This window comes from Salmo salar, chromosome 24 (genome assembly GCF_965601325.2).
Source record: "Salmo salar chromosome 24, fSalSal1, whole genome shotgun sequence".
NCBI classification, from domain to species: Eukaryota; Metazoa; Chordata; class Actinopteri; order Salmoniformes; family Salmonidae; genus Salmo; species Salmo salar.
The window spans coordinates 11,133,239-11,421,596 of record NC_138314.1 but is presented as its reverse complement, the minus strand read 5'-3'; the positions used below and the strand labels follow the sequence as shown (position 1 = coordinate 11,421,596).

Sequence of the window (288,358 nt, the reverse complement as noted above, 5' to 3'; positions counted from 1 at the left end):
GTGATAAGTGCTATGGGATCTTTAATGACCTCAGAGAGTCAGGGCACCCATTTAACATCCCATCCAAAAGACAGCACCCAACACAGGGCAGTGTCAATCACTGCCCTGGGGTATTGGGATATTTTTTTTTAGATCAGTCAAAAGAGTGCCTCCTACTGGCCCTCCAACAACACTTCCAGCAGCATCTGGTCTCCCATCCAGGGACTGAACATGACCAACCCTGCTTAGCTTCAGTAGCATGCCAGCAGGGTATGCAGGGTGGTATGCTGCTGGCAACTAAGTAACAGACACATCTCAACATCAACTGTTCAGAGGAAACTGCGTGAAACAGACCTTAATGGTTGAATTGCTACAAAGAAACCACTACTAAAGAACACCAATAATAATAAGAGACTTGCTTAGGCCAAGAAACACAAGCAATGAACATTAGACCGGTGGAAATCTGTACTTTAGTCTGATGAGTCCAAACTGGAGATTTTTTTTCCAACCGCAGGTCTTTGTGAGACGCAGAATAGGTGAACAGATGATCTCCGCATGTGTGGTTCCCACAATGTAGAATGGAATAGAAGGTGAGATGGTGTGGGTGTGCTTTGCTCGTGACACTGTCTGTGATTTGTAAAGAATTCAAGGCACACTTAACCAGCATGGCTACCACAGCATTCTGCAGCGATACGCCATCCCATCTGGTTTGCGCTTAGTGGGACTATCATTTGTTTTTCAACAAGACAAGACCCAACACACCTCCAGGCTGTGTCAGGGCTATTTGACCAAGAAGGAGAGTGATAGAATGCTAAATCAGATGACCTGGCCTCCACAATCACCCGACCTCAACACAATTGAGATGGTTTGGAATGAGTTGGACCACAGAACGAAGGAAAAACATCCAACAAGTGCTCAGCGTATGTGGGAATACCTTCAAGACTGTTGGAAAATCATTCCAGGAGAAGCTGGACGAGAGAATGCCAAGAGTGTGCAAAACTGTCATCAAGGCAAAGGGTGGCTACTTTGAAGAATTTAAAATATGTATTTTTTAACACTTTTCTGGTTACTATATGATTTCATATGTGTTATTTCATGGTTGTGATGTCTTCACTATTATTCTACAATGTAGAAAATAGTAAAAATAAAGAAAAACCCTGTAATGAGTAGGTGTGTCCAAACTTTTGACTGGTACCGTATATAAACTCACCAAAAAAAGAAACGTCCTCTCACTGTCAACTGCGTTTATTTTTAGCAAACTTAACATGTGTAAATATTTGTATGAACATAACAAGATTCAACAACTGAGACATAAACTGAACATGTTCCATAGACATGTGACTAACAGAAATGGAATAATGTGTCCCTGAACAAAGGGGGGAATCAAAATCAAAAGTAACAGTAGGTATCTGGTGTGGCCACCAGCTGCATTAAGTACTGCAGTTCATCTCCTCCTCATGGACTGCACCAGATTTGCCAGTTCTGGCTGTGAGATGTTACCCCACTCTTCCACCAAGGCACCTGCAAGTTCCTGGACATTTCTGTGAGGAATGGCCCTAGCCCTCACCCTCCGATCCAACAGGTCCCAGACGTGCTCAATGGGATTGAGAACCGGGCTCTTCGCTGGCCATAGCAGAACACTGACATTCCTGTCTTGCAGGAAATCACGCACAGAACAAGCAGAATTGGCTGGTGGCATTGTCATGCTGGAGAGTCATGTCAGGATGAGCATGCAGGAAGGGTACCAGAATGAGGGAGGAGGATGTCTTCCCTGTAACGCACAGCATTGAGATTGCCTGCAATGACAACAAGCTCAGTCCGATGATGCTGTGACACACCGCCCCAGACCATGACGGACCCTCCACCTCCAAATCGATCCCGCTCCAGAGTGCAAGCCTTGGTGTAACGCGAATCCGACCATCACCCCTGGTGAGACAAAACCACGACTCGTCAGAGAAGAGCACTTTTTGCCAGTCTTGTCTGGTCCAACGACCAGGCCCACTATTGCCGGTGATGTCTGGTGAGGACCTGCCTTACAACAGGCCTACAAGCCCTCAGTCCAGCCTCTCTCAGACTATTGCGGACAGTCTGAGCACTGATGGAGGGATTGTGCGTTCCTGGTGTAACTCGGGCAGTTGTTGTTGCCATCCTGTACCTGTCCCGCAGGTGTGATGTTCGGATGTACCGATCCTGTGCAGGTGTTGTTACACGTGGTCTGCCACTGTGAGGACGATCAGCTGTCCGTCCTGTCTCCCTGTAGCGCTGTCTTAGGCATCTCACAGTACGACATTGCAATTTATTGCCCTGGCCACATCTGCAGTCCTCATGCCTCCTTGCAGCATGCCTAAGGCACGTTCACGCAGATGAGCAGGGACCCTGGGCATCTTTCTATTGGTGTTTTCAGAGTCAGTAGAAATGCCTCTTTAGTGTCCTAAGTTTTCATAACAGTGACCGTAATTGCCTACCGTCTGTAAACTGTTGGTGTCTTAAAGACCGTTCCACAGGTGCATGTTCATTAATTGTTTATGGTTCATTGAACAAGCATGGGAGAGTGTTTAAACCCTTTACAATGAAGATCTGTGAAGTTATTTGGATTTTTACGAATTATCTTTGAAAGACAGGGTCCTGATAAAGAGACGTTTCTTTTTTTGATGAGTTTATATAGAGAAGAGGGAGATACGAGGGAGGGAGAGAGAGGGAGAGGGAGCGAGAAAGAGATAGGCGGGAGAGAGAAACAAGGGGGAGGGAGAAAGAAGAGGAGGGGGATAAGGAGGAGGTGGAGACTAAGATACAGAGGGAGGCAAAGAGAAGGAGAGAGAAGGAGGGAGGGAGATAGCGAGAGAAGAGAGATGGGGAGAGGGAGGATTGGAGAGAGAGAGTCACATCTGTCTGTCTGTGAGTCTCATCTTTTCATTTTTTCACAATTTCCCATTGACTGGAAGGTATTGACACTCCTCTTTCACCATTGATTTTGATGTATTGACACAACCTTGTGACACTTCTTTTCTCATTGAAAGCAATTGACATAAGGGTCAACCCCATTACACTCATCTTTTCCCATTGACTGCCATGTATTGACATTATCATCAACCTTGTGACACTCATCTTTTCACATTGAATGCAAGGTATTGACACAAGCATTAAACCCTTTGACACTCATCTTTTCCCATTGACTGCCATATATTGACATAAGCATCAAACCTGTGTCACTCATCTGTTCCCATTGAATGCAATGTATTGACATAAGCGTCAATTGGTTGACACTCATCTTTTCCAATTGAATGCAATGTTTTGACATAAGTGTCAACCCTTTGACACTCATCTTTTCCAATTGACACCACAAAGCATGCTGGGAGCATGGCCAGTTGACATAAGCATCAGTTCGGTGATGCCTAACTTTATTCAAAAATGTGACAGAATTACGTTTTGAGGTTGATAATCGTCTGGAAAATCCTATATAAGCTCCCTGCCTCATCTCACAATCCTACTCTGAGGCATCTTAAGTGAGAGAAGCAATAGATCGATTGATCCATCTCTCTCTCTCTCTCTCTCTCTCTCTCTCAATTCAATTCAATTCAATTCAATTCAATTCAAGGGACTTTATTGGCATGGGAAACATATGTTAACATTGCCAAAGCAAGTGAAGTAGATAATATACAAAAGTGAAATAAACAATACAAATTAACAGTAAACATTACACTCACAGAAGTTCCAAAAGAATAAAGACATTACAAATGTCATATTATGTATATATACAGTGTTGTAACGATGTGCAAATGGTTAAAGTACAAAAGGGAAAATAAATAAGCATAAATATGGGATGTATTTAGAATGGTGTTTGTTCTTCACTGGTTGCCCTTTTCTTGTGGCAACAGGTCACAAATCTTGCTGCTGTGATGGCACACTGTGGTATTTCACCCAGTAGATATGGGAGATTATCAAAATCGGGTTTGTTTTCGATTTTTTTGTTGATCTGTGTAATCTGAGGGAAATATGTGTCTCTAATACTGTATGGTCGTACATTTGGCAGGAGGTTAGGAAGTGCAGCTCAGTTTCCACCTCATTTTGTGGGCAGTGTGGACATAACCAGACCTGGCTCTCAAGAGAAGACAGGCTATGCCGGCCTTTATCAATAGCAAGGCTATGTTCACTGAGTCTGTACATAGTCCTCTCTCTCCCCTCTCTCTCTCTCGCCACCCTGAAACACCACCATACACCATACTCTGCTTCTTCCTCATAAGTTATGCAACTAAGATATTGTATCTCAGCAGCATACAGTATCACAACAAGTCTGGCCTTTCAGATAATAATCCGACTGAGGGTCATCATGAATGTTTTATGCAATTATCTCCTTGCAGGAGACCAGGCCACGTGGTATGAGTCTGATGATTTAGCCAGGCAAGTGCTGTACTGTAACAGCAAAGGAATCGTCCAAGTTGAAATACTAAATGAGACCATTGTGAACATGATGCAGTACTAATGACGTGAAGGTTAAGGTACAAGGACAGACTAAGGTGTGGTAAAATGTCAGAGTCACCAATGGAGTATGGCGAGTTTGAAAGGGAACAAGGAGAAATGTGCCAGAAAAATAACACTGAAGGAAATGTCACCTAGAGGAGAAGAATAGATTGCTTCCCAAATGGCTGCCTGTCCTATATAGTGCACTATTTTTGACCAGGGTCCATAGTGCACAACTGTATATAGAGAATAGGGGGCCATTTGGGACGCACAGCCTTGCGAGTAGTAGGGGAACACAGATGATTATGTTGGGAGTGGTGGAGAGTTTTTGTAAATCCATGATTAAAACTTTGGTTTGATAATGTCCTTTAGAGGGTGTGTGCCAATAAATAGGCTTCCATAGCAGGCACATAACACGCAGCCAGGTTTCTATCTGTCAAACACATCCCCTGAAGCTCTTTTTTGACCTGGGATGTCATCGGTCAGACATTATCACGAGTGACTTGTTCAGCCTTCAGCAGCCTAGCCTATAGTGTATGGTGAGTAAGACTTATATTACCTATATGGTGAGTAAGAATGACAATCCCTATATGGTGAGTAAAAATGACAATCCCTATATGCCTTAGCTGATTAGGTTCTGGGTGTCCAATATTACATCTATCTACTATCTTCAATCATTCTTACCTGTAGCAGATAGACAATACATGGAACATCGTGATAAAAAGTCCTGGGAATGTAAATAAGTCACAAAGAAACACATATTACAGCAAACGCACCATAAACAGAGAATCATAATTTACAAAATAGATAGGAGAAAGTAAACACAGTTGAGCAGAGAGCATGTAAAAATTCTAATTGCGGATCCCTTTTTTGCAATTATCCCCCAAATTGATGTTTCATGTTATGAAAAAGAGATCAACATGATTTCCATCATGATTAAGAGAGACCTCTTCACCTGTTGGGAATTACAGTAGTTGCCGCCAGTGGTGCTGCTGATGTTGGGGGGGAACCTAAGCAACATCCAATTTGTTTGCCTAATGTGCTTAAAGTGTAGTTTATCCAGGCCTAAGCGTTAAATGAGTCAGCTGGATGTTTGATATAGGCCTGTGCCTGGCTGGCCCACTGATTGATCTCAAATGTGAATAATGGAAATGTCTGCCTACAAATAAAGTGCCTCTTCAGTCGCTCTCATTCATTATCCCACAGCGTTGTTGGTCTGATCTATGCGGCTATCTGCGCGTCGCTGGAGCACATCTGAAAGTTGTTAGGTGTTCTAAATCACTTTATGTTTACCACAAACCAGTGAAAAATGATCCTACGATTACAGGAGAATCAACGGAATCTGCCCTGTGACAGTTCTTAATGGAACATTCACTTACCTGCAAAATTCTGTAGGAAGATGGAATGTGCTTGGGGTGGGAAAACACAGGAGACATTGAAACACCACTATAACATTTGACCTCTATATAAGGATAGTGCATCATTAAGCTTCAAGAAACTATCCCACAGCTTTGGAACTATGAACATATGCACTGGCATGTGCCTGAAGGGATTTGTACATTCTAAATTAGCAAAATCACATTACATTTATTATTTTTGGAATTGGCTCGACTTCCATCTGTAAAAACATAATGTGGGGGATTTGAATAGCTTTTACATAACACTGTTTGGGACTTGGGGCACTAGTGTTATCAGTTATTGGATATGTGTCATAGTGCTGAGGGATTTTGACTGTTGTATTAGTGAATTCCACTCTGTATTTGGGCTTGTTATAGCCATTTGCGTTGTACAACCCCTTCACGCAAAAGCTATATCCATATCAATAAATGAGACAAAACAAAATATTGATTAAGTCTTTGCTATAACCTGTCCTGAGTGAAATAGGCAAAAGGTCCCAAATGGTCAAGAAGACTATCTATAGCCTATTCTTATTGCCAGATCTGTTTTCCATATCAGCCACTGCATTGCTTCTTCAACTATTTTGTTAAAAAAGTATTTAGAAGCTGTATTTAGAGGCCTGTGAGCTTGGGTCTATTTTTAATGGGAGACCTATAATAAAAAGTAATAAAACACAAATAGAGTTCTAAAATTATTCCACAAGACACCAGTACCCAAAATGATAGCCTACAAGTTGAAGGCCTATTTTTTTTTTGCGGATAGGCCTAAATTAAACATTGAATTATTAAAGTGATAGACTAAAGAACTTAGGAGAATTTAGATAATTTAAAATACACACATCGATTTCAATAAACAAATGGTTTTCTTTGATTTAGTTCATATTGCACCTTAGGCAAATGACTGACTGGATGACATACTGACTGACTGAACTGAATGAAGGATGAATGAAATGTTAAAATATGCTGGAATGACTAGTTGCACGTGCCATGCATGCTCTGCAATTGATTTGGCTAGTAGGCAAATAGGCCTACATTAGGGCTGTATGCCTCCAGAAGGGCATCTTCTGAGGCTAAGAGGTACTTTTCCAAAGGTGCATAGTGTTGTGGTGCTTCATAGAGATCACAAGCTCTTCAACTGGGCAGCAGTGTCGCGATGGAGGGAATAGTCTATACAGAGACTACATAAGACCACTGCAACAGACTTATTGTAAAGTGTGGGAATAAACTTATGCCAGATTTAGCTTACGTTTAACCTCTCCCTTGTTTATTTCAAAGTCAATATGTTCATGACCCGATTCATATAAATCCTGTCAAATTATTACAAATTCATATTAACCCCTCCTACAGAATATTCTTTGGTGATGAAATAAATATCAAAATATTCTATAAAAAAAATATTTTGAGTGGCAAAGACTCCAGTGGTCATACATCATTCATAGATTCACCAAACATCTATTATTTTTCTATGCTTCATTATTCCTGGTAGATACTACTGCTTATGATTGCAGACAGAGTCCAGAGAATGGGATGGTGCAATATTGAATTAGTCATATTTTGATAAGGTGCATAGTAAAAAGAGACGTTAACAAATGTATAAGAAGTTTGCAAACTGCTCACCATTAGCAACGACGTGAGGGATAAAGACAGTTCGTGAGATAGCTCTACCAACCGATTGATAGTTATAGTGGTTGGTAATTATTGGTCTTGAAAGTATGCCTGATCTACTTTGAAGAACTACTAAAATAGAGATTTTGTCAGACACATCTGCAGCTACTGGCTAGTCAGCTAGCTACTAGCCTAGCTAAATAGGATGACTTGTTGAGGAGCAGAAAGATAACATTAGTTAGTTGTCTGGCTGACTGGCTGCTACTGCCTGAGCAGAGATGAGATAAGGGTTGCGTTCCCCTGCTCAGACGTTGCATGCATCAACCAATGGTTGCGTGGCAGATTTCTGTAACATATGATGTGGTTAGCTGATAAGTAAAATACGTATCCAGGCATTGTAAGATCTGGCCTATGTCAGCAACTCCTGGGCAGAAGAGCCCAGGATGACTAAGAAATTAAACAAGTCATTAAAATAAAGTAATATACAGTGGCAAGAAAAAGTATGTGAACCCTTTGGAATTACCTGGATTTCTGCATAAATTGGTCATCAAATTTGATCTGATCTTCATCTTAGTCACAACAATAGGTGAACACAGTGTGCTTAAACTAATAACACACAAATTATTGTATTTTTCTTGTCTATATTGAATACATCATGTAAACATTCACAGTGTAGGTTGGAAAAAGTATGTGAACCACTAGGCTAATGACTTTTCCGAAAGCTAATTGTAGTCAGGAGTCAGCTAACCTGGAGTCCAATCAATGAGATGAAATTAGAGATGTTGGTTAGAGCTGCCTGCCCTATAAAAAACACTCACAACATTTGAGTTCGCTATTCATTATTAGTTTAAGCAGACTGTTTACCTATTGTTGTGACTTAGATGAAGATCAGATCACATTTTACGACCAATTTATGCAGAAATCCAGGTAATTCCAAAGGGTTCACATACTTTTTCTTGCCACTGTACAGTACACAACTGAAACACTTTATTAAAGGTCCAGTGCAGTTGTGATTTTCCTATGATTTATATATAGTTCCACACTATGAGGTTGGAATAATGCTGTGAAATTGTGAAAAGTATGATAATGGCATTTTAATGAAGAAAAAAAAAACGTTAAAACTTTAGTTTGAAAGGACTGCCTGAAATTTCTGCCTGTTTTGGCGGGATGGAGTTTAGGCCTGCCTGGTTACATCACCAGGCAGTAAATTAATTATAGATAAACAAAAAAGACTTCCTAACCTCCCTGGCAATAACAGTTAGTTTTCCGTTTTCCCCTCCACTCTCCCAGCCAGTCCTAGCAACATTCCTGCTTGAGAAATTGCTCTTTGCGAATAAGCTGTTTTTGTTTGTTTTTGATTATTTTTAATTGAAAGCAATCACAGTAAGGTACTTCATTTTTATGTTTTGATACTGAGATAAAAATGGCTGTGATGGACCTTTAAAGTAAAGTCATGTGAATAAATGTTTGTTAATAAGTTATAAGCAGTAATGGGCAGTCACTGCCTTCATGGGGCTCTTTTATTCTATGTTGTTAAAGACAACGGAATGTTTTCTGTGTTTTGGCAATTGAATGTCCTTAATATTTGGTTTTGGAATTTCAATTATAAAGCTCTAAAATCATTTCAAGATCCTATTTCCTAGTGCATGTCATGTTTATCGCTCAGCACTAATGTCTATTGGCACACCACAAAGGCAAACTGTATTGGATATTGTCTTCTGTGAACATTTAAATAAATCCTGTGATAAAAGCAACCTATTCTATTCACAGATATGTGGTTGTTATCGGAATAGTGAACTCACACATTTTGAAATCAACTGCTTATACTGTACTGTTACTTTGGGCTGCTGGAGAGCTATAGAAAGCAGTTGTCAATAAGCAGACATGTCACATTTTATAATGATAGTGAGATCATGTTGAAATAAGAGTCCATGGTGAATTCATCAGCAGTCACCTAACAGGAACTAGGCAGACTTCTGACCCAGTTTCTCTGGTACAGTCATACTGTATCCAAGATGTCATCATCGTGTCATAGCCACAACATTCTAAGAATAGAATGTTTCAGTTTGGTTAAGCTGAGATTCAGACATGAAGGCTATGATGAGAGCAAAGGATGCCAATAATGGTGAACACATTTCTTCACATCCCACCCATATGATAATCCATTTACCGGTCCAGCAAAAACATCTGTTGCACAAGATGATGAATGCATGATTCAGTGGCTAAGTATAGGAAAGACACTTCAAGTATTCATTAGTAGATTTGCTAAATCTCAAAAATTAATTCAAGTTCATTCAGTGTACTTCTCCTTGATGCCAAAGTGCCCACTGTCTTGCATCAGTAAAGGGGCTGAAGCAGGCTGGGGCAATATGGCTCACACACCGAAACACTCGTCATCTCCATATCCCATTAGATTCACTCTTGTGGAGGAGGAGGAGGATGAGGAGGAGGAGGAGGAGTGTTCATTCCTAGCCTGTAGTGATTGGGGATTAGATGATTTGCTAATACCCTGTAAATTGCACTTGTAGTTTCACCCCTGTATCATCTGATATACCAACAAAGATTTTGCTGTTAGGTCTTCATGTAGAACATTGTCCATAGAAAAAGACGCATTCATCCTTGTGTAAAGCTTTGGGTGTATGTGAAACGCTCTCTGCAGAATTCAACAATGTGGTGTTCCTTCTGACCCATTACTATCCCTCTGTCAGACTACAGATCAGATTCCATATCATCTGCTTTCTGAAATAATGGCCTGGAAAATGTCACTGTGAAATGAGATCGTCACTGGTTTTGTGTGCATACTGTAAGGAAGTTATGTTACAGACCAGGTTCGGCTGAATGCCTACTGCATTATTGAACAGGCTGCATTTCTCTGGAATGGATGCCTAGGGGGAGATAGACAGGTATTATTTGGGTATAAATATTTTCAGAGATCAAGGTTTTTCTTTCTCCAGGTGCAATTTGTTGATTCAAACTGGTGGCATTTCAGAACGATACTACTGCATCATGTTATTCCCAGAAGAAATGCAACTTAAACTGTGTGTGTGTGTGCGTGTGTGCACGTCCATATGCACGTGCACGTGCATATGTGTGTGCGTGCGTGCGCACATGCATGTGTGTGTGTGTGGACGTGCTTGCATATGTGTGTGTGTGAAATCCCTCAGAAAAACATGTTTAAATTATAGCAAGGGTTTACTGGCGTAGCATACAAATCAAAACAAATCTGCTCCCTCTGGCTTCACGCTGTCGACTATGGTTTCAACTGCCAAAATATATTTCAAACAATCAATATTGAATTAATGTGAGTTCCACTGAAAGATTTTACAAGAGGAAGGCTAGGCCACAAAGTACAGCTAGATATTACTATTGGCATTAAACACATAATAATTTATTTCCCCTGAAAAATTAAGTGCTTTATACACTGAGTGCACAAAACATGAAGAACACCTTCCTAATATTGAGTTGCACCCCCTTTTGCCTTCAGAACAGCTTCAACTCATCAGGGCATGGACTCTGTAAGGTGTCGAAAGCGTTCCACAGGGATGCTGGCCCATGTTGACGCCAATGCATCCCACAGTTGTGTCAAGTTGGCTGGATGTCCTTTGGGTGGTGGACCATTCTTGATACACGTGGGAAACTGTTCAGTGTAAAAAACCCAGCAGCGGTGCAGTTCTTGACACTCTCAAACCAGTGCAACTGGCATCTACTACCATACCCAATTCAAAAGCACTTAAATCTTTTGTCTTGCCCATTCACCCTTTGAATGACACAAACACAATCCATGTCTTAATTGTCTCAAGGTTTAAAAATCATAATTTATTAAACTGTCTCCTCCCTTAATCTACACTGGTTGATGTGGATTTAACAAGTGACATCAATAAGGGATCATAGTTTTCACCTGTAAGTAAGCATTTCACGGTAAGGTCTACACCTGCTGTATTTGATTTGATTTGATTCACCTGGTCAGTCTATGTCATGGAAAGAGCAAGTGTTCTTAATGTTTTGTGCACTTAGTCTCTCAGTGTACAGTAGTTTATTCCGATATTATTTAAGTGATAATGTATTTGCCAGCACCTCAATTTAGTCTCGGGCCTAACAACACCTGTGCCAATCTATCCTCTTTAACACCGGCTTCTAGGGCATTATCACTTTTATACAACGGGTTACCAACCTATTTAAATAATGATATACATATTTTAATAAAACAATTATTTTGATGAATTTATCCATACTATTTCATCCTTCCACAAGATATAGTCCCGACACAAATCTAGGGTTGCTACCTAAACCGGCCGGTCGTTCGTTCTATTGGTTCGGTTGCCAGAGACGCGACCCAGTCGTTAAGTCTTTTTGTTCTGTATCTATGGACGTGACCCAGTCGTTCATTCTAAATGTTCCATTGCCATACTGGCTGGCAACTTCCCTATCCCTTGCTTGCTAGCTAGCCAACTACGGCTAACTTACAACTCACGTCAAACAGTGCAGCCAGAATAACAACAGTAGTTGCATTTGCATTTGTTTAAGCTGTTTTCTAGTGACATTTATTTGGATACATCCATAACAATGAGCTAATGAGGCATGATTTCTCCTGGCATAGAAAATGTGCTCTCTCCTCAGGACACTGTTGTTCAGAGAAGCTAGCCGACAACACAGCTAACACAATCACTTCAAATTGAAGCTGGAAAGACTGCAAACTAGCTACACTTCGTTTCTTTTGGCCTTTTTTCAATGACATTTCTTTGTATATATCTATAAACATGATGCCAGCTGATTCATGATTTCGACTGGCTGAGAAACGCTACCTGCCTGTCTGTCTCGTCCCGACTCCCGACACGTTCATTACTATGGGACAGCTGGAGATCGAATTTGAATACTGAAACAATGTTAAAGACAGAAAGCTTTATACACATGTCCACTGTTAAAAATTAAATGTTAGTCGAAAAGACATGTGAGATAATGTCTAGATGCTTTTTAGAGTTGATTTCAAGTTTATCAATTGCCTGGCTGGGCTAATGAGACAGTGGATTGCGCAGTCAGATGGTACAGAGTAAATAGGCATTTCAATGTCATAGATTTAGCCAGTGGTAACTTGTGGAATAGACACCGCCTAGAATGTGGTTTTAACCAATCAGCATTCAGGATTGCATCCTCTTGTGGTATAAAAATGTATATAATTACTGGGCAATCAAAATGAAGTTTTACCATATCTTGCTGTGTTGTATCAATACCCCTTGAATCCACTCTGTGGCCTCATATTAAGTAGCCAATCGTTTACACTTTCCATCTATCTACCTAATTTGCTCTCAGACTTGGCATATGAAATGAAAGTGGCCCCTCGTCTACACTACAACACAATAATATTATTTTCATTTGCTGTCTGACAGAGATTCCTCCCAAGAGGATGGGGGGGGGGGGGGGGGGAATTAAATTGATATGTTTTGATATGAGTCAGAATGTAATATAAGGCTGACATTCTACTGAACTGTAACCTTATCTGAGAAGGTATTGTTTGTGTGGGTGGCCTGTGGGGCCCCAGGGGCAGGGCAGAGAGCCACGGCCCTGGCCCAGGGAGGGGCGAGTGCAGGGAAGGACAGGACATGACCGTCTCAGAACACACACACAGTTTCACTGATGAGGACAACCTGATATGGTTCAGCGGGAGGGAGCCCAATGACAGGGGGTGGTAGCTGATACCAACTAAACAGCATGGGAGCCGTGCCAACACAGCAGCTGAAAGCGCGTTGACACCGCCCAATGGGGAGCGTAATACGACACCCTCATAATGGCACATTCACTTGTCATTGTACTGGACCCTTTGTCTCATACAGAACATTGTGGCCTGTCTTTTTGTTAGGGGAAAGTTGAGGATATCTCTGACTTGATATCACTCCACAGCGAGAGCGTACGGCTAGAATAAGGAGAGGACAGCTGGTGGCTGGTGACGTTAGAGTGGGGTTTGTCCTAAAGGGTGGGCCGGTGCCATATTTCAAACCTTGGGAAGTGTCTGGGTGAAGCAGGTTCTTTTCACTAACCTATTAGTTTAAAATAACAATCAAGGGCTTAACCCCACTTTATGGAGTCTAATGCTCAATTTGTTTAAAATCTGTCTTCATTATCTCATGTTTTGTATTCCAATCTACCGCTTATGTCTTGGCTGACACTACCTCTCTTTGGAGTACAGTTTATTTGGAAACAACTAAAATAGGTGGATAGCTAAGCTGCTTCACAGCCCTTAAACACATCTCACTGAACCATGCATGTACTGTATATTTGCGTTGAAACCCGGAAGCCACATATTACAATTTGAAGACAATCTCCATCCTAGCAAGAAAAGTGTGTAGTGTGCAGTATTTACACACGTTTTTGAACACATATGCAATGAACCTCCAGTCATTGAAATCTCAGCTCAATCGAGGTAGAAACTGGGATACAAACCTTTATTTTAACAGAGTCCCATTGAAACCAAGGTCTCTTTCACAAGGGAGCCTTGCATACACATCATTTACAAAATACAAGAGAATACAAATATACAAAATTACAAACACACTCAAGAAAAATTACCACATTCCTCAACAACCCCAATCAACATTTTGAATTGCCTGAGCGGCACCAGTACATCCAGTTGTAGGGATCTGTACATCCAGTTGTCGATTGTTCCATACGTGGCGAGCAAAGAATTCTGGAAGGGATTTCCAGAATTAGCCATCCCTGAGACCAGGTATGGCAACTCGTACGTCTAGAGCTTAGCAGCCCTTTCCTGAAGTCAAATGACCTTGTGGCCTCATCGGTGGAATGTTATTAATCTTTTTCATAATTTCATAATTAAAGCAAATTATTTTTAAAAAGCTGCCGAAGATACGGTGTTTCTATAACAAACGGCTTTGCTACTTTTCAGTCTTTGATGAATTATATAACGTGTAGTATTGGGATGTAAACTCATGGTGTTCTACATTTCAACTTTATATATGACATGGTACAGGAGTATACTTTTGTTTCAAAGTAAATTTGTTTAAGACTACCAAGAAACACTTTGTTCGACCCTTGTTTAGCCCACTGAAGTAAGCGATTAATGATGTTAGGTACGGCAAGAGTTTTTGTAAAAGAGCTTTATAAATAAAAAGAGAGCAATGAATCGACCTACATGACTTCAAAGAGGGCCAGCCTAATTTCTGGTAAAGAATGCATGGCTAATTCTGGAAATTTCAAACACAGATTCAACCACAAAGACCAGGGAGGTTTGCCAATGCTTCGCTAAGAAGGGCACTTATTGGTAGATGGATAAAAAAACAGACATTGAATATCCCCTTGAGCATGGTGGAGTTATTAACAACACTTTGGATGGTATATCAATACACCCAGTCACTTCAAAGATACAGAGTGAAAAAATGGAAGCCTGTACAGAATAAAAATATTCCAACACATGCTTACGGTTTGCAACAAGGCAGTAAAGTAATACTGCAAGAAATGTAGCAAAGCAATTCCCTTTTTGTCCTGAATCTTTGGGGCAAATCCAATACGACACCTTACTGAGTACCACTCTCCATATTTTGAAGCATATGGTGGCTGCATCATGTTAGGGGTATGCTTGTAATTGTTAAGGACTGGGGATTTTCTTTTGGGGGGGGGGGGGGGTGTAAAAAAGAAACATAATGGAGGAAAAATCCTAGAGGAAAACCTGGTTCAGTATGGTTTCCACCAGACACCGGGAGATTAATTCACATTTCAGCAGGACAATAACCTAAAACACAAGGCCAAATAATATATACTGGAGTTGCTTACGAAGACGGCACTGAATTTTCCTGAGTGGCCTATTTACAGTTCTGACTTAAATCGGCTTGAAAATCTGTGGCAAGACTTGAAAATGGCTGTCTACCAATGATCAACAACCAACTTGACAGAGGTTGAAGACTTTTAAAAAGAATAATGTGCAAATATTGGATAATCCATGTGTGAAAAGATCTTAGAGACTTACCCAGGAAGACTCACAGCTGTAATTGCTGCCAAAGATGATTCTAACATGTAGTGACTCAGGAATGTGAATACTGATGTAAATAAGATATTTCTGTACTTCATTTTCAATAAATGTGCAAACATTTTGAAAAACATATTTTCACTTTGTCATCATGAGGTGTTGTGTGTAGATAGGTGAGAAAATGTATCCATTTTGAATTCATGCTGTAACACAACAAAATGCTCAATAAACAACACAATGTAACTCCAAGTCAATCACACTTCTGTGAAATCAAACTGTCCACTTAGGAAGCAACACTGATTGACAATAAATTTCACATGCTGTTGTGCAAATGGAATAGACAACAGGTGGAAATTATAGGCAATTAGCAAGACACCCCCAATAAAGGAGTGGTTCAGCAGGTGGTGACCACAGACCACTTCTCAGTTCCTATGCTTCCTGGCTGATGTTTTGGTCACTTTTGAATGCTGGCGGTGCTTTCACTCTAGTGGTAGCATGAGACGGAGTCTACAACCCACACAAGTGGCTCAGGTAGTGCAGCTCATCCAGGATGGCACATCAATGTGAGCTGTGGCAAGAAGGTTTGCTGTGTCTGTCAGCGTAGTGTCCAGAGCATGGAGGCGCTACCAGGAGACAGGCCAGTACATCAGGAGACGTGGAGGAGGCCGTAGGAGGGCAACAACCCAGCAGCAGGACCGCTACCTCCGCCTTTGTGCAAGGAGGAGCAGGAGGAGCACTGCCAGAGCCCTGCAAAATGACCTCCAGCGACACAAATGTGCATGTGTCTGCTCAAACGGTCAGAAACAGACTCCATGAGGGTGGTATGAGGGCCCGACGTCCACAGGTGGGGGTTGTGCTTACAGCCCAACACCATGCAGGACGTTTGGCATTTGCCAGAGAACACCAAGATTGGCAAATTCGCCACTGGCGCACTGTGCTCTTCACAGATGAAGCAGGTTCACACTGAGCACATGTGACAGACGTGACAGAGTCTGGAGACGCCGTGGAGAACGTTCTGCTGCCTGCAACATCCTCCAGCATGACCGGTTTGGCGGTGGGTCAGTCATGGTGTGGGGTGGCATTTCTTTGGGGGGCCGCACAGCCCTCCATGTGCTCGCCAGAGGTAGCCTGACTGCCATTAGGTACCGAGATGAGATCCTCAGACCCCTTGTGAGACCATATGCTGTTGCGGTTGGCACTGGGTTCCTCCTAATGCAAGACAATGCTAGACCTCATGTGGCTGGAGTGTGTCAGCAGTTCCTGCAAGAGGAAGGCATTGATGCTATGGACTGGCCCGCCCGTTCCCCAGACCTGAATCCAATTGAGCACATCTGGGACATCATGTCTCGCTCCATCCACCGACGCCACGTTGCACCACAGACTGTCCAGGAGTTGGCGGATGCTTTAGTACAGGCCTGGGAGGAGATCCCTCAGGAGACCATCCGCCACCTCATCAGGAGCATGCCCAGGCGTTGTAGGGAGGTCATACAGGCACGTGGAGGCCACACACACTACTGAGCCTCATTTTGACTTGTTTTAAGGACATTACATCAAAGTTGGATCAGCCTGTAGTGTGGATCAGCCTGTAGTATTTAATAAGATTATTTCATTCATTCAGATCTAGGATGTGTTATTTTAGTGTTCCCTTTATTTTTTTGAGCAGTATATATACTGGACCTAAAATCGACCCCATGCGAGACCTGGTTCCTCATCTGAATAAGTTCAGAAAGATCAGAGGAATACCAAGAATTCGATCTGTTCTTAACTCTAAATTGTTTAAAAAGGGAATAAAGACAGAAGACATCTGCAGATAGGAGTCATTCTCTGTTAAATGTCACCTAAAGGGTCGGGTGGCAGCCGCTTGTCTGCCATGCCATTTATTCATGGCAATTATATTCTGTTCTGAACTTTGTCTGTGCCCTGGATGCAATAGACTGCTGATAGCAGTAGGCATTTTCAATTGGCAACTGGTTTCATTGACCTTAAAGATTAAGTCCCATAAATGGGCATCAATCAGATGAGATGAACAGACTTTTTTACTGTTTATGATTGTCAGAGGTCTTTTCCCTAATTCTAGAAAAGACCCATTGAGTTAACTTCTGACATTGGATCTTGGCAGCATGCTACCCTAATAATGATATGATTGAGCCTGCCAATACAACAGGACTAGATTAGCAATTAAGGCCAGGAAACACAGGCTACAAGGACATTTTTGCATGTACTTATCAAGTTTGAGATGTTTTGGTATTTTGGTCTAATAATATTAGTATTCTCCAGACTTATACATATGGAATTGTTTATACGTAGTCACTTTTTTATTCTAGATTACTTTGTCTCCAGAAAAATGTGCCAAAAATGCATTTTATGTACGTTTCTTTAGTATTTTACAGATAGAAAGATGAAAAAAGTATTTATCCACAATCTGCTATGTGTACGTCCGGTCCTGGAGTGTTTTAACAAAATTAAACCAAGATATTCAGGCTGACAGTCCATATGATATGCAAATATCTGCATATTTAATGAAATATTGACTAATTGGCATGTTTTAATATCCAAAAAATAATTATATTTATGTCGACATTCAACTGGTAAAAGTTGATTGTGATATGATTCAGGGGTGGGGGGAAAATCTCTATCAGGGTGTGGTACCTGGCCTTAAGAGCCATCAGAGCCCAAATGTACTGTGATTAAAAACCCTTTCCAAACACACTACATATCAGACACCATACATGTGTATCACTACCTTTGACATATAAACACCTCTGTCTAATTTTGTATCACTGGCTTGACAAAATCCTCTTGGTCCTTTTGGGATCATAGGGCATCCAGTATAGCTCTTCACTCTTCTTCAGGAGGGCTCTTACCTTTTTATGGTGCCATATACTGCAATTTAGACCTTAGTAGGCTACTACCATGTGGTGAAGGCAGTGGCGACCCATCACTCAGGGCCCCACATAAAAAATAAAAAAAAATGTTATTTTTGCATTAATACAGTATGTGTCACATATTAGTTTCCAAACAATGTAAAAAAAAATCCAAATAATCATTGAGTTAATAAAGCCTCCATATAAACATGGTCTCTTTTTTGCTTTCTTGAGTAAGGCAGCTACAAAATGCAGGTGTTTCAGCCTAATTCAGTGCTTTCTGTGGTGGTCGGGCAGCCAGCGGAATATACGGAGCGAAGGGGTTGGTAATGTTCTCTATTTGCGGCGTGATTGGCTCAGTGATCTATCATTCATGGGACACTACGTCACTGCCATATCTAAGGTTAGAGCTCGAAAATTCAAGCCCCTTGGGTGCTGTCATGAAGTTACATTAGAAGTGCCCATCAAAGATCTCAAGGTCATTGGCCACAGATAAATTAACGTTAACGTCAAATAGCTACAGTAGCCTTGAATGGACATCATATTTTCAAAATCTTAGCTAGCAGTCATCATCATGAATCAAGTCGACACTCTACTGGCAAATCCTTTTTAGTCCTTGTCATATGAACAGAAATAATGAAGAGAAATTATGGATAAATTGTATCGGTGCTCATCGGCCATTGGACATAAACATTACACAACATGTTGGAAATCACAAATTCAACAATGAGTGGTTTGGAAGGATTCAGTGGCTAACTGCAAACATTGCAAATCAATCACTAGCCTGCTATTCAGTGGAATGGGTGTGTGGTCCCAATTCTGGGTTTAAGGGTCTCTTTTCCAAGTTTAAAATCATAAACATTCAACATTGGCCATCCTGTTATTCCAGCAGGATTTCTGCCGCACTCAAAACAGCTGTTAACTCTGAACTGGAAAGTAGGACTTCAGTGAGTTCAAGACAACTGGGAACTCTGAAAAAAACCTTTATTTATCCTACGGTTCTGACTTGATGTACAGGGAAAACATTGTAAGAACGCCCCATGTTCTAAGTACTGTTGCTGTACATATCAAAAGCGCTGAACAAATAGTCATGTTGACTACGTCCATCCTAGCTCGCTCATTAATGTTGTTATCGAAATTACGGATTTCCTCTTATCCGCTCGTCATCCCCTTATGCCATAGTAGAAACCATATTTGTTTAATCAAGTCAGCCATATCAGCTATGTTTTTTTAAAGGCAATAAATGATGCCGAATGAACTGTTTCGCTGCCAGACAAGGCTCTGCTGATGGCCAGGTGTAGCAGTGGTAAGGTGTTGGGACTGCTGTTGGGACTCTGCTGTAGGGATAGCTTTTTGTAGGCCCTAACAGTTTGTGGGCACCGTTTGTCAGCGTTATAGTGCAATTCATGTTTTGTTTAGTGTTGTGTTGTGTAGTGGCTTTGCTGGCATGCATTCCCAAATGTTTGGTTTTGTTTGCCCCACCAAGATTTTCATGCTAAAATCGCCACTGAGTGAAGGTAGCATAGAGGGAAGTGATGGATGTGAATCATAATGTTGTACTTGCTCTTTAATCTGCACCTCTAAAAGGATAGTATACTATTGCTAGTTATGGAATTAAATCTAGCTATCAATCATCTATTTATCTATTTAATATTGAAATTAGAATCTAGACATGGAATTTTCAGCAGCATTTTTGGGGTGAGAAAACTGTAATCCTGTTGAGCTGAGTATATTTGATGGAATTACATTACATTGCATAGATTGGAATGAACGCCTAACTGCAATTAATCATTGGCATGTACAGCTTGCCCCTTGGCTATAAGATTTCCCATCTTTGCATAATACGTCATAATACATCGCTCTCATCAATTTATAATTCATAATCTTACTGCAACACCTTCACTGACAGTTTAATAAATGATTGCTAGCTTCACCCTATGTATTTGCTAAATATTTTGATGATCAAAGCCATTGGGAGATTTCACAGGCATGAATAATGGATTGGGATAATGGGAATAAGATCTCCTGACATAACAGAGGCAGCTGCTGCCACCACTGTGCTGTAAATGTATAGGTGGAGTACGCTACATTAAATTGATGGATGCCAGTGTTAAGCTATTAAGCATTATACTATAAAACACAGTGTTGAGAGGAATACATTATTAAGATATGGATTAGGTTTATTTTACTGTGCAAGCCTCTAATAAGACAGTTTATGTTTGTCACAAATACAGTGTTTTATAATATTATATATATATATATATATGTATGTCATTAGGTTCAGAGACAGATGGACAAGCTGTCTTTTTTGGGGGAAGTGTTTTTTTTCTGGCTTGTTTATTTCTTTGAAAATTAAGAGCATAGCAGATTATTTGCTCTTGGCTTGGAAACTACGGTCCAACAGATCACACTTTTTTGGGCAACATCGCCCAATAATTCAACTTCCATTCTTTGCTTTAACTCTTTCCCTTGAAGCTTGAAAGATTACAGTAATGTCACATCTATCTCAATCGAAATCTAAAGTGAAGCCAGCCCGCAGGGTCTACATTAAACCAATCGGGCCTCCATCCAGACAGCACACTGTAACTGTAATGGTAGATGGAGTATGGAGTCTTGATGATACGCCGAAAAGTGCATTGGGAAGAAAACCAATCCTGAACAAAATATAACGTATGTGTCCCAAATCCTATTCCCTTTATAGTTCCCTCTACTTTTGACCAAGGCCCATTTGGGATGCAGACAATTTACTGGGTTCCCTACATTTCCCTGCAGTGAAAGACAGTGACTATGAGAATCTTCAAATCAGAGTCATAATTCATGTAATGGCTGGGTAGGTATTTTAGGGTAAGGATTGAGTCCTCAAATCTAGACTACAACAAATAAATAAAGCAGGGGTGCAACTGCTGTGTTAAGGACAGGCTGTGTGAAGGCAAAGCTGTTGTTATATGAAAAGCACGGTGCTGCTGTCTGCAGATGCGATCTCTGTGTGTTGCGCTTTTTCTCTGGGTTGTAAAAGAAAGCTGAACAGAACTGTCTCCTCTTTATTTGACTGATGTAGCTGGGAAAGTAACTGCTGTTTGACTTAACAAGAAAAAAAGTATATATTCCCAGTGCTGAGCTAGTAACGTAACTGACATGTAACGTTAGCTAATGTTTCATCCCCTTTTCGACTGAAGTTCTGTCTGAAGAAAATGACCTAGCTATCTAGCTAGTAGCTATCACAGCCAGTTCAGCTGTAGACTCTAGCTATTTGTCAGATGGCAGCATCAAAGAGCTGTTGTGTGTATGGAAATGTTTTGTAGTCTTTTTGTTCCATTTCAACAGAAGTCAATTAACTTGGCTAGTTTTTGCCAGTTGATGTACCATTATAGCTAGCCAAAAGTTGGCTAACATTAGCTAACTAACTAGCTCACTAACTTTAGCTATTATTTTTGCCTCAATCACACTAGACCTGAATCAAACAATTGAAAACCGATATTCAGACATTTTTTGACAGCGCAATGTGAGTCAGTATAGCAATCTAAAATTATTGATCTGTCAGTTTCCCTAGCTAATTACCTACTTTTCACACTGACACGGTATAAACAGCTCTACAGGCTTCACTGTCATGGTGCACAGTCAGAACACAATAACATGCACATCATGTCTTAGCAGGATCAGATGGTGACAGGTGTCCCAGCAGGGTCAGACATCCAGGGAAGACCAGTCTATGGTGCTTAGGTGAATTTTTCTGTATATTAAAACAATCAGTGAATGGATACAAAGTTCCATCTTGAGTTGATGGGTAGATCTGCGAATAATTATCACGTTTTTAGGGAAGATCCAGATGCACAGTGTCGAAGTATCAAAAGTTTATTACTAGAACAGGGGCAGGCAAAACGACAGGTCAAGGGCAGGCAGAGGTCAGTAATCCAGATCAGAGTCAAAAGGTACAGAATGGCCGGCAGTCTCAGGGTCAGTGCAGGCAGAGGTCAATAATCCAGGGTGGTGTAACAAGGTACAGAATGGCTGGCAGGCTCAGGGCCAGGGCAGGCAGAGGTCAATAATCCAGGGCGGTGTGACCAGGTACAGAACTGCAGGCAGGGCAGGCAGAATGGTCAAAACTAGAAAACAGGAACTATAGAAAAAGACAGGAGCCAGGGGAAAACTGCTGGTAGGCTTGATGGACAATATGAACTGGCAACAGACAAACAGAGAACACAGGTTTAAATACGCTGGGGATAATGGGGAAGATGGGGGACACCTGGAGGGGGGTGGAGACAAACACAAAGACAGGTGAAACATATCAGGGTGTGACAATCATGGTCATTTCAATTATTGAACCATTGATTTTATTCTTGGATAATAAAATGTATAAATGTACACCAGGGTAATTATTTGCCTTATCTTAGCAGGATTAGATGGTGACAGGGATCTCAGCAGGGTCAGGCAGCCAGGGAAGACCAGTCTGTTATGGCGCAGATACAACTTTTGCAGATACAACACTTTATTATCTCTGTGCCGCAAACACTGGACAAGCAAGAAGCTTCTAAGATTGAAACTATTTTAAGGCAGTCTGATAAACCTCTAAAGTTGATTTCCAAACTGTATCAAGGGTTGATAGAGGCTTTTCCCAATGACACAAAACATCTCAAACTAAAATAGGAGGAAGACCTGGGAGAGACTATTGATGATGATGAATGGATACAGATTTGTTTGAATGCCCAGTCATGTTCATATAATCTCAGACATAAATTACAGCAGTTTAAGATCATCCATAGAACATACTATATGCCAGTGAAACTGAATATCATGCACTCAGAAATGTTATTCCTCTGCTGGAGGTATAGAACACTGAAGGGGACATATTTGCATATGTTATGATCTTGTGAAGGCTGGCTGAATTCTGGCAAAGAGTATGTTCTTTTATCTCAGCATGTCTACAGATTCTCCCTTCTCCCTGTTTTTGTTAGCTTGGAAATGTTGATACTGGAGACTTATCAGAATAAATTGTGGAACCTAGTACTTTTAGCTGCTAAGAAATGCATTGCCATTAATTGGAAGGTTGGTCATTCTCCCACAATGTCACAATGGATGGCAGAAATATCAAGATATGCATCACTAGATTTGATTTATTACAAGATTAAGACTATACTGTGCAAGGTGTGGGTGCCTTATATGGAATACTATATGAAAAAAAGGGGTCTGTATTGAAATCAGGATTTTTTTTTTTGTCAGTTGAAAATAGATCATTTCTTTCATGGCATACGAGACACCTGTCTGATTTGTGCCTGTTTCAGTGGACTAATGCATTGAGGAATCCGCGGGGATGTCACGGTCCAAGAATGTGGGGATTGTGACTCAGATGCACAAGGCACGTCTCTCTCCAGAATGTGCTCTCTCCCACCATTTCGTGGGTATTCATTGTTTCATAACTTAATTGTGTGCAATGTTTGCTGTGTATATCCTTTCCATGTTACATAGTGTATATCACCAGTAGTGGCCTACATTTACTTTTAATTCCCATAATTTCTAATCTGCAATGTTGTTTGATTACAGTAATTCCTATTTATGCATTGAACATATTATTATTAGTCATTTACTGTTCTCATTGTCGGAGTGAATTCACAACCTATGCTTCACTTGTGAGAAACAATTTATTCATCATCTTTGGTTTGAAACTCTCCTGTCAGTGTTGAGTAAGGACGCGCATCTGATTACGCATATAGAAGTAGGACTGGTCTACTTGGCCTAAGCACAAATCTAGGCCTATAAGTGTGCCCATTTGGGGATCTCTGATAGTATTTCTGATTGTTTTAACTCACCACCACTAATGAATGCCATTTTTATTCACTTCAAAAAGCAAGTAAACTAAGTCTGTTTTTAGAATCAATTGAGAATGACAATTGTTCCTCAAAGTATTTATTTGAACAATATTTTCAGCTCTCTCCCTTTCGATAACCACTTGGAATGAAAGTGAAAAATGTAGTGCTCTGATGCAGTGGAAACGTCATAAAATACCTGATTACTTCTTATCCTTTGCACAAATAGCCCACAACTGTGTCTGTCCAGAGCTCATTTGCACAGGAAACTCTGAGGGCCCAGAATATTTTATACAATGTTTCAAGTTTGCTAGTGAGAGTTTCTGGGCGACCCAGTTGATAGTTGATACAATGTTTAAAGTTTGTTGCAGACAGGCCATGCTTAGCCAATGTGATCTATATTTATTTTTATTTGGATATGTTCTACCTGCAGGCTGCAATGTTTTTAAATAGTTGGCTTTATGTAGGGTATTGTAACATAGTTGGCAATAAAAGTTAGTTTTAGATTTCATTTAGATTTAGAATGTAGATTAACCACAGACAATGATTTTGAGATACAAAGACTATTATAAATGAAATGAAACTGTTCTTCGAAAATGTGAATATGAAAATCATAACTGGCACACAGATTGGTAGAAGTGGTAAAATAAATTGGCACTCCAGATGGAAAAAGTTGCAGACCGCTGGTGTAACTAGTAGCCTATTACCGGCAACTTCAGGAGCAGGAGAAGGAGGGTCGGGAAGAGGTCTTTTCCTTCATTTGTGTGTCTTAATTATTTAATCAAAGAACCTGCTTAAGGCATCAGACAAATTCAGTACAAATAGTTGATTTTATTCAAACGCTTAAAGTGTGTCTATTAGTGGAGGCTGCTGAGGGGATGGCTCATAATAATGGCCAGAATGGAGTAAATGGAATGGTTTCAAACACATGATGTGTTTGATACCACAATAACGGCACCGGAGGAGATGGCTGCCATGTTACGGTCCCCTAACTAATTGTGCTATTGTGTGTGTTTTTTTCGTGTTTTTTGTAACTTATTTTGAACATAATGTTTCTGCCACCATCGCTATTGACCGAAAAGAGTTTCTAGATATCAGGGCAGTAATTACTCACCCTGTACAGGAAGAATACTTTTTTTTCTTTAAAGAGTCAGACGCGAAGGATTTACTCTAGACACCCGACAAGGCCCTCATCCCTATCATTCGAAGGAGAAAGAGATGGAGATATCGGGGACGTAGGTCTGGGTGCCTTGTAAGGATCTGACGGCGAGTGGGTAATCTGCCTTTACAATCGGTCCTATTAGCCAACGTACAATCATTGGATAATAAAATAGATGAACTACGAGCACGTATACAGTACCAACGGGACGTTGTCTATGTATATTTGTAAACAACAGCTGGTGTAAGAAATCTAAGGAAGTCTCGAGGTTTTGCTCGCCTGAGATAGAGTGTCTCATGATAAGCTGTAGACCACACTATTTACCAAGAGAGTTTTCATCTATATTCTTCGTAGCTGTCTATTTACCACCACAAACCGATGCTGGCACTAAGACCATATTGAATGAGCTGTATACGACCATAAGCAAACAGGAAAACGCTCATCCAGAGGCGGCGCTCCTAGTGCGCAGGGACTTTAATGCAAGGAAACTTAAATCCGTTTTATGTCATTTCTACCAGCATGTTAAATGTGCAAGTGATTCGGTCAATAAAAAAGTGGTCAGATGAAGCAGATGCTAAGCTACAAGACTGTTTTGCTAGCACAGACTGGAATGTGTTCCGGGATTCTTCCGATGGCATTGAGGAGTACATCACATCAGTCATTGGATCCATCAATAAGTGCATCAATGACGTCGTCCCCATAGTGACTGTACATACATACCCCAACCAGAAGGCATGGATTACAGGCAACATCTGCACTGAGCTAAAGGGTAGAGATGCTGTTTTCAAGGAGCGGGACACTAGCCCGGAAGCTTATAAGAAATCCCGCTTTACCCTCTGACGAACAATCAAACAGGTAAAGCTTCAATACAGGACTAAGATTGAATCATACTACACTGGCTCTGACGCTCGTCGGATGTGGCAGGGCTTGCAAACTATTACAGACTATAAATGGAAGCACAGCCACAAGCTGGCCAGTGACACGAGCATACCAGATGAGCTAAATTACTTCTATGCTCGCTTCGAGGCAAGTAACACAGAAATATGCATGAGAGCATCAGCTGTTCAGGACGTCTGTGTGACCACGCTCTCCAACAATATGATTAAGACCTTTAAACAGGTCAACATTCACAAGGTCGCAGGGCTAGACGGATTACCAGGATGTGTACTCCGAGCATGAGTTGACCAACTGGCAAGTGTCTTCACAAATATTTTCAACCTGTCCCTGACTGAGTCTGTAATACCAACATGTTTCAAGCAGACCTCCCTAGACCCACTCCAATTTGCATACCACCCAAAAGATCCACAGATGATGCAATCTCTATTGCACTCCATACTGCCCTTTTCCACCTGGACAAAAGGAACACCTATGTGAGAATGCTATTCATTGACAACAGCTCAGCATTCAACACCATAGTGCCCTCAAAGCTCATCACTAAGCTAAGGACCCTGGGACTAAACACCTCCCGCTGCAACTGGATCCTGGAATTCCTGTCGGGCCGCCCCCAGGTGGTAAGGGTAGGTAACAACACATCTGCTAAGCTGATCCTCAACACAGGGGCCTCTCAGGGGTGACTGCTCAGTCCTCTCCTGTACTCCCTGTTCACTCATGACTGCATGGCCAGGCACAACTCCAACACCATCATTAAGTTTGCCGATGACACAACGGTGGTAGGCCTGATCACCAACAACGATGAGACAGCCTATAGGGAGGAGGTCAGAGACCTGGTCGTGTGGTGCCAGGACAACAACCTCTCCCTCAACGTGAGCAAGACGAAGGAGATGATTGTGGACTACAGGAAAAGGAGGACCGAGCACGCCCCCCATTCTCATTGACGGGGCTGTAGTGGAGCAGGTTGAGAGCTTCAAGTTCTTTCGTGTCCACATCACCAACAAACTAAGATGGTCCATACACACCAAGACAGTCGTCAGAGGGCACAACAAAGACTATTCCCCCTCAGGAGACTGAAAAGATTTGGCATGGGTCCTCAGATCCTCAAAAGTTCTACAACTGCACAATCGAGAGCATCCTGACTGGTTGCATCACTGCCTGGTATGGCAACTGCTCGGCCTCCGACCGCAAGGCACTACAGAGGGTAGTGCGTACGGCCCAGTACATCACTGGGGTCAAGCTTCCTGCCATCCAGGAACTCTATACCAGGTGGAGTCAGAGGAAAACAAATGTTATGAAAGACTCCGGCCACCCGAGTCATAGACTATTCGCACTGCTACTGCATGGCAAGTGGTACCGAAGCGTCAAGTCTAGGTCCTAAAGGCTTCTTAACAGCTTCTACCCCAAAGCCATAAGACTCTTGAACAGCTAATCAAATGGGTACCCAAACTATTTGCATCCTCCACTGGTGTCTGTTAATGGAAAAATACAGATTTTTATTTAAAAAAAATTAAATTTAACTTTAATTTAATGTAACCTTTATTTAACTAGGCAAATCAGTTAAGAACAAATTCTATTTTACAATGACGGCCTATGAACAGTGGGTTAACTGCCTTGTCAGGGGCAGAATTACAGATTTTTACCTTGTCAGCTCGGGGATTCGATCTAGCAACCTTTCGGTTACTGGCTCAAATTTTTTAAAATTGACCTATCAATTGGTTGACCAAGATTTTTGGGGGGTCGGGGACAGCCCTAGTAGAAATGCAGGAAATTAGCTTTAGATACCCAGGTTATCCTCTATGGGCTAGGTGGGACGCTAGCGTGCCACCCGTGGTGCACTCCATCAACAGCAGGTGCATTTCAAGAGCGGCAAATTTGAATCCAATTAAATGTCAAAATTCAAATTTTTCAAACATACAACTATTTTACACCCTTTGAAAGATAAACATCTCCTTAATCTAACCACGTTTTACGATTTCAAAAAGGTTTTACGGCGAAAGCATAAATTTAGAGTATGTTAGGACAGTACATTTACAAGAGTTGTGTGTAATGTTTTGTCGATTCAAAGACAGGGTCACCAAAACCATAAAACCAGCTAAAATGATGCACTAACCTTTTACAATCTCCATCAGATGACACTCCTAGGACATTATGTTAGACAATGCATGCATTTTTAGTTCTATCAAGTTCATATTTATATCCAAAAACAGCGTTTTACTATGGCATTGATGTTGAGGAAATCGTTTCCCTCCAATAACCGGCAGTCAAGTCAGCGTCACAAATTAAATAATTAAAATTAGAAAACATTGGTAAAATATTATATTGTCATTTAAAGAATTATAGATTTACATCTCTTGAACGCAATCAACTTGCCAGATTTAAAAATAACCTTACTGGGAAATCACACTTTGCAATAATCTGAGCACTGCGCCCAGAAAAATACGCGTTGCGATACAGACTAGACGTCATGTTGGGGAGATCTAAAATCGAAAATACTATGTAAATAATCCATTACCTTTGATTCTCTTCATCAGATGTCACTTCCAGGTATCACAGGTCCATAACGAATGTAGTTTTGTTCAAAAAAGCTCATCATTTATGTCCAAAAATCTCCGTCTTGTTAGCACATGATCTAAGCCAGCCGGACTTCTCGTCATGAACGAGGGGAAAAAATATATTTACGTTCGTTCAAACATGTCAAACGTTGTATAGCATAAATCATTAGGGCCTTTTTTAACCAGAACATGAATAATATTCAAGGTGGACGAATGCATACTCTTTTATAACGTATTGGAACGAGGGTACCCAACATGAACTCGCGCGCCAGGTGTCTAATGGGACATCATCGTTCCATGGCTCTTGTTCGGTCAGATCTCCCTCCAGAAGACTCAAAACACTTTGTAAAGGCTGGTGACATCTAGTGGAAGCAATAGGAAGTGCCAAAATATTCCTCAGCCCCTGTGTTTTTCAATGGGATAGGTTTAAAGGTAATACAACACATCAGGTATCCACTTCCTGTCAGAAAATGTCTCAGGGTTTTGCCTGCCAAATGAGTTCTGTTATACTCACAGACACCATTCAAACAGTTTTAGAAACTTTAGAGTGTTTTCTATCCATATATAATAAGTATATGCATATTCTAGTTACTGGGTAGGATTAGTAACCAGATTAAATCGGGTACATTTTTTTTATCCAGACGTGCAAATGCTGCCCCCTAGCCCTAACAGGTTAAGTGCCCCCCACTTCTAAAACCAAAGATGCACCTCTGAAATAATGTTGCCTTTTACTTAGCTGCCAAATAGAAAAAACACACACACATACACAAACGCATGTATAGGATGCATGCATGCATAAACCTTACCAACCTAAACATGGATGACAGTTTAAGTGGGCAGCAGGAGCATCCACTTGCAGCTACACATTATCTATTCCCTCTGTCACTTGTCTCAGCTCAGTGACAGATCCATTAATCCTTTGGAAACTGTAGAGAACTCAGATTATTGCACAGTATGATTTCTTTTGATGAACATTGAATCACAAGATGAGTTTTCCCAAGGGGTTTACTATTAAGTATTCCTCTAGATATAGACTGAATTGAATTAAAAGTTAATAGAAAAAAAACATTTCCTAATTCATATAAAAATATGTTTTTTAAAAATCAGCTGTAAGCCTACAGAAAAATGCTTAGGGAAAGAATGAGACCAACTGTATTCCACTTTATAAGAACAAAGTAAAAATAAACTAAGAAATGCAAAGAATTTGTCACTGTAATCGTTACAAATAGGGAAGCATGCCTTCATTGACCATCTTAAAATGCTAATAGGCATTCCAGCAGCACTATCTCTCACACGTTTGACTGAGAGACAAATCAGATGAAGATAACATGATGCAAACATCTGGCCCAGTAAATCTGCTGCCAGTAATTATGCCGGAGTGGAGCCCAGGTCTCTGGAAACTGTTTCTGTGTCAACACACACACACACACAAGCGCACGCACTTGTACGTACAAGCAGACACACACAAACACACATATGCACACACACATATAGGCACGCATGACACACACATGCATGCGCACATGCACCCTCACACCCACACACATGCTCTCTCACACATGCAAACACACAGGCACACATGCATACAAACACACAGCACACAAACACACGGCACAACATACTAGTACATCTTGGCTGTCATTCCCATGCCTGTCATTACAGGATTCCAATGGAACTGACCACTCACTGATCAATACCATGGGCTGTCCTGGTGGAATACAACAGTGTCAGCAGTGGATATAGTGGATACTGATGGAAGAACAATGATTACATACTCTATTTATCAAGTGTTTGGCAATTTACCGTTTTTCTCTGCTTTCTCAAAACATAAATACATTCATCAAAATTAAATGATACTGTCAAAATCGCAAATACATTCATTAAAAGAACATGACTCTCTGCAAAAAGATTAACACAAACACGCACATCTCTACAGTAAGTTGACAAAACAGAAAGTTAGCTTGTCTTTAAAAAAAATACAAGTAGAGCAATATATATATTTTTTGCAGTTACTAAATTATGTTGATCACATTTGGACGTACAACTATCCAAGGGTGCCGAATGATGGGTAATTACTCACATTTATACATATTTCACCAAACAATTTCATACGTATAAAATCAAATATTATCATGATCAAAAAGAAAATTGAAAATAAGCGTTCATTCACTGGTATCATCACGATCTAATTCCATGTATTCAATACTTCCACAGTATGCTCGTCTGCTCATAGGTTCGTAGACTCTCCATCGAAGCAGAAACACAATCTCCATTATAAGAAAAGGTGAATACAGTGGAGGAACACAACTTATATGAATGTATAGGACTCAATTAATAGCAAAGCTCATCAATGTCAAAGATGATGATTTAGGAATAACCCAAAGTTACTTAGAAGTAACTCAACTTCATTCTTTGTATGTCTGCAATGTTGTAAAAAGAAAATCATGGAAATTAGACAGTCCCTGTGCCTAGATCTTTCCCTATGTTGTACCTGTTTTAGGCCTACTGCTGATAAAGCCATTTACAATGTTGTGCAATAGTACCTCCACTATTGTGCAGTCCCAAAATGTATTTTTTCCTGTGTTTTACGTACATTTCCACACCATGAGGTTGGAATAATACTGTGAAATTCAAAGAATTATGATCATGTCCTTTTAACAAAGGAATACTTTTTATTTATTGAAATGTCCTCTCTGGACTTCCGTAGCAGAGGGAAAATCAAGAGTTCAAAAAAATATATGTTCTACAATGTACATTTTGGTGATGCAATTCACTGCACCACGAGCAAGAAAAAAAATGGTAGTGTGCTTGTTAACCCTTCAACTACATTCAGATCAAGCACTCGTTTTGTCATCATACAGCTGTCACACAAAATCACTATAGACAGGTTGGTTGTTTAGCAACAAAACCAACAAAACCAACTAGTGCGTAACAGACGGGGTTGGCTTAGATTGTGAAATACATTTTGTAAACTATAAAATATACTGTACACTATCAGTCAAAAGTTTTAGAACACCTACTCATCCAAGGGTTTTTCTTTATTTTTACTATTTTCTACATTGTAGAATAATAGTGAAGACATCAAAACTATGAAATAACACATTTGGAATCATGTTGTAACCAACAAAGTGTTAAACAAATCAAAGTATATTTTATATTTGAGATTCTTCAAATAGCCACCCTTTGCCTTGATGACAGCTTTGCACACTCTTGGCATTCGCAGCAGAATGCTGTGGTAGTCATGCTGGTGAAGTGTGCCTTGACTTCTAAATAAAGCACCCCCACACCATAACACCTTACGGCTTTACACATGCAGAAATCATCCGTTCATCCACACCGTGAACCAAAAATCTCCTATTTGGACTCCAAACCAAAGGACAAATTTCCACCGGTCTAGTGTCAATTCCTCGTGTTTCTTGGCCCAAGCAACTCTCTTCTTCTTATTGGTGTCCTTTAAATCAAATCAAATCAAAGTTTATTTGTCACGTGCACTGAATACAACAGGTGTAGTAGACCTTACAGTGAAATGCTTACTTACAGGCTCAAACCAATAGTGCAAAAAAGGTATTAGGTGAACAATAGGTAAGTAAAAAATAAAAACAACACTAAAAAGACAGTGAAAAATAACAGTAGCGAGGCTACATACAGACACCGGTTAGTCGGGCTGATTGAGGTAGTATGTACATGTAGATATGGTTAAAGTGACTATGCATATATGATGAACAGAAAGTAGCAGTAGCGTAAAAGAGGGGTTGGCGGGTGGTGGGTGGCGGGTGGCGGGACACAATGCAGATAGCCCGGTTAACCAATGTGCGGGAGCACTGGTTGGTCGGGCCAATTGAGGTAGTATGTACATGAATGTATAGTTAAAGTGACTATGCATATATGATAAACAGAGAGTAGCAGTAGCGTAAAAGAGGGGTTAGTAGTGGTTTCTTTGCAGCAATTCGACCATGGTCTGATTCACACAGTCTTCTCTGAACAGTTGATGTTGAGATGTGTCTGTTACTTGAACTCTGTGAAGAATTTATTTGGGCTGCAATTTCTGAGGCTGGTAACTCTAATGAACTTATCCTCTGCAGCAGAGGTAACTCTGGGTCTTCCATTCCTGTGGCGGTCCTCATGAGAGCCAGTTTCATTACAGTACTTGATGGTTTTTGAGATGGCACTTGAAGAAACTTTCAAAGTTCTTGAAATGTTCCGTATTGACTGACCTTCATGTCTTAAAGTAATGATGTACTGTCATTTCTCTTTGCTTATTTGAGCTGTTCTTGCCATAATATGGACTTGGTCTTTTACCAAATAGGGCTATCTTCTGTATACCACCCCTACCTTGTCACAACACAACTGATTGACTCAAACGCATTAAGAAGGAAAGAAATTCCACAAATTAACTTTTAAGAAGGCACACCTGTTAATTGAAATGTATTCCAGGTGACTACCTCATGAAGCTGGTTGAGAGAATGCCAAGCGTGTGCAAAGCTGCCATGAAGGCAAAGGGTATGTATTTGAAGAATCTCAAATATAAAATATATTTTGATTTGTTTAACAACTTTTTTCGTACATGATTCCATATGTGTTATTTCATAGTTTTGATGTCTTCACTATTATTCTACAATGTAGAAAATATAAAAAATAAAGAAAAACCCTTGAATGAGTAGGTGTTCTAAAACTTTGACTGGTAGTGTATGTATGTATCTATATTTTGTCTCCAATGATTATTGAAAACATAAATAACTTGCACGATGAGCACTTGTCTCTCAAATACATCGTTACAGTTGTTGGTTAGCGAGCTAGTGAATTTTAGCCATATTAGCATAGAAGTGACATCAGTCAAAACAACACATGGTATCAAGAACAAGATAAAACTAGCTGAAACGAGCCACCTACGTTTATTCACATGGCAGCTTCTTGTCATTGTTGCTAGCTATCTGGCCATCCAGAATCTGCCCCATTGAAGCTTGCATGTCGTTTACTTGATGTTGTCAGCTAACCCGTCTATAAAGTATATTATATGCAGGAACCATTAGCATGATGCGTACTTCATCAATAATGATCTCATATAAGAATGTATGCATTTGAAGGGCAACACTATCGAGGTGCACAAGCCATGTACTGGGTACAGCAAGTCACCCTTCCACTGCTCTAGAACGAAAGTAGAACAAAGCTACAGTACGATCCATTTACAATGCCAGCCTTATCTGATCAATCAATCAACCAACCAGTCCCTGTTCGTACATCAACTTTGAGTGATGAAGGCATGGTGTGCATCCCAAATGGCCCCCTATTCTCTATAAATTGCACTACTTTTGACCAGAGCCCACAGTGCAGCACACTCCCAATTTACAGTAAGCAGTGTTGTGCTGTGTTGTCCCACCAGCAATGAGGTGTAGAGGGTTAAATTTAGAGTCTTTCCAGGAACAGGAGCGGCATCCCTGCAGGGCTGTATGGCGTCAGTGTGTGTGTCTGTGTGTATATGTGTGTATATATGTGTGTGTATGTGTGTGTGCTGTGCGTGGTGGGTGCTGGCCCTGGTGCCGTGTGTGACGCTGAGTGGCACGCCATCCAGCCACTGGAAGGGAACACTGCTTTGCTCCAGTTTACCCCTGATTCGCGGCCCTGACTGCCCTACCCTGGCCTACCCTGCTACCATAATGGACAGTGACAGCCAGACCCCCTAGGACAACACCGGCCACAGAATGGGAATGCGTGTTTATTAATGGAAAAAGGGGAAAAGAGAATAGCAATAATAAGATGCCGAGGCACAAGTCCAGGCAATGTGACGGCTGGACAGATATACCGTGACAACCCTGACTCCCCCCTGGCTGAATCTGTGGAGCCAACCATGCGAGGGCAAACTGGATCAGACAGACACTAATCTATTTCCCCTCTCTGGACGCTCATCAGTGACGTATGACTCATATGAAATGGAATAAAGATGCATCATGTTTAATGCACGCTGAAGTTGTGGGGGAATTTGTCACCACAAACTACAGTAAAGGGACATTATAAAACTTTAGTGATGTTGATCAAACACAGGTGCAATTAGAGACGTTCTAAGCCTTAATATGGATGACATAATAACCAAACAATCTGCAGTCATGCATCCCAGATATGACAATGCTAGTTTGTTATGTCACATCAAAGCACATGGCCTTATGTAAAGGCAAGAACAGTAGGTAAACAAACATCATCTCTGAGTGTTTCACTGCACATGAACATTGTGCCAAATATTTTTTCACATTAGAGTAAGCGTTTGCCTATGTTCTCAGTCTGCCAACTGTTTTACATTTCCTGATGAAGGGATTTAGGGCATGTGTGTTTATGTGTGTGCGTGCGCGTGAGTTCTTGCAAGTGTGTGTGTGTACCTGTGTTGTGTGTGTGTTTTCTCATGCGCGTGCATTTCCTTCCTGTGTAGCTCTAATCTGTGAAATATGCTTAGGTAATGAGAGCAGAAGTTGTGGTCTGCTCTGGGAAATTTAGAGAACTTGCTTTTCTGCCTCAGGAAATTATGAGGCAAAAAATATTTTATTAATGCACCATTAAAAATTGATTAATGTTCATTACTTTCTCTGATGACTTTCATCTACTTTGTATGTAGAGTGAGAATTTCATTTCTCACAAAGAGCAGGCATTACAGGGCCAAGGTAAGTGCTACATTTTCCCCATCCAAAGATAATTGGACAGGCCATTACTGGAGTTAACAATGCACCAATCAAACAATTGGGCTTTCATAGGGTCTCAACTCATCATATCACCATTTATAATATAACACCACTGCTCATTGTAAATGAATAACTCTAAAGCTGAAATGTTTTGCTTCAGTTGTCATGGATACAATATAAAGTAACCATCCAGGGCAGGCATCAAAAGGGGGGACATGCTAATAAAGTGTCTACCGGTTTATACTGGCCGTGCTTGAATTATACTATATTGAATAATTATTGAACACCCCTATAAAGTTGTGGAGAAAATATATTTGAAGGATTCTTAGTTACATTTCAGCCTTATTTAACTCACATACAGTATGTTAGACATATATATACCTACAGCGCCTATCATAAGTATTCACCCCTCTTGGATTTTAGCCCATTTTATTGTCTACAATCTACACAAAATACTGTATAATGTCAAAGTGGAAGAATCTTTTTTTTTTTTTTAAAGATGAATTAAAAATATACTCATCCCTGAGTCAATACATGTTAGAAACACCTTAGGCAGTGATTACAGCTGTGAGTCTTCTTGGGTAAGTCTCTAAGAGCTTTGCATATCTGAATTGTGCAATATTTGCCCATTATTCCTTTCAAAATTCTTCAAGTTATTTTCAAAATTCTTGCCATAGATTTTCAAGCATATTTAAGTCAAAACTGTAACTTGGCCACTAAGGAACATTCACTGGCTTCTTTTTATAAGCCACTCCAATGTAGATGTGGCCTTGTGTTATAGGTTATTGTTCTGCTAAATGGTGAATGCCTCTCACAGTGTCTGGTGTTTTTTTGAATCCTGATAAACTCCCCCATTCTTTTCTGATGTCAAGCATACCAAGACCATGATGCAGCCACCACCTTGTTCGAAAATAAGGAGGCAGTTACTCAGTGATCTGTTTTGTTGGATTTGCCTCAAACATAAGGCTTTGCATTTAGGGCAAAAAGTATATTCCTTTGCCATTTGTTTTACAGTATTACTTTAGTGCCTTGCTGCATGTTTTGGAATATTATTCTGTATATTTTTATTCTTCTTTTCACTCTGTCATTAAGGTCATTATTGTGGAGTCACTACAATGTTGTTGATCCATTCCAATTTTTTCTCCCATCAAAGCCATTGAACTCTGTAGCGGTTTTAGAATCACCAATGGCCCCTTGCTGACATCTCTGAGCAGTTTCCTTCCTGTCCTGCAGCTCAGTTCAGAAAGAAGACTGTGGGTGTTTCTCAAAATGAATACTACCATGCTCCGAGCATGCAAATTGGAGCACAGGAGGGTTGGAGTAGGAGTCCAAATCAAAGTATGCGAACTGGAGCATGGAGGACACTACTCAGTTTGTACATATTTTGAAGCATGCATCGATGCAAGCTTCAGCGGAAAGTATGCAAAGAAATATGACGCAACCACGTAAAAAATGATGCACATTTTCTTGAACTCAATGGGAGCTATTATTTGAGCTGAAGCGAGAGAAAATACACTCCAACTTTGGTATTAAATGTTGCCTATTCACATCTCATACTGTATGTTGCCTGACAACAATATTTTATCTTGATGCGTTAATAAATACATGCTGTGTTAATTACATGCCTACAATACCCACTATAGTGTGCGAAGGTTCAAGCCCATAATAAGTCAATAGAGCTAACTCACTAGCTACTACTGTTAGCTAGCCAGATATCCACAAAGAATTGATAGCTAGCTACCCATGAAGAATTGCCATTTTCCTTGGATAACATTGGTTTTAGGTCATTTTTGCCTGTTATACTATCTGGTTAGCTCAGTGTTATGATTCATATATAACTAGCTGGTGGTTATGTAAAGTGTTTTCTTTGTATATATCTTGTTTCATCTCTATTGCCGTTGTCTTGACTGGAAGAAGGAAGTTTCAGTGAATGGGTAAGTCCATAGTCCATGTCAATTAGGGGAATAACCTATGTGTAAATGTAACAATCTGCTGTTGTATTTTTTTTGTGTTATTTGTGATTGTTTTGTTTTGTTTGTTTTGTGTCATTTCTTAGTCATTGTACCTAAACTGTATGTGTAAACATGTATATGCAGGGCACAGCTGTAAAAGAGACCTTGGTCTCAGTCTGTGTTCCTTGTTGAAATAAAGGTATAATAATATCAAATCAAATGTATTTATATAACCCTTCTTACATCAGCTGATATATCAAAGTGCTGTACAGAATCCCAGCCTAAAACCGAAAACAGCAAGCAATGCAGGTGTAGAAGCACGGTGGCTAGAAAAAACTCCCTAGAAAGGTCAAAACCTAGGAAGAAACCTAGAGAGTAACCAGGCAATGAGGGGTGGCCAGTCCTCTTCTGGCTGTGCCGGGTGGAGATTATAACAGAACATGGCCAAGATGTTCAAATGTTCATAAATGACCAGCATGGTCAAATAATAGTAATCACAGTGAACAGGTCAGGGTTCCATAGCCGCAGGCAGAACAGTTGAAACTGGAGCAGCAGCACGACCAGGTGGACTGGGGACAGGTAGTCCTGAGGCATGGTCCTAGGGCTCAGGTTCTCCGAGAGAGAGAAAGAAAGAAAGAAAGAAAGAAAGAAAGAAAGAAAGAAAGAAAGAAAGAAAGAAAGAAAGAAAGAAAGAAAGAAAGAAAGAAAGAAAGAAGAGAGTGAAAGCGAGAATTAGAGAGAGCATACTTAAATTCACACAGGACACCGGATAAGACAGGAGAAATACTCCAGATATAACAGACTGACCCTAGCACCCCGACACATAAACTACTGCAGCATAAATACTGGAGGCTGAAACAGGAGGGGTCAGGAGACACTGTGGCCCCATCCGATGATACCCCCGGACAGGGCCAAACAGGCAGGATATAACCCCATCCACTTTGCCAAAGCACAGCCCCCACACCACTAGAGGGATATCTTCAACCACCAACTTACCATCCTAAAAGACAAGGCCGAGTATAGCCCACAAAGATCTCCGCCACGGCACAAACCAGACAGGAAGACCACGTCAGTAACTCAACCCACTCAAATGACGCACCCCTCCTAGGGACGGCATGGAAGAGCATCAGTAAGCCAGTGACTCAGCCCCTGTAATAGGGTTAGAGGCAGAGAATCCCAATGGAGAGAGGGGAACCGGCCAGGCAGAGACAGCAAGGGTGGTTCGTGGCTCCAGTGCCTTTCTGTTCACCTTTACACTCCTGGGCCAGACTACACTCAATCATAGGACCTACTGAAGAGATGAGTCTTCAATAAAGACTTAAAGGTTGAGACCGAGTCTGCGTCTCTCACATGGGTAGGCAAACCATTCCATAAAAATGGAGCTCTATAGGAGAAAGCCCTGCCTCCAGCTGTTTGCTTAGAAATTCTAGGGACAATTAGGAGGCCTGCATCTTGTGACCGGAGCATACGTGTAGGTATGTACGGCAGGACCAAATCGGAAAGATAGGTAGGAGCAAGCCCATGTAATGCTTTGTAGGTTAGCAGTAAAACCTTGAAATCAGCCCTTGCCTTAACAGGAAGCCAGTGTAGGGAGGCTAGCACTGGAGTAATATGATCACATTTTTGGGTTCTAGTCAGGATTCTAGCAGCCATATTTAGCACTAACTGAAGTTTATTTAGTGCTTTATCCGGGTAGCCGGAAAGTAGAGCATTGCAGTAGTCTAACCTAGAAGTAACAAAAGCATGGATTAATTTTTCTGCATCATTTTTGGACAGAAAGTTTCTGATTTTTGCAATGTTACGTAGATGGAAAAAAGCTGTCCTTGAAACAGTCTTGATATGTTCGTCAAAAGAGAGATCAGGGTCCAGAGTAACGCCGAGGTCCTTCACAGTTTTATTTGAGACGACTTTACAACAATCAAGATTAATTGTCAGATTCAACAGAAGATCTCTTTGTTTCTTGGGACCTAGAACGAGCATCTCTGCTTTGTCCAAGTTTAAAAGTAGAAAGTTTGCAGCCATCCACTTCCTTATGTCTGAAACACAGGCTTCTAGCATGGGAAATTTTGGGGCTTCACCATGTTTCATTGAAATGTACAGCTGTGTGTCATCCGCATAGCAGTGAAAGTTAACATTATGTTTTAGAATGACATCCCCAAGAGGTAAAATATATAGTGAAAACAATAGTGGTCCTAAAACGGAACCATGAGTAACACCGAAATTTACAGTTGATTTGTCAGAGGACAAACCATTCACAGAGACAAACTGATATCTTTCCGACAGATAAGATCTAAACCAGGCCAGAACTTGTCCGTGTAGACCAATTTGGGTTTCCAATCTCTCCAAAAGAATGTGGTGATCGATGGTATCAAAAGCAGCACTAAGGTCTAGGAGCACGAGGACAGATGCAGAGCCTCGGTCTGACGCCATTAAAAGGTAATTTACCACCTTCACAAGTGCAGTCTCAGTGCTATGATGGGGTCTAAAACCAGACTGAAGCATTTCGTATACATTGTTTGTCTTCAGGAAGACAGTGTTTTCAATTTTTTTTGAGAGGAATGGAAGATTCGATATAGGCCAATAGTTTTTTATATTTTCTGGGTCAAGGTTTGGCTTTTTCAAGAGAGGCTTTATTACTGCCACTTTTAGTGAGTTTGGTACACATCCGTTGGATAGAGAGCCGTTTATTATGTTCAACATAGGAGGGCCAAGCACAGGAAGCAGCTCTTTCAGTAGTTTAGTTGGAAGTATGTATGCAGCTTGAAGGTTTAGAGGCCATGATTATTTTCATCATTGTGTCAAGAGATATAGTACTAAAACACTTGAGTGTCTCTCTTGATCCTAGGTCCTGACAGAGTTGTGCAGACTCAGGACAACTGAGCTTTGGAGGAATACGCAGATTTAAAGAGGAGTCCGTAGTTTGCTTTCTAATGATCATGATCTTTTCCTCAAAGAAGTTCATGAATTTATTATTGCTGAAGTGATAAGCCATCCTCTCTTGGGGAATGCTGCTTTTTAGCTAGCTTTGCGACAGTGTCACGTCCTGACCAGTAAAGAGGTTATTTGTTATTGTAGTTTGGTCAGGACGTGGCAGGGGTGTGTTTGTTTTGTGTTGTCGGGATTTTTGGGTTGTGTTGTATGTTTTGTATTTCTGTGTTCTATTTTCTAGTTTTTCTATTTCTATGTCTAGTTTATTGTTTTGACCTTCAATTGGAGGCAGCTGTTCCTCGTTGCCTCTAATTGAAGGTCCTATTTAGTAGGGGTGTTTTTTCTATGGGATTTGTGGGTAGTTGTTCTTTGTATAGCCTAGTAGCCTTACAGGACTGTTTCGTCGTTGTTTTTGTATACGTGTTTATTTTAGTTTTCCTTCTTCAATAAAAAAAGAAGATGAGTATACATATTCCCGCTGCGTTTTGGTCCAATTCATACGACACCCGTGACTGACAGTATCAAAAAGAAATGTGTGATTGTTCTTATTTCCCTCAATTAAGTTGGAAAAATAGGATGATCGAGCAGCAGTGAGGGCTCTTCGATACTGCACGGTTTGGTGTGGCACCATTTCTGTTTCAATTTTCTGGAAGCTTGCTTCAGAGCTCGGGTATTTTATGTATAGCAGGGAGCTAGTTTCTTATGACAAATGTATTTAGTTTTTAGGGGTGCAACAACATCTAGGGTATTGCGCAAGGTTAAATTGAGTTCCTCAGTTAGGTGGTTAACTGATTTTTGTCCTCTGACGTCCTTGGGTATGCAGAGGGAGTCTGGAAGGGCATCAAGGAATCTTGATAGGAGTAACTGGCTAGTTAGCTAGTCACAAAGAATTGTTAGCTAGCTATCCATGAAGAATTGACATCTACTATACCTTGCATAACATTAGTTTGAGGGTAATTTTTTGCCTGTTTAACTAGCTGGTTGTCTAGCTAGAGTACCACGATTCGCATACAGTGCTTTCAGAAAGAATTCAGACCCCTTGACTTTTTCCACATTACAGCCTTATTTTAAAATGTATTTAAAAAAAAATTCTCATTAATCTACAGACAATACCACATAATGACAAAGCAAAGACATTTTAGCAATTTATGCAAATGTATTAGATTAAGTAAAAAAAATAAAAAAACATTTACATAAGTATTCAGACCCTTTACTCAGTACTTTGTTGAAGCACGTTTAGCAGCGATTACAGCCTTGAGTCTTCTTGGGTAGGACGCTACAAGCTTGGCACCCTTGTATTTGGGGAGTTTCTCCCATTTCTCTCTCCAGATCTTCTCACGCTCTGTCAGGTTCGATGTGGAGCGTTGCTGCACAGTTTCTTACAGGTCTCTCCAGAGATGTTTAATAGAGTTCAAGTCCGGGCTCTGGCTGGGCCACTCAAGGACATTCAGAGACTTTTCCCGAAGCCACTCCTGCATTATTTTGGCTGTGTGCTTAGGGTCTTTATCCTGTTGGAAGAGGAACCTTCCAGTCTGAGGTCTTGAGCGCTCTGGAGCAGGTTTTCAGGTGCATCCTGAATACTTATGTAAAGGGTCTGAATACTTACATAATTAAGGTAAGTTTCTTACAAACCTGTTTTCGCTTTGTCAGTATGGGGTATTGTGTTTAGATTGCTGGGGATATTATTTTATTCAATCCATTTTAGAAGAAGGCTTTAATGTAACAAAATGTGGAAAAAGTCAAGGGGTCTGAATACTTTCTGAAGGCACTAATAATTATGAAGTAAAATGTTTGCTTTGTGTAAGAACATACTCAAGAGAACATCTTTGGAGAATGCACATGGAGCATGAGAGTGTGGAACACGGTAGTATGCATATTGAGAAACACGCTGAATCTTTGGCCTACCTGGATAAATAAAGGTGGAATCTTTGATTTGTCTGGGTGGTTTAATACATCATCTACAGCATAATTATTAACTTGACCATGCTTAAAGAGATATTCAATGCCTGATTTGTGATTGTTACCTATCTACCTATCAAGGCCCTTGTGCTTTCGAAAAGCTCCTGGGCATTTGTAGTTGAATCTATGCTTGAAATGCAATGCTTGAATGAGGGACATTGAATATGTTGTACAGTTGAAGTCGGAAGTTTACATACACCTTAGTCAAATACATTGAAACGTAGTTTTTCACAATTCCTGACATTTAATCCTAGTAAAAATTCCCTGTCTTAGGTCAGTTAGGATCACCACTTTATTTTAAGAATGTGAAATGTCAGAATAATAGTAGAGAGAATGGTTTATTTCAGCTTTTATTTCTTTCATCACATTCCCAGTGGGTTAGAAGTTTACATACACTCAATTAGTATTTGGTAGCATTGCCTTTAAATTGTTTAACTTGGGTCAAACGTTTCGTGTAGCCTTCCACAAGCTTCACACAATAAGTTGTGTGAATATTGGCCCACATGCTTTTCCAGTTCTGCCCACACATTTTCTATAGGGTTGAGGTCAGGGCTTTGTGATGGCCACTCCAGTAACTTGACTTTGTTTTCCTTAAGCTATTTTGCCACAACTTTGGAAGTATGCTTGGGGTCGTTGTCCATTGGAAGACCCATTTGCGACCAAGCTTTAACTTCCTGACTGACGTCTTGAGATGTTGCTTCAATATATCCACATAAATTTCCTGCCTCATGATACCATCTATTTTGTGAAGTGCACCAGTCCCTCCTGCAGCAAAGCACCCCCACAACATGATGCTGCCACCCTGTGCTTCACGGTTGGGATGGGGTTCTTCGGCTTGCAAGCTTCCCCCTTTTTCCTCCAAACATAACAATTGTCATTATGGCCAAACAGTTCTATTTTTGTTTCATCAGACCAGAGGACATTTCTCCAAAAAGTACAATCTTTGTCCCCATGTGCAGTTGCAAACCATAGTCTGGCTTTTTTATGGCGGTTTTGGAGCAGTGGCTTCTTCCTTGCTGAGCGGCCTTTCATGTTATGTCAATATAGGACTCGTTTTACTGTGGATATAGATACTTTTGTACCTGTTTCCTCCAGCATCTTCACAAGGTCCTTCGCTGTTGTACTGGGATTGATTTGCAGTTTCCGCACCAAAGTACGTTCATCTCTAGGAGACAGAATGCGTCTCCTTCCTGAGCGGTATGACGGCTGCGTGGTCCCATGGTGTTTATACTTGCGTACTATTGTTTGTACAGATGAACGTGATACCTTGAGACGTTTGGAAATTGCTCCCAAGGATGAACCAGACTTGTGGAGGCAATACCATTTTTTTTCTGAGGTCTTGGCTGATTTCTTTTGATTTTCGCCATGATGTCAAGCAAAGAGGCACTGAGTTTGAAGGTAGGCCATGAAATACATCCACAGGTACACCTCCAATTGACTCAAATGATGTCAATTAGCCTATCAGAAGCTTCTAAAACCATGACATAATTTTCTGGAATTTCCCAAGCTGTTTAAAGGCACAGTCAACTTAGTGTATGTAAACTTCTGACCCACTGGATTTGTGATACAGTGAATTAGAAGTGAAATAATCTGTCTGTAAACAATTATTGGAAAAATGACTTGTGTCATGCACAAAGTAGATGTCCTAACCGACTTGCCAAAACTATAGTTTATTAACAAGAAATTTGTGGAGTGGTTGAAAAATGAGTTTTAATGACTCCAACCTAAGTGTATGTAAACTTCCGACTTCAACTGTATGTATGGGGATAGAGGAAGGGGTAGTCATTTAAAAATCATGTCAACCCCTATTATTTCACACAAAGTGAGTCCATGTAACTTATTATGTGATCTGTTAAGCCACATTTAATTCCTGATCAAATTTACTTATTTAATTGTTTCCTTTTAACTTTGACATTATGGAGTATTTGTGTAGAACAATTATCAAAAATCACAATGAAATATATTTCAAACCTTTGTAATGGCACAAAATGTAATGCTACAAAAATCCAATCGGGGGGAATACTTATGATGCCCAAGGAATATCCTGAATAAGGAAACAAACACATGATATTGTGATTTCCTTTTTAGCAATATGTGATTTCTCTGAATCAAATATCTCCTTAGTATTTCTTTTACAGCACGGTCCTGGAAGGAAGATGTATCTACAGTATGTAACTACAAAGATGATGTCTGCATAACATAAAGGAAAGAATAGAGGGGATTCACATTTTGCCTCGAATCATGAAATCTCAGCCATTGGCATAGTTAAGAAAATGCTGCTAAGCTTTCTAAATCACTCTCTAATTCCCTTAGCTTTGAAAAAGCCACATTATTCTTATTGGTTATGGATGGAGGACTCTCTATCTGGCTCTTGGTGGATTTAGAATTTGGCGTCCTCACGTGCAGATCCAGGAATTCAAATCAAGGAAGCCTCTTTCCTTCTTAATGTTGATATTTCTGCTATTAGACGAGATTGTTAATTTTATTTCTTTGTTTCTTTTCTTTGTTTCTTTTCTTTGTTTCCTTTTTCTTTCTTTCTTTCATTCTTTCTTTCTTTCTTTCTTTCTTCTCTCTGTTGTTCTTTCCCAGTGGGAGGATCCAGAGATGTGGAGGCGGGAGCTGAGCTCCACAATGGGAAACTAAGCTCATTCTCTGCTCGGCCCCAATCTTCGAAATAACTCTGGCCCAGTCCCAAATGGAACCCTAGCTATTCCCTTTATAGTGCACTTCTTATGTTCCCTAGTGAACAATTGATAAACTCATGTAGTGCACTATATAGTGAAGAGGGTTCCATTTGGGACGCAGCCTTATTCTCCCAAAGAAAAGCCTGAACGGGAGCCAACCATAGGAGCCAACCTCCTCCCAGCTCTGATCATCCAGCATCTAGCCTCTAGGCAGGCTCTCCTTTCTCTCGCTCCTCTCCTCTTACTTCCCAATCCTTACAAGAGGAACATACAAGAGGATCCTAGTGCAGGCAACACCATCTTAGAGAAAAACAAACAACAGCAGCATGAAACGATACTACTCTATTTACCCATGTGTTACTACTTACCCATGCAGATTGTCGAGTCTGACAATATTATTGCATCTTGATTAAATTACATTTATTGTGATTTATGGTAGTTACACTAAGTGACTAGTATTGATCCGATGAGCCACATTCTCTTACATCTGCACAGCTCTTACTAGCTACACAGTACATACCCGTCACAGATGATTTCATTATTTTAATTGAGTGCAGTTCATCGTTAGCTCAGGAATATCTATATTACATAGTTTTTGTTGGACAAAAATAACTTTGTTTTTTCAGCTTTTTCTTTATTGTTACATGTACTGTACAAGCCACCGGGGTCTGACAACAAATTACTGAGGATAATAGCGGACGACATTACCACTCCTATTTGCCATATCTTCAATTTAAGCCTACTAGAAAGTGTGTGCCCTCAGGCCTGGAGGGAAGCAAAAGTCATTCCGCTACATAGACCTAAGAATAGTAATGACCCTTTACTGGCTCAAATAGGCGACCAATCATCCTGTTACCAACCCTTAGTAAACTTTTGGGAAAAATGGTGTTTGACCAGATACAATGATATTTTACAGTAAACAAATTGACAACAGACTTTCAGCGTGCTTATAGGGAAGGACATTCAACAAGCACAGTACTTAAACAAATGACTGATGATTGGCTGAGAGAAATTGATGATTCAAAATATTGGGGGGGTTGTTTTGTTAGACTTCAGTGCGACTTTTGACATTATCAATCATACTCTGCGTATGTGTTATGGCTTTACACCCCCTGCTATAAAGAGTTACCTGTCTAACAGAACACAGAGGGTGTTCTTTAATGGAATGGAATAAATTTGTCCTAAATATTTAAAAACTAAAAGCATTGTATTTGGGACAAATCATTCACTAAACCCTAAACCTCAACTTTAGTCTTGTAATGAGTAATGTGGAAATGTAGCAAGTTGAGATGACTTAACTGCTTGGAGTAACCCTGGATTGTAAACTGTCATGGTCAAAACATATTGATACAACAGTAGCTAAGATGGGGAAAAGTCTGTCCATTATAAAGCGCTGCTGTGCCTTCTTAGCAGCACTATCAACAAGGCAGGTCCTACAGGCCCTAGTTTTTTCGCACCTGGACTACTGTTCAGTCAGGTGGCACAAAGAAGGACTTAGGAAAATTTCAATTGGCTCAGAACAGGGCAGCACAGCTGGCCCTGGGATGTACACAGAGAGCTAACTTGAATTAATATGCATGTCAATCTCTCCTGGCTCAAAGTGGAGGAGAAATTGACTTCATCACTACTTGCATTTGTGAGAGGTATTGACATGTTGACTGTACTGAGATGTCTGTTTGAACTACTGGCACACAGCTCGGACACCCATGCATACCCCACAAGACATGCCACTAGAGGTCTCTTCACAGTCCCCAAGTCCAGAACAGACTATGGGAGGCGCACAGTACTACATGGAGCCATGACTACATGGAACTCTATTCCACATCAAGTAACTGATGCAAGCAGTAAAATTAGATTTTAAAAACAAATCAAAATACACCTTATGGAACAGAGGGGACTGTTAAGAAACACAAACATAGGCACAGACACATGCATACACACACACACGATAATATACGCACTATACACACACATACACATGGATTTTGTGTTGGAGATGTGGTAGTAGAGTAGGGGCCTGAGGGCACACAATGTGTTGTGAAATCTGTTGTGACTGTATTGTAATGTTTTTAAAATTGTATAACTTTAGGAAGAGTAGCCGCTGCCTAGGAAGAGTAGCCGCTGCCTTGGCAGAAGCTAATGGGGATCCATAATAAATACAAATACAAAATTAAATTATAATGTTGATTGACTATGGCTTTCCAAATCTCCCAACAGTGCTATTTGTAGGGTTAGTTTTAGGTCAATATTATGATTCTTCAGCTATTCTTGAACCTGTGACCAGAAACAAGCTGAATAGGGGCAATATCAGAATAAGTAATCTAATGATTCTGTCTCTTTACAGCAAAATCTGCAGAGCTGAGACGGTTGTATGACCCATATACGTAACATTTTGTTGGTGGCCAGAATTTTGTATAACAATTTAAATTGAAACGTTTTGAATCAATTATTGTTTTGTGTAGGAGTCCACAAACCTTGTACCATGGAATTGGCACACTAAAATCTTCCCAACTATTTTGCAACCTGTATGGCACCGCTGCCAACATCTTGGTCCTCAAATGAAACGTATATTTTTTCAATTTATGACTAAAAAGTTTTAGTACCAAACAAGTTTCCTACCCCTTCCACTTGCCCCTTCATTTTTGAGATAATGCTGATGTAACGGCTGTCGTAGAGAGGGGACCAAAGCGCGGTGTGTTGAGTGCTCATGATGAAATGTATTTTTAAAAAAACACTAAAGACAAAATAACAAAGAGAAAAACAAAAGCGCACAGTTCTGTCAGGTACACAGACTAAACAGAAGATATAGAAAACATAGAAAAAAACACAAAACACCCCCTGTCACGCCCTGACCTACTCTACCATAGAAAATAACATCTTACTATGGTCAGGACGTGACAGTACCCCCCACCAAAGGTGCAGACTCCGAATGCCACTAAACAAAACACAAACAAAAACAAAAGGGAGGGTCGGGTGGGTAACTCCTATCTATGGCGGCTCTAGACTCTGGGCTGCAGGCCGCCGCTGAAGACTATGGGCTGCAGGCCGTCGCTGAAGACTCTGGGCTGCAGGCCGCCGCTGAAGACTCTGGGCTGCAGGCCGTCACTGAAGATTCTGGGCTGCAGGCCATCGCTGAAGACTCTGGGCTGCAGGCCGTCCCTGAAGACTCTGGGCTGCAGGCCGTCGCTGAAAACTCTGGGCTGCAGGCCATCGCTGAAGGCTCCGGACTGGGGCGCGTCGCTGGAGGCTCCGTGCCATGGATCATCACTACAGGTTCTGCACCATGGATCATCACTGGAGGCTTTGTGCCATGGATCATCACTGGAGGCTCCGGGCCATGGATCATCACTGGAGGCTTCTTTCGTGGAGCTGAAACAGGTCTCGCCGGACTGGGGACCGGGTGCGCAGAGCTGGCACAGGGTATACTGGGCCGTGGAGGCGCACTGGAGGGAGAGTGCGAGGAGCAGGCACAGGACCTACTGGGCTGTGGAGGCGCACTCGAGGGAGAGTGCGAGAAGCAGGCACATGCTCACCACGATAAGCACGGGGAGTTGGCTCAGGTCTCACCCCTGACTCCGCCAATCTACCCGTGTGCTCCCCCCCCCCCCCCCGCCTCTCGTGCTTCCCCGGCAGGCTTCTATATCTGTCCAATACTTGCCCCGAAGTCCAGTCTTTCCTCTCTCGCCACTCCTCCAGAGACCAGGTATCCATCTCCTCCCGGGCACGCTGCTTGATCCAGTTGTGGTGGATAGTTCTGTAACGGCTGTTGTAGAGAGGGGACCAACGACGCAGCGTGTTGAGTGCTCATGATGAAATGTATTTTAACTCAAAAACACTAAAAACAAAATAACAAAGAGAAAAACGAAAGCGCACAGTTCTGTCAGGTACACAGACTAAACAGAAGATATAGAAAACATTGAAAAAAAAACACAAAACACCCCCTGTCACGCCCTGACCTACTCTACCATAGAAAATAACATCTTACTATGGTCAGGACGTGACAGCTGAAATCAGTTGGTTGTAATTTTGGATGGCACAAACATTTCAATATATTTTTGTTTACTGTACGTGTGACATAACTCCACCATTCCTATTCATAATATCCTTAACAAATATATATATATATTTTTTTTAATTTTATATATATATTTTTTTAGCACTTACATGTACATAATTTATCAGACACTCTTACCCAGAGCTATTAGGGTAAATTGCCTTCCTCAAGAGCACATTGACAGATTTTTCACCTAGTCGGCTTGGTCTTGGCTTCAAACTAATGATCTGTTGGTTACTGTCCCAATGCTCTCCAGCCCAAATTAATGTATTTGAGTTTAACCCTCGTATTTGTTGTAATATTTGTTCTGTCTTTTCAAGGGGATGAAAGTGGAATTGCAATAAGCTTTGTATGGCTTGTTTTAGAAAGGGAGATATTTTGATTATGGTTCCATTTTCAATTAAGCGAAAGTGAACAGGGAAAAATAACAATTTTTAAGCAAGGGGTGATCCATTCTTACTAATCTACTGGAGAACCAGTTTGGATTTAAGTATAACATTTGCATGACTGAAGCTTTAATATTAAATAATTTTAGCTCTCCAAACTCATATTCATTATATAAATAAGCAAGTTTAATTTTGTCTGGCTTGCAATACCAAATAAAGTGAAAGGGCCATAAATTAACAGGTTTTTACCTCTCCATGGTTGCAAGATCTTGTCTATTTTTGCTAACTTTCTATTGAAATTTGTTGTGGTGAGTTCATTTCTTTCTTTAGGTATATGAATATCAAGTATGTCCACTTCACCATCAGACCATTTCATTTGTAAACTACAGGGTAATGTAAAAGGGGTGGGGGGGTGGGGGGTGGGGGGGTGGGGAGGGAGGGGGTGTTGGCGAGACACAATGCATAGTCCGGGTAGCTGTTTGATTAGCTGTTCAGGAGTCTTATGGCTTGGGTGTAAAAGCTGTTGAGAAGCATTTTGGTCCTAGACTTGGCGCTTCGGTACCGCGGTAGCAGAGAGAACAGTCTATGACTGGGGTGGCTGGAGTCTTAGAGGCAGCTTAGCCCCAGTGATGTACTGGGCTGTATACACTACCCTCTGTAGTGCCTTGCGGTCGGAGGCTGAGCAGCTGCCGTACCAGGCAGTGATGCAACATGTCAGGATGCTCTCGATGTTGCAGCTGTAGAACCTTTTAAGGATCTGAGGACCCATGCCAAATCTTTTTAGTTTCCTGAGAGGGAACAGGTTTTGTCGTGCCCTCTTCACGACTGTCTTGGTGTGTTTGGACCATTCTAGTTTGTTGGTGATGTGGACACCAAGGAACTTGAAGCGCTCAACCTGCTCCACTACAGACCCGCGATGAGAATGGGGGCGTGCCCAGTCCTCCTTTTCCTGTAGTCCACAGTAATCTCCTTTGTCTTGATTACGTTGAGGGATAAGTTGTTATTCTGGCCCCACCTGGCCAGGTCTCTGACCTCCTCCCTATAGGCTGTCTCGTCATTGTCAGTGATCAGGCCTACCACTGTGTTGTCTGCAAAGTTAATGATGGTGTTGGAGTTGTGCCTGGCCATGCAGTCGTGAGTGAACAGGGAGTACAGGAGGGGACTGAGCACTCACCCCTGAGGGGCCCCAGTGTTGAGGATCAGCGTGGCAGATGTGTTATTACCTACCCTTTCCACCTAGGGGCAGTCCAGGATCCAGTTGCAGAGGGAGGTGTTTAGTCCCAGGATCCTTAGCTTAGTGATTAGCTTTGAGGGCACTATGGTTTTGAACGCTGAGATATAGTCAATGAATAGCATTCTCACATAGGTGTTCCTTTTGTCCAGGTGAGAAAGGGCATTGTGGAATGCAATAGAGATTGCATCAATGTATCATCCATGTAAAAAAAACTGTTTGATCAGGATGAATAATATCTGACAACACCTTTTTAATTCTATGCGCCATGTATTTTGCCAGAATTTTTGCACCACAACATTGAAGTGTAAGGAGTCTCCAATTGTTTTAATGGACTGGATCTTTATACTCACCACCTGGGTCCTATTTCAGTAATAGTGAAATCAGACCTTCTTGATGAGTATTTGATTATTTGCCATTTTCATAGGAGTAGTTTAAACATGCTGGAGGTGGAATTAGGTTTTTAGACATTTTTACAAATTCATACAAATGAAAAGCTGAAATGTCTTAAGTCAATAAGTATTCAACCCCTTTGTTATGGCAAGCCTAAATAAGTGCAGGAGTAAAAATTTGCTTAACAAGTAACATAATACATTATATGAACTCACTCTGTGTGCAATAATAGTGTTTAACATGATTTGACTACCTCATCTCTATACCCTACACATACAATTACTGTATCTGTAAGGTCCCTCAGTTGAATTTCAAACACAAATTCAACCACAAAGAAGGGCACCTATTGGTACATGGTTAAAAAAAAGCTGACATTGAATATCCCTTTGAGCATGGTGAAGTTATCCATTACACTTTGGATGGTGTATAAATACACCCAGTCACTACAAAGATAGAGAAGTCCTTCCTAACTCAGTTGCCAGAGAAGAAGGAAACCGCTCAGGGATTTCACCATGAGGCCAATGGTGACTTTATTAAAACAGTTACAGAATTGTTTTGTCTGTGAAAGGAGAAAACTGAGGATGGATCAACTACATTGTAGTTACTCCAGAATACTAACCTAAATGACAGAGTGAAAAGAAGGAAGCCTGTACTGAATAAAAATATACAAAAACATGCATCCTGTTTGCAACAAGGCACTAAAGTAATATTGCAAAAAATGTGGCAAAGCAATTCACTTTTTTCCCTGAATACAAATTGTTATGTTTGGGGCAAATCCAATGCAACACATTACTGAGTACCACTCTACATATTTTCAAGCATAGTGGTGGGTGCATCATGTTGCGTATGCTTGTAATCAGGTTTAAAAATGAAACGGAATGGAGCTAAGCACAGCCAAAATCCTAGAGAAAACCTGTTTCAGTCTGCTTTCCACCAGACAATGGGAGATGAATTCACTTTTCAGCAGGACAAAAAAACTAAAACACAAGGCCAAATCTACACTGGAGTTGCTTACCAAGAAAACAGTGAATGTTCCTGAAGGGCCGAATTACAGTTTTGACTTAAATCTCCAGTACATGAACATCTATGGCAAGACCTGAAAATGGTTGTCTAGCAATGATCAACAACCAATTTGACAGAGCTTGAAGGAATTTGAAAAGAATAATGGGCAAAGGTTGCACAATCCAGGTGTGGAAAGTTCTTAGAGATTTACCCACGAAGACTCACAGCTGTAATCGCTGCCAAAGGCTCTTCTACAAAGTATTGACTAAGGGGTGTGAATACTTGTGTAAATTCAATATCTCTGTATTTCATTTTTAATACATTAACAAACATTTCTAAAAACATGTTTTCCCTTTGTCATTATGGGGTACTGTGTGTAGATGGGTGAGAAAAAAAATATATTTCATCAATTTTGTGGTATAAGTCAAGGTGTATGAATACTTTCTGAAGGCACTGTAGTGCAGTGTTTCCCGACCCTGGTCCTCGAGGACCACCAACAGTACACATTTTTATTGTAGCCCCAGACAAGCACACCTGAGTTGAATGAGGTGTGTTTGTCCAGGGCTACAACGACAATGTGTACTGTTGGGGGTACATGAGGACCAGGGTCGGGAAAACACTGCTGTAGCTGATTGACTTCAATCAAGGGGAACGGCAGATAGAGAAATGGTTTATCTGAACTGCTCACTCAGTCAGACATACAGAAGTCTCTGCTCAGCTCTAGATGGTAACATTTGGCAAAATGGTTGTGATACAAAGTTTTTTTTACACAACCATTGTGGAGACGTTGCACAATGGTTGTGTAAAGGTTTCTATGCAGACCATACAGTAGATAGATATATCTGTGGTATTACAAATATAATGTCAGATGTACAACCTGAGAGTTTACACAGCCAGGTTGCTTGGCATCTGATATTTCACCAGAGGCAATTGAGATTCTAGAGATTCTACAGGTGATGGGAAACAAGTGTTACTCATGTCATTGTAGAGATAATGTTATATTTTTGGTTACTTGGCCAAAATATAACAGTTCCCCTGTAGAATGCAACCACCTCCATACAGAAGTATCTTACTCTGTGAAAAACGTGATCGGTAGAAATTCTTATTGCCCACTGTTAATTCTCTCAATACATACAGTACCAGTCAAAGTTTGGACACACCTACTCATTCAAGGGTTGTTCTTTATTTTTACTATTTTTTACATTGTAGAATAATAGGGAAGACATCAAAACTATGAAATAACACATGTGGAATCATCTGGAATGTGTGGAACTAAAAAAGTGTTAAACAATCCAAATATATGTTATATTTGAGATTCTTCAAAGTAGCCACCCTTTGCCTTGATGACAGCTTTGCACACTCTGGTTAGCTTCAAGAGGTAGTCACCTAGAATGCATTTCAATTAATAGGTGTGCCTTGTTAAAAGTTAATTTGTGGAATTTCTTTCCTTCTTAATGAGTTTGAGCCAATCAGTCGTGTTGTGACACGGTAGGGGTGGTAAGTCCATATTATGGCAAGAACAACTCAAATAAGCAAAGAGAAATGACAGTACATCATTTCTTTAAGACATGGAGGTCAGTCAATTCGGTCAAAAACCATCAAGCACTATGATGAAACTGGCTCTCATGAGGACTGCCACAGGAAAGGAAGACCCAGAGTTACCTCTGCTGCAGAGGATACGTTCATTAGAGTTACCAGCCTCAGAAATTGCAGCCCAAATAAATGCTTCACAGAGTTCAAATAACAGACACATCTCAACATCAACTGTTCAGAGGAGACTGTATGAATCAGGCCTTCATTGTTGGATTGCTGCAAAGAAACCACTACTAAAGGACACCAATAAGAAGAGACTTGCTAGGGCCAAGAAACACGAGCAATGGAAATTAGACCGGTGGAAATTCGTCCTTTGAGTCCAAATTTGCAATTTTTGGTTCCAACCTCCTTGTCTTTGTGAGACATAGAGTAGGTTAACGGATGATCTCTGCATGTGTAGTTCCCATCGTGAAGCATGGAGGAGGAGGTGTGATGGTGTGGGGCTGCTTTGCTGGTGACTCTGTCCGTGATTTATTTAGAGTTCTAGGCACACTTAACCAGCATGGCTATCACAGCATTCTGCAGCGATACGCCATCCCATCTGGTTTGCGCTTAGTGGGAATATCATTTATTTTCAACAGGACAATGACCCAACACACCTCCAGGTTGTATAAGGGCTATTTGACCAAGAAGGAGAGTGATGGAGTGCTTTATCAGATTACCTGGCCTCCACAATCACCTGACCTCAACCCAATTGAGATGGTTTGAGATGAGTTGGACTGCAAAGTGAAGGAAAAGCAGTCAACAAGTGCTCAGCATATGTGGGAACTCCTTCAAGACTGTTGGAAATGCATTCCAGGTAAAGCTGGTTGAGAGAATGCCAGGAGTTTGCAAAGCTGTCATCAAGGCCAAGGATGGCTACTTTGAAGAATCTAAAATCTAAAATATATTTTGATTTGTTTAACCCATTTTTGGTTACTACTTGATTCCATTTGTGTTATTTCAAAGTTTTGATGTCTTCACTATTATTCTACAATGTAGAAAATAGTAAAATAAAGAAAAACCCTGGAATGATTATTAGGTGTGTCCAAACTTTTGACTGGTACTGTATACGGAAAGATACAGCAGGGGATGACTTGGAGAACAGAAATAGTCTGGAAATCTTTGTATCTTGACCAGGACTCAAAGGAACAATTGACTTTCCATTGAGAAATTGGGCATGTTGACTTTGGGGATGAGAATGCCAGCTCGGAGGAAAACATAGACAGAACAAAGCAACACGACTGGACAGGTGGTATAGTATAGTTGCAAGTGTCTTTTATTGTTTTTCAGACACTGTAGAGTACATTACCTTGAGAGAGCACAAAGGGAGTAGGAGTGTATGAGACGTGGAGTTCCTCTGGAGATCGAGGGAGAGACACCAGATCCAATGCAAAGTTGGGCAGAATGTAACGTTATGACTTAGTCTGAGCAAAGAAATTCAGTGGATCTGAGACGGATAGTTTCATTAATTAGTAAATCATACATGCACGTCTTAAGTTGTTTGTAATATTAAAAACACTTTATACATTATTGTATTTTTTTGGCCTGTGGCATCTCACAAGGCGGATGGCTCTGAGTTGAGCCAGCTTCAGTTGGTGTTCAGTTCAGGAAGATTTGTCGTATGTTTTAGAATTTCTCACTCCATCTCTCTAAGATGCATGAAAATGCTTAGGTGTGTTTTTTTTTATGTGTAAGCAGTAAATCCAAAATGGCTGAAGTCTTCTAAAACAAATTAAAAAGGGAGGAGAAGGGTTGGTTTCAATTGGTTTAACAATTCCAGGCATTGCTCATTTCAAAACAAACAGATCAGTTATTTATAAATTAGCACACAAAAATACCTTTTAACACATTTATCAAGGCTATTGATCAAACACGTTTTTTTTGCTGTCGACAGACACTGACTGCACTGTACTGACAGGATAATAAATAACTCGTATGTCTGTATACAGATACATCTGCTTTCCCAATTACAAATAAACTGCTTCATCTACAACAGTAAGAACAAATAGAAATTCAAACTAGAACACCTGCTTAGTTCTTTTTTACCACCAAACTCTGGTTAAGTAAAATGTATGGCAACACCAACCACTGTCATAACATAGCAATAATGTTCTTATAACTATTAGAATGAAGGAGTTGCTACAGAAGGTTGAGATAAGGTTGTATATTAAAGTTGGATTGCTTTTTAAACACTCTCAATTTCTGAATAAGACATCATTATCATCATCATAACAGCAATGTTTTACACCGTTACAGAATAACATGGTTTGATTCAAATCGACTGTAATTGGCTGTAATACTAACACATTCTAAAAGGCTCTATTGGAATGAATTCAGTGAACACATTTTTTGAACAGTTTTGTTGAATCATGAATCTGAATCATAAATCTGGACAATAGTAATCAATGGGACCTCCCTGAGACGAAGACCACATTTGAACCTCAAACCACATGGAGGAACAGAGAACACATGTTTATACCTGGAACACTGACAACATACAGGTAACTGCCAAAATAAAGGAAACACCAACATAGTGTTTTAATAGGGTGTTGGGCCACCACGAGCTGCCAGAACAGCTTTAATGTGCCTTGGCATAGATTCTACAAGTGTCTAGAACTCCATGAGAAATTCCATCATCTCCCTTACGTGTTCAATTGGGTTGAGATCTGGTGACTGACACACGCACACACACACACCTTTAAACCCCCTATGCTCCTTTGAGACCCCTCTTTCAAAGTCACTGTGGTTCCTGGGTTAATTAGCCAAAAAGAATGGGCAACTAGGCATTTTATACATGACCCTAAGCATGATGGGATTTTAATTGCTTAATTAACCAAGGAACCACACCTGTTTGGAAGCACCTGCTTTCAAATCACCTGCTTTCAATATACCTTATTGTGTTTCCTTTATTTTGGCAGTTACCTGTAGATGCCCTATTTAGGGTCTCCTTCCAGGACTACTAGAGCTGCAGATAAATCAGTTCAGATTCAAATTGTAAACATTATGAAAACTTTTTACTGTATTATATATAAAGCAACTTGTTGCACCATGCCATTATGTTCAATGACATTGTACAAACTGTCATTATTATTGCCAACTTGTCCACCAGGGATATTATGTTACTGTGAGATTAGATGGGAATATATAGCATAGACCCAAACATTATTATATTATTATACATTATTCTAAAGGAGAAAAAAAAGTCTGATGGCAAAATACATTTGAAAAATAAAATAAATTACTCATAAATAAGATTCAAAAAACAATACATTACTTATATATCAGTTCTCTTGTACATATTCTATTTCAGGTAAATAAATTACAAAAAACACTTTATTACTCAAGCCAAAATGCCAATGAGAGTCTTCCTCTCTCTAACCACTTACAACTAAAGCAAAAGCATAGTTAGCGTGAAGTTGCAGGTCGTTCATTTCATCATGCATTGAGGGGACTGTCCCTCCGCTGGATCCACTTTTATTCTCGTCGACCATTGTCTTTAAAAGTACTGAGAATCTGTTGGTGTGAAATGCAGAATCTGTGGAATGTTGATTATCACATGGCCAAAATGACAAGAGTTCTGCAGAAGCCTTAAGTTGACAGGTGAGACAGATGCTGTGGAGCTGAAGCATTTAAAAAAAAATGTGTTCTCCTATTGTATGCTAGCAGGGCAATGGAGAGAGACAGAGACAGAGATAGAGTGTGTGTGTGTGTGTGTGTGTGTGTGTGTGTGTGTGTGTGTGTGTGTGTGTGTGTGTGTGTGTGTGTGTGTGTGTGTGTGTGTGTGTGTGTGTGTGTGTGTGTGTGTGTGTGTGTGTGTGTGTGTTGTGTGGTAGAGAGAGAAAGCAGGGCAGAGGCTGAAAAATTGGGGCAAGCTGAACACAGCTTGTCTGACATCAATCAAATGGTTTGTTTTGTTCTTCAAGATTCACTGGACACATATCTGATTCTTCAGGCTGCAAGAGAAAGAACGAGAGAGAGAGAGAGAGAGAGAGAGAGAGAGAGAGAGAGAGAGAGAGAGAGAGAGGGGGAAAGAAAGAGTGGGGATAGAGAGAGGGGGAAAGGAAGAGAGCGGGTGGGAGACAGAGAGGGAGTGAGAGAGAGGAGGGAGAGAGATGTTATTGTTATGCAAAAGGTAAAAAGTCAAATATATCTCAACCAATAAAATAAACCAGCGGTGAAGATGAAATGATCCTGATAAGATCAATAATAAAATATCAACGATAAGGAGACCGACTACAGTACAACAAGGAGAAGAGGGCAGTTAAAGTATAAGGAGGTCTAAACAGCCTTGGCTTCTCTGGACTGAATATAAAACCTTCCTCGCTACGCTTTCTCATTTCTGTCTCCTATACTTCACGTACCGCATGACTTTATGCTCTCGTTTGTCATGTGCTCAACAAAGCACCCGGAGCTTGATTATGACACTTACAGTGGCCAACATCTAATCCCCTTTCTGTTGTGATTGAAGAGGTGTGGAAAGCCAGGTTTCATAGCATGTCCAGGACATCGCCACATCGACTGAAGGTCTTATCTAATGGTTTATCATCACACAATCACCGTCGGAGACGCCTCTCCCGGTTCTCTCCTGGTCTTGGTTGAATTATACTGACGGTCCCCTCACTTAATACTGGGATGACTGTTCTCAAAACAAGACAACCAATTCACATCTAATAGTCAGACGTGCTATAAATAGACTTACAGCAGAAAAAAGGAGGATTGTGTGTGTTGCAGCATGGCTGCGAGAGTGCCAAAACATGGCTATTTACTAACATAATGTAAGCACATCCGTTGTAACTGTCGTCGTTAATGCAGTAAAGGTCTGATGATGTTTTGGACACTTTTGGTGTGTGTGTGTAGATGTAGGTTAGATTCCACCAAGGTAATATACAGAGGACGATACACAGTTAGGTGTGTCATTTATGGGAACATACAGTAGTTAATGTGCAGGTGTAACCTATTGCTTATTTTGAGCCAAGAGATTACTAAAACAGTTTTCTTAACCCTCATTGGCTCTTGCACTGTAGGTTAGACAGTAAGCATTATTGTGCAAGCATTATTTGTTCAATGAATCGATTCCCTGACTTGCATTTAGGGGTTTCTATGTTGACTCCAGGTAAACCTAGCAGAGGGAGTAAACAGTGTGCAGTGTAAAATGAACATCCTGCTGAATGATTCTCTAGAGGACTAGAGCAGCAGCAGTAGAGCAGGCCCCATCCAGTCACATTAGTTCTGAATAATTCCCCCATAAAAGGCTAATGTATCAGACCTGCATAGGCCTTAGTCCACACACGCACACTGAAGCACCCACACACATCTGCACCCTCGCACACACACAAGTGCATGTACCCGAACACCGGCATGCAGAGCAGATTTTGACACAGGCACGTGCAGACACAGGCGCGCGCACGCACACACACACACACACACACACACACACACACACACACACACACACACACACACACACACACACACACACACACACACACACACACACACACACACACACATAATACAAGCAGAGGGGAGGCGGGGGATTGAAACGGATGAGTAAGATTAATGCAACATTCACTGTGCTAAGGTGAGAAATAAAGCAACATTGAAAGGTCTCTCTTTGGAGACAGAAAACAGTTCCATCAAACAGAGGAAAATGAACATATTCTCAGCACGCCGGCAGATCTGAATTTATTCCACTCAAAAGGCCAGGCGTATTTAGCATTTTGTTTTCATTAGAGGGGTCCTCTTGATCGACGGAGCCTTTCACTCGTATGAATGCGGCTCATCCACCTATTTTACATCGCTTTAAAACCTGACTAACTACAACATATTCCGGATCAGTTTTTCATAATTCCATAAGTGAAAACATGCAGCCGTGACTTTGTAGGCTAAATGATGTCACATGAGGAATTTGAATTTGCTTTTCAGTTCAAACACAGTGTACACACATCCAGAGAGTTAAATGTGTTTGTTTTTGGTATAAAACCCAACGTTGAACTCAATAAACAATGTGTGCATCAAACACCGTGCAGGTCCGTATTTATTTTTCAACCAATGTTCAGACATTGTAGTTTCCCCTTGCTTTGGACTCAGTACTATTGGAGCATAGTTCAATTGGTCTAATTAACTACATAATTACAGAGTACAATAACGCGACAACTGATAGTGTACTGATAGCCTAAATTTAAAGCAGATGGGTCTCAGAGATAGAAGTAAACAGTAACCAGCTGAGTAAATCAAGAGAACGCAATCCAACCAAGTCTCAATGTAAAACGATATAGTCCCCACAGGAGAAACCCTTATCCAAGAACCATTCTGACATTTTAGATGAAAACATATTTCAGCTGATTTGATCATTTTCTCTCGAGCCCAACAGTTCTGTAAGTCGTCGACAGAAGCCCGGCCAAGAAAGGCCACTCTGTGATGAGTCTGAAAAGGGTCCGGTGTTGTTAGTGGCAACACCTACTATAGAGTCACCTGCCCCCCTCAAAAAAAAAACCATAGTGTGTCTGAGCCTCCTGCTGATGGAACTGCAGCTGACTGCTGTCCTCTCCATCAAAATGACAGCTTTTTTAAAGATGCATCCTCCCAAAACTGACAGCACGAAAAGCTTTTAGGACCGCAGTGAGACTATCTGCACAGCTTCCAGCCCTCCATTCGATCTTAACCCCCTCTCCACTACCACATCCTTCAAGTCAGTCAGAGACAGGAAAATTACATTTTCCAGGAGCAATATCAAGCCTCCCCTATTTTCCCTCTCAAGACAAACTGCCTCATAATGAATTCACCGTGACGCGAGTGCAAGTTACATAGTTCCGCTTGGTGCAATGGCAAACAGAAACCACACCATCTGAGTGCAGTGACCTTAACCGCGTGGTGGCGAACACACAACTTATGTATTCATATAGTGTGTGACAAATTCTGTCAGCACATTACTCTGGCGGAGGCATTAACCATGCATTATTTATCTTCATGCCTATATTTCACATGGACATTCTCAGTCCCTTTGAAGTTAATTCACCCGTGATAAAATGCCTCCCTTCTTCTTACTATGTTGCAGCTTATGATACTCCTGGTTTTGTTGCTATAGAAGAACAAGTTGCCCGTCCAAGACAATTTCAGTCTACAAAACTGCATCAGTCCTCCAAATTTGTACAGTACTCCGGCAAGTTACATCATACAAAATGCTGTAAAATAAATATTCCATATCCTCCCTTTTAAATGGTAGACCCATAAGATGTCTGCATTGGACATCACACACAAGTTCTTAATGTGTTTCCCCTCTGGTCTTTTTATGGTAAAGCGTGGAGAGAAAGAATGTCAGCTTGGATTAGCAGGTGAGCTGGTACAGACCCATCTCATTTGAGATAGACCATGTGTCTATTCTGCAGCAAATACTGGGCCCCTAGCTATCTCCTTCTCAGTGTGCATTGGGAATTAATTAGGAAGTCAATGAGGAAATGAGGCTGAATCATAAGAGTCGAGTGGCCGCCGTTTGGACTGTTGAATGTCTCTGTGGCTTTGCCTCTTTCATGCTTTGTACTTCAATCTCTCCTGTTTGATGGTATGCCCTCAAGCTGCCCCCGCCTGCTCGTTGATATCTAACTTTTACAGAGCTGTAAAGAGGTTTCTAAACCTCCCTCCACTAAGCTTCTAATCGGTGCATCTCACCAACACCGGGCGGTGCCAAGCGAGAGGGCCTCAGCGGAGCCCCCACTGAGCATGATTATAAATCATGAAGCCATCACACAGGGGATGATCACTGGAGAAAGATGGGTTCGGAAATAACCCTCCCCTCCTCCTCCTCTTCCCGCTGGCGCTCAAGCTGTTTTCTGCTCCGGCACACAATGCATTGTAGTTGGTCAATATTTTAGCATTCCAACACCTTCATAAAAAACAAACCCAAAGTCACTACTCTACTTCCCAGTGCTGGAAGCAGTCAGCAGCCTCATCCTCAGACGGCCATCAATTGCCTCTGCCACCCCTCCAGGCATTTCTGCAGCTGCTAAGCAGCAGCTCGATACGGTTGCCAGATTTATGTTGGTAAAGTGTTCTCTCCAGGACTGTCCATATGGTCGTTTATGCTGCCATTGAGACAGGGTCTGTTGTCTGCCCCGGTCCAAACAAATAGCCTACTGCTCACATTTTTTCCCACCCTATTTTATCAGTTCTGCAAATACTCTGCAGTTGCACTGTCAGTCTCAAAATATTGCTGCAATGATGTCTGATGCCTGCAACCAGCAGATTCACATTCCTAGCCTATAAACCTTTGAACAGACTGAAATGCTGTTGCATTTTAATGAGATGGAATGTCAATCCTGATTAAGGAGAACTTCTGCTTTGAAGACACATGCAAGCTTACACAGTGCCTTCAGAAAGTATTCATACCCCTTCACTTATTCCACGTTGTTGCATTACAGCCTGAATTTAAAATGGATGAAATTGTTGTTGTTCTTTTGCCATCTACACACAATACCTTGTAACGACAAAGCGAAAACTTGTTTTTAGAAATATTAGCAAATTTATTTAAAATGAAATATAGAAATATCTCATTTAGACAAGTATTCACACGCCTTTGCTATGACACTCCAAATTGAGCTCAGGTGCATCCAATTTCCATTGATCATCCTTGAGATGTCACTACAACTTGATATGGATCCCCCTGTGGCCAATTCAATTGTTTGGACAGGATTTAGAAAGAAACACACCTGTCTATATTAGGTCCCACAGTTGTCAGTGCATGTCAGAGCAGAAGCTATACCATGAAGTCCAAGGAACTGTCCGTAGATCTCGAGATAGAATTGTGATGAACCATATATCTGGGGAAGGGTTTCCAAGAACACAGTGGTCTCCATCATTGGAAAATTGAAAAAATATGGAACTACCGAGACTCTGCCTAGAGCTGGCCGACCAAACTGAGCAACCGGTCAAGAAAGACCTTGGTCAGGGAGGTAACCAAGAACCCAATGACCACTCTGACAGAACTACAGAGTTCCTTGGCTGAGATGGAAGAACCTGACAGAAAGACAACAGTCTCTACAGCACTTCACCAATCTGGGCCTTGAGTTTTCAAAAAGGCACCCGAAAGACTCTGAGAGCATAAGGCAAAATATTCTGTGGTCTGATGAGACTAAAATTGAAACCTTTGGCCTGAATGCAAAGCACTATGTCTGGAGAGAAAAATAAGCACAGCTCATTACCCATCTAACACCATCCCTACCGTGAAGCATGGTGGTGATAGCATCATGCTATAGGGTTGCTTTTCAGCAACAAGGACTGGGAGACTGGTAAGCATACAGGGAACAATGAATGGAGCCATATACAGGCAAATCATTGATGAATAAACCTGCTTCAGAGTGCAAACGACCTTAGACTGGGGCAAATACTTACGTTCCAACAGGACAATGACCCCAAGCATACAGCCAAAGCAACTCTGGAATGGATTCAGAACAATAACGTGAAAGTCCTTGAGTGGCCCAGCCAAAGCCCAGACTTGAATCCCATTGAAAATCTGTGGAAAGACTTGAAGATTGCTGTTCACCGCCGCTCACTTAACAGAGTTTGAGAAAATCTGCAAGGAAATCCAGATGTGCAAGCTGATACAGGTATATAACCAAGACGACCCAAAAGTTTTAATCGCCGCAAAAGGTGTTTCTATAAAGTATTGACTCAGGCATGTGAATACTTATGTAAATTAGATATTTCTGTACTTCATTTTCAATAAATGTGCAAACATTTCTAAAAACTATTTGTCACTATGGGGTATTGTGTGTAGATGGGTGAGAATTTTTGTTGGAATTCAGGCTGTAACATAACAAAATGTGGAATAAGTCAAGGGGTATGAATACTTTCTGAAGTCACTGTATATATGCATGTGCTGCTGCTATAGCTCTTTTGAATGTGTGCGTGAAGGATTTGAGGAGCAGGTCTTTCAGTCTGACAATGTGACTCTAAGTGTTTGGGGATTTGTGGCACGCATCATTGTGTCTCATGGGGATGTGTTCTTCTCTGGGCAATCCTCTACTGACTGACTGTCATGCAGGAGAGAGAGGGGGAGGAGAGAGAGAGAGAGAGAGAGAGAGAGAGAGAGAGAGAGAGAGTGGGAGAAGGGGTTGGGGCGGCAGTAAGAGAGGGGGAGAGAGAGTGAGAGTGAGTGTAATCCTTACTGTTCATTTTTATTGTTTATTTTACTTTTGTTTATTATCTATTTCACTTGCTTTGGCAATGTAAACATATGTTTCCCATGTCTAAACAAAGCCCCTTAAATTGAATAGAGAGAGAGAGAGAGAGAGAGAGAGAGAGAGAGAGAGAGAGAGAGAGAGAGAGAGAGAGAGAGAGAGAGAGAGAGAGAGAGAGAGAGAGAGAGAGAAGGTTGGGGGCGGCAGTAAGAGGGAGAGAAAGCGAAAGAGAGAGGGGGGGACAGAATAAGGGTGCCTCTCAATTAATCCATCAAAGTCTATGATACTGTATTTTCATCTCGCCCCATAAATAGAAGGCTGAAATTGAAGTTTCCTAGAGAAAAAATGTGACCTTTCATGTACAAATACACACAACTGCCTTTCACACATCCTACACTTCTATATGTCTGTGTGGCATTACCTTTATATTGAGAATGATGGCCTTGACTGATGTTAATAATGCCAAGCTGAGACTATAAAGAAGACAAATATTAGTCTTTTATAACTTGGGGTTGTTCGTTCTCTGCGAAAGCAACTTTTCCCATCATGGATCGGATATAGGAAAAAAGCTAATATGCTGCCAAAAAGAATATAAGGCCTCTATTGTAAAAAAATATATAAAAAAGTCCCCCCCTCCCCTTTTCTTTTTGCACTGTTCTTGAGTGTGAATGAATCATTTTTATTTTCTAAGACAAGGGAATAAAGGTTTCCTTTGTGAACAGAGGATCAGAAATGACAAAACAGTGACAATTGTGTTTGTGTGGAAAGTGGGACATGATATTGGTGGTAAATTGGTCATCACAGTGCAAAGAAAGAGGAGGAATGGAGGAGAGGTAGAATTCAAAGAGATGTCAGACAGGGTGGTCTGTTTCCAGGGGAGTGTGGGGTGTGTGAGTACACTGAGTAGCAAGTGTGCTGGGGGGGAGGTCTGGATAAAAGCATACCTACCTACCCACCACCTCTATCTTTGTGACCGTGGGGGACAGCGAAAATGGGGAAAGAGAGAAAGAGAGAAGGCAGCAGTATCAGTATGTGTGACTAGGGAGAAGCAGGTGGGAGAGGACACCCAAACACTGCCACTCTCATACTGTTCCATTCTGTTTCATGTCCCAGGCTCAGTACAGCACAAGGCACCAGGATAAACAGAATAAATCAAGCTGCCTTTGTTTGACAGTTTTAACGGCTGGATTTGAGCTGTTGAATGCATTAGGTTTTATGGCCACGGTGCATAGCAGAGGACACACAGACTACACACAGTAAAGCCCTTTCCCCTGTCACAAAAACATACAGTCACTTCAGTGGAATACCAACCCACGCATAAAATCTACACCAAGTCAGTCTGCTATACTGTGTCAATAATCAACTCAAAGACATCTACATAGATAAGATGAAACTACGCCGCAAAAGTCTAATCTTGTCTGTTTTATACATGACATTACAAGCACAGAGGGGAAATCCCCAGTCGAAACAAAAAAAAGAGGTCAATAATATTTCAACCTCAATCTAAAAGGAGGTATATCTCATGAATTATTGAAACGTCATTATTTCCACAATCTGAATTCCCATTGTGAAAACACCATGCAGTGAGCATGGCTGCCACAGCTACAGCAGCAGGCCAACCAATTGTCTTGAATCGCAGAGATATACAGTAGAGGGCATCCTATTCCCTATATAGTGCACTACTTTTGACAAGAGACGGGCCCTGCTCAACAGTAGTGCACTGCATAAGGAGTCAGGTCCCATTTGGGAAACACCCTATACAGTTAGATGTATGGATTATTGTTAGGCTGAATAATTGTTTTATTTCACATAATTGTCTGACTGGTGCCACATGTTGGAATGGGCGGTGTGCCAAACCTGAGAGGTGAACCATCCATCACATCATATATTAATCAGCTTTCTTTCATTCTTTCTGTGGACGGTCGGTTGAGTCCACACGGGAAAGGAGAGCAGCAATAACAAATCACTGCACCAACGTTCAAACTGCCAGACTCATCCTCCCACCCGCCGCAGACTCATTCCTGAGTACTGGGTGTGAGAGAGCGCAGCGTCTAAAGTCTTTCTGCATGCCATTAGCACGTGAGTGTGGGGGAGGTGGGGGGAGGGTAGGGGAGAGACGAGGGAGGGTGGAGAGAACAGGGAAGAGTGCAAGCGAGCAGCAGGGAATGGGGATGGTTGGGCGTTGACGGTTGGGCGTTGATAGATGACGTGCCAAGGGATCGGTGATGGCATGGTAACAAGGCCGTCTGCTTGACTTGACCTGTTGATAGTGGAGCAGCGAAGGAGCACAGGGCTGAGGGACGGGTCTCGCTCCCACAACATCCCCTCCCCTCCCGCCTCGTAACACTTTTACAGCCATGTTATGTTCCGGACTCGTGTTTCCCAGACTGGTCGCTCTGCGTCTCTATCTCTGGCGGGGGAGGATAACATTACATAGCAAAGACCATTTCAGGCTCTGTTAACGCACAACTACAGGCTCTGACTGTGGCCCTAAGCAACAGCTACACAGCCCCCACAATCACAGGCGGCCGGTGGCACCTTAATTGGGAAGGATGGGCTCATAGTAATGGTTAGAACAGAATCAATGGAATGGTATCAAACACATCAGACACATGGTTTCCATGGGTTTGATACCATTCCACTCACTCCATTCCAGCCTTTATTATGAGCCGTCCTCCCCTCAGCAGCCTCCTGTGCCCACAATCTATCATGACATTCATATGTTGATAATGCTGTGAAGGTGAACACATCAACACATAAAAGCCTGTTTACAGCTTGTCTGCACATGATCTAGGTTGGAACAATGTCAGTGGTGGGTCACCGCCAAAGAGGCTTGTATCTTACTTAGCAGGAAATGTAACAATAAGTAATGTGTAAGTATGAGAGTGGTTACTGTACTGTCCCATAGAACGTGGGCTCCAGTGACAGAAAAGAGAAAGAGAAAGTGCCTCCTCCTCCTCTTCTCCTGTCCTGAACTAGAGGTCCAATTGGTTCTGACCAGACTGACCACACTGACCAGCCAGCCAACAGCCACATGTCCAGGATCCCCTCCCTGTGCACTTCGTCAGTCTACTGTAGTCAGCATAATCCCCTGGCTGGTCAGCCAGACCCTGGCTGGTCTGGGGAGGAGAGGGGACCTCAGTCAGCTCACACAACCAGGCTGTCAGCAGGTTATTTCTGTCTCAGCAGACAGGACCAGACTAAAAGCCTATTTCTTATGCCATCACAAGGAAGGACAGATTATGTGAAGAAGCTAGTTCTTAAACACAGGATGTCTGCTTACCATATGACACCCAATTCTTTATGTAGTGCAATACTTTTGACTAGGGCCCATGGGGATCTGGTAACAAGTAGTGCACTAGGGAATAGGGTGCCATTTGGGACAACCTGGTACAGTGCTGCTGCTTGGCTCAAATGAAGCGCAGGACAACTGGGGAAATACTTGGACAGAGAAAAGAGAAACATGTCAGACAGCCAAATTGAGTTAGTGAATCAAAGGAAGACCTCAATTTGTGGCATACTTTCCGCTTTGGATGCCAGCAGGGGCTGTTGTACTGTTGTAGCAGGCTTGTTAGTCTAGTATCGATCACACATCTCATTAGTAAGCACACCGTGAATGGGTCATGGCTTCAGTCAAAATTAAATATCCTCACTGAAGTTCTTGGACTTGGTTCAAGTTAGCTACACAGAGTTCAGACATCTTTGCTTGCTGTGGGGAGGTCAATATGACCCCCTACGTAACCGAACCTTACCCAATCTGACCTGACCCGACTTCATGCAATTCATTAGGAATTGCCGGGAACCTCACGATACAATATTATCACGATACATACAGTAGGTGCCAATACGATATCTATTGTGAGTCTCACGATTGTATATGTATTGCGATTCGATGTTCCAAAAGTATTGCTCACCACATGTCTGCTACAGAGGGACAAAAGAGCCATAACAAAACAAGTTTTGATCAGTCATGGAAATAAAAGTGCTGAAAACAAATTTAATAAGATGACGGAGAACAAGCCATAAAGGAAAAATCCTGGCGATTTGGTGCATGTACGGCAAACTAGCGCAAAAAGAATATTGTCAAAACAATATGATACAATATATCGTCACAAATAATATCCCGATATGTAACTGTATTGATTTTTTTCAGCCTCACTACAATTCACAGTGCATCACTTTTTCTAGTGTCAACCTAGCTAAATGGAAATGGTATTTAGATAAATGACTGAAAACCGGTTCACTGTACTCCCTTCTCTGTAAAGTCATACCATCAAAGCACAATAAAGTAACTATACCATCAAAATCATAAAATGCACCACTGCTTTCATATTAACTAGCATCTTATTTTTGGTCGAGCTCTGATGTAGGACACAAGAGACACACAACAATAACATCTCTGCCCTCTGCGCAGAGGGAGAGAGGGAGAGAGAGAGCAAGAGAATTCCTAAGGAGATATGTCTTTATTCTATCTGGATAAACTGGCATAAAGCAATGACCTAAATACACCCATCACACTGTAGGCAGTGTGAAGCCACCCGGGCTGACTGGAGGGTGTTGAGGTCTGGAGAAAGAGAGATAGAGCGAGAGAGAGAGAGAGAGGGGAAGTGAGAGAAATGGAAAGAGAGAGAAAGAGAGGAAGTGAGAAAGAGAGAGAGTGGCAGAGAGTGTGTTGAGAGAGAGAAAGAGAGGAAAGAGGTTGCTCTGGGCTGCTGGGGGTGGCTGGTTGGATCTGCCTGTGTGGAAAGCCACTAGCTCCAATGAGGCAGTGTTGTGAAGCATGACTAAAGTGCAGGGCTGTTAAACGGTATGTCACGTCTCCTGATGTCTGCATCCCTGTGGAGTGTGGACACGTGCGGGCAGAGGGGCCAACAGGGGGAATTAATTCCAGGACATGCACCACAGAAAGCTCATCAATTCACACCTACGGGCCAGGCTGCGCTGTGCTGGGCCCACAACCAGCCCATCCTCTGACCTACCTAACTACCTATCTACTACTGTTTCAGGACAAAAGCACTGGATGTTGGTTGTGTTTTAGCATGACCTGCTTGAGTTGGGGTGTTTCTCAATATGCATATTACTGTGCTCCACACTCTAAAGCTCCAAGTGCATTCTCAGAGGACGTTCTCTTGAGTATGTTCTTATGAGGACGAGAAGGTGGAGAACGCATTAAACATTACATTTGAGAAGCACTCCCACTCCCCGACTGTATTACCTCACGCAGCATCTCTCCATTCACTGAACCTTCTTCCAGCCAAGACAATGGCAACAATAGAGACAAAACAAGATATACATAAAGCAAACATTTTACTTCTAGCTATATGTGAATCGTAATAATGTAGCTAACAGGCAGAAAATGACCTAAAACCAACGTTATCCAAGGTAGATGTCAATTCTTCGTGGGTAGCTAGCTAACAATTTGTTGTGGCTATCTGGCTAGCTAACAGTAGTTCAAAAAAAATAAGAAAAGAAGGGGGATACCTAGTCAGTTGTACAACTGAATGCATCTTCAGCATTTAACCCAACCCCTCTGAATCAGAGAGGCGTGGGGGGCTGCCATAATCAACATCCACATTTCAGGCACCCAGGGAACAGATTTTTTTTTACCTTGTCAGCTCGGGAATTCGATCCAGTAACCTTTTGGTTACTGGCCCAACGCTCTAGCCACTAGGCTACCTGCTGCCCTAGCTAGCCAGTTAGCTCTATTGACTTACTATGGGCTTGCGATCTACTAACACTACAGTGGGTATTGTAGGCAGGTAACATGTCAAAATGTACAGATCAAGATAAAATATTGTAGTCTGGCAACATATGAGATGTGAATAGGCAACATTTCATTCTGAAGTCGGAGTGTATTTTCTCTCGCTTCAGCTCAAATAACGGCTGCCATTGATTTCAAGAAAATTTGCGTCATTTCTTACGTGGTTGCAATATATTTCTTTGCGTACTTTTCATAGAAGCGTGTATCGATGCATGCTTCAAAATATGTACAAACGGAGTACACATTTGAGAAGTACTCCATTTTGCATACTTTGATTTGGACAAATACTCTGACCCTCCCTTGCTCCAATTTGCGTGCTCGGAGCACGGTAGTATGCATTTTGAGAAACACCCTTGGTGTTAGTTGTGTGTGTTGGTTGTGTATAATCACCAGTTGTTTGAGTTAGATAGTTGTGTTTGTGTGTGTGTGTGTGTGTGTGTGCATTTTAGTTGTGCATTTGTTCTCTCTGATGATCACAGCCTGATTGAGCTAGCCTGGGCTCTGGGTGTTTGTTTGTGTCTACAGTACAGCAAGTGCTTGTTGAATCTGGGTGCCACTACTGCAGGCACCGCGGCATTGGCCACCAATTAGCAGCAGCAATACGAAAGAAGTGAAAAAATGGCTCAATTAGAATCGTTTTTCCTACTCAAAAACTAATTGCTTTCAATAAGTCTGAACTTAACTGGAAAAAGATCCAAAGATGCCCGAAGCCAGCAGAGGGACTCCCCCTCTATCTAATATTTTGCTTACTCAGTCTTCAAAATCTCTCACATCATCTATAGCTGCATACATTCTATCTATTCTAGCTATGGCTGATGCAGAATGTAAAAAGCCTCCTTGAAAGTGCCAATTGATTTTCAGTGGCATAGCATGTATTCCTAAACCAAACCTCCTTTACAGTACCAGTCAAAAGTTTGGACACACCTACTCATTCAAGGGTTTTTCCTTAGTTTTACTATTTTCTACATTGTAGAATAATAGTGAAGACATCAAAATGTTGAAATAACACATATGGAATCACGTAGTAACCAAAAAAGTGTTAAACAAATCAAACCACCCTTTGCCTTGATGACAGCTTTGCACACTCTTGGCATTCTCTCAACCAGCTTCACCTGGAATGCTTTTCCAACATTATTGAAGGAGTTCCCACATATGCTGAGCATTTGTTGGATGCTTTTCCTTCACTTTGTGGTCCAACTCATCCCAAACCATCTCAATTGGGTTGAGGTTGGGTGATTGTGGAGGCCAGGTCATCTGATGCAGCACTCCATCACTCTCCTTCTTGGTCAAATAGCCTTACACAGCCTGGAGGTGTGTTGGGTCATTGTCCTGTTGAAAAACAAATGATAGTCCCACTAAGTGCAAATCAGATGGGATGGCGTATCGCTGCAGAATGCTGTGGTAGCCATGCTGGTTGAGTGTGCCTTGAAATCTAAATAAATCACTGACAGTGTCACCAGCAAAGTACCCACACATCATCACACCTCCTCCTCCATGCTTCACGGTGGGAACCACACATGCGGAGATCATACATTCACCTACTCTGCATCTCACAAAGACACGGCGGTTGGAACCAAAAATCTCTAATTCGGACTCATCAGACCAAAGGAAGAATGAGGCTGGAAGGGATGGCTGCCGTTTTACGGGCTCCTAACCAACTGTGCTATTTTGTTAGTTTTTTTGTGATATTTATTTTGTACATGATGTTGCTGCTACCATCTCTTATGACCAGAAATAACTTCTGGACATCAGAACAGCGATTACTCACCTCGAACTGGACAAAGATTTTTTTCTGTAACGAGTCCGACGTGAAGGATATACTGCTTTCTCGGGAATGGGCCCAAATCCCTGTCATTTGCGTGTAGAAAAGACAGAGAAAAAGGGAGCGGAGGTCAGGCTGCCTTCTGAGAATTCATTGGCGAGTGAGTAAACCTCCACTACCATACGTTCCATTGGCCAACGTGCAATTATTGGAAAACAAAATGGATGACATACGATCAAGACTATCCGACCAATGGGACAATAAAAACTGAAATATCTTGTGTTTTCATCAATAAGTGCATCAATGACGACGTACGCCCACTGTGACCATACGTACATATCCCAACCAGAAGACATGGATTACAGGCAACATCAGAATCGAGCTAAAGGCTGGAGCGGCAGTTTTCAATGAGCGGGACACTAATCCGGACACTTATAAGAAATCCCGCTACACCCTCAGACGAACCATCAAACAGGCAAAGTGTTAATACAGGATTAAGATTGAATCCTACTACAACTGCTCTGACGCTCATCGGATGTGGCAGGGCTTGAAAACTATTATGGACTACAGAGGGAAACACAGCCGTGAGCTGCCCAGTGACGCGAGCCTACCAGACGAGCTAAATGCCTTTTATGCTCGCTTCAAGGCAAGCAGCACCAAAGCATGCATGAGAGCACCAGCTGTTCCGGACGACTGCATGATAATGCTCTCAGTAGCCGATGTGAGCAAGACCTTTAAACATTCACAAAGCCGTGGGGCCAGACGGATTATCAGGACGTGTCCTCAAAGCATGCGCGGACCAACTGGCAAGTGTCTTTACTGACATTTTCAACCTCTCCTTGACTGAGTCTGTAATACCTACATGTTTCAAGCAGACCACCATAGTCCATGTGCCAAATGAAGCGAAGGTAACCTGCTTAAATGATTACCGACCCGTAGCACTCACGTCGGTAGCCATGAAGTGCTTTGAAAGGCAGGTCACGGCTCACATCAACAGCATCATTCAGGATACCCTAGACCCACTCCAATTCGCATACTGCCCCAACAGATCCACAGATGACGCAATCTCAATCGCACTCCACACTGCCCTTTCCCACCTGGACAAAAGGAACACCTATGTGAGAATGCTGTTCATTGACTACTGCTCAGATTTCAACACCATAGTGCCCACAAAGCTCATCACTAAATTAAGGACCCTGGGACTAAACACCTCCCTCTGCAACTGGATCCTGGACTTCCTGACGGGCCGCCCCCAGGTGGTAAGGGAAGCCAACAACACGTCTGCCATGCTGATCCTCAACACTGGGGCCCCTCAGAGGTGCGTGCTTAGTCCCCTCCTTTACTACCTGTTCAACCAATACTGAGTGGCCAAACATGACTCCAACACCTTCATTAAATTTGCTGATCCCACAACAGTGGTAGGCCTGATCACCGACAATGATGAGACAGCCTATAGGGAGGAGGTCAGAGACCTGGCAGTGTGGTGCCAGGACAACAACCTCTCCCTCAATGTGAGCAAGACAAAGGAGCTGATTGTGGTCTTCAGGAAAAGCAGGCCGAACAGGACCCCATTCTCATCGACGGGGTTGTAGTGGAGCGGGTCGAGAGTTTCAAGTTCCTTTGTGTCCACATCACCAATGAACTATCATGGTGAAAACATACCAAGACAGTCATGAAGAGGGCACGACAACACCTTTTCCCCCTCAGGAGACTGAAAAGATTTCGCATGTGTCCCCAGATCCTCAAAAAGTTCTACAGCTGCACCATCGATAGCATCCTGACCGGTTGCATATGGCAACTGTTCTGCATCTGACCGTAAGGTGCTACAGAGGGTAATGCGTACAGCCCATTACATCACTGGGGCTAAGCATCCTGCCATCCAGGACCTAGAGTGGCAAGAAAAAGTATGTGAACACTTTGGAATCACCTGGATTTCTGCATAAATTTGTCATAAAATTTGTTCTGATCTTCATCTTAGTCACAACAATAGACAAACAGAGTGTGCTTAAACTAAGAACACACAAATTATTGTATTTTTCTTGTCTATATTGAATACATCATTTAAACATTCACAGTGTAGGTTGGAAAAAGTTTGTGAACACCTAGGCTAATGACTTTTCCAAAAGCTAATTGGAGTCAGGAGTCACCAATCAATGAGACGAGATTGAAGATGTTGATTAGAGCTGCCCTGCCCTATAAAAAACACTCACAAAATTGGAGTTTGTTATTCACAAGAAGCATTTCCTGATGTGAACCATGGCTCGAACAAAAGAGATCTCAGAAGACCTAAGATTAAGAATTGTTGACTTGCAAAAAGCTGGAAAGGGTTACAAAAGTATCTCTAAAAGCGTTGATGTTGATCAGTCCACAGTAAGACAAATTGTCTATAAATGGAGAAAGTTCAGCACTGTTGCTACTCTCCCTAGGAGTGGCCGTCCTGAAAAGATGACTGAACTAGCACAGTGCAGAATGCTCAATGAGGTTAAGAAGAATCGAAGAGTGTCAGCTAAAGACTTCTAGAACATGCAAACATCTCTGTTGAGTCTACGATACGTAAAACACTAAACAAGAATGGTGTTCATGGGAGTACACAACGGAAGAAGCCACTGCTGTCCAAAAAAAACATTGCTGCACGTCTGAAGTTCGCAAAAGAGCACCTGGATGTTCCACAGCTTCTGGCAAAATATTCTGTGGACAGATTACACTAAAGTTGAGTTGTTTGGAAGGAACTCACAACACTACGTGTGGAGAAAAAAGGCACAGCACATCAACATCAAAACCTCATCCCAACTGTAAAGTATGGTGGAGGGAGCCTCATGGTTTGGAGCTGCTTTGCTGCTTCAGTGCCTGGACAGATTGCTATCATCGACGGAAAAATGAATTCCCAAGTTTATCAAGACATTTTGCAGGAGAATGTTAGGCGATCTCTCTGCCAATTGAAGCTGAACAGAAGTTGGGTGATGCAACAGGGCAACGACCCAAAACACATAAGTAAATCAACAACAGAATCACTTCAACAGAAGACAATACGCCTTCTGGAGTGGCCCAATCAGAGTTCTAACCTCAACCGGTTTTAAAATTCTGTGGCATGACCTTGAGAGCGGTTCACACCAGATATCCTAAGAATATTGCTGAACTGAAACAGTTTTTTAAAGATGAATGGTCCAGAATTCCTCCTGTACGTTGTGCAGGTCTGATCCTCAACTACAGAAAACATTTGGTTGAGTTTATTGCTGCCAAAGGAGAGTCAACCAGTTATTAACAAGGGTTCACATACTTTCCCCACTCTACACTGTGAATGTTTACACGGTGTGTTCAATAAAGACATGAAAACGTATAATTGTTTGTGTGTTATTAGTTTTAGCAGACTGTTTGCCTATTTTATGACCAATTTATGCAGAAATCCAGGTTATTCCAAATGGTTCACATACTTTTTCTTGCCACTGTATATACTAGGTGGTGTAAGAGGAAAGCCCAAAGAATTGGCAAAGACTGCAGTCACCCAAGTCATAGACTGTTCTCTGTGCTACTGTGTGGCAAGCGTTACCGGAGCGCCAAGTCTAGGGCCAAAAGGCTCCTTAACAGCTTCTACCCCTAAGCCATAACACTGCTGAACTATTAATCAAATGGCCACCCAGACTATTTACATTGACAACCCCCCCCCCCCCCCCCCCGTACCCCCTGTATATAGCCTCATTATTGTTATTTTTATTATTTTTTACTTTACTTTATTTGGTAAATATTTTGTTAACTCTTTCTTGAACTGCATTGTTGGTTAAGGGCTTGTAAGTAAGCATTTCACGGTAAGGTCTACACCTGTTGTATTCGGCACATGTGACAAATAAAGTTTGATTTGATTTGACAGATTTCCACCGGTCTAATGTCCAATGTTCATGTTTCTTGGCCCAAGCAAGTCTCTTATTATTGGTGTCCTTTAGTAGTGGTTTCTTTGCAGCAATTCGACCATGAAGGCCTGATTCACACAGTCTCCTCTGAACAGTTGATGTTGAGACGTGTCTGTGACTTGAAATCTGTGAAGCATTTATTTGGGCTGCAACTTCTGAGGCTGGTAACGCTAATAAACGTATCCTCTGCAGCAGAGGTAACTCTGGGTCTTCCAGTTTCGTCATAGCACTTGATGATTTTTGTGACTGCACTTGAAGAAACGTTAAAAGTTATTGAAATGTTCCACAATGACTGACCTTCATGTCTTAAAGTAATGATGGACAGTAATTTCTCTTTGAGCTGTTCTTGCCATAATATGGTATTTTACCAAATAGGGCTATCTTATGAATACCACCCCTACCTTGTCACAACACAACTGATTGGCTCAAGCTCATTAAGAAGGAAAGAAATTCTACAAATTAACTTTTAACAAGGCACACCTGTTAATTGAAATGCATTCGAGGTGACTAAATCATGAAGCTGGTTGAGAGAATGCCAAGCGTGTGCAAAACTGTCATCAAGGCAAAGAGTGGCTACTTTGAAGAATCTCAAATATCAAATATACTGCTCAAAAAAATAAAGGGAACACTTAAACAACACATTCTAGATCTGAATGAAAGAAATAATCTTATTAAATACTTTTTTCTTTACATAGTTGAATGTGCTGACAACAAAATCACACAAAAATAATCAATGGAAATCCAATTTATCAACCCATGGAGGTCTGGATTTGGAGTCACACTCAAAATTAAAGTGGAAAACCACACTACAGGCTGATCCAACTTTGATGTAATGTCCTTAAAACAAGTCAAAATGAGGCTCAGTAGTGTGTGTGGCCTCCACGTGCCTGTATGACCTCCCTACAACGCCTGGGCATGCTCCTGATGAGGTGGCGGATGGTCTCCTGAGGGATCTCCTCCCAGACCTGGACTAAAGCATCCACCAACTCCTGGACAGTCTGTGGTGCAACGTGGCATTGGTGGATGGAGCGAGACATGATGTCCCAGATGTGCTCAATTGGATTCAGGCCTGGGAAACGGGCGGGCCAGTCCATAGCATCAATGCCTTCCTCTTGCAGGAACTGCTGACACACTCCAGCCACATGAGGTCTAGCATTGTCTTGCATTAGGAGGAACCCAGGGCCAACCGCAACAGCATATGGTCTCACAAGGGGTCTGAGGATCTCATCTCGGTACCTAATGGCAGTCAGGCTACCTCTGGCGAGCACATGGAGGGCTGTGCGGCCCCCCAAAGAAATACCACCCCACACCATGACTGACCCACCACCAAACCGGTCATGCTGGAAGATGTTGCAGGCAGCAGAACGTTCTCCACGGCGTCTCCAGACTCTGTCACGTCTGTCACGTGCTCAGTGTGAACCTGCTTTCATCTGTGAAGAGCACAGGGCGCCAGTGGTGAATTTGCCAATCTTGGTGTTCTCTGGCAAATGCCAAACGTCCTGCACGGTGTTGGGCTGTAAGCACAACCCCCACCTGTGGACGTCGGGCCCTCATACTACCCTCATGGAGTCTGTTTCTGACCGTTTGAGCAGACACATGCACATTTGTGGCCTGCTGGAGGTCATTTTGCAGGGCTCTGGCAGTGCTTCTCCTGCTCCTCCTTGCACAAAGGCGGAGGTAGCGGTCCTGCTGCTGGGTTGTTGCCCTCCTACGGCCTCCTCCACGTCTCCTGATGTACTGGCCTGTCTCCTGGTAGCGCCTCCATGCTCTGGACACTACGCTGACAGACACAGCAAACCTTCTTGTCACAGCTCGCATTGATGTGCCATCCTGGAAAAGCTGCACTACCTGAGCCACTTGTGTGGGTTGTAGACTCCGTCTCATGCTACCACTAGAGTGAAAGCACCGCCAGCATTCAAAAGTGACCAAAACATCAGCCAGGAAGCATAGGAACTGAGAAGTGGTCTGTGGTCCCCACCTGCAGAACCACTCCTTTATTGGGGGTGTCTTGCTAATTGCCTATAATTTCCACCTGTTGTCTATTCCATTTGCACAACAGCATGTGAAATGTATTGTCAATCAGTGTTGCTTCCTAAGTGGACAGTTTGATTTCACAGAAGTGTGATTGACTTGGAGTTACATTGTGTTGTTTAAGTGTTCACTTTATTTTTTTGAGCAGTGTATATTTGGATTTGTTTAACACTTTTTTGGTTAGTACATGATTCATATGTGTTGTTTCATAGTTTTGATGTCTTCACTATTATTCTACAATGTAGAAAATAGTAAGAAATAAAGAAAACCCCTTTAATGAGTAGGCGTGTCCAAACTTTTCACTGGTGCTGCACATTGCTGGCCACTCATCATCAGACAAGGAGAATACACAGTGTGAAATCTTCTGTTTAGCTGCAGTACACAGAGTAGAAAACTCACTTGTTTTGGTGCTTTGAGCCCTGCAGATGTGCATGGTACTGTGCCACAGAGTTGAGTGTGACACTGCAGACTTCACAGGTATAGCTACGTTTCAGACCTGGAATTAAAAACACACAAACACAGATACACTGTATTAATAAACATATATAAACATATTTCTCAAATGCTCTTTTGTTTTTAGCAGGATTAGACAGGTGCCATGTATTAGCTAACTACTTGTTTAATTTGAATTGATTGTACTTTGTAACTATGGAACCATGTTCAGGTACATGTACGTGCCATGTCCCACCACAAATGCTATTAATGATGTATACATTAACTATTCTATCTCACAGGAGACAGTCCTTTAAGGAATCAATAGTTCTATTGAAAAGACCTGGGCCCTCATTTATAAAAGTTGGGTACATTTTAAACTAAGTATCTGTGTGCGCCATTTCTGAAAAGACTGCACATGCACACAAATATTGAAATGCATAAACTTGGCGCACGCCATACATAAGCATGTTTCCTGTTAATAAATCACACCTGTCGTAAAACTGCACGCGTGAACAATCATTATGACTCCGCCTGAATAACGCCCATTATTCTCCTTTTATGTTGACATTAACACCCTTATTTCCTGTATACTTTGGAAGTGTTGGAAAAGGCCTAGACAGAATCTAAACGAAATAGCAATCGCAAACTTGATCAAATGTCTTTGCTAATTATTGTGGACCTTTAAACAGATTGTTGTGAATTCAAACCTAAATATGCTGCAGATTTCCCCAAACCTAAATATGCTGCACTGCCCGCGAATTCGGAAACATTGTCCACTCTGGAAAAAAAGTAAAAATACAGTAGGCCTGTCCACTGAGTATACAAAACATTAGGAACACCTGCTCTTTCCATGATAGACTCATCAGGTGAATCCAGGTGAAAGCTATGATACAATTAGGAAAGTGTTCCTTATGTTTGTACACTCAGTGTATACTTACAGTGGTAGCCTATGCACATCCATGAAAGAGGTACATTTTCTGTTCACCTGTTAAATTCTACTCTATGTTATAAGCCTGCACTCCCTTTTGGATGCATAGAGCAAAAACTTGAAATTATATTAGCCTATCTAATAGGCACAATTCAATGAAAGATACGCATGATTGTTGTATAGCTACTTAGGGGAATATGAACTCATCATGGCCAGAAAAGGTGAGGAATTTATACTGCGATGGTTATGATATTTGTAATAGGTTCATGAATTTAATATTGTCTACTTACAGTATTCAGACGTAGCCTACAAACGTCAATGGAAAAGATGAACCATCTGTTCTACCGTTAAACTGCGCTTCGGATCAGATTGCATAGAGCAAAATACTTGAAATAGCTTATCTTACTATTTACTACCTATTGAAGTGGGCCCAATAAAATGGGAGATGGGACGAATGTTAACCTATCCTAATTTGTTGTAGGCCTATTGTTTATTTCAGGAGTATGAAACCATCACAGCCAGAAAAGGTGAGGAATTTATTCTGCAATGATCATGGAAATGAAAGACATTTTTTATTATTTTTTTTACTTTTACCCCTTTTTTCGTGATATCCAGTTGGTAGTTGCAGTCTTGTCCCATCACTGCATCTCCCCTACGGACTCAGGAGAGGCGATGGTCGATAGCCATGCCTCCTCCAAAACATAACCCTGCCAAGCCACACTGCTCTCTTAACCTGGAAGCCAGCCGCACCAATGTGTCAGAGGAAACACAGTCCAGCTGGCGACCGAAGTCAGCATGCATGCACCCGGCCCGCCACAAGGAGTCACTAGAGCACAATGAAATCCCGGCAGGCCAAACCCTTTCCCTAACCCGGACAATTGTGCGCTGCCTCATGGGTCTGCCAGTCACGTCCGGCTGTGATACCACCTGGGATTGAACCCGGGTCTGTAGTGATGCCTCAAGCACTGCAATGCAGTGGCTTAGACCGCTGCGCCACACAGGAGATGCCTATTTCTATTTTATTTTCGAATGCAAAGATAAAATAGATAGATTTTCACTCTTCTCACTACTGGCAAATGATTGCATCTTGTTATTATATTAAGCTACCAGATATTTTGTTATGAATAAGTGTCATCATATATTCCCCATTTGCACAAGGCTACTAGGCTACTAGCCTTCTTTCAATGCAATACCTCAACCTCTAAAATTTGAGGGAGGATAAGCACTTCTCACGTAAAGTTACCTCTTTATAAACGCCAGCTTTTGCGTGAAAACTGGTGTACGCATGTTTTGGGGCATATTTTGTGCATGTGCAATGTTTATAAATGAGGCCCCTGGTCAGCATGCTTTCACAGTGCTGTCAATAAAAATATTAGAGAGCTCGAAGGGATGATATAAGACTAACAGCAGCTTCTATTTCCTCTATACTATGGGTTCCCAAACCTTTTCACTCGGGGCCCCTTCCAGCATTGGGGAACATGTGATATTTGAGTGACAAAAAAATGACAACAATAACACAATATCTATGGACATAAGAAAAAAACGTTAGCTGACAAATAGCTCTCTAAGGTATGCAATGACTAACATGACAAGAGGAACTGATGACGCACTAAATTGCATTCCTTTTGCATTCTACTATTAAAACTTTCAAGAGTAAGTTTAAAGCCGGACTGAGTTCCTTAAAAAGTGTGCCTCACTGTTTGGGAACTACTGCTCTATAGAGCTGCCTGTTGGAGACACTAGGAATGCATCTCAAATGCCACCCTTTTCCTTACATACTGCCCTATGGTCAGAAGCAGTGCACTAAATAGGGAATAGGATGCCATTGGAGATGCAACCCTAGGGTCAGTGCTCAGTGCTTGTCAAGCTACGCCTGATCGACTTCACTAATGACTGTTCCTGGTGTGGGGGAAGTGGAAAGAATCAATTAAAGACATGCCCACACTGAAATGTCACACATTTAGTATTGATCACAATTAAATTACATTGAAATTATAACATCCATTACTGAGGTTTTTGAAGATGGACACACCTTAGCTCTAATTAGACAGAGCTCTGCTTTGAGTGAAATGTAAGCTGTTGATTGTATTTCGTTATTACGTACCATTGCTTTGGGTGTAAAACCCGAGGCTAACTAGCTCACTCCAAGATTCAACTAAGATCTGAACGAGACGATCACTTTATTTCTCGCCCCGTTTGATGTCTTCGGCGACAGTGGATCACCAAATCAGCAACTAACAGAGTGACAAACCATTTCTCCGTGGATCCATCCCAAATGGCATCGTATTCCCTACATAGTTATATAGCACTATAAAGGGAATTGGGTGCCATTTGGGACACATCCTATGTCTGTCTGTCTGATACAGTTGTTCAGCTGGTGCCCTGCTGTGACAGTGTAATGGCTGTCATGTTAAAACTAATGATACAGTGGCATGACAAATAGCCCAATCGCTTGCATCCTCTCTCTAAATTGAGTGAAATAGTTTGGAGGGCAAGAAAGGCCAAGGTAAGGATACATGTCCACACTAATGTCCCATCATTGAATCTAATTATCCAGTCTCTCCTCCGTTCTAAGGTCATATCCCCCACGTTGATGAGCTCTTAGAGAGAGAGAGAGAGAGAGAGAGAAAGAGAGAGAGAGAGAGAAAAAAAAAGAGAGAGAGAGGGAGGGAGAGAGAGAGGGGGAGCATGGCTCCCAGATCGTCTCAATATGTTATGTCAGACTGAACAAAGGTCAGCAGCAGAAACAAAGTACCCAGATTATTTGTAACATCATCCAGTACTATACATAGATGACACTGATGTTAAGTGCTTGTTGACTGTTAGCCCTGTCATAGCTAGATAGAAAAACCGCTGTTCTTATCCCATTTTAATGAAGTTCAGACAGACTGAGATGGGAGACAAGAATCTCTCTCTCTTTCTCTTTGTCTTTCGCTCTCTCTCTTTCTCTCTTTCTCTGCAATTTCTCCATCTGTTGTCAGCACCTCAGTAACCATGTGTCAGAGCGAAGACTGCCTTGCCTAAATTTAAATTTTGCAAGAGAGAGAGAGAGAGACAGAGAGAGAAGCTCCCCTGACACTCTCATGATTCTGACATTAAAGCGCTGCAGTGAGCGGCAGGCCTGTCGCTTGGGCTAAGGCACCGCGCGGCCTTTTGACAGGCCACATCTCAAACGCTTTTTGAAAAGGTGAAAGAATGTGCTGCAGCCCCAGGATCCATCAAGGCAATACAACCTGCAGCACCTCCCGTGGCGCCCCCGCCCTGCATGGGCAATGGAGCACCAATCTACCGCTGCTGGAGCGCTGTGCCTCTGCTGCTGCTGCTGCATTCACTCTCATCACTCTCATCCTTCCTGCATTCAGGGGCCTCTGCTCTTTGGTGAGTCATGAGAGAGCCATTTATTTCTGTTAAACTTGAAATTGACATTCCTAAAATGACAATAGAGTAACAGGTAGAAGAGCCAATTGAAAATGTTGCGCTATCTTCATCTAAATCTCACACATAGATCTTGGTTTCAACATCTAAGACACCTATGGAAGAGGATTCGTCCAGAGCCAACTAGGGATACAGTCAGATAACTACATGTCAGACACCTAGAAGATGTCACCATATCCATACAGTATACTGTATCACAGTTAGTTTACAGTAAATTCAATTCAGTGTCGTGATCACATCTGCCATGTTGTCCGGGTTCATCTCTCCCCTTCCCTAGTGTATTTCTAATGGTAATATCTTATGTAAATGCTCAATTGAGTCACTCTACTTCCTGATCCAGCCACAGCTTACGTTGTCTTAATTGCTAATTGAGAGATATTGTCCCGGCAACCAGAGAGAGTGATTGATCAACAGCATGATCATCTGCGTGGATTGTTTATGAACATAGAAAGGTGGTGAGGGTCCATGCTTCATGCTAAATTAACCACGAGCCATCTGCCCCACTCAGATGGTGCATCTCGTGCTCAGCGACAGCTACAGTACAGCTCTGACTGCAGCAAAGCACCCGAGAGCTGAAACAGCATATGCTTCCTCTGAAATATAAAAAAGGCAAGGGACACCGCTTAGATCACGCCAAATGGCCCAATAGTGCAAAACTACAGTCAGCTTCTTGGCTGTATCATATTTAATGGGTTTATAAAACTGAACTCGTAATGAAAAACATCCCTCACTTTTGTGATCGCGAGAAACCTGAAGAAACCTCAAACTAGTTGGCAAGGATTGTGTTAATGGATAAGGAAATGCTGAGAACAAAATATGTTCTGGGTTATATATACAATTAAAACTGAAAGCCTGCAGCAAAAAAATGCCTTACCAAACATGTCTTCAACAGGGAAATTCCAAATAATGTGTATAAAGCCTGCCTGTTGCTCTGAAAAAAAAAACATCTATCTAATTCACCCATCTTTAAACAATCCAAAGTGTTGAAATAAAATCCTTGTTAAAAGCAATCTTGTTCAGTGAATCATGTGGCAGATAAGATTGCAATCTCTCAAAAAACAGTACACCAAAACGATGGGAAATAAATTGAGTGTAAATGGGTGTCATTGTTATACTGATGGGTTTATGTAATCTCCCAGTCTCCCGGTTGTCTGCATATTGATTTGCCTCTCCTCCTCTGATGAAATATACGATAACTAGAACAAAGAACAGAGCTCCCTTCAACCTGTGCCCTCTTGGAGAGGAGCTTGACCATCTCTGTGTAATTTGCCAGTCTCTGAGCCTGCCATTAAGGCAGTAAATGGTAGTAATATATCTATTTTAGGGTCAGGAGGGAGTGGGAATGGAAGCACACAGACAAGAAGAATGGCTTGTGAATGGTGATTGCAGGGCCTCGGGAGGAAGCTGCTGAAGCTGTTAGAGAGGACGTGCCAATTTACATCTCCCAGACACATCCCTCCAATTAACAATGCTGGGATGGAGTCCAGAGAAACCCAATTTGTCTTCTAGCCGTGGCCTGATTGACAGGACTGGCTAGGGTGCAAATTAAACACTTTGGAGCGATATAGTCATATTCACTGATGCTATCATATCTAGGGTTGAGGCGGTCAAGAAATGTTGTCAGCCGGTGATTGTAAAGCAAATAACTGCCAGTCTCACTGTAATTGACTAATAATTAACATAAACACGTTTAGCCTCTCCTGGCTTCCCACATAGCCTACAAGCCACTGATGCAGACCTTTGGAACATCTACATTTTAAAAAGTATAATGAATCAATTTAATAAAAAAGTATAATAAATCAATTTTATATAGCCTACACCATCACAATAAATCCATTATTGATTTTTGTCTATTTCAGAAGAACAGAATAGCATACTCTGACATTATGTTAGGCCTTGATCTGGCTATGCCAAATAGCTGTGGGATACACTAGTTCATTTAGCAGATAAGATTTGCTTAGAATTCCGTGGGATTATTTTATATTAGTTTATAGTATGAAGAATACAATTGAACATAGCTGAATAAAATAGAAAGGATATTTTCTCCAACCGATTTCCGAGGGAGTGTGCACATGTAGCTATTCTGTGTTGAGTGATTAACAAAGAAACAGTTCCTCCTATACGCTTAACTTGTTATGGATAGGGGGCAGTATTTTCACGGCCGGATAAAAAACGTACCCGATTTAATCTGATTATTACTCCTGCCCAGAAACTAGAATATGCATATAAGTATTAGCTTTGGATAGAAAACACTCCAAAGTTTCTAAAACTGTTTGAATGGTGTCTGAGTATAACAGAACTCATTTGGCAGGCCAAAACCTGAGAAGATTCCAAACAGGAAGCGCCCTCTCTGACCATTTCTTGGCCTTCTTGATCATCTCTATCCAAAACAGGGGATCTCTGCTGTAATGTGACATTTTCTAATGCTCCCATAGTCTCTCAGAAGGCGCCAGAACGTTGATTGATGACTTTGCAGGCCATGGCTGAAAAACAGTAGCGCATTTGGTAAGTGGTCGATCTGAGAACAATGAGACTGGTGCGCACGTGCACGAGACGACTCCATGTTTTTATTTTCAGTCTTTGAACGAAAACGACTCCCGGTCGGAATATTATCGCTTTTTTACGAGAAAAATCGCATAAAAATTGATTTTAAACAGCGTTTGACATGCTTCGAAGTACGGTAATGGAATATTTTGAAATTCTTTGTCACAAAACGCGCCGGGCGCGTCACCCTTCTTTACCCTTCGGATAGTGTCTTGAACGCACAACAAAACGCCGCTATTTGGATATAACTATGGATTATTTGGAACCAAACCACCATTTGTTATTGAAGTAGAAGTCCTGGGAGTGCATTCTGATGAAGAACAGCAAAGGTAATCCAATTTTTCTTATAGTAAATCTGAGTTTGGTGAGTACCAAACTTGGTGGGTGTCAAAATAGCTAGCCATGATGGCCGGGCTATCTACTCAGAATATTGCAAAATGTGCTTTCACCGAAAAGCTATTTTAAAATCGGACACCGCAATTGCATAAAGGAGTTCTGTATCTATAATTCTTAAAATAATTGTTATGTTTTTTGTGAACGTTTATCGTGAGTAATTTAGTAAATTCACCGGAAGTGTTCGGTGGGAATGCTAGTTCATAACGTCACATGATAATGTAAAAAGCTGGTTTTTGATATAAATATGAACTTGATTGAACAAAACATGCATGTATTGTATAACATAATGTCCTAGGAGTGTCATCTGATGAAGATCATCAAAGGTTAGTGCTGCATTTAGCTGTGGTTTTGTTTTTTGTGACATTATATGCTAGCTTGAAAAATGGGTGTCTGATTATTTCTGTCTGGGTACTCTGCTGACATAATCTAATGTTTTGCTTTCGCTGTAAAGCCTTTTTGAAATCGGACAGTGTGGTTAGATAAAGGAGAGTCTTGTCTTTAAAATGGTGTAAAATAGTCATATGTTTGAAAAATTGAAGTTTTCGGATTTTCGAGGAGTTTGTATTTCGCGCTACACCTATCATTGGATATTGGAGCAGGTGTTCCACTAGCGGAATGTCTAGATGTAAGAGGTTAATTTAGTTATTTATGCAACTTTAGTTGTGATACAAATGTTGGGCTGTATGTTTAGATGTTTAATACATTCTAAGGCTGCATGATGCGACTCTAATGATGATTTGAAAAAAATTGCATGAAAGGAATGAGCTCTACTTTGTTTCTTGTACAGGCAGCACACACTTCATCAGTTTCTCACTCACAATTTGATAAGCACTTGATAATTTTCTCACCAGGCCTCGAATTTCCCCACGGCATCCCCCTTGTGTGGCCGTAGTGCCCTTGGGCTGAATATAATTATTATAATTCCCTTCTGCCGGCTGCCAATCGCCGTGGTCTGAGGCACTTCTCACTCACATCCCTCTCACATATATCTCAATTCTTATTAGCCAATGCCCGTCACATGATTGTGTCCTTCTCACAGGCATCTAAGCTCTAAAGTAGGCTACAAGTGAAGACAGACACATCAGGGACACAACTGTGCATGTCCGTCTTATCGAATGTCAATTAGGCTCTACACCGATTGTAAAGAGGATTAATTCTAAGATGTTATTTGGCCTCTTTAGGTGTGATACAAACCTTATTAAAACATATAGGCCTATGGGCTAGGCTACATGAGGTGTGCGACTATGATTAGAAAAATTCGAGAGACAAAAAGGCATGTGCTGTTTCATGCCTTACTGCACAAGCTGGGCATCATTCACAAGTGATAATACATCATTCACAAGTGATAATACATCATTCACAAGTGATAATATTGTCACCCATCAGACTATTTGTAATTTAATCTTGTCTTTATATATACTAAATTGACGCTGGGGGGGTCACACGGAGAAAATTTGTATTTTCCTTTCTTGGCCACAGAGGACTCTCACGGGGTGGTCGCGAGAGTGCTCAGGGAGGTGTTTAGGGGTTTCCGTTGGTGCTACTACGGTGGAGAGTCCAGACCAGGTCTCCACCATGCGCATTCCCCCTGAATATGCCGATTTGGCTCTCTCAATTACCACCTCATCGACGGGGCAATTGTGCGATAGATCTCCTGGTAGACGCTGCACTTCCCAGGAGTCACGTGTATCCCTCTCACAGGCGGAGACGGAGGCTATGGAAACATATGTCTCTGAATCCCTGCGTCAGGGGTACATTCGGTCCTCCACTTCACCTGTCTCCTCGAGTTTATTTTTTGTGAAGAAGAAGGAGGGAGGTCTGCGTCCGTGTATTGACTACCGGGGTCTTAATCAGATCACGGTGTGCTATAGTTACCCGCTACCGCTCATAGCCACAGCGATAGAGTCAATGCACGGGGCACGCTTCTTCACCAAACTAGATCTCAGGAGCGCTTACAATCTGGTGCGTATCCGAGAGGGTGACGAGTGGAAGACGTCTTTCAGTACCACCTCTGGGCACTATGAGTACCTCGTCATGCCGTACGGGTTGATGAATGCGCCATCAGTCTTCCAAACTTTTGTAGACTAGATTTTCAGGGACTTGCACGGGCAGGGTGTAGTGGTGTATATTGATGACATTCTGATATACTCCGCTACACGCGCCAAGCATGTGTACCTGGTGCGCAAAGTGCTTGGTCGCCTGTTGGAGCATGACCTGTACGTCAAGGCTGAGAAATGCCTGTTTTTCCAACAGTCCGTCTCCTTCCTAGGGTATCGCATTTCCACGTCAGGGGTGGAGATTATAGGTCGACCGATTAATCGGAATGGCCGATAAATTAGGGCCGATTTCAAGTTTTCATAACAATCGGTAATCGGTATTTTTGGCCACCGATTTGCCAATTTGAAAAACATTTTTTAAAATGTTTAAAAAAAAAAAAATGGTAACCTTTATTTAACTAGGCAAGTCAGTTAAAGAACACATCCTTATTTTCAATGACGGCCTAGGAACGGTGGGTTAACTGCCTTGTTCAGGGGCAGAACGACAGATTTTTACCTTGTCAGCTTGGGGATGCAACCTTACGTTAACTAGCCCAACGCTCTAACCACCTGCTTTACGTTGCCAAGGTAAGTTGCTAGCTAGCATTAAACTTATCTTATAAAAAAACAATCAATCAATCATAAACACTAGTTAACTACACATGGTTGATGATATTACAAGTTTATCTAGCCTGTCCTGCTTTGCATATAATCGATGTGGTGCGCATTCGCGAAAAAGGACTGTCTTTGCTCCGACGTGTACCTAACCATAAACATCAATGTCTTTCTTAAAATCAATACACAAGTATATATTTTTAAACCTGCATATTTAGTTAATATTGCCTGCTAACATGAATTTCTTTTAACTAGGGAAAATGTGTCACTTCTCTTGCAAACAGAGTCAGGGTATATGCAGCAGTTTGAGCCACCTGGCTTGTTGCGAACTGTGAAGACTATTTCTTCCTAACAAAGACAGAAGACTTCGCCAAACGGGGATGATTTAACAAAAGCGCATTTGCGAAAAAAAAGCACAATCGTTGCACGACTGTACCTAACCATAAACATCAATCAATTCTTAAAATCAATACACAGAAGTATATATTTTTAAACCTGCATATTTAGCTAAAAGAAATCCAGGTTAGCAGGCAATATTAACCAGGTGAAATTGTGTCAGTTCTCTTGCATTCGTTGCACGCAGAATCAGGGTATACAGAATCTGGCTCGTTGCGAACTAATTTGCAAGAATTTTACGGAACTATGAAATAACATTGTAGGTTGTGCGATGTAACAGGAATATTTAGACTTATGAATGCCACCCATTAGATAAAATACGGAACGGTTCCGTATGTCACTGAAAGAATGTTTTCGAGATGATAGTTTCCGGATTTGATCATATTAATGACCTAAGGTTTATTATATTATAGTTAAGTCTATGATTTGATATTTGATAGAGCAGTCTGACTGAGCAGTGGTAGGCAGCAGCAGGCTCGTAATAGTCAAAGGTATATGGTTTAGAGAGAAATATTCGACGCGTCATAATCCTGTCATAACTTGCGGCTGAACTTGAAAGGGGTTCCTTCGTTATTTTACCGTTCATGACTTCCATAGAGAATGTCTTGATCTACTCAAATAAGGTCTGCGTTTTGATATCCGTGTAAATCTCACTAGGTAACGTTTGTCAACATATTTTCACAAATCCACTCTACAAAAAAATCATTCATCACAGGTAACTTAACCTGTTGGGTCTAGGGGGCAGCATTTGCACGTCTGGATAAAAAAAAATGTACCCGATTTAATCTGGTTACTAATCCTACCCAGTAACTAGAATATGCATATACTTATTATATATGGATAGAAAACACTCTAAAGTTTCTAAAACTGTTTGAATGGTGTCTGTGAGTATAACAGAACTCATTTGGCAGGCAAAACCCTGAGACATTTTCTGACAGGAAGTGGATACCTGATGTGTTGTATTGACTTTAAACCTATCCCATTGAAAAACACAGGGGCTTAGGAATATTTTGGCACTTCCTATTGCTTCCACTAGATGTCACCAGCCTTTACAAAGTGTTTTGAGTCTTCTGGAGGGAGATCTGACCGAACAAGAGCCATGGAACGATGATGTCCCATTAGACACCTGGCGCGCGAGTTCATGTTGGGTACCCTCGTTCCAATACGTTATAAAAGAGTATGCATTCGTCCACCTTGAATATTATTCATGTTCTGGTTAAAAAAGGCCCTAATGATTTATGCTATACAACGTTTGACATGTTTGAACGAACGGAAATATATTTTTTCCCCTCGTTCATGACGAGAAGTCCGGCTGGCTTACATCATGTGCTAACGAGACAGAGATTTTTGGACATAAATGATGAGCTTTTTTGAACAAAACTACATTCGTTATGGACCTGTGATACCGGGAAGTGACATCTGATGAAGAGAATCAAAGGTAATGGATTATTTACATAGTATTTTCGATTTTAGATCTCCCCAACATGACGTCTAGTCTGTATCGCAAAGCGTATTTTTCTGGGCGCAGTGCTCAGATTATTGCAAAGTGTGATTTCCCAGTAAGGTTATTTTTAAATCTGGCAAGTTGATTGAGTTCAAGAGATGTAAATCTATAATTCTTTAAATGACAATATAATATTTTACCAATGTTTTCTAATTTTAATTATTTAATTTGTGACGCTGACTTGACTGCCGGTTATTGGAGGGAAACGATTTCCTCAACATCAATGCCATAGTAAAACGCTGTTTTTGGATATAAATATGAACTTGATAGAACTAAAAATGCATGCATTGTCTAACATAATGTCCTAGGAGTGTCATCTGATGGAGATTGTAAAAGGTTAGTGCATCATTTTAGCTGGTTTTATGGTTTTGGTGACCCTGTCTTTGACTTGACAAAACATTACACACAACTCTTGTAAATGTACTGTCCTAACATACTCTAAATTTATGCTTTCGCCGTAAAACCTTTTTGAAATCGTAAAACGTGGTTAGATTAAGGAGATGTTTATCTTTCAAATGGTGTAAAATAGTTGTATTTTTGAAAAATTTGAATTTTGACATTTATTTGGATTCAAATTTGCCGCTCTTGAAATGCACCTGCTGTTGATGGAGTGCACCACGGGTGGCACGCTAGCGTCCCACCTAGCCCCAAGAGGTTAAACTCTATTTTTATTATTCAGTTGAGAGTATTTGTCTCCTAAGCAGACTCTTCAGTATCGTTTGTAAGTCGCTCTGGATAAGAGCGTCTGCTAAATGACTAAAATGTAAAAATGTAAAAAATGTTGTCACTTCAGAGCTGTGTGTGTGTGTGTGTGTGTGTGTGTGTGTGTGTGTGTGTGTATACATATAAAAAAATCATAATAATAATCAGCCGATTAAGTGGTATCGGCTTTTTTGGCCCTCCAATAATCGGTATCGACGTTGAAAAAAATCATAATCGGTCGACCTCTAGTGGAGATGGAGAGTGACCGCATTGCAGCCGTGCATAATTGGCCGACTCCCACCACGGTTAAGGAGGTGCAGCGATTCTTAGGGTTTGCCAACTACTACCGGTTTTGGTCAGGTAGCGGCTCCCATTACTTCACTGCTGAAGGGGGGTCCGGTGCGCTTGTAGTGGACAGCTGAGGCGGAGCGAAACTATGACGTGGGGGACCGGGAGTTGTAGGCTGTCGTCAAGGCCCTGAAGGCGTGGAGACATTGGCTTGAGGGGGCTAGACACACTTTTCTCATCTGGACTGACCACCGCAATCTGGAGTAATCTGGAGACTGAACCCTCGCCAGGCAAGGTGGGCCATGTTTTTCACCCGATTTGTGTTCATCCTTTCTTACAGACCAGGCTCCCAGAACATTAAGGCAGACGCATTGTCCCGGCTGTATGACACAGAGGAGCGGCCCATGGATCCCACTCGCGTACTTCCCGCCTCTTGTTTGGTGGCGCCGGTAGTGTGGGAGTTGGACGCGGACATTGAGCGGGCGTCACGTGCAGAGCCCGCTCCCCATCAGTGTCCAGCTGGGCGTCTGTACGTTCCGTCTGCTGTCCGCGATCGGCTGATCTATTGGGCCCACAAGTCACCCTCCTCTGGTTATCTTGGGATCGGTCGGAGGGTGCGCTGTCTTAGTGGGAAGTACTGGTGGCCCACTTTAGCTATGGACGTGAGGGTTTATGTTTCCTCCTGCTCGGTGTGCGCCCAGTGCAAGGCTCCTAGACACCTGCCCAGAGGTCGGTGGATTTCCTAACCGATCTTCCACCTTCACAGGGTAACACCACGATCCTGGTCGTTGTGGATTGTTTTTCTAAGTCCTGTCGTCTCCTCCCTTTGCCCCGGTCTCCCTACAGCCCTACAAACTGCGGAGGCCCTGTTTACACATGTCTTCCGGCACTACGGGTTGCCTGAGGATATAGTGTCTGATCGGGGTCCCCAGTTCACGTCAAGGGTCTGGAAGGCGTTCATGGAACGTCTGGGGGTCTCGGTCAGCCTTACCTCAGGTTTTTACCCCGAGAGTAAATGGGCAGGTGGAGAGAGTTAACCAGGATGTGGGTAGGTTTCTGAGGTCTTATTGCCAGGACCGGCCGGGGGAGTGGGCGGCGTTCGTGCCCTGGGCAGAGATGGCCCAGAACTCGCTCCGCCACTCCTCCACTAACCTTTCTCCCTTTCAATGTGTATTGGGGTATCAGCCGGTTCTGGCTCCTTGGCATCAGAGTCCGACCGAGGCTCCTGCGGTGGACGACTGGTTCCGGCGTGCGGAAGAAACATGGGATGCCGGCCATGTCCACCTTCAGCGCGCCGTACTACGCCAGAAAGTTGGCGCAGACCATCACCGCAGTGAGTCCCCGGTATTCGCACCGGGGGACAGGGTCTGGCTCTCGACCCGAAACCTGCCCCTCCGCCTGCCCTGACGAAAGCTGGGTCCGCGGTTTGTGGGGCCATTTGTGGCGCCAGTCCTGAGGAGAGTGAACGAGGTATGTTACAGGTGAACGAGGTATGTTACAGGTGACAGCTTCCCCCCGATTACAGGTGACAGCTTCCCCCCGATTTCCCTCATTAAAATGCAAATCAATTTATAACATTTTTGACATGCGTTTTTCTGTATTTTTTTGTTGTTATTCTGTCTCTCACTGTTCAAATAAACCTACCATTAAAATTATAGACAGATCATTTCTTTGTCAGTGGGCAAACGTACAAAATCAGCAGGGGATCAAATACTTTTTTCCTTCACTGTATGCACTTAAATAGAGAATGGAGGACACATTTTCCTTGGTTCATTTTCATGCCTGCCAGGTAGGCTATACTCCTGTCGTAAAGCGAAGTAATGTGCTTAATATTAGGAAAGTTGAGAAATAAATATAGTAGGCCTAGCCTTTAGAAAGCTGATGGGATCCTCTCGTTTTAATAGAGCCCATCAAAACTCTGTTTTCTCACGCAATTGCGTAGCCTTTCGAAATGTTGCACAACATGAGCTCATGTGCTCTCATGAAGTGTTTTATTTGATTTTCGATGACATTTACATTGATGTCAGAGTGATTAGAGGGACAATAGAGTGCTGAGTACCAGGCAGTTAGCAAGTTTGGTAGGCTACTAATCAGCAGCATCAGAGCTTGGAGAAGCCTAGTTACCATGACGTGGAATTTGACTGCAGTCATGACTCGTGACCACCGGTGTGGCGGTAATATGGTCACCGTAACAGCCCTAATGATATCAGATTGCATTAGATCTGCATGCAGCTGCTTGGACGTGGGATCTGGAGGGACTTGATTGAATAACATGATGAGAGGACGAGAGATGGCATGACAGCAGTGGTTATCTCAGGATGATGGGAGAGAATGTGCTTTAGTCTTTATTCTTCATTTGGATCCCCATTAGCTGATGCCATGATGACAGCTAGTCTTCCTGGGGTCCAACTCGTTCTTAACTTCACGTGCTCAATGAAAGTTTGCTAGAAGCCATTTGCAGTGTGTGCTCTGTTAGGATATGTTGCTTGTTAAAGATCATTCAAAAAGGCACTCGTACATCTGAACCATATTTGTTCCAGGTGCATAATAACAAGTGAATAACAAGAAAGAAAAGAGAAACCTGCACACTGCTCTTCCTAGTATTACTGTTCTTTATTAAGCTATTCGTATTGGCCGCAAGGCCTTCGTCAGAGATTTGGTTTGAGTGTTTGTAATTTTCACCCATACGTAGACATTGTTCCACCCACATCCATTCAGTGCATCAAATAGGGTTAGAGTCAAGGAAAATAAAAATGTGTTAACAAATATAACAATGTTCATTTAAAAAAATATTCAAATAAAGTGAGTAAAACGTATTAAACAAGTCTGTAAAACCACAATGAGGATATCAACCTACAGTAGCAAGTACATTTTCATAAATCATTGTGTACAGTGCAGGATAAAAACGTCATCAACAAAAAAAAATCTGTATTTTTCCATATATAGACACCAGTGGAGTATGCTGGGCGGAGGTCAGCTTATGATAATGGCTGGAATGGAGTGAATGGAATGGTATCAAATCAAATCAAATTGTATTTGTCACATGCTCCAAATTCAACAGGTGTAGACCTTACAATGAACTGCTTACAAGCCCTTAACCAACAATGCAGTTTTAAGAAAATACAATTGAAGTCGGAAGTTTATATGCACTTAGGTTGGCGTAATTAAAACTCGTTTTTCAACCACTCCACAAATGTCTTGTTAACAAACTATAGTTTTGGCAAGTCGGTTAGGACATCTACTTTATGCATGACACAAGTCATTTTTCCAACAATTGTTTACAGACAGATTATTTCACTTATAATTCACTGTATCACAATTCCAGTGGGTCAGAAGTTTACATACACTGAGTTGACTGTGCCTTTAAACAGCTTGGAAAATTCCAGAAAATGATGTCATGGATTTAGAAGCTTCTGATCGGCTAATTGACATCATTTGAGTCAATTGGAGGTGTACCTGTGGATGTATTTCAAGGCCTATCTTCAAACTCAGTGCCTCTTTTCTTGACATCATGGGAAAATCAAAAGAAATCAACCAAGACCTCAGAAAGAAAATTGTAGACCTCCACAAGTTTGGTTCATCCTTGGGAGCAATTTCCAAACGCCTGAAGGTATCACGTTTATCTGTACAAATAATAGTACGCAAGTATAAACACCATGGGATCACGCAGCCGTCATACCGCTCAGGAAGGAGACACGTTCTGTCTCCTAGAGATGAACGTACTTTGGTGCGAAAAGTGCAAATCAATCCCAGTACAACAGCGAAGGACCTTGTGAAGATGCTGGAGGAAACAGGTACAAAAGTATCTATATCCACAGTAAAACAAGTCCTATATCGACATAACCTGAAAGGCCGCTCAGCAAAGAAGAAGCCACTGCTCCAAAACCGCCATAAAAAAGCCAGACTACGGTTTGCAACTGGACATGGGGACAAAGAGCGTACTTTTTGGAGAAATGTCCTCTGGTCTGATGAAACTGTTTGGCCATAATGACCATTGTTATGTTTGTAGGAAAAAGGGGGAGGCTTGCAAGCCGAAGAACACCATCCCAACCGTGAAGCACGGGGGTGGCAGCATCATGTTGTGGGGGTGCTTTGCTGCAGGAGGGGCTGGTGCACTTCACAAAATAGATGGCATCATGAGGTAGGAAAATGATGTGGATATATTGAAGCAACATCTCAAGACATCAGTCAGGAAGTTAAAGCTTGGTCGCAAATGGGTCTTCCAAATGGACAATGACCCCAAGCATACTTCCAAAGTTGTGGCAAAATGGCTTAAGGACAACAAAGTCAAGGTATTGGAGTGGCCATCACAAAGCCCTGACCTCAATCCTATAGAACATTTGTGGGCAGAACTGAAAAAGCGTGTGCAAGCAAGGAGGCCTACAAATCTGATTCAGTTACACCAGCTCTGTCAGAAGGAATGGGCCAAAATTCACAACTTATTGTGGGAAGCTTGTGGAATACTAATAGAGTGTATGTAAACTTCTAACCCACTAGGAATGTGATGAAAGAAATAAAAGCTGAATTCTTAAAGCACATTCTTAAAATAAAGTGGTGTTCCTAATTGACCTAAGACAGTGAATTCTTACTAGGACTAAATGTCAGGAATTGCGAAAAACTGAGTTTAAATGTATTTGGCTAAGGTGTATGTAAACTTCCGACTTCAACTGTAGGTAGAAATTACAAACACTCAAACCAAAGCTCTGAAGAAGGCCTTGAGGCCGATCCGTAAAGCTTAATAAAGAACTTTAATTCTAGGAACAGCAGTGTGCAGGTTTGTCTTTAAAAAAATAAATATTAAAAACATAACAAACTTCAAGTACAAATGAATCAAGTGAGTGCTGGCCCCTATTTTTCATTTTGATGAGTATTGGTTCTATGACAGACAAAGCTAATGGCCCAGAATCACCATGATAAACCAGTCCAGTCCTCCTTTCTGCTCAGTAAGCAGTTCTGTTATAGACTAAGCAAACGAGACATAGAGAAGATTAAATCTCCTTACACAGTGTTAGTTACAACAAAATGGTCTGGGTTGCAGTGCAGTCTCAGGATGTGTCTGAAATAGTACCCCTATTCCCTATATAGTGCACTACTTGTATGGGCCCTGTTCAAAAGTGGTGCACTAAATAGGGAATAGGGTGCCATTTGGGACAAACACAGACTCAGTGACATGATGAGTGTGGATGGAGAAAAAAAGATAGAAGATAAAAGCAAGAGCAATTCTATGTGTGTCATCAGTCCACAGCGTTAGCAAGCTTACACTGAGGAAGCCCCCAGGAGAACTGCCATTATCTGCCTGTGCACTGGAAAGAAGAAAATGGCACACTCTCCTCTTCTCGCTTTCTCTTGTTATAAATGACTGCAGTGCTCCAGTCTAGATAGAACAATGTCTCTCAGACTCAGTCAGTGGTCCAACACTTCGGGCACAGAATCTCACAGCAACAAACAGTATTATATTCAGATTGAATGTAGCTAATGCACCTCCTCCATAACCCAAAGCTATTTAAACATTTTAGATGATAATAGTAAGAATGATCAGAAAGAAGTAGTTATTTCTTAGAAGGAAAATAATAACTTAAATATATACAATATATATTTATGTTTTAGATTATAATAATAACAATAAGAAAAGTTGTTGCTCTTTTACCAGGAAAACCTGTTCTGGAATGCGATTCGCACCATTCATCCTCTTCTGTATCTTCCAAAAATGACTTCATAAAGAAAAAGAGCACCACGGGCATTCCCTAAAATAGACTGCAGGAATTCAGGGGGAAAGTTGCCTATTGTACATCATGAACTAACTGGAATAGGTTGGACTGTCTTGGAACTTGTTTACATTTTCCCTACATTACTTTAATTGATATATGGAGGTGATGTGGATTTTTTTCCCAAATGGCACCCTATTCCCTATATAGTGCACTACTTTCAACCAGGGCTCAGACATCTCTGGTCAAAAGTAGTGCACTATATAGGGAATAGGGTGCCATTTGGGACGCACACAATGAGTCAATAGGTTCTACCTTGTCAAGTCCTCTAAAGGTTAAATCCTTGACGTTATACAATCAATACACTGATGTCCTATACAGTCAAGTTTACACTCCACACTGTACAGCACAATCAGATTACATAAGTCCCTATGGTATAGACCACTTTGAGGTTCTGTATGCAGGTATAGTTATTCCTTTCAGCTCCTAGTGGAGCAGAGGGCCTCGTATGCAGCTATAGCTAGCTATGAAACATACAGATTACATAAACTCCTATGCTATATAGCCTAGACCACTTTATGGTGCAAGATAGTGTTTACAGGTAGTTAGCTATGAAACATTTACACACATCCTTTAGAAAAGGGGTGGGCAACATTGATGGGTAAAACATTTTAGTGGCCCCACTCTTGGAAGCGGAGAGAATGTTTTTACGTTTTAAAGAAACTTTGCTTTCTACACATTTTGCCATGGGGCGGAGAGAAGATTTTGCACTTTTATAACAAATTTGCTGTAATTATACACATTTTGCCATAGGGTGGAGATAAACGTTTGCCGTTTTTAATATTATATCTGAGTGAGATTGACTAACAAAATCAATTGCGGCCCCACAGCATGTAATTCGACCAACATAACAAGTTTAGATAGCTGTCCGCAAAACTAACTTATTAATCTAAAAAATGTTAGTTGACATGGGCTAATTGACCTACTATCAGTGACTTACATAACATGAGAAAAACTTCTGATGCACATCCAATTTTCGAAATTGCACCTTGTGCATTCTACTATTCTAACTCACAACAGTATTTTTGTTGTTGGGGGGTGGGGGGATTAATCCCTGCTTTAGAGGCAGGCTGTGCAGTAGCTAGCGTAGCTGTACAAAGCTCCATGAAGTCTCAGCTCTGTAGGGAAATCTGAAACCCAGAGCACATGGCAGAACCCAGAGGATCATAGAGTGAGGTTAGTAGGGTTTAGGATGGGTAACAAACAGAGGGTGAAATGGGAGCACAGATGGAGGAGTGTGGGAGGTGGGCAGGTCCTCTCCTGGAGGGTCCTGCTTTACAGTACACAGCACAGAGTACTAATGGGCTGGTCAAAAGTAGTGCACTATAAAGGGAATAAGGTGCCATTTGGGACACAGATTATATACACGGCAGAATGCTCTCACACACTCCCTTCTCAGAAGCAACACCACTACTGTGCTGTATAACCACCGAACGATGTACAGGAATCTCTCAAATGAAAATCACCTCTCAATAGGTATTCAAGGAATATTTAATCACCTGCTTGAAAACCTTCAGTCAGAACCACCAGATATCCATCCACAGCTGTTTGTTTAATAGCCGTCCAACATCAGAGAACACAGTGCGCAAGAACAGGACATAAAATGAAGAAAGACTGAGAAAAATAAATAAATAAAATAGAAGTGCTATTTCATTCGGCAGGCAGGCCGGGGTCACAGAGACAGAGAGAAAAGAGGAAATAGTAGAAGTGCTCTAGGTAGTAACTCTTTGTGTGAAAGATAGGCCTGCCAGCACAGCTCTGCAGTCCTATGAATTAAGCAGCCCAGCCCATCCCTGCCCGCTACACTGTGCCCTGGCTGCTCCTGCTCCCCCTTCCCTCTACATCCCCATCCACACAATGCTAGTCCTGCCTGTTAGGATGATTTGCCACTTCATTACTAATTGATAATCGCCGGAGAGAAACGCTCATTAGACTGTGAGTGCTGAATACTGCATCTCCATGCTGACATTTCCAGCCACCCATAATGACTATAGTGACGCTGGCGAAACACTCTGGCTTTGAGTTATGGCTCATCTATTTCACAGAGAATAGGCAAGTCCTCAGTCCGTAAGCGGAGCCTGTCTGGGAGGAAGCATTCAAGAGATATTCAGGGGCAGGACCGTCTGAAAAACGAGCACTGTTTTAGGGGAAGTACGAGGCATTATACTTAACTTGAAACGATCACGCAGTTCAAAGTGTCGAGTCGGCAAAGACTCAAGTTAACATCAAGCGTGAATATTCATGAATCTCCATCAATAACTTTAAATGACCCCAAACAGGGCATAATACATGATGACAAAGTACAATATTGGTGCTTTTCCATTGAGACTTACCCCCACACCAGTGAGCCGCCAGTGTTTTATGTTAATGTGGGTCTAGTGTTATTGTGTTTCTGTCAGGAGAGTGACACTAAAGACTTGTGGCAAGCAGAACCAACAACCTCCGCATCATTCCGGGGCGGCAGCGTAGCCTAGTGGTTAGAGCGTTGGACTAGAATCCAAAAGGTTGCAAGATCAAATCCCCGAGCTGACAAGGTACAAATCTGTTGTTCTGCCCCTGAACAAGGCAGTTAACCCACTGTTCCTAGGCTGTCATTGAAAATAGGAATTTGTTCTTAACTGACTTGCCTAGTAAAATACATTCAAGACTGTTGGTTTGTGAGAAGGTGTTCAAGTTCACACCTAGCCATTGTTATGTAAATGCTATCTGATAAGTACCCAAAGAGTTGCCTTGGCTCCCAGTTTGAGCAGGTTTGCCAGAGCCATGGCCCAGTGAGATACGGGTGCCAGCCCGCATAGATAGAAAATGGAAAGTTGGAGCTTTTGAGGAAAACACTGGGATAAATCCTCAAAGGAAATGTGGCACATGTGAAACATGGAATAAAATTGTAAGTGTGTACATTCCTCCTCATACTCATGCATCTCAGTGATTAGACAGTACAGTGCATTTTAGATTTAGGTCAGTTAGTCAGTGCATTCAACTAAGGTAGCTAAGACAACAACAGATCACAGTCATTGCAAGTAAAACCTTCCTAAAAAAATGCAGCTATCCCTGACAAAGGTGCAGGTGAAGCCTCCCAATTCATCACTGGCAATGCAGAGCCCATCAACCAGCCCTAAGTAGAAATAACCAGCCTGGGAGTTAGGAGTAGGACTTGGACTAGGCTATATCTTCAATCAGATGTGACTGGGCAGCACGGTGCCTCCCCGTTCGTCCCTTACAAAGCAGAGCCAATCAAACAGCCATAAGTATCAACCAGGCTTAGAGTACATCTCCAATCAGATATGACTGAAGAGACATACAGTACATCTCATTGATTGGATGGCACAGTGCAGGTCCCCGGCAACGCAGAGCCAACCTAAATAAGACCAGGAGTGAAGGAGGCTAAGCTACAGTGAGGTAAAAAAGTATTTGATCCCCTGCTGATTTTGTACGTTTGCCCACTGACAAAGAAATGATCAGTCTATAATTTTAATGGTAGGTTTATTTGAACAGTGAGAGACATAATAACAACAAAAAAATCCAGAAAAATGCATGTCAAAAATGTTATAAATTGATTTGCATTTTAATGAGGGAAATAAGTATTTGACCCCCTCTCAATCAGAAAGATTTCTGTCTCCCAGGTGTCTTTTATACAGGTAACGAGCTGAGATTAGGAGCACACTCTTAAAGGGAGTGCTCCTAATCTCAGTTTGTTACCTGTATAAAAGACACCTGTCCACAGAAGCAATCAATCAATCAGATTCCAAACTCTCCACCATGGCCAAGACCAAAGAGCTCTCCAAGGATGTCAGGGACAACATTGTAGACCTACACAAGGCTGGAATGGGCTACAAGACCATCGACAAGCACCTTGGTGAGAAGATGACAACAGTTCAGTTGGTGCGATTATTCGCAAATGGAAGAAACACAAAAGATCTGTCAATCTCCCTCGGCCTGGGGCTCCATGCAAGATCTCACCTCGTGGAGTTGCAATGATCATGAGAACGGCGAGGAATCAGCCCAGAACTACACGGGAGGATCTTGTCAATGATCTCAAGGCAGCTGGGACCATAGTCACCAAGAAAACAATTGGTAACACACTATGCCATGAAGGACTGAAATCCTGCAGCGCCCGCAAGGTCCCCCTGCTCAAGAAAGCACATATACATGCAAGTCTGAAGTTTACCAATGAACATCTGAATGATTCAGAGGACAACTCGGTGAAAGTGTTGTGGTCAGATGAGACCAAAATGGAGCTCTTTGGCATCAACTCAACTCGCCGTGTTTGGAGGAGGAGGAATCCTGCCTATGACCCAAAGAACAACATCCCCACCATCAAACATAGAGGTGGAAACATTATGCTTTGGGGGTGTTTTTCTGCTAAGGGGACAGGACAACTTCACCGCTTCAAAGGGACGATGGACGGGGCCATGTACTGTCAAATCTTGGGTGAGAGCCTCCTTCCCTCAGCCAGGGCATTGAAAATGGGTCGTGGATGGGTATTCCAGCATGACAATGACCCAAAACACACGGCCAAGGCAACAAAGGAGTGGCTCAAGAAGAAGCACATTAAGGTCCTGGAGTGGCCTAGCCAGTCTCCAGACCTTAATCCCATAGAAAATCTGTGGAGGGAGCTGAAGGTTCGAGTTGCCAAAAGTCAGCCTCGAAACCTTAATGACTTGGAGAAGATCTGCAAAGAGGAGTGGGACAAAATCCCTCCTGAGATGTGTGCAGACATGGTAGCCAACTACAAGAAATGTCTGACCTCTGTGATTGCCAACAAGGGTTTTGCCACCAAGTACTAAATTATGTTTTGCAGAGGGGTCAAATACTTATTTCCCTCATTAAAATGCAAATCAACTTATAACATTTTTGACATGCGTTTTTCTGGATTTTTTTGTTGTTATTCTGTCTCTCACTGTTCAAATAAACCTACCATTAAAATTATAGACTGATCATGTCTTTGTCACTGGGCAAACGTACAAAATCAGCAGGGGATCAAATACTTTTTTCCCTCACTGTACATCTCCAATCAGACATGACCAAAGAGACATCCCACATTATGTCTGCTCATGCACTACTTAACTTTACCACCCTCTGGGTCCCACAGCACTGCAGCAGCCTGCTGGAATAATATTCTGTAATTGTTATTGACATATTGTGGGTAGGAGACAATAAGAGAGAAAGAGAGCACCATTCCCCCTCCCCACACCAAAATTAACAGCCCGAAATAGGCTTGTTGTGTCCTGGTACTTAAGAGACGCTGAGCCGCTCCACTGTAGCTCTCTGTGGTTGGCGTAGAAGCAGACACTAGCCAAGTCAAGAGGGATGCATGCAACACAGCCAGAGAAATAGAAGTCTCACATTAACATCAGAGGATAGTGGACCTCCTTAGCCCCCCATTTAATAACTGATAATGCCATACTAAAGAGCGTAACAAATGCCATGAAGTGTACAAATGAATATATATTACATATTGACCCCATCTTGACATATGCTGTGCTATCTCAAGATATGGGTATCACAAATGGTGAGTCAGTTTTTCCAAAAGTAGTTTTGCATTAAATTTAGCTGATACTGATATATTATCTATTACATGAGGAATACAAAACTGAAACGTTCATTTGCGTCTTGTATTTCCCCTAGGCCTACTTCCAAGGCTTTAAACATCTCATACTGCACATACAGTAGTGTACATGCATATTTCTTCATACTGGATGAACTCCAGTAGACAGTAGGGCTGGGAATCGCCAGGGACCTCACAATACGATATTATCACAATACTTATCACGATACTTAGGTGCTGATACGATATGTATTGCAATTCTCATGATTCTATCTGTATTACGATTCGATAATGTGATTTTATTGCACTTCGATGATCCAAAAATATTGCTCACAAATGTCTGCTGCAGAGGGACAAGAGCGAGCCATGAGAAAACGAGTTAAATAAAAGAGCTGAAAACAATTTGTTTTCAGCTCTTTTATTTCCATAATTGATCAAAACTCCCAATTGTATTATTTTTTTTGTAATTTTTACCCCCTTTTCTCCACAATTTTGTGATTAACATCTTGTCTCATCACTGCAACTCCCCAACGGGCTCGGAAGAGGCGAAGGTCGAGTCATCCGTCCTACAAAACATGACCTGTCAAGCCACGCTTCTTAACACCCGCTTGCTTAACCCGGAAGCCAGCTGCACCAATGTGGTGGAGGAAATACTGTTCAACTGACGACCAAAGTCAGGGTAGAGGAACGTGATGATTCAAGTATAGCCCCCCGGCCAAACCCTCCCCTAACCAGGACGATGCGGGCCAATTGTGCGTCGCCCTTTGGGACTCCCGGTCATGGCCGGTGATTGAACCCCAGGCTGAAATGATGGCGCAACACTGCGATGCAGTGCCTTAGACCTCTGTGCCACACAGGAGACCCAGCTCCCTATTTAAAAATAAGATGGAGAACAAGCTATGAAGGAAAAATACTGGATTTTTGGTGCAGATACAGCCAAATAGCGCAAGAATAATACTGCAAGATTGTCAAAACGATACAATATGATATATCGTCAAAAATAATATCCGATATGTAACCGTCTCGATTTTTTTCCCCTATCACTAGCAGACAGTGTCCTATCTTCTTACATAACACCTTGTCATCTCTTCCTGTGTTATTACATTTAACAATGTTACTACACATACACTTATATAATGTTACTACACACAGAGGCAACAGTAACTAACAATCCTGGCTGTTATGGAGTAGGGGTGAGGGGAGGAGGCAGTGAGCTGCTACGTGTGTGTACGCATGTTTGAAAGAGAGAGAGACTCTGCCAGGTTATCTGGTCTGCCTCAGGCCTTCCCTGTTCTGTACCTTTCATCTCTCCCATGTCCAGGGTCTTGCCCAGCTGTTCCAGGAGGTCGGCGCGAGCTGCGTTTTTCTTGTGCTTCTTGCCGTCGTAGTGCTGCTGCGCCATGCCCGGATTGTTGAACCAGGCGTTGCATAGCTGGCAGTAGCGGTCCGAGTCCCTGCGCTGCCGAGGAGAGGTCACTGGGGTCGTTTCCGGGGAGCTTTTCACCGGACTGGGCGGAGCCTCTGATTGGACAGAAAAACAGGAAACACAAACAGGGGAGTTCACATCAACATTGCTCTGCTGTTTGACAACACTCTCTAGACCAAAACACAGACGGATGTGTTTTTTGTTGTTGATCCGTCAGCTAAAAAAAGGCTTAGGAACAAAACTTAAGGAAGAAAACAAAGGTTGGTAAAGGAACAAGCTTTCTTGCCAAGAGGCAAAATGTGAGGCATGAAATGAGCGCTGATCACTTTGGCTCTGGCTATTCCTATTCGACCCCCACCAATAACAAGCTGTTAACTCCATCCCAAGCATGAAGAAGAAATCCTAAATCAAACTTGGCAACTGGAAGAAAATACCCTGCTCTACTTAATGTTGACTTCTTGTGTACAATGTGCCTACATGCATGGATGCCACCATTAACCCTGAACAAACATCAGATCGCGCAGCGCTACATTTTCCGACAAAAGATTTCGCTATCAAGTTAATCAGTTTTAACACTAGGCCCACCCTTCATAAGTTATCATTTACAAAAGTCCCGTTAGAAAGCATCAGATCACATTACAGACCACTGTGAGGCAGTCAGCATCTCCAAGTGGCATCTCTCGTGAGCGTCATGGCCAGTCAGGACAGAGTTGCAGTGCAGAAACACAAATGTCAGCACCATGTTCTTTAGCCATGCTGTTAATAATGATATGCTACAGTATAGCACTTCATGCTCATCTTCAAGTCAGAACTTTTACAGTGAAGACTGGCAGGTCATGGATATCTACACTGCAGTATAGAACTGGTAGCATTCATATAGAATGTTAGCTTAAAAAAGTAGCTCTCAAAGACCCCTTTGATACTGTAAACTACCAGCTGTTTAAATATAGTATCAGGAAGTTAAAAACTAGGGCACTGAAAACAATAGAAAAGGTGGTGTAGGAAAAAGCTTTTGATCTGGAGTGTCTAGAATCACACTGTTATATTTCTCACTGTTTTGTCACTTATAGGCCTTAAAGGCACATATGACTTGATAACAAAGCCATTGGTTTAGACAGCATATAATTCAGGCAATTAACTGCTGCAGCAGAAAAGAGGATGACAGCATGGAATTAAGTGGCTGTAGGAGTTGAAAATCAAAGAGTGTGAAATGTATATCATTTGTGGGGGATGATAATGATGATGATGTTAATAGAGCCAGGGAACAAAGGAGAACCACAAACATATTCATTTCAAGAAGAGATATCATTTTCATAAACATGGCAGAGCATTTTCCCTCTTTTCTTTTAGTGTTACTCAAACAGACATGCTGATTCCTAACATATATTGTCTCTAATTGTGTCTTTCAGCTTCCTTTCACATAATCTAAGAGAAGTACGTGTCACATTCGTCGTAAAGATGGGACCAAGGCGCAGCGGGAATGTGTATGCTCATCTTCTTTATTTACGAAGAAAACCAAAACAAACACTTAATCAAAAACAACGACGCGAAAACAGTCCTGTGATGCACACATCTACACATGGAACAACTACCCACAAAAACCCATAGAAAAACACACCTACTAAATAGGACCTTCAATTAGAGGCAACGAGGAACAGCTGCCTCCAATTGAAGGTCAACCCAATAAACTAAACATAGAAATAGAAAAACTAGAACGAACATAGAAATATACAACATAGAACATTAACCAAAAAACCCTGAAACACATAAAACAAACACCCCCTGACACGTCCTGACCAAACTACAATAACAAATAACCCATTTTACTGGTCAGGACGTGACAGTACGTCCCTCGTGTATTGATATTATAGTTTCTCCTTTTAGGGCAAATGAAACACCCCCCTGCTTACGTACATTTGAATGCTTGGAATGTTTTGTTCTGTGAAATGCATTAAACAAAGCCCCTAGTTTCTACTCCCATTTCACGTCCTGTCCTTATATTAGTTGTATAAGTAATACAATGTGCTATACAACAAAATTGGCAAGGAGGAAGAAACGTTCACACATTGGTGTTCATTATTTTCAGTAGAAATGCTCAGTAAAAAAAACAAATATTTGCTGTAGAAAGACACAAAGAAAACATGGAGCAAGCCAGTCAAGAGTGATGCTACAGTAGCTAGCCTGGAGGGAGAAGAAGAGTTTTGCTGTGGGAGAAAGTGTGATTGCTGTGAGTGAAAAGAAGAAAAAAAAAGTCAGGGAGTGAGGGACCGTCTAAAAAGTGTGAGAGGCAAAAACTGAAAATGTCGGCACTGGTTGGAACAATGGAGTTCTTACACAGAACGTTTTGACTGCAGAGAAATTAAAGAATGAGTAGTTGTGCCAACATTTTTGACTGTCATGGGAGGAAAACCCTGGTGATAAATCATATGTTGAAATTGTGGCTACCTTAAAAGGACATTATTCTCCCAAACTACTTGTCATCGCAGAGAGATTCAGATTTCATATGAGAAATCAAGAGGAGGGGGAGTCAATCTCATAGTTTGTGGCTGTATTGAAACAGTTAAACAAGCACTGTGAATTTGGGCGATCGCTGAGTGACACTATACGTGATAGGTTAGTGTGTGGCATGCGCAGCGAGGCAATTCAGAAACGCCTTTTGATTGAGAGCAACTTAACATTGCGGAGTGCAATAGAAGTGAGTACGTCAATGGAAATGGCAAATAAAGACACACAGCAGCCAAGTGCAGAAGGTGTCTATGGATTTAAAAAACAACGCAGTAGGTGGCAAGCCATGCTATCACTGTGGGAAAGCGGGTCACCAAGCAGAGGAGTGTTGGTGCATGTAAAAACGTGCAGTTAAAAACAAAAATACACAATCAAACAAAAGTACTGAACAAAGGAAAAACCACTTCAGGAAGTACAAAAAGAAAGTGCATAAAATCACACAGAGGATGAACAAAGTGATAACCTGTCTGAAGGGGAAGATTCTTGTACATGGATACTGGGTGACTCTGCAACTGGATGGAAAAGCAGTAGGGATGCAAATGGACACTGGAGCAGCCGTATCTTTTCTCTCTGAGGCTGTATACAAGGAGAAACTACATCACCTCACACCGCAGCCCATGAAGATGACACTGAAAACATACACTGGTGAGACTGTTCCAGCGAGAGGAAGCATGATAGTTACAGTAGAGCTCAACAAACAGAAGGTAAAGCTACCACTCTACATTGTGAAAGGCAACCATCGAGCTTTGCAAGGACACACATGGATGGAAAAGATCAAACTAAACTGGCCGGAAATTCACATGGTTGGAGGACACAAACCCACAAGGGATATTGAGAAAACACGCAGATGTGTTCAATGGAGAACTTGGCCGTATGAAAAACATAACAGTTAAAGGACTGTGAAACCAGACAGCAAGCCAAAATGCTTCAAAGCTAGACCTGTCCCATACGCCATGAAACCAAAAGTTGAAACTGAGCCAAACAGACTAGTCGAGAGTGGAGTATTACATCCAGTGAATGTTAGTGAGTGGGCTACACCCGTTGTTCCAGTCATGAAAAAAGATGGATCATTCAGACTCTGTGGCGATTTCAAAGTTACCGTTAACCCTATCTGACTGCTGAAAAATATCCACTACCCCTCATTGACAACAACTTTTCTGGTTTAGCTATTGAATAGAAATTCAGTAAGATAGACTTTTGTCAGGCCTATCTACAGACACATGTTGTGACCAGAGTCACAAGAACTGTTGACTATAGTGACTCACAAAGGACTGTACAGGTACCAGAGACTTCCTTTTGGAATCACCTCAGCTCCGGCCTTGTTTCAGAGAGCTGCAGAACAGATACTGAGCGGGCTCACCAGGGTCCATTGTTACCTCGATGATCTACTCATCACCAGCAAAGATGATTAGGAGCACCTGAGAAACCTGGACGCTACACTACAGAGACTGGAGGAGTACGGTCGCAGGGTCCAGAAGGACAAATCCAAGTTTCCCCGGCCTGTTGAATATCTGGGCCACGTCATTGACAGTTCGGGGTTCCACAAGGCACCATCAAAGGTGAAGGCCGTCGCGGAAGCTCCATCCCCACGGAACGTGAATCATTCTTAGGACTACTGGCCTGCTACGCAAAGTGTATGCCGAACCTAGCTAACATGCTAAAGCCACCACATTAACTTTTGAACAAAACCAAACATTAGAAGTGGACAGATGTGAAGAGGCGTTCAAGAAAATGAAAGCCTTAGCTCAGTCAGAGGCCCTAAACCACTTATACCCCAGCTTGGCATTACAGTTGGCATGTGACGCATCACCTTATGGTGCTGGTTCTGTTGTCTCATACATCATGCCATCAGGTGCGGAGTGGCCAATTACTTTCGTATCAGGGACCGTCTGCAATGCAGACGGCCTCTCAAGCTTTCTCTTACCTGTCACACACACTGAGCCCTCCCAGGCTGAAATCTTCTACTTCAAGGAAGTGATGAATGTCCCAGTTACGTCCGTCCAAGTGAAAAAGTTGACCCACACTGATCCAGTTATTTCTCACCAGAAAGGGTGACACAGTTTAGCCTGGAAGCTTGCTATGGGGCTTTTGAGTTATCATACCGCCACCACTGAGAAGGCAGGTGCTTGAAGAACTCCACTCAGGGCAGTGTGGCATGGTGCAAATGAAGGAGATTGCAGCAGCTACTTTTGGTGGTCAGATCTGGACACAGCTATCGAAGACAAGGCCAAGTCATGTTCTGCATGTCAAAAGATGAGGAACATGCCTCAGCTAGCGCCACTACACCCATGGGACTTCCCAGAGTAGCCTTGGCAGCAAGTCCACATAGACTAAGCTGGCCCACTGGAGGATCATATGTTCTCCGTCATAGTCAACACACACAGTAAAACACCTTCCTGTTGCACCCCCCATGCTACATGCTACAACCAAAGTGAGACCTCCAAAGACTTAACCTGTTGGGGCTAGGGGGCAGTATTTTCACGGCTGGATAAAAAAACGTACCCGATTTAATCTGGTTACTAATCCTACCCAGTAACTAGAATATGCATATACTTATTATATATGGATAGAAAACACCCTAAAGTTTCTAAAACTGTTTGAATGGTGTCTGTGAGTATAACAGAACTCATTTGGCAGGCAAAAACCTGAGACATTTTCTGACAGGAAGTGGATACCTGATGTGTTGAATTACCTTTAAGCCTATGCCATTGAAACACACAGGGGTTGATTAATGTTTTGGAACTTCCTATTGCTTCCACTAGATGTCACCAGCCTTTACAAAGTGTTTTGAGTCTTTTACTGTGAGATCTGACCGAACAAGAGCCTTGGAACGGTGATGGCCGATTAGACTCTGGCGCGCGAGTTCATGTTGGGTACCCTCGTTCCAATACGTTATAAAAGAGAATGCATTCGTCCACCTTGAATATTATTCATGTTCTGGTTAAAAAAGGCACTAATGATTTATGCTATACAACGTTTGACATGTTTGAACGAACGTAAATATATTTTTTCCCCTCGTTCATGACGAGAAGTCCGGCTGGCTTAGATCATGTGCTAACAACACGGAGCTTTTTGGACATAAATGATGAGCTTTTTTGAACAAACAACATTCGTTATGAACCTGGGATTCCTGGAAGTGACATCTGATGAAGAGAATCAAAGGTAATGGATTATTTACATAGTATTTTCGATTTTAGATCTCTCCAACATGGCCGTTTGTCTGTATAGCAAAGCGTATTTTTCTGGGCGCAGTGCTCAGATTATTGCAAAGTGTGATTTCCCAGTAAGGTTATTTTTAAATCTGTCAAGTTGATTGCGTTCAAGAGATGTAAATCTATAATTCTTTAAATGACAATATAATATTTTACCAATGTTTTCTAATTTTAATTATTTAATTTGTGGTGCTGACTTGACTGCCGGTTATTGGAGGGAAACGATTTCCTGAACATCAACGCCATAGTAAACCGCTGTTTTTGGATATAAATATGAACTTGATAGAACTAAAAATGCATTTATTGTCTAACATAATGTCCTAGGAGTGTCATCTGATGGAGATTGTTAAAGGTTAGTGCATCATTTTAGCTGGTTTTATGGTTTTGGTGACGCCTGTCTTTGAATTGACAAAACATTACACACAACTATTGTCAATGTACTCTCCTAACATAATCTAACTTTATGCTTTCACCGTAAAACCTTTTTGAAATCGGACAACGTGGTTAGATTAAGGAGATGGTTATCTTTCAAAGGGTGTAAGATAGTTGTATGTTTGAAAAATTTGAATTTTGACATTTATTTGGTTTCAAATTTGCCGCTCTTGAAATGCACCTGCTGTTGATAGGGTGCACCACGGGTGGCACGCTAGCGTCCCACATAGCCCCAAGAAGTTAACAGGTTGTACAGACACAACAGAGAGCGCAGGTGGAGAGACGGAGCAAAGCAAAAGACAGAAGCTTCAGAGCTGGAGAGAGAGTTATTGCTCGGGAACTACTGCAATGGTCCAATGTGGAAACCAGCAACAGTGGTCGCACAAACAGGTCCTGTGTCCTCCATAGCTCACACATCGGAAAACACATGGATCAACTGTTGCCAGGAACCAACTTCAGAGATGACGCATGTCAAGTGACAAACCCAGATCAGCTACTGGAGACCTACCATGATTACGAGCCATCACCTGAACATCCACTGCAGCAACCTACAAATTTGGTAAGCCAGAGCGCCTACTCAGGGTACTGTTGGGCACCAGTCTGGGCATACACCATCACCACTCAGACTGAGAGATAATGTGACTGTAGACTCACCTGTACGTCGTCATTATCCTGCAAGAGAAAGACAACCCCCTGAAAGGTTGAACATTTATTTCAGAGACTAACCTATGACATTGGGGCAGAATACACCCAGTGTTATGTCTGGGAACAGAGGCAGGTTTTTGTTTGGGGGGGGAGTTAGGACAACAAGCTCTCTCTCTCTCTCTCATATATATATATATATATATAGAAAAAAAGAGCATCAGTTCCAACAGTTAGGAACAAACATTTTTTATGTTGCTCTTTAAAGTGTCACCTATAAATAAGTAGCACTGCAAATAACTCACAAACAAAAAGAGACGAATGGGCAATAATTAAGAAGTTTAAAATCATTGGAACAGTGGTAAACTTACTGGAGAAGGATGCATATGTATATTTTCTCCACGCACAGTGAGGAAGATGGTTCAGGAAGCAAAGGAAAATCCAAGGGCCACAGTTAGAGAATTACCAAACTTAGTTGCACCTTGGGGTCTACAAATGTACAATTAGATGCCACCTCTATGCCAATAGGCTCTTTGGAAGGGTTGACAGAAAAAAGGCTTTATTGAGCGTAACCAACATTTAAACGCCTGGAGTTTGCTAAATTGCATTGGGACGTAGATTAGAACTAGGTGTTATGGTCAGATGAGACGGAAATAGAGACATTTGGCCATAAAAATCAGCAATGGGTTTGGCGTCGAAAGAAGGATACATGTGAAGAAAACCAACTACTGTAAAATATGCTGGTGGATCTTTGATGTTATGGGTCTGTTTTGCATCCACTGATCTTGGGGCCCTTGTTAAAGTCAACGGCATCATGAACTTTTCTATGTACCAGGACATTTTAGCCAAAAACCTGGTTGCCTCTGCCAGGAGGTTGTAACTTGGCCGCAATGGATCTTCCAGCAAGACAATAACCCCAAGCACACATCAAAATCCACAAAGAAATTGTTAATTGGCAACAATTAACATGAACCCCATTGAAAACCTGTTGTTTGAATTGAAGAGGGCTGTCCATAAGCGCAGATCAAAGGTTCTGGTCTAAGATCCCTCCCAATGTGTTCTCCAATCTCACTAAACATGACAGAAAAAGGCTCAGTGCCATTATCCTTCAAGAGGAGGGTGCACAAATTAATGAAAACAGGGGTGCCAATCATTTTGACACCGATCTTCATTTTTTTTTTATATAAAAGATTACTTGTTAAATAAAATGTATTTCTCTGAGCAGTTGTATTAGTGTAAAATAATATCATTTCCCCATTTGTTTGAGCATACAATATAGCTCAGTGATAATATTATTTGTTTTATACTGTCTTTTTTCTCATCATGATCAATAATGGAGGTGGCTGTAGCTAAGAATCTACAATCAAACTCTGTTTTCTACCATGGTATCATCATTATGCTGATATTCATAGCTTGTGAAGTTATCAGCATTTGTCCTGTCAACCATTTCCTGAATCATTTATAAAGGGCATCTCTTTATGTCATTAATAATTGTGGCTGTGACATTTACAGTACCCACTAGGCTACCAAACAAAAACACTCAGATCCCCAAGGCACATTTCATAAATGCTAATTATTGTCATTAGACTCTTCAGGTTGGTTTAAAGTTTAAGTAGCAAGTGTAAAAAAGGGATTAATTGCATGACACTTTGGGTCAACAAGGCCAGCTTTTCCTCTTGACAACCCAAATAACTTCTGAGATTGGCATTTTGGTCAAATGCCATTCGGAAGGAAAGAATAACTGCCAAAATGTGTCAGTTATTATTTTTGTGACAGGAGCCTAATGTGCTAACCAGTTGAACCATAAAATGTACAGCCTGGGCAGAGGCGCTGGGCAAAGGCGCCTGAGTGGTTTTGACTGTGTCTGCTTGTTGTTACACCACGGATATCAACCCTCCCCCAGCAGAAGTGACATGTTACAGTATCGACTGAGCTGCTCTGAGGTTTAGGGAAAACATCCATCAAATTCAGGCTCAAGGAAAAGGTTGTCGTTTTTGGACTGAAAATAAATAAAGTAATTGTTTTGTCAAATCTAGGGCAGTGGTTCTTTATTTAATCTCTGATCAATTTGAAGGTAGATGCATGCTCCTGCATTAAAATGAAATATATGAGGAAGTATTGTATCAGTGAGTGTAACTCTATTGTGAAGAGGAAAACATTTACAAGAGATATTAGTCAATGAGTGAATCATTTACAGAATGCATTTACTATTGTGATCTTAGTTAGTAGTGATGTATAGAGACTGTATGTTGATTCCAGTCCTGGTTAGACTAAGAAGTAGGAAATAAAACACAGAATGCTAATAAACCTTTGATAGGAATATTTATCCTACATTTTCATAAATTACTAGAACAACTTCATAATTCATGCTTACTGGATGCAAATAAGCAATGGGGGAAATTAAGCTATCCACTGTGACAACAGGACCCTATCAAAGGATACATCCAACATGGCCCCCTATTCCCCCTATTCCCTGTATAGTGCACTTATTTTGACCAGGGCCCATGGGGCAAACAAAGCCTCCACCATTAGCCATTATCACAGTAGTTTTACTTTAGGTTGCTCTCTGTAGCCCACTGTAATCACAGCAATGAGAATGACAACCCAAAATGCACATCAGAGCCTTATAGCTTACTATTAATAACCACCAGTCCTGTGTTATCCAGACAACTCATTAATTACAATAGCAGCCACCTATTTATACCTAAAGTCTGGTGGCCCCAGTCCCATCCATCCTTCACCCTTTTTTTGGGGTGTGATAACTGTTCTGCACTGTTCTGTGAGAGATCCCAGACTCTGTAAATAACTGCACAGCCATCCATTCTCCAGAGCAGAGAGATATGTATAGGTCCTTGGGATTTAAAAAAACAAATGGAGAGGAGAAAACAGCAGGCAGAGGAGGGTATAACACCGTTAAGAAGATGGACTCGTGACCTTTGCAGCAAAGGACAGCTACTTTGTTGATTGGCAAAGGGAATATGCTATGGGCCCTGGTCAAAAGTAATGCACTATATAGGGAGTCAGCTGCCATTTGGGACACACACTGACTTTGTTGCCGCAAGGTAACAAAGAAAGCATATAATGAGAGTGGGAAGTAACAGGGGGACTCAATAAAAAAGAAACAGTGCATTTGGAGCAGGTAGGGGGCAAGTAGAAGAATTAATATAAAATTGTCAAAATTCTCTCGAAATACTGCCATCCTTTTTTCCCACTTCATCCCCTCGCCACTTTGCTTTCTTTCCATCTTTCAGTCATTCAAATGAGTATTTTCTGAAGGATCTACAGTACCTTGTTTACTTGTGTGAACAAAGGAAGTGTCAGTCATATCTTTCCTCAAATTCTTTTTGCAGTAAACAAAGCTCATTAGACTGACACTCACTGTCATTAGATTTGAGACGTAAAGTTTTTATATAATTTGTTATCACCTCTGAAAAAGTGGTGGCTGGGGAAAACATTAGCATTTTAGGCAATCTGTAAAATACCTTTTTTTGTAGTCATACAGTAGTAGAGCAGAACTGATGGATGTCATTCATTATCATCAAGTAAAGGAGACATCATAAGTAAGCTAGATCTCTTCCAAATGGCACCACGGTAGTTATTTAATGGACCTCGAACATAAATGTCTGTTACACTGATAAGCTTTTTGCTGTTTGATGAGATGTGAAGGTGAATTAATTAACCTTATCATGCGCGTTAGAGTGATACACCATGGGTTAAATCAAATAATTAAAAGGGTTAGTTAAATAAATCTAACGAAAATTAATGGCAAACTGTACCATCGCTACATAATTGACACCATAGAATTTCTGGAATTTATTCTTATTGTTGTTGGGAAGATAACATTAATTTTCATATTATTATTACCCTGGGGGAATGTATAAAGATGTATGTGTTAAGTTGCATTGCTAACCAATTTGCATGGAATAACATTTAGTATACAGTTGAAGTCAGAAGTTTACATGCACCTTAGTCAAATACATTTAAACACAATTGCTGACATTTAATGCTAGTAAAAATTCCCTGTCTTAGGTCAGTCAGGATCACCACTTTATTTTAAGAATGTGAAATGTCAGAATAATAGTAGAGAGAACTATTTATTTCAGCTTTTATTTCTTTCATCTCATTCCCAGGGGGTCAGACGTTTACATACACTCACAATTAGTATTTGGTAGTATTGCCTTTAAATTGTTTAACTTGGGTCAAACGTTTCGGGTAGCCTTCCACAAGCTTCCCACAATAAGTTGGGTGAATTTTGGCCTATTCCTCCTGACAGATCTGGTGTAACTGAGTCAGGTTTGTAGGCCTCCTTGCTCGCACACGCTTTTTCAGTTCTGCCCACAGATTTTCTATAGGATTGAGGTCAGGGCTTTGTGATGGCCACTCCAATACCTTGACTTTGATGTCCTTAAGCCATTTTGCCACAACTTTGGAAGTATGCTTGGGGTCATTGTCCATTTGGAAGACCCAATTGCGACCAAGCTTTAACTTCCTGACTGTCTTGAGATTTTGCTTCAATATGTCCACATCATTTTCCGTCCTCATGATGCCATCTATTTTGTGAAGTGCACAAGTCCCTCCTGCAGCAAAGCACCCCCACAACATGATGCTGCCACCCTTGTGCTTCACGGTTGCGATGGTGTTCTTCGGCTTGCAAGCGTCCCCCTTTTTCATCAGACCAGAGGACATTTCTCCAAAAAGTACGATCTTTGTCCCAATGTGCAGTTGCAAACCGTAGTCTGGCTTTTTTATGGCAGTTTTGGAACAGTGGCTTCTTCCTTGCTGAGTGGCCTTTCGGATTATGTCGATATAGGACTCGTTTTACTGTGGATATAGATACTTTTGTATCTGTTTCCTCCAGCACCTTCACAAGGTCCTTTGCTGTTGTTCTGGGATTGATTTGCACTTTTCGCACCAAAGTACATTCATCTCTAGGAGACAGAATGAGTCTCCTTCCTGAGTGGTATGATGGCTGCGTGGTCCCATGGTGTGTATACTTGCGTACTATTGTTTGAAGAGATGAACGTGGTACCTTCAGGCGTTCGTAAATTGCTCCCAAGGATGAACCAGACTTGTGGAGGTCTACAATTTTTTTCTGAGGTCTTGGCTAATTTCTTTTGATTTTCCCATGATGTCAAGCAAAGAGTTACTGAGTTTGAAGGTAGGCCTTGAAATACATCCACAGGTACACCTCCAATTGACTCAATTGATGTCAATTAGCCTATCAGAAGCTTCTAAAGCCATGACATCATTTTCTGGAATTTTCCAAGCTGTTTAAAGGCACAGTCAACTTAGTGTATGTAAACTTCTGACCCACTGGAATTGTGATACAGTGAATTATAAGTGAAATAATCCGTCTGTAAACAATTGTTGGAAAAATTACTTGTGTCATGCACAAATTAGATGTCCTAACTGACTTGCCAAAACTCTAGTTTGTTAACAAGAAATTTGTGGAGTGGTTGAAAAATGAGTTTAAATGACTCTACCTAGGTGTATGTGAACTTCTGTCTTCAACTGTAACGAGAGAGAGAGAGAGAGAGAGAGAGAGAGAGAGAGAGAGAGAGAGAGAGAGAGAGAGAGAGAGAGAGAGAGAGAGAGAGAGAGAGAGAGAGAGAGAGAGAGGAGAGAGAGAGAGAGAGAGAGAGAGAGAGAGAGAGGAGAGAGAGAGAGAGAGAGAGAGAGAGATGGGTCATTTCTTTTTCAGGTACAGTATGCAAATAACCCAAATGGCTAAGGATACTAAACTCATGCTGCATTTCATCTGAAGCAAAGGCCAACTAATATCTTCATCCTCTTTATGGTATAGCTTTAGTGTCCAATAGGAAAATAACCACCTTTTGCTTCATATAAAAACAGGATATTGAACAGCATTCAGAGCACACATATACAGTGCAGTCTTATTCAGAATTAATAGTTAGAAATCTGTTGAGATTCAGAATCTGTTGGATCAAAAAAGAGAAGGATCAAAGTGTTCTGAATTCCGTGTATTTATCTGTTAATACAAAACCTTCCCTTCAGGGCTTTCTATCCCCCTCTGCCTTATCCCCCCCTGTACAGAAGAAAACTAAATATTTTCTCAATACACACTTCCAAGCGGGCGAGACCACTGCAAGCTGTGCAGTCCATGAAAAACAAACCAAACAAACACAACAGCTGTATATTAGACATAGCCGGTATGGGTTTTCACTCCTCCCTTGTACTTAATTGATGAGTTAAGGTCACTAATTAGTAAGGAACTCCCCTCACATGGTTGTCTAGGGGTTAATAAAAAAAATAAAACAGCAGACACTAGGCCTTCCATGGAAGGAGTTTGACAGCCCTGCTATAGGGTTTTTAAACTACTACGCGTAAACCATACAGTGCTGCATCCAGGTTCAGATGGTACATTTCCTGGGATCATATACCGTAATGGATCCTTAAGTGTGCAGCAGCTAGCCTTTCCATTAGATGTAATGATGCTAAAACCCAAGGTTATAAACTTCAGAATGTGCTTTCTCAAAATGATTTCACAGTTAACCCGAATTAATGCAGTACTTAACCAAATGCAGAGAAAATATATTCCAGCATTATGCTGTTGTGGTTATAGGGAAATGACATTGAAACTATTCTGCTCGCTCATTGCCTGCCGGAGCTTGGAGACAGGACAGAAATGTTCAATATAAGCTGGCGACAGCGCTCGGAGAAAGTGATTAGCCATTTGGGATATTACGGGACATAAGAATACTAATGGTGAATTAACGTTTATTCAGAGCTACCCAAGTCAAAAACAGCATTAGCAGAGGCGGAAATTGGACAGCTCAGTGTGCTAACGATTAACCTTAGACTAAAGAAGCATGTGACAGCATGTAGCAACAGTATATGGGTCAGTGATTATGCACACATATTACCATACAACTAACCATGTCTATGAGGAGTTCAACTAAAAGGGCATAATCATTTATACAGTCATACTTCATCACACACATACCATAAAAGGAGAGGGAATCTAAAGTAAAGCTATCCTGAATATAAGCAGATCTAGCAGTGGTTGTGGTTGGGCGTGTGCGCCCAGAGGGCGTCAAACACCATTGTATTTTCTGAGGGGGCTCACTGATGTCCAAATGAAACTGAAGGCGCCGCCTCTAGTTGGGGGTAAATGCTCTTCCCTATATAGTGCAGTACTGCGACCAAAAGTCGGTTGAAAGTAGTGCACTATATATAGGAATAGGAATAGTGTGCCGTTCAGGACGCAGCCAGAGTGAGGTGTTATTGGCTGAAGACTGAAAGGCTGAAACAACAGAGCTGCAGATCCTGGCGTTTTGTGTTTTGTGTTATTGGCTGAAGGCGGAAAGGCTGAAACAACAGTTTCCTTGGAGATGGGAGGATTAACAGAGGCACCCGGCCACTCCAATAATGTTCATTATGTAGAAATCAATAAGCTCAGGCTTCCTGATGCCCTGGTGGATTTATCTTCCGGACATTTTCTGCCTTCCAAATGGTACCCTATTTCCTATATAGTGCACTAATTTTGACCAGAGCCCTATGGGTGTAGTGCACAAAAGTAGTCCTCAATAAATCCATTAATTTCAGCAGCTAGCATATTTAAGTGTGCAGAAGCTAGCATCTCCAACCTACACATACTGTAGATTGTCCTGTCATTCTGCAGGAGAATGGAGGTGTTATATATTAAATCATTCATGTGTTTACTGTATGTGAAGTGGGGTATGGGTTTAGTACAGTGGCTACAATCTCCATTTCTCATCATGTAATACAGGACAAGTTGTTTTTGTAAACAACAGAACTAAAAGCCCCTCTGGATGTAGGTTAAACATGTTGAAATGTGGATTTGGTGACGGTGAATGACAGACAAAATGAAAATGCAGAGAGATCAACACGTCTGGAGAATGTTCCATTTTGAGAAGCAGCCTACAGTACGGGGTAGTCCCAAATGGCACCCTATTTTCAATATAGTCCAATATAGCCTATGAGCCCTGGTCAAAAGTAGTGCCCTAAATGGGGAATAGGGTTACATTTGGGATGCACACTATGGCTGGGGTCTCTCTGGTCTTCTGTCTCTGACTGAGGCTGGGGTCTGGGGGTCTGTCTGTCTGTCTGTCTGTCTGTCTGTCTGTCTGTCTGTCTGTCTGTCTGTCTGTCTGTCTGTCTGTCTGTCTGTCTGTCTGTCTGTCTGTCTGTCTGTCTGTCTGTCTGTCTGTCTGTCTGTCTGTGGCTCTAGCTGTATTTGTTGGGTGACAGTGCGATTGATTGCTCTGTCTGGCCTCCCTCGGTTGGGAGAGGAGCATCCTCTGTTCCGAACCATTGGCCACAGATGGCGTGGTTAATGACTGAATCTGTCAGTGACAGACAGGGAGGCATGAGCGGAAATAGCAGACACAGCAGAACAGAGTTTTATCTAACCACTATTTTACAGTATCAGCAATCAGCATACGTTATACCAAATAAATCAAAATGTTATGTAAAGTAACCAAGGTTTTACGAAGGAAGGAGCGAGACACAGCTCACTCTATGAGGAATAACGCTTCCATCCCCTAGTAACCTCCTTACTAACATGACCCAGTAGGCTACTGTACTGCTGATTCCCTGCTGTCTCTAAATATCACAGCAGAGCACTGAGCACTTCCTTAGCTTAAGGAAATCAAGCAGAAACAAAACATAATGCCACTGATTGTAAAACCTTGATTGCAGTATACTCTATTTCCCGCACCAGGGTTACAGTAGCTCCCTGAAGCTGTAGGCTGAGGAGGTGGTTATGTCACCAACATCATGACAGAGGAGGAGAAGGAGGTTGAGGAGGAGGGGAGAAGGACAAAGAGGACGAAGCAAGGGGGAGGAGGAAGAGGGGAGGGAGAAGGGGGACAAGGAGGAGGAGAGGGGTTCAGGCCTGTAATGGTTGATGAGGGCTGCAGAGACATGCCTCACCCTGCTTGGAAGCGACCACTACTCTCCCTCCCTCTAGGTCTCCACCACCATATTATTTATGCAACTTGAATGCATACTGCCCATGCTCACCCTTATTAAACATCAAAGGATAATCATCATACTAAACAGGCACAAAAGCCTTATCTTTAAAGGCATACCCTAATGCGCATATTAAATGCAGAATAATTCCTGCCACATAGTGGGACACAAGGTCTGATCATGGAATAGCGGGAATATTAACTGGATTTTTCAATTTTGAGTAACACGTGGTACGTGTGTACAACACATCCATGTGTGAACTCTACAAAACAACACGTATCAGGGTTAAACAAACGTCACTCGTGGACCAAAAAGCTTTTAAGCTAATCAGCTGCTTTGTTTATCATTTTCCTTTTACCATTGTTTTTCTTTGAGACTAGGGTCCTTTCAGTACCACACACAATTTGACCTGACTCCTGGGGTCAGTTACGGCCGAGGGCCAGGCAGCGTGAATGCCGATGGATGATGATGTGCGGTGAAAGGGTGACACAGCATGCCTCTCTGCTGCTCTGCCCTCATACCCTGAGTGTGGACTCACTGGGAGAAAGGGGGGTCACAGTTTATTTGGAAAGTCCGGATGGTCCATCTGTTGATAAGCAACTGCTTGCTAAGGTTACAGTTAGGGTTAGGTTTAGAATAAGGGTAAGGGTTAAGGTTAGGGTTAGTAGATAGTTGAAATGTTACTGATAGTCTGTAGATAGTCTGTAGAGCATTTACAGATGGACCATCCAAATAAAATGTTATCGAATAGAGGATAAGACGAGAGGAGGAGGAGGAAAGCAGAGTGTTCCCAGAACAGAACGCGCTGAAGGAAAAACAAGACTGAGCTTCCAGGGTGACTGACAGGGCCTAGATATGTTTCAGCTTTATGTGCTGCATTTTGTACAACTCTTTGGCTACATATAGAACTGACAAAGAAACATTTACACACACAAACACACCCACACAGACAGAGACACAGGCAAGGACTGCTACGGTGAGTATTGTGGCAGTTTCAGGCCTTGGCATCTCTTTTCTATTAACACAAACCATGTATTGAATCAGTCTGACTCTCCACTAACTAACAATAGTGGGCTATTGCACAGACTCAAACAAAAAGCACAGAGGGCTTGACACTATATCTGAATTAACAGACAAATAAAAAAAAAACGTACCATCAGTATAGATATTCTCAAGAGAAAGGATACCCCAAATAAACGAAGTTGATGATTTCTGTATTCACCTCCTGCATCCTCTCTGGATATCCAGGTCTCAGGTGTTGCATAAGGTGGAGTGATCTGATTAAATAAAAGTGTGGTTATTTTTTCTAGTCCTAATTTCCCCCATGGCCAGCTTTCATTATTCTCTCAACTGTCAATTTGTAAACAGATTTGCGGTGCGGGGAGCAGCTGCTGTGGTTTACAATATCGTCCAGACTTTCCTCAACCCTGAGGTGCTGCAGCAGACGATGATTGGATCTAATCAAAACACCCACGGACAAAAAAATGATAAGATTAGATTCTTCACCAGTCCACACACACGAGCTGCAGATCCTCTCTTTGTTTAAGCAAGCTAGGTGAGCTGGTATCCCAAAGTCTACCTGTGGCTTAACTGCCTTTCTGCCTGCCTACTTGTTTGCTTGTCAAAGCTAGCACCTTTGTGTGTGAGGACAAGCACATCTGTCGTAACATACATCTGTGTGGTAAACATCTCTGTCACATCTGTCACTGCAAATCTCATCGGATTATCTGATGTCACCACACAGGGAAACAAAATGCAGCTGCTTAGTCTGTAAATGAGAATGAGTTAGAGAGACTTTTCTTTATCCATTTCACTTGCTTTGGCAATGTAAACATATGTTTCTCATGCCAATAAATTGAGAGAGAGTGAGAGAGAGAGAAAGAAAGAAAGAGAGTGATATAGAGAAAGAAATAGAGAGAGAGAAAAAGAGAGTTAGAGAGATGGAGAGAGAGAAAGAGAGAGAGAGAGAGACAAAGAGAAAAAGAGACAGAGAGACAAAGAGAGAGCGGAAGCTACCTTTTGCTGTGATGGCAGGCTGCTCCCCAAGCAGCAGCTTTAGTCTCTTGGCGTGGATTTTGCCTTGGTAATGTGACTGTGCCACCACTGCTGAGGTGAAGGACATGTTACACAGTGTGCAACACTTGTTCTTGTCCACGTCTCCCTCCTCACTGCCCTGCAAGGAACACACGCACGCACGCACGCACACGCGCACGCGCACACGCACGTGCACACACACACACACACACACACACACACACACACACACACACACACACACACACACACACACACACACACACACACACACACACACACACACACACACACACACAGGTTCAGTAAAAAAGGCTATCAGCCAACAAATAGTAAAAACAAAACAAATCTCTCCCTGCATGAAGGAAGATATTGTTTCTTTTTCCCACAAAGCTTTGCTGCACAGAATCAGACATTTTAGGGATAAATGGACACCTGAATATAACAAAAAATGACACAATTCATCAATGCGTGGTGTGTAAGTATACACTGTGTGTGGTGTACAGTATAAACCAGCCCCAGCAAATACTTTCCATACCCTGTAGGTTAGAGCCGCATGGTGCTTAGGGGCCAGCTGTACACTGAGCACATCAGTAAGCTCTATACGCCACAGTTCCAGGGGACAGAAGCAATCTACACTCCTCGTGGGCTTGATCATTTGGTTCCTGGTGGGATGCAAATGGAGGTAATTCAGCAGTTGTATGGAGTAATACAAAGTGGGGAGTGATGGGATGAGGACCGCTCCCTGAGACTCCATCTGTGCTGCCCGCCTGCTGCAGAAACACATTATTCTGACAGAGAGAGGGGGGAATCAGAGAGAGAGAGAGAGAGAGGGGAGAGAGAGAGAGTGGAGGAAGACAGATACAGTAAGTAAAGACAGATAGAGAGAGAGAGGTGAAGAAAGAGATATATTGAGAAAGAGAGTGAAAGGGATAGAGTGAGAACGAGAGAGAAAAGGAGAGAACGAGAGAGCTAAATGCACCTGGCTGCCAGGCCGTGGGAGACAGATGCAGCCATTTCTACAAGGGAACTACCCCACCAGGCAGGGTCATTGGCAGACTGATTAAAAATTATTAAAACTTCAGACCAAAATCATTCCTATTTAAGTTTACTTCAGCTCATTGTATTGTGATGTATTATTTTCACAATTCAACAGTCACAAACATATTTCACCTTTTTTTTGCTGGCTGGAATCAAGCAGTTTACATTTTAGACACAAAAGCATTACTCATATACATTTCCCTCATATAGTACATTCACAGCACTGCACTGAAAGGAATTTTAAAGAACCATATGCTGGATGAGCCCATCTATGACTAAAATGCAACGCTTGTTTGCATGTATTCTCCTCCACTTCAATCTCCCAGTGGAGATAGTGGGTAGTGATCTGGCTACAGCACAGCATACTGTGACACAACGCTGTACTTTAAGGCACGGTCACACATTACATGGCATCAACACACATCTCCAGTTCTCCTCTATAGATAGCCAGAACAGATTCCTGAGGTAGGAAGCCTAGGCTAGGCCTAAGGTCTGCTGGCTTACAAGAGACAGTATGTGGATGTGTCCCAAATTTTGACCAGGGCTCTGGGTTTGCTGTCTACACCTAGGGTCTGCTGCCTACACCTAGGGTCTGCTGTCTACACCTAGGGTCTGCTGCCTACACCTAGGGTCTGCTGCCTACACCTAGGGTCTGCTGTCTACACCTAGGGTCTACTGCCTACACCTAGGGTTTGCTGTCTACACCTAGGGTTTGCTGTCTACACCTAGGGTCTGCTGCCTACACCTATGGTTTGCTGTCTACACCTAGGGTCTGCTGCCTACACATAGGGTCTTCTGTCTCCCCCTTAGGGTCTTCTGTCTACACCTAGGGTCTGCTGCCTACACCTGCTGCCTACATCTTCTCAGAGACAGAACTGTTAATCTGGGCTAGATCCTTCCTTTCTGTCTGGATAATAAGGGTGAGTAAAAATGGCAGACTACTACCACTCCCACAGACTGAGCGCTGATAGGAGAGCAACCTGAGTGGAGAGAGAGAGAGAGAGAGGCATCCTGGATACTGCACTGTGAGTCACTCAATGACACACACACATATACACAGCACCCCTGCCTCCTCCCGCCCTTAGCATGTCCTTCAGTGCTTCTGTCTCTCGGACAGGGACACGCGTACGTACGTACGCACGCACACACAGACACGCACACACATTTCCCTTACCTAGCTCACCCGAACAGTTAATGCAGAGCAGGCTATCTCTTATCATTTCATACCTCATACCATAAATAATGAAAATAAATGGGAAAATGAGACCAAAATATAACAGGAAATGAACCTTCATAAAATCTGAGCCAATCACCATTTCATGGTTAATTAATACAAGATAAATGAGAGTGGGTAATTGCAGAGAATCTAATTAATGCTGAGGTAACTGCACACTGTTTCTGTGCTGCCAGCCAGGTTGAATGGTGTTAATACTTAGTCATTAGGTAGAATCGTCTGTCAAGAGGGAAGCATTACCATCTACATTTACATATGAAACCAATAGTTATAGGAAGGGTTAGGCTTACCATCTACATTTACATATGAAACCAATAGTTATAGAAAGGGATAGGCTTAGCATCTACATTTACATATGAAACCAATAGTTATAGAAAGGGATAGGCTTAGCATCACATTTACATATGAAACCAATAGTTATAGAAAGGGATAGGCTTAGCATCTACATTTACATATGAAACCAATAGTTATAGAAAGGGATAGGCTTAGCATCAACATTTACATATGAAACCAATAGTTATAGAAAGGGATAGGCTTAGCATCTACATTTACATGTGAAACTAATAGTTATAGAAAGGGATAGGCTTAGGATAGGCTTAGCATCTCCACCCGGCACAGCCAGAAGAGGACTGGCCACCCCTCATAGCCTGGTTCCTCTCTAGGTTTCTTCCTAGGTTCTAGCCTTTCTAGAGAGTTTTTCCTAGCCACCGTGCTTCTACACCTGCATTGCTTGCTGTTTGGGATTTTAGGCTGGGTTTCTATACAGCACTTTGTGACATCAGCTGATGTAAGAAGGGCATTATAAATACATTTGATTGATTGATTGATTGATTGATTAGCATTTACATATGAAACCAATAGTTATAGGAAGGGATAGGCTTCAAATTTTCATTTACATATGAAACCAATAGTTACAGGAAGGGTTAGGCTTAGCATTTTCATTTACATAGAAGGACTGTAATTAATGTAGCAGTGCAATAAATCCTTCTTATGAAACCGTTACATATAGGCGGCGAGAATATGTGTAAAGCTCAGCAATGAACGATTTAAAGTTTCAGTTTTGATTTTCTTTAAAAAAAAAAATGCTTTATGTGGGTTCAACGCTGTAGCAACACAGAATAAAACAATTGATGGTAGTGACTGTACATTACTATTACCATTAGAATCTAACCATCATTTGTTCACATTACTTTACTTAAACAAAATATTTTGGTTATGTATATTACATAATTGTTTTTAGTATCATATATGATGATGACTTTACTTTTTCATTAATAAAACCCCAATGATAGTAGCGACTACCCATTACTGCATATCACTTATTAATAAGCCATCCCTTATTCACATTACTTTACTTTAAGGAAATATTTAAGTTGTTGTGTATATTTTTTTATTTTATTTGATGATTTATTATTTTATTCCAAGTGACTGACTGATCTACAAATCACCTTTCATCATAAATAACAACTAATTATTTGTAGTTCAGTCAGTCAGTTACAATTTACCCATGATACATTGCGGTTTTGATCCTCTCGAACACGGCCAATGAGAACAGGCAGCTGTAGGCGCAATGGATTCTAGTCATTGTAGTTAATTACCACGTGTTCTGCATGTAACTACGATGAGCTGGACAACATGTACCAGAGACAAATCTATCTAGAGAAATGGCACAAACGGGGTGTTGAGCGCACAACTTTTTTTTTTACTAAAAGGAATTCAAATAATTTAACTTGTTGGTCAATTAGTTATTTAAAAAACAAAAATGAACTGACATTTCGGTTAATGTACAGCATTAGTTGATGAGAAAGAGAGGGAGAGAAAAATAAATAACGAGATAAAATGAGAAAAAATGAGAGACGTTGCATTTCAGCAGAAGACTGACTGCTTCATTCCCATTCATGTGAGGCATAATAAAATAATATTTTTGGTTTGCAGACATTAAATTATCTTTGCTCTCAATGCCATAGCTGCACATTTTCATCTCAGTTTAAGCAAAGCAGAAGCATATCCTTGCCCATATCCTTGCGCTACAAAAAAAGAAGAGATACAGTATTATGCATTACTGCACTGAACCATCATGCTGCAGCAATTGTGTTTCTTTTCTCCAGTGCTGCTGCATCAAAGTCACCACAACAGGTTTCATTGTCCAATGAACCAGACTGTGTCTAGGTTCCCATTGATTTCCAGCAGAGAGGGTGTGTGTGCTTGCATGTGTGCATGCACGCTCCTGGAGACTCTGTAGGTCTGCATACAGTAGCTGATATGAGGATAATTCTGTAGGCCAAGGAACACTCAATATTGTGTCTGTGTCCCAAATAGCACCCATTTCCCTTTATAGAGCACTACACAGCCTATATAGGGCATGGGTACTCAAGTACTATTTGAGAAGATCCATACACACAAATTTCCTAGGTGGCAAAGGTCCGGATGGCGTAGTAACAAACCTCCACCTTGCAACCTATGCGACCCCAAAATGTTCACACCCCTCTTGTTGGCGGAGATAACATTTAGCATATTTAAAGCTAATTTCCTGCAATTCTACGCATTCTTCCATGTCTTATGTGTGTTTATATGAAACCATGGGTCGAAGCCTGACCGATCCGGTCTGCGGTCCGCCAGTTAATATAGGGAATAAGGTGCTATTTGGGACAAAGCCACAAATGACTCTGGCGAATCTACCTCCAGGCACATAGGGGGAAGTAGGACAGCAAGTGCAAGAGTAACCAACAAAAAGTTGGTCCTAATATAGACTAGGTCAATGCATTCTATTGCTGTCAGCTGAGGCCATACAGGGAGGCAGGCAGGGAGGCACTGAGTGGTCCAGACATTGTAATCACTGCTGCTCTCTCTCGTCTCTCTCATACCCCCAAAAAACAGACAAAACTTTGACCTTCACATTAGACATCAGTGTGTGTGTGTGTGTGTGTGTGTGTGTGTGTGTGTGTGTGTGTGTGTGTGTGTGTGTGTGTGTGTGTGTGTGTGGTGTGTGTGTGTGTGTGTGTGTGTGTGTGTGTGTGTGTGCGTAAGATCACACACAAACGACATGAACTGTACTTTATTCCACCTGAATATGTTTAAAGACCTCAATGAGAGGAGTATCAGTGAAATGTTGAGAACAAAGCACATTGTGGCCACAGAATACAGACACTGTTGCCCTACTCTATTTAAATAATATTCACATAGGACAATTCAAATTTATTTTGCAAAATGAGAGGTGACATTTATCATCTTGTGCACTTTTATTTGAAACGGGTAACCAGTAGCAGCCTTTCTCACATCATTCATCTACTGTTTATTGTTTATTGAAGGGATTAAGGAATGAACAGCGGGTTTCATCTTCATCCAGGCTATTCTGAGTGTAAAGCAATTATAAACACAGCTAGCGTCGTCTTGTCTTCACACCATGGATGTCCAAGTAGATGGAATGACTTTGAGGAGATTGTGATTGGCAGCTCTGCTTTTTGAGCTTGCAAGCTGCGGTAGTGTATTGAGTACTGACTCTTATCACAAAGTCAGCTAGTTTAATTAATTAGCCATAATATGCTGCATGAGTCTTAATGAAAATTACTTATGACTGTTTTAGAAAGTTACTCTGCATCCCAAATGTCTAGAGCCCTATAGGCCCTGACCAAAAGTAGTGCACTAAATTGGGAATAGGGAGCCATTTGGGAAGCATACATCATAACTACCATGGTTCCACCCGTCACCAGGGGACGACAGAGACCGTCCTAGAGACATTAATGACACTCAGGTGTGTCCTATTACTAATTATGTTTTCCCTTTAAGAGAGGTGTTTTCTGTTTCCCTTTGCAGTAGCTTGATTTCAGTGTTTTCTTGTTTTCCCACTATCACTGTTATCCTTATGTTCTTGCTTTTCAATAAAAGTATTTACGTTAATCCAAATCATTGATTCCTTGTCTGGTCAATTCTCTGCACCTGGGTTCAACCTCAGCCCCTCACAGCAAGCTGCTGCCCCAACATGGACCCAGCAGAGATCAACCAGATCTAAGAAGTTATAACCCACCAAGGAGCACTGTTGGCACGGCAGCAAGAACAACTCCCAAATCTCAGAGACCCTCCAGGTACTTACGGATTCCCTCCAACCACAGCACGCTCCCAACTGAGGAGGATCCAATGCACAAGTCTCATCGCCCATTGCTACAGGCGTCACCGTAGTTCATCCAGGGCCCCTGCACTGGGAACCCAAGATCCCAGCCCCCGAGCGGTATGACGTCCACCCAGGTGGATGTAAGCATTTCCTTGCTAAGTGCTCTCTGGTGTTCGAGTTACAGTCCTCCTCGCTCCACACCGACTGGGCTATGATCGCCTACATCATCTTTCTGCTCTCGGGCAGGGCCCTGGCATGGGCAACGGCTGTGTGGGAAGAGCAGCCACCATCCTGCAGCTCCATATTAGCCTTCACTGCCGAGCTGCGTCGAGTCTTCGACCACCCAGTCGGCGGACGAGAAGCAGCAAGCCGACTATTCAGACTCCGCCAGGGTGCCAGACCAGTGGCTGACTTTGCCATTGAGTTCCGCACCCTCGCCGCCGAGAGTGGGTGGAATACTGAGGCACTGGTAACCGCTTTCCACCATGGTCTGTCTAACTCCATCAAGGATGAACTGGCAGCTCGAGAACTGGGAGAGGACCTTGAGTCCCTAATAACGCTGGCAATCAGGATTGACAACCGTATCTGAGAATGGGTGAGACAGCGGTCTTTTGACACCACTCCAGCATCCTGGTTTCCTGAGCACCCCAAGCCCACAGAGCTTGTGCAAAGGCTGTTGCCTCTACTGCGGAGGTCTTAGTCATCTCCGTGCTGCATGCCTAGAGCTGACGGGAACCACCAGGGCTCACCAGGACAAGGGGAAACCCTGACGAGCTGTGCAGAATCATCCCAGCTACCCAGTCACTGTCTGTCACTACCTGCAATCCTCCACTCGGACAACCGTCAGCACCAGATTCAAGTATTCTTGGACTCTGTGGCAGCGGATCATTTCATTGATCAAGACTTCGCCAAAGAATTACAAATCCCTTGCATGAAATGTCCCATCCCGCTGCAGATTCAAGCCCTTGAAGGACGGCACATTGGTTCTGGCGAGGTGGAATATCAGACCAAGCCCATTCTACTGCAGGTTGGGATGAACCACTCAGAGACTCTTAATTTTCTGTTGATATCTGCTCCCGAGATCCCCTTATCCTAGGGTACCCCTGGCAAGCGCTACATAACCCATTCGTTTCCTGGTCCATGGGACACCTGCTAGACTGAGCCTTGCCGTGTCCTCCTGCATCCATTGAACACCAAGACTTCTCTGCTTTCCCTCTCGAATACTTTGACCTCCAGGAAGCCTTCAGTAAGAGGCAAGCCACCACCCTTCCCCCTCATCGTCCATACGACTGTGCCATAGAACTGCTACCAGGCTCCACACCTCCCCGGCGCCGTCTGTACTCCCTCTCGACACCTGAAGCAGCAGTCATGGGCAATTACATCCGCTGGAGGCAGGTTTCATTCGCCCCTCTACATCCCCAGCTGGTGCAGGCTTCTTCTTCGGGTGTAAGAAGGATGGAGGCATGCGTCCTTGCATCGATTACAGAGGGCTGAACTGGATTACGATCAAGAATCGTTACCCCCTACCCTTGATGTCCTCCGCCTTGGAGTTGGTCCAAGGGACCCAATTTTTCCCCAAACTGGACCTCCGCAACGCTTACAATCTGGTGAGAATCAGGGAGGGAGATGAGTGGAAAACTGCCCTTAACACCCCTAGTGGCCACTATGAGTATTTAGTCATGCCCTTCAGATTATCGAACTCACTGGCAGTATTTCAAGCATTGGTCAATGATACTCTTAGGGATATGTTGAATCGGTTCGTCTTTGTTTACCTCGATGACATCTTAACCTCTCTGGGCTAGGCGGGATGAATTCGTCCCACCTACGCAACAGCCAGTTGAATCCCGTGGTGCGATTTTCAAATACCTTAGAAATGCTATTACTTCAATTTCTCAAACATATGACTATTTTACAGCATTTTAAAGACAAGACTCTCGTTAATCTAACCACACTGTCCGATTTCAAAAAGGCTTTACAACGAAAGCAAAACATTAGATTATGTCAGCAGAGTACCCAGCCAGAAATAATCAGACACCCATTTTTCAAGCTAGCATATAATGTCACAAAAACCCAGAAGACAGCTAAATGCAGCACTAACCTTTGATGATCTTCATCAGATGACACACCTAGGACATTATGTTATACAATACATGCATGTTTTGTTCAATCAAGTTCATATTTATATCAAAAACCAGCTTTTTACATTAGCATGTGACGTTCAGAACTAGCATACCCCCCGCAAACTTCCGGGGAATTTACTAACAATTTACTAAATTACTCACGATAAACGTTCACAAAAAACATAACAATTATTTTAAGAATTATAGATACAGAACTCCTTTGTGCAATCGAGGTGTCTGATTTTAAAATAGCTTTTCGGTGAAAGCACATTTTGCAATATTCTCAGTAGATAGCCCAGCCATCACGGCTAGCCATTTAGACACCCACCAAGTTTAGCCCTGACCAAAGTCAGATTTACTATTACAAAAGTTTGATTACCTTTGTTGTCTTCGTCAGAATGCACTCCCAGGACTGCTACTTCAATAACAAATGTTGGTTTGGGCCAAAATAATCCATCGTTATATCCAAATAGCGGCGTTTTGTTCGTGCGTTCCAGACACTATCCGAAATGGTAAATCAGGGTTACGAGCATGGCGCAATTCGTGACAAAAAAAATGTAAATATTCCATTACCGTACTTCGAAGCATGTCAACCGCTGTTTAAAATCCATTTTTATGCAATTTTTCTCGTAAAAAAGCGATAATATTCCGACCGGGAATCTCCGTTTAGGTAAACAGAGGAAAGAAAACAAAGCATTCGGTCGACGCGGGCACGCGCCTGAGTCTCACAGTACTGTAACCAGCCACTACCCAAACGCGCTACTTTTTTTCAGCCAGAGCCTGCAAAGCCACGATTCAGCTTTTTGCCGCCTTCTGAGACCCCATGTGAGCCGTAGGAAGTGTCACGTAACAGCAGAGATCCTTTGTAATGGATAGAGATGGCAAAGAAGGCCAAGAAATGGTCAGACAGGGTACTTCCTGTACAGAATCTTCTCAGGTTTTGACCTGCCATTTGAGTTCTGTTATACTCACAGACACCATTCAAACAGTTTTAGAAACTTTGGAGTGTTTTCTATCCAAAGCCAATAATTATATGCATATTCTAGTTACTGGGGAGGAGTAGTAACCAGATTAAATCGGGTACGTTTTTTATCCAGCCGTGTCAATACTGCCCCCTAGCCCTAACAGGTTAATCTTCTCCAAAACCCTTCCGGAACACATACTGCATGTCCGCCAAGTCCTGAGACGCCTCCTGCAGAGTGAACTATACGTCAAGATAGAGAAGAAGAGAAGAGTTCCACATATCCCAAGTTTCCTTCCTGGGTCACATTATCTCTACCGCAGGCATCCAAATGGACCCCGTAAAGATTGAGGCGGTCGCCGACTGGCCCTATCCCAACTTACTCAAGCAGGTCCAGTGGTTTGCCAATTTTTACAGGTGTTTCATACGCAACTTTGGTGCGGTGGCAGCACCTCTCACAGTCCTAACCCGCAAGTCCCAGTTTTTGCTGGTCTCCCAAGGCTGACGGGGCATTCATGGAGCTCAAGGGACAATTCACCTCCGGACCCATCCTTGTTCATTCTGATCCTACTTGTCCCTTTGTAGTAGAGGTGGACACCTCAGACACCGGAGCAGGGGCAGTCCTTTCACAGCAGAACGAGGAGGACAAGAAACTACACCCAAGCGGTTCTCGCCAGCGGAACGCAACTACAATATAGGCAACCGGGAGCTCTTGGCAGTTGAGGGGTGGAGACACTGGTTGGAGGGGGCACCTCGTCCTTTTGTGACGGACTTGGTCTCCATTCAAGAAGCCAAGAGGTTGAACGGTCACCAAGCTAGTTGGGCTCTGTTTTTTAACAGGTTCGATTTCACACTAGCCTATCACCCAGGATCCAAGAATCAGAAAGCAGACACCCTGTCCCGCCAACACGATGTCTCTAACGAGAAAAAGGGACCCCGAGCCCATCATCCCCAGCTCACGCATTGTGGCACCTGTGATATGGAGTATTGAGACCACAGTTTAACAAGCCCAGACCCAAGAACCTGACCCCAGCGGGGGACCCACTAACAGACTTTATGTTCCGCGACCATAGGGAACGGAATCTGGATCCTATCCCTTTAAATGGTGGATAGGCTTTCATTGGAAAAACAGCCATTTCAAAATAATGGCACTTCCTGGATGGATTTTCCTCAGGTTTTTGCCTGCCATATCAGTTCTGTTATACTCACAGACATTATTTTAACAGTTTTTAGAGTGTTTTCTTTCCAAATCTACCAATTATATGCATATCCTAGCTTCTGGGCCTGAGTAGCAGGCAGTTTACTTTGGGCACGCTTTTCATCCAAAATTACGAATGCTGCCCCGATCCTTAAAAAGTTAACTACTGTGAAAGTACCTGCTCTGATACTGTAATTAAATTACAGTAAGTGTTTTACAACCAGCTGCCTAAGTCACTGTAAAATGAGTAACCCCTTAACAGTGTACTGAGAAAAACACAAATGGATCATACTGATGGATCAAGGATCCATTATAATCGTTGTAGTATCTCCATAAATAGCACACCAAATAGCAGGGCTGCACTAAATGGAATGGTGTGTTTTACTCAAACAGTACACTTGAACCTTTTGTCATATTCTTATATTTCTGTTCTCCAAATGGATGTAAAAAGTGAACGAAACAGGATGAACAATATCAAATTGATTATTCAAATTGCCATGGAACAGAAATGGGAAATGCTGTTTCGCTGTGAAGATAGGAGAAAGCAGCATTGTGCACTATTTGTTTCAGCCTCATAATAGGTGAGGAGAGAACACACAGCACCATCTTCTCTCTCTCACACACCTTGGCATGCTGTGAAATTGAGCCATGCAGCCATTTTCAGGCTTCCTTAGCTCTGGCAGTATGTTTGAAATGGTTCATTATCCAAAGATGTACCTCTGGGGTAGCACCTATTATTCTTCCCGACTCCATTGGTACTGTGAGGCGGGGTATTTGTGAATCACAGCCTGGTAGTATTGGCTGCTGCCACACCACCATGGCCCAGCCATTGAAATTCAACACTCCCCAAGCAGCAGCTCAATACACATTCAGAAGAGGAAAGCTGGAAGCACTTCAGAAAAGAAGAATGAAACAATGAGTTTCTTGTTGTTTCACCTTGTAAAGGGGATTACTATAAGCTGATGTCTGCAAGACCAAGGAGAAGCGCAACGTTTTCGTTTCATTTTAATTTCTCTTTCACAAAAAATATTTGAAATCATTACCTCCTCATTTCATCTAAAATTGAGAAACCTGGAGAAATATTACCCAAAAGTCATTGTATTTGATCTGATCTGTGCATGTTCTCATTTGCTCAACTTTCCTTTCTAACAAACCTTCAGGGGTATCATCCATCCATCCACAGCTTCAACACACTTTGCCTAGTGTTATCTCTGTTCTCATGTATAATTCTAACTGTGGTCAGTCTCTGCGCTGACACCCCAGCCAGCCATTTCCATGGAGCTCACAGTGTTCCATGCCTGCTCGTGCATGAGGAGTGAAAGCAAACCCGGCCAACATCCAGCTACATATATCACATCCAACCCTCACTGGGTTACAGATCTCAGAAGTCAGTATCCACAGCCTTCTGAAGTGTCTGTCTCTCTCTCTCTCTCTCTCTCTCTCTCTCTCTCTCTCTCTCTCTCTCTCTCTCTCTCTCTCTCTCTCTCTCTCTCTCTCTCTCTCTCTCTCTCTCTCTCTCTCTCTCTCTCTCTCTCTCTCTCTCTCTAGCTCTCTCTAGCTCTCTCTAGCTCTCTCTAGCTCTTCCTATCGTTGTCTCCATACATGTTTGGCAGCAAAATGAATGAACACAGCGAGAAGTTGGCTAAAGCACAAACAAACTGGACCAACAGGCTAATGCGGCGCATGAAAATGAAGATCAAACAGACGTTTGACACAACCACTAAGCGATAACCATTCGTACGTGAGGTTCTGTTGACTTCTAGCCCACCTATAAGAAAACTAAGCAGTTTCACATCAAAACAGCCCGGCTGTAGGAAACTGGGACATCTAAGGGTGACATGAAAACAGCATAGGCAAGAGCACTAAGAAAAGACACTTTGAATGTCACTCTCAGTCATTTGTATTTCAACCATGCTTCCTCTCTGTCATGACAGTTAAGATTTGTTTAGAAAACGCAGCTAAGGTGAATTGGGGATGGTGTTATGGGCTTTTTGTGTTCACTATCCCTCTCTTTAGAGGGGAGGGACCTTTATAGCTTCTCTCTATAGCCTCTCCTCCCCATCCTGTCTTCTGAAGCCAAGCCACGCCACAGATTAAGAGATGTGCAATCTGTTGGATATTGCTGAAGAAGAAGTCAAGACAACCAAGCATAAGACTGTAGTCACTTCTTGTTCAAGTCAGGGCAGTTCACTACAGTACACCTATGCCATCTCCAATCAGAAGCCTGTGTTTGGTGGTTCTCCGCTCTGCTCCTCCCCTGCCCGCAATCCCATGTAAGGAAGGAAGAACTCACAGGCCCAATCATATGGAAATAGACAGTCATCAACTGACACACGACACACATAACCACTGGCACTGCATTGGCGTTAAGCATTATTTTGGAGACCTATATATCAAACCGAAGTATTTTTTGCCAAAACAAGTCATTAATTGAGGCAAAAACTAGGGACAACTAAACCTGAAAGCAATGTCTGTTCTTATTTATTCTCTTAAAGCTGCAATATGTAAGTCTGGGATGTGCGCTGTTTCTATGGTTCCCATTCTTAAGTTTCAAACAGCTGAAAATACAATTCTTTGGGTAATTGAAAATATATTTCACAACGGTTTAGATGGTACAATTATTCTCTACACTATAAATTGCATGTTTTGTTACATAAACTGAAATTAGGCGAACTATTCTAATTTTAGCAACCAGGAAATGGCGGAGCGATTTTTGCATATTGCACCTTTAACAGCTAGCCTCTAGAGATAATTAAGTACAAATAGGACATAAGAAGAACTTATTCAAGTTCATGAAAAACAGGCAGATGCTCACAGAGGTGCTTAAAAAAGCATTTCAATAAAGCCTTTGTTGACTTGATGGTAATAAATCTAAGCTTAATATTTTACAAACAGGGAGACCAAAATTATATAATACAACTTTCCTTCCTCATCATTTGAATAAATGTAGATAATATATTTATGAATTGCAATCAAGTTTGTTTATGAGAAGCAAAGTAGTCTGAGATTTGTCTTGAGTAAACATGAAGAGGTGTCCCTGGAGATGCCAACCTCTGTACAGACCAGCAGATGCCAACCTGTGTAGACGTCAGCCCTAGGCATTTTCCCGCTCCCCGGTCTCCCTGCTCCATTTCGCTCTCGTTCTTTTTGTCTCTCTCTCGGTCTCTGTCCCTGTCTCTGTCTCACTCTCTCTCCATCTCTGTCAGTCTCTCTCTCCGCCTCTCTCTCTCTGTTGCTTTCTCCGTCTCTCTCTTGCTGACTGCTACTGGGCATCCTCAACAAGGATTCTCAGCAGGCAGAGGAGCCCCAGACACCTGTGGAACCTGTGTCTCCTCCTATCTGTTTGTAGTAGGATGACTCCTGTCTCCGAACTGGGAGATTCACACAGGAACAAGCAGCGGGAGTACAAAGTAATAACACAACATGAAATCAGAATGACTGTTGTCTCAATGGGGGTCCACAAACAACATGGTGCTATGATCCAATTAAACTAATACTGAGCAACTCCCGATTTAGATCGGTGTCCCTAAACCGGGACGGTTGTTGCTCAATATGCGATAATGTGACTAGAAAACGCTGTATACATCAGCCAACTTTCCTGGGACATAGACATGTCTTATATGGGCAGAAAGCTTAAACGCTTGTTAATCTAACTGCAGTGTCCAATTTACAGTAGCTATTACAGAAAAAATACCATGCTATTGTTTGAGGATAGTGCACAAGAACAAAACACTTTTATCACGGCAACTGGTTTGATATACAGTTGGGGCTCCTGAGTGGGGCAGCGGTCTAAGGCACTGCATCTCAGTGCTAGAGGCATCACTACAGACTCTGGTTCAAATCCAGGATGTATCACAACCAGCTGTGATTGGGAGTCCCATAGGGTGGCGCACAATTGGCCCAGCGTCGTCCGGGTTTGGCCAGTGTAGGCCACCTTTGTAAATAAGAATTTGTTCTTAACTGACATGCCTAGTTAAATAAAGGTTAAATAAAAAGAGAGTTGCAAAGAAAAGCCATGTCTCAGGCTGGCCAATAAAAAGAAAATATTAAGATGGGCAAAAGAACACAGACACTGGACAGAGGAACTCTGACTAGCAGACCAGCATCCCGGAGTCGCCTCTTCACTGTTGATGTTGAGACTGGCGTTTTGTGGGTACTATTTAATGAAGCTGCCAGTTGAGGACTTGCGAGGCGTCTGTTTCTCAAACTAGACACTCTAATATACTTGTCCTCTTGCTCAGTTGTGCACCGGGGCCTCCCACTCCTCTTTCTATTCTGGTTAGAGACAGTTTGCGCTGTTCAGTGAAGGGAGTAGTACACAGCGTTGTACGAGATCTTCAGTTTCTTGGCAATTTCTTTCATTGAATAGCCTTAATTTCTCAGAACAAGAATAGACTGACGAGTTTCAGAAGAAAGTGCTTTATTTCGGGCAATTTTGAGCATGTAATCAAACCCACAAATGCTGATGTCCAGATACTCAACTAGTCTAAAGAAGGCCAGTTTTATTGCTTCTTTAATCAGGACAACAGTTTTCAGCTGTGCTAACATAATTGCAAAAGGGTTTTCTAATGATCAATTAGCCTTTTAAAATGATCAACTTGAATTAGCTAACACAATGTGCCATTGGAACACAGGAGTGATGGTTGCTGATAATGGGCCTCTGTACGCCTATGTAGATATTCCATAAAAAATCAGCCATTTCCAGCTACAATAGTCATTTACAACATTAACAATGTCTACACTATACTTCGGATCAATTTGATGTTATTTTAATGGACAAATGGCCCGGCCATCTAGATGTGTCTTTTCTGTAGAGAAGCTAATGATCCATCATGTATGACATTCCTGGGAGTGTATAAAAAAATATATATATATATTACCATAGCATTTTTGCATGTTCTCTACAACTATGTACCAATTCGGCACATTTGGGCAAACTCCTGGCAGACTTGATGCAAAATGTTGTGCAGTGAGGTAATTCTGAAACTTTTCACACACACTGCTGCCATCTTGTGGACAAAATCTAAATTACACCTCGGTTCCTATGTTAACGTAGGGCCTTTCTCTTGCATTTCAAAGATGAAAAAGAAAACGCATGTTTTTTTGTTTGTATTATCTTTTACCAGATCTAATGTGTTATAATCTCCTACCTTCCTTTCACGTTTTCACAAACTTCAAAGTGTTTCTTTTCAAATGGTATCAAGAATATGCATATCCTTGATTCACGTCCTGAGCTACAGGCAGGTAGATTTGGGAATTACATTTTTGGCGAAAATTGAAAAAAAGGTTACGATCCTTAAGATTAAGTAGTGTTCTTTTCTCACAAACAAAACCAATATCAATAACAGTAACTCCAGCATGCAAAATATTGAAATCTAATGTCGCAAAACTGCATATATAGGCAAAACTACACCGTAGGTCACGTCAAACTCATTCCAGGGAGAGCCGAGTGTCTGCGGGTTCTCTCCTCCCTTGTACTTGATCATTAATTAGTGACCTTAATTCATCAAAGAACTCCCCTAACCTGGTTGTCTAGGTCTTAACTGAAAGGAAAAAACAAAAACACGCAGACACTGTCCTCCATAGAATGAGTTTGACACCTCTGCCGTAGGGGGATATGTTCAGCCGTCAAAATAAATTGTTTTCAATCCATGGAAGACAGGTAATAGTGAACATGTTGCCAAAGAGACGCGGGTCGTGGGATTCATTTTGATGCACCATTCATTGTCCGTTCCACCTCCGCGAGAGCAGGTTACCACGGTGAACGTATTGCGTGTGGTCAGATTAGCCAGCCACAGTTGTCAGCTGAGATCAGCTCAGCCAGGTCTAGACACAGGCCGCACTGACTGGCCAGACACCACCACCATGCAGCCTCTCTGCCAACCCCCAGGAGCTCTCTCTCTCTCTCTCTCTCTCTCTCTCCTACTCTCTCTCTCTCCCCTACTCTCTCTCTCTCTCTCTCTCTACCTCCCTCGCTTTCTGCCAACCCTTCAGGGGCTCTCTGTCCCTCTGTCCCTCCCTCCCTCTCTCTTTCTCCCCCTCTCTCCTGTGTATTTTTAGATTTCGCCACCTTGAAGCCATGCAACAGCCACGGCCCAGTCACATCCAATCTGTTTCAGATACTATACTTTCCCCAATCAAGGAAACGTGTCCTTTTGGAAAGTACTGGAAAGGTCAGGCTATCAACAATATTAAACAAACATTTTTTTTGCAAGAAATACTGACAACATCACAACTCACACCTGCTGTTACAGTCAATAGAGAATGACAGTGGATAGTGTGAGTGCATAGTATGAGCATCGACGGATAACATTATGGTAACCATAGCCTTAGGAAAGGTGATAAAATGCACAGAATGGCAGAACTTTTCTGCCAACTTATAATGAGATCAGCCACTGGGATGGGTTCTGTGTGGAGTAGATGAGGAGCTGAAGACTGAAAACTGTAATACCACAGAGAGTTACTGAGCAGATGCACTGGAGAGAGAGAGAGAGAGATACTACTGTACACAGTTTATTTTTGGGTTCTCTCGCTCTCTGGGATACTTCCATCTCTCCCACCGCTGAAACCGGATCACTCTCCTCTCCTCCCCTGGAACTATATCCTGCTACGGCCCATGAAGGGTTGATTTAAACACCACTAATTAAATAGGAGTGAGGCTCTGAGGAGATATTCAATCAGCCCAAAAGTCTTCCCCTGTCTCTAATTGCATCCTCTTTAATGGCTTCTGCATTGAGTTACAGGACCAGGAGTTAAGGAGGAGATTTTAACTGTCCTTCGGGGGCCATGTATCTATTAGTAACCAATGCCGCCAGGCTGATCCAGTACAAAACAGATGGATATGGCCATGGCAGTCTTCTCTTTCTCTCTTGTTATTTGCTGCCGTTTATTGTCTGTGACTGGATTGGCTGCAGACTGAGCATGTCAGCTTGCAGTGTAGTAAACTGGCTGTTATGGGCTTGCATCCCAATTGGCACCCTATTCAGGCCCATGGGGGTCTTGTCAAAAAGTAGTGCACTAGGGAATATTGTGCCATTCAAGATCTATCCATAGTTTCTGTGGACAGGACTCCAGTTGAGGTTGAGTGAAAGGGATTGCTGCTTAGGAGACAATGCAAACTAACAGACTAATGACACTGACTAGTTGGAAATAGGTTGCCATTTTGAACCCAGTCTGAGTATTTACAATCACTATATCATTGTCTCTAAGCAACCAGATATGGAGTGGCGTTGGCTTGTGACTCAAACTACAGATAATGAGTCTTGGAGATGGAGCATCAATCAGTTTCCCTCAGCCTTGAACATCCCACGACAGAGTGAGTTTTGTAATGTCTGATAACGTCACAGCCTACTGATATCATCATAATCCAGTCAAAAATAGATGAGACAAATAATTGAATGCTCTTTCATTTTGTGGAGAAGAGATCATTTGGGTGAAAAGCAAAGCTGCTTTGACAGCAAATGAGACGGGAATACATGCACATTTCATACGGTATGTTACTACCTGGGAAAAATGTGTGAGCAGTTGCTTAGCAATTGAAACACGAAGAGAGTGAATTAAGGAATGCTAAGATTGTTTTTGAAAATAGTTCTTCATTGTTGTCATTTACTTTCTTAGAAAGGATGCGGTGTGTGAGCAGTCATGCTCACTTATTGGTTCAGGGAGTGCATAGATAATGTATTTTATTAAACTGCTCAGTTAGCCGAGGTTGAAGATGATGGAAAGCCTAAAAAATGGGAATGGCATTAGTAGATTTAGGGAGGAGACTAGAAGGGCATGTTGCTACTGTGGTCCGGTCCGTCCTACTCTTTCCAACAAGGTGCCCTTCTTTCGACCAGGGCCCATAGGACTATGGTGAAAAGTAGTGCACTAAATAGGGAATAGGATGACATCCATTTGGAACACAGCCCAATACATTTCACACTGATAAAGCACTTCCCATCGACGTCAACACATTCCTCCCTCATGGATCTGATTTCGTTCATCTGATTTCGTTCAAGTGATTATACGATTAACCATCTATTATACATTTCAAACAATACATTACAAACCCAGCCCAAAGCCCAGCTTGAACTAAACTGGATGACACAGACCAGCAACCTCTCTTCCCATGAAATGAGTTATGATCAGTGGACCAGTGCAGTTTTTCTGGTCTGGTGTGTTGCTCAGTGACACTGCTGTATCCAGCACCATGGACACTGAGCATGAGAACACAACAGAACACAACATCTGTTGGGAATTGACCAATGATATAGCTTTCCTGGCTAACACAAACAGTACAGAGAATACACTTACTCTTGAGGACGGCGACCCATAATAGACAACAGTATTGGAGCTTTGATCTTAAAAGCAGATGAAAAGGTAAAATAGGGCCTTAGAGAAAATAAATAATTGCCTCAGCTACCTCCAGCAGCCTATTCCCTAGTTGCCATTTTTGGAAGCTGTTTATTTTTTGCAGTCTGTTCATGTAGGGAAATGAATAAATACTAATCCCCCTATCGAGGACTGCATGCACGCTGCAGTGGGTAATACAGTAATACATTTTACTGGTCTGGCAGTAATATTTTCAAATATAACTCGGGGGTTATGATATTTATGTAAACGCATAGTCATCAATGAGAGCTGGCCATGTGAGAAATCCAAGGGCAACGTTATTGCTATTTTTCACGGAATATAGGACATGATTTTACCTTGAGCATTGGAGCTGGACCATCAAGGAAGGCATCTCAACTAGTTGAATTTCCATGTAAATGGTCAATAAAGTTATTGTATCGTAAAGTATAGTATTGTAGCTATATAGGACTCAAAGTCAAAGTGGGATAACTTATAGAACGTCTGCCATCAAGTTACAATGTCACGTTGGCGTTGGTATAAAGGGTCGGGAGACAGACGCAGGAATGCGTAATAGGTTTTTACATTTCTTTACCCAAATTACAGCGTGCACGGGGACGAAGACCAAACAAACACGTATACCAAACACAGGGTTGAGACCCAAACAAAAGAGCGAGGAGTACCTCGAATAAATACACAATCGCACAATGATTATCACACGGGACGAGGCCCGTAATCATCTGCACAATACACGTGGCACGAAAGCCAAAACAACACAGCACAGGTACTCACACGACCAACGGACATTGGAACAATAATCGACAGGACAATGGTGAACAAAGGGCACACTTATACAATAACTAATCAAATGGGAATAGGGACCAGGTGTGCGTAATGACAGTTCCGGAGGGATCCGTGACATACAATTACAAATGGTTTCAAAAAGCATCTGTAAGGAATGGTAGTGATAGCTCTCCGTGAACATGGAAAACACATGAAACCAACAGCACAATGTCCAGATCAAACAATCCCTAGCGGTTTCTAATTTGGCCTCTAAACCCAGGTTTGCAGGCTGGCTTCTGTACAGTGTCTTCCTGTGATGAGGACTAATCAACAGCTCTGAGGTAAGAGGGGGAGAAGAGAGGAGCAGGGCAGGCAGAGGGAGAGGAGGTGGATAGAGAGAGAGGGGGGAAGACAGGGAGAGAGAAAGAGGGAGCGAGAGAGAGGAAGAGGTGAGACAGGCAGAGTGACGGAGGGAGAGAAGGGGTGAGAGAGGGTCCCGTGTGGCTCACTTGGTAAAGCATGGCACTTCCAACGGCACGGTTGTGGGTTCGATTCCCAAGGGGGAATGTATGGACTCATTGCTGTAAGTTGCTGTGGATAAGAGTGTCTGCTAAATGACTCAAATGTAGAGAGAGGAGGGATAGAGCTCTCTCCCCAGACAAGTCCTTATCAGATCCAGAGGAGGAGATCTTCTTGACTGATAGCTGGCAAACTGAGACTAATCACAGCTGAGACCTGAGGCTACTCTCCTGACTGATCTACTCACTCTAACTGAGACATGCAATATGGCTCTGTTCCTCACTGATCTACACAATCCCAATCTGGCACTACTGTGACGGTTCTACTTTCACTGCCGCTGTCTCCCCACAACACCAATGAATCTCAACTCCAAAAGCCAAGCATACACACATTGATATGATAATATTATATAAACCCTTTTCTCGCAAAAGAAGGATGTAACTGTGAATGTGCAGAATGCTGATAAAACACAAATGCTGCAGGTTTTATCCTAATGCAGAACAGAATGCCCACCTGCAAATAGCTTAACAACTGTTTGTCTCGGTCTCTTCTTCTTTGCTCAGTGATTCAGCATTGATAGAAGCATAGATGCTAGCTAGCACAAACCCACGCAACCACCACCCATTTCCCCTGTACTTTCTCTCAGGCAAGAAGGAAGAGCTTAAGCACACGCCAAACACGTATTGACCGGGGGCTGACAGCAGAACATAATTGCAACTGTCAAAAATGGCATGTACTCTGATTTACATGGGAGAGGTGATGTACCTCCCTTTCTCTCAATGTGCTCTTTTCACTTGACGGAAAGCTACTCTGCTTCCTCTGGTATCCTGGACCTGCGGCTTTCAGTTCATTTTCACTTCCACCACGTTGGTTCAGTTCAGCCAACCAGAAATGTGTTGCTACTTATCTATTCACCATTCTGACAGGAGGCAAGAGGGTCAAGACATAGTGGTAGGAATCAATAACAGGAGGGTCCATTAAGAGCAAAAGTTGACCACTCCTGTGACTGTGAGTGAGTGCAGCCAGAGATAAGACAAGATGAGTTTATATCTATAGGGCCATGCTATTTGCAAAAATGTTGCGCACAACAACAACAAAAATTACGGTACCATTGTAGAAGTGTGAACACATACAGTGAGATGTATCATTTACAGTAGTAGTGGCTGCTGTACTCACATTGTCTGTTCTGAGTTTCTTTGCCGGGCAGCCTCCATCCACGGGATGTAGCATGTAATACAGCCGTACTTTATTGGCATGTTTCCGACTCTAGAAGGAAAAAGAGGGGGGGGGAGAAAAGACACATATTAGAAACAACATGAAAATACCAATATTTCATATTTTTCTTTATCTGCCCCCCAAAAGGTTTTAATTATGGAATGAATTGCACATGTACATTCTGATACATTTTCTTATTATTGTTATGCCATTGAACGTTTCCCACGGTGCCATATTGGGCACCTGGGAAGTGAATGGTGAGATTGTACTATGAAAAAAATGATACTGCAGACGGCTGCTTCTTGTCTGACACTGGGGTTGCGTCCCAAAGGGCATATAGTGGACTAATTTTGACGAGACTGTTAAAAAAAATTGTGCCATTTGGGACGCAGCCCCTTTCAAACACTAGATCCAATTAATAATTACTTCAGCATCCATTAAAGGTGCAAGAGGCCCTCATGACATCACTAACTAATCTATCCCTCGGCTTGGAAAGCAGACAGACAGACAGACAGACAGACAGACAGACAGACAGACAGACAGAGCTGCTTTTGGGCTGGGGTAGGGATGGAGGGATAGAAGGAGGACAAAAGAGAGTTAGGACAAGAGGGAGCTGCCAGCTCTTAAAAATTAAAGAAGGGGTCAAAGATGGGGGTGAGGAGCACCAGTGAAGTGTTCAATGAAGGAATTCCTTTATAAACCTTTCATTTCATCTCGAAAAGAGAGGAATAGATTTGCCATTCTTCTCTGACGACGCGTGATGCCAATGGACGAGCACTCATGCAGTGCGACAGACAGACAGACAGCATCCCAAATTGCATCCTATTCCCTATGTAGTGCAATACTTTCGACCAGGGCCCAAGGCTCTAGTCCAAAGTTGTGCAATATAGGGATTAGGGTGCCATTCGGGACTGAGTCACAGACCCATATTGTCAGCTCAGATGGGGGAGATTGATCCCAAGAAATCTATTTGTCTTTTTTGCCTTTCTTATTTCTGCCTGGGCTGTGGCACCGTGAGCCTATTGCACTGTGAAAAGGGCTCTAGCTGAGAAAGAAACTATCAGGTATTATATTAGTGGCGGGGGAAGGTTATTGCGGCTCAAACAGACAACAATAAGGGAATGAAACAATCATGCAGGAGCTCTCACTCATCCAATCTCTCAGTAAGTGTGATCTCAAAGCATTCCTTTGATAGTCTTTTTATTTATATTATGAGGGTGACACCAGGGGCATTGCTACAGAGGGGCGGCAGGTAGCCTAGTGGTTAGAGCGTTGGGCCAGTAACCGAAAGGCTGCTGGATTGAATCCCTGAGCTGACAAGGTAAAAATCTGTCGTTCTGCACCTGAACAAGGCAGTTAACCAACTGTCCCCCGGTAGCCGTCATTGTAAATAAGAATTTGTTCTTAACTGACTTGCATAGTTAAATAAAAAATTCATTCAACAGCTAAATGCACCAGGTGCACAATAAGAATGTTACAAGTAATCCACTCATGTCAATTTTATTCAAAAGCGAATAGAATATAAATAGAACATTCAGGTAACTTGCACCGTCCCACCTGCCACAGCAAACACTGCCCGTTTTCAATTACAGCAGCTACTGTGGGTCTCTCTACTCTGGAACACATACTGTACATCTATAGTGTACTGCCAAGAAACTCCATAATACTCAACAACTTCAAACATAGACTCTGATCTATCCAATGAGCCAAACATCTTAAAGAATTCCACAGTTACCAAAGCACCCTCACAATCTTACCAAAGATGGTTTAGTGTTAAGATATGTAGAAACTGCTTCTTCAATAGAAATCCCTGATCACGCTTGTAGGCGATGTCATTGCGACGTTAGCTAGCTAAGCTTATGCGAAGGAACACGTCATCAGGTCTAATGGTCGTGTTGCGCGAACTCACATATGCAGGCCATCAAAACAAAGGCACTTGTTTTTGACGAAAATGAAAACTTGCAAACACACGCACGCACGCACGCACACACACACACACACCACACACACACACACATTTCAGTAAAAGAAAATATCATGCTTACAATTATTGTCAACCTCGTTGCACATGATGATGGGGCTTGGTGTTGAAATCATAATCCAATGACTCAGTTAGCTCTCTTTCAAAGGAGAGATGTGGCAGAGCTTTACAATACAAAAGTAGAGTGCATTCAACTGAATACATGCATTTTCTGTACAATATTTACTGCCCTATTCACACATATATATATATATATATATGTGTGAATAGGGCAGTAAATATATATATATATAAAATATATAAATATATAAAATATATAAAAAAATATATAAAAAATGATAACATGGACCATCACACTATTGAATTTAATATTTTAGGGCCATGGGCATATCTGAAACAAATCTGTAAAAATTATATGATGAAGCTTTTGTATCTGGCCTTATAAATAACACAAAGATATGTCAAATCAGGTAATGCCAAATATAAGTCTGCTTTCAAGTGATTGAAATGCATTATGCAGGCATTGGAAAATTCAGGAAAGCAGAAAGAAAATCATCAGGCAATCATTTTGTTTTTCATCATTCTTAGAACAGAATACATGTTCCTGAGAGTCTTAGCTTAGCTTGGGATAAGTCTAGTCTACACCTGTTGTTTTTCAAAGCATGTGACAAATACAATTTGATTTGATTTAAATTGAGAAGCTCAATTCATTTCCCCAGTCATTCTATGCAGAAGTCCCATATATGTTCTTGGGAGTCTTAGCTTTCATTTGTGGGGTCATAATAGCTAATAGTCTAAACCGTTGACACCCAAGAGACAAATTCAAAGTAAGAAAAAAAACGTTATTGATAACTTTGACACTTTTTGGAAAGAAAAAATATTCTACAAAGAAAATGGAATTCACCGAAACTATCTCAGGGCTTATTCATTGCAAGGCCATTTTAAGGCTGCTCTGAGAGACTGAATGGTATAGAACCTGCTATCCCAACCACCATCACACATCAAACTGTTTCTGATGTTAAATACTCTAGTCAAGTCAAGGAAATCTGCATTATCCCTGTCTTAATTTCAATAGTATTTAAACAGCCACCGAGTAGATGCAGCCGCAGGCCCATCAGGGCAAGCTTTGATAACTTAATTTATATTCCTATGAAATCTCCTGACTTACTTAATGTTCAAGTTTATAACGACCTGGTTAGGGTAAATATGGACACCCCTGCTGTTTTTTAAGTCTCGTAAAGGGCTGGGTTTGCTACATTTAAATGTGCTAAGTATTGACGTCAAAGATGGACTTTATCGATATCTGGACGCATGACACAAACACAAACATTTTTGTTTTGTCAGAGACTTGATTAAATGATTCGATCATGGATAACGACATTGACATTGCTAATTACAACATTTTTAGATGTAACGGGCAGAGAAAAGGGGGCGATGTACAGTACTAGTCAAAAGTTTGGACAAAACTACTCATTCAAGGGTTTTTCTTTATTTTTAATATGTTCTACATTGTAGAATAATAGTGAAGACATCAAAACTATGAAATAACACATATGGAATCATGCATGTAGTAACCAGAAAAGTGTCATAGAAATGAAAATACATTTTATATTTGAGATTCTTCAAAGTAGCCACCCTTTACCTTGATGACAGCTTCTCACACTCTTGGCACTCTCTCAACCAGCTTCACCTGGAATGTTTTTCCAACAGTCTTGAAGGAGTTTCATCTGTACGCAGATGACACTGTTGTGTACGTTACTGCCCCTAAGGCAGCTCAGGCTCTGTTGACTCTTCAATCTGCTTTAATTAAGGATCCGCCCACTAGATAGCAGCAGTGTATGTGCAAAGTTGTAGACTGATCCAATGAACCATTAGATTTCTGTTCAAAATGTTGTATCAAGACTGCCCAAATGTGCCTAATTTGTTTATTAATAACTTTTCATGTTCAAAATTGTGCACTCTCCTCAAACAATAGCATGGTATTATTTCACTGTAATAGCTATTGTAAATTGGACAGTGCAGTTAGATTAACAAGAATGTATGCTTTCTGCCAATATCAGATATGTCTATGTCCTGGGAAATGTTGTTGTTACTTACAACCTCATGCTAATCGTATTAGCCTACATTAGCTCAACCGCCCCGTGGACAGTACACCGATCCCAAAGAAGTTTTAACTACCTTGCAGAAAGCCTTGTTTGAAACTGAAGTTGATACTAAATGCTGGTAAAACCAAGTAAATGTAATAATCATGTAATAATAATTGATGATTTGTGCATAAGTATGTTAGATGGTGCCCCCATTGATCGTGTCCCCGCCTATAAATATCTGGGCATCTGGATTGCCAAAAAGATATCTTTTAAAAAGCATGTTGACCACTTAGTCAAGAAATTAAGAATAAAGTTGGCCTTCTTCTATAGGAATGGGGCTTGCCTTTCATTAAATAGTAGAAAACAGATAATTCAGTCTACATTCATTCCTGTTATAGATTATGGCAATATTATATACATGAATGCAGATAGCAGTGTTTTGAAGCCCTTGGACAAAATTTATCATAGCACACTTCGTTGTATAACATCTGACAGTTTTGATACTCACCAGTGCATCCTTTATCATAAAGTTGGTTGGACCTCGCTAAAAACACATAGGTCACTTCATTATTCTGTTTTTGTTTATAAAGCCTTACTCAATAAACTACCAATTTACTTATCATCATTGTTGAAATATAGAAACTCGGATTATGACACTAGATCACAGGGTTGGTTAATGCTGGAGACGCTACGTTTATCCACTGTATTTATTTTCTTAGTTAACCTTGTGTTCTGTTTCGTTGTGTTCTTGAACGTAGTCCTGTTTCTTTGTGTTCTGGAACGTAGCCCTGTTTCATTTTTGTTAATTGATTTCACCTGTGTTAGTTACTCACCTGGTCTCATCATCTCCTTATTTAGTTCAGTTCATTCTATTTGTGCCTTTGTGAGGTATTGTTCGTTTTGACTCTACTAAGCTTTTTCTTAGCTCGTTTGTGAGAACCAGTTACAGCCTTCAGTCCTAGTTTTGAATTCACCTGCCTGTTTGCCTACCTGTGTATGACCATTGCCTGCCTGTGACCACGATTCCTGCCTTCTGCGAAGGCGAAATAAACACCTGCCACGCGCTGCGTGTGAATCTACACCTTTGTCTCCCTGAGTATTCATTACATCCACAGTGTTGGGTAAATCTGCCTTTTCCTACCAGGGCCCTATCATGTGGAATAATCTCCAAGTAACATTTCATTTGGATGTGTTGTCTCTGGGTCAGTTAAGGAGAAAGGCTATGTCACGTCCTGACTAATATTTAGGTATTAGTTGTATTATATTTGGACAGGACGTGGCAGAGGTATATTTGTTTTGTATTATGGGGTTTTGTGTGTGGTGTAGTGGGGTGTGTTAGTGGTTGGTATAGGTTCTAGGGTTGTTTTTCTATGTATAGTTAATTGGGGTTGGACTCCCAATTGAAGGCAGGTGTGTTGAGTTGCCTTTGATTGGGAGTCCTATATAGTAGGGTGTGTTTGTCTTTGTGTTTCGTGGGTAGTTGTTTTTTGCACTGCTAGGTATAGCCTGCGAAACTGTCTCCTGTCGTATTGTATGCATTTCTTGTTTTTTCATGGTCAACGTCCTTTAAGAAATATGATGTTGAACACGCAACGCGCTGCATATTGGTCCACTTTCTCCGACAGCGATTTTGCTATATCGTCAGAAGACGAAAATCTGTGACAGAACTACCCACCACAACAGGACCAAGCAGCGGAGTAAAGAGCGGGATGCGGAATATATGGATTATTCTGAAAAGGGGACTTGGGTAGAGTTACTGGCCGGAGTGGGCCCTTGGAAGAAGGCTGGGGTGGAACAGGAATGCTACGTTGGGACACGTCTGGCTAGGAAGCCGGAGAGGCACCCCCAAGACATTTTTGGGGGGGGCACACGGGTAGTTTGGCTGGGCGTAGGAAGAGCCATAAGCCAGCTACCCGTGAGTGCAGGAAGGGGCGAAGAAGGTGGAGAGCGCCGTGTTTCGCCGAGGTGCGCACTATCGCGCTCATACGCACGCACAGCCCAGTCCGCCCTGTACCAGCACCCCGCTTGTGCAGGGCTACTAGTTCCATCCAGCCAGGACGGGTTGTGCAGGTGGTGCGATCATGGCCACCTGTGCGCCTCCATGGCCCAGTCTTTCCGGTTCCTGCCTCTCGGAGTATCCTGGAAGTGAGTACTCCCAGTCTAGCACGACCAGTACCAGCAACCCGGACCAAGCTTCCCAATAGTCAGCCTAGTCCTGTTCAGCCTGTTCCTGCTTCCGGCACTAGCCCTAAAGTGCGTGTGCCCAGACTGGCACATCCAGTACCAGCCCCACGCATCAGGCATCTAGTGCGTCAGCCCAGCCTCGCCAGTCTGGTGCAGCCAGAGCCGCTCGCCAGTCGGGAGTCGCCAGAGCTGCCCGCCAGTCAGGAGTCGCCAGAGCTGCCCGCCAGTCAGGAGTCGCCAGAGCTGCCCGCCAGTCAGGAGTCGCCAGAGCTGCCTGCCAGTCAGGAGTCGCCAGAGCTGCCCGTCTGCCCGGAGCTGTCAGAGTGGCCCGTCTGCCCGGAGCTGCCAGAGTGGCCCGTCTGCCCGGAGCTGCCAGAGTGGCCCGTCTGCCCGGAGCTGCCAGAGTGGCCCGTCTGCATGGAGCTGCCAGAGTGGCCCGTCTGCCCGGAGCTGCCAGAGTGGCCCGTCTGCCCAGGGCTGCCAGAGTGGCCCGTCTGCCCGGATCAGCCAGAGTGGCCCGTCTGCCCGGATCAGCCAGAGTGGCCCGTCTGCCCGGATCAGCCAGAGTGGCCCGTCTGCCCGGATCAGCCAGAGTGGCCCGTCTGCCCGGATCAGCCAGAGTGGCCCGTCTGCCCGGATCAGCCAGAGTGGTCCGTCTGCCCGGATCAGCCAGAGTGGTCCGTCTGCCCGGATCAGCCAGAGTGGCCCGTCTGCCCGAAGGGGTCTGTTTGTGACCCAGAACCGAAGGGGTCTACCTGCGACCCGGAACCAAGGGAGTCGGCCTGTGACCCAGGACTGAGGGAATCTGCCTGTGACCCAGAACCGGGTGAGTCTGGCTACGATCCCAAATTAGAAATAAGTAACTGTGACTATATTGAGTCTGCCTACAGACCGGGACCGACGGAGTCGGCCTACGACCTGGAACCGAAGGATTCTGCCTACTGCCCAAAGCCAAGCAAGTCTGTCTACGGTCTGGAGGGCAGTAGGCCAGAACCGGAGCCACCTCCAATATAGGTGGGTTGGGGAGGGGGGGTGTAGCACAGTGCCGTCGTTGATGGCAGCCACCCTCCCTTCCCTCCCTTTAGTTTAGGGGGTTTATTTTGGTATTGGGTTTTCTTTATGTTGGTGCATTCGGTGTATGCACCTTTGGGGGGGGTAATGTCACGTCCTGACCAATATTTAGGTATTAGTTGTATTATATTTGGTCAGGACGTGGCAGAGGTATATTTGTTTTGTATTATGGGGTTTTGTGTGTGGTGTAGTGGGGTGTGTTAGTGGTTGGTATAGGTTCTAGGGTTGTTTTTCTATGTATAGTTAATTGGGGTTGGACTCCCAATTGAAGGCAGGTGTGTTGAGTTGCCTTTGATTGGGAGTCCTATATAGTAGGGTGTGTTTGTCTTTGTGTTTCGTGGGTAGTTGTTTTTTGCACTGCTAGGTATAGCCTGCGAAACTGTCTCTCTGCTCTGAGGCAATACACACACTGTGCTGCTGGCAATGTGAACGTCTACTAACTACAGCATTGGAACACAGCCTACATACAACCAACCCAATGGCAAGAGAGGACCTAAAGGCACTGAAAGAAACCAACACCCCTAGGGAACCTGAAAGACCTCAGTGTGTCAGTTGGTTTATTATGTGTGTATCCCAAATGGTACCCTACTTACTTTTTAGTGCACCGCTATTAGTGCACCACAGTAGACAGTATATACTACTACACCACTAGTAGTGCACTTTATAGGGAAAGGGGTGCCATTTGGGATGCAAACTTTAACTGGGGATAGGAGCCTGTGGAAACTTAGAAGAAAGTAGTACAGTTGCGAAGGATGAGTGAAAAGCAACCAACCACCAGTGTAAGAGAGTAAAATCTGTGCATGGAGAATCATCTCCACTACTGTTGGCATTGGTGATGATATCGCCATGGGGAGTCTAAAACGCCAAAGGCCATGCAGAGAGGTACTGTATCTCCTTGGCAGTTCTGTATCGCATATAGGAGAGTGGTATATAAGGTATGACAAATAGGATAGTAGTATATGCTGTATGACCAATAGGATAGTAGTATATACTGTATGGCCAAAAGGATAGTAGTATATACTGTATGACCAATAGGATAGTAGTATATACTGTATGACCAATAGAGCTTGCCTTGCTTTCCTCTCAATTGCGAGCGGCCTCTGCTACTGATATACATAAACTGGCAGTGTCACATCTGCTCCTGCCACACCCCCTAGTGCTCATCCTGTGTCTCCTTGACCTGCCGCCACTCCCCCAGTGCTCTCTCCCTCTCTCTCTGTGTGTGTGTGGGATTGTGTGGGCAGAGACAGGTGTGCTGGAGTCAGAACAGATCCCCACCAGCTGCAATCTGTTCCATAATCAAGACCTCTACAAATACTCAGTCCTGCCACTTCCACACTGCCAGATCATAATCTCTGCTCAGTCAGTCCATGTTTCTAGCCGTTTGTTCCTGTTGTCCTGTTGTGCCTGTTTTCCCTTGCCTGATGCTGTTTCCCTCTCCACTACAGTTCTGCCCGCTCTGACTCTGGTACCAGTCTCCAGTCCAACTTCTCGCCAGTCCTGCTACTCTGTCCTGGATTCCTCACTCTACGCTCCCTTGGATTCCCCTCCGGACCTGCTTACCCTGTCCCAACACCTCTCGCTCCAGCCTCATCCTCCGCACCTGGTTTCCGGAAACTACCTTGGTTACCTCATCCCAGTCTCCTCGTCTGAGTCTGCTCTTGGGTTCACCTGTTCCGATCCGCATGACAGGCAGTAGCAGGAAGGAAGTCTCTGGTGCCTTTGTTTTTACAAAGCTGGCACTAAATGCACGGTTGACAAAATCAGGACGGAGGAAAAATCCATATTGCATTACCACCACATCAGTGAGCTGATCAGAGAAGCTCTATGATCACTGTGCCCTGGGGGAGGAGGGGAGAGAGGGGGAGAGACCTCGGGATTTAATCTACTCCCTGCCCAATGGCCCCTTGGCAGATTCCCCAGCCGTCCCACCCTCTGGTCTGGTCCTTATGTCTGCCCACTATAGGCAGGCTCTTTCCCAAATGGTATATATGGCTATTAGTGCACCACTAGTAGACAGTATATACTACTACACCACTAGTAGTGCACTTTATAGGGAAAGGGGTGCCATTTGGGATGCAAACTTTAACTGGGGATAGGAGCCTGCGGAAACTTAGAAGAAAGTAGTACAGTTGTGAAGGATGAGTGAGAAGCAACCAACCACCAGTGTAAGAGAGTAAAATCTGTGCATGGAGAATCATCTCCACTACTGTTGGCATTGGTGATGATATCGCCATGGGGAGTCTAAAACGCCAAAGGCCATGCAGAGAGGTACTGTATCTCCTTGGCAGTTCTGTATCGCATAGAAGAGAGTAGTATATAAGGTATGACCAATAGGATAGTAGTATATGCTGTATGACCAATAGGATAGTAGTATATACTGTATGGCCAATAGGATAGTAATATATAAGGTATGACCAATAGGATAGTAGTATATGCTGTATGACCAATAGGATAGTAGTATATACTGTATGGCCAATAGCATAGTAGTATACACTGTATGACCAATAGAGCTTGCCTTACTTTCCTCTCGATTGCGAGTGGCCTCTGCTACTGATATAAATAAACTGGCAGTAGCAGGAAGGAAGTCTCTGGTGCCTTTGTTTTTACAAAGCTGGCACTAAATGCACGGTTGACAAAATCAGGACGGAGGAAAAATCAATATTGCATTACCACCACATCAGTGAGCTGATCAGAGAAGCTCTATGATCACTGTGCCCTGAGGGAGGAGGGGAGAGAGGGGGAGAGACCTCGGGATTTAATCTACTCCCTGCCCAATGGCCTCTTGGCAGATTTCCCAGCCGTGCCACCCTCTGGTCCGGTCCTTATGTCTGCCCACTATAGGCAGGATCTATCCCAAATGGTATATAGTGCACTACTTGGGCTCTGGTCAAAGGTTGTCCACTATATAGGGAATAGGGTGTCAGTTAGGATGCAGCCACAAAGACCAGGGGGCAAGACTTCTCAAGAAAAGAGGAGGAAAATAAAACAGTATCATGATGCTAAAGGATAGTTGTGTTTCTGTTGATGTCCGTCGTGTCTGAAGTGTTTAGAGTAGAGGTCAACTATGCATTTCCTTTGCCTTCTCTTTATCTATTGTAGAAATGTGTTAAAACCAATTGAGAAAATGTAAATCAAACAAAATGAATTTTCAAACTGTTTGCGCAGGTTGATGTTTATTGGGATAAGTCTTGTCCTGGATGCAGAACTGAGCGATTTCCGCTAGACTGGCCAGCTGCAAAGTCAAAATTGGCTATATTGTAAAAATGTATGAAAACCAAAATCAGCTTTTAATCTTAATTTAAGGTTCAGCATTAGAGCTAGCAGTGTGGTTAAGGTTTGAGTTAAGGTTAGGGTTAGGGTTAGGGTTAAGTTTAAAATCATATTTTATGACTTTGTGGTTGTGCCAGCAAGTGACCTCTCTGCAAAGCTGCCTCCAGAACAAGATTCATAAGAAAAACACTAACCTGCACTGTTTGCATGACTGACCGTTGCATTCCTATATTGTGATACAAGTCAATACTGCTTGATCACTCACAGACAGAATGTGACCTGTTAGCAACATCTGCAGTCATCATAATGAACTGCTTGCTAATATGACTGTTAGTGTTACGTAACGTCATGTCGTGGCAAACTGGTCGGCCTACCTCTTGGGAACTAATTGGAGCCATTTAAATGAGCCAACCCATAAGTATGTTCTGATTTGGACTGGACGAGTTGGCCTGCTGGGTAATGGAGCAGGCTAGCAGCCCTTGAGGAGGCCTCATTACGTAAAAGAAGTCAGTCAGACAAACCAGGCCTGACACAGATTAGGTCAGGTAAACTCCAGAGAGAGACACTCTAGGATGGGGAAGGGGCTGAGTGGCTGTCTCATCGCAAGATCCCCTTACTGTGTGTGTGTGTGTGTGTGTGTGTGTGTGTGTGTGTGTGTGTGTGTGTGTGTGTGTGTGGGGGGGGGGGCAGCAGGCAGGGCTAACACTGGGCTCTTGGTGTTCTTCAAATCAAATCACATTTTATTTGTCACATACACGTGTTTAGCTAATATTATTGCTGGTGAAGCGAAATGCATGTGTTTCTAGCTCCAACAGTGCAGTAATATCTAACAATTCACAACAATACACACAATACACACAACCTAAAAGTAAAATAATGTAATTGAGGAATATATCAATATTAGGATGAGCAATGGAGTGGCAAAGACTAAAATATAATAGAATAGAATTCAGTATAAACACAGGAGATAAGTAAGCAAAAATATGTAAACATCATAGAGTGACTAGTGTTCCATTATTAAAGTGGCCAGTGATTTCAAGTCTATGAATAATGGGCAGAAGCCTCTAAGGTGCAGGGTTACGTAACCGGGTGGGAGTTGCCTAGTGATGGCTCTTTAACAGTCTGATGGCCTTGACATAGAAGCTGTTTTTCAGTCTCTCAGTCCCAGCTTTGATGCACCTGTACTGACCTCGCCTTTTGGATGACAGCGGGGTGAGCATGCAGTGGCTCGGGTGGTTATTGTCTTTGATGATCTTTTTGGCCTGCCTGTGACATCAGGTGCTGTAGGTGTCCTGGAGGGCAGGGAGTTTGTCCCCGGTGATGCATTGGGCAGACCGCACGACCCTCTGGAGAGCCCTGCGGATGCGGGCAGTGCAGTTGCCGTACCAGGCGGTGATACAGCAGGCAGGATGCTCTCAATTGTGCATCTGTAAAAGTTTGTGAGGGTTTTAGGTGCCAAGCCAAATTTCTTCAGCCTCCACCACACTGTCTGTGCGTGTGGCCCATTTCAGATCGTCAGTGATGTGTATGCCGAGGAACTTGAAGCTTTCCACCTGCTCCACTGCGGTCCCATCGATGTGGATAGAGGTGCGCTCCCTCTGCTGTTTCCTGAAATCCACGATCAGCTCCTTTGTTTTGTCGACATTGAGTGAGAGGATATTTTCCTGGCACCACACTCCGAGGGCCCCCCTCTCGGTAGGCTGTCTCATAATTATTGGTAATCAGGCTTGTCTGATCCTTGAGAAGGATCTTTGCTCAGATTATGATGTAATTTATTTAGAAATGGTGCACACCCTGATTCATTCAGGATGGAATGGTTTTTTCTTCTTCAATTATCAAACATTTAAATGATCAAGTGGTTCCGTCTGTTGTGTCGTCTGCAAACTTGATGATTGAGTTGGAGGTGTGCGTGGCCACGCAGTCATGGGTGAAAAGGAGTACAGGATGGGGCTAAGCACTCACCCTTGTGGGGCCCCTGTGTTGAGGATCAGCGAAGTGGAGGTGTTGTTTCCTAACTTCACCACCTGGGGGCGGCCCGTCAGGAAGTCCAGGACCCAGTTGCACAGGGTGTCATTCAGACCCAGGGCCCCGAGCATAATGATGAGCTTGGAGGGTACTATGGTGTTGAATGCTGAGCTATAGTCAATGAACAGCAGTCTTACATACAGTTGAAGTCGGAGGTTTACAAACACTTAGGTTGGCGTCATTAAAACTCATTTTTCAACCATTCCACACATTTCTTGTTAACAAACTATAGTTTTGGCAAGTCGCTTAGCACATCTACTTTATGCATGACTCAAGTCATTTTTCCAACAATCGTTTGCAGACAGATTATTTCACTTATAATTCACTGTATCACAATTCCAGTGGGTCAGCTTGGAAAATTCCAGAAAATTATGTCATGGCTTTAGAAGCTTCTGATAGGCTAATTGACATAATTTGAGTCAATTGGAGGTGTACCTGTGGATGTATTTCAAGGCCTACCTTCAAGCTCAGTGCCTCTTTGCTTGACATCATGGGAAAATCAAAGGAAAACCTCAGAAAGGTTTTAGTTTTTGAGGACCTCAGAAAAAAAAATTGGAGACCTCCACAAGTCTGGTTCATCCTTGGGAGCAATTTCCAAACGCCTGAAGGTACCACTATCATCTGCACATACAATAGTACGCAAGTATAAACACCACGGGACCACACAGCCGTCATACTGCTCAGGAAGGAGACGCATTCTGTCTCCTAGAGATGAACGTACTTTGGTGCGAAAAGTGCAAATCAATCCCAGAACAACAGCACAGTTGTCATGCCCTGACCATAGAGAGCCCTTGGTTCTCTATGGTGTTTAGGTCAGAGCGTGACTAGGGGGGTGTTCTAGTCATTCTATTTCTATGTTGGTGAGTTGTATGGTTCCCAATTAGAGGCAGCTGGTAATCGTTGACTCTAATTGGGGATCATATTTAGGAAGCCCTTTCTCCCACCTGCTTTGTGGGATATTGTTTTGTTGAGTGCTGATGTGCGCTCTGTTTGTTCACGGTCGGGGTTTGTTTATTGTTTGTAGTAGTTTCACTTTCACTTTGGATTAAAAGTATGTGGAACTCAAATCACGCTGCGCCTTTGTCCGTCTTTCCTCACGATCGTGACAGAATATCCCACTAAGCAAGGACTAAGCAGCGTGTGACAGAGGTAAAGGAGTTTTGGACCTGGGAAGAAATCATGGCAGGACACGAGACCCTTCCTTGGCGGGAGTCGCAGAGGACTCAGGAAAGACAGCGACGACGCCGGGGACCGCGGCCACAGAAACCCCAAGATTTTCTTTGGGGGGGGCACGAGGGGTCAGCCGAGCCAAGGAGAGAGCCAGAGCCCGCCTGGGAGTCGATGGAGGAGGGATATCGGAGAATGATGTTGGCTAGGAGTATGCTGCAGTGCAGGCGTTTTGAGGAGCGTGTTATCAGTCCAGTGCCACCTGTGCCGGCTCCACGCACCAGGCCTCCAATGCGCCTCCCCAGCCCGTTACGACCTGTGCCGCACTCGTCCTGAAGAGCCAGAGACCATCAGGGAGGCGATGGAGAAGTTGGGAGAGAGAGAGAGGAGAGAGATGTTGTGCAGGTGTGTTCTGCACAACATTCGAACTGAAGAGCCTGTCAGCAGGCTGGAGAGTCCTGTGCCAGCTCCCCGCTCCCTCCCTGAAGTGCGTGTCACCAGTCTGGTGCCACCTGTGCCGGCTCCACGCACCAGGCCTCCAGTGCGCCTCTCCAGTCCGGTTCGTCCTGTGCCAGCTCCCTTCACTCGTCCTGAAATGTGTGTCACCAGTCCTGTGCCACCTGTGCCGGCTCCACGCACCAGGCCTCCAGTGCGCCTCCCCAGTCCGGTACATCCTGTGCCAGCTCCCCACACTCGCCCTGAAGTGCGTGTCACCAGTCCGGTGCCACCTGTGCCAGCTCCACACACCAGGCCTCCAGTGCGCCTCCCCAGTCCGGTACGTCTTGTGCCAGCTCCCCGCACTCGCCCTGAAGTGCGTGTCACCAGTCCGGTGCCACCTGTGCCGGCTCCACGCACCAGGCCTCCAGTGCGCCTCCCCAGTCCGGTACGTCCTGTGCCGGCTCCACGCACTCGACCTGAGGAGCGTGTCATCAGTCTGGTGCAACCTGCGCCGATGCCCAGTCCAGGAACGGCGTCCAGTCCCGCTCTCTGGCAGGAGCCTTCCTCTATGCTGGGGCCCAGTTCAGGCACGGCGTCCTGTCCCGCTCCATGGCAGGAACCCTCCTCTGCGCCGGTGCCCAGTCCAGGCACAGCGTCCAGTCCCGCTCCAAGGCCGGAGCCTTCCTCTGCGCCGGTGCCCAGTCCAGGCAAGGTGTCCAGTCCCGCTCCATGGCTGGAACCTTCCTCTGCGCCGATGTCCAGTCCAGGCACGGTGTCCTGTCCAGCTCCAAGTCCGGAGCCTTCCTCTGCGCCGGTGCCCAGTCCAGGCACGGCGGCCAACCCAGCTCCATGGCCGGAGCCCTCCTCTGCGCCGGTGCCCAGTCCAGGCACGGCATCCAGTACCGCTCCAAGGCCGGAGCCTTCCTCTGCGCCGATGTCCAGTCCAGGCACGGCGTTCAGCCCGGCGCCATGGCCGGATCTGGGGTCTGGGCGGGGGCTACGACCCGCACCAGAGCCGCCACCGACACTAGTCACCCCCCTACCCTCCCCATCTGGTTTCAGATTTTGCGGCCGGAGTCCACACCTTTGGGGGGGAGGGGTACTGTCACACCCTGACCATAGAGAGCCCTTGGTTTTCTATGGTGTTTAGGTCAGAGCGTGACTAGGTGGTGTTTTAGTCATTTTATTTCTATGTTGGTGAGTTGTATGGTTCCCAATTAGAGGCAGCTGGTAATCGTTGCCTCTAATTGGGGATCATATGTAGGAAGCCCTTTCTCCCACCTGCTTTGTGGGATATTGTTTCAGTTAGAGCCTATGTGCGCGCTGTACTTCACGTTCGTTGGATGTTTTGTTGTTTTTGTTGTTTCACTGTGAATTAAAATGATGTGGAACTCAACTCACGCTGCGCCTTGGTCCGCTCTGTACGACAATCGTGTCAACAGTAAAACAACCTTGTGAAGATGCTGGAGGAAATAGGTACAAAAGTATCTATATCCACAGTAAAACAAGTCCTATATCGACATAACCTGAAAGCCAGCAAGGAAGAAGCCACTGTTCCAAAACCTCCATTAAAACGCTAGACTACAGTTTGGAACTGCACATGGGGACAAAGATTGTACTTTTTGGAGAAATGTCCTCTGGTCTGATGAAACAAACATAGAACTGTTTGGCCATAATGACCATCATTATGTTTGTAGGAAAAAGGGGGAGGCTTGCAAGCTGTAGAACACCATCCCAACCGTGAAGCACAGGGGTGGCAGCATCATGTTGTGGGGGTGCTTTGCTGCAGGAGGGACTGGTGCACTTCACAAAATAGATGGCATCATGAGGACGGAAAATTATGTGGACATATTGAAGCAACATCTCAAGACATCAGTCAGGAAGTTAAAGCTTGGTCGCAAATGGGTCTTCCAAATGGACAATGTCCCCAAGCATACTTCCAAAGTTGTGGCAAAATGGCTTAAGGACAACAAAGTCAAGTTATTGGAGTGGCCATCACAAAGCCCTGACCTCAATCCCATAGAAAATTTGTGGGCAGCAATGAAAAAGTGTGTGCGAGCAAGGAGGCCTACAAACCTGACTCAGTTACACCAGCTCTGTCAGGAGTAATGGGCCAAAATTCAAAACTTATTGTGGGAAGCTTGTGGAAGGCTACCCGAAACATTTGATCCAAGTTAAACAATTTAAAGGCAATGCTACCAAATACTAATTGAGTGTATGTAAACTTCTGACCCACTGGGAATGTGATGAAAGAAATAAAAGCTGAAATAAATAATTCTCTCTACTATTATTCTGACATTTCACATTCTTAAAATAAAGTGGTGATCCTAACTGACCTATGACAGGACATTTTTACTAGGATTAAATGTCAGGAATTGTTAAAAACTGAGTTTAAACGTATTTGGCAAAGGTGTATGTAAACTTCCGACTTCAACTGTAGGTATTCCTCTTGTCCAGATGGGATAGGGCAGTGTGCAGTGCGATTGTCTATGGATCTATTGGGGCGGTAAGCAAATTGAAGTGGGTCTAGGGTGGCAGGTAAGGTAGAGGTGATATGATCCTTAACTAGCCTCTCAAATCACGTCATGATGACAGAAGTGAGTGCTAAGGGGCGATAGTCTATTAGTTCAGTTACACTTGCTTTCTTGGGTACAGGAACAATGCTGGACATCTTGAAGCAAGTGGGAAAGCAGACTGGGATAGGGAGAGATTGAATATGTCTGTAAACACTCCAGCCAGCTGGTCTGCACATGCTCTGGGGTTTTGGCTAGGGATGCCATCTGGGCCAGCAGCCTTGCTAGGGTTAACACGCTTAAATGTCTTACTCACATTGGCCACGGAGGAGAGCCCACAGTCCTTGGTAGCGAGCCGTGTCGGTGGCAATGTGTTATCCTGAAAGCGGGTGAAGATGGTGTTCAGCTTGTCCGGAAGCAAGACGTCAGTGTCCGCGACGTTGCTGGTTTTCCCTTTGTAGTCCGTGATTGTCTGTAGACCCTGCCACATACGTCTCAAGGTCTGAGCCATTTATTTGCGACTCCACTTTGTCTCTGTACTGATGTTTTGCTTGTTTGATAACGGCACTGTTTGTATTTCGCGATTTCAATTTTGCGCGAATGCTGCCATCTATCCATGGTTTCTGGTTAGGGTAAGTTTTAATAGTCACAGTGGGTACAACATCTCCTATACACTTCCTGATAAACTCAGTCACCGTATCCGTGTATTCGTCAACGTTATTAACGGAGGCTACCCGGAACATATCCCAATCCGCATGATCAAAACAATCTTGAAGCGTGGATTCCGATTGGTCAGACCAGCGTTGAATAGTCCTTAGCACGGGTACTTCCTGTTTGAGCTTCTGCCTATAGGAAGGGGGGAGCAAAATGGAGTGATGATCAGATATGCCTAAGGGAGGGCCTTGTAGGGATCCCAGAAGCTGGAGTAGCAGGGGTTGAGTGTTTTAGCAGTGCGAGTAATACAGTCAATGTGTTCATAGAACTTCGGTAGCGTTTTACTTACATTTTCTTTGTTTAAAATCCCCAGCTACAATAAATGGCATTTGATTGTAAGGTATTCTAGGTTGGGTGAACAAAAGGACTTGAGTTTCTGTGTTTTCACAATCACACCATGAGTGGTTAATCATGAAACATACACCCCTGCCTTTCTTCTTCCAGGAGAGATCTTTATTCCTGTCTGCGCGATATACTGAGAACCCAACTGGCTGTATGGACAAAGACAATATATCCCGAGAGAGCCATGTTTCCATGAAACAGAGTATGTTACAATCCCTGATGTCTCTCTGGAAGGAGATTCTCACCCTGAGCTCGTCTACTTTATTATCCAGAGACTGAACATTAGCGAGTAATCTACTCGGAAGCGGTGGATGGTGTGCGCGCCTCCTGAGTTGGACTAGAAGTCCACTTCGAATACCTCTTCACTGCCGGCGGCGTCTTGGAGCAGTCTCTTGGTTAAGTTAAATTGCCCTGGGGTTGCGAACAAAGGATCCAATTTGGGAAAGTTGCTGGTGAGTTACCACCGCTCTGATATCCAAAAGCTATTTCCGGCTGTATGTAATAACACAAAAACGTTCTGGGCTAATAATGTAAGAAATAACACACAAAAAAACGAAATACTGCAGAGTTGCTTAGTTGCTAGAAGCAGAGCTGCCATCTCTGTCTGCGTCATCTTTGGTGTTTAATGCAACTGTATAATGTAACTGTGTCTGGTTTACAGTGACCGAACGACTAGTTTAATCTGATTACAATTAACTGGGTGTTTCAGGACATATCATAGATCACTGCATGGAAACACATCACCATTCACATTGCAAATTGTGTTTAAATGCAGAGAAAAATACAGTTTTCCTCAGCTCTACCTTCTTACTTACTGTGTTCCTACCAAGAAGGACACCTTTTTGGAATGTTAACGACCTCCTACCAACATTCCTACCACCATGTCATTTCTACATCTATGCTATCCCGTCCTCCCCGTTCAGTTTTGTCTAGTGGTGAATAATCTCTGCACTTAGAACCCAATCAGCTACAAGAGACTGTGGTGAAGTGCTGCTCACTTCATGTGTTTTCTACACATAGCTGTGGGCAATGGATTATTCAGACACCATATAAGCCCAGCTGTTTCCTGAATGGATGAACGCAGAGCTTATCAGGGCTGTGTTCCAAATGGCACCCTACTCCCTATGTTGTGTACTACTTTTGTGCAGGGTGCACAGGGCTCTGGTCTAAAATACTGCACTATATAAGGAATAGGGTGTCATTTGGGACACAGAGAGCAGAAAAGCACGCCGTCAGTGCACTCCGTCAGTGAATGCCGTCAGGATGCGTATAGTTAAATGGGAAACAGTGGAGGACTAATTGATGTGACTGTATATGTGAGCACCCATGCTGGGTTCCATTTGGAGGAGCTGAGAAGTTGCTATACCCACCAGCACAACCTACAGTGTTCCCCTATTAGTGTTCTGAATGTTCTTTTTGTCAACCTAACACCTCTCTCTCTCCAGTTCACATCCAATTTCTGTCTGTGTCCGTTTGTGTTCATCATATTTACTATCTAACATTCAAATTCTATCTTTTCTTGCTTGGCTTTACATTCATAACAGTAACCACAGAACTTCACTGAAGCACATGTTGAATTAGAGCCAATTCGTTTGAAAAATATATATATATTGACATTGTTGTTTTCATCTTTCCAATTCAACAAAATGTTTTCTTGATTTGGACGCCAGATACCTATCCTATCTGTTGATTTGAAGTCCTCCTCACATAATCTGTCTTTTACAGTTCAAACATATCCAGACTCTGACAGCATGGCGGCTGCTGTGTGGTCTTTCATATGAAATCCAGAACAATTTGGCAGGAGGGAGGGCTCCCTTTAGATCAGTCGACAATGGGGGAGGCAGCACTCCCCTAGACACTTGACAGAATTCTGTCACGAAACTAGGCCAGACAGACAAGAATATCAAATATTCAACTCCCATCAAAAAACACACGGAACAAACGCGGTGGATAGTACCTGCCATGACCAAAACCCACTGACATAAAAGGCTTTGGCTTCTATCCAACAAAACATTCCACATTAGAAATAAGCAAAACCTTCCCCTTGGCTGTCATGTCAACTATGCTGCTGAATCAAATGGAACACAGACCATGTTCCCAAACTAGGGGTCGCGACTTGTTGTGGGGTCGCCTGATATGAAAATTGGGTCACGGACGCATTTCCAAAATCCTGAGGAAAAAAAAGAAATCTAAATCATTGTATGTGGTTAACCTTAAAAATCAAAATGAAAATTATTCAAATCTAAAAGATAAAATTCAACCAGAGAACGCCCTTAGATCATGGGAAAAGGCCACACTTGAATCATTCCCACGGTGAATGGCTAGGCCGACTACGCTATGAAACCACACACTATTGCAGAGACTTTGATATTACCGTCCGCAATTGATATGGTGAAAACAATGTGTGGGGAGGCAGAGGCACAGAAACTCACATCAATACCTTTGTCAGATGACAGTGTGAAACTAAGAATTGATGCTATAGCTAGCAATCAAGAGGAAACTGACTGAACAACAAAACAACTACCCACATTATGCTCTCCAAATGGACGTTAGCTGTGAGGGCCAAGATGCCCATGCATTGACTTTTATTCGCTATTCATGTAGGAGGATGCTATTCACGAGGACATATTGTTCTGTCTCACGATTCCCGGGCAGGAAACGGCATAGGGGATGTTCAGTGTGCTGCGTGGCTATATTGACGAAAAACATATTCCATATGGGATCGAATGGTGGGCTTTTGCACAGATGGTGCTCCATCTATGGTGGTACGGTGGGCAGGCCTCTGGACTCTAGTTATGAATGTGTCTCCCTCTGCCATATGGACACATTGTATGATACACCGAGAGCAACTGGCAGCAAAAGAGCTGAGCACAGAACTAGGAGATATACTGCAACAGGTAACTTAGATTGTAAACTACATCAAACCACATCCACTGCACGCATGCCCGTTAGCAAAAGTATCTGGAGAAATGGGATCAGAGCATGAAAATGTTCTATTTTACACTGAGGCTTGGTGGTTTTTGAGGGGGGAGTGTTGAAAAGATTTGCATTGATAGAGGAACTGTTGTCATTCCCATGTATATAAAAAAATATATATATTTCGTTGACACCCGAGATGACTGCTGACCTCCAACTCTTGAAAGAGCACTTTGGGACCTACTTCCCAATCCGTTTGACTGTGATCCTGGCTCAGTTGACATGCCAGTAAGTGAAATCGAACAGCTGATTGAGCTGTCATGTGACCGAATGCATTTAAAGGTCACTACGGAGAAATTTTGGTTCCTGACTCAAAGGGAATACCCTGCCGTCTCCCTCTGCGCAACTCGGAACTTGTAAATCTATGACTCCTGACATCAGTGCATTCAAGACAACTGGGAACTTGGAGAAAAACTGGGAAAAAACTCGGAATTCCAACTTGGGAACTTGGGCCTCTTTCTCGAGCTCCGACTTTCCGACCTGAAAATCACTGACGTCATGACTTCCGAATTTCCTGTTGTTTTGAAACCACTATAAAACTCATGGCAGGCTAACCTTCACCAGCGCATATCTGTGTGAATATGGATTCAGTGCTCTCGTCTGCTTTCAAATCAAATACTGATCCAAATTGGATGTGACAGCAGAGATGAGGTGCGGCCTGTCGACTGTGCCTTCTGACTTTGAGAAGCTCCGACGCGGCACCCATCTCATTAGTGGAGGTGAAATATGAGACATTGTGTCACACTAATTTGCATTTCACTGTCATAGCACCACATTAAAAGTATGTGAGGGTGAGTTGAGAAGACAATCAGAAATACTGTTAGAATGTTTTTCAATTGACTGCCATAGCCCCAAATAAAAAAGTAACATATTTTTTTTGACATGGTTGGGGTCGCGAGAATTTTCAGATATCAAAATGGGGTCGTGAACCCCTGGTATACAGTGTATGTTGTGTATGTCTCATCGGAATAGATGACTGTTATCCATGTGAAAAATGTAATGGATGTAACAGCACTCAGCTCCCTTCTGCTGTGTACATTGCTTGGTGCTTGAGGTAAAACAAGTAGTTGTTGGTTGGGAGGGTGTCACGGCTCCTCCTCTGCAGTGCAGGGGTGGTTCCCCCTGCAGGCAGAGGAGGGTCGTTAGTGATTGCAGCTGGTGTGATTGGAGCCACCTGGGCTCAGGGTATTTAACCAACTGCTCCACTAACCTCTCGCTGGTCTGTCGGGTCTGGCTCCTCGCTGAGCTTCTGGCTCGCTGGGCTTGCTCTCTTTCTCCCTGCTCCTCCAGGTATGATCCGGTTTTGTTTGTTCCTTTGTAGATGTATTTAGTTTCCACTCAGTCATGTTTACACATACATATTCACGCATCCATGCACCTTACATACACCTTACATTATGACATTTCCACACCTCATTCCTTTTTCTTTGTTTATAGTTAATAGTTTTGTTTTATAATAAAGAACATTTTGAATTGGCCTATACCAGTTGTCGATGTCCTCTCATTTTTGCCACAGACTATGAGCCGGCCTGTGACAAGGGCCACTGATTACCTTTTAAATTCTTCAACTTGTAAGTGCAGCAGTTCATGGAGAAACTACATTTAAAAAAAAGTCATGCCTGATATTGTAAATATGGAGAGATAATTGCCAACGAGAGACATAAGGACCGGGAACAGAATCACAAGCAACAAACTCACTGACAGGCTAATGGCTATAAGTACCACTTTAGTAAGAAAAGGATTCAGACACCATTTCAAATTGATTATGTGCTGAGGTTGTAACATTACGTTTGTGTGTATATGATCAACAGTATCGGGAAAAAAATGAATACATTTCCAAAAACATTTCATGAAAATACAGGCCTGGGAAATAATAATACTTTTTCATTTAACCAGGCAAGTCAGTTAAGAACAAATTATTATTTTACAATGACGGCCTACCCCGGCCCAAACACTCCCCTAACCCGGACGACGCTGGGCCAATTGTGCGCCGCCCTATGGGTCTACCGATCACGGCCGGTTGTGATACAGCCCGGGATCGAACCAGGGTCTGTCGTGATGGCTCTAGCACTGAGATGCAGTGCCTTACACCGCTGCGCAATTCGGGAGCCATACTAGGTTGATAGCCTGGGACATTCAAAGGGAACACTGGTGTAGGAACAAACCTCAATGGGACATGGATCGAAAAGGATATAGTGCCTTAAAATTCAGTTGGCAACTCAAAGGACAGACTCCCTACTATGCCCTAGGACTCCTCAAATGTTCTGTTTTCCCTCTCTGACAGCACTTCACATTACACCTCATTCCTATTCCCCATGGCTTCAAAATCCTTTGTTCTTACCATTAGCAGTTGCAGTATGCGATGTGTTTAGAAATGATTGCATTTGGGGGCTTACTGAAGTTTAATCAGCAAAGAAATGAACAAGAATTATGGTACAAATTGGGAGGCTGCTTTCTTCTTTTCCCCTCTATAAAAGTACAGATTTTCCCTCCAAACGAAGGCCAAAATGTTACATGATTAAAGGCAAGAAAGTACAACATATACACAAAAGTATGTAGACACTCTTTCAAATTAGTGGATTTGGCTATTTCAGCCACACCTGTTGCTGACAGGTGTATAAAATCGAACACACAGCCATGCAATCTCGATATACCCACATTGGCAGTAGAATGGCCTTACTAAAAAGCTCAGTGACTTTCAACATGGCACCGTCAAAGGATGCTACCTTTCCAACAAGTCAGTTCATCAAATTTCTGCCCTTCTAGCGCTGCCCCAGTCAACTGTAAGTGCTGTTATTGTGAAGTGGAATTGTTTAGGAGCAACAACGGCTCAGCCGCCAAGTGGTAGACCACACAAGCTCACAGAACAGAACAGCTGAGTGCTGATCATATGTCCTCGGTTGCAACACTCACTACCGAGTTCCAAACTGCCTCTGGAAGCAACATCAGCACAATAACTGTTCGTCGGGAGCTTCATGAAATGGGCTTCCATGGCTGAACAGCTACACACAAGCCTAAGATCACCATGCGCAATGCCAAGCGTCGGCTGGAGTGGTGTAAAGCTCGTCACCATTGGACTCTGGAGCAGTGGAAACGCGTTCTCTGGAGGGATGAATCACACCATCTGGCAGTCCGACGGCCAAATCTGGGTTTGTAGGATGCTAGGAGAACACTACCTGCCCCAATGCATTGTGCCAACTGTAAAGTTTGGTGTAGGAGGAATACTGGTCTGGGGCTGTTTTCATTGTTTGGGATAGGCCCCTTAGTTCAAGTGAAGGGAAATCTTAACGCTAGAGCATACAATAACATTATAGACAATTCTGTGTTTCCAACTTTGTGGCAACAGTTTGGGAAAGGCCATTTCCTGTTTCAGCATGAACATGCCGCTGTGCACAAAGCGAGGTCCATACATTTGTCGAGATCGGTGTGGAAGAACTTGACAGGCCTGCACAGAGCCCTGACTTCAACCGCATCAAACCCCTTTGGGATGAATTGGAATGCCGATTGTCAGCCTAATCGTCCAACATCAGTGCCTGACCTCACTAATGCTCGTGTGGCTGAATGGAAGCAAATCCCCAACATCTAGTGGAAAGCCTTCCCAGAAGAGCAGGGGCTGTTATACCAGCAAACCAACTCCATGATTTTGAAATTAGATTTTCGACGAGCAGGTGTCCACATTCTTTTGGTCATGTAGTGTATGTTAATGTCCCCAAATAGATTTTTAAAATGCCTTTTTGGGTCCATTATATCTCACATATTGATTGATTGCACCCAATTTCATGCCATTTGTAACACAGGAAATGTACATGCCCGAGGAACAAAGCAATTCTTTTGCCCTCTTTTTGCCCACCATGCACCAAAGCTGAAATTCACAACATTGGAAATTCAAGCCTCTCCTATCCTTCAGAGATATGGCTGAAAAAACTAGGGGTTTTAGTTCATTATATATTTTTTAATTAAAACCTGCCAAAGTCCTCAGCTTAGGAGTTTAGTCATGCCAAAATCATGAAAGAATTCTATCTCGGTGGAGAGAAGGATCTGCATCTCATGCTATTCCAGTTTAATTCGCCTCACCAGCCTGTCTCTCCCTTGTCAGAATAATTTGAGACCGTAACTAACTTGTTTAATCTTAATTAAAGAAAAATAAGGATGTCTACCATATAGCACGACAGCATCCCAAATGTCACACTTTCGGGTCTGGTCAAAAGTAGTGCACTCAATAAGAGAATAGAGTGCTATTTTGGACGCAACCTACCTCTGTTTCAGCTCAGTGGTGCCATTTAAAAGGGTCTGAGTCACAATTGATCTTGCAGAAAATATTTCTAATAATAAACGCTCCCCAAGCCTTGCCTGAGGATACTAATAAAGCCTTGCCTAAGTATACTAATACAGAATACAAACTCCAATTAAATATTCTATAAAGGCTGTAGTCTCAGAACATACAGAAATATATTGGAGACTCTCAACAACACTCTCCAGTCAAACATCTTGAAGAGTCATATTTAGAGAGTTAGGAGTTTATGTTTTGACATAAGGTTTTAACTTTGAGTTTCAAACCGTTTAGGTTTCATGCAGGTCTTGTTTAGATTAAAGGATTACATTTATTTTTATCGTCAATTGCGCACAAGGTCCAACCGACACTTAACTTTCGCTTTTAACCCAACCCCTCTGAATCGGTGTGGTGCGGGGGGCTGCCACACTGGGCACCCAGGGAGCTGTTGTTGTGGGGGGTTAACTGCATTGATCAAGGGCAGAACGACAGATTTTTCACCTTGTTGGCTTGGGGATTTGACCTGGCAACCTTTCAGTAGTTAGTTCAACCATTAGGCCACCTGCCATTTTGATAGACCTCCAGAGCATTTGCCTGGCGGCAGGTTTGGAAGAGATGCGTTGCTAGCAAGTGCATGCAAGGTTGGTGATGATCTTGCCTGTATGGCTTGGTTAATCTATTGACACAGCTTCTCAATGGTGGGAACCCTGTAATCACTACCTTTGTAGTAGTTGAGCAATGAGTAAAGGACCTCTGACCAGTAGGCCTACAGCTGAACTGACCAATTGAAAATGATGTTACTGTAACCCAAACATGGGCCAGTGTGAGACCCTTGTGACAGCAGGGTTAAAAAGCAATGCAGTTGTCTGCTGTTTGTTCATCGCTAGCATGCATCAAAGAAATACATACATTTACATGTTAATGTTGAAAAGCCCTTCAAATTGAAAGTCCTTCAGACGTGGGCGGGAGAACAACAGCATTTTCATCTCACAGATTACATTGAAACGAACACTACTAAAGACCCTAACTATTCAACCTTCTTAATTATCAATTACTGACACAAAGATGATCCTGAATCTCATTTTAATTTATTGCCTTTTGTCAGCAATAGAAATGACTAATATTTCCATCCCATTAACTCCCCAACCCAATTTTAAATACACAGCGAATAATAAATGGGAAAAGCGTAAACATTACTCACATGCAGACCTACACTGTACGTATCTCAACTTTCAGTAACTGAATTTGACAGCATGATCTAGTGTAACAATTAGGCATTGCTGGTTAATGATACATGAGGAGTAATTAAACCAGCTCTCAAAATCGAGTTTTTCTTAATCTGACAAATACATTTGAGTCATAACAGATTGCGACAAACGGGGGACAAATGAGGCTGTGTGATATACACAACTAAAATATTGTATGAAAGCCTAGATATGTGAATAAATGATGGTTCATAAGTGTTAAGTAATAATGAGTAGTCACTACCACCATGGGGCTTTTATTAAATGTTTTATTCTGTGTTGATACAGCATCCACCCACATAATGCATTTAGTGTTAAACAATTATAATAATCAAAACCGAAATTGAAAAACTGGACTATTTTTCAAAAACCGGACTGAAACTGAACCAACCTTAAAAAGCCCTAATCGCTCAGCACTAGTACTGTAGCTATTTCAAAATACAAGACAGTCTACTACTAAACTACGTAAATAACACTATTCCGCCACGGTGCTTCCCTTATCCTCCTCTCATAAAATCCATATTGTCAAAAGGTCAGAGCCACTAGACATGAGGGATGCAGATTCGCTTGTCGATATACTCGTATGCGTATGAAAAGCTGAGATCGAAGGGGCAGGAAAGGGCCAAAGTTGAGTATAGTAGAGGGAGTTGCCTTAAGGACATCCCTCAGTATTACCACTGCTGATCCTGTAAGCACAGTCCATAAACAAAGACCACATGCAGCTTCACATCCTCAAAACATATTTCCACTTGAATTTGTATTTCTCACCCAAGATTTGAATGAAATTCCAAGATCCTATAAGACTGGCACTGCAACGGAATTGGCACTGAATGATATAGGACATACCACAGAACAACCCGCATGTACATTAAACGGCTCCTTGGATAAGAATAGGATGAGACATGTACGTAACATCAATTTGATTCTGTTGGCATTAGTATACATTCACCCTCAGTGGCACAAAGGGGTCTTATAGGACAACAACAATCACAGAGACAGTCAGGGAGTTTTCGACACTGGAGGAGAGAACTGGGCCATGATAATTATAATAATGCCTGTTGAACATGTCTATAGGAAGAGGGTATCCTTGAAGGCAGACGGTATCGCTATATGACCAAGTGTAGACATTAAGCCCTCTGGTCACCCCTATTCTCTATCTTGCTCTTCATACCTATTCACGAGCCAGGAATCCTGAATCCGGGAATCCAGTGAACAAAACATATAGGCAGAGGGCAAGGAAGCAACACACACACTCTGAGAAAAAGAGAGAGAGAGAGAGACTTAGACAGATGAATGGTACCAAACAAATAGGGATGAAATAAATGTATCTATGCATGTAGGATGTAAGCGGTACGTGCAGAAAAACATCAAAACAAATCACTACATAGACACAAATGGTGAACAAGACTATTAGTCAATGTGGTTTGATCGTTGTTGGTAAACAGTGCTATCTTTCACATACAGTTGGGGGAAAATGTTATCAATTGGTGTTCATTAAATCATGTGGGACCTGAAGATCGGAAGTACTGGGTTCCATAGCTACCAACTATCCTTTGGCTCAATGAGTAAAAGCTGTACTTCTTGGGTTGGGTATATGCATACTGTTGTGGTGACAGCTTTGAATCAGTCCTCATAAGCACAAGTATATAATTCCACTGCAGCCCTGCTGTGATCCACATTGTAAGCTTAACTGACTGACCAGTCCCTCTCGACTAGAGCCACCGAACACACACTGTCTGTCACACAATAGAGTACCACAGTATCAGTCATAATACCCATAAAACCGAGTGGTCAAACAAAGAAATGGTTCCAATCATTTTTCCACCGTTCATTTCAGTATATCATTCGCAAGCATTCATTTTTCCCATAGGGGATTTTCGGGCTGTGTTTCGTGTAGGCTTACCCTGGCGTGATGTTTTGATAACCGTGTAAATCTCTCTAGGACAAAGTGATTTTTATCAATATATTCGCCTGTATTTACCCCTCCAAAATGAAATGCTTATTAGCTGCTAATGTGGCTATCATAAAGAACTACAAATGCCAGGATGATCTGGATGAGACTGTCGAATCGAGGCAAAGGTAAGAATCTCTGGATTAACTATCTAATGTTAGCAAAATTTAATCCAGCATCCTGGAGTCGCCTCTTCATTGTTGACATTGAGACTGGTGTTTTGCGGGTACTATTTAATGAAGCTGCCAGTGGAGGACTTGTGAGGCGCCTGTTTCTCAAAGTAGACACTCTAATGTACTTGTCCTCTTGCTCAGTTGTACACCGAGGCCTCCCACTCCTCTTTCTATTCTGGTTAGAGCCAGTTTGCACTGTTCTGTGAATGGAGTAGTACAGAGCGTTGTACGAGATCTTCAGTTTCTTGGCAATTTCTCGCATGGAATAGCCTTAATTTCTCAGAACAAGAATAGACTGACGAGTTTCTGAAGAAAGTTCTTTGTTTCTGGACATTTTGAGCCTGTAATCGAACCCACAAATTCTGATGCTCCAGATACTCAACTAGTCTAAGAAGGCCAGTTTAATTGCTTCTTTAATCAGAACAACAGTTTTCAGCTGTGCTAACATAATTGTAAAAGGGTTTTCAAAATGATCAACTTGGATGAGCTAACACAACGTGCCATTGGAACACAGGAGTGATGGTTGCTGATAATGGGCCTCTGTACGCCTATGTAGATATTCAATAAAAAATCTGCCGTTTCCAGCTACAATAGTCATTTACAACATTAACAATGTCTACACTGTATTTCTGATCAATTTGATGTTATTTTAATAAACAAAAAATGTGCTTTTCTTTCTAAAACAAGGACATTTCTAAGTGACCCCAAACTTTTGAACAGTAGTGTAAGTATTCACAACTATATTAGAATCACCTTTGGCAGTCTTTCCGGGAAAATCTCATCGAACTTTCCACACCTGGATTGTACAATATTTGCACATTATTAGTTTTAAAATTCTTAAAGCTATCAAATTGGTGGTTGATCATTGCTAGACAACCATATTCAAGTATTGCTATAGATTTTCAAGCTGATTTAAAACCAAACTGTAACTAAACAGTAAAAAAAACACATTCTAAAAACATAATTCCACTTTGATATGATGGGGTATGATATGATGTGTGTAGGCCAGTGACACAAAATCAAAATGTAATCAATTTTAAATTCAGGCTGTATTACAACAAAATGTGGAAAACGTAATGGGGTGCGAATACTTTCTGAAGGCACTGTACATAGTGCACTACTTTTGACCTATAGGCTCAGGTCAAAAGTAGTGCACAATAAAGGGAATAGGGTGCCCTTTAGGACAGAACCAGGGTATCCAGATTGGCCATCAAATTCCACTGAATGCCACTGCTGCTGGAAAAACAATACAAAAACAATTGTGTGCTATTGTCATTGTAAAACCCGGGTGCTATTCTGCACTGGAAACAAAACGTGTAAATCAGGTGGTGCATGCCCTGCAAAATCTCATGTACAATACAGCTGCTGTGCGATACAGCCTATTTGTTGCCCTAAACAAAGAAAAAAAGAAAAGTCTAAGAAGTGCTGACAATTTGCAGCTGACAGGCAGAATTCCCAGCGATGGAGAATTAGATTATTCTAACCAAAGTAAAGTAAAATACATGGTACTGTAATCTGTGGAAAATATACAGGGTGTGGCAGGTAATTGTCCTGAAACTGAAATTACTAAAGAATAATTATCTTTAAAGCACTGGATCCTATCATGTACAGTAGATGCGCTGGGATTTCTCACTTGGGTCTAGTTCTAATCAGCTGCAAGTCAATTTCATTACCATAAACAAGCAAATACAGCTTGAAGCAATGGGATATTATTAGATATGTGTGAAACCACAGCAGGAATTGCATGGAGGTTGAAAGTTGCATAAAGGTTGAACTTACTGCAATACTGCTGTACCTAGGCCTATACCTCCTGAGTCCTATCAACACATGCTAAACCCATTACATTTATTTGAGGATCAAAGGCATAATTAAGTCTGGATACTAAATGTCCCCATATTCCCTATATACTGTAGTTCTCTACTTTTGATCAGGGCCAATAGGACTCTGGTCAAAAGTAGTGCACTCTATAGGGAATAGGGTGCCATTTGGGACCCATGATAAATGTGACCCGGCGGAGAGAATAATTCTTTGAACTGTAGGACCAGACCATTCGGATCCCCTCTACATCAGACCTATGGCTTTGATGTGTTTGAAGTGGAGATTAACAGCTCAATGCAATGCTGAAATAATGAAGTTTTCAATCTCAACTTGAAAAGGCATAGCCTGCATCAATCTCAACGTTAGGATTCAAGTCAAGGGTGCATTACGTCAACCAGGTTTCTTTTCGACAATTGAAATTCTGAGTTTGCATTACACAAGGAAACCTTGTTAAACTCAGGAAGAGTATTTTAACGTTTTCAAACGTACAACATCGGATTAAAGGAGAAAATACCATACGTAGTCGGAAAGTTCAAACGAAGCATAAACAACATATCTACTAATCTAAGGCATAAGACAATTTACGGCACAAGAGTGACTCTCTCTCTCTCTCTCTCCGAACAAACACAGGATAAACTCTGTGACTGGAAGAAAGTTGTGTGACGCTTGCCTGTTTTCCTCATTGAGTCTTCTTCGTCACTATGCCCCAAACAAGTCACATTGCATTAGAGGCAGAGGCTTCTTAGATCACAGATACACTACATATGCAGGAGGCAACAGGCCAAGTGGTGCAGTCACAACACAGCAGACAATAACTAAATGAATATTTTACACAGTGGGGTACAACTACTTCCTGCTCTCAGAGATCCCATCCTCAGCACTTTGGTTCTGTTGTTACCCATGGTCAGTTCACATTACTACCACACTGGACTGCACTGCACTGCACCACAGTGTAATCCAGGGGCGCAACTTTGGTTTTTGAAGTGGGGGGGACATAATGATTATTATTATTATACATTTTTTATCCAGTCGGATAAACATTCCAAACAGCCTACAAACTTCGGAGGCGTCCGCATGGTTCTAAAGCACTGTTGCCTCGTTTTGTATCACATTCCAATGATAAAACTGGGGGGGGGGGGGGGGGACAAAAATGCAATTTCAGAATGTGGTGTCCCCAGTGAAAGTGCACCCCTCTAACTCTCTCTCGCTTTCTCTCTTTTCTCTCTTCTCTCAGAGGACCTGAGCACTAGGACCATGCCTCAGGACTACCTGGCCTGATGACTCCTTGCTGTCCCCAGTCCACCTGCTGTCCCCAGTACACCTGCTGCTGCTCCAGTTTCAACTGTTCTGCCTGCGGCTATAGAACCCAGACCTGTCACCAGACGTGCTACCTTGACCCGGACCTGCTGTTTTCGACTCTCTCTCTCTACCGCACCTGCTGTCTCTACTGTAGCTCTGAATGCTCGGCTATGAAAGGCCAACCGACATTTACTCCTGAGGCGCTGACCTGTTGCACCCTCTACAACCACTGTGATTATTATTATTTGACCCTGCTGGTCATCTATGAACCTTTGAACATCTTGACTATGTACTGTTATAATCTCCACCCGGCACAGCCAGAAGAGGACTGGCCACCCCTCAGAGCCTGGTTTCTCGTTAGGTTTCTTCCTAGGTTCCGGCGTTTAGAGGGAGTTTTTCCGAGCCACCGTGCTTCTACATCTGCATTGCTTGCTGTTTGGGGTTTTAGGCTGGGTTTCTGAATAGCACTTTGTGACATTGGCTGATGTAAAAAGGGCTTTATAAATACATTTGATTGATTGATTGATTGATTGATTGACTGACTGACTGACTGATTGATTGATTGATTGATTGATTGATTGGTGTAATCCTCATCTTCATTTAATCCCAGCAGACTAAATACAGTCGGTCCTCATCCTCACTCAACCCCAATGGACTGCACACTGTCTGAACTCTGAACATAGTTTGTCTCATATTAACACAGACTAATCAGAGAATGGGGGATACAATTATTTGGGAGTAATACATGATCTAAAACATGATCAAAGTATATATGGCTGATTCCTCACGAAACTATAACAAAAAAAGACCATGACTTTTGGGGGTTTTCACTACATTTAATCCATTGAAGGTTCCTTTAAAGGAAGGAATGTTGACATATATTTGATATTTGTATATTAAAGCATTATTGAGAAATAATTTATTGAAGTTGGAATATTTGTGACATTTTGGCCTTACTCTGGTCTCCTTTAAGACTCCATAATATTTCATCTGTATGTGCCACAAAGTAAAAGTTAGTGTTATTTGAAGATTTACAGCTTGCTCTGTAATATGAGCAGTATTATCATTTCAATAACACATTTCTTATAGAAATGTATTAATATTTTTGATTTGGCTAACTTTTAAATGTATTTTATCTTTATTTAACTAGGCAAGTCAGTTAAGAACAAATTCTTATTTTCAATGACAGCCTAGGAACAGTGGGTTAACTGCCTTGTTCAGGGGCAGAACAATAGATTTGTACCTTGTCAGCTCGGGGGTTCAAACTTGCGGTTACTAGCCCAAGGCGCTAACCACTAGGCTACCCTGCCGCCCCATTGTTGAACACAATATACTCTACGGGCATATCAAAGTTCCAGAGTGGGACCTCCATGAGTTTTTTTTAAAAGTTATGGCCCATTTTATACAAAGACATTGTTATAGTAGGCAATGTAACCAATCACAGCCCTCCTTTTACTTTTATCATCGCACATCCTGCAAATTATCAGCTGAGGGCAGCCATTTTGAATACATTTTTCACGTTCACTCTGTTGGTAATGTTTACAAATTGGATCATAACTCTAAAAGAAGCAGATAGTCCCATAGGGTATATTATATTTGAAAATATATAGAAAAATTTGCCAAACAACAAACTCATTTTTTCTATAATCATGTTTGTATTTTTTTGTTTTATATTCATAAATGTATGTAAGAAATGTGTTATTGAAATAAAAAAACTACTCATTAAAAAAAAAACTACTCATATTACTGAGAAAGTGGTAAAGCTTCATATGACACCAACGTTTGCTTTGTAGCACCTACAGATTAAACATTATGGAGTCTTGAAAGAGGCCTGAGTGAGGCCAAAATGTCACAAATATTCCAACTTCAATTATTCAGAAATTATGCTTTAAGATACAAATGCCAAATATATGTCAACAATCCTTCCTCCAAAGGACCCTTCTATGGATTACATGTAGTAAAAATCCCCGAAATCGCAGTCTTTTTTTGTTCCAGTTTCATGAGGAATCACTCAGATAGCACATTTCATAGCTATCAGAAATAGCAGTATCGAGTGTAACGTTTCATCAGAGCGATCAGGAATAGTTGCAACGGTAGCAAACTCAGTGACCAACGGTCCGTTGTGGGCAGGGCAAGCACTCGGATAAAAACTTAAACCGCATGAAGGAAGTGTTATATGAGTCCATTCAGCTCCCATTATTCCTGATGTCCATACCATGGGCCCTGCAGTCAGACGCTGTGTTCTGGCCATCTGACTCTGTGTGACAGTGAGTGAAAGGCGGCATCTGGAGTACAGAAGAGACCAGTTACCTCCCTTTAGCCAGCCGCTGTGCTTGGACTAGAATGAAACAAGTGCCGGAACACATTTTCATTTGAAATAATCTGAGCCCTTCTACTGTACAAGCATTTTGCTACACCCGCAATAACATCTGCTAAATATGTGTATGTGCCATATAACATTTGATTTGATTTGTATAAGAGGTGAAGGTAGTCAAGCAGAAGTGAGCACTGGCCAAACTCAAGCACTGCTGAAACACACGGATAGAGAACCTCTTCTGCAATCTCTGGTTGTCGACAAACCTGGTGGTCATGGAGGGCGATGGGGCCTGGCAGTGTTTGCTGTTCGTCAGCACTTTAACTAAATAATTAAGAATAATTGGGTGAATCCAGGTGAGTCGTGCTTATTGACATTTTAAAAATGCAGCCCTCTGCCGTTTGCGATTGCTGCTGCTGCTGAGCGGTGCTGACTGACACAGAACAAACAGTATGACCTAAGCCTTGGTTAATAATGGTTGGATTGTCTGGTAAACGGATGAGGGATGTGCTGGTGGTTGGTTTAGCCATAGCACTGCCACCCTCAGACCATCTATGGCCCCTGGAGACTGGGGTTCGATCCCTGACTAAACCTCTGTCTCCCTTGCTCATCTTGACAAGACAGACTAATACGAACGTTGGCCGTGCACAGCGGGCGGATGTCCTATTGCCTCTCACCACAGAACATCGACTATTATTCTACATGATGAATGAATCACCACAGTTTGTTGACACCCAGCAGGTGATCTACTGCGTACAACTGATGTTCATTGTGGTGTGTCTGGTCTCTAACTCTGCATGGTGGGGGTTGAGAAGTATTCATGTAGAATAATAAGTATTCCTCACCTCATAGTGGGCAACCCTCTGGGACTCGGAGATGAGCTGAGCGCTGCACACTTTACAGTAGGTGTCTGTGAAAAGCCCTTGGTCCACTTCTGTAGACTTCATCTAGTGGGAGTGAGGACAAACAACAGCATGAAACATAACACTGGGTTTGAGGCATTTCAAATGAGGAACTCCGTGTAAGATGATATAAATGTGAAATTGCAGGATATAATATGCCTGAATGCTTCAAGTGCAATGAAGGGACATAATGGAGCAACTAAATGAAAATGTAATTTCATACTTTGATAGCTGTTTAATCAATATTTCATTATATCAAGCACTGTGATGGCAGTAACAAATGCAGAGTAGGTTTTTTCTTCCATCCAGCAGGAAGTCATAACTGAATTTTATGTTGAATCAATAAACCCATTTTCAGGTAGCAGTTCGAAACCACGTCAAGGAAATAGTAAATAAATCAACACGACTGAGAGCCCTGATAGTATTTATCTTGGAAATTCGCAAGGGATAATCAACGAGGGGCTATGTGTTCTCTGGAAAATAATGCACAACGTGGAAGGTGTGTTGCACGACATGTTAGCGAAGTGGAACTCACCTTCCACGGAGTTGCATTTTTTTCCAGACAACTCATAGAGCCCTAAATTGATTATCCCTTTTATACCAGGGCTATTAATTAACATATTTGCCAGTAGAAATGTATCAATTTGCCAGTAGAAATGTGACAACATCCACTGAAGTAGCTATCAAGTTTACTAACTAGCTAGATCGCTACTATTGCCTTGGTAACCAAACCATCATCCTAGCTTGCTATTATGAAAATCGAATTCAACAATGCCAATAATGTTTTCAATTCAACATTTGCTTTCAAAAGCAGCTCAAAAATAGAACATGTAAGAATTAACTTCATAACCCCTGAATTATACCGTGCAATTATACTGTGCGTTATAGGGAAATAATGCATGCTCTTGAATGCCCTTCAAGCCAATCAGAAACGATTATTCATCAACGGTGTGGTATAATTAAGCAATAAGGCACGAGGGGGTGAGGTATATGGCCAATATACCACAGCTAAGGGCTATTCTTAGGAACCGTGGTATATTGGCCATAAACCACAAACCCCCTAGGTACCTTATTGCTATTATAAACTGGTTATCCACGTAATTAGAGCAGTAAAAATAAATGTTTTGTCATACCCGTGGTATATGGTCTGATATACCCTAGCTTTCAGCCAATCTGCATTCAGGGCTCAAACCACCAAGTTTATAAATATAAATAAATGATTGAACTTCAACTGGCGGAGATTGGAAAGGGACGGCAAGATGCTCTTTGAGGGGTCGGACTGCACCCTTTCAGCTCTTGATCTCTCCCTCTCGTCTCTCTACTTCTGCTCTGCTCTCTCTATTATTAATTCAGCCATGCTTTCATTAGAGAGCCCACATTGCATATTTGGGAACACTCATGCTCAGCTCATCCTTATTGACTTTGTGGAGTCTTCATTAGGCACGACATGACAGAAGAGCAGAGAGGTCAAGGAGGTATAAAGTATGGTAACCCTTTTGGGCCCCTAATATCTCTCCCTATAAAGTGTAAGGACAAAGACAAATAGGGGAGAAAAATGGAACTGATTATAATACCCGGTTACTTAAACTTCAATCATTGAACGATACAAGTGAAACGTTTCTCTAAAACAATCAATAATTGTCTGCAGTGTGATTTTACGGCCAGGTTATGTGACCTGAGTGTGATCTGTAATGAGTAATAATCATGTGGCTCACCATCTTTAATTGGCTCTGTTTCCAGAAAATTGACCAAGTCTCCCTCAGAAATTCTACTCTTCCCAGAGGCAATTCTAATGACTTGAGCAGTGGTCAGCAGGAGAGACCAGGGCTGCATCCCAAATGCGTCCAAAATGGCACCCCAGAGTCAAAAGTAGTCCACTATATAGGGGAGAGGGTACCATTTTATTTGATTTGTGATGCAAAAGCTATAATCTTTTAAACTCTTAGCACCCCATACAGTATGTATGCCTACATACTATACTTTAAGGACAACATTTAAAGGGAAATATCACCACATACCTAAATAATCTGAGCTCAATCAAAAATGGAAAAATATCCCTTATGTCTGTAATGTCTTTATACAAAGGTTTAGGCATATCCAGTTATTTGTCTGATGTATGGTTATCCCAAATTGATGCATGCATACCTTATTGCCATCTCCAAATCACTAGCCTAAATTAAACAAATAGGCTGACATAACACCTGTTTAGGAAAAGCAGTTGTGTACGTGTTGACCTACAGGAAATAGCAGGTATACGGTCTGGCGATAAACTTTTCTGATATAGGGCGGCCTATATAATTCTCTCCTTTTTCTATTTCTATCCATCATTATGTGTAAATAAATCATGAGCCCGGGGATGGAGCCAGTTGCTCCAGATTATTTATTTGTGTAGCCTGGAGTAACAGATACAGCAAATGAATCAAATAAACAATAAGAAAGGTGAGGAGGAGTGAGGAATGTGTTAGAGGACAAAGGCAATAAGTAATCTCCGTAAACTCCTCGATACAGTGGCGTAGGATACATCACCGCAGCCCTCCATTTTTTTTTGAAATGATAGGAAATTAGCTTTAAAACTGAAAATATTCTCCCTCAGCCTCATGGCAAAATGTGTAGAATAGCATGAGATTAGCTATAAACCTACATATTTTTCTCTCTTCATGGCAAAATGTGTAGAATTGCAAGAAGTGAGCTGTTTTCCTAAATATAATTGTTTTCCTAACTGCACTACGCCTTTGCCTCGATACAGATTTTAGGATTCACATAATTCAATTAAAATTGCTTTGTCTGGTTGTCACCAGTGTGGTAAAGTGTGGAGTTAGGCACTTGCTCGCGGGCATGTTTCAGAGCTGAAGGACAGGGGTGTATTGATTATGCTGATTCTGTTGGAAAGCTTTTATTCTGTTGCAAAACGTTTTGCATCAGAAACCGTTTACTCCAAACGGAAAACGGTTTGTAATGAAAACAAGAGGTTTTATTAGACAAATTCAGGTAGGTTCCTTCCGTTTGGATCTTGAACGGTAAATGGTTTTTATTGCAAGACGTAATGAATACACCCCTCGTGGAGGAGGCAGGGTTGCAGGCAAAACAGGATATACAAATAACATCTTCAGGTAGTAACTTTAAAAGAAAAGGCCTAGCTCATTCATCAGAACATAAATCAATGTCACGCCGATAGGTTACTTAGCATCACTTCAGATACTTATGAAACAACACCAATTAAGCGAGTGTTTGCACCATACCAAATAAAAGTTCAGTACAAGCTGTTCAAAGTTAAAGTTCTCTTTAGTGCAGTGGGTTGGCTGGCCAAACAGCTCACACACAGCCAGCGTTTGTGTCCTCTCACATGGTTATGGTGCCCACAGGAGTTGTTCTTTGTTGGGCTTTAACGACAATTGGCATCCAATATTAATAGTGCACTACAGACACCAAATGTTTTACTTCTTCTCTCACAGGTTGGATTGCAAGACGCACCCCAGATAAACAAAGATATATGAAAGAAACAAAAAGCAAAAACCACCCCCAAACAACATACAGTATAATACAATACCCACCCCATCCCACTAACAATGTACATTTTCTGTGACCTGCGTTCTACTTGAGTCGCACAATTCATGCCCATCGCGATGAAGGCCAGGAACATGGGTTTTTCAATGCACAGTTGCTGTGGTCCACAAGTTAAAATGGGAACAATCCCTGGGTTTATGTAACAGTCTGTTCTAATCTTGGTAACCCTCTGAATTATTTCATTTGAATTATCCCATTAAATCATAGTACAGGATGAACTTGTTCCAGACTGCCTTTTCACCTTTTGGCATTTTGTGTTGCTTGTTCTTGAAAATAATGTGACCTTGGCTCTGAGTTGCAGCTAGCGGCAGGCGGCACAGTGCCTGGAAGCTGTTGCATCAGCAGGGGAGGGAGGCTGGCATTCAGAGCTCCAGTGTGGAATAGGAGAGGAGCGGAGGGCTAAAGCACCCAACTGACGGGAACGAGGAAAAAACCTGTCAGATCCCAGAGTGTCTGACTGCCGCAGAACTAACCAATCCCCCCTCCCCCCTGTCTGGTAATCGGCTGAGAGCAGCACCATTTTGCTGGACCAAGTAGACAGTGAGTGCAAATTCCACAGGACAAACACCATAAATGATAGGTTTTAAGAGGCTATCGGCTCTCCTCAGCCCCTCTCCTCTGCCTGTCTCAGCTCTCTGTATGTCTCAGCTTAGCAAAGCAGATAATGTAGAGATGCATTATTAATCATTCTGCTTGCATCCCAAATGGCATCCTACTCCCAATATAGTGCACTATATAGAGCCCTACGCTCTGGTAAAATGTAGTGCACTATGTAGGGAATAGGATGCCATTTGGGACACAGCCTCTACCAACACTGTTTGGAAAGCAAAAGCATCAGTGGGCAGCAAGGTCTGAGGAGCATCTTGTCTTAGTCCCCTCCTCGACAGCATTGTTGGCCAGATACCAGTGGGCGTCTGGGCACCGACATTGTCTTTGTCCATCAGCATTAGCGTCATTTAATGCCAGAGCTACAAGCCTCTCTCCCTCTCTGACCCTGGAATGTCTAAAAGAAAACACCATTGGTTGTGTCCCTAATGGAACCCTATTCCCAATATAGTGCACTACTTTGGTCAAAAGTATACTAAATAGGGTATGGGGTGCCATTTGAGCCAGTCATTTTGTGTGAAACGGAACAAGGCTCCTAGGAGCTATGCACACACAGCACACCACTGCTCAGTGCACGCAATTAGCATGTTCCAGTTCTCCCTCCTTGACAATCAATTCATTACGTCAATGGATTTTGCTGTCGGATACAGAGCTATAATTACAGTGGGTTGAATATTATAAATGAGATGCCGAAAAATATTCATTTTAAATCGATAAGAGAGGATGCAAAGACATCTCGCTCTCTGAGAAATTGTAGGTCTCTTTTGTACGCACTGCTCAGTATCTCATCACAGCAGCTGCCATTGTCTGCATCATTAGAGTTACCACTCAGTACTACAACAGGTTATTTCAGGGCATATTGGCAATTTTGACTAAAAACAATGTAGGAACTGAGGTGTGAGAATAAGCACTGTGCTGCATTTGAGCTAAATGGGTCTGGATTGCCTTATGCTGACAATCAAATTAGCAGGAGTGTCGCCTGCCTCTCATACCCTGCTTCTCTCTCCACACTGTTTACTCCCATGCTCTGACTGACCGGGAACTGTCAGCGGCAAATCAGTCGGAGCATGGCCTGTGTAGCTGGAGAGAGAAAGAAAGAGAGACAGAAAGAAAAAGAGATTGAGTGAAACAAGGAGAGAGAGAAACAGAGAGAGAAACAGAGAGAGAGAGAGAGAGAGAGAGAGAGAGAGAGAATAGAGAGAAAGACAGAGAGAGACAGAAACATCTGGATAAAGAGAGAGGGTTAGTGCAGAGATTACAGAGGGCAGTGTGGCAGAAGCGACTGGCAGATGTTGGGGTTATAAAAGGTGGGCTGTAATTCATAATGGAAGGTGTTAAGCTGTAAAGCTGGACAAGAGTCCAAGCGGACATCGACATGTGCTGCCGATTCACATTTGGCTGTCGTCAAGGTGCCCCTTCTGGCTGAGAAAAGGTTTGACACTGCAGTCTGATTCATTCAGCAGCTACAGGGGCCAGGACCACACAGAGAGATAAGAAGAGACGACTAGACTGTCCTGGGCTAGGCAATCTCTCTCTTTTTTCTCTCACTCTCTCTGTCTCCCCTCTCTTGCTCTCTCTCTATATATCCATCTATCTACGTTATTCTCAAAGAGGGGAAAGATACATCTACACATAGAGAAAAATGTTCACAAGGAATACTATGCTTGGAATAATAGAAAAACATATATATATATATTTTAAATAATTATTTAACCTTTATTTAACCAGGTAGGCTAGTTGAGAACAAGTTCTCATTTGCAACTGCGACCTGGCCAAGATAAAGCACAGCAATTCGACACATACAACAACACAGAGTTACACATGGAATAAACAAAACATACAGTCAATAATACAGTAGAACGAAAGAAAACAAAAAGTCTATATACAGTGAGTGCAAATGAGGTAAGTTAAGGCAATAAATAGGCCATGGTGGCGAAGTAATTACAATATAGCAATTAAACACTGGAATGGTAGATGTGCAGAAGATAAATGTGCAAGTAGAGATACTGGGGTGCAAAGGAGCAAGATAAATAAATAAATACAGTATGGGGATGAGGTAGGTAGATAGATAGGCTGTTTACAGATGGGCTATGTACAGGTGCAGTGATCTGTGAGCTGCTCTGACAGCTGGTGCTTAAAGATAGTGAGGGAGATATGAGTCTCCAGCTTCAGAGATTTTTGCAGTTCGTTCCAGTCATTGGCAGCAGAGAACTGGAAGGAAAGACGACCAAAGGAGGAATTGGCTTTGGGGGTGACCAGTGAGATATACCTGCTGGAGCGTGTGCTACGAGTGGGTGCTGCTATGGTGACCGGTGAGCTGAGATAAGGCAGGGATTTACCAAGCAGAGACTTGTAGATAACCTGTAGCCAGTGAGTTTGGCAACGAGTATGAAGCGAGGGCCAACCAACGAGAGCGTACAGGTCGCAATGGTGGGTAGTGTATGGGGCTTTGGTGACAAAACTAATGGCACTGTGATAGACTGCATCCAGTTTGTTGAGTAGAGTGTTGGAGGCTATTTTATAGATGACATCACCGAAGTCGAGGATCGGTAGAATGGTCAGTTTTACGAGGGTATGTTTGGCAGCATGAGTGAAGGATGCTTTGTTGCGATATAGGAAGCCGATTCTAGATTTAATTTTGGATTGGAGATGCTTAATGTGAGTCTGGAAGGAGAGTTTACAGTCTAACCAGACACAAAGGTATTTGTAGTTGTCCACGTAGTCTAAGTCAGAGCCGTCCAGAGTAGTGATGCTGGACGGGCGAGCAGGTGATCGGCAGTGATCGATTGAATAGCATGCATTTAGAGGAAGCTGAAAGCCGGGAAAATGTGTATACAACAACTAGAGAGTGGAAATAGTTTAGGAAGACAGAATGGAACTTTTGTTTACTGAATGATTGATTGAAAATTGTGAGTCAACAATTCAATGTAAATCATTCTCAAGGTGTACAGCGCTCTGCTCTAACTTGGTCATTTATGGATTTAGGAGAGAGTGGTACCAATATAATTCAGGGGGAAAAGGTTGGGCATTTGCTCAAATAATGTAACATAATATAATAATTTATATTATATGTGGCTGGGGAAAGCCATTGTTTGGAGTGTAAGACACGTCCCACAACCAACATTTTTAGGCTGCAGTGCCACAGCCAGCACCTAAAGCCACTCAGCCTTGTTAGGCTGCAACACACATGGGGCATGTAAGGTGCTGTTTCAGGCTGTATCTAGACTTGACAGTTCAGGCATCTTTTGTATTCTGACCATGGACTTCTGTTGATGGAATTCCTAACACTTCATGCGTCTACACCTACATTTAAATGTGTCTACCGTGTACACATTGTGTCCGGATTATTCAAATGCAAATATGCATTCCGCAAACGGTGGAACAGACTAAATCTGATAATAGCACAACAACAACTTGATGGCAGTAGCGAACTACTAGAGCTAACCTCTGTAGCTAGCCAGAAATCTAGCTATCAAAGCTAAAGGGATTGCAGACAGGTTAGCCTCTCGCTCCCAAAGTACACGTTTTCTGGAGACTTGAAGGCAGAATGCTGATGACATCGTATGCGCTTTCAGTAGCCTGATTGCCTCCAGACTGAGGAGAAAGCTGCACACAATGTGACTTTTGTGCGTCTAGACCTATATTTTTGATGCAATCTTCGTATTTAGATAGCGGAAGTCGCATGTAAGTGTCAAGTGTAGACATAGCCTCAATTCAGCAAAGGAGAAGCTCCTGGCTGGACGCCGGAGGCTGAGCTTGCAGGGCATTTGGTGGAAGCCCACGGACATTGACTTATGTTGGCAGAAAATCACAATCTATTTAATCTTCGAAGATAAGTTAAGTTTATCCCCTGTGTGTGGGAGTGTTTTGATGGACAGTTTATCTTCCTTTTTGTGAACCCTTTTATTTATGAACCCTTTTATTTTATGTCCGGACCTCTGGCAGTCTCTATGGGGGTACCACAGGGTTCAATTCTTGGGCCAACTCTTTTCTCTGTATACATCAATGATGTCGCTCTTGCTGCTGGTGAATCTCTGATCCACCTCTACGCAGACGACACCATTCTGTATACTTCTGGCCCTTCTTTGGACACTGTGTTAACAACCCTCCAGACGAGCTTCAATGCCATACAACTCTCCTTCGGTGGTCTCCAATTGCTCCTAAATACAAGTAAAACTAAATGCATGCTCTTCAACCGATCGCTGCCTGCACCTGCCCGCCTGTCCAGCATCACTACTCTGGACGGTTCTGACTTAGAATTTGTGGATAACTACAAATACCTAGGTGTCTGGTTAGACTGTAAACTCTCCTTCCAGACTCACATCAATCATCTCCAATCCAAAGTTAAATCTAGAATTGGCTTCCTATTTCGCAACAAAGCATCCTTCACTCATGCTGCCAAACATACCCTCGTAAAACTGACCATCCTACCAATCCTCGACTTCGGCGATGTCATTTACAAAATAGCCTCCAATACCCTACTCAACAAGCTGGATGCAGTCTATCACAGTGCCATCCGTTTTGTCACCAAAGCCCCATACACTACCCACCACTGCGACCTGTACGCTCTCGTTGGCTGGCCTTCGCTTCATAATCGTCGCCAAACACATTGGCTCCAGGTCATCTACAAGACTCTGCTAGGTAAAGTCCCCCCTTATCTCCGCTCACTAGTCACCATAGCAGCACCCACCTGTAGCACGCGCTCCAGCAGGTATATCTATCTGGTCACCCCTAAAGCCAACTCCTCCTTTGGTCGTCTCTCCTTCCAGTTCTCTGCTGCCAATGACTGGAACGAACTACAAAAATCTCTGAAACTGGAAACACTTATCTCCCTCACTAGCTTTAAGCACCAGCTATCAGAGCAGCTCCCAGATCACTGCACCTGTACATAGCCCATCTATAATTTAGCCCAACTACTACCTCTTCCCCTACTGTATTTATTCATTTTATTTATTATTTTGCTCCTTTGCACCATATTATTTATATTTGAACTTTGAACTTTCTTCAAATTATAATTCTACCATTCCAGTGTTTTACTTGCTATACTTTATTTACTTTGCCACCATGGCCTTTTTTTGCCTTTACCTCCCTTATCTCACATAATTTGCTCACATTGTATATAGTCTTATTTTTGTCTACTGTATCATTGATTGTATGTTGTTTTACTCCATGTGTAACTCTGTGTTTTTGTATGTTGTCGAACTGCTTTGCTTTATCTTGGCCAGGTCGCAATTGTAAATGAGAACTTGTTCTCAACTTGCCTACCTGGTTAAATAAAGGTGAAATAAAAATAAATAAATAAAAATTTAGATAAATATGCATTGAACCTTTGTCATTGTTTCTCATCATTGCCATCCTACCAGCCACGCCTAGTGAGTCATTACATATGTAACACTTGAATTAAACTTCAGTTGTTGACTGACCATCCATACACTTCTAACATCTTTTGAAATGGTTACATTAGTATTAACAGTTTAATTTCAAGAGCTCAAAAAGCAAACTTGCCCATTTCCAAAGGTCACTGAATGAAATGAATGTTGGACTGGCTTAGCCAGCAGCATCATCTGAAATCCACAATCATTGAGGGTTAAGCTTTTAAGCCTTGAATACAGGATTGTTTCAAAATAGCTGAACTTGAAAGACTAATGGAATCTCTCTCGCTAAGCAATTGAGGAGAAAATACAAATTTGCAGTCACACAACTGTCCCATAAATCAATCCCATCCATTTGAAGAAGCTCATCTAACACCACAGAAGGGAGAGAACAAAATATTTTTACAAAAAAAAACGATTCAGAGGAGGAATTTCAAATATTCAGCTGCTAATTACCTAGTTCAGAGCTGTGTATTGTAGGATAGGCAGGCTCTACACAGGCAGGCTGACCATGCTGAGGTCTCTAGTCTAGATCAGAGTTCCAGGGTGTGTCCCAAATGGCACCTTATCCTCCTATTTAGTGCACTATTTTTGACCAGAGCCCATAAATCTCTGGTCAAAAGTAGTGCACTATAAACAGGGTGCCATTTGGGACAAAGCATCAAAGTGTCCCCTGCACAGTGCACTCTCTCTCCAGACCAGCGTTGCGTCCCAGCTGAGCTCATTACCATCGGCTGTGTCTAGTGATTCTATTTCTATGGCCTAGGCAGCAGCCATTTGATGGCAGTAGATCAGAGCAACACTGAGAGCAGAATCCGGGTTGAGAGGAAAGGGACTGATGAGGAAGAGACTGGACTGGAGCCTCTTACGCTAATCAGAGGCACTACTAGGCTGTGTACTCTGGTACAGACAACTCCAAAGCTAAAAACTTTTGTGGAGAAAACATACTTTTAAATAGTGTGATAAAACCAGTGTGGTTCATTCAATGACAAACGGCAGAAAAAAGCTCACTCTTGAGAAATATATGATGGCAGGACTGCAAATTGCCATACTGCACACATATTTGTTCTGAGGGAGATTTGGTTTAAGTGTTATACAAGATGATGTAGCTGTCTGAATTTGCGTAATGTGCCAGAGCTTTTTCCTAACGCACTTCAGTCATGTAGATGATAGGTTAAAACAGATTACATCATTTTCATAAAAAATCTATCCAATGTGTTTCACTTTTAAAAAGAAGAGCGAGCTACCACTTCAATCCAAATGAAAGAGAATATTATTGTATTTTAATGATTCCAGATCACGTCCATGGGAAAAACCCATCAGCAATAATACATTGGCCTATTGAACAGAATATTATAATCATGCTTTGTCTAGCAGGGTTGATTATAAATGAACAGCTGCTCATCCATTCCATATGCCATATTATAACTAATAAAACAGGCAATTAATTATAATAGCTAGCACTATACATGATGGAGGATTAATGAAAGAAATGTGCTCAGTTGTGCAGGATAGAGTTACAGCTATTGTATTATGTCTGAATTGAGATAAATCCAAGAGAGGATTCAGACAGCAACAGGAATATGATGACATTCTTATGTACAGTAAGCATAGTCATTCTTCAGATAGAACAGTAAACAGGTATTTTAGCATCATAGCCTTGGTACAGTATACGGCTGATATACACATGGCTGGAATGCAGTTTCAACCAATCAGCATCCAGGCTCCAAACTACCCAAAACATTTTAAGGAGGTTGGTTATTATCTATATAAGGAACAGACTCCACCACACACTGTAGCTATGTTTCCATTAACATGTCCAGGGATTTTTTGTTGACATTTAGAAAGTTCACATAGAAAATAGATGAGACAATTGCCTGCTAGGGTGCGTTTCCAGTTAACTATCTGTCAGCTGGACGTAATAGCGTCACACCTAATAAAATAACTTTTTCACAAAAACCTACAGTGTTAAATAAAATGTTTGTAGTTGGAGTGATTCCATTACCCATTTTGGCAAATTGTACGATAATACATTGGTGACAGCTGTACTGTATGCCCTTCCACCTATCTGTTTCATGTCTCATGTAGCCCACAAAAGCCAGCATGGATAGAATGCAATAATTGACTAATATTTGCCATATTCTAATAATTATCATGTGCCTAACGTATCACCACGGATAAAGCACTGCAAAGGCCGTCAAGGCTAGACAGTGTCATGGTGAAACTCGCACTTCTGTAGATCTGAAATAACTGGATGATGAAACTAGCTAGCCAACCAGAAAAGCAAGGTGAAGCATTTCAGACATTCTTGAAAGTCAGGACAATTCTTGTCCGGCAAAGAAAATCCATTTTGGTACCGCTTTAAATTATTGTCAGCTTATAAAGGCTTCATAAAGCCTTCATGATGCCTTCATAAGCACTGCATAAATGTGTTACAAAACATCTATAACTGTATGCCATGCTTTAAAAAGGCTTCATAATATGGCATAAATGTGTGACATAATCACCCATATGTCAAATGTGACATAACCCACTATGTTGGATATGATATAAACATGTGCTTTCTAAAGGGTGTTGTGCTGAAGGATGGCATATGATCTAAAGTGATGTCATGTTAGCCACATTGCTCCTAATCTATTTCCCAGACAGTCCCGCCCAAATGCACGGAAGGTCTGGTGGACCAACGCATCAAACTTGGCCATCATTAGGTTTAAAATCAAATTTTAAGAAGATAACTTGTGGAAATGGGCAGGGTTTAGCCATAATTATGACTGTCTATATTGCAGGATAAATCAATGTTAAAGTTGACATAGCTGGCCATATATGGATGTTAAATTGTACTTTATGTGTTGGTTATGTAGGCTTCTTCTAACCCATCGCTTTCTACTACATATAATAATATGATTAAATTATCTCTTTACATTAAAAACCAAACTCTATCAGAATTCCAGTCATTCCAATAAATCTTATATCGCTTGATCTTCAAGAATAGGACTTTGACATATGGAAGTATAGATTAGCCAAATTGTTTTACCAGAGCATAATTTCACGCCCTGATCTGTTTCACCTGTTCCTTTTATTGTCTCCACCCCCTCCAGGTGTCACTTATTTTCCCCAGTGTATTTATCCCTGTGTTTCCTGTCTCTCTGTGCCAGTTCGTCTTGTAAACCAGCGTTTTCCCCATTCTCTTTCTTTTTGTGTTCTCCTTTTTCTAGTCCTCCCGGTTTTGACCCTTACCTGTTTCTGAACTTTGTACCCGCCATCCTGACCATTCTGCAAGCTTTGACCACGAGCCTGTCTGCCACTTTGTACCTCCTGGACTCTGATCTGGTTTTGACCTTTTTGCCTGTCCACGACCATTCTCTTGCCTACCCCTTTGGATTAATAAACATTGTAAGACTCCAACCATCTGCCTGCTGTGTCTGCATTTGGGTCTCGCCTTGTGCCTTGATACATAACCCCAAAACTAAGGACTTATTATCCAGCCCTACTCTGTTGTTTATGATTTTGTTGTCATGGAGGACTGATTGGGATCATTGATTCAAATTGAAAAATAAATGCTGCGCTCATGGAATGGCATGCTTTGAGCAGTATTGAAAAGTGCTAGTTACATGTGAAAAATGAATGCCATGCTGCATTTGCTATAGGCCTATTGTTCACCTTTTTGTTGGTGGCACTTTGATATCTTGATAATATGCAGCTGTTTAAACGGCAAATCCACAGATGAAACAATAACAAAATGGTCGCCCCGCCTCTGTTTTGGTAAAAAGCTGAGGGATGGGCCTAGAGAAACGTAACCACTCTCAGATTAATAGACAGAGCTATGACCATCCATGACTGACCATCCATGATATAAAAATGTGTGTTTTAACTACGAGGCTATACATTGTTTACAAACATTGGAGAAAAACAAGCTTATATTTTGTGTTCTCATGGAGTGTGACAGTTGAACTAACCTCATTGCACACACCTACTCATTCCAGGGTTTTTCTTTATTTTTACTATTTTCTGCATTGTAGAATAATAGTGAAGACATCAATGAAATAACACATATGCAATCATGTACTAACCAAAAAAGTGTTAAACAAATCAAAATATATTTTATATGTGGGATTCTTCAAAGTAGCCACCCTTTGCCTTGATGACAGCTTTGCACACTCGTGTCAATCTCTCAACCAGCTTCATGAGGTAGCCACCTGGAATGCATTTCAATTAACATGTGTGCCTTGTTAAAAGTTAATTTGTAGAATTTCTTTCCATCTTTTCCTGGTCGGGCTGCTGCTCCAGTTTCAACTGTTCTACCTGTGGCTGTGGAACCCTGACCTGTTCACCGGACGTGCTACCCTGTCCCGGACCTGCTGTTTTCAACTCTCTCTCTCTCTACCGCACCTGCTGTCTCTAACTTTGAATGCTTGGCTATGAAAAGCCAACTGACATTTACTCCTGAGGTGCTGACCTGTTGCACCCTCTACAACCACTGTGATTATTATTATTTGACCCTGCTGGTCATCTATGAACCTTTGAACATCTTGGCCATGTACTGTTACAATCTCCACCCAGCACAGCCAGATTAGGACTGGCCACCTCTCAGAGCCTGGTTCCTCTCTAGGTTTCTTCCTAGGTTCCTGCCTTTATGGGGAGTTTTTCCTAGCCACCATGCTTCTACATCTGCATTTCTTGCTGTTTGGGGTTTTAGGCTGGGATTCTGTATAGCACTTTGTGACATCGGCTGATGTAAAAAGGGCTTTATAAATAAATGTGATTGATTGAAAGCATTTGAGCCAGTCAGATCTGTTGTAACAAGGTAGGGTGGTATACAGAAGATACCCCTATTTGGTAAAAGACCAACTCCATATTATGGCAAGCACAGCTCAAATAAGCAAAGAGAAATGACAGTCCATCATCACTTTAAGACATGAAGGTCAGTCAATCCGGATAATTTCAAGAAAGTTTCTTCAAGTGCAGTCGCAAAAACCATCAAGCGCTATGATGAAACTGGCTCTCATGAGGACCGCCACAGGAAAGGAAGACCCAGAGTTAGCTCTGCTGCAGAGGATAAGTTCATTAGAGTTACCAGCCTCAGAAATTGTTGCCCAAATAAATGCTTCACAGAGTTCAAGTAAAAGACTCTCACATTTACTCCCGCTCCCCCTCTCCGGCAGTCAACGTCGCCTGTCTACCAACCCGCCTGTCTTCTAACCACCGGTCCTGGCAACCCATCACTACGCAGACCTGGCAACCCTTCATTACGCACACCTACACCTCATTAAGCACACCTGGATGTGATCACTTCCCTGATTACTCCCCCTATGTTGTCATTTCCCGTCAGGTGTTACTATCTCTGTTTATGTTCTCATGTCTAGACGCCTCTCTTGTTTTTGTATCATTACGTCTCAAACTGCACCTGCTTCCTAATGCCCTGTGTCTCCATTACAGAATAACGCCTCATCTCATGGGAGCAGCAGTTGATCAAGGCATCTCCCAGATGGGGACGGCTATGTATGAGGTCCTCTGTGTTCTTCAACGTCTCGTCGTTGCCCAAGAGGTGTCACCCCCCCTCAGGTGGAGGATTCTCTCCTACGTGTCGACCCAGCGAGCCAATATCCCAGCCCATCCAGCAGTCCGTCCAGGTCAGCGAGGTCCGTTTGTCCCTCCTGGTCAAATACGATGGGACTCCATCAGAATGCCGTGGCTTCCTACTCCAGTGCTCCCTCTATTTCGCTCATCAGATGCGAGCCCCCACCACCGAGAGGTTCAAGGTTGCCATGGTAATTTCCCTGCTGATTGGACGGGCGTTGGAGTGGGCTACGGCCATCTGGGAGAGAGGAGAGGAGGAGCTGGATTCGTATGAGGGGTTCATGGCTCTGTTCAGGGGGGTCTTCGATCATCCACCAGGGGGCAGAGATGGAGGTGAGCGTTTTCTCCACCTACGGCAAGAAGGCCAGACCGCTGCGGAGTATGCCCTCACCTTCAGGACAGTGGCAGCATCCAGCGGATGGAATGAGCCGGCGCTCCGCACCCTATTCCGAAGAGGGTTGCGCGAGGAAATCCAGACGAGATGACACCCTCTCCTTGGACACACTTATCATGATGGCCATCCGTATGGATAGCCTTCAGCGGGAGCGTTGGTACCACCATCACCTCTCTCCTTCCTTCGTTGACCAATCTGAGTCAGAGCCTGAACCCATGGAAGTAGGGGCCACCTGCCTCCCCGTGGCTGAGCGACACCATCGGAGACAGCTGGGGCTCTGTCCCTATTGCGGACAGGATGGGAACCAGCTTCAGCAGTGTCTAATATGTACCAACCCGGGGTCCACAAGAGCGACGGTCCCGTGATCATGTTTTGGGTTTGGCATGAGTATTCCACCATCCTCATTTTCCGCCAAACCCTATCTAGAATCCATATCACTAGCTGGCTGTCCCTCATATGTTATATCTACTGCTCTAGTGGACTCTGGTGCTGCAGGGAATTTCATTGACCAGGCCCTTGCCTCCTCACTGAACATCCCTCATTTTTCCGTGAAAGTCGGAGACGATGTCCTCCGGAAGGTCATAGTGCCGGAAGACCTGCTGGAACATTGCCTCAGTGACCTGGAGAGTGGTAGGGAGACCAGAGAGAGGAATAAACCGGCATGATTTTGAAAATCTGTCCTCAACCACCAGAATGGTGGTGAAACCATCAGAGGAGGGGAGATCAGTAACAAAGTCAATGGACAGATGAGACCAGGGACGCTGAGGCACAGGAAGGGGAAGGAGCTTCCCTTCTGGAGCGTGCCGGGGGGATTTTGTTTGGGCACATACTGAACATGAGTTGTGAGCCACGTGAATAGTGAATAGTGAATAGTGCGAGTGATACCTGGGTTTCCAGTGGTGAGGGATGTGTGCGCACAGGTCAACAGCCTATCCCTTACCTCCGAGGGGATGTAGATGTGTTCAGGAGGGCAGGTAGAGGGCACGGGTTCCCTCTCCAGAGCCTGGCAGATGTCCACATCCACGTCCCAAAACACAGGGCCAACGGTAAGGGAGGGATAGGCTGGAGGCTGGTGGGCGCTACATGGACTCTCAACAGATGTGGAAGCACAAGGTGAGGGAAAGCAGGTCCTCCAGCATCCTGGTGCCCAGTCAGTGATTCTCATCCTTGACCAGGAGATGGTGGGGTTATGACGTAGAAGCCACGGGAGGTCGAGGATGACTTTGTGCGTGGGTGCAGTGATGATGAGGAAGGGAAGGCTTTCCTGGTGCAGAGGTCCCACAGTGAGGGTGAGTGGTGCTGTGATGTTTGTGACATTCCCGGATCCCAGTGGTCGACCATCCAACGCTTGAACCGGAATTTGAGAGGAGTGAAAAACTTCGGCTCATGGTCGGCCTCACTTCCGGGTACCAGCCTCAGCCCAAAGGGCAGGTGGAGAGGATGAACCAGGAGATATCAATAATAAGTGATATCCGTATCGCCGTAGACTACACCACTGCTGTCATCCTTACTTCCAAGCATTTAATCATGTTGCATAATATTTGGATGACGACAGAAGTTGCACCATTGGAATACATAGCTTGGACTGTAGCCTACAATAGTCTATTTATTGTGTCATCATAGTGGTCTCTGACTTGTGGCCAGACTCGCTCAATGATTTTAATGTCATTGAGAAAACAGAGTAGTGTCAAAGATTTGTTTTCGCAAACATCCTTTCTGAATTTAAACGTAATCCAAGAAGTAGTCATCTAGGTTTTCAAAACTATCTGTAATCTGATTACAATATTTTAGCTGGTAACGTAACGGATTACAGTTACCGTTTTTGGTAATCCCTTACAAGATTACAAAAATAACCCAATGGTTACTCTGACAGAGCTCCAGAGTTCCTCTGTGAAGATGCAAGAACCTTCCAGAAGGACAACCATCTCTGCAGCACTCCACCAATCAGACCTTTACGGTAGAGTGGCCTGATGGAAGCCACTCCTCAGTAAAAGGCACATGACAACCTGCTTGGAGTTTGCCAAAAGGCACCTAAAGGACTCTCAGACCATGAGAAACAAGATTCTCTGGTCTGATGAAACCAAGATTGAACTCTTTGGCCTGAATGCCAAGCATCACGTCTGCAGGTAACCTTGTACCATCCCTACGGTGAAGCATGGTGGTGGCAGCATCATGCTGTGGGGATGTTTTTCAGCAGCAGGGACTGGGAGACTAGTCAGGAATGAGGGCAAGATGAACGGAGCAAAGTACAGAGACCTCAGACTGGGGTAAAGGATCACCTTCCAATAGGACAACAACCCTAAGCACACAGCTGAGACAACACAGGAGTGGCTTCGGGACAAGTCTCTGAATTTCCTTGAGTGGCCCAGCCAGAGCCCGGACTTGAACCCAATCGAACATCTCTGGAGAGACCTGAAAATAGCTGTGCAGCGACGCTCCCCATCCAACCTGACAGAGCTTGAGAGGATCTGCAGAGAAGAATGGGAGAAACTCCCCAAATACAGGTGTGCTAAGCTTGTAATGTCATACCCAAGAAGATTTGAGGCTGTAATCGCTGCCAAAGGTGCTTCAACAAAGTACAGAGAAAAGGGTCTGAATACTCCCTGTAGCTCAGTTGGTAGAGCATGGTGTTTGCAACGCCAGGGTTGTGGGTTCGTTTCCCACGGGGGGCCAGCACAGAAAAAATTTATGAAATTGTATGAAATTTTAGAATAAGGCTGTAACGTAACAAAATGTGGAAAAATGTCAAGGGGTCTGAATACTTTGCGAATGTATTATTGCACACACAGTTATTGCCTGGGGACGACGTTATACCAATAAACACTTACCTTGATGAAAGGCCCAACCTAAAGACATTAAGTGTCATTCATCTGGAACCAAGTTACATGTTCCTCAGTACACAAACACAACAAAAACGAGCCATACCGCGTGGTGCTGGGCCCAGTCAGGTCTTTGATGCATTCACCCACTCTCCCGCTGAAAGATCAGCCACAAAATGTTGGCACCATCATTGTAACAGGTTGTAATCAAGCCCTGGTCTCCAGGATGGGAACAGAAGAGGAATACCTGTTGCGGTAGTCTCAGGTTAGACTAATCCAAACAATGTTGATTCTGACACACACACACACAAACGCAAGCTTTGCAGGTCCATCAACCCATTTAAATACCTCACACCCTACAGTAACTTGTGGATCATGAGAGAACCTTCATAAATCAGCAGAACGTTAATAACCTATTTATTGATGCTTTATGTAGTGTCCTGTAATACTTAGTTTGAAGTGAGACTGCTTCGGTCATTCAAAACTCCTTTGGTAATTTATAACACATACACAAATGCCTTATATCATATGATGCTCTACTTACTATAAAGTCAGACACCTTTGGTCATTAATAACCAGGGATGCATTGGTACAGTGGGCCCACGGTTCGGTATGTACCACGGATTGTGGGCCACGGCACGGTTTCGGTATCTTTATATTTATATTTAAGAAAAGTGTGCACTTGTATGACTCTCATACAGGGGACGAGTTTGCAACCCGTAGCTCTTCATCTCCCAAACCAGTACATAGTGAACTGTCACAGTGAGGTAGCTTTGAGTTGCTCTGGAGGTCCAACTATCAGTGGAGAGAGCTAGATAGGGTGTCTGTGTCAATTCATTTTCAATTTCTCTCTGTAATGTTTCATAGAGTTTGGGAATTAATTTGCTGACTGAAATGTGTGCGGGAGGGTATGGCTCACCATTAGCGCTCGCCATTGTCACGTTGGAGCTGAGAGAATATTTGTTTTTAGTTTCCCCTCTCTCATGGGGCCCCTTTAGGGAGGTTTCCTACTGAGATGTCATTGCAAATCGTCCATTGGTTGTTTATTAAGGGGGAGGGGGTTGCGGTCACTGCGGTTGCCACATTTTGGGAAATTGCTGTGGAGTAAAGTTTGTCAGCCCTCAGGAGACCCCTAATGGCCTGGGGCCCCAAGCAGTTGCCTGCCAACCCTGTTCACAAGCTGCGCGTCTGGTTCTGTGGATCTGAATGTACAACGTGCGTGTAGTCTGCAGCGCGATAAACAAGCAAGTTTTGGAAATTATAGGAAAATGACATGCATATCGTAATTCCGCAGTTCAAGTGTGCTTATTGAACCGTGGGGGCGTAACGAACGTTTCGACAACATACTGTGTACCGTTGCATCCCTAATAATAACACATACATAAAAGCTTGATGATGTAAACACAAATGTATTAACACTTAGGGAATAATCACTAACAGCTAAAACAAATAAACATTAAAGACATGTTTAAACCATACATTTCCTTTTATTTGTACATTTCTAAACAACACAAATACATGAAGTTTCAAAAAGTCGAGCAATGCAATTACATTGAAAAGTACACAGGGCTGTGAATAGTGTAGCTTGTCCCTGAGTTGGAGGACAAATGTTTATTGCCTCTCTTCCTGCTGGTATGTTGGTTCCAATCTTAAAAAGTAACAACAAAGAAAGTTAGCAGGTCTGTTAGGAAATACCTTTGTCAAACCATCTGGATAAGGGCATTTCTGTGCTGCGCCAGGAACTCCAAATGGGAAGATGGGAAACTCAATTCAATTCATATTATTATATTCCTCTTTAATTTACAAATCTTGTGACGTGAATATGAGACGTGGCTGTATCTAGGGGGATATTTATTTAGCTGAGCCTACTAGCTAGCTACATTTTGGCTAGCTAGCAATTTCAGAGAAGGCAACAGTATGTACTCTAACTCAACACTTAACAACTACAAACAAATTTAAATTACAATGAATAAAGGTTAACTTACTTGTCTTTCGCTGTCCAGTGGCAGCACAAGTGGGCATCACATGATCAGCATCTCGTCAGCAACACTAAAAAAGTTTCTTCCGGTTCACAGGATTTCGAAAATGTTCCAAATAAAATCCCCTTTGTAATAGTAGAAAAGTGTCAATAACCATTCATGATATATGAAAAATAATTGTCTACTCATTAACAATGATTCATATTTGTTCCTATTTAAGTGACATTTTCATTAAATTAGGGTTTTAAAACATGTTCCAAGGTCAAATAAATGCCCCCAATACAAATCACTGTATATGGAATACATATTGGCTTAGAGCAAGAACTATTCTGGTCGTCACAGTAAAAGTATTGTATGGAATTCTCAGTAGGGTCTGTAGAATGTATATATGGTGTCATTTCATGGGGCTCTGAATAATACGGAGTGTTGCTGGCCTTTTACTCCACTCCATTGGCGGCCGAATCACATCACGTGCGCTTACTGCACTATAAAACACCCACTAACTAAACAAGAGTGCAGGGACTGCTCACTGAATTAAAGGGCAACTACACAAAAAATTGAATTTTCGTAGATTTTTCCCAGACATCAAAAGTCATCCCTGATGTGGTTTAAAGCATTGTTGAGAAAAACAGAATTATATTTTCTTTTCTATTTAAAAAAACTGGAAAATCTGAAACAAGAAAAACAAAGAAGTAGGCAAAACATTTAAACAGATTTACATTTTATAAGGCCCTAACAACGTTTTTTGCTGCAGCACAGCAGTTTTGGGGAAGTTGAGGTTGGGTCCAATATTGACTATGTACCCAAGAGGGAAAGAGGGTGGGCCATCCTATTAAATGTTTTAGTGAAATATAATATGCAATTTAGCAGAATCGAACCAAATATCCTGGCATTGCAATGCTCTACCAAGATGCATGACAGGGTTATAAATGCTATGACAGGGTTATAAATGCTCGGTGAAGCCTCAATTTAATATGATTGATAAGGCCTTTCTTGAGTGGTGCTTATGCCACCATGCCACCCAGGTTTATGTCATATTTGACATAGTGGGTTGTGTCACATTTGACATTGGTGGCTAAGTCACACAGTTATGCCACATCTATGAACCCTTTATAAAGCATGACAAACAGTTATAGATGATTTTAAATACATTTATGTAGCATTTATGAAGGATTTATGAAGGCTTTATGAAGGCTTTATAAGCTGAACCTAGGGTTGCTAAGGGTCGGAAACTTTACGGTATATTTCGGAAATTTACCATGGGAAGTTAAGCCTGGGAATTTTGCTTAAATTCATCAGAAAAGTTAGCTTATAACAGTGAACCTTTTTTGTGGGATACACATAAGGCAATTCTAGGTCTTGTGGCATATCTTGGTTAAACTATCCCCAATTCATTGGAATTGCAACCCTCTGCATGCACAGTGCATTCTTCCATCACATGTGCAGTGCACTCTTCCATCACATGTACAGCTGATTCTCAAGATCTTGCACACTAATGAGATGCTATTGAGCCCACACTACTACACTGTCTGAGCCAAGGACTACATGCTTTCTTTTAAGTTTTGATTATAATACTTGGTGTGGTGAATATATTTTATATGACACATTATTTTTTGTTAACTAGTAAATAGTTGCCTACAGCAAACTGTGTTTAAATCATTTCTAAGCTGTTAACAATTTCTGCTAGTTAGTTTTCGCTACCATGTGGGTTTTTGCTCGCTTGAGCCTGCTAACTGAGGAGTGTTAATTCACCTGTTTCCATACATGTTTCATTTTAGAACATTTATCTTACACAGGAGTTGTTAGATCTAACTGCTTAACTTTTTATCTGTACATGGAATTGTACTTGTTTTTTTTTACTCATTATTTTCTAATCTTTACAGGAAAATGCCACGGGCACTATCTGATGTGTGGAGACATTTCACTGCAGTTAATGTAGAAAGAAAAACAGTGTAAATTTGCAAAAACTGTGCCAACTTATATGTTAAGAATGCAACAAAGATGCAGAATCATCTGGCCAAGTGCATAAAGTTCCCTCAGCGCACACAAGCAACCTCTGACAAAAGTCCCTCAAAAGTCCCTCTACTTCGATAAGGTGAAAATTATGAATCAGATGCCTTATCGACAGCAACAGCTCATGGTCCTCCTGGAATCAGACGTTTTTGTTGACTCAATGGAGGAACGTAGTCAAAGAAATGCTGATGAATGTCTTGCTTGAGTTGTGTATGCAACTGGTTCACCTCTGATGCTCACAGGCAATGTGTATTGGAAGAGATTTCTGAATGTTCTTCACCCAGCATACACCCCTCCAACCAAACATGCTTTATCTAGTCATTTGCTGGATGCAGAGTTCAAGCAAATCAGAGAAAGCCGACTGTATTGCAATCATCTCTGATGGGTGGTTGAATGTTCGTGGGCAAGGAATAATTAACTACATCATCTCCACCCCTCAACCAGTATTCTACAAGAGCACAGACACAAGGGACTCTACATTGCAGATGAGCTGAAGGTAGTCATCAATGACCTTGGACTACAGAAGGTATTTGCACTGGTGACATACAACGCTGCGAATATGAAGGCTGCTTGGTCTAAAGTGGAGGAGTCCTACCCTCACATCACACCCATGGGCTGTGCTGCTCATGCAAAACAATGGATACACTCTACAAGAGAGCCAAGGAAATGGTTAGGTATGTGAAGGGTCATCAAGTTATAGCAGCAATCTACCTCACCAAGCAAAGTGAGAAGAATAAGAGTGCCACATTGAAGCTACCCAGCAACACCTGTTGGGGTGGTGTTGTCATCATGTTTGACAGTCTCCTGGAGGGGAAGGAGTCTCTCCGAGAAATGGCCATATCACAGTCTGCCGATATGGACAGCCCCATCAAGAGGATCCTCCTGGATGATGTATTTTGGGAGAGAGTGGTAAGCAGCCTGAAAGTCCTGAAACCTGTAGCAGTAGCCATTGCACAGATTGAGGGAGACAATGCCATCCTGTCTGATATTCAGACAGAAATCCATAATGCCCTGCCCACTTCACTGTTGCTCCAAGCAGAGGAAACTGCAGTTCTGAAATACATCAAAAAGTGTGAAGACTTCTGCCTGAAGCCCATACACACCGCAGCGTACATGTTGGACCCCAAGTATGTTGGCAAGAGCATCCTGTCTGGTGCAGAGATCAATAAGGCCTATGGCATCATCACTACCATGTCTCGCCATCTTGGCTGGATGAGGGCAAGGTTCTTGGTAGTCTGGCGAAGTACACAACAAAGCAAGGGCTTTGGGATGGAGATGCAATATAGCAGTCGTGCCAACATATCTCATCAGCCAACTGGTGGAAGGGACTTTGTGGATCTGAGGCTCTTTCCCTTGTTGCCTCCATCATCCGCCAAATCCCAACATCAGCCACCTCAGAGCGCAACTGGTCCTTGTTTGGGAACACACACACTAAAGCACACAACAGGCTGACCAATACAAGGGTTGAAAAATTGGTGGCCATCTGGCCAAATTTGAGGCTTTTTGAGCCTGACAACGAGCCATCCTCAACCAGGTTGGAAAGTGACAGTGAAGATGAGGCCTCAGAGTCTGATGTTCAAGAGGTGGACATTGAGGAGGTCCAGGGAGAAGACATGGAAGCCTGAGAGGAAGACAACCAAAGCTTTTGTTTCTAGACTATCATTTTACAGATGTATGTTGAAAAAGTTTTTCGGAGATGTGATGGATCATTGGGGATCATTCAATATTCCATTTCTTTTGTTGTTCAGTGAAATCATTTCATGTGAAGAGTCAACTCATTTAATTAAAGTTCAATTCGTAACTAAATAGTTTTTTTTTATTTCTATTGGAAGGATTTAATAATTTGCAATTATGTCTACTTATGATAAGGTAAAAGGTTTATGTTTCTGTCTCCATATGATATGGTAAATATATCCAATACAAAAAACATCTACATTTAAATGGTATTAATATTAATTTGCATATATTCCCATTAATTCCCACAGAAAGTTTCCACCTCTGAATATTCCCCAAAATGTGCAACCCTAGTTGCACGTCATTTAAAGCGGGACCATTATCGTCCATAGTAAAAAAAAAACATGTTTTGCCATCAGTAGGCTAGGCATTTAAAATTAAATGTGGAGTGGAGCATATAGTTATGTGATGACATCACATGCCCCGCATACCTTCAAAAGTATGCGGTAATCATCATGTATTCGAAAAACAGTTTCCATCATCATTTGTCGCAATAAAGAAACCTACAGTATATCTGCCGTTTACATTACACATGACGCAAAGATGTTTTTGCAACATTGCTTTGGTTGAATAAACCTTGTGCCTTTGAGAATGAACAATTATGAAATGACTACTGAATGGAAAGTTAAGAAATACTTGCTAAACTTTAGTAATATCCCAACTATAAGACAGCATAACTACTGTGAAAAGACCAAACAAAATGATACTTTACTCTTTGTTTTCAGTCAGCAAATGCAAATCCAGATTTTTCACACAAATCATGGATCAGACATCAGTAATAAGTTACGACTGCAGGAAATAACAGATATCAGGATTAGACAGGGCAATCAACCAAAAAAAAATAAAAAAATTCCAGCTTTGCATCTCAATTCCATCAGGTACTCATTAACTTATCTTTCTGAGTTCATTATTTATTTTGTTCCACCATATTCCATTAACAGGCCTCAACTCCACTTAAGGTATATACAGTATATACGCTGTATTCAGAATGCTAAAAGATTATGTATGTAAGCATCTCCCAACGTGACAACAAACGTGAAACCCCAAAACAGTGCCATACTGAATCATTGATGGTGTACAATGGCCACCCAACTTACTTTGCAAATTAAGAACAGTTGTCTTTTGCTAACTGTTGCTACGTATAATCAGCAGTGTAGCCCTCTGTTCAAGGGTCATGCATCTTGGATGCTCTCCAAACCCACAATTTAGATATCTGTCCAAAGACGTTTTAACTCTTACTACAAATAGAGAACAATAGCATCCTGAGGTAGCAGACTAAAGTAGAGTGGTTGTGATTGGAAAGTGAGAGAGAGAGAGAGAGAGAGAGAGAGAGACCGCATTGTCTTGGCAACACATACAATCTCACCTCAGCAGCTGCATTAATTCCAGCCTGAATAAGAGACAATGTACATTCAGTAGTAGAGCTCCTGGACTAAGGCCATAGTACAAGAAAATGCCTCTGATACAGGGAGGGAACCACATGTGATCTAAGAGAGAAGTGAGAGGTGAGCACATACAGGGGTGGTAGGAAGGAATTAATGATCAAATAGCTAACATTGAGTCAGTTTCAAAAACTGCATGTAACAGCAAATGATGCAAGGAGGCTGATTACACGTGTACTATGATTTCATTAGCCACTCTGGCACTATTTATCTATTTATAAATGATCTACTTCATCTGGATTATATAAACAAGCACATCCTTCTCAAGTACATAAATCGTTTGAGTTCAGTAAACAGTGCTCAACTCTCCATCCCAAGAGCTTACTGGAGGTCAGATAGAGTGCATTGTGAGCACATCTACACTAAGTATACCAAACACTAGGAACACCTGCTCTTTCCATGACATAGACTGACCAGGTGAAAGCTATGATCCCTTATTGATGTCACTTGTTAAGTCCACTTCAATCCGTGTAGATGAAGGGGATGAGACAGGTTAAAGAAGGATTTGTAAGCCTTGAGAGAATTGAGACATGGATTGTGTGCCATTCAGAGGGTGAATGGGCAAGACAAAATATTTAAGTGTCAGGGTATGAACAGGGTATGGTAGTAGGTGCCAGGGGCATTGGTTTGTGTCAACAACTGCAAAGCTGCTGGGTTTTTCATGTTCAACAGTTTCCGATGTGTATCAAGAATGGTCCACCTCCCAAAGGAGAACTGTGGGAAGCATCGGAGTCAACACGGGCCGGCATCCCTGTGGGACACTTTCGACACCTTGTAGAATCCATACCCCAATGAATTGAGGCTGTTCTGATGGCAAAAGGGGGGTGCAACTCAATATTAGGAAGGTGTTCATAATGTTTTGTACACTCAGTGTATAATCAGTGTTAACATTATAAGAATACAATAATCTTACAAACCTGAATAACACAGACAAAGAGCTTAGTTCATGAACAATATTATAACAATACCACAATGTTTTATTTATCTAATTAAAACATGGACACATTTACAAACTCTTCAAAATAAACTACACAAGGGGCCAGAGGTTCTCTTTATTTCCACAAATAGGAAAACCTCTGGAATTTGATAACTACACCTGCTGCAACCTCCCTCAGTAGATGATTCCCAGCTACAACTATGGTCAAAGAAATTACAATTGGCCAAGGAAATTGGCAGTTGAAATGAAAGCAGGGGGAATTGTCAGACAGTTTAAATGAAGCTGCAGCTGTTTAGCCTCTACCCACCCGGGTTGACCTGTGAGGATCATGAGGTCATTTGTCCAGTACCACCATCAGCATTGTTATTAACCTCCTCAGCAGCAGACAGCAGCATTTGTCCAGCTGATGCTCCAGGCCAGGACCACTGAGTGGATTAGGCTGCGTCCTAAATGGCTGTCACGTCCTGACCATAGTAAGTTGTTATTTTCTATGGTAGAGTAGGTCAGGGCGTGACAGGGGGGTTTTCTAGTTTAGTTTTTCTATGTTGTTATGTTCTAGTTTTGTATTTCTATGTTGGGTTGTTCTAGTTTTGTATTTCTATGTTGGGCTGTGTTTGGGATGATCTCCAATTAGAGGCAGCTGGTCATCGTTGTCTCTAATTGGAGGTCATATTTAAGTTGGTGTTTGTCCCACCTGGGTTTGTGGGAGATTATCTTTGAGTCAGTGTATGTTTCACCGCTGTGTCACGGTTTGTTGTTTTTGTCATTCAGTTTATTTATGTATTGCATAGTTTCACAGAGTAAATAAAATATGGAACGACACACACGCTGCACTTTGGTCCGCTTCTCCTTACGACAATGGCCGTGACAATGGCATCCTAATTCCCTAAATCAGGGTTCCCCAGCTGGTGGCCCACTGGCTGAATTTGGCTCGTGGGTGAATTTATTTGGCCCCCAAGTTTTCTGAGCAATTTTTTTATTTTTTTATATCTCAACCCAATTGAGATATTTTGGGATGATTTGGACCGCAGAGTGAAGGAAAAGCAGCCAACAAGTCCTCAGCATATGTGTGAACTACTTCAAGACTGTTGAAAAAGCATTCCAGGTGAAGCTGGTTGAGAGAATGCCAAGAGTGTGCAAAGCTGTCATCAAGGCAAAAGACTGCTACTTTGAAGAATCTCAAATATAAAATATATTTTGATTTGTTTAACACTTTTTTGGTTAATACATGATTCCATATGTGTTATTTCATAGTTTTTATGTCTTCACTATTATTCTACAATGTAGAATATAGTAATAATAAAGAAAAACCCTGGAATGAGTAGGTGTGTCCAAACTTTTGACTGGTACTGTATGTGATCATATACAAATGTAAGCAAGGTTTGAAATTATTATGTTTTAGTCTAGGCTTCTTGCGGTCAATTTGAGGTCTACAAATTATTTGTAAATATGTTCCGCCCCCCTGACCATCCTCGCAAGAAAAGGTTGGCCTGTGACTGAATCTAGTTAATGATCCCTGCCCTAAATAGTGCACTGGTTTTGACCAGAGCCTATGGGCCCTGGTCAAAACTAGAGCACTATGGCTGCATTTAGACAAGCAGCCCAATGCTGATATTTTTGGTCTTTTGACCAATCAGATCAGCTCTGAAAAAGATATGATGTGAAAAGATCTGATGTGAATGGTCAACAGACCAATTAGTGGTAAAAGTATCAGAATTGGGCTGCCTGTTTAGCGCAGCCTATGTAGGGCATAGGGTGCCATGTGAACGCATACTTAGACATCTCTACCAGTTTTCAGTTGATCTCCCAAGAGAATGGACTAACCAGGCCACATTATATACTGAGGCAGCAGCACACTCAGATACCTGGCTTTAAATGGGGTATCTCAGGCTGCTGAGCATTGAATACAGGAATACATAGAATTCCAAAAACTCATACCCATTACTACCATTGCAGCAGTATTGTCAATCTACATCCAATATTCTAAAGTGTTTGCCTGAAGGACAAAGCAGACTGAGTTGACGAACGGTTAAAAACAGCGGGTGGCCGTTCTGTCGCCTCTGACCACAGAACATCCACTGTAATTTTCTGTTAATTTCCCGATGATTCTACATGTTGAATTGCAGGACACCCAGCACGTAATACACAGCACAGGGCTGACGTTTGTTATGGTTTGTCTTTGTCTTTTATTTAGTTGTAACCCCAGAGAGCTATTTATCTCAATAGAAGACTCTGGTGTGGCCTGCCTACTGACAACAGAGCAGTTGAGCGAAAACATTACAGTACAGTCTGGGCAGTGTGCCTACAGTAGACTACACCTCAGCACAATCATCAGACTGGTGTCGGGCCAGTGACAGAGACATTTAGGTCAAGTGTTTAGTCACTTAAGTGTAAGTGTGTGTGTGTGTGTGTGTGTGTGTGTGTGTGTGTGTGTGTGTGTGTGTGTGTGTGTGTGTGTGTGTGTGACCCGTTAAATTAGGACTCTGGTCTATTTAATCACTTATATTTTCTCCAGTTACTGTAGATTACTTTTAGATTACATTTAGATTACTTAGCCAGAAAGGGTAAATAGCCTGATGTAACAATGGTGTCCATTAACCTGTTGTAAAGGACCATGCATTGTCACGTCCTGACCAGTATAGAGTATATTTGGTTATTGTAGTTTGGTCAGGACGTGGCAGAGGGGAGTTGATGTATGTTTATGGGGTTGGTCACTGGTCTATGTCTGTGTTTCTATGTCTAGTTAATTGGGGTTGGACTCTCAATTGAAGCCAGGTGTGTTGAGTTGCCTTTGATTGGGAGTCCTATATAGTGGGGTGTGTTTGTCTTTGTGTTTCGTGGGTAGTTGTTTTTTGCACTGCTAGTTATAGCCTGCGAAACTGTCTCCTGTCGTGTTGTCTGCATTTGTTGTTTTTTTCGTGATCAACGTGTTTAATAAACATGCTGTTGAGCACACAACCTGCTGCGTATTGGTCCACGTTCTCCGACAGTGATTTTGCGATATCGTCAGAAGACGAGGATCGTGACATGCATACAGGGGTGTGTGCTTGGGTTCCAGAACTCTGATGCTTTTATAGTAAATCAAGCCTAAATGGATGTCTTCCTAAAAAAAGCTTGCCTGCTCTCAGCCTGATCCACAAAGGAGCATCTATTATGATTAGGCATACAACAACCCAATCTGATCCATATAATGAGCAAGATTTGAAATACTCTCTCGTGCCAGTAACAGCTCATCAATGTGGACAAAGGGATGCCGTTTTTAATTTACATTTGGAGTGAAATTTCTGAGTATGCAGCTGTAACACCGGGATAGATTATTTATCTCTGGGATCTTTAGCTGGGGGTACCTTCAACGGGCAGAGGACATGGTGATGTGGAGGTGTTGATATGGGATCTCTCTCTCTCACACACACACACACACACACACACACACACACACACACACACACACACACACACACACACACACACACACACACACACACACACACACACACACACACACACACACACACACACACACACACACACCCTCGGAAAGTATTCAGACCCATTCCCCTTTTCTACATTTTGTTACGTTACAGCCTTATTCTAAAATGGATTAAATAAAAAAATCCTCTTCAATCTACACAGAATACCCCATAATGGTATACAACTTTTTAGAAATAAAAAACAGAAATACCTTACTTACATAAGTATTCAGACCCTTTGCTATGAGACTTCAAATTGAGCTCAAGTGCATCCTGATTCCATTGATCATCCTTGAGATGTTTCTACAACTTGATTGGAGTTCACCTGTGGTAAATGAAATTGATTGGACATGATTTGGAAAGGCACACACCTGTCTATTTAAGGTCCCACAGTTGACAGCGCATGTCAGAGTAAAAACCAAGCCAGGAGGTCGAAGGAATTGTCCGTAGAGCCACGAAAAAGGATTGTGTCACAGTGGCATCCATCATTCTTAAATGGGAGAAATTTGGAACCACCAAGACTCTTCCTAGAGCCGGCCGCTGGCCAAATGGAGCAATCAGGGAAGAAGGGCCTTGGTCAGGGAGGTGACCAAGAACCCAATGGTCACTTTGACAGAGCTCCAGAGTTACTCTGTTGAGATGGGAGAACCGTTCAGAAGGACAACCATCTCTGCAGCACTCCACCAATCAGGACTTTATGGTAGAGTGGGCAGACGGAAACCACTCCTCAGTAAAAGGCAAATGACAGCCTGCTTGGAGTTTGCCAAAAGACACCTAAAGGACTGTCAGACCATGAGAAACAAGATTCTCTGGTCTGATGAAACCAAGATTGAACTCTTTGGCCTGAATGCCAAGTTTCCTATCTGCAGGAAACCTGGCACCATCCCTTTGGTGAAGCATGGTGGTGGCAAAATCATGCTGTGGGGATTTTTTTCAGCGGCAGGGACTAGGAGACTAGTCAGGATCGAGGGAAAGATGAACGGAGCAAAATACAGAGAGATCCTTGATGAAAACCTGCTCCAGAGCTCTCAGGACCTCAGACTGGGGCAAAGGTTCCCCTTCCAACAGGACAATGACCCGAAGCACACAGTCAAGACAATGCAGAAGTGGCTTCGGGACAAGTCTCTGAATGTCCTTGAGTGGCCCAGCCAGAGCCCGGACTTGAACCCAATCGAACATCTCTGGAGAGACCTAAAATAGCTGTTCAGCGACGCTCCCCATCCAATCTGACAGATCTTGAGAGGATCTGCAGAGAAGAATGGGAGAAACTCCCCAAATACAGGTGTGCCAAGCTTGTAGCATCATACCCAAGAAGACGTGAGGCTGTAATCTCTGCCAAAGTTGCTTCAACAAAGTCCTGAGTAAAGGGTCTGAATACTTATGTAAATGTCATAATGTTTTTTTTATACATTTGCAAACATTTCTAAAAACGTGTTTTTGCTTTGTCGTTATGGGGTATTGTGTGTAGATTGATGAGGGAAAAAACGATTTAATAAATTTTAGAATAAGGCTGTAACGTAACAAAATGTGGAAAAAGTCAAGGGGTCTGAATACTTTCCAAATGCACTGTGTAGGCTAATTATACTGTATTACTATATATATATACATACAGTATAATTAGCTTTCTGACAATATTACTTATTTTTTCAGATGCTACTGCAATCTAAGAGTACTTCAGGGAGTTTCACATGATACATTCATCATCTCCTTTTATTCAATCCCTTTTGACCAGCTCATGTGACACGTGGAAGTGCCAAGTGCAGTAACTACTCTAACTGTTAAGTAGATTTTCTTTTACATCTTTTTAACACCAGAGTGTGTATTTGACGGATCTTATTGAAGTTAATCGTTACATAAGGTGTTCATAAAACTCTTTAGGGTTTATTTTGGTCTCTCTGTGTACAGACTGCGACTGAAAGGAGGATTTTGAATAACCAACTAAACATTAGGGCAATTTTTACTTAACAAAAGCAAACATTTATTGATGACACTGAAGCGCAGCGCTTTAAAGCGCTTTATTTTATAACCCTAACAAATCACTGACGGTAGAGAGGGATCATAAGCTTTTTACCACAAACGATATGAAATTGAGAGTCTGAACAAATTTATCTGGGGTTGTTAAAGTGCGAGGTCCATCACTTGCAAAAAGTTGTGTGAAGTTGGAGAGCTTGCATGTGCATAGTATGTGTATAGTATGAGTATTAAGTAGGTCCTCACAGACATGTAAAACACCCCAAATACACTTCATATTCTGGAAGCCTCACATACAGACAACTTTTGAAAAAACCTAGTCCATGTCACTGACAGCAGGCATGCTGCGACAAACAGCACTGTCTTAAGATAATGAAAAACAAAGGCTCACTGTACCAAACCACAAGGCTCTGATGGAGCCACCTTGTGGTTTAGTACAGTGAGCCTCTCCTCAGAGAGTGATAGTAGCAACATTTTACAACTCTGGCAACCGACTGATCAACTTTTAAATCAAGCAGACTGGAGAAAGAAAGATTTTTATTGAACAACAGCAGTGATGGGAATTGTCAGGCAAGTATGATTACAACTCCAGATACTGCGTAACAAGTAAATTGACAAGTGGAGGATTTTAACTGTAAATGATGTTAAAGGATGTGTCAAAAATGTCACCCTATTCAATATAGTCCACTAATTTTGAACTGGCCCATTTTCATGAATTTGCACTTGTCCAGCTTACTGGCTTGTAAATATCCTTTGCTATTATTATGTTATTTTAAATACATCAATAGGATGTTAAAGTTGTCTGAGTCTGAATCTGAGGGAAAAGGGTGCCATTTGGTCGTAATCCATAGCCTGCAGAGGTAATGGAGGAAACACCCATCCCACTGGGCACAGATGTCAGTTCATCATCTAGTTTTGATTTACATTTGGTTGTTATCAACTAATGTGAAAAGAATGTCACGCTGACCCTGTAATTGGATTTGGGTTCAAGGTTGGGTGAAAGAATACGAAATTCACTTCTGTTGACAACATTTTTCACAAATCCAATCAGTTTTCCACGTTTATTCAACGTCATCACATTTAATTTTCTTGTTGAAATTATGAGGAAACAACGTTAATTCAACCAGTTTTTGCCCAGTGAGATAGATTAACTGAGGTTTGAATCACACATTGACTATTGAGGGTGCCATAAACGGTGGGCTGGAGCAACGCATGATGTTTTAAATGCTTGAGATGTCTTCTGTATAGTTAAATGATTGTAAGGCTGATGGGGGTGCCATGATTTGTTATGGATTTTTGGGTTTGCCCAGGACGCCAATAATTCGAATCTTGGACAATAATAAAGACCACTATAATATCAGAATTGTTGAGAGAGGACGCTAGGACGTTATGGGGGCTGTTGCATGCCGCTCAATTAAAGTGTAGAAACTGCACTGCAAAAAGAGACACACATTTGCTATAATGATCTACCCAAAGCTACTGTATCAGTCTCAATGTTATGGTCTTTGTATCTCCGATCCTTTTAGAAACCCAAATAAAAGATCGACTTTGATACACAAATTGAAAACCTGAGAGAGGCACAGCAGCAGAGTCGCAGAAGTAAAAAAACATGCAACAAAAGGAGAGGAAAGCTTTCTCTCAAACAAGACAAGTAAGTCACTGCATGCGCTCTGAGGGAAGTGGATAAAGCAAAGATAATATTAATGTAGTAAAGATAATCTAGACACCACCTGGTGAACACACTTCAAAGCCTTGCACTAATATGTAATATGCAACAATTCCAGATTAACAATTGATGTCTTGTCGTTGAACTTCTACAAATAAACACTTTAGGATTTCCGTAGCATATCTAATTAAAATGCTTTTTCAAAGCCCTTCCTATGGTTATTTTAATAAGACACCTGACTGGAGGGAAGTCAGGAATGTTCAGTAAAGTTAATACGTGATTTTTTAAAGAAAACTTGGCAAATCTTTGATGAAAACTATTAAATGGGACACTATAGCCAGTATAAGATGTTGAGGTGAATTTTACACGCCAAAGTCAGAGACAGAGAGTGCATTGCGCGCATCCAGCCATGCATGGTTGCCAATCAAATTGGACACATAGCTACGAGGTAAACACAGCTGAGAGGTAAATTCCATTCCGGTTTTTGTGTGGTGTGGCTTTTTGAGAGTTTATGAGGATAATGTCATGTGAAAATGCATGACAAATGACTAAACTAATCCTCATTTGGTGTAGTCACAATCCAATGACTGGGTACAATAGAATACTCAAGATAGCCACACGCAAACTTCTCAAATACAATGCATTGTGCTGAACAGCGTGCAAATGTAAAACCAAACAAATGCTAACAAAGGCCAACTAGATTGCCTATATTACAATTGCCTATGACAGGTGAGTTCAACTCACTTTAACTGGATGAACTATTGGAATCCCATAAATGACATTCATGAAGGTTCGTCTTGACTAAATTATCATAAATATAATGTCGCAAAAAACAATCTACGTAAAAGGTCGGTATGAGTGAAATAGGCATGGATAGCCGAATAAATTAGATGAGGAATTGTTTTTCCTCCGAAAAAAAAAAGTCCGAACCATCGATTTAAATGTCGAACTCAAATAGGTCTGCATCATATCACACCGAGTGTTTATGAAACCGTTGAATGAGATTCGCAATTTAAGCGCATCATTTAACCTCCGCATCAGGCTACTCGGTACTTCCAAACACGCTGTCATGAATTCATCATCAAATAGCCTAGATGGAGGAGAGGAAGACACTGTTTCTCGTTACGCTGGCTCATGTGCACATCGAAAATCTTCAGGCATTGTCAAAAAGGATGCTGATATTGCACGCAGCGCAGCGGGCATGCAAAACTGATCACGAAAGAGCTGAAAACATTAAATACAGTTCTAGTTTTATAGTCTCGTTTTTGTCTATAGAGATTAAAAGCGATTTTAGTTTGGTAACCGATGTAAGTAAAATTGAAATCAAATCACACATAGGCTAAGTAGCCTAATGCATGTCTGAGATGTACCTGTAACTCCAAACTGTAACCCTGGTACAAGTGTGTCGGGAACACCGCCAATTGATGTTGCACTTGTAGGGAAACTGTGTAATCCATTGACCAGATCAGCGAAACGTGTGAACAAAGCAGAAGACGCTTCCACAGCTGTTCGCAGTACTATGCTGTAGTACAACCGTCGACTGTTCTCCGCCCCGCTTCTTCCTCATTGGTCGTTTGGCAGTAGTAGTCCAGCCAGCAGGCTACTTGTGTAGAGCCAGGGCCGTGCTACCGAACGGGCAGGTAGTGCACGTGCCCCGGGGTCCCCTTTATAATAAGCATTGCATGCATCTATAATCACATTTGCGTAGTGGCATACAGTTGAGCAGACACGTTTTTAGGATTTCCACACATGGGGATTTTGTTTGTTGTTGCAGGATCTGGGAAAAAAATTGCCTTTTATAAACACATTTCATGTCATTTGCATGATAGAATACATTAGCATAATATTATTTTATTCCACACAAATGGACAAATGCAGGCTACTACTGTGCAACTCGCTATTCAGGTAGGATGCAATTTTTGAACTTTATTTATTTTTTCGTATTTACGTGTTTTGTTTCATTCTGTTGAGACATTTTCATTGGATGAATTAAGTTTGATCTGTCTTTTTAATCGTGTGGTCCATTTTTAGCTTAAGATAGGTTATAAGTAGGCCTTTTGTAAAATAAATATCATTAACCTGTACTGTCATTTGTTGGGTACGGTAGGCACTAGCCTTTATTGGTAACTGCTCAATATAGCCTGTTCAAAGCTTTTGTGAAGGTTTAAACCAGTTTGCAAGTGTTTTGTTGCATTCTGTTGAACTATTTTCTTTGGCCAAATTAAGTTCCAACAGTAATGTGATTGCTGCAATTTAATATCATGCTCATATTTTCACTATAAACAATGGCATGACTTACTGCTGTATATTACCCTAATAAAGTTTAGAAACTTTTGTGAACGTTTGGTGTTGTGTGGCTATTAACCTATTATACTGCAGGCCTATGATATGAAGGCAGTACGCACTTGCGCTCCAACTGACTCCGACAGTTGAATTTGAGGTGAGGAAGACTGTTTCAGGCCTACCAGAGTTACTACTTTAATCTAACAATGTAATGATTATCTTTATAAAAAAATATTTGGATCGAAAAATAGTGAATTAGTCTCCTTCCGTATGCCTATATCTGTACAGCAGACGCGGTAGTCTATCTGACAATGATAAAAAAATGCATGTTGGTGTTGTCGATTGCCACAGTCATATCTCTATCTCTTTCACACTCTCTGGAGCTAGGCCAAAAGCTTCTCTTTCTTTATATTTATTTTTTAAATATTAATATCATACAGTGGATACCTAAGCCTATAGGCCTATGTATGCAATGCCCTGATGCATTTAGTGCTGACAGCTTAACTGTCAGGTGGAACATTTTAGTTGTAGGAAAGTAAAAACCATTCAAACAGTAGGCTGTAAAGTTGTGCATGTGCTACACAAGGATTTTGTTTTTGTAATTTGTTAAAAGCTGTTTAAGGACTTATTTGGCGAATATCCCTCATTTATTGATGGCGCTGGCTGCGTGGGTGGACACCCTAATGTGTTACGCAGCTAATGCATATCAATGATTGGTACATATCTCAAATGTCCGCTAAATTAAAATCTTCCCAGTCACTTGTCCGGTGCCAAATTTTCCTGTCAGGGTGGGATGTCCTTCAATCTGGAAAAAGACAAGGGGGGGGAGAAATTAACCTCACTGCTCACAACTACTTTTATTAATCTGCATAAATAAACGTTATACTTACATTTTGCAAAGTTATTCCTTATTTTTCTGGAAACTTTACCTAAGCAGGGACTTCTGTCTGCCATTAATTCTGATTTTTTTTATGGGATAGCCTCCCCGGCAAAGGATACATGGGATTGGGACATGCCAATTTTGACATCCGGCCTAGACATTCTGCCAGCTCATGTCTTGTTAACCATCAATACTCGCTAAATTCACCTGCCAGCTGATCTCAATTGCAACCATTATTGGTCACCTCATTACTGCTCACTTAAGATATGTTTGCCCTCAGGTTGGTATTGTCATCGCATCAATTTGGTCCTTTTTGAACAGACTAATGGCGATTTATCGATTTGACAACCATTCCATACAATCAAAATGAAATATTTCCTTGTTTACCAATGGCAAATCTAGTGTGAAAATGTAGCTATATGTGCGTGCTGCAGGCAGTGGCCCTAACTGCTAGACCCACCCAGGCCACGATTGAATAAAATGTTGTGTTTTTGAGTTTTGAGTACAGACACCAGTGTCTCAGGTCAGGCTGTTTGTGCCACACTAAATACATTTGCCAAGAAGGTGAATTTTGATGTGGAGAATCTTTTTAAGGGTAAAATTGACTTCAACCAAACACAACGTAATCTTTCTAAGACTGAGAGGGATGCAGTTCAATCATTGTCCAAAAATGAACGGATTGGGGTTAAAAAAAAGCAGACAAAGGTGGCGCTACAGTAGTGTGGAGTAAGGACAAATATGTGACTGAAGCCTACCGTCAATTAGACAATGATGAATTCTACCAATCTCTTACCGTCAACCCTACATAGGACCTGAAAACTGAATTGAAAGGGATCCTCACAGAAGCTAAGGAGAATGGCTACATTTCAGACAATGAGTTCAACTTTATTTTCAATGGCAGTCCGCGAATGGCTTCTTTTTATCTTCTTCCAAAAGTCCACAAGAATCTTGAAAACCCCCCAAGCAGACCAGTCATTAGTGGTTATGAAACTCTGACAGAACCCATCTCTAAGTACATTGATTACTTTATTAAGCCTTTTCTGACGAAACCCCCAGCCTATCTTCAAGATACCACAGATGTGTTGAACAAATAACATTCATTTTTTGGACCTCGACACCAGTAAAAATGATGAAGGGTTTTTGCACACATCAATCTTTAGGAAGCCTACAGATGGGAATACCATTCTGAGGGCAGACAGCATTCACACCAAAAGGCTAAAAGAGAACATTCCATATGGCCAATTCCAAAGAGTCCGCAGAATTTGCGATCAGGAAACAGACTACAGTGTCAAATCTTCTGAATTGGAGAATCGCTTCTTGAATCGGGGCTACAGCGCTCAGGTCCTGAAAGATGCAGGTATAAGGGCCGGACTACTTGACAGAGAGAACTTGTTGCGAAGGGGAGTGCCTCGTGATACATCAGAGAGAGTGTACTTTGTTACAAAATACAGCATTGAAGCAGAGAACATTAAAAGAATCATTCAAAACAATTGGGGAATCATCCAAAGTGATACACTACTATGCCAAGTCTTCCCTGAGCCACTTGTCATAAGCTTTAAAAGATGTCTTACCCTAAATGACAAATTAGTCCATAGCTATCTTCCTGGTGACTCTCAAAAAACTTGGCTTGACCACAAACCCAAGGGCTCTTTTAAATGTAACCAGTGCAACCATTGCAGAAATATTGAACAGAAAAAGTATTTTGTTGACACAGCTTCTAAAATTGAGTATTACATCAAGCATTTCATTAACTGCAAAACCACTCATGTCATCAACAGATTGGAATGTCCACAGTGCAAGGTGTTCTACATTGGACGGACAAAGAGACGCCTTCAAGACTGCTTAGAGGAACACAATACTCCATACGGGTAGGCAATGAAGACTACCCCATGGCAAGGCACTACTAAGTCCTTACACCATGGTAATCCTGCCTCCTTACAAGCTATGGGTATTGCTCATGTTCCGGCCTCAATTAGAAAAGGGAACCGGATTTCTCACCCTTCCTAAAGGGTCGTGATAGGTCCATTTGCTGTCATCTAGTGGACATTTTGCTCAATTGCCCTCAGCTATGTTTAGAATGTTGTTGTCCATGTTTGCTGTATTCTAGTGTGCTACGGAATATATTGCTTTCCTATTCTTGGCACTTTGCCCAGTCATATTTAAGGTTAGAACTACCTTTCTAGGCATTCTGATACTTCTAGCTTGAAGTAAAAAAAATTTGATAACATATCTACAGTATTTCACTTTTTAATGTGTATAGTAGTGCTTACCAGGTGTGTCCAAACAATTTTGTATCCACTCCCTCTTAAAATTAGGGCTGATTGGAAAAGCTGTTCAAAAGAGGACATTGCAGTATTATTATTTATTTGTACTCCCTGACGAAGACCATACAGCCGAAATGCGTCAGATTTTTACAACTTTTTTTCCATTGAACATGCCACACAAATAAAGGTATTTTAATTAATTATATGAAGAGTGCCTTGGTCCTCCTTTCTTTTTGATAACCAATTCACCCCTTTTACCAAAGAGCACCTTCTGTCTACCAAAATGTACTACTGTTTACCTTAGTAGCGCTTCCCTTCCCCGTCTTTCTTTCAATTTTGAGTTTATTCGTAACCTTAGGATAACTGCTAATTTTCAGCCACTCACGAGGCTCATTTGAATTTCCTGATGCATCAGGAAAATTATCTGCAACAAAAGTGTGATCATGTTAAGATCTGACATCTGTAGGTGCAAAGATTACCAACACATTCACATTCAGACATCACAAGATTACCAACCCATTCACATCCAACACATTCATATCCACACTAGCATAATACATAAGGTTACAGTGTCATATGGGTCATCCCCAGCCACCAAATTTGATTAAATAAAACTATTATGTGGATCCTTGAGGAAACTACCATACAAAATACACAAAGGGCTTCCCTGAATGCCGGGGCGGCAGCGTAGCCTAGTGATTAGAGCATTGGACTACTAACTGAAAGGTCGCAAGTTTGAATCCCCGAGCTGACAAGGAGTCTCTCCTCAACGTAAAAAAAAACAGTATTCATAAAAAAAATGGAGGCTAAACACCATCCGAAAATGCCTAGTAACCCATAAACACCTTATCTTATGAACTACCATTACTATCTGAGAGAAGTACAGATGCTTTTCTTTTTTCATGTAAAACACACAGTGTTGGAAGACAGAATTTCTGTCTAGGCAGAGTCTTACAGCTGGGATTCCTTCCCTTCCTCTCAGGGTTACAGTGAGTTGGGTGGCAATGGTTGCCACGGGCTACTAGGCAGGGATTGAGTGATGGTGACATTCACTCCTTTTGTGTGGTCATTCATGCAAAAATGGCATAAGCCAAAACAGTGTGTCAGACTCAGCCACACAGAGCAACTCTGGATACTTTTGAGCAGAGCCCTGGTCAAAAGTAGTGCACTATAAATGTGCCATTTGGGACATATACATGGATTCTTTATTTAACTAGGCAAGTCAGTTAAGAACAAATTCTTATTTTCAATGACAGCCTAGGAGCAATGGGTTAACTGCCTTGTTCAGGAGCAGAACAACAGATTTGTACCTTGTCAGGAGGAGGACCTAGATCTTTTGTGTAGACTTGGGTGCAGGAATCAAACACTGTAGAGCACAGCAATATTATGTGTGCAGGCATCTCATTTCTTTATCTCAGTATTATCATTTTTTTCTGCCTAGCTCAGATATTCTAAAGTTTAGGCTGTGCGAATCACGCTCTTTCTCTTCCTAGACCTTTACTGATAATATTGTAGCCCAGGGGAGTACCAACACTCATTATATCAAAAAATCAAAGCAACCTCCATATTTGTTTGGGATATTCCCTTTAGCACCAGCAGCCCTGAGTTCTCAGGAAGGGGTACAGATCATGTAAAATATTCAGCTCCCTACCAGCGAATAGCTTTAGATTTTATTGGAAAATCATTGTTCCATTTGCTTGGTAAATTGTGTTATGTCTGCTTGAATGTCAGCTGAATATTTTTTTGTCTTTTTTCATCTCTCAGAAATATATCAATGGACAAAACAAACTGTGTTGACAGAACCATAACAAAGTGACATTATGAACCAAATATAAGAGGCACGCGTATTCCCTCCCCCACCTTCGCTAAAAGAGAGAATGAAGAGAGACAGAGAGAGCCTGAGCGAGAGAGAGAGAGAGAGAGGGGGAGGCAAGACTTTGGGAATAGCTTGACAGTGAGATAAGTGACAGTGCATGACAAGTGAAATATGAGTTCTACTGATGCAGTAACAGGGGAATATGGCCAGTAGGTTTTAGAAACATTTTGCCCTTATTCCTTCAACTAAAGGTCCGCCTGGATGCAGTCAAAATCACTTCACATCTCATACATCAGAGAATGACTCACTTCGCATTTGACCTTGAAGCGCTTACCTCCAGCGTGGCAAATTCACTCCTTTATGTAGAAAAGGCCTCTCTTCTTGGTATGTTTTTAGATAGTGTCTCCTTGTTTATGTGACACGCAGGATGCAGCCATCAATCATATTGTATGTAATTTCATTTCTCAACACACAACATTATAAAAAGGTTGAGTGACCATGAAAGTCAATGGTTCTTTCATACTCCTTCAGAAATTCAGATCCAGAAAAGGGGGTTCTTGATTCTAGAGTTGCATCCCAAATGGCACCCTACTCCCTTATAGGGCTCTAGTCAAAAGTAGTGCATTATATAGGGAATATTGTGCCATTTGGGATGCATCCTCATTCCCCTAGGTGCCAGGAGAATGAGGGGATGTGAGGTCTGATAGTGAAGTGTGTCATGTCGCCTTCACTCTTAGAAAAAAGGGTTCCAAAAGGGTTCTTCAGCTGTCGCCATAGGAGAACCCTTTTTGGTTTCAGGTAAAAACCCTTTTTGGTTCCAGGTAGAACCATTTTGGTTCCAAGTATAACCGTTTTGGGTTCCACGTAGAACCATTTCCACAGAGGGTTCTACATGGAATCCAAAACGGTTATGCTTGGAACCAAAAGGGTTCTACCTAGAACCAACAAGGGTTCTTCAAAGGGTTATTCTATGGGGACAGCCGAAGAACCCTTTTAGGTTGTAGATAGCACCTTTTTTCCTAAGAGTTTTCAGACCAGTGACTCTCAGATACGGATAGCTTTCACCCAGAGCACAATAAGTCACCAGTGTTGACCAGTGAGGCGGATCATATCCCGATCCCAGCTTCAGTTCCCTCCCTTTTGGTCTTTTCCATTAGATTACTAAATCAATGTAGGACAGCTAATTTATATTCCACACAGAGCTCCTTGGCCAATGGACAGAAATACTTAGTGGGTGAAGGATAAAGATGGCTGGACACACTCACTCTCTTACGCGCGCCTGCTTGTGTTTATTATTAAGCCCTTTCTTGAGAATTCTCTTGATTTCAATTGTATGGTTAATCAAAGTACTATATTTTGCAGTTACTCTTCACTTTGCAATGGAATGACAAAGTGTTGTTGCACATAATATTATATTTTTAAGTACCGTATTATTTAATTAACCCTTCATTGTCAATCTCATCCTACAGAATAGTTTTGAACAGGGATGAACACCCTGGGAATTTAATACATGCTGTATTAGCTTTATTTTATTAACATAAAACACAATATTTCCTTGAAGAGGAGGAGTTTCTGGGACCAGAAATCGGCATGGGCATTTCTAACACACTGGCTCATCTTTTTCCTCGAGGCCCCCATTATTAGTCAATGATAAGTCTGCATAAAAATATATTTTTATGGCAAACCTCCCAATTTAGACCAGCCCACTAGGTTAAAAATGGACCAGCCCATCTGGCATTTGCTCAAACTGCCCTATGGCCAGTCTGTTTCTGGATGAAATGGAGAGAGCTGAAGCATGTCATTCCCTATACAGTCTACAGCTATGACTTCCCCAGACCACTGTCTTTGTGTAGTCACTGGTGATGCGGGAGCCTCTGCTTCCTCTGCCCGCTGGTAGATAAGCCAGTCTGGCCTAACCCATCTCTGGCTATGCTGTTTCAGATGCCTCAGCAATACCCTGCTTCGCTCTTCTATCCTCTCTCCTGCTCCCAGGGGATCGATTTAGTCATTGGGGGTAGGTAGCTCACTGTATAGTATGAAGCTCCAAGCCCCTTTATTACTAAGGCTTTGTGAATGCGTGCTGCTGCCAGCCCTGTGTAGGCTGTGTAGCCCAAGGTTATGTACTCAAGACCACTATTGCAACCTCTGTCTGCTTTCCTTTTCTCCCCAAGCTGGGTCAGACAAAAGCTATGCGTTTTATTGGGTCACCGTGGTGCACTCAGCTTGAATTAGTCGAGGGACATGTGAGAACAGGCCAGTTTCCCGGACTCAAATTAAGACTAGTACTGGATTAAAAAGCACTTTCAATGGAGAAACTCCATTGAGTATGCTTTTTAGTACAGACCTAGGCCTAATCTATGTCCCCGAAAACCGTCCTTACAAGTTAGCAAATTCCACAGATATACTGTATAAACAGAATGCATTGACTAATGTCGTTTTAATGGGTCACATTAGCATAGGGTACTTCGTTAAGGAACCAATAGTGCTGCCTAGAGCCATATATTAAGAGAGTTCGGCCAGGTTTTAGAACGGATGCCATGTTTGCGCCTTTATTCTTGAAATGTTGGTGATGTAACAACACGAGAGAGGCTACGACAATTCCCTAGGAAATTACAAAACAGAATAGCGAATTCAACAGACGTTTTTATTGAATCGCTAAATAATGTGTATCCAAGTCTGTATTGTGTTGTGGTGTCAACAAATTGCATATCTGTTTAGACTGGGCATCTTCATTGGTTTTGAAAAATATCAGAAATAAACAGCACAACGCCGAAGTGTCAATTATCACTTAGCAACGGCTATGGAGGAGAAAGTGGCGCTCTTGGAACGTTCAGATAGAAAGCGCAACTCTCCGTTTATACGACTCTGGTGCTGCCTGTCATTTAATACATTGGATTACAACAACCTCAAAGCATCATTCAGCACCTTACATGAGAGAAAGTTAAATATGCTTAAACACTTTCATGCACAGAAGCACACCTGGGACAGTGTCCATCCTTTTACACTGCTTTAGGACACTTCTGAGTTAAGCTGTGCGTTGCCTGAGCAGCTGCCAGTATGAGCAAACAAACGCACACATATAGTCACGCACAGAGATATGTAGACACACACACACACACACACACACACACACACACACACACACACACACACACACACACACACACACACACACACACACACACACACACACACACACACACACACACACACACACTTCTACCAGCCTCCAACTCTTACTGTAAGCAGCAACAGCAGCAGCTGAGAGACAACACAAGGTCCTACAGCAGCAGCTGAGAGACAGCACAAGGTCATACTTAGCATTGTGACAGGTCTTCAGGCATTTGGTGGCACAGTCCCTTCAAAGACACGTAGGAGGAGAAGAAAAACAAGATTACTTGGCATTCATTCACTGCGAAATCAAACGCATGCTGAAATAATTTCATACAATGAGATCTGGGAAAGCTGTACTCTATTTTCCACCCCTCCCCCTGTTCTCCATATTCTGGGAGGCCTCTCTGAATAGGCAATAAAGAATTGAGGGTGATAATATGTGACAGCTTGAAAAGACACGAAAAGAGAGTTTGTGGCTCTGACACCTTTCAGTCTCGTTTTATGTATGTCACCAGAACATCGCATTCTGCCTGAAAGTCATACATGCTATTTATTGGTGGAGTTATGGCTTGAATTGTTATCAAATGCTGCAGGTGATTTGTATCTATTGATTAGTTGATGAATGACATGTTTCATTGTGAATAAACCTACACTAATTCAATGGCTGCATCCCAAATGGCACCCTATTCCCTATAGGGAAGGTACTACTGGTCAAAAGTGGTCCACTATAAAGAGAATTAGGGCGCCGTGTGGGATGCTGTTCATTTTTACCATTGCTTTTGTGGTCCACCAACAGAAGGTTTTTAATTCACTGTGCACTATGTGATTCAATACGTTAGAGAATTGCATATGTTTATAGGGAATAATCAGCATATTTATGAGAACCAAAGACTGACATGTGAAGGCACACTCCAATTGACGGTAAACTGATTGATGGTAACCTGTTCCCTATATATAGGGAATAGGTGCCATTTGGGACTCAAACAGAGTAGAAGCAGATGGACTACACGTCAGCATCTTGATTCATTAGAAAAGACACGCTAGTTCAGCTCCACCCTGCACAACATGGGCCTGTTTAACTGGACTGTGGCTCTGTCTGTGGAGACTCGTTAATCACGCTAGTGTTTAAGCCCCAGTGTTACGCCATAACGCAGGAGGGCGAAACAGAACAGTGGTCTACCATTATAATCAGGCCTTCAGGATTCTAACTCTGGTCGACCAAGATATATGCTGTTGCTTCCCTGGCTTGCGTGTGTGTGTGTGTGTGTGTGTGTGTGTGTGTGTGTGTGTGTGTGTGTGTGTGTGTGTGTGTGTGTGTGTGTGTGTGTGTGTGAGTGGGTGAGAGTGTGTGGGTGAGAGAGTGTGTGTGTGTGTGTGTGTGTGTGTGTGTGTGTGTGTGTGTGTGTGTGTGTGTGTGTGTGTGTGTGTGTGTGTGTGTGTGAGTGGGTGAGAGTGTGTGGGTGAGAGAGTGTGTGTGTGTGTGTGTGTGTGTGTGTGTGTGTGTGTGTGTGTGTGTGTGTGTGTGTGTGTGTGTGTGTGTGTACACCCATCGCATGCTACTGTAGTTATTTAGTGCACTGAAGGTTAACTGAAATTCACGGTCCAAAGCTCAGGTTAGACACCCACAGACATCTTCCATGTCAGGCACAGCATCAGTGGAAACATGTACCGTGCTAAAAGCTGTGTGGGGTCTATGTGATATATATTGTTTGATAAGCATGGCATGGTGGGTTAAGGAAACAATCAGTGGGAGGTCACACAAGTTTGTCCTTGACTCCCTGTTTATTTAAACTATATTTTAAACAATATTGGTAAATGGCACTTTTACAGTATGTGGAAAAACAATTTTCACATACTGTAAAAGTAAGCATTTCACTGTTAGTCTACACCTGTTGTTTACGAAGCATGTAACAAATACATTTGGATTTTAATTGATTTCTCAATTTAAAGTGCTCTACTATAGGTCATGTAAAAGGATTGATAAGTGATACAAGTTGGATAACTGTACTCGCGGCAGCCATCATTTATTTCCATCAACTTACCCCAGTGCCTTTTCTCAGCAGCTGTCTGTCTGTCAGCTGGACATTCCCCAGAGTGGTAAGTGGGAAGGCCCCTGTGAAATTGGGAGCAGGCAATAGAGGTATTTTCCTGTCCCCTATGCTGAAGGGTTGAAAAGGAGAGGAGACCCAAGGTGTATTTAAGCAATAAAGCCCGAGGGGGTATGGTATATGGCCAATATACCATAGTCCCCCGAGGTGCCTTATTGCTATTATAAACTGGTTACCAACGTAATTAGAGCAGTAAAAATGTATGTTTTGTCATACCCGTGGTATACAGTCTGATATACCACGGCTGTCAGCCAATCAGCATTCAAGGCTCGAATCACCCAGTTTATAATAGTATATAAGCCCTCTGGCCTTGTTAGATCATGTAGTACACAGTGTCACTCTGAACTCACCTGCTGGATGCATACAGTCAAGTGCTCTTGCTCTGTTGTACGTTAATTAAAAGAAGACAAATCACCCACTGGGCACAGATGTCAGTTCAATATCCTGAAGCAGACCGTGAAATCCCCGGCTCTTGAGCGTGACAGAGGGTGCTCTTTCCCAATCAACAGTGTGTCCCTTGAAATACAGACTTTATTGGTGTATTAAAGGTCAGGCAGAGCTAAAGCACAACACACAGGAGCATCTTACTGCAAGAATAACTGACACATGCTATGAAATTAATATGTTTAATTTGTTTAACTCAGATTATGATAAATTGTTAAACCCCTCTCGTGTCAACCCCTGTGATTTTAGGTGCTAACTGAATTACGTTTTCAAATTCCAACGGCAGCCTTCAATGTTGAATCAATTGATTAAAGGAATCACCGTTCTGAGATCAATTTTGGACCTAATTTACTCTGTGAACCCTGACAAAGTGCAGGCCATGAAGTGTGACAAAAAAAAAACATTAATGAACGGCGCTTCTTATAGGCCTCATACAGAACAGCTACAGCCAGCTGAAACACAGTAGAGAACACACAGGACATAAGGAAATCACAATATCTATACAGGCATCAACAGATCAACGAGGTTCAGTTAAATATACCACCTATCATAGGGACACTTGGTAACTAGGCACACATCCGTCTACACATGCTGATCCATGGATGACTAAACAACGGCTGTTGGTGCTCCCCTTCCTCCTCCATGTATCCTTTAAGCACCATAGGGCCCTGACTATACATTTTCACAAGCACTCCCCTCTCTTTTGACCATCTCTTAAAAGGGTATAGTATTTATTAACAGTGTATGATTCCTCTGGGAGATGTCTTTGTACTACACTCACCGGAGGACTTATCATTAGGCAGAAGAGGCAATTACCTCAGGCCTCACGTCATCAAGGGGCCTCGTGAGCATTTTTTTTTTTAAAGTAAATATGTCTCCACTTGAGGCCCCCCCATGCTCCGCTCGAGGCATAATACATAAGTAATACAAATCCCCATCAAAATATGTCTGTTTAAGCCTGAGAGATCTGTTTTATTAATATGGGCTGCGTCTCCTTCCACCACATCCACCGATATCGGCCTCGGAAAGGGTCGTCACTAGTTACCACAGCCACAAAGTCATAATTATGGCTAAAACCCGGCTATTTCTATAATGTATCTTCTTAAAATCTGATTTTAAACCTAACCCTTACCTTAACCCTAACTTTAACCACACTGATAAGCTCATGACTAACCTTCCATTTTTGTTTTCATGACTTTTTACAATAGAGCCAATTTTGACTTTGTGGCTGTGGTAACTACTGACAACCAGTGGAAAGGTGGCAGAGCTACAGAGGTGTTTGTCAGTCCAGGAGACATCTCGAAAATCAGTTGTTTCTCAAAAACATCTGTAGAGTCTGAACGGTTGTTCTACACACTAATATGACCCCTGAGACTGGCCTCTGCCTGGGGCCACCAAATCACTAAATCTGCCCCTGGTTATATTCTTTTTAACTGCATTACAGTACTGTTTGAAAGGTTACGTTTCACATTTGTCATAGAGTTGTATGATGGCTCCCTCTTGTGGAGAGTGACGGCTAACATTTGCTTGATTGAGCATGTATTTTTATAAAGGGACAGAACTACTGTAGTACTACTGTAGTCCTCACAGTTGTTACATTATGAATTCACCTTTATTAACACCAATCAGAGAGACACTGTTAAATATTTAAACAACTAGCTTATTGTATTTTTTTATTCCTTGTCGTGCAAAACAAAAACTTGCCATAGGATTTCTGCATTTGATAGACTTTTAATCTGTAAATTTGTCAATCATTTTACCAAAATTACACAATATGTAACTGAGTTAATAGCATCTGCCTATTGTAACACTAACACAAATGGAACTTCAATTAAAAAGGTAGATATTCTCTGCTACAGACCCACTGTAGCATACCTTATAGTGCTATAGGAAAATGTCACTAGTAAAGCAATTGTCAAAGGGGTTGAAATCTATAAGGAAGAAAGTACTTAAGGGGAATATATATCAGGGTCAACCCTCCACACCTCATTTGAGAGGATTTCAATCCCGACCAAAGCCAACCCTCTCTAAAACCACACTCAACTCAGGAGGACTGTTTCCATTTAAGCATTTGGGGTTTTCAGACAAATCTGGGCTAGAATACAAAATGAAGCAGAGAGAGAGAGAGAGAGAGAGAGAGAGAGAGAGAGAGAGAGAGAGAGAGAGAGAGAGAGAGAGAGAGAGAGAGAGAGAGAGAGAGAGAGAGAGAGAGAGAGAGAGAGAGAGAGAGAGCAAACGAGAGAAATGGCTGGGGCAGCCGGATGAGTGTTGGCAGAGGAGTGCGAGTGCCAAGCTTGCCCACAGGGATGGAGGGGCGCCAGAGAGCAGTGGCAGCCTGTTCGTCTTGGAATCCCACACCCAATCTGGAGTCCAGGAGAAAACGAGAAGCCCTTCAATCTGCTTCCAATTGGAGGATCAAATGTTGGTGTAAATGTCTGACAGCATTTCACCTCTCTTGACTCCTGCCCTGGCCTGGATGGAGGAGCAACGTTCTGAGAGATGATGGTGCTGGCAGCATTTCAAATGGCACCAGGTCCCAAAAGTAGTGCACTATATAGGGAATAGGGTACCATTTGGGGCATATACTGTCTGATTTTGCTCTTTCTCACCCCACAATAGAATGGGATGGTTTAATTACCATTCAACCCCTGCAGGCATAGTGTTACAAGTCATAAAACATGGAGGCCTATTACATTTGGCAGATTGTATCTTTTGCCCCAGGTTTCATTCTCCATGGTTATCACCTTCTTAGCTTAGAAAAGGTTACTCAACACTGCCTCCATAACGTAGTGATCCTGTGTGGCTCAGTTGGTTAAGAGCTCAGTGCAGCTGGATAGCATTGCCATGATTGTGGGTTCAATTCAAATAAAATAAAATTGTATTGGTCACATACATGTCTCCACATACCAAAATGCATGTGCTTCTAGCGCTAACAAATTATACAACATATACATAGAAATCTAAATAGGAATGAATTAAGACTGCATACAAATATGGATGAGTGATGTCAGAGTGGAATGGACTAAGATGCAGTGGAAAAGTATAGAATACAGTATATACATATGAGATGAGTAATGCAAGATATGTCAACATTATTAAGGGACTAAGATACTGTAGAACAGTATAAACATATGAGATGAGTAATGCCAGATATGTAAACATTATTAAGTGACTAAGATACTGTAGAATAGTATAGAATACAGTATATACATATGAGATGAGTAATGCCAGATATGTAAACCTTATTAAAGTAACTAGTGTTTCATTCCTTAAAGTGACCAGTGATTTCTAGTCTATGCCTATAGGCAGCGGCCTCTAATGTGCTAGTGATAGCTGTTTAACAGTCTGGCGGCCTTGAGATATAAGCTGTTTTTCAGTCTCTCAGTCCCATCTTTGATGCACATGTACTGACCTTGCCTTCTGGATGATAGCGGGGTGAACAAGCATTGGCTCGGGTGGTTGATGTCCTTGAGGATCTTTTTGGCCTTCCTGTGACATCGGGTGCTGTAGGTGTCCTGGAGGGTGGGTAGTCTGCCCCCGGTAATGCGTTGGGCAGACCGCACCACCCTCTGAAGAGCCTTGCGGTTGTGGGCGGTGCAGTTGCCGTACCAGGCCGACAGGATGCTTTCAAATGTGCATCTGTAAAAGTTTGTGAGGGTTTGTGAGCCAAATTTCTTTGTTGCTTAATGATGAGCTTGGAGGTTACTATGGTGTTCAATGCTAAGCTATAGTCAATAAACGGCATTCTTACATAGGTATTTCTCTTGTCCAGATGGGATAGGGCAGTGTGCAGAGTGATGGCGATTGCATCGTCTGTGGATCTATGGGGGCGGTAAGCAAATTGAAGTGGGTTTAGGGTGGCAGGTAAGGTAGAGGTGATACGATCCCTGACTCGTCTCTCAAAGCACTTCATGATGACAGAGGTGAGTGCCACAGGGCGATAGTCATTAAGTTCAGTTACCTTTGCATTCTTGGGTACAGGAACAATGGTGGCCATCTTGAAGCATGTGGGGACAGCAGACTGGGATATCGAGAGATTGAATATGCCCGTAAACACACCAGCCAGCTGGTCTGCGCATGCTCTGAGGATGCTGCTATGGATGCCGTCTGGGCCGGCAGCCTTGCGAGGGTTAACACGTTTAAATGTTTTACTCATTTAAGTAGCAGCAGCGTAAAAGAGGGGTCTGGGTAGCCCTTTGATTAGCTGTTCAGGAGTCTTATGGCTTGGGGGTAGAAGCTGTTAAGAAGATTTTTGGACCTAGACTTGGCGCTCCGGTACCGCTTGCCATGCGGTAGCAGAGAGAACAGTCTATGACTAGGGTGGCTGGAGTCTTTGACAATTTCTAGGGCCTTCCTCTGACACCGCCTGGTATAGAAGTCCTCGATGGCAGGAAGCTTGGCCCCAGTGATGTACTTTTCCTTTTGTAGTCTGTGATTGTCTGTAGTCCATGCAGGGATCACATACTAAAACGACAACATACTAATACTACAATGTATGGACTCACTGTACTGTATGTCACTTTTGGTAAAAGCATCTGCTAACCAGTATAGGCCTATACAGTGAAGATAATTAAAGTATCCCAGTAATAATGTCCTACAGCTACCAGCAGAGGGAGAGCTGAAGTCACACATTAGCCCCATATGAGGCCCAAAATAACCAACTGTATGTGTTGACTGCTTGGAAATCTACAACTGAATGACCATCAGTTCATTGTCCCTTTTTGTCCATTTTACAACCAATTTACAATTTATACAGTTTACAACATTATTTTACTGGCAGTGAGTATCCATTCCATAAACACAATCCACAAGTTTCTTCAAGATAGTGTTACCTAATTCTTCTGCTGACCAATACAATGAGGCATTATCCCTCAGAGAGAGAGAGAGGGGGAGAGAAATGGAGGAAAAGAGAGAGTGGGGAGAGGGAGAGAGAGATAGATAGAGAGAGGGAGAGGGAGAGAAAAAGGGTGAGAGAGAAAGAGGAAAAGAGAAGGGGTGAGAGAGGGAGAGTTGGGGGAGAGATGAAAGACAGAAATTCCTTTATTAAGGGATTATTTGGCATTATCCACTGGCAAAAATTGGTTGAATCAACGTTGTCTCCACGTCATTTCAACTAGCAAATCAATGTGATGATTGGATTTGCAAAAAGTCATCAATGTCAGGGCATTTCGCATTTTTTTACCCAACTTTTAACCTAAATCCAATGACATGGTGAAATGTTTTGTTGATTTCACATTGAATTCACGTTAGTTGACAACTCAACAAAAATGTAAATCAAAACTAGACGTTGAACTGACGTCTGTACACAGGGAATATACTTGCCCGTCTATTCATTCGTGGGAGGGAACTCATGATTACCTGAAGGCGGCAAGTTATTCCTCAACTGTCAGGTCAAATATTCCTCCTGTCCCTTGCTGTTACAGAGAGGTTTTGTACTCTGCTCCTAGGGGACACAAGATCCATACGCACATATATCAGGATCACAGCAGTTCTGTTCCCGCTCTACCTTCTACTCTGTCCTCCAAAGTCTCTAGTGTTTTGCTGACACAGCTGATCTATTACCTGATACTGCTGGCCTAACAGAAACATGATGTAGTTCATTATGCACCCTGCAGGCTTGGACAAATAAGAGTTCAATCTTCCATTCAGCAGGCTGAAATATGAGCAGACTTTTTCCCAGTCTCACTTGGGATTATCCCTCTGTCCACAGCAACCCCCTGGGAGTGGGGTACCTACAAAGGTTCAGGCAGACATTCCTCTATTTTTATTGTAACCAAGATAATAATGGGCACGCAGCACGAGGTTAACATTATGGGACAGGTTATATATGTAGCAAAAGAGGGCTATTCTGAGAATGTATTCCACAAAGGTTCATGCTGATATTCAACCCCATTTAAAATGGGTGTACTGAAACATGGCAAAGAACGTGTAAAACACTAGGCCTACATAGTACTGGACATGTACTCCACGGAGGAGCAGAAAAAATTACAAGATACTTTGACACAATCTATTGTGTAGGTAATTTGACACAAACTATACTACTCACTCATGAATGAGGGGGTTGGCAACTTTTTTTCTGAACTTGTATGAATTAAACTAGCTAAATGGATTCTGGGTCAGAATAACAAGCAATGTGAGTCTAATTGCTTTGTATGTGAGAGCTCTTGGCAGATCTTCAGCGCGTTGTAAATCACTACGAGTCACAGCCAGGTGCCACACCAATGGCTGATGGAGACCTTGACTGTGTCCCAAATGGCACCCTATTCCCTATATAGCCCTATGGGCCCTGGTCAAAAGTAGCACACTGTGTAGGGAATAGGGTGCCATTTGGGATGCATTCCTTGTGCTTAGCAACATCCCTCCATAGGCCTATACATAGGAGCTGTATGCAGTGAACACACACTGTAAAACATATTGTTATGACCATGGGACTGATCTGTCACTTCATTAGTTGGCTTATTGGCAGAGAGAGCGGGCACACACAGCCATATTTATAAAGCAGGACCACTATAAAAGCTGACGAATGTTAAACAGATCTTAACAACTCCAATTTTGCTTCTCATTGAGCGTGTGTGTTTGTGTGAGTGCGTATGTGCATGTGTGTATGTGTGTGTGCATGTGTGCGTGTGCTTAAAAGAGGCCCCAAGGGATAAAAAAAAAAAAAAAGTATAAACAGTAATTGCTGGAAACTTAAAGGGATACTTTGGGATTTTGGCAATGAGGCCCTTTATCTACAGTACTTCCCCAGAGTGAGATGAACTTGTGGACACCATTTTTATGTATCTGTGTCCAGTATGAAGGAAGTTAGAGGTAGTTTCGCATGCCAATGCTAACTTGTGCAATGACTGGAAGTCTATGGGTATCTACTAGCATGTTAGCAGATAACCATAGACTTCCATTCATTGTGCTAACGCTTGTTAGCACTGGTTTGCAAAACTACCTCTAACTTCCTTCATACTGGACACAGAGACATAAAAGTGGTATCCAAGAGTTCATCTGACTCCGGGGGAGTAGATAAAGGTTCTCGTTGCCAAAATCCCAAAGTATCCCTTTAAGGTCACCTAACTTAACCCCAGTTATATGACATTAGGAGTCTAGGAAGATCCAATCACACAACGTCGGTCGTAGACAGACAGGAGCAACAGCCAATAGTGGACCACTCATTTCCCATATAAAGGGTCGTAGTCTTATCTCCACTTCTAAGTACGTGTTCGTCTTCCTTACGCATAGCGTGAAGGGCAATGCAGTGAGTGACCTCACTCATAATACCGTACAACCGGGGTTACGTTAGATAACCTTAAGTTCTATTTCAATGACTTGTTCGGTCCTTCAACTCCCGTAGTGCTGATATTATCTCTGAAGCCAAGTTTAGACAGGATAAACCCTCAAAATCATGACATTAAGCACCATATGCGCTACTAGGGTGTAGTGACATAGTCGGTAGAGCCTCATGAAGGTATGGGGGATACCCCAGCATGCCGCAGTATAAATCTCTTAAACCTTAAATGCCTTAAACAATGCCCATGATGTAGCCATATCTCTGGTGGAGTGAGCCCTCAAGTGTTCTGGAAGTATTAAACCCTTGCTATAATATTCCATTTTAACAGCCTCCATTATCCATAGGGATAAACGCTGGCGAGAAAAGGTCATCCCTGTGTGGGGAGGAGCCCAAGAGACAAAGTTCTGATCGCTCTAGTAGGGCTCTCATCCTGTCCAATGAGTGCACTGGACACAAGCGGTGGAGACACTCTTCCTCCATGGAGGAGTAATGCAGTGAGTGAAAATCCAGCAGCTCTTAACATTATGCAAATTATAAGCACCACTTGTTTTGTGCACAAAACACAGGGTTAGTTTGTAAAGCAACCTTGGTATGAGGATGCAAAGGCTAATACTGAGGTGATTTTAAGTGAGAGAAATCTCATTCCCATGCTTTTGAAGCTGGCTCGAACAGCGGCTGTGGAATGGCCTCAAGCATAACAGACACATCCAAGGATGGGACTAGCTGTTTGTATACTGGGTGTAAGTGACGATCGCCCTGCATAAAACAGCAGATCAGGGGCTGTTTTCCCACTGTATTATTGTTAAAACCTATATGGCAGGCGGTCCAAACACAAGCCACTCATATAGTGAGCGTGTGGCAGGGGCTCTAGCGCTCTGAACAGTCTGCACAACTTTCAGAGGTCGATCTGTAGCATTAACATTCATCCTCTCACAGGTCAGGCTCAAAGCACCACATGCCCGGCCGGGGATGGAAGATCTCTCTGTTTGCTTGGGTCGGCTGATCCCTGCGTAACGGTAGCTGCCAGGATGTAGGTGGAGCATTTCTGCCTTTGGCTTAAAATTGCTATACTTAGTAACAGAGAGACCGACAGGGCCCATAAACCTTGGAATCTAGGCATGTTCAATGCAATTTTTCCCTTAGAGAGGGACTTTAACCTCCTTGTAGGCTATTGCTCATGCACCCAAATGAGCCAGTTGATGACAGCTAGGTTCTCCCATGGTGGAGAGGTGAGACATTTTCATCAGTTATGTCAAGAGTGCACGTGCCAGGGAGTAGAGCGGAAGATCTGTAACAAAGGCATATCAAATCAAACTTTATTTGTCACCAGCACTGAATATAACATGTGCAGACCTTACTGTGAAATGCTTACTTACATGTCCTTAACCAACAGTGCAGTTGAAGAAAGAGTAAAGAAAAATTTTACCAAATAAACGAAAGTAAAAAAAATGATCAAAAGTAACATAATAAAATAACACTAATGAGTATATACAAGGGGTACCGGTACCGAGTCAATGTGCGGGGGTACAGGTTAGTCAAGGTAATTTGTACATGTAAGGTAGGGGTGAAGTGACTATGCATAGATAATAAAACAAATGGAGGGGGTGGGGTGTCAATGTAAATAATCTGGTGGCCATTTGATGAATTGTTCAGCAGTCTTATAGCTTGGGGGTAGAAGCTGTTAAGGAGCCTTTTGGTCCTAGACTTGGCGCTCCGATACCGCTTGCCATGTGGTAGCAGAGAAAATAGTCTATGACTTAGGTAACTGGAGTCTTTGACAATTGTTGGGGCTTTCCTCTGACACCGCCAAGTCTATAGGTCCTGGATGGCAGGAAGCTTGGCCCCAGTGATGTACTATGCCGTACGCACTTTTTGAGGATCTGGGGACACATGGAAAATGTTTTCTTTCTCCTGAGGGGGAAAAGGTGTTGTCGTGCCCTCTTCACGATTGTCTTGGTGTGTTTGGACCATGACAGTTCATTGGTGATGTGGACACTAAGGAACATGAAACTCTCGACACGCTCCACTACAGCCCTGTCAATGTTAATAAGGATTAGCCACTTTTTTTCAATTTTCGCCTAAAATGATATACCCAAATCTACCTGCCTGTAGCTCAGGCCCTGAAGCAAGAATATGCATATTCTTGGTACCATTTGAAAGGAAACACTTTGAAGTTTATGGAAATGTGAAAGGAATGTAGTAGACTATAACACAATAGATCTGGTAAAGATAATACAAAGAAAAAAACAACCGTTCTTTTGTATTTTTTTGTACCATCATCTTTGAAATGCAAGAGAAAGGCCATAATGTATTATTCCAGCCCAGGTGCAATTTAGATTTTGGCCACTAGATGGCATCGGTGTATGTGCAAAGTTTTAGACTGATCCAATGAACCATTGCATTTCTGTAAAAAAAAATGTATCAAGACTGCCCAAATATGCCTAATTTGTTTATTAGTAACTTTTCATGTTCAAAATTGTGCACTCTCCTCAAACAATAGCATGGTATTCTTTCACTGTAATAGCTACCGTAAATTGGACAGTGCAGTTAGATTAACAATAATTTAAGCTTTCTGCCAATATCAGATATGTCTATGTCCTGGGAAATTTTGTTGTTACTTACAACCTCATGCTAATCGCATTAGCCTATGTTAGCTCAACCATCCCATGGAAGAGACACCGATCCCGAGAAAATTTTAATGGGGGCCTGTTTGGCCTGCCTTTTCCTATAGTCCACGATCAGCTCCTTTGTCTTGCTCACATTGAGGGAGAGGTTGTTGTCCTGGCACCACACTGCCAGGTCTCTGACCTCCTCCCTATATGCTGTCTCATCATTGTCGGTGATCAGGACTACCACTGTTGTGTCGTCAGCAAACTTAATGATGGTGTTGGAGTCGTGTTTGGCCATGCAGTCGTGGGTGAAAAGGGAGTACAGGAGGGGACAAAGCACACACCCCTGAGGGGCCCCAGTGTTGATAAACAGCATATAAGTAGTGTTGTTGCATACCCATAGCACCTGGGGGCGGCCCGTCAGGAAGTCCAGGATCCAGTTGCAGATAGAGGGGTTTAGTCGCAGGGTCCTTAGCTTAGTGATGAGATTTGTGGGCACTGAACAGCATTCTCACATAGGTGTTCCTTTTGTCCAGGTGGGAAAGGGCAGTGTGGAGTGCGTCCGGATTAGTGTCCCACTCCTTGAAAGCGGCAGCTCTATCCTTTAGCTCAATGCGGATGTTGCCTGTAATCCATGGCTTCTGGTTGAGATATGTATGTACAGTCACTGTGGGGATGATGTCGTCAATGCACTTATTGATGAAGCCGATGACTGAGGTGGTATATTCCTCAATTCCATTTGATGAATTCCTTGAATATATTCCAGTCTGTGCTAGCAAAACAGTCCTGTAGCGTAGCACGTCATCTGACCACTTCCATTTTGAGCAAGTCACTGTTACTTCCTGCTTTAGTTTTTCTTGTAAGCAGGAATCAGGAGGATAGAATTATGGTCAGATTTTCCAAATGGAGGGCAGGGGAGAGCTTTATATGCATCTCTGTGTGTGGAGTAAAGGTGGTCAAGAGTTTTTTTCCTCTGGTTGCACATGTGACATGCTGGTAGAAATGAGGTAAAACAGATTTAAGTTTGTCTGCATTAAAGGCCCCGGCCTCTAGGAGTGCTGCTTCTGGATGAGCATTTTCTTGTTTGCTTATGGCCTTATACAGCGGTCTTAGTGCCAGCATCGGTTTGTGGTGGTAAATAGACGGCTACGAATAATATAGATGAGAACTCTCTTAGTAGATAATGTGGTCTACAGCTTATCATAAAGTGCTATACCTCAGGCGAGCAATCTCTCGAGACTTCTTTAATATTAGACATTGCACACCAGTTGTTATCAGATGTACCTTCTCTGTCCTGCCGGTGCATGGAAAATCCCGCCAGCTCTATATTATCCGTGTCTTCGTTTAGCCACAACTCGGTGAAACATAAGATGTTACAGTTTTTAGTGTCCCGTTGGTAGTAGGCTATAATCTTGATCATAGGTCATCCATTTTATTTTCCAATGATTGCACATTGGCCAATAGAACGGATGTCAGTGGGAGTTTACTCACTCGCCTACGAATTCTCAGAAGGCAGCCTGACCTCCGTCCCCTTATTCTCCGTCTTTTCTTCACGCAAATGACGGGGATTTGGGCCTGTTCCCGAGAAAGCAGTATATCCTTTGCGTTGGATTTGTTAAAGAAAAATGATTCTTCCAGTTTGAGGTGGGTAATCGCTGTTCTGATGTCCAGAAGTTATTTTCGATCATAAGAGATGGTAGCAGCAACATTATGTACAAAATAAGTAAAACAATAAGTTACAAACAATGTGAGAAAACTGTCAAAATGGCACAGTTGGTTAGGAGCACGTAAAACGTCAGCCATCCACTCCGGCGCCATTCTAACCCTTGTAAGCGCACATCAGATGTGTTCAGATGGTCCTATAGCTGACCAGTTATAAAAAGCGTCAGCTAGCCTGTCTTATGCCGTCTCATGGACCAGACGATAGAATGGGGACAAGCTCAAACAGTAAGTACAAAGCAACCGGGTGCTAGACGAACTATGTAGGCTAGTAATATCAAGGCAGTTAACTAGCTAGTTGGCGTTCACTGGTAGAGCTGGTAGGCTAGTCTAGCATGAGCTAGGCCAGACCGGTTATTGGTCACACCATAGGACTCAGGGTAGCCAAGAGCTGCCTAGGCATGTTACAAAGGTTAGGTGTGTGATAGACAACGCTAAGTCATGAGGTTCTCGTACTTGGTATCAGTTGGCCAGTGTTCAGCCAGGGGTTATTATTCTGGCTCAGGCTGGCACCATGTTAGCAGGTGAGAGCAGTGTTGCTCTTCGGTCTGGAGTGCCTCATTTTACCATAGTGATGTGCGGTGTATGCGGTCAGTTAAAGCCATAGCTAGCTAGTAATTCCAGGAATTTGAGTGATTGGTTAAGTTCGCCCAGTATGGTGAAAAACAGTAGCCATAACTCCAGGAGAGAAGGTTCTGTCAGGCGGGTTATACGTGAGCTACTCAAACCTTGACTGTGGGGTCCATACAGCTCAGCTAGCTAGTAGTAGCCTAGTGGGCTAAATGCCTAGCTAGCTGTAGTTAGCACTTCGTTATCCAGAGAGCACTGTTGCCCTTTACAGGCTAAAAAGTCTCTCACGACCTTTAGTAACGAGAGACACAACCAGTCAGCCTAGTCAGCAAGGGTGCTGGTAAGCTAAATGAGGGTAGAAGTAATGTTCCCCAGTGTAGGTAGAAGAGTTAGCAGAAAGAGCTGGCTAGCGGGTCCTAGCATTACTGAACGATGGTAGCTCCTGGAGTTAGCTGCATTTGCCCCCTGGGCCAATTGCCTAGTTATTGCTAGTAAACTGCTAGCTGAAGACAAAACGAGTGACATAAGTCTTAGTTGAGCTAGCTGGTTAGCTTCGACTAGTAGTGTGCCGTGGGCTAACCGAGTCCCAGCAGGAGACTCGCCCTGTGCAAGGGTAAATGTAGCCAAAGCTACCCGGGCTATACGTGTGCTGTTCGATGCTTAGTTGTGTGAGCTCAATCCTCTAGATGAGAATCTGCTGTCCTACTGTCAGCGGGGGAGTCCCTAATGGTTCACCAATGAACATGTAAACAGGATAGCAGAGGTCCAAGTTGATAGCTGAGGAGAGTATTGAATCCGTAAGGAAGACGAAAAAGACGAAAAAGTGAAGATAGGAGCGGACTATGGCCCGTTATATTGGAAGTGGAGTGGTGCACTATTGGCCATTGCTTCTGTCTGTCTACGACAGACGTTGTGTGATTGGATCTTCTTAGACTCCGCCCCTAAAATGGGACCCTACCCATAAGTGATAAACCGGACGAGTAATTCTAACATTAAATGTATGTGTGTTTTGGTAATGAATTGAGATTTCTTGTTTACTTAACTTAAACAGAAGAAACAAGAAGTGCATAATCAACTGACAATGTGACTCACCACCTGGATTCGATCTTTGAAATTTGAAATTGTGTTTTTTACATTGGATAAAAGTAGAGACTCAGAGCTACAAAATGGTATATCATACACTGTATTTTTGAGGAACAATGGGAAAGTTTTTCCTGAGAAACAAATCTAGAGTAAATTAGGAAGCAAACACAAATATCTAAAGGTTAAACAACAGAACATTTTAATACTAATGTTATATCTGTCAACAAATACTCATTGTTCAAACTATATGGCAAAAACCCATCACATTGAGTATTTTGTTGCTGGCTGACCGGACATCCTTGTGTTAGCCCCATCTTTTTGTTTTCACAGACATTCACTCAAACTATGAGTGACCCATTAAAAACAGAACATAATTTATCCAACATGCTAGGTTATTCAACCAACCCGTGATGTAAAGTACTACTTAAGTAGTTATTTGGGGATATCTGTACTTTACTTTACTATTTATAGTTTGGACATCTTTTAATTTTACTTCACTACATTCCTAATGAAAATCATGTACTTTTTACTCCATACATTTCCATGACACCTGAAAGTAATTGTTACATTTTGAATGCTTAGCAGGACAGGAAAATGGTCCAATTCACACACTTATCAAGAGAACATTCCTGGTCATCCCTATAATCTGGCGGACTCACTAAACACACTTGCTTCATTTGTAAATTATGTCTGAGCGTTGGAGTGTGCCCCTGGCTATGCATAAAAAAAATGAAAATGGTTCCATGTGGTTTGCTTAATATAAGGAATTAAAAAATATTTATACTTTTACTTTTGATATTTAAAGCTGCAATATGTAACTTTTTGGGGGACCTGACCAAATAAACTTAGAAATGTGATTTATAGTGCTGTCATTCTCATTGAAAGCAAGTCTAAGAAGCGGGAGATTAGTTCTATGTGCCCAAGTTCTATGCTTCCTGTTGTTTTTGTCGATGTACTCTCCTAACATAATCTAATGTTTTGCTTTCGCTGTAAAGCCTTTTTGAAATCGGACAACATGGTTCGATTCAGGAGAAGTGTATCTATAAAATGGTGTAAAATAGTCCTATGTTTGAGAAACAGAAATTATTAGATTTGGTTTTGAATATGGCGCTCTGATTTTTTCGCTGGATGTTGATCCCGGTTACGGGATCCGCGCGGCAAGAGGTTTTAATATAAGGAATTTAAAATTATTTATACTTTTACTTTTGATAGTTAAAGCTGCAATATGTAACTTTTTGGGGGACCTGACCAAATAAACTTAGACATGTGATTTATAGCGCTGTCATTCTCATTGAAAGCAATTCTAAGAAGCGATAGATTAGTTCTATGTGCCCAAGTTCTATGCATCCTGTTCTTTTGTTTAGTTTTTGTGTCTTTTACTTTTGGTATTGTACAGCTGAAAATTCAATATTTGTTGTCATGGAAAATATATTTCACAGTGGTTTAGATGGTTCAATGGTTTTCTACACTCATGAGTGCTTGTTTTGTCACATAAACTGAAAATAGGCAAACTATTAGAAGTTATGCAACTAGGAAATGCCGGAGGGATTTCTGCATAGTGCACCTTTACAGTGTCTTCAGAAAGTATTGACACTCTTTGACTTTTTCTACATTTTGTTATGTTTCAGCCTGAAGTAAAAATCGATTAAATTGAGATTTTGTATCACTGGCCTATTTTTATACATTTTTACAAATTAATATAACATTAATAGCTGAGTCAATAAATATTCAAACCCTTTTGTCACGGCCTGACCAGTATAGAGGATATTTTGTTATTGTAGTTTGGTCAGAACGTGGCAGAGGGTAGTTTATTTATGTATTACGGGTTTTTTTTGTCACTGGTCTATGTTTGTATTTCTATGTGTATATTCTAGGGTCGTTTTTCTATGTGTAGGTTGAGTGCTGGACTCTCAATTGGAGGCAGGTGTTTCTAGTTGCCTCTGATTGGGAGTCCTATAAATAGGTGTGTGTTTTGTTTGTCACTTGTGGGTAGTTGTTTGAGAGCACTGCTTTTGTTGAGCCTGCTTCTCTGTTCCTGTCATTAGTTTGTTTATTGTTTTTCCGTGGTGTTCTCATTATTATAATAAATATGTTGAGCACGCAACCCGCTGCGCCTTGGTCCCATTCTCTCTTCCACGACAGCTGTGACAGAACTACCCACCACAACAGGACCAAGCAGCGGAGGAAATCTGGCGAGGACCGGGGAACACAGCTGGTAAGGGAGCCCGAGCGGCAGCCCCAATAATTTTTTTGGGGGGGCACAAGGGCAGTTTGGCGGGGCGAGGATGGAGCCCCAGGCCAGCTCCCCGTACCTTTTTTGGGCAGAGACATACTGGACAGGTCCCGTGCTTTGGGGTGATGGGTGCTGTGGCGAGGCTGGGTATTTACAGGCCGGAACGCACAGTACCAGCGCCCCGCATGTGCCAGAGGAAAGTGGGCATCCAGCCAGTAGGGTGATGCCAGCCCTGCGCTCGAGACCGCCAGTACGCCTCTACGGTCCAGTGTTTCCCGCTACACGCACTAGCCTTGAGGTGCGTGTCTCCAGGCTGGCACATCCAGTACCAGCCCCACGCATCAGGCTTCTAGTGCGTCAACCCAGTCTGACTCGGCCTGTTCCCGCTCCCCGCACTAGCCCTGAGGTGCGTGTGCCCAGACTGGCACATCCTGTACCAGCCCCACGCATCAGGCTTCTAGTGCGTCAGCCCAGCCTCGTCAGTCTGGAGCTGCCAGAGCCGCCAGCCAGTCTGGAGCCGCCAGAGCAGCCAGCCAGTCTGGAGCCGCCAGAGCCGCCAGCCAGTCTGGAGCCGCCAGAGCCGCCAGCCAGTCTGGAGCCGCCAGAGCCGCCAGCCAGTCAGGAGCCGCCAGAGCCGCCCGCCAGTCAGGAGCCGCCCGCCAGTCAGGAGCCGCCAGAGCCGCCCGCCAGTCAGGAGCCACCAGAGCCGCCCGCCAGCCGGGTGCAGCCAGGGTCGTCCACCAGCCGGGCGCAGCAAGGGTCGCCTGTCAGCCAGGCGCAGCCATCGCCGCCCGCCAGCCGGGCGCAGCCAGGGTCGCCCGCCAGCCGGGCGCAGCCAGAGACACCCGCCAGCCGGGCGCAGCAAGAATCGCCCGCCAGCCGGGCGAAGTCAGGGTCGCCCACCAGTCCTCCGACGCGGCCAGGGGCGCCACCTAAGTGGGCGACGCCGAGGGTGGAGCGGGGTCCACGTCCCGCACCTGAGCTGCCTCCGATATAGGTGGGTTGGGGAGGGGGGGTGTAGCACAGTGCCGTCGTTGACGGCAGCCACCCTCCCTTCCCTCCCTTTAGTTTAGGGGGATTTTTCTGTTTGTTTTGGGGGTTTTCTGTGTTTTGTGTAGGTGCATCCGGGGTCTGCACCTTTGGGGGGGGTACTGTCACGTCCTGACCAGTATAGAGGATATTTTGCTATTGTAGTTTGGTCAGGACGTGGCAGAGGGTAGTTTATTTATGTATTACGGGGTTTTTTTGTCACTGGTCTATGTTTGTATTTCTATGTATATATTCTAGGGTAGTTTTTCTATGTGTAGGTTGGGTGCTGGACTCTCAATTGGAGGCAGGTGTTTCTAGTTGCCTCTGATTGGGAGTCCTATAAATAGGTGTGTGTTTTGTTTGTCACTTGTGGGTAGTTGTTTGAGAGCACTGCTTTTGTTGCGCCTGCTTCTCTGTTCCTGTCGTTAGTTTGTTTATTGTTTTTCCGTGGTGTTCTCATTATTATAAAAAATATGCTGTGCACGCAACCCGCTGCACCTTGGTCCCATTCTCTCTTCCACGACAGCTGTGACACCTTTGTTATGGCAAGCCTAAATAAGTTCAGGAGTAAAATTTGCTTAACAAGTCACATAATAAGTTGCATGGACTTACTCTGTGTCTAATAATAGTGTTTAACATGATTTTTGAATGACTGCCTCATTTCTGTACCCCACACAATTATCTGTAAGGTCCATCAGTCCAGCAGTGAATTTCAAACAGAGTCAACCATAGAGCAGGGAGGTTTTTCAATGCCTGGGAAAGAAGGGCACCTATTGGTAGACGAGTAGAAATTAAAAAGAGGACACTGAATTTCCCTTTGAACAGGGTGAAGTTATTAATTACACTTTGGATGGTGTGTCAATACACTCAGTCACTACAAAGATACAGGCGCCTTTCCTAACTCAGTTGCCGGAGAGGAAGGAAACCGCTCAGGGATTTCACCATGAGGCCAATAGTGACCTTAAAACAGCTAGAGTTTAATGGCTGTGATAGGAGAAAACTGAGGAATACTAATCTAAATGACAGAGGGAAAATAAGGATGCCTGTACATTATACAAATATTCCAAAACATGCATCCTGTTTGCAGCAAGGCACTAAAGTAAAACTGCAAAAAATGTGGCAAAGAAATTAACTTAATGTCCTGAATAGAAAGCATCATGTTCGGGGCAAGTCCAACACAACACAGTACTGAGTACCACTCTTCATATTGTCAATCATGGTTGTGGCTGCATCATGTTATGGGTATGCTTGTCATCGGCAAGGACTATTTTATTTTTATAAAGAGAGGAGAAATAGAGCTAAGCACAGGCAAAATCCTAGAGGAAACCCTGGTTAAGTGTGCTTTCCAACAGACACTGGGAGACAATTTCACCTTTCAGCAGGACAATAACCTAAAACACAAGGCCAAAAATACTGTGGAGTTGCTTACCAAGATGACATTGAATGGTTCTGAGTGATCTAGTTACAGTTTTGACTTAAATCGGCTTGAAAATCTATGGCAAGACTTGAAAATGATCAAGAATCAAGGTAAGACCCAAGTGCAGACTGTGTGAAGTAACAATGTTTATTGTAACCACAGGGGCAGGCAAACGACAGGTTTGCGAAAGGCAGGAAGGGTTTGAATAATCCAGAGTAGGTGCAAGGTACAGGACGGCAGGCAGGCTCAGGGTCAGGAACAGGCAGAGTTCAGTAATCCAGAGGTGGAGCAAAGGTACTGGACAGGCAGAGTGGTCAGGCGGGAGGGTACAGTGACAGGACAGGCAAGGGTCAAAAACCAGGAGGATGAGAAAAAGAGAGGCTAGGAAAAGACAGGAGCTGACAGGACGAACGCTGGTAAGCTTGACAAACAAGACGAACTGGCAACAGACAGACAGAAGACACAGGTATAAATACCCAGAGGATAAGTGGGGAAGATGGGCGACACCTGGAGGGGTGGAGACAAGCACAAGGACAGGTGAAACATGACAGAAAATGGCTGTCTAGCAATGGTCAACAACCAACTTTTTTAAAGAATAATGTGCAAATATTGTACAATCCAGTTGTGCAAAGCTGTTAGAGACTTACCCAGAAAGACTCACAGTGGTAATATCTGCCAAAGGTGGATTCTAACGTATTTACTCAGGGGTGTGAATATATTTCTGTATTTAATTATCAATACCTTTGCAAAAATGTCTAAAAACATGTTTTTACTTTGCCATTATTGGGCATTGTGTGTAAATGGGTGAGGGAGATACATTTTATTTTATTTATTTTGAATTCAGGCTGTAACACAACAAAAATAGGAATAAGTCAAGTGGTATGAATACTTTCTGAAGGAACTGGAAGTATATTTTAGCAATTACATTTACTTTTGATACTTGAGTATATTTAAAACCAAATACACTTAGACTTTTACTTATGTAGTTTTTCACTGGGTGACTTTCACTTTTACTTGAGCAATTTTCTATTAAGGTACCTTACTTTTACTCAAGTATGGCAATTGGGTACTTTTTACACCACTGCAACCAACCAGGCCATGCAGACAGTCAAGCAATGTTAGAGGATCTACGGATTTACGGAGTCAACTAAAATAAGATTTTAGGGCTAAGCTACCGTTCTAATTTCCTCTCACACACGAAACAGACCATTACCATATCTAACGTTTATGGCGTATTTCCAGTAAGGTAACTCTTTCACCTCCCTGCTCCATCTGGCATGGAGAAAAGTGTCACATTGTAAATTATCAGAACATGTTCCTCTTAAGGGCTTTCAATACACAGAGGGACCTTACAAAAGCTATGGAGCGCACCACCCCTCAGGCTGAGAATACAACAGTACAGAGAACATTTATTTGGTATTATTTACTCATAAATTGAACTAGATGGCATAATAACACACAAAACATACTTGTGAATGTTTTCTTAAATAATCTATCATCACACATCTCATATATCATCATTATTGACACTTAAACTAATAAACATTTGTGAGCATAACAAACAGCAAGACTCTCCAGAATAACATGAATAAGTCAATGAACAATTTGTCCATAGGCTACTCTACATTATGTATGGCTTAGGGCAACATATCAAGTTGAAGAATACATTTCTGATGAATTTGTGAACTGTGATGAATTGAATTTCAGTTTATGAGTGGGCTATGGTATAGCCTACATACAGTAAGGTCACATTTCAGTTGGGGGTACATCCGAATCATCTCTGTGTAGGGTGCACCCTTCACTGCTACCTATGGAAATTTTACATCATGCCCCTTCATGATTACAGTTACAGATTTTTTTTTTAGACCACCTATAACTTTGTCTTTTTCCCAATGGGAGCCCTGCCAGGATGGAAAAGTAAATATGTAATGTGCTGAACATTCATTTCAGATGGAAAAAACTATAAAGCTGTCTTTCTGCGTAAATACATCAAGATAACATAACAACCAGGTGGCTCAAGTTCAAAGCTGTTTTGGGAGGCTAAGGTAGAGTAAACGTGGAGACTAATCACTGTGTGGAGCAGCCCTGCAGATGTGATTAGAGTAGTAGTATAGTAGAGCTCTTAGTGTAGTGTACCTCTTACGGATAGAAAACTGAAACAAGAGAAAACATGGTATGCGTCCCAAAAGGCACCCTTAACTGCACTTCCTCCCTGGTCAAAAGTAGTGCACTAAAAAGGGAATAGGGTGCCATTGGAGATGCATCCATGAATCTAAATTAGCACTGTTTCTGGAAACAGGAAATATAAACTAAGTAACGCTAAAGTTACGGATGAATGAATGACCACCCACGGGACTGCCCTAAATGAAAAAATACTACAGAATACTGAAGTCCACAAAAAACACTACAGTGAATACTGTGGTATTTACTGTAGTATTTGCAGTAGTATACTGTAGTATTTACAGTTAACTATAGTATAATTACTGTCAAAAAGAAAACTGTAGTATATCTATAGTAATTAATGTAGTGTTTTTGTTATATTATCTTTGACATAGAAGAGGAGGCATTTTCTTTCATCAAACCTACTGGAGAAATACTAAAAGAGAAATACAAAAATGTTGCTAACATTACTGTAGTATTTATTCTATAGTATACTAAAACATTCTAGAGGAAGTACTACACATGATCGAAGGATGCTACAGTGTGTAGTATAGTATTCTACAGTATATTACATTTTATTATAGAATTCTACAGTAAGTACTATAGTATTCTATAGTAAACTGTAGTATTTTTTAATGTGGGTGCGTCCATAAAAATCATCCTCTTTTATCTTCACTTTTAGTATCAGTATCAATAAAGATGTAGGAGTCAGACCCACACAGCTCCGCTCACCCCATAATGCAACAGCTGTTGGTGGTTTCTATGTTGGAGGATGGTTTAGGAAATTCACTTAAAATTGTTGGCATGCGAAGCTGCGGAACATAATTGAGCAATAACTGAACTTTTAATATGATCAGATTGGGATTGGCTGCTTGAAAGTAATGAATCTGTCCTCATGAGGCTAGTGTGCTCTCTGGACAAAACACAGAAGACTTATACGAGAGCATAAACATGTCTTCTACATGTAGCTGCATTCATAAATATTATGTGGCTACATGGTCTAATGTCATCTCTCATAATTATGGTCTAGCACTTCCAGTAAGCCAATAGAATGGTTTGGCCAAAGTGTCTGCTGTGTCCCTGGAAAAAAAGTGTTTTAGCAAAATGTGAAATAATTGATTTAAGTAGTGTGTAAAATGAATATGCCTACTCGGAATAGAGGAGTTCTTGAAAAATAAAGAATTACATATTCCAGAATAGAAAAGAGATGCTCTGTTCCATCACCTGCTGTGTCATATGTTAGTGTTATCTGGGTTTAGTTTTCCCTACATTGCTTCAACCTACCCAGTCCTTTTCAGATCAGTGGTCACTGAGGACAACACAGCGATGTGTGCTATACAGGCAGGTTCTGCCTTGCCGTTCTGCCACCATAGGCAAAACCAAAAAAATGCCGCGTTGAAAATGTATCTAAAAGACACTAAATTAACATGTCTAAAATACATATTTTCCAGACATTGAAGTTAGGTTCAATGTAGGTTCTGAATTAATGGAGAAAGGGTATTTTCCGTATGTTTAAAATACATATTTTCCAGGACGTTGAAAAGGCATCCGGACGTTGAAATCAGGTTAATTTTCGGTTCTGAATGAAAGTTGAAAATACTTATTTCTGGATGTTGAAAATATGTATTTTACAGACGTTGAAAATATGTATTTTCCGAATGTTGAAATCAGGCAATTTTTTTTGTTCTGGGTTAAAGTTGAAAATAAGTTATTTATAGACGCCTATGTTTGGGCCAAATCAAGGCTGGTCCAGGCCAGACAAAATCTGAACCAAACATAGACATCTAGTATGATTGGTTCAGATTTGTTACGGACCGGACCAGAAATCTGTGTCTGTGGACATTGATATCAAGGCCAGTCTGGACTGCACCAAAGCTGAATCAACCATAGACGTCTATGATTGGTTCAGATTTGGTCTGGACCGGACCAAAAACCAATGTTCCGTTGATGTGGAAATCTAAGTCCGGTCTGGAATTGCACCAAAAAAGACTTCCAAAAGGCATCGGTGTCGGTCCGTGCTTACTGAGGTGTAGCCTACAGTGTTGCCTTTATGAATGCCCATCTATGTGGTAAGCGTACCGTTTGTAAAACACCAAAAAACAACGTCCGGACAGAAACAAAAAAAACGTCCAAAAGACATTGGCTCGTGCTTACTGGGGTGTAGCCTACCGTGTCTGCCAGCAATGGAATTTTATGAATGCCCATCCAAGTGGTAGACACACCGTTTGTAAAATAGGCTATTGGCTTTATTAGTCCTGATTCCTGTGATTAATCAAATTGTCTATTTAAGCTCTGAATATCAGCTACCCAACTTTATCAGGAGTTATCGAGAGCCTATTTACAATGTGTTTACACAGTGGGAAATGCTGAATTATTTTCTTCTTCACTATGATCAACTTATCAAAGATATACGGATATAAACTTGAAATCACTGATCATGACAAAGGGGTGAAACTCCTGGACAACAGAGATTGTCCATTTTACTTTGACGCTTGCGTCCCACCTAGTCAACAGCCAGTGGAATCGCGTGGCGCGAAATACAAATACCTCATAAATGCTATAACTTCAATTTCTCAAACATATTACTATTTTACACCATTTTAAAGACAAGACTCTCGTTAATCTAACCACACTGTCCAATTTCAAAAAGGCTTTACAGCGAAAGCAAAACATTAGATTATGTCAGGAGAGTACCCTGCCAAAAATAATCACACAGCCATTTTCAAAGCAAGCCTGTATGTCACAAAAACCAAAACCACAGCTAAATGCAGCACTAACCTTTGATGATCTTCATCAGATGACACTCCTAGGACATTATGTTATACAATACATGCATGTTTTGTTCAATCAAGTTCATATTTATATAAAAAAAAAAACTTTTTACGATTACGCATGTGATGTTCAGAACTAGCATACCCACCGCAAACTTCCGGTGAATTTACTTAATTACTCACGATTAACGTTCACAAAATACATAACAATTATTTTAAGAATTATAGATACAGAACTCCTTTATGCAATCGCGGTGTCAGATTTTAAAATAGCTTTTCGGCGAAAGCACATTTTGCAATATTCTGAGTAGATAGCCCGGCCATCACGGCTAGCTAATTTGACACCCACCAAGTTTGGCCCTCACCAAACTCAGATTTACTATAAGAAAAATTGGATTACCTTTGCTGTTCTTCATCAGAATGCACTCCCAGGACTTCTACTTCAACAACAAATGTTCCGTTTTGTTCATGCATTCAGGTAACTATCCGAAGGGTGACGCGCGAGCGCATTTCGTGACAAAAAAATTCTAAATATTCCATTACCATACTTTCGAAGCATGTCAAACGCTGTTTAAAATCAATTTTTATGCGATTTTTCTCGTAAAATAGCAATAATATTCCAACCGGGCGACGTTGAATTCGTTCAAAGAGAGAAAGAAAAACATGGAGAATTCACATGAATGCGCATTTCCAGTGTCACTGTTCTCAGCCTGACCACTCACAAAATCTCCTGCTGTTTTTCGCCTAGAGACTGGAGAGACGTCATTCCACTTTCTGGCGCCTTCTGAGAGCCAATGGAAGCCTTAGAAAATGTCACGTTACAGCAGAGATGCTGTATTTTTGATAGAGATGCCAAGGAAGGAGAACAAATTGTCAGACAGGGCACTTCCTGTATGGAATCTTCTCAGGTTTTGGCCTGCCATATGAGTTCTGTTATACTCACAGACACCATTCAAACAGTTTTAGAAACTATAGAGTGTTTTCTATCCAAATCTACTAATTATATGCATATTCTCGTTTCTGGGCAAGAGTAGTAACCAGTTTAAATCGGGTACGTTTTTTATCCGGCCGTGCAAATACTGCCCCCTAGCCCCAACAGGTTTTAACTAACCTCCAGATGAGCTTCAATGCAATACAACTCTCCTTCCGTGGCCTCCAACTGCTCTTAAATGCAAGTAAAACTAAATGCATGCTCTTCAGCCGATCGCTGCCCGCACCTGCAAACCCGTCCAGCATCACTACTCTGGACGGTTCTGACTTAGAATATGTGGACAACTACAAATACCTAGGTGTCTGGTTAGACTGTAAACTCTCCTTCCAGACTCACATTAAACATCTCCAATCCAAAATGTAATCTAGAATCGGCTTCCTATTTCACAGCAAAGCATCCTTCACTCATGCTGCCAAACATACCCTCGTAAAACTGAACATCCTACCGATCCTCGACTTTGGCGATGTCATTTACAAAATAGCTTCCAAAACTCTACTCAACAAATTGGATGCAGTCTATCACAGTGCCATCCGTTTTGTCACCAAAGCCCCATATACTACCCACCACTGCGACCTGTATGCTCTCGTTGGCTGGCCCTCGCTTCATACTTGTCGCCAAACCCACTGGCTCCAGGTCATCTACAAGTTTCTGCTAGATAAAGCCCCTCCTTATCTCAGCTCACTGGTCACCATAGCAGCACCCACCCGTAGCACGCGCTCCAGCAGGTATATCTCACTGGTCACCCCCAAAGCCAATTCTTCATTTGGCCGCCTCTTCTTCCAGTTCTCTGCTGCCAATGACTGGAACGAACTGCAAGAATCTCTGAAGCTGGAGACTCTTACCTCCCTCACTATCTTTAAGCACCAGCTGTCAGAGCAGCTCACAGATCACTGCACCTGTACATAGCTCATCTGTAAATAGCCCATCCAATCTACCTCATCCCCATACTGTATTTATTTATTTATTTATCTTGCTCCTTTGCACCCCAGTATCTCAACTTGCACATTCATCTTCTGCACATCCTACCATTTCAGTCTTTAATTGCTATATTGTAATTAATTTGCCACCATAGCCTATTTATTGCCTTACCTCTCTTATCCTACCTCATTTGCACATGTTGTATATAGATTTTTCTACTGTATTATTGATTGTATGTTTGTTTATTCCATGTGTAACTCTGTGTTGTTGTATGTGTCGAACTGCTTTCCTTTATCTTGGCCAGGTCGCAGTTGCAAATGAGAACTTGTTCTCAACTAGCCTTCCTGGTTAAATAAAGGTGAAATAAATAAATAAATAAAAATCTGTCGCCATAGGCGCCGGCCTAATCCTGCTTAATGAGTGGGCCGGCCGTGTATATAGGACATTTTATCAGCCAGTCTAGGTCTTGAATCACTTATGCTGCAGCAATGTTTACATTTGAAGCCTCGATGCCAGTCTGTTTCTGCTCTCTTGCCAACTCCTAATGGATTTATCATGCCAAACAATGAGTGACAATGAGTTGGCAAGAGAGCAGAAACAGATCTGGGACCAGGCTATTCAATTTGCACACAATTAGAGAAATAGAATCTCCCAACAACACCATACTAGCTGGCACTGCAGCTACGAAGGAATTATTCTGTTTTTCATTGCAATACTTTTGACAGGTTTAATGTGTTTTCACTGACAAATTATCCAGTCTCATATTTTACCCAAATATTTGAACAAGTTAGTTTGGAATGTTGGGGGTGGTTGGTCACGCTGGTGACAGATATAGAACAGCTTCCAAAAATGACAATACTGGGTTTACGTTGGCATCACCACACTACTCAGAGGCTCTTATTTGAATTTGTCTTGCCCAGTGCTCAGTGATGGTGAGGAGAATAATCAGTGAGAGATTGCTACGGGTAATTGCTTTAACTGCATGTTGAAAGCTGACAAATAGGAGTTCTATAAATGAATCAAACTTTACAGTGTCGGAATGAGGTGCTAATGTTTTACTTCAAGAGGATACAGATTCTGAAGAGCCAACCTTTCTTTTTTACTTCAACTGGAGGAGAGGAGTACACTGACCTAATGTTTTATATGTTTATAGCAAATATTTCCTTCCCTGTGAATTACATGGCAAAGTAACAATCTTTCATGTATTTTGGGAATTCTATCATGTGAGAGAGCAGGAACTGGATGGAATGAAGGAATATAGTTACTGGAACAACAAATCTACCATGACATCATACTCTTAAACTTAATGGCTATTATTCAAAAACACATGGCAGTTGGTGCAGTGAGTTTGATCCAACACCCCCCTTATCCCATCTCAAATGCTAGCCCCATGTTTGAGAAAAAACACCTCCTGTGTTTTAACAGAGGGCCATTCGTTGCAAATGCAGATGTTTTAAAGGCAATTAGATGCTGCTGAGAACAACAACGAAACACTGCAAACCGTTGAATACGAGAAAACAAAGGGCCTTGGAGGCCAGAGTTGGTCAAAAGTAGTGAAATTGATATGAATGATCTGCCAAATTGACTCCAATCCAAATGTAGTCTGCATTAACCAATTCCTTAACCTTTTGAATAGCTGTTTGAAACTAGCATACAGATACTATCCACTGGGCACACCATGTCATTTCAACATGGATAATTGGGTAATATTTGGTTGAGACGTTGATCAATGCAATTACAACCTACATTCACCAAAAGTTAGTTGAATTTCCAATGGGTTCTCACTATGTTTTCAACAATCTAAAAGCACAACCAAATTCCAATTGAAAAACAATGTCTAATTTTTGGTTTAGTTGTCACCCAAATGCTGATCACTGCGCTTTCAACTATTTAAAAGCCCAGCAAAGTTCAAATAACGTCAGATATTTTTTTATCATTGCTATCACTGTGCACCATCTAATAGCAGAACCAAATGACCTGGATAGCAGTTGCAGTTTTTTTACATTAAAAGTAGGCCTACATGGTGCAAGTGATCAATGCAATTCGAGATTCTGTACAGATTATTACAGCAATTGTGAAGACCTCCACAGACCTGCGATGACCTATGCATGCTGTCTTGAACATGCAGCTTTATATGATTACATAAGAAGAAATGTATAGTTACAGTAACTGTAACGACGGTCGTCAGGAATGGACCAAGGCGCAGTGGGTTGAGTGCTCATAATTAACTTTAATGAAAACACTATTACAAACAAAACAAAACGATGGACGACGAAGACAGACTTGAAGGCACAAGACAGCAATTCAAGTGACAACCTCCCACAAATTACAAACACAAACACACCCTAATATATAGGACTCTCAATCAAAGGCAACTAGACAACACCTGCCTTCAATTGAGAGTCCACACCCCAATTAACTAAACATAGAAACAGACTAACTAGAAAGAACATAGACTAACAGAGCAGTGACCAAAAAAAAACGGAATACATAAATCAACTACCCTCTACATAATACACACACCCCGAACCACATAAACCAAATACCCTCTGCCACGTCCTGACCAGCCTACACTAACAAAATAACCCTCATACTGGTCAGAACGTGACATTACCCCCCCCCCCCCCCCCCCCCCAAAGGTGCAGACCCCGGATGCACCTCACACACAAAAACAAAAAACAACAACAAATAACCCCCAAAACACTAATAAATCCCCAAAAGTACATGGGATGGAAGGAAGGGTGGCCACCGTCACTGACGGTGCTCCTGCAACACCCCCCCCCTAACCCCAATACTCCCCCCTCAGGAGGTGGCTCAGGAGCCGGACGCAGACCCCACTCCACCCCTGGCTCACTCCCCTCATAAACTGTCTCTACAGTGATGTCCCTCTCTGTCGACCCCGGACTGTAGGAAGACTCTAGGAGCTCTGGACTGTAGGAAGACTCTAGGAGCTCTGGACTGTAGGAAGACTCTAGGAGCTCTGGACTGTAGGAAGACTCTAGGAGCTCTGGACTGTAGGAAGACTCACTTGGTTCTGGACTGTAGCCAGACTCACTCGGCTCTGAACAGTGGGCCGTCTCACCTGGTTCCAAACAGTGGGCCGTCTCTCTCCGGGGCACTGTCGCCGGAAGCTCTGGACGAGGCACTGTTGCCGGAAGTTCTGGACGAGGCACTGTTGCCGGAAGTTCTGGACGAGGCACTGTTGCCGGAAGTTCTGGACGAGGCACTGTTGCCGGAAGTTCTGGACTGTAGCCAGACTCACTCGGCTCTGAACAGTGGGCCGTCTCACCTGGTTCCGAACAGTGGGCCGTCTCTCTCCGGGGAACTGTCGCCGGAAGCTCTGGACGAGGCACTGTTGCCGGAAGTTCTGGACGAGGCACTGTTGCCGGAAGGCCTGGTGCGTGGGGCTGGCTTAGGACGTGCCAGACTAAGGACACGCACCACATGGCTAGTACGAGGAACATGGACAGGACGTGCTGGACTGGGCTGACGCACTGAAGCCTGGTGCGTGGTGCTGGTAATGGAGGTACCATACTGGAGACACGCACCTTAGGGCTAGTGCGTGGAGCGGGAACAGGACGTACTGGACTGGGCTGACGCACTGGAAGCCTGATGTGTGGTGCTGGAACTGGATATGCCAGACTGGAAACACACACCTTAGGGCTAGTGCGTGGAGCGGGAACAGGACGTATTGGACTGGGCTGACGCACTGGAAGCCTGGCGCGTGGTGCTGGTATTGGATATGCCAGCCTGGAAACACACACCTTAGGGCTAGTGCGTGGAGCGGGAACAGGACGTACTGGACTGGGCTGACGCACTGGAAGCCTGGTGCGTGGTGCTGGTACTGGATATGCCAGCCTGGAAACACACACCTTAGGGCTAGTCCGTGGAGCGGGAACAGGACGTACTGGACTGGGCTGACGCACTGGAAGCCTGGTGCGTGGTGCTGGTACTGGATATGCCAGCCTGGAAACACACACCTTAGGGCTAGTGCGTGGAGCGGGAACAGGACGTACGGGACTGGCCTGACGCACTGGAAGCCTGGTGTGTGGTGCTGGTACTGGATATGCCAGCTTTGAAACACACACCTTAGGGCTAGTCTGTGGAGCGGGAACAGGATATATTGGACCGTGAAGGCGCACTGGCGGTCTCGAGCGCAGTACTGGCTCTACCCTTCCTGGCTGGATGCCCGCTTTCCCCTGACAAATGCGAGGCGCAGGTACTGCGCACACCGGCCTGTGAATACTAGGCCTCAACGCCGTGCACCTCACTCCAACGCACGGGACCTGACTAATACTAGGCTGTCCCCAATAAGCACGGGGATTTGGCTTGCGGCTCAATCCTGGCCCTGCCAAACTACCCGTGTGCCCCCCCAAAAAATAAAATTATTGGTGCTGCCTCTCAGGTTTAATAGCCAGTCGTGTTCCTCTGTAGCGTTCCCGGTCTTCGCTCCATTTTTTCCATGGGCCCTCTCCGGCCATAATCTGTTCCCATGTCCATTTCTCCCGTTGGTCCAACTCAAATTCCCTTTTCTCCTTAACGTCCACCTGTTGCTCCTTCCTTCGCTACTTGGTCCGGATTTGGTGGGAGGTTCTGTAACGACGGTCGTCAGGAATGGACCAAGGCGCAGTGGGTTGAGTGCTCATAATTAACTTTAATGAAAACACTATTACAAACAAAACAAAACGATGGACGACGAAGACAGACTTGAAGGCACAAGACAGCAATTCAAGTGACAACCTCCCACAAATTACAAACACAAACACACCCTAATATATAGGACTCTCAATCAAAGGCAACTAGACAACACCTGCCTTCAATTGAGAGTCCACACCCCAATTAACTAAACATAGAAACAGACTAACTATAAAGAACATAGACTAACAGAGCAGTGACCAAAAAAAAACGGAATACATAAATCAACTACCCTCTACATAATACACACACCCCGAACCACATAAACCAAATACCCTCTGCCACGTCCTGACCAGCCTACACTAACAAAATAACCCTCATACTGGTCAGAACGTGACAGTAACCTCAAAATGTGGCCATGGAGGTGTTACTAGTTTTAAGGTTGAATGTTAGATTAGTTTGTAAAATAGCTTTAAATTTAGGCTATTTACTGTATTACAAAAGTAATATTGAATTGTGTTTGGTTGACAATGCAACCAAATGTTAACATTTAAAGGATATATATATACGTTCATCGTTATGGGTAGACCAAGGCGCAGCGTGAGTTGGGTTCATCATAATTTTATTTAAGGTGAACCAGAAAAAAACAATAAACAACACAACGAAGGAAATGTCTTGCAGCCTTCTAACAGCTATACAAAAACAAGATCCCACAACTGAAGGTGGGAAAAAGGGCTGCCTAAGTATGATTCCCAATCAGAGACAACGATAGACAGCTGCCTCTGATTAGGAACCATACTCGGCCAAACACAAAGAAATACAAAAACTAGATTGCCCACCCCACATCACACCCTGACCTAACCAAACTAGAGGAAATAAAACATCTCTCTAAGGTCAGGGCGTGACACACTGGCTTAATCCCATTCTTTTACTTTTATTTTTGGTTGAGTTGGAGACGTGAATACAACATATAATTTGTTAACTTGTCGACAACTTAATAGGCTATTTATTGTATTTCAAAAGTGATGTTGAATTGTGTTTGGTTTTCAACACAACTAGTTCCATCTGTGCCACTGACTTATTCTGGATTTATTCCCAGTTTGTCTATTGATAACTGATATGTTGTATTCACGTCTTCATCTCAACCAAAAACCTAAACTAAATCTATGGGATTTAAACCAGTGGCTCAGATGGAACTATTCTAGCAGGGCCTTCAGGAAGTATTCATCCCCCTTGACTCATTCCACATGTTGTTGTGTTACAGCCTGAATTCAGAATGGATTAAATAGATATTTTTTTCTCACCCATACCCTGTAATGACAAAGTGAAAACATGTTTTTAATTCAATACATTGGGATATGGCGACGATTACAGCTGTGAGTTTTTGGGGTAAGTCTAACAGCTTTGCACACCTGGATTGTACAATATTTGTCAATTATTCTTTTTAAATTCTTCAATATATGTCAAGTTGATTGTTGATCATTGCTAGACAGCCATTTTCAAGTCTTGCCACATATTTTAAAGCCGATTTAAATCAGAACTGTAACTAGGCCACTTACGTACATTCAATGTCGTCTTGGTAAGCAACTCCAGTGTATATTTGGCCTTGTGTTTTAGGTTCTTGTCCTTTTGAAAGGTGATTTCATCTCCCAGTGTCTGTTGGAAAGCAGACTAGACCAGGCTTTCCTTTAGGATTTTGCCTGTGCTTATACTGTAGCTGTATCCCGTTTCTTTTTATCCTACAAAATTCCCTAGTCTTGCCGATGACAAGCATACCCATAACATGATGCGGCCGCCAGCATGCTTGAAAATATACTGCTCAAAAAAATAAAGGGAACACTTAAACAACACCTCCTAGATCTGAATGAAAGAAATAATCTTATTAAATACTTTTTTCTTTACATAGTTGAATGTGTTGACAACAAAATCACACAAAAATAATCAATGGAAATCCAATTTATCAACCCATGGAGGTCTGGACTCACACTCAAAATTAAAGTGGAAAACCACACTACAGGCTGATCCAACTTTGATGTAATGTCCTTAAAACAAGTCAAAATGAGGCTCAGTAGTGTGTGTGGCCTCCACGTGCCTGTATGACCTCCCTACAACGCCTGGGCATGCTCCTGATGAGGTGGCGGATGGTCTCCTGAGGGATCTCCTCCCAGACCTGGACCAAAGCATCCGCCAACTCCTGAACAGTCTGTGGTGCAACGTGGCATTGGTGGATGGAGCGAGACATGATGTCCCAGATGTGCTCAATTGGATTCAGGTCTGGGGAACGGGCGGGCCAGTCCATAGCATCAATGCCTTCCTCTTGCAGGAACTGCTGACACACTCCAGCCACATGAGGTCTAGCATTGTCTTGCATTAGGAGGAACCCAGGGCCAACCGCACTAGCATATGGTCTTAAAAGGGGTCTGAGGATCTCATCTCGGTACCTAATAGCAGTCAGGCTACCTCTGGCGAGCACATGGAAGGCTGTGCGGCCCCCCAAAGAAATGCCACCCCACACCATGACTGACCCACCACCAAACCGGTCATGCTGGAGGATGTTGCAGGCAGCAGAACGTTCTCCAAGGCGTCTCCAGACTCTGTCACGTCTGTCACGTGCTCAGTGTGAACCTGCTTTCATCTGTGAAGAACACAGGGCGCCAGTGGCGAATTTGCCAATCTTGGTGTTCTCTGGCAAATGCCAAACGTCCTGCATGGTGTTGGGCTCTAAGCAAAACCCCCACCTGTGGACGTCGGGCCCTCATACCACCCTCATGGAGTCTGTTTCTGACCGTTTGAGCAGACACATGCACATTTGTGGCCTGCTGGAGGTCATTTTGCAGGGCTCTGGCAGTGCTTCTCCTGCTCTTCCTTGCACAAAGGCGGAGGTAGCGGTCCTGCTGCTGGGTTGTTGCCCTCCTACGGCCTCCTCCACGTCTCCTGATGTACTGGCCTGTCTCCTGGTAGCGCCTTCATGCTCTGGACACTACGCTGACAGACACAGCAAACCTTCTTGCCACAGATCACATTGATGTGCCATCCTGGATGAGCTGCACTACCTGAGCCACTTGTGTGGGTTGTAGACTCCGTCTCATGTTACCACTAGAGTGAAAGCACCGCCAGCATTCAAAAGTGACCAAAACATCAGCCAGGAAGCATAGGAACTGAGAAGTGGTATGTGGTCCCCACCTGCAGAACCACTCCTTTATTGGGGGTGTCTTGCTAATTGCCTATAAATTCCACCTGTTGTCTGTTCCATTTGCACAACAACATGTGAAATGTATTGTCAATCAGTGTTGCTTCCTAAGTGGACAGTTTGATTTCACAGAAGTGTGATTAACTTGGAGTTACATTGTGTTGTTTAAGTGTTCCCTTTATTTTTTTGAGCAGTGTATGAAGAGGGGTACTCAGTGATGTGTTGGATTTTCCCTAAACATAACGCTTTTTATTCAGGAGAAAAAGTAAATTTCGTTGGCACATTTCTTTTCAGCATTACTTGCTGCAAACAGGATGAATGTTTTGGAAAATTTTTATTCTGTACGGGCTTCCTTCTTTTCTCTCTGCCATTGAGGTTAGTATTGTGGGGTATCCTTAGTTTTCTCACATCACAACCATTAAACTCTGTAACTGTTCATCATTGGCCTCATCCCTGAGCAGTTTCCTTCCTCTCCGGCAACTGAGTTAGGAACGACACCTGTATCTTTGTAGTGACTGGGTGTATTGACACACCATCCAAAGTGTAATTAATAACTTCACCATGCTCAAAGGCATATTGAGCATATGCACCAATCTAGGGCACCAATCTACCAATTGGTGCCCTTTGCGAGGTATTGAAACATTTTCCTGGTCTTTGTGGTTTAATCTGTGCATTAAATTCACTACTTGATTGAGGAACCTTAAAGATAATTCTGTGTGTGAGGTACAGAGATGGAAAAGTCATTCAAAAATCATGTTAACCACTATTATTGAACACGGAATGAGTCCATGCAACTTATTATGCAATTTGTTAAGCACATTTTTACTCCTGAACTTATTTAGGCTTGCCATAACAAAGAGGTTGAATTATTATTAACTCAAGACATTTCAGCTTTTAATGTTTTATTAATTTCAAATATGTTCTACAAACAAAATTACACTTTCATATTATGAGGTGTTCTGTGTCACAAAATCTCAATAGATTTCTTTTTTTATCAGGCTGTAACACAACAAAATTTGGAAAATGTGAAGGGGTTTGAATACTTTCTAAAGGTACTTCCCCTTTAAAAGCTTGATATTTTGGTTGCGTTGTCAACTTAACAATTCAATATTACTTTTGTAATAAAATAAAAAATAAATATTTTAACACTTTAAATGCATTTTGATTTGATATAGTCCTATTCCTTAATTATTTTGGGGGGGTTGAGATTAAGATGTGAAACCAATATATAAATGATTCATTTGTAGACAAACTGGAATTAAAGCCAGACTAAGTCAGAGGCACAAATTAAACTTTCTAAGCAGAATATACTGTGCATCTCCTTCAAATGGTTGTGTTGTCAACTGAACACAATTCAGTATCACTAAATATCATTACATTTTAAATCAACCACAGCTTTTGTATCAATAGGCTTATTATATTGTCTATTTTTTGTTGAATAATGGTTCAATTTAAACAATAGCTGGTGTTGACATTGCAAATGCTATATAAGCCTAAATAGCATCATTGATGATAAATGAGTGATAAAGTACGGTCACATTTCATTTGCTCTGTTAAACCTATCAATTGAAAAGACTTCATTAGCAACAGTTAATCTATTTAGTTTTTAAGAGGAGATCTCTCAATAATAATTTTCATGATAGCACATTGGTAATAGTCAGTTACAAATACCATACATAAGTAGGGCTGGGCTAGGTTATAACCCTGGATAGGAGACCAAAGGGTAGCTGTAGGAGGTATTGCCCAGCCTATTGTTTTTTTTCTGAAAGTGGTTGAAGATCTGACATTGTTTTAAAGGTAAAAATTCAACATATGTTATACAAAATGTAAATGTCACCCTCAAAACAACAGTTTACGTTGACAAATTTTTTATAAATCCAATGTATTTTCAATGTAGATTCATAATACGTTAACAAATTACATTGAAACAATGTTGATTCAACCAGTTTGTGCCCAGTGGGTAGCTATTACAGTACATGTAACACAATGTTTTGGATTGTGCAACATGGTTCTCGTGAGATGGTTGCATGCCAGTTGGGCCGAGCAATGGACACGGTAGACCACATCTATTGAAGCGTGTTGTTCATTGGAACATGTACAGTATATTATGTATGGTCCTTGGCCGTTAAAAGGTGTTGTTCAACTGCAAGAAAAGAACAACAAAAGTTATAGAAATATCAGGAGACTACTACTAACCAACAGGCTATAATTCATATTTATTGGAAATGTAAGTGCTATGGAAAACATTTGGAGGATTTACCGTTCAGCATGAATCCCTCTCTTGACTCAAATGTCTTGGTGTAGTTTGTTTTATGGGTGCTTTTATCATGGATGGGTGCCTACTCCAAACACCTAAAATGACCCTTTTATGTTGCTGGCTACTGATGGGGCTCCATAAAAGAAGAGAATACAGCTATACCATTAAACACAAAGGATGTTTTTTACTGGAGTTAGGGGAATGGTTTTGATGCCTTTGAAGGCCCATACGTGGATTAAGATCATAGAACTGCCTCATTTTTAAAAAACCTCCAGGCTTAGCCTAGGTTCAAAGATCCATAAAACACATTTCGACCTGGTAAAGGAAAGAGAAAAACACTCTTACGTTACAACGACCTATTTGCTGCCAAATATTTTCACTGTTAGTCTAAATAACACTTTATGGTTTCCTGCAGTTAACGTTAAGGCGTTGAGTTGCATCCTGACATCCAAAGATAGTAATGTTCAAAAGGGTACAGATGTGGCGAATAGGGCAAATTGTTTCCTAAATGTGCAGCCTGGACACCTCTCCAAATGGTACAATTCTATACCACGAAAAGGAAGCCCCCCCCCTTCTTATTTTGTTCATTATAATTTTTTACAGTGAATTAATGTGACTGACCAGCTCGATTCAGTCTTATGTCGCAACATTTGAAATTTAGTTTTTTATATTGGATAAAATTTGAGACTCAGAGCTAGAAAATGGTATATCATACACTACAGATGAGGAACAATGGGAAAGTAATTATGCTTTGAAAGTTGATAAACTTGTAACCCCGCTTTTGAGAAAATGGCCCTTGAATGTTTTGGTTATTTGTCAAGCAAATAACTGCCAGTCTCACGGTAATTGACCATTAATTAACATAAACACATTTATCAGCTCCTGGCTTCCACACATAGCCTACAAGCCACTGATGCAGACCTTTGGAACATCTACATTTAAAAAGTCTAATAAATCCATGTAATCAGTATGACTCATCTAACCCAGGTCATATGTCTTAGCATGAAGATAAACAGGTACATACTATAACAATAGATAACCATGAAGGGCATCAACACTGACCGATGATAGTGATCTGGTCTACAGTCACACACACACAGTCAGTTGCAGATGGTCCAATGGCCTGAAATCAGCAAATGATCGAGAATGATTCTGCAATTTGTATGCTTGTCCCGAATGATCTACTTCATAAGTGGGCAGGCCTCATCAAATAGGTTTTCATCTTTGATCCAAATTTCCCATTCAATGAATGCAGTGTTTAAATCTGTCCCATTATTTGACTTTCTAACAATTCTACCCATGTGAGATTTCTATTGTGCATGGGATCATGGAAGAAGTTCTTATACAGATCATCCCTTAATAAAGTAAAGCTGTATCCTGGCTCAGTGCTTTTTTTGTGGGGGGGGGGGGGGCTTTTGAAGACAGCTGAAGTAATGATTAGAAAGTCCACATCTGAGATGTATTTTGCAATACCAAACCATTACTAAAACCAGATGGGTGCAGGGCAGGCCCATCTCTGTTTAATATTCCCAGGGTTTTCTTAACAATACTTTTTTTTGCTATGGACAACAAAATGGTTTATTGTTTTGTTGTTTATTCACGTTAATATGACATGATCAATTTGATGGTAGTGAGATATTTAAAACATTACAACAGGATCTATTCAAATCTCTAGTATTGTAGCATGAAATGATGAGTGTTTCTTCTAAGACTGGTTTACTTTGATATCGACAGTGTAGGACTACTGTGAATGTGTTAAGATTTTATGCTATTGTTCCAAATCAAAATAAAATAAAATACCATTTTATTGGTCACATACACAGATGTTATTGCGGGTGTAGCGAAATGCTTGTGTTCCTAGCTCCAACAGTGCAGTAATATCTAACAATTCACAACAATACACACAAATCTAAAGTAAAAGAGTGGAGTTAAGAAATATATAAATATTAGGTGTTGAGTGGAAGGATCTTGCACCATGGGAAACATGCAAAATAAGCTAAATATTCCACAAACAAATCATTTCGACAATTGATTGGACATTGCTGCCGTATTCCCTCTGCTTACGATAGCATTTCACTGACAAAATAAGTTGTTAATGATGTAAATCTCAATTAATTTATCATAATATACATGACATACCAGGCTACCAGCAGCCTGTGAAGCCACACTGAATGTTAGTGGAATGGTAAGATGTCAAGACAAGAACCTGTGTTGTCTGTAGAACATGGTCTGAAGAAAAGTAATAAAAACAGCATGCATGAGAGATCCAGTCTTTCCATAAATATGAAGATGTAAAATTGGCTTCACCAAGAACTACTCCAATCTGTTTGACAGCCATGTCCTGTATGTCATGATGAGGACTGACTTTGAACTCCCACAAGCTATTCCGTCTGGCACAGGATCTCCTGTTGCTGTTTTTACAGCGTCAGACAACGTGTATCACATCATCAGCAAAGCGGAAAATTAAGTTTACTGAAGGTTAAGACTTCCTCACTTATTGTACTTTTAAGAGCAGCGTCAATGCCAAAAGTCTGAGGTCTTCCTCGTGAAGTGTAACTAATTTTACCTGAAGAAGCTATAAATCCGTGACAATTAGGTTTAACTAGCATTAAAACTCAAGTACAGTATGTTAACCCATTGTGTACATGATGCATATAGTATGTGTTAGAGGAGTTAAGGGCACAGATTTGTGTCAGTGTGTCAGTTTTTTAAGATAAGACAATGACTATCATCCCCATGGGGAAATTTGGTTTGCAGCTCTGTGCATACATGAACAAAACGCCAAACACAACACACAAGCTGCAGGTCGCCACGGAGCAGCGCCCTTTGGAAGTTTTAGATCGTACCATGGTCTACATGCAGGCCTAAGGTATCAGAATAACTTTGAAAAAAGGCAAAGCCAAGAATTCCCAACATGTGCGAATAGTATGGGGGTTTGAAAATCATTATGGACATTACACGCAGGAAGCTGACATTCCATACAATTAACTGTATAGTACCGTGCCCTGAATGTGATTTCCCATTTTATTTCTGTGGTGTATGAGTATAAGCCATGGGTATCATTGTAATTCAAGCCACACTTGGTACTTCATTCCACCTTCAACTGATTGAGAGCAAACAAGACTAGGAGTGATATCTCTACAAAAAATGGTATAGGTCACACAATGTGAAATGGAAAAAAGATTCCAGACAACTTTTCATTGTTTTCTATATTTATGTAAAATGTGTATGTACATAACAAGTGGCAGAAATAGACTGCAGGCATTCACATTTTCAGTCATTGAACGTGATAGTGCTAAGATGGATCAGCAATACTGAACGAAACAATCAAAAATACAGATTTGTCAATCCACTGTTGGCACTTTCAAAATGTGAGGCAGCACAAAGTTGTCACAAACTTAATGAACGTCAATCTAGAGGGATAGCAATTTAAGACTGCATTAACAAAAAATAAACAAAACTTTGGTCAAATATTATCTGACATCATATACAAATGCAAGGGATTTCATTATTCTACTATATACCGGAGCAACCACTCAAGAAACTGATTTGCATTTGAATTGAAGTACTGAACAATGCATACTGCATCATACAGAGTTTGCTATAAAGTACATTTCATACACTGTACCATTAGGCAAAAGTTATTTTGACTCAGACGATGCAGTTGATGTACTGGAATTGATTGGATTAACATATGTATATATTTTTTCAAGTCAAAGAAAATGTGAAACAAATGAGGCAACTGAAGAGAGGATGAAATTCTTAAAATCAACTGTAGTGCAGTCATTATTTTGATGAGACAATCCGGTGAAAACACACTATCATACTATTGTCAATAAGTTATTCAATGACCTTCTCTATGATGTGGCTTTTAAAGCTAAAATACAAGTAATTGTTGATTCTGTATGATCGATTCAATATGATCTAATTGTAAATTCTATGATCTACTAATACATGTTCAGAGCAATAGGAGCAAGTCCATCCATTTCAGCAGAACTCACTGAATTGTGGTCTTTTTACTGCACATTCAGGGAGTGTGTAACACAAATATCTACATACAAAAGTGGAAACGGTTTCAGTACAGGAGGAAGTGGGCGCAGTGTCATTTACTTTTTCAGATAACTGGAAACCCACCAGGTCTCAATGATAGCACTGCTCAACTGGAAAATGGACGACAGGAAATTCAAAGCAGGTCTGTAAATATACAAAGATATATATAGATATATAAACAAAAACAATAAAAAGCTAAACAAATGTGGGTTGTTTGGTTGTGCAAGTTCCTCTGTAACATGATGATGAGATGCTTCTGGAAAGGCTTGGTCGGATTATTTGAAGACATTCTCGAAAGCTGGACACTTGTGGGTCTTAAGTTTCTTGATGGCCTTTTTGAACTCTTTGCTGGACTTGTCCCACTTGTGGATGCCTGTCAGGAGGAACTGCTTGTCCACCTTGCGGCCCATGATCAGGTAGGTGTTGCCCAGGTTGTCCAGCTGCTGGCAGGGGCAGTCGGCTCCATTCTTCAGGTACAGAACCAGATTCTTTAGGTCTTTCTTCTTCAGGTGGCCCAGTTTCAACGGCTTCTTCCTTTTCTGCAGAATCACCTTGCGGTCCATTCCTTCCCGTATCACCTCCTTGATCTTGGTCTTGATAGCTACAATCAAATAGACATCAAAAGAAAGAAGGCGTTGTTAAAACATTAACATGTGTATCATTTTATATGTTACGATAAATGTTTAGCTTGTGGGCTAGCTCAGAATGTTGAATCATATCTGTGGTTAGCCTGAGGCACTTTTCCTTTTAGCCGTGTTAATATTTAATGTCAGAACAGAATGACAGTCATATAATCCCTGTGTATGCATTGTGCCAGAGCCAGGGACTCTGTGACAAGACACCAAGCCGAAAGGTTGGGTTGCAGAGCAGAGGGTATCATTGGTTAGATAGCTAGGCCCCAGACACCAAGGACCATTAAGGAAAGCAGCCTGGTCTCATAGACTAGACGTAACATAGTAAATGTAAATCCGGGCCAATCAAATTAGTGTGATATGTTATGTACGGGTACATAAGACAGATGGTTACTTAAGGCAAGAACCTCGGAATGGATGTGTAGGCGTATAACACAAACATCTAGCAACCCAAAGATTGTGAGTTTGAATCTCATTCTGGACAATTTTAGCAATTTTTCAACTACATGCTACTTTTTAGCTACTTTGCAACTCCTTAGGATGTTAGCTAACCCTTCCCCTAATCCTATAACAAGAACGTCTAGCAACCCAAAGGTTGTGAGTTCGAATCTTATTACGGACAATTTGAGCAACTTTTAAACTACTTACTACATTTTTAGCTACATTGTAACTACTTAGCATCTTAGCTAACCCTTCCCCTAACCCTAACCTTAACCCTTTTATCTAACCCTTACCCTAACCATAACCCATTTTGCTAACCTTTCCCTAACCTTAACCATTTAAGCTGACTCCTAACCTCAACCTTAACCCTAACCCATAGCATAGCTAACGTTAGCCAACCAGCTAACGTTAGCCACCTAGCTAGAATTAATAACATATCATACGATTTGAAAATTCGTAACATATCCCATCTCTATGGGAAACTGATCTGTCTACATTTCCTATTCTTTTCATTGGGCTCCCGAGTGGCACAGCGGTCTAAGGCACTGCATCTCTGTGCTAGAGGCATCACTACATACCCTAGTTTGATCCTGGGCTGTATCAAAACTGGCTGTGATCGGGAGTCCCATAAGCTGGCGCACAAGTGGCCTAGTGTGGTTATGGGAGGGTTTGGCCGGGGTAGGCCATCATTGTAAAATAAGAATTTGTTCTTAACTGACTTGCCAAGTAAAATAAATAAAAATACTTTCAATAGACAGGAATGTTCAAATTCCCCTGTGCCCCTCCAGATGTAACAGGAACTGGGGTTTTGTTCTCCTAAGTACCCTCTATCTAGCTCATTGGTTTTAGTGAAGGATCCCTACTCCCTGAGCTAGACTTGAGATATATTGAGGGAGATGAATGATCTTCAGGTAGATGTAAAATGCAACACATAGGGTTGAAAGATTATTCGAAATTTACCCCCAAATATTTTTGATCATTTTTTTATCATGGTTGGAAGATTCCAGATTTCCTGCTTATTACTTCTGACTCTAGCAATCTTCCAACCAGGTTTTCTGGAAGACCTGGACATTTTGGGAAAGCTGCTGGGATGTTGCAACACTAACCCTACCCTTATGTTCAATACCACTACTACCACATCAATATCACCACTGATTGTCACTGAAAGAAAGTAAAACATTTGATGCTATAGTACATTGTAACCTTGCCTTTCATCGTCTCTTGATATGTGGCCAAGTATTGCCACAATTTTACACCCACCAAATGTCTGAATAATAATCTTTTTTTTTTTTTATCTCTCCAAATCCCACACCGGGCCTCTGATTTCGCTTAATCTGTCTGATCTTTCACTAAACTCTATTTAACCTGCTAATCTCTTTGTTTCCTCCACCTCCCCTTCTGAAATTGTGCACGAGTCAACCCCATGGTGGTCCAAATCTCAGCATCTATTCATGTATCTCAAATGGCACCCTATTCCCTGTATAGTGCACTACTTTTAACCAGGGCACATAGAGTGACATTTGGGCTCCCGAGTGGCGCAGCAGTCTAAGGCACTGCATCTCAGTGCTAGAGGTGTCACTACAGACCCTGGTTCAATTCCAGGCTGTATCACAACTGGCTGTGATTGGGAGTCCCATACGGCGGTACACAATTGGCCCAGTGTTGTTAGGGTTTGGCATGGGGAGGCTGTCATTGTAAATAAGAATTTGTTCTTAACTAACTTGCCTAGTTAAATAACATAAATAAATAAAATGTAGACTCAGCCTCTATGGGTATTGGCCTACCTCTTCATCTCCCCACACAGTAAAGCAGGCTACTGCATGAGTGCAGGTGACTTCAGTACATGGTAATAAGGGGAATGTATGGCACATTGCTGTGATTCCACTCCATTGATCTATGGGCCGGATTAATAACCATCTGGTGATCTTTTAATACAGGGATTTGCTCCTGCACTTGGTAAACTGACTGCTGCTCGAGATGTGGTGCTGGCTGATCTGTCTTTGAAAATCTGATTAAAAAATAAGAACACTTAACGAAAACAACATACATTATTATCAGTGTAGCTTACAGATAGGGGTAAAGACTGGTGTAGGAAATATAGTCTACTGCTATATATCTGAACTCTAAATAGGCCCCTACTTAAAATGCACCATAATATGCACCATAACATGCATTCAATAGCTAATATAGACTACTATATCTGAACTCTACATGAACTATAGGTACCATGATTTAGGGTTCAACTATTGCCCCATCTATCTTCCCATTGCCAATTAAAGTGTTAGAAAAAGAACAGTCCCAGTGGTTTTTCCAGGTATTAACGGTGCACATGGTCGGGATTAGGACCTTTTATCCTCCATCTCTGGTCCATGAAAAGTCTCTGTGAGGAGGGCTTAGTGTTAAATGAAATCAAAATGAGCAGCTTTCATAATTAGCGAGTCATAAAAGATAAGGTCTAGCCCACCCCTGAAACCACTTTATCTGGATAAATCCAGTTTAAACTCTGTGCTGAACTTTCTTTGCACCTTGTGTTGCTTGTGTGCATATCTCCCTGGCCTGCCAAAGTGTACAGCACAGTGACTGACCAGGTAGGTTATGGTTTTAACTGTTCAGGGGAAAGGTTCAGTCATTGATCAGTAGTGCCTTCGGGGCAGTTTAACTAGAATTCATGTTACTATTTAATCTAATATTCTGGGCCCCTGTTTCGGTAAACTATTCACCCCAAACTATCATCTGACACGAGTGTTACAATCATTTCTCAAACATTCAAAGTTACCAGAGCGAAAATAGGAAACACTGCATAAACACTGCGCTTCATCTCTCATTCTATCTTCAACATTATCTCCATCTGTCGTTGGTCTCAGGTTTGGACAAATTGAAGCACTCAAACTCTCTCTATCAATCGGCAATGCTGTAAAGTTTGTGGGCATCTAGGCTGTAACCTTTCTCCCCGACCCTTGACCTGATTTCATCTTCTGGTTTAGAGAGGCTTTCAGACAGCTAAGATGGTGTCATAAACCCAGCAGGAGCGGGTAAGTTGGGCATGGGCCCATTCACAACCGTGGAATAACACAGCCCTCGGCCATTCACAACCATGGAACCTGTCTAGTCGGTGAACCAATGTCTACTTCCCAAATTACACTCTATTCCTTACATAGTTCACTACTTTTCACCTGGCTTGTACGGGCCCTGGTCAAAAGTAGGGCACTATATACGGAATAGGGTGCCATTTGGGACGCGCCCTATGTGATCAGTCTAGATCAGGGCCGGGGCTGCTGCACTTTCGTTTATTCCATTAGCATGGGGAGGAATGGATGGTGCAATTACCTATACCACCAGAGAGAAAGCCAGCTGTCAGAAGTAGGGCATGGTGGGTTTGAATTGAAGTGGTCTGGAGTTGTGTAACAAAGAGCTGTGGTAGTAAAAGTTTAAGTATGGAGATAAATCATGGTGGGAACAAAGTGTTGAGTGGGATGTACCATAAAACCATCAGCAGAGTAGACAGCACTGATGTTTAGAAATATATTCATCAGGATATCTTAGGAACAAGGGACTGGGAGGAGTTTAGCTAGCTGGATGGCTATCTCCAATTCTATTTGAAATATGTTATTTTCCTCATGGTTGATCATGATCACCCAACACATAATGTTTGGTTAACTGAACTGTGGATTTTGTTGTTTGTCTTTATATTCACTCTTTAATTGGACCGAAGCTAAAAATACAGTTCAGTTATTCAGAGATAAACAAAAACTTGGGTCACTGTGCATATGGTCAAGCAGACTTTCAAGAAACAACCCTTCTACTTAAAAACCAACACATTTCTCTTCCTCCATGTCTTTTACAAACACATGTATACTTCCTCTGCCAGATTGTCCTGTATCCAACCAAAAAGCATGAAAAGCTTTCGCCTTAAAATAATCCAACTTTATTTAGATAAACTCGCCTGAGAATGTCAAAATGTGATTGTGAGATTGGAAGGAAGCTATTATTCATGACTTCAAACAATGGCACACAATAGTAATAAGCCTCTCTTCCCTTTAGAAAAAAAAAATAAACTTTTGATTTCACCTAATTTGTTTATTATGTCATAAAGAGCACATGTTCAACTTCATTAAAAAAAAACATGTTTTCCCATCTCAAAAGGTTAAAAAAAACTATACATTGTACAACGCTCAAAGTGTAGGTCTTCGTCGTGTGCTTCCAATGAGTAGTATTATACGGCTCTACAGCGAATGGTTAGCTGTCTTATGGAGCGTTTGTAACGGCTCTCCAGCTGGTAATTAGTAGTTAAATCAGCCATGAATCCAGGGGGAAAGGGGGAAAGGAAGCTTGTTGTGTGCAACAGGGAGGGGCAATTGAATGTAAGATTCATAAAAAATATATATAATTGTACAGTTTTTCACCACAAAACACCAGAAAATGGCCAAAAAGAGTAGAACCAGCTCATCTGCTTTTACACTATGACTTTTATATGTTTCTTTTGCAATAAATATTTAAAAATGAATAATTTTACCATATTAAAATGAGAATTCAGGTCATGTGACAGCATAGCGCCGAGAAGTAGGGGTGCTGAGGGTGCTGCAGCACCTCCTGAAAAAAATGAATATTCACCCCTCACAAAGTAGTGCACTGGGCCTTTACTAGTCCTTTATTAGTGGACTGATATAGCTGTCTGTAGTACGGGCAAAAATGAAAAGCTGAAATGTCTTGAGTCAATAAGTATTCAACCCCTTTGTTATGGCAAAGCTAAATAAGTTCAGGAGTACAAAGTTGCTTAACAAGTCACATAATAAGTTAAATGGACTCACTCTGTGTGCAATAATAGTGTTTAACATGATTTTTTTTTATGACTACCTCATCTCTGTATCCCACGCATACAATTATCTGTAAGGTCCCTCAGTCGAGCAGTTCATTTCAAATACAGATTCAACCACAAAGACAAACTCAGACATTGAATATCCCTTTTGGCATGGTGCAGTTATTAATTACACTTTGAATGGTGTATCAATACAGCCGGTCACTACAGAAATACAGGTGTCCTTCCTAACTCAGTTGCCGGAGAGGAAGAAAACTAATGGCGACTTTAAAACAGTTACATAGTTTAATGGCTTGATAGCAGAAAACTGAGGATGGATCAACTACATTGTAGTTACTCCACAATACTAACTTAATTAACAGAGTGAAAAGAAGGAAGTCTGTACATAATAAAAAATATTCCAAAACTTGCACCCTGTTTGCACCAAAGCACTAAAGTAATATTGCAAAACATCAGGCAAAGCAATTCACTTTGTGTCCTGAATACAAAGGTGTTATGTTTGGGGCAAACCCAATACAACACATTACTGAGTTCTACTCTCCATACTTTCAAGCATAGTGGTGGCTGCATCATGTTATGGGTATGCTTCTAATCGTTAAGGACTGGGGAGTTTTTCAGGATAAAATAGAAATGAAATGGAGCTATGCACAGGCAAAATCCCAGAGCAAAACCTGGTTCAGTCTGCTTTCCACCAGACACTAGGAGATGAATTCACATTTCATCAGGACAATAACCTAAAACACAAGGCCAAATCTACACTGGTGTTGCTTACTAAGAAGACAGTGAATATTCCTTAGTTGCCGAGTTACAGTTTTGACTTAAATCTACTTGAAAATCTCTGGCAAGACCTGAAAATGGTTGTCTAGCAATGATCAACAACCAACTTGACAGAGCTTGAAGAATTGTGAAAATAATAATGGGCAAATGTTGCACAATCCAGGTGTGGAAAGCTCTTAAGAGATTTACCCAGAAAGACTCACAGCTGTAATTGCAGCCAAAGGTGCTTCTACAAAGTCTTGATTTGGGTGTGAATACTAATGTAAATGAGATATTTCTGTATTTCATTTTCAATATATTTTCTAAAATGCCTAAAAGCATGTTTTCACTTATGGGGTATTGTGTGTAGATATGTTAGCCAAAAAAATATTTGATCTGTTTTGAATTCAAGCTGTAACACAACAAAATGTGGAATAAGTCAAGGGGTATGAATACTTTCTGAAAGCACTGTATATGTATTTTTTTTCATATAGGTTTCACACTGGATTCTGTTAACATGGGTTCTGTTAAATGAGAACAGACCTTTCGCAATGAGATCTTTCCAGGAACTGAGCATTTTAGTGAGAAAAAAATGCTCATTCTGTGCCAGCAGAGGCAAATTTCTGACATGATTAGTCTACGCAGATTAATAAAACTGACTTCTATGTAAATCACAGATTCCTCCAGCTAACTGCCCTGACTGAGGTAGCCTTTCAACTACACAGTCTGAAGTTAGGCCTGGTATAGGTGAATTTTGACTAAGATTATGCCATTGCCGCTACAGTTAAACTGTACATGTAAATGTATGTCTATATACCCATGTGAATATTAGTGATAAAAAGTACATTCAGCATCTCTTGCTTGCAAAGCAGGCAGGATATTGCATAGTGAAAGTCTAGAGTAGTGCTCTTAACTTATCAATCTACATCTATTATAAGCTATCCCTATCCCTTTTGGTCTGACCAAAAGTGCTGTGATGAAAGCATAATAATAGATTGGCTCATGAGTCACGTGACCAGATGCTTTGTTGAGGTAAAAATTGATCTTTATAAAATCATGTCATAATTGCTTCACATTTCACCCATTTCGCTCTCCTCTCACAACATTAATGACAGATCTTTCACACCATATAATAGTTGTTTTCGAGTCAAGCCCATCCTTGCATGAGTTTTAGGACAAAATAAGAGAAACCTTTCAGACAAATATTGATTCACATTTTTGCCCCACTACAATCTAAAATAATACAATGTGCTCAACAGTACTGCTTCATAAAAAAAACATAACCAAATGTTAGTCCCGCAGTTGTGTGTCAAGCTAAAAGCATAGGTTATGCTTCAGTTATTGATTAACCTGTGGCAGCCATTTTAGAAACCTCTTCTCTCATTTCTTTAGCCAATTAGAACATCTAGCATAAACATTTCTTGTTTACATGTTGCCCAACTGGTACAGCAAAGCAAACCCACCACTATAGCCCATGGCATTGCCACACAGCAAGCAGAGCAGCCCCTGGTCTATCCCAAATGGCACTCTAGTCCCTACATAGTGAACTACTTTTGACCAGAACCATATGAACCCTGGTCAAAAATAGTGCACTATATAGGGAATAGGGAGTAATTTTGGACACATCCCTTTTTTCTCATGGGAGTTGGGACTCTCCCTTTGTGGGCCACTCCTGCAGTGATTGGGTCTAATGGATGCAATAAAAGTCTAATTTAACAGTCATTGTCAGAGGCCATGCTCGCCTGCCTGGATAAACTCAGACGTCAAGCGTTAAAGACATTATGACAAGCAATCAAAACAACATCTGTCTTAATCAGAGATGAAACAGACCAACGTGCCACTTTCGTTTGGCAAACCAGGGACAAGTTTCTGAGAACAGAAAAGTGAGGCCCATCATTACAGTGTAAGAATGGGACAATTCATTTAAAATGCTGCACATAGCTTTGTGCATTAGCTTTCCCTGAGAACAACTCTGAAAGAAGATGTGCAGAAAGTCCGTCTTCCCAAGGTCTGGTGGTTGGAATGGATTTGGAAACCAACAAAAACTTGGAGGCCAATTTAAAATAAGGCACAGCATCACGTAAACGTGTGCACATTCTCACTGCATACAATCACTGCCTCAAGGTGTGTTGAATTGACAGTGTCCCTGCATGCGAGAAACTATCAATGCATTTTAATTGCATAGAAAAACAAAACATTCTAAATTTTTGCTACACTGCATTGGCACACTGTGGATGGGATGGGCTGTCAAGCAGCCAGACAAGCAGAAAGACATTCCCATACATGTGACATCAGTCCCCTGTGACAGAGACTGAGATTTGGACCAATAGGAATTAAGCTTTAACTTGCAACCCTGCTGACACCTCCAGAAGGTCAGACAGCAGAACAAACATCCCAATTTACAGCTTTAAATACCTCCTAAATAAAGACTTTAGGGCTCCAATTCATTAGTTACAGAATATTAGCATTTAAAAGAGAAACTCCCAAGCTCTGTTTTTCTAGCGGATTAAGGCAGTAACTTTTTCCAGTCTATATGTAACTTTGTGAGAAACAAACATATGGCCAAGAAAACAAGGTCAATTAATAGTAGTAACCCCCAAGAGGACATTTTTCTCAAGATGGTTCACATTAGTTTACTTGGTGGTCAGTTGGTAGATCAATCCATTATGTCTGAAGGAATGATCCCCAGGAGTATACAAAGTGTAAATCTTTTCAATTTCACATACTAATCCCAGCATTGTTATACTCAGAAAGAACAATTACCCTGAGTACTGTCAGATTGTAGACATGGTGAAATGTTGGTCAAAGCTATATAAATTCTCTGATAATGAAAGACATATCTCTTTTTTCGACCATGATGTGTGACTGACCAAGGAGTTTATTTAAAATAATGTATCATCGAACAAGCATAAAATTGTGCAAATCTATGGAACATGAAACAGTTCTTTACTGAAAATATGCTTGAACAATGTGTTTATGGTCATATACTATACACAATATATCCAAAGGTATCATGCCCATAGGGAAATAGGGGCACATGCCGCCCCCCCTAGATTTGCCCTATTTAAAAAAATTCTAATATAAGGAAAGTATTCACACCACTTGACTTTTTCGATATTTTGTTAAGTTACAGCCTTATTCTCAAATGTATTGTATTGTATTTTTCCTCATCAATCTATGCACAATACCCCATAATGACAAAGCAAAAACTGGTTTTTAGAAATGTTTGCAAATGTATTAAAAATGAAATATCACATTTACATAAGTATTCAGACCCTTTACTCAGTACTTTGTTGAAGCACATTTGACAGCGTTTACAGCCACGAGTCTTCTTGGGTAGGACGCTACACGCTTGGCACACCTGTATTTGGGGAGTTTCTCCCATTCTTCTCTGCAGATCCTATCAAGCTCTGTCAGGTTGGATGGGGAGCACTGCTGCACAGCTATTTTCAGGTCTCTCCAGAGATGTTCGATCGGGTTCATGTCCGGGCTCTGGCTGAGCCCCTCAAGGACATTCAGAGTCTTTTCTCGAAGCCACTGGAGCAGGTTTTCATCAAGGATCTCTCTGTACTTTGTTCTGTTCATCTTTGCCTCAATCCTGACTAGTCTCCCAGTCCCTGCCGATGAAAAAAAACACCTCCACAGCATCATGCTGCCACCACCATGCTTCACCTTAGGGATGATACGAGGTTTCCTCCAGATGTGACGCTTGGCATTCTGGCCAAAGAGTTCAATCTTGGTTTCATCAGACCAGAGAATCTTGTTTCTCATGGTCTGAGAGTCTTTAGGTGCCTTTTGGTAAACTCCAAGCAGGCTATCATGTGCCTTTTACTGAAGAGTGGATTCCGTCTGGCCACTCTATCATAAAGGCCTGCTTGGTGGGGTGCTGCAGAGATGGTTGTCCTTCTGGAAGGTTTTCCCATCTCCACAGAGGAACTCTGTCAGATTGACCATCGGGTTCTTGGTCACCTCCCTGACCAAGGTCCTTCTTCCCTGATTGCTCAGTTTGGTCGATCGGCCAGCTCTAGGAAGAGTCTTTGGGGTTCCAATCTTCTTCCATTTAAGAACGATGGAGGCCACTGTGTTGTTGGGGACCTTCAATAGTGCAAAAATATTTTGGTACCCTTCCCCAGATCTGTGCCTTGACACAATACTGTCTCGGAGCTCTACGTACAATTCCTTCGACCTCTTGGCTTGGTTTTTTGCTCTAACATGACCTGTCAACTGTGGGACCTTTAAATAGACAGGTGTGTGCCTTTCCAAATCATGTCAAATCAATTGAATTTTCCACAGGTGGACACCAATCAAGTTGTAGAAACATCTCAAGGATGATCAATGGAAACAGGATGCACCTGAGCTCAATTTCGAGTCTGAATACTTATGTAAATAAGGTATTTCGGTTTTTATTTTTTAAATATTTGCAAAAATGTCTAGAAACCTGTTTTCACTTTGCCATTATGGGGTATTGTGTGTAGATTGCTGAGGAATGTTTTTATTTAATCCATTTTAGAATAAGGCTGTAACATAACAAAATGTGGAAAAAGTCAAGGGGTCTGAATACTTTCCGAAGGCACTGTATATATATATATTTGTTTCTCTGTAATACTACTAGTCACCTAGCAATTTCATGAAGTTGGTTTTAGCTAGTGCAGATAGGTTCCCAATCTCCCAACCTCATTACCTCATAATTAGCTACCAAGAAGCCATTTCAGGCTATCAAGTTAGATTTGCTAGCTTGTCTAACTATATTAGCTGGCATGATTGCTGCCAAGGTTGTTAATAACTAAAGCAATAACTAAATGTACTGAATAAGATTCACATTCCTTTCAATCTTTTACCCACATTTTTTCAGTTATGCAGAGAAGAATATTTAGTTCATAAAAAAAAGAACAACTAGTCAGGAGGATACAGACAGCTCAAGAGGTATGCGTAGATATGTAGAAACATGTATATATTTTTGACATAGAAGTATGCATAATAATTATGGATCTAGATTGCACTTTGTAAATACACAGTCAGTTTGAACTAAATCCATGATCCTCTAAACTAACCATGATAATTATTGTGGGACTGACCCATTTTTATTATTTTCTAACTGTTAATCTACAGTAATTCGCTTTTCTTCTCAGAGGCTTTTTGTTTCCAATAGACTTATAAACCCCACTAAAGACCACACTTTTAAGATCATACAAAGAGATGACTGTGCGGTGCTATGGTCTCTATGGAACATCATCTATAGCTGGGACAAAGCACCAAGCTCATTACTGTAGCCAGCATGGCAAGAGTTAGGGAATGCATGTACCTAAGAAATCCTATTGGCAAGAGTGTCACTTTAACTTTTCGAAGCTTGCTCTTGTAAAGATCTTACAATGTACGTTGAGGGGCTGCAGACCAAAGGTGGGAGGGAGGGCTCATTAGATCTGGGGCAAATTCCAGAGCTATAGGTATAGACATACTTTAGTTCTCCATTGTATGTGGTTCCATTTGTATAGGCTTCTATGCCATGGAGAGTGCAACCTCTTGTGTTGGCGAACACGATCCATAGGTATAGTAGCCCATAGGAAAACTTGTCATGGCAAAACATGCTGTGTGTGAGTGTGTGTGTGCGTGTGTGTATGTCTCTTCTTCTGTATTTTTAGGAAATGCTTAACAAACGGAATGAAAAATGGTAGTGTTAGGGTTAGGAGACTCTTACCAAACTCGCTGGCACACATGTGCTCTAGAATGATGTCTGTTTTCATTTCGTTGTCACATGGGGGACAGATGGGGGTGTAACCTGTGGAAGGGAGGGAGGAGAGAGTATTTTCAGAGGGCGGGACATGTAGCGCTGTCACAATAATCAACCAAGTAACAGCCATGAACAAATGGAACAAGAGTAGGGTTGCAAAATTCCTGTAACTTTCCAAAAACTCCAAGAAATCCTGTGAAGATACCCTAAATCAGAAGGGAATAAGCAAGAAATCTGGTATCCACCAACCAGAATTTCTGGAATAACTGTGAATTTGGGGAAAGTTAGTGGAATTTTTTCAACCCTAAACCAGTGAAACTTTGTTTCTTTCCCTAAAATCACCATTCAATCTGAAGGGAACAACAGCTGCCAGTAACTGAATCCCTAACAGACTGTAGCATTGTTCACACCTCTATTTGCCTCGACATCAGCTCGTTTCCCATGGTAGTAACACTTTTGATCTTTTACCACCTATCTCCCTGCCTGTGCTTCAAATCCCTCTTGCAGATGAAATCTTATGTGAACACCTCCAGTATGTGAAGATGACACCTGACATTGTGGTCAGAGGTGCTGAGTACACTCTGTTGTCAGTTGCTCTGGTGTTTTTCCTCTCAAACTTATTCATCCAAACTCCAATGACGTTTGTTCTTGTTTGACAGTAAAACTCTTAAATGACCGACCTGACCTCAGTTGGAATGTCCTGTGCTTTTATAGCAGGTCATAACTATGGCCTCCAGGACACAATGCATGCTCGTTATTGGCTAGATTTATGAAATGATAGGGGATATCAGTCGTCTTCTCAATATCCAAGACTGACTATCATTCCATTGTAATTTGGAGGTTAGTTTTGATCTCTTCGGAGGTCTGTTTTACTGTAAGTTATCAGTAAGCATGTGGAAATGCGTGTGTGTACACACATGCACACACATGAACTGTTATATGTACCTGAGACTTTTATAGAAGGTACATTACTGACTGTGAAGACAGAGAGATGACTGACTGAAACTGGAAACTCTTCCACTCAGGCTTTCATATACACGTATTTTTAGTTACAGGAGCCAAGTTCCATATGAACATTTTAGAATGTTTTGACATTATGAATAAAAATAAGGAACGGTTCTAACTGCGTAGTGGCCAACAATGGACAGAAATGCCTTTTTTGTTTTTGCTATATAGGGTTTTTGTCAAGTGACATTCATGAATATTTAATGAAAATGATATTTATTCAATAATTAAATAACTGTTATGTTCTTTCTTAAACAGCTTAGCAAAGCTTGGCTTTAAACCCCAAAACAACACTTGAAGTACTGTGAGGTTTACCATCTGTAAAATATAAATACATATTTACACACACTTATCCTGTTCTTTTGTGATTGCCAGTTGGCCATTGCGTGTGTTTGACAAACGCTTACGAAAGTTACACCCAGGTGCAAAGCACTTGTGAAAATAAGCACTGTTTACAGAGTCAAAGAGGCTATATTTCAATTTCACATTTGTTTCTACTCTAAATCTATTGTCACTAGCTTCATACTTGTTTAGCAGTCAGCAGTGGAGAGGATCTTTAAATAACTTACATCAAAATACATGACCTTCTAACCTAATTTTGATTTTATGTTTTATTCATTCAAATGCATTTCTCTCTCTCCCCCCCCCCCCCCATTTCACATTAAACTGAACAGTGATTCGTACATCACTAAAAAGCACATATTCTCCCGGGGTTTTTAAGTTCCTGTCAGTCAACAGTGATGAAGATGCAGAACAACACAGACATTAACGGCCCTGTAATGAGAAGAGTGGGGTTAAAACAAGACCGACTCTGTGGCCTGCTGGGCTTCTGACTGGGCAAACACTTTCTGATTTATTTATCGCAAGTGCCGACCCATATCACAACAGGTGACCTCTGGAGACTGTCTGTGTTCCAAATGGCACTCTATTCCCTATGTAGTGCACTACTTTTGACTAGAGGCCTATGGGTCCTAGTCAAAAGTAGTACACTACATAGGGAATAGGGTGCCATTTGGGGCACACCTGTGGATCTCTGTGTGGTCCCAGAGCTCCAAGAGGAGCCTTTTCTCAGGCTGCTGGGCTCCTGCCCACACACACCACCATGTTGGCCCCCCTCGGCCCAACACATCCCAGTTACAGAGGGACTACCTCAGATATACAGTAAGTGCTGTGTAACTGCAGCACCACAGAGCGATAAAGACCTCTTCATCGGGTGCTGGACTGGAAAGTCACCAGTCACCATATCAGTTCGCTGTAAGACCGAGCTATTCATGTTCAGAATATAGCAAATGTTTTAGCACTAAGCTAACATTGTTTTGCAGCCTGCATATACAACGCAGAAATGTAAGGAGGTTGATGATGGAAAGTCCTTTTTAATTTATGAGAAATCTGCATGAGGTGGCTGTACTTCCCCTTCTGGGACACCTCTAGAAAAGAGCAGAGCAGCCTTTCCAACTCGCTCCAAGAGAGATTCTACTCGTTCCTGCCAGGGACACTGACATGGCAATAAAATATTACAACCCATGACAGAAACAAGAATTTTAGACAAAACTTGTCCTTTGATTGTGAAAGGCTGCAGCATTTACACTGAACAAAAATATAAACACAACATGTAAAGTCTCATGTTTCAATATGTTTTTTTGTATACAAACATGTCTGACTTATTGTTAGCCCCAAGCTGTTACAGATGTAGGATCTTAATTTGAGCCAGTTTGCTACAGCAAGAAAATTATCCTGAAGAAACAGGTAATGTAAATTATTATGTGGATTATAATGACTGGACATTTTTTGTAGGGGTTGATACGTTTTTCGTTAGGGCAAATCAAGTCTAACATTTTAAAGTGGAAATTACAAACTTTAGAAACCTTTTAAAACCTTGAATACACTACAAGTTAGCGTTTTCTGTACAGGAAAATTCTCAGCAACAACATAGTGATCAAATTAAGATCCTACATCTGTAGGTAGTTCTAGGCCTTCTGAACATAACTCTGTCCAGAAACTGTGGTTGCATCCCAAATGGTGTCATATTTCCTGTATAGTGCACTACTTTTAACCAGAGCCCTATGGGTCCTGGTGAAAATTAGTGCACTAGGAAATAGGGTTGGGACGCAATCCCAGTGAGATTATGGCAGTCTCGAGCCAAGTATCCCTGCAGGCAGATAGGCATCAAGGACCTGATGTCTGTGGGAGTTCACTGTAGCCTTGAAACACAGTTTATTACATTAGCAGAATTGATAGTCTGTTTTTTTTTTCTCTCCTCATCATTGTCCCTCTGGTATTTACGTGTTCATAATTCATATACGTTTGTATCTGCTATTCAAATTAAACTATACATGTTGTTTCTGTCTGGTGAGTTGACTTTTTGGGGGGGTTCAAAGGAAGAGGCCAGTAGTTAAGACGTCAATATAAAATGGTCTTTAATGGAGGTATTAGTTCTGTGGCTGGACTGCCTCCCAGTTCATAAATTTCACCTTGAAATAAATTGCTACCATCTGTTAAAGGAGTATTAGGCTACAATATTAATTACAACATCACTTCTCTTTGTCAATAGCAAGCAACTTAACATTTGCTACAAAGAGAGGTTCTCTCTTGGTAAAGACAGCGTAGTCTTGTTAGTGCTCTGAAATAGCAAAACCTTTATTTAGTTATCTCGCTCTTACATTTTTTTTCTCGATAATCTAATCTAGAGGTAATCTAAGCAGTCATGGGAAAAATTACCCCAAAAGGTTGGGAATGGTTCATTTGCATCAGGTTTGACATCAACAAACCCCTGAAACAACATTCTGCCGCCTGAAGAACTGCATGGGTGTCGATTGTCACACTATTTCAAAGTAGTGACTGTTTGTTATCTCAGTCAAGTACTGCAGCTCTATTGAGCTGCCCTATAGGATACTATGTTGAGCCTGCCCTATAGCATACTATTTTGAGCCTGCTCCATAGGATATTGTTGAGCCTGCCCTATAGGACACTATGTTGAGTCTGCCCTATAGGATACTATGTTGAGTCTGTCCTATAGGATACTATGTTGAGTCTGTCCTATAGGATACTATGTTGAGCCTGCTCCTATAGGATACTATGTTGAGCCTGCCCTATAGGATACTATGTTGAGCCTGCCCTATAGGATACTATGTTGAGCCTGCCCTATAGGATACTATGTTGAGCCTGCCCTATAGGATACTATGTTGAGCCTGCCCTATAGGATACTATGTTGAGCATGCCCTATAGGATACTATGTTGAGCCAGCCCTATAGGATACTATTTTGAGCCTGCTCCATAGGATACTGTTGAGCCTGCCCTATAAGATACTATGCTGTGCTTCACATTGCTTTTGTATTCCACAATACATGGTAAAAAAAATATACAGATATTTGATCATGATTATTATAGATTATCATGCTTTATCCACAAAATGCATCACATTTTTATAAATTGTAATAAAAACTGCTTCCAAGTGAAGAACATAATGTACATTCAACAATACAGATTACAAACTCCTAGCCAACACCTCAGCTTTTTACATATTATGCCAAGCAATGTGTCAGTTTCAGATCTGGTACCAGACTAGCACATGGAAACATGACTGGCACTTGGTGACATGGGATTCTATATGTAATTATATATATAATTATATGATTATATGATGGCAGGCATGCTGCCTGCTGGTTGGTAGGTAGGTAGGTAGGTAGGTAGGTAGGTAGGTAGGTATAGCCTTACCTGTGGGTTTTGTGGCTTCAGTGGCGTTGGGTGCAGTCATGGCAATGCAGACTTCGTCCTGAGGAAACTTGTCGCAGGTGAGCATCTCAGGCCAGGGGAAGCCGAACGACTCCATGATAGGGGTGCAGCCGTCCCGTACAGCCTCACACAGCCAACGGCAGGGGTATATGGGGCGCTCCAGGCACACTGGGGCAAACAGGGAGCAGAGGAACACCTGGGTACCCGGGTGGCAGCTCTTATGCACCAGGGGCACCCAGCTGCCCGCCTGCTGCTTTACCTCAGCCATAGTCTCATGCTCCAGTAGGTTAGGCAGCAGCATCTGGTTGTAGCCCACATTGTGACACAGCCTCAGGTCCTCTGGGATATCCACACACTGAGGAGGCTTGCCATAGCTGCGGCCACCATTGTACATGTCCGATTTCCAGCTCAGGTATTCATACTCAGACGCTTTGCTCATAGACACCAGTGCCATGGTCAAAGCCAGAGGGATGATTCTCCAACAGCACAATGGTGCAATGGACCTCATTGTTCACAACAGAGGAGAGTCTGCTGAATAAAAGTAAGATGCAGCTCACAATGGAGCTTTGACTGTAGAATAGAACAGACCTGTTCAAGAGAAAAATAAAATGGAGAAAAGCTCAAAGAGTCCAGTTGATAAATGCTCTCTGAGTAGAAAGTTTCAGGTTTCAGTGTAACTCCACTCCTGCCTCCTCTTGTTGCAGCCCCGCTGTTCTGTTCCCTTCTGCTGCTACTGACTCACACAAGCGCCTGCAAAGATAACTGTCTAGAGTAGCGCAGCTTGGAAACAAGAAGAGATTGTGAAGTGCGCGTCGGCCAATCGGAAAGCGTCTGCGCCTTTTGGCACTCACACGTCAATCAATGTGCTCAATTACTCACTGCGTAAAACACGGCTTAACGTTCCCTACCCCCTTCATTAGCCTTTATTTTCCTTTGTCAAAACAAACAAGTTGCCTTCACACCAAACAAAAAAATAATTAAATGGTTGAAATAATTTAGTGCTTGGTCAAACGGCAGTTCGCAATCACTTGACAGCTATCATGCACAGTACATTTGTGGATAATTTTGACAGTTATTTGGAGAATTGTAGATCATTTCTATTTGACAACAAACACTATTTAGTTACAGCGTCAATATGCGGAAATACAGTATGCGCAGCTCAGTAAATATATTAAATAAGTCGAAAAACGTTCAAAAGTTTTAGGTCAAAGTTTTAACTAGTCGAAATATAGCCAATCTGAAAACAAAATTAATTCAGACCAATAGTGTTGAATATTGATTTTAACCTATATAACGTCACACATTCTAAATGTAAATTCATTTGATGTGAAGAATGGACAATTGCTCAATTAAATATTAATTCAGTTTACTTAGATCTAATTAGATCTTGTTATAGTAAATATGTTTATCTGCATGTTAGTCCACTTTTTTTTACAGCTTTCCAGGTTTGATATGACTAAGACAAGACCTGTTTAATCTACCAATTTCAAATGTGCATTAATTTGCATGCCATTGTCTTGTTAATGACAAAAGCCAATTAAACACTCATGATTAGAAAATAAAGTAGCACTTCACACATAACAATGACCCCCTGGTCCTGCTGGTCCCAGTAAACAAGACTTAGCCTAGATCTTTCCTTTGTGCAGGAATAGTGTGAGCTTTAAAAAAAGAATAATATCCTAAAATAAATGCAACTAGATTTTAAATCACAGAGGCCATGGTCTTCATTGCCACAGAATATGTTGCATTATAAAATAAGGGGAAAATGCTATACCATTTTGCTAAATATACATTTTGAGAACTTGATTTAATATACGTTGTTTTACAGTCATACTATGTAAACAGGCCTTTAAAAAATGATTCCTGGAGAATTGTTTTCTTTTTTTGCAATGTGAACAACATATTGTTTAGCTAATCTACGCCATGTAGGCTACTGTATCACCCAGTGAAGGCTGAATGGTTTGTAATTGGAATTGAACTACAATTACAGCCACATTTAGTTACTTTTAGGTCAGGTTTTACGTTTTTCATTGATAATACAATAGCGATTTCCAGGATCATCGTAGAACGGTCAATGCCCTTGCCATATGATCTTATATGATGAGAAAGTTTACCAAAGTATTTTAGATATGATTAATTTCCAATAAACTGTGATGTCTTAACCTGTTATGGACAGGTTAATAAGGATTATGCCGACACTGTGTCTGTCTGGCAGTGTTGCTACATAGACAGATTTATAAGGTGAAGGCACCTAACTACAGTTTGCACATAGTAGGGGTTGCTAAAACAAAGTCCAGGTATTTAAGACTGGGTGGAGGTGGAGGGGAGGGATTTTTTCCCCCTTCTCTCCACTCCAGACATGGCTTCACTCAGAAGAATGAGAGAACTGAACTCCCTGGCTGCAGTCCATAATGGCACCCTATTCCCTATATATAGTCCATTACCTATGACTAGTGCCCATAGGGCTCTGTTCAAAAGAAATGCACTATGTAGGGAATAGGGTGCCATTTGGGACAGTCTCCTGTCTGTCAAGAGTGATGTGTCTGACTGTATCGACAGAAGCTGAAAACATTCTGAGACTGGTCTGTTCCACATACATGGAGCCAGGTAGCAGCAACCGAAAACCAGCTCAGAGTACAGCCAAGACTAGACATGCAAAAATTGCTATACACCAATATAAGCTTATGTGACGTTAAATGAGTTTGGACATTTTCTAATGATACCATGTTGAGTCTAAACAGACTTACATCAAATTGAAGTACAGGCAGGTTTGATGTTATGTAACTTTATTGTAGTTTATGTGAATTTATCATGTGTGAAAAGGTTGGCTTTCTAATTCCTTTTGATTATAGAATTAGGCAATACATCTGTGAAGTGGCTTGCAAGGTGTATGAGAAAGCAAGTCTTACAGAACACCAAAATCCTTTACAATGTAAATATGCTGGTTTTAACAGAAAATAAAATAATAAAATACATTCAAATTGGATAATAGGCCTTCCTCCAGTGGAAGTCATTGGCATCAACACATTGCTAAGCTGTGTGGCTCAGTTGGTAGAGCATGGTGTTTGCAATGCCAGGGTTGTGGGTTCGATTCCCACGGGGGACTAGTGCGGAGAAGAAAAAAAAAATGAAATGTATGCATTCACTACTGTAAGTCGCTCTGGATAAGAGTGTCTGCTAAATGACTAAAATGTAAAATGTAAGCTAGATAGATAGATAGATAGATAGATAGATAGATAGATAGATAGATAGATAGATAGATATGGACTGACTCATGTTCATGTTCCATGAACTTCAAAACAAGGAGCACTTTGATTGGGGTTGCACATGTTTTAACAATAGAGAGACTAAATATTTGGACTTTCAGGGCCCAAGAAAAAGAGTCTTCCATGGGTCTTTAAAAACAATCCATCTCAATTCAACAGTGTTTAAATACATAATCTCACATACATGTACATGTATCCCCATGAAAGGGCATTTGGTAGAGCAGAGCCAACATGTATGTTGCTGAACATCTGTCATCAGTGACTGCTAACTAAACACTGGATCTCCTCTAGGCCATAACATCTTAGTAAGTGTATATGCATGAAAAATGATCAGGTTGAAAAACCTCTCCTATGTTCAAGGGGAAAGGAAAAAGCCTATCTTTAATAAATATTTGTTTTTAGAAATAACAACCATAGCTGCTTTTTGTCAGGTAGCACTTAACGCTGGGGGAGTATAGCCTGCTAGTCATGTTCTACTTTAGAGAGTCAAGCGGTGCCTTTGTCACAGTTGACAGCCTTTGTGTGTTCTGGCCATGTGCATTGAGAAGAGTCTGAGATAGTTAAGGTAATGTCACTGCATAATAGCTGCATCGTGGGTGATTGACTTATCACAAGTGTGTGGGGGGGGGGGGGGGGGGGGGCACAACCCCTCAATAAGATTCTTTGCATGACATTAGAATAAACAAAGTTCAACAGCTGGAGTTCTATTCTGATGGTCCATTAGTTTTAAAGTAAGGCTATTGTAGGAGTAATGATGAAGATCCTTATCAAATTATGCGCATCTTCTCGCTAAGAGCACAAAACAATTTATTCTTACGGCAAACATGATTGACACATGTTGTCAATAGGAAGTTGGCCCATTGTGAAAGGTCAATTAGGGGGTAAAATGCAGATTTCCCACCCCCCACTAAAGCTTCATTGGATGAGGGAGAAAGATAAATATATCCTTTTGCTTGATAAAAGTAAAGGAACTGATACAGTTATCAGAACCCTATCAAAATATGCATTGTAGAGAAACTGTTGTCATTTAAAAAATATATATGTTTTTGCAGTAGTAGAAGAATACTGAAAACCCCATAAAAGGTCTTTGTATTTCCATTCTGATGCTACTAAAAGTGTTGTGATCTCCAAATCAAAGCAAATGTTGCTCTTGCACCACGAGGGAATTTCGCAAGACAGTAAGCCATAGTGCAGCAGGCAGCATGGCAGCGTGGCGTGTGATGGCTTGTCTGGATGCACTGCCCTCCCCATGGCTAATGCAGGTCATTTGTGAAATGTTGGATTTCAGATGAAGAGGAAGAGAGAAAAAGGAGGACGCAGTTACTCAAGGTTACCGATGCTACTGAAGATTGGGGCCAAAATACTTCTCACATAATTCATACCTCGTGGTCGGGCTCCAGGATTACTGCTCAGCAGGGTAGACCATTTATCTGGCTCACATTGTGCAGAGAGGTACTCAGAGAGCCTGACCACACTCAGAAACTCAGGTACAGTATCAGGGATTTAAAAGGGACAGTTTACTGCCTGTTGGTATAGACTGACTCACCAATAAGGCCCTATGATATTACTTCCTTATTTATGTGGATATGACGAGTCAAGGTAGTTTGCATGTGTACGTCGTAAATGTGAAAGGAACGACTCAAATTTGTCAAGATGTATTGGAACAAATCTAATCACACTGATAAACTGATTTGATATCTTAAACAGAAACCATGAAGTGGACGTATCGAGTAACAAAATCCTTCTGGAACCTAGTATTTTACTCACACTAAATTGTCCAACTGACTTCACTGCCAAGTCAGCTTATTACCTCTTCTGAAGTGAATTGCTCTCATAATTGATTTGAGATGTGCTTTTGATATGCACAAAAACATTTAAAGGAACCACATTTAATTAGGCACACAAAATTCAAGCTATTTGTGGCAACATCCTGATTCAAGGAATTGTATATAATACAGAGAATATATAAATTGAGCACAATGCACAGCAGGCTATCTGGGGTTGCCAAAACCAGACACTGGTTATCTAACCCTCTCCACATACCCTCACACAGTGCGTTCTCTATCCCCCAGCTAGAAATGACTGATTGATTTGTGTCGAGGAAAAAAAAAGTCTTTGCTTTTCTTTCTTAGAGCCGAGCCAAGAAAAGCACAGAAAATCCTGCTTTAACACACGTATAATCTGTTAGCATCGCCTGTCCGTCAATACCGCTCAAGTGAGAAAACAGAAATGGACCAGCTCATCTTTTCAAACACTTACTGGATGCTTCTTCTACCTTTTTCAATGGACGTTTTAGGTCCCTTCCTGAAACGTTTGAAACAAATGGCTCTCTTCTGTTGCACATATGTTAAACAGTGGGGGTTTATTTTCAAATGCATGTTTAAGCAATATCGTATAGATGTACACTCTTAGAAAAAATGTTCCAAAAGAGTTCTTCGGCTGTCCCCATAGGTGAACCCTTTTGGGGTTCCATGTAGAACTCTCTGTGTAAAGGGTTCTACATGGAACTCAAATGGGTTCTACCTGGAACCAAAAACATTTTTTCAAAGGATTCTCCTATGGGGACAGCCAAAGAACCCTTTTAGGTTCTAGATAGATGACTTAGAAATAACATATTAGATAGTTTATCTGACTACTTTATGCTGTTCTGGGTATTATCATTCACACACAACAACAAAGTCCTCTCTAAATGGACTCAAAGTCAAAACAATTCTGAAGAGAGAGAAGTGTGTGTGTGTGTGTGTGTGTGTGTGTGTGTGTGTGTGTGTGTGTGTGTGTGTGTGGTAGTGGTTTGGGGGGTGACTATAATTACATCCATCTGTATGTAATTACTTTGACTTTATACCACCGCCATAGCAACATGCTCTTCATCACCATATTTGGATGCATTTATTTCCATCTGATATCTGTCTTCACCTTGTTTATAGTTGTTTTTAGAAATATGAATCTTGCTACATTCCTTTGATCAGAAATCAGCCAATAAATAACTTTTTTTTTTTTTTACTAGATGGCTGTCTGTCTCTTTTACCTGTCCTTACTACTGATTTCAGTGTAAATAAGTTGTTGCATTCAGGCTCATCTCACTATTTTAATTACACATTAATTCTGCAGTATAAAAAATATACAGGTTTTAAGAGTTTGAGCTAGTTTTATCAGAACTTAGGGAATCCTCACTCACTATCAAAGGCCCATGTGAGAGTAAAAAGCACTTAAACAGTTGTAAAATGCACTGGGCATAATCATGATATGAGTGAGTATGGACCGAGTCAGAGAGATGTGGCGTGGCTCATTCTGCAAAGACATTAGACCACAGCTTTGGCCTCTGGGCTCCCCGCTCTCTCACATGCGCTCAGTCTGTTTGACACAAAGCAGTGCTCGTAGGGCGCTCTGGTTTACATTAGCATGCATAAACATTCACATTAATGGGGCTTTTGCGACAAAGTAAAGGTTAACACAACTCTCCCCCTCAAACAAATTAAGTGCCATTTTTCATGCAATCGATTATGCCCTGTCCATCACCATGAGGCTAATACTACTACAGCCCTGCAAATTATAAACAAACCCAGCTCACCATTCAACCCCAGCTACCTTCCCTCCACCCCCCAGCTCCAGGTTATTTGGGCTCTGGTCTCGTCCCACAGAGTGATTGTATGGAGCCTATACTAGTTCTACAAAGAAGAAGAGGAAACTGTCCACAGTGAGCTCAGTGTGAGTGGCCTTGCCAGCTTGAGAATAGTAAAACAGAAAATAAATCCTGCAGGTTGGTCAATGAGCCCTTTCTTCACCCTACTAACATTGTTAATTTTCAAGCTTTTTGGGCAATTTTGTCACATGTCATCTAGTGGCCTTGTTGGGTACTTCAGATTATCACAGGTGTCTGTAATTATCTCTGGCCCTCGGTGTGGCCTTATCAAATGTAAAATAATCAAATAAGATGATAAAATAAAACATTATCCTAAATATAAACCATCAACTTAGTGAATACCATTGGTGTTTAATATAAGGGTTTCAGCATGAAATATTCTTCTTCTTTTATTTATTTTACTACGTCAATAATGATGTCTTTGTTTTGGTGAAATACTGGTGGCAGTTGGGAAAAAAGTCAATAGTTGGAAGTGTTTCAGAATTAATTGAAAATAATGCCATTGTGGAGTATATGCTTTTTTCATTAATTAGGCTATTTTCTCTTGAATCATATGATCTATCCACTAGAAGCTCATGGACAATATGGACACAGATATAAAAAAAATGATACTATATATAAATGCATTTTTTGGTTACTCAAATATAAATTACTAAAGGTACCATAGATTGCCATATATTACCTGGTAATTACCTTAATTACTGAACATTCTAGTAACTTTGGTAAATTACCGTTAGTTTTGTAACCCTACTGCAAATATTTTTGGACTTTTATTGATGGCTGTACTGATTGCACTGCTGGTAGGTTGTAAAAGTTAGTACTATTGTGATTCCAAATAATCAATGCTATTTGCCCTAAACTGAACACAGTATATGGGATATATAGTACTGTAGCTTTATATAGAAAATATTAGATTTCCAGAACTATACCAAGCAATGTCTTCAAGGTTACGTCCCAAATGGCACCCTGATCCCTACATGTTTTGGCCCTGCTCATAAATGTAGGGAATAGGGTGCCATTTGGGACATAAAACGCATGTCTCAATCAGGACTGCAGATTGTGATCAGTAATTAGTGACATGAAGCAAATAATGATGGTACAGGCCAGGTTGGTAACAGCATCATTCCCCTCATTGTCCTACAGCAACATCACATATGAGACCAATGAAGACAGCAATCAGGAGCAGTTTTTTTTACCTGACATTTTGCACACGCTGGTAAGTAATAGCAAAAGGGGAAGTGAGGCGAATGTCTCATTCTTGTCCTTGCACCACAAAAATGGCATCCTTACAACTTTTTCTTGACATAGCAATCAGGAACACATTACAGTTAACAAGGAAAGCATGTTGCCTCCCCTCCCCACCACTGGATGTTTCTACCTCCCCACCCCTTCCTTTTTTCTAACCCGACCCTATACTTGATAGAAAACATATCACAGTGTTATAAGTATGTAACACTCAAATATTACATTTTTGTGTGTCAATTTTGTAGGTCAGAGATGAATCCACTGATACATATTGTACCTGTAACTGTGTTATCGACAAGTGCTATGTGTGCGTCTGTGTAAGGTCTCACATAAAATGGACAAACTGCTCAACTTGTGAGTTATAGCGAGATGATTAAAAGAACAGCGCTGGTTCCATGTCACTCTGCAGTGTGTCTCAAACACAAGAGGCTTCCACCCTACAAGCAGCAGTGACTGACTGGCTTAGCTATGGTGACAGGACCAGGGTAGTCGTTCACAGCCCTTGAGCACCATGGGAAAGCCAGCCAACTGAATAT

At 42.1% G+C, this 288,358-nt stretch overlaps 2 protein-coding genes across 2 annotated transcripts; both read right to left on the bottom strand.

Moving 5' to 3' along the window:
• Window positions 1–57,332: 57,332 nt before the first annotated feature.
• zmat4a (zinc finger, matrin-type 4a) lies at window positions 57,333–212,288 on the bottom strand. Its single transcript, XM_014170990.3, has 7 exons — window positions 212,109–212,288; window positions 177,138–177,239; window positions 142,414–142,503; window positions 120,925–121,081; window positions 103,036–103,257; window positions 77,544–77,640; window positions 57,333–57,463 (listed from the first exon to the last, which is right to left on the bottom strand). The coding sequence occupies exons 1-7, from the start codon at window positions 212,193–212,195 to the stop codon at window positions 57,436–57,438; spliced, it is 783 nt and encodes a 260-aa protein (XP_014026465.1). The 5' UTR covers window positions 212,196–212,288; the 3' UTR covers window positions 57,333–57,435.
• A 50,205-nt stretch (window positions 212,289–262,493) lies between these two features.
• LOC106585130 (secreted frizzled-related protein 1-like) lies at window positions 262,494–280,409 on the bottom strand. The gene is made up of 3 exons (XM_014170992.3): window positions 279,651–280,409; window positions 274,899–274,979; window positions 262,494–263,159 (listed from the first exon to the last, which is right to left on the bottom strand). The coding sequence occupies exons 1-3, from the start codon at window positions 280,174–280,176 to the stop codon at window positions 262,834–262,836; spliced, it is 933 nt and encodes a 310-aa protein (XP_014026467.1). The 5' UTR covers window positions 280,177–280,409; the 3' UTR covers window positions 262,494–262,833.
• Window positions 280,410–288,358: the final 7,949 nt, after the last annotated feature.

What these genes read in the sequence shown, in the direction of transcription:
- zmat4a (XM_014170990.3), bottom strand. Translation starts at nt 212,195, where the DNA reads ATGGATTACACAGTTTCCCTACAAGTGCAACATCAATTGGCGGTGTTC. An exon ending in AGAGGGTTGCCCACTATGAG is followed by an intron (nt 142,504 to 177,137) that starts GTGAGGAATACT and finishes TTTTCCTTCTAG; the next exon opens with AGTCGGAAACATGCCAATAA. An exon ending in AGAAACTCAGAACAGACAAT is followed by an intron (nt 121,082 to 142,413) that starts GTGAGTACAGCA and finishes TGTTCCTTGCAG; the next exon opens with GGCAGTGAGGAGGGAGACGT.
- LOC106585130 (XM_014170992.3), bottom strand. Translation starts at nt 280,176, where the DNA reads ATGAGGTCCATTGCACCATTGTGCTGTTGGAGAATCATCCCTCTGGCT. An exon ending in TGAAGCCACAAAACCCACAG is followed by an intron (nt 274,980 to 279,650) that starts GTAAGGCTATAC and finishes TCCCTTCCACAG; the next exon opens with GTTACACCCCCATCTGTCCC. An exon ending in CATGTGTGCCAGCGAGTTTG is followed by an intron (nt 263,160 to 274,898) that starts GTAAGAGTCTCC and finishes ATTTGATTGTAG; the next exon opens with CTATCAAGACCAAGATCAAG.